This window comes from Rhinoderma darwinii, chromosome 1, assembly GCF_050947455.1.
Source record: "Rhinoderma darwinii isolate aRhiDar2 chromosome 1, aRhiDar2.hap1, whole genome shotgun sequence".
Taxonomy (NCBI): Eukaryota; Metazoa; Chordata; class Amphibia; order Anura; family Rhinodermatidae; genus Rhinoderma; species Rhinoderma darwinii.
This window is the reverse complement of record NC_134687.1, coordinates 322,866,233-323,154,590: the sequence shown is the minus strand read 5'-3', so window position 1 is coordinate 323,154,590 and position 288,358 is coordinate 322,866,233. Positions and strand designations below refer to the sequence as shown.

General features: G+C 42.5%; 1 protein-coding gene across 1 annotated transcript; it reads right to left on the bottom strand.

The window, feature by feature from the left end:
* Positions 1-72,644: 72,644 nt before the first annotated feature.
* CORO2A (coronin 2A) lies at positions 72,645-257,849 on the bottom strand. The gene is made up of 12 exons (XM_075825618.1): positions 257,439-257,849; positions 126,499-126,699; positions 114,779-114,895; positions 111,933-112,082; positions 103,870-104,049; positions 94,473-94,589; positions 93,332-93,436; positions 93,163-93,259; positions 88,645-88,757; positions 88,328-88,418; positions 85,393-85,670; positions 72,645-80,492 (listed from the first exon to the last, which is right to left on the bottom strand). The coding sequence occupies exons 1-12, from the start codon at positions 257,634-257,636 to the stop codon at positions 80,364-80,366; spliced, it is 1,776 nt and encodes a 591-aa protein (XP_075681733.1). The 5' UTR covers positions 257,637-257,849; the 3' UTR covers positions 72,645-80,363.
* Positions 257,850-288,358: the final 30,509 nt, after the last annotated feature.

Below are 288,358 nucleotides of genomic sequence, written 5' to 3'. Positions count from 1 at the left end.
CCTGTCCCTCGGTGCTTGTGATTCTTTTCGTGTGGTTTCCTGGCCCAGCTACAGCTCCTTCTATTTTGATCCTGCTCCATACAGACCCTGGCTTACTGACTACTCTTCTGCTCTTCGTTTGGTACCTCGCACACTCCTGGCTTGACTCGGCTCGTTCACCACTCTGGTTGCTCACGGTGTTGCCGTGGGCAACTGCCCCTTTCCCTTGCTTGTATTCCCTTGTGTGTTTGTCGTGCACTTACTGAGCGCAGGGACCGCCGCCCAGTTGTACCCCGTCGCCTAGGGCGGGTCGTTGCAAGTAGGCAGGGACAGAGTGGCGGGTAGACTAGGGCTCACTTGTCCGTTTCCCTACCCCCCGTCATTACACAAGGTGTGGTTTTTCACTGCATTATTTAATGTGCCATATAATGTATTAGGAAACTGAACAATAATTATTTGTGGATGGAATGGGGGAAAAGCGGATTCCACCTTTGTTTATTGGGTTTCGTATTTACTACTTACAGTGTGCAGTAAAAACTACATGTTAACTTTATTCTACGGGTCGATCCAATTGTATTATTTTTTTTATGTTTTACCACTTTTTGGGAAAAAAAATTTGTTTAAAAAAATAATAGTTTTTTGTCGCCACATTCAGAACTTTTTTACTTTTTTGTAGATTTAGCAGTGTTAGGGCTTATTTAGGCCCCATGCACACGACCGTGCCCGCAATCACGGCCCGCGATTGCGGGCACGGCCGGCCGCTGACTGACAGCCGCATTTTCGGGCCGTGCTCCCATACAAAGTATGGGAGCACGGCCAGCAAAATGCGAAAGAACGGACATGTTCCATAATTCCCGGAACATTTCCATGGCACTGACACCCTTCCGTAGTGCTACGGAAAGGTGTCAGTGTTCAATGAAAGTGAATGGCACCGTGTTTGCGGACCGCAATTGCGGTCCGCAAAAACTGAGGTTTTTTGCTGTCGTGTGCATGGGGCCTTAGACGAACGTGATATACATCCGTGCAACACGCGTGATTTTAACGCGCCTCGCACGGACCTATGTTCTTCTATGGGGCCGTGCAGACTGTCCGTGAGTTTCACACAGCGTGTGTCCGCCGCGTAAAACACACGACATGTCCGTTATTTGTGCGTTGTTCGCGCATCACGCACCCATTGAGGTCAATGAGTGCGTGAAAATCACGCGCACCACACGGAAGCACTTCCGTGTGACGCACGTGATTCGCGCAACAGCAGTAAAAAGTATGAATGAAAAGAGAAAAGCACCATGTGCTTTTTTGTTCACAAACATACAAACAGAGTGTCATAATGATGGCGGCTGCGCGAAAATCACGCAGCCATGCATCATACGCAGCTGACACACGGCGCAGTTAAGTATCTTTTGCGCGCGCAAAACGCTGTGTTTTTTGCGCATGCAAAAGGCACACGCTCGTGTAAATCCGGCCTTATGGCTTATTTTTTTGCGGGACGAGCTATAGTTTTTATTCATGGGGTACATATAACTTTTTTATCACTTTTTATTCAATTTTTTGAGGGCGTTGAGGTGACCCAAAAACAGCAAAATAGGGGGTTTTTAATTATTATTATTAATTTGTTGTTTTTTTTTTTACTACGTTCACGTTATATTGTAATAGTTCAGACTTTTATTGATGTGGCAATACCAGTTATGTTAACTTTTTTATTTTATATTCTCTGGGGCAAGCGTGACGGCATGACGTAGGAGCCATACGTGCCGCGCTCCCCTCCTTCTCCTGACCCGATGTCAGCAGATGGCGTGTGAGGCATTCGATGCTGCTGCTGTCACCGCTGCACACTACCTTAGCCGAGTGAACCCCCGGATGGAACCCCTACTGTGCACCGCTGACCACCAATGTTATGGATATCTCGCTGTAAACCTCTGACCACCAATGCCATTGATATCAGCTCCAGAGTATGCTGGAGGATCCCCTGCCTGACTCCATTGACCACCACTGTCTTTGGCTGAAAGCTTGGAGATAATACATTTCTAACACATATGGAGCTGCAAATCTTTTCCCCTCTCCTATTATCAAACTAGGCAAATTGCCATCAACCAGTGTATATTGTGGGCGGTGCATAGAAGATTTTGTACTTTGGGCGTTTGATTGCTATATTTCCTGTCTGATGAGCTAATGGTGGCAGTTGGAATTTAAAATGTCTCTGAGTCTCTTTAAAAATATTGCAGTAATCTAAAGTGTGGCAGTGGAGTTGGGGTGAACAGAAGGGGTTGAGATTTTTACATATACACTGAACCTAGTCCTGGATGGAGCCAGATCGCATGTTAGTACCTATCGAGGACTTTGAGTAGCTGTCCTGTGGTAGAAATTCATCACCCCTCCTATGCCTGCTGTGTATCCTCTTGGCTGAAAACTTACATATGATTGTGTACCTAAATAGCTCCCCCCTCACCTTGCAAGGAAAATATCCAAACTGTGACAAGTCAACAGCTGGGTGTTAGTGTCGATCTTTATAGAATTGTTCAAACCGCATAGCGCATTGCGCAGTAATTGAAGAGTGGTACGTTAGTACTGCTGCCGCAATAGCAGTATTCTGTGCAGTATAGACAAGTGGCCCTGATATTGGATATGCTCGCTAAGGCTATGTTCCCACACACAGGATACGCTGCAGACAATTGTCTGCAGCAGAATCTCTATAAAAACGCTGGTAAATCGGTCACAGAAATCCGCACCAAATAGGTTTTTCCACAGCGATTTTACCTGCGAACTTAGTGTTAAACATTGGTTATAGGATTTCCAACAGTTTTTTTACTTTGTTTCCGCTGTGTAAACGCCGTTAAAACCGCAACAACATAAATCTGTTGCGAAATTTCTGCTCCCCATTGAAGTCTATGGGCCAAACACACAGCATCTGGACACACAGAACACGCAGCATAAATTGACCTGCGGTGCGTTTTTAATTCCGCAACATGTTCCCACACACCGAATACACTGCAGATTTTCTGCAACAGAAAGTCTGCAGCAGAATCTCTAGAAAACGCTGTTAAATCGGTCACAGAAATCCGCACCAAATAGTGCGTTTTTTCTGCTCATATTGCTTCAGAAACGCTGCGTTTTTTCTGCAGAGGTTTTACCTGCGTATTTAGTGTTAAATATTTGTTATAGCAAAGTATATGTGCACCTGCGGATTTCCAACGGTTTTTATTGCGTTTCTGCTGCGTAAACGCTGTAAAAACCTCAACAACATAAATCTGTTGTAGAGTTTCTGCTCTCCTTTGAAATCTATGGGCCAAACATGAAGCACCTCCGCACAGAACATGCAGAATATATTGACATTCTGCGGAATTGAAAAACGCACCGCAGAACACTTTCCGAACGACTTTTGTACGTTTTTTTTCCGCAGATTGGGCATGAGATTTTCTTAATCTCATTCACTTTGCTGCTACTGTAAATGCTGTGGAATTTCCACACAATATTTCGTTGCGGAAATTCCGCAGCATTTACGCTACATGGGAACCCAGCCTAAGGCTGGTTACAGAAAATCCCTGGAGGCAGTTTCCCCTAAGGAAGCAAAGGAGAGTAAAGTGGAGATAACTAAATTGGATAAATTCTGGAAAACTCCACCTGTAAATACTCGTTTGGCTCAGAGAAATTCTAATATCGTAACAAGGATTGTGCCAAGCATCATAGATGCAGGAGCCAGCTTAGCGGTATTGGAGAGGGAAGGAGAGCAAACCAACAAAGGTGGGGAAAAAGATAAGGATATTTCCAGAGAAATCCTGGCCGCAATAAATAAATGTAACAGCTCTATTGAGGACTTGGCAACTAAAATTGGAAGTGTGCAAAATTATATTCTTTTGATCAGAGAAGATCTTAATAAGATAAGGACCAGACTACAGGAGACAGAGGGAAGGATTGATAGTCTGGAAAAGGAGTCAGATGGATCTAAGGCAAACCCGGCTAGAGTAATGATGGAAAGCAAACAGCTATGGGAAAAAAATCACGGATATTGAGGATAGGTCAAGGAGGGGGAATTTTAGTATTTTTGGTCTACCAGAAGGTTGTGGTACTGTCCAATTCACCCAGGACTGGCTCTTGGAATTGGTGGGCAAAGATAACCTCTCCCTGCTGTTTTGCGTAGAACGCCCCATAGGGTTCCGGGCAAGAAGCCCACCAAGGATGCCACCACGCCCACTGATTGTCAAATTGCTGTGTACAATGGACAGAGATGCTAGCCTAAAAAAAAGCAAGGGACAAATATAATTTAGTATATGAGAATGTGAAAATTCCAATTTATCCGGATTATTCCAAAGTTACGCAACAAAAAAGATGAGGCTTTATGGAAATCGATAGAAGACTGGCACAGGCCAATATTAGCTATGCACTACTTTTTCCATCAAAATTGCGAGTTATTTACAAATATCACACTAGTTTATTTTCCTTCTCAGAATAGGCGGCTGCGTGGCTGGATGCAAAGAGGATTTGATTCGGTCGCTAATATGCAAAAGCTTACATGTTTAGAGTTATGGGTGTGATTCTGTAAGGGGGTTGGAGGTGAGGGAGGGAGTGGCTTGAATTGAAAGAGGGCTGCGTGCAAAGTATGCATTGCAGGTCATGTAGAGGGCTAAGATGGGAGGTATATACCGTCCAAGAGATGGGCTTTACGGGTTTTTTGGTTGTTTTTGTCCAGAGATAAATGGGAGTGAAAATTCTAACTTGGAATATGAGAGAACTAGGGGATAAAACAAAACGATATATGGTATTTGATCTAGTGAACAAACGTCTTCCGGCGATAATTGCCCTTAATAAAACTTTTTTGACAGGGGAGAAGTTAGGATGGGTTAAAAAAAAATATGGTCTGGCCAGGAATACCATTCAGTTTACTTATGCCAGAAGATTAAGTGTTTTGATGCATAAAAATATTGATTTTTAAGAAAGTATCTTCTGCTATCGATAAGGAAGGAAGATATAAATTCCTTTATGGTTGGCTAGACAGGTTAAAATGTATATTAGCATTTATCTACATCCCTCCACCATATTCATTGTATGTATTGAACCAATTGTTGGGTTTTTATTCAGCAGAAGGATAACTGTCCCATTTTGGTAAATGGAGACTTTAACAGTGTTCTGGATGCTCGAATGGACAGAGTCAGATCTGTGGGTGGCAGTTACATGGGCCCTCAGAAATCCCCATTGGACAAATTTTGCAAGGAAACAGGTTTTAAAGTGTAGCTAAACGTTCAACAAACTTCTGACATGTCATAGTGACATGTCAGAAGTTTGGATTGGTGGGGGTCCGAGCACGGAGACCCCCGCCAATCGCTAGCACGAAGCAGCTGAAGCACTCGTGTGAGCGCTCAGCTGCTTCGTGTCCAGTCGGCTTTTTCTAGAATGCCGATGTATCGGAGTACGGGTTCATAGACTTTGTATTGAGTCCATACACCGATACATTTATTTCCGGAAAAAGCCGAACAGACACGAAGCAGCTGAGCGCTCACACGAGCACTTCAGATGCTGCGTTCTAGCGATTGGTGGGGGTCTCAGTGCTCGGACCCCCACCAATCCAAACTTCTGATATGTCACTATGACATGTCAGAAGTTTGTCGAACGTTTAGCTACACTTTAAAGATGTATGGAGAATGAAATATCAAAATAAAAAAGCTTTCTCATGCTTTAGTCAGACATATAAATCAATGTCTAGAATAGACTTGTCTTTGGCGAATGAGGGGCGGTCTGGATGTAATTGGTAGGATGGTCTATGAACCTTCGGGGGTATCAGATCACTCTCCCATGATTATGGATTTGAAAATAGATGGGAACAGGGTCCATGGAGCTGCCTTACCTAGGATTAATCCCCATTGGTTGTCCATTATCAACAGACATGCTCTGATTGAACAACAAATATTAGACTTTTGGGAAAGTAATTTGAACTCTACTCTCATTCATTATGTTTAGGTCTCACTAAAACTATTTTTGAGAGGGGTATTAATTAAGGAGATTGCTTATTTACGCAAATCCTTTGGTCAAAGAGAGAGAGAATCAGCATCGCAAATAAAAATCTGGGAGAAGCTCTCAGACAACCCAACGGAGACAGTTATAAATAACCTAGCATTAGCTAGAAACTAATTTAAAGGGGTTGGCCAGGAATAAATTGTATTTGTATTTTAACCTAATGTGACATGTTACAATTACTTTTCTAGTATAATGTTTGTTTATATAATGCAGCGTTATCTACTTATAATTTGCAGTCACGTGACCGCACCCAGAGTAAATTTTTATTTTCCGGTGGCGTTCCGTGTCTGCACAGCCAGCACTTTCGGCTGAACAAAGGCACGGCGCGTCATCAACTACATTTACAGGCAGTGGGCGGGGCGGATGTTTCATGAGCTCATCAGAGCTCTGCCTCTGGTCCCACTGCCTGTAGACGTAGTTGATGAAGCGCCGTGCCCCTTTCAGCCGGAAGTGCTGGCGGAGAAAAGACACGGAGCATCATTAATCATAATACACGCCCCCTCCTCCTCCTGTCTCGTCGTCCACGCCTCCTCCTCCTTCACTCTTGGAGCTCCCGCAATGCGCACAACATGGGTTCTCGGCCGTCTGACGTCACACGGCCGCATTAGGAACGATAGACCCCAAATGGGGCTATTCACACAGCCGATGTTTTGACGGCCCGGTAAACCGGGCTGTCAAAAAATGGAACATGCCCTATTTTGGGCTGTTCTCCCGGCCGCATGGCTCCCATAGAAGTCTATGGGGCCGTGTAAAGCACGGCTGTCACTTGGATGTGATCCGAGCGACGGCCGTGCTTTCTGCCGCTTGCTCGCTCTCTTCTCCTCCTCACAGTGCGAAGTGCATGTTAGAAGGAGGGGGAGGAGATTTTTTTGCTCCCTGTCGCAGCGGAATCCCTAATCGCTGGCCGCAACGTTGCCGAAGCTGTGGCCGGGGATTCCGCTCCAGGAGAAGTCCCTGACTTCATTGTCCATATATGGACAGTGACGTTAGGGATTTCTCCTGGAGTGGTCCCCTACTCTTGAAGCAGAATCACTTGCCACAGCGACCGGTTATTCCGCTCCAAGAGAAGTCCCTGACGTCACTGTCCATAAATGGACAGTGAAGTCAGGGACTTCTCCTGGCTGTGGCCGGGGATTCCGCTTCAGGAGTAGAGGATCGCTCCAGGAGAAGTCCCTGGTGTCGACAGTGAAGTCAGGGACTTCTCCTGGAGCGGTCCCCTACAGTGGCGCTATCTACAGGATAGGGGGGGTGCCATCTACGGGGGTGCTATGTACAAGGTGGCTGTGTGGCACTACCTACAGGAGGGCTGTACGGCACTACCTACAGGGGGGCTGTGTGTTGTATTATCTACAGAGGGCAGTGTGTGGCATTATCTACAGGGGAGCTTTGGCAGTATCTACAGGGGGCTGTGTGGCATTATCTACAGGGGAGCTGTGGCAGTTTCTACAGGGAATCTGTGGCAGTATCTACAGGGATTCTGTGGCAGTATCTACAGGGAAACTGTGGCAGTATCTACAGAGGGCAGTGTGTGGCATTATCTACAGGGGGCTGTGTGGCATTAAATACAGAGGGCAGTGTGTGGCATTATCTACAGGGGGCTGTGGTAATATCTACAGGGGTTGCGTGGCATTTTCTACAGAGGGCAGTGTGGCATTAGCTATAGGGGGCCTGTGGCAGTATCTACAGGGGGCTGTGCGGCACTAACTACAGAAAAATTGACAAATGAAATTCATCCATTTTTAAAAAGGACAGGGAAAAAACTGATGTAAAACGGGTTAAAATCGTCCGTTAAAAACGCAAAAATGGAACGGATGCAAATTGGGTGCAAAACGGCTGAGAAAAACGGATGAAAAATGAAAATTTTTATCGGCCGACACTTGGACCATGTAGTGTGAATAGAAAGGTAGTTGATGACGCACCCTGTCTCTGTTCAGCCGGAATTGCTGGCTGATCAAAGACACGGAGCGTCGCCAGTCCTAGAACACGCCACCTGCTCCTCCTACTCTCTGATGTAGAAGGAGGAGGGGGCAATGTTGTTATTCCTCAATCCCCACCCCCCCCCCCCCGATGGTTACATAAATACAGGGCTGATGGGTTTACATGACCCTCAACATCCCTGTCTATTACCTGCAACATCCCTGTCTTTTACCCCCATCATGCCTGTATATAAATGCCATCATCCCAGTATAGGATGATGGGGGTAATACACAGGGATGATGGGGGTTATACACAGGGTTGATGGGGGTAATACTCAGGGATGTTGGGGTAATACACAGGGATGTTGGGGTAATACACAGGGATAATGGGAGTAATTTACAGGGATGATGGTGGTTATATACAGGCATGTTGGGGGTAATACATAGGGTTGGTGGCAGTTATATGGAGGGATGATGGGGGTTATATACAGGGATGATGGGGGTTATATACAGGGATGATGGAGTTATATGATCCCTGTGTATTACCCCATCATCAAAGCATATACCCTGTGATTCCTGTGTATTACCCCATCATCGAAGCAAATACCATGTGATCCCTGTGTATTACGTTATCATCCCTTTGTATTACCCCAACACCCCTGTGTATTACCCCCCACATTCCTGTATATAACCCCCATCATCCCTGTGTGATTATTAGTGTGTGTGTCAGTGTGCAGGGAGGGAGCTGGGTGCCTGTAATTAGAGCAGGGAAGGACCCTGTGAACATAAAGGGGCTTGGCAGTATGCAAATAGCCGAGATGCTGTGGAGGAAGGAAAAGGGGATGTAAGCTGTCTCCTCAGATGAAGCAAGGGATCATGGGTATGGTGGGTTACAAGACAAGAAACAGACAGGAACAGAAGCAAGGGATGTAAACAAACAGAAACTGGTTATACAGTATGTAGGGGTTTTTAGGGAAGGCAAACCAGGGCTGGGGGACACCTTTTAGGAAAATACTTTTTCCTGGCCAACCCCTTTAAGGACCATCTTTTTTGCAAGGCTCAGCAAAAAATTTTTTGGGTGGGACAAAGATATTTTTATGAAGCAAGCAGGCCGAGAAAACTGCTCACTGATATTGTCCGAAACCAACTGGTGCAACAAAAATTGTTCTCTATTGGGACACATCTGGGAGCTACGACACAAGATAAGGAAGAAATCAAGATGGAGTTTAGGAGGTTTTATCTCCATTACATACCTCTACAATTGAGGTGGATCAGACCAGCATTGATAAATTTTTGGAACAAATCAAATCCCCTTCTCTTACACAAACTCAGAGGGCTTCATTGGAGGAGCCGTTCTCCTTGGAGGAAGTAAGGTTGACACTTAGATAATTTGCAGGGAACACGTCTCCGAGCTTAGATGCATTTCTATTTGAAATCTACAGGAAATATGAGGATGCCTAATGCTGAAGTCTTCAATGAATGTAAAACAAACAAGCGGAAATTGCCGGACTCCATGATGGAAGCTGTGATCACCCTAATATTAAAAAAGAACAAGAACCCCAATGAGATAGAGTCTTATAGACTCATATCTTTATTAAATATGGATATTAAAAGTCTAGGAAAAATGCTCTAAGACTAAAAAAGGTGATAGCCGAAATAATTCATCCGGATCAAGGCGGTTTTTGTACCAAATAGAGGCACAAGCACCAATTTTAGGAGATTATTTGCCAATATTCAGCTTGGCCAGGGGGGAAACCCGCTCCATCCTGTCTTTGGATACGGCAAAAGCATTTGACAGGGTGGAGTGGATTTTCCTCTGGAAAATTATGTATAGATTTAGCTCTGGGTTACAATTTATCCAGTGGGTAAAATTATTGTATGGTTCGCCCAGTGCAAGGGTAAAGGTTGATTGAGACGTGACGGATATTTTCCCACTGACTAGGGGCACTCGGTAAGGATGTCCTCTCTCCCTGATGCTATTTGCTTTATTTATAGAACCATTGGCAATAGCAATAAGAGAGGATAAGCAAATAACTGTGTTTGTATTATGCCAATGATATTTTGTTGTGTCTCAATAATACGGAAAAAACTGTGCCAAGAGTCATAAAGCTAGTGGTTTTAGAAAATGTCAGGTCTAAAGACTCTGGTATTTTTAAGAGAACAACTGGAAACGGATCAACTGAAACAGGAATCTTTTGTATCATGGCCAATCAGTAAACTAGGTATAAAAAACTTGGGAAACATGGAAGGCCATTCTGGGGGTAAATGGGGCACTTAACTTTACTTCTATGTGGGAAAATGGTCACTTGAGGGAAGTTAATAAATTGATAGACAGAATGTTGTGTCAGAAAGGGGACAACTAAGGTATGGCAATTATTTCAGGAAGGGCAATTATTACGTTTCTCTGAAATTCAAAACAATTATGGGAGTAGGAAATTTTATTTTAGATATTTTCAATTAGCTCATGCAGTAAGAAATTAAGTGAATAAACACTTATTTAAAGTCAATGAACACAGTGAGTTGGAGTTATTGAGCAAATACCATAAATCCAGAAAAGCACTGTCACACATTATCCGTAACTTCTCCAACTAGAAGCCTGTCAATTAACCCCTTCCCTCTTTGGCCACTTTTGACCTTCCTAACCAAGCCTCATTTTTCAAATCTGACATGTGTCACTTTATGTGGTAATAACTTCGGAATGCTCTAACCTATCCAAGCGATTATGAGATTGTTTTCTCGTGACACATTGGACTTTGTTACTGGAAAAATTAGCTCGATACATTCAGTATTTAATTGTGAAAAACACCAAAATTTTGCACAAAATTGCAAAAATTAGCATTTTGCGAAATTTTAATATATCTGCTGGTAAGACAGATAGTTATACCACACAAAATTGTTGCTAATTAACATCCCCATATGTCTACTTTAGATTGCCATCGTTTTTTAAACATCCTTTTTTTTTTGGGATGTTACAAGGCTTAGAACTTTAGCAGAAATTTCCCACATTTTCAACATTTCAAAAGACTATTTTTACAGGGGCCAGTTCAGTTATGAAGTGGCTTTGAGGGACTTATATATTAGAAACCCCCAATAAGTCACCCCACTTTAAAAACTTTACCTTTAGACATTTCACAGGAATTAAAGCAAAGTAGAGGTGAAATTTACAAATTTCATTTTTTTTGCAGAAATTTATTTTTAATCCATCCATGTAGCCCTAGTGTGCTAATGGACTGAAGCACCTGCCTTAGAAGAAAAGGAGCACCTAGCGGATTTTGGGGTCTTCTTTTTATTAGAATATATTTTAGGCACCATGTCAGGTTTGAAGGGCTCTTGCGGCGCCAAAACAGTGGAAATCCCCCAAAAGTGACCCCATTTTGGAAACTACACCCCTCAAGGAAATTATCTAGAGGTATAGTGAGCATTTTGACCCCACAGGTTTTTTGCAGATATTATTGGAATTAGGCAGTGAAAATGAAAATCTACATTTTTTGGTTTAGCTAATTTTTTCTAATTTCCACAAGGACTAAAGGGGAAAAAGCACTGCAACATTTGTAAAACAATTTCTTCCGAGTAAAACAATACCCCACATGTGGTCATAAACGGCTGTTTGGCCACATAGCAGGGCTTAGAAGGGAAAGAGCACCATTTGGCTTTTGGTGTTCAAATTTAGGTTTGCAGAGGCCATGTCACATTTGCAAAGCCCCTGAAAGGATAAAACTGGAAACCCCCCACGAGTGAAAACTACATCAACTCAGTAAATTATCTAGAGTTATATTGAGCATTTTGACCGCACAGGTTTGTTGCAGAAACTAATGGAAGTAGGCCGTGAAAATTAAAATGTACATTTTTTCAAAGAAAATGTAGGTTTAGCAAATTTTTTTTCTCATTTCCACAAGGACTAAAGGGGAAAAAGCACGCAACATTTGTAAAAAGATTTCTCCCGAGTAAAACAGTACCCCACATATGGTCATAAATGGCTGTTTGGACACACGGCAGGGCTTAGAAGGGAAAGAGCGGCATTTGGCTTTGGGGCTCAAATTTGGCAGAAATGGTTTGCGGAGGCCATGTCGCATTTGCAAAGCCCCTGAGGGGACAAAACAGTGGAAACCCCACCACAAGTGACCCCATTTTGGAAACTACACCCCTTGAGGAAATCATACAGTGGTGCAGTGAGCATTTTGATCCCATAGGTGTTTTATAGAATTTATTAGAATTGGGCAGTGAAAATAAAAACAATCCCTTTTCTTCAATAAGACGTAGCTTTAGCTCAAAAAATTTCATTTTCTCAACAAATACAGGAAAAAAAGAACCCCAACATTTGTAAAGCAATTTCTCCCGAGTATGGCAATGTCTCATTTGTGGTCATAAACTGCTGTTTGGGCACATAGTAGGGCTCAGAAGGGAAGGAGCGCCATTTGGCTTTTGGAGTGTAGATTTTGCTGGATTGATTTCTGGGCGCTATGTCGCCTTTGCAAAGCCCCTGTGGGACCAAAACAGTGGAAACCCCCCAAAAGTGACCCCATTTTGGAAACTACACCCCTCACAGAATTCACATAGGGGTGTAGTGAGCATGTTAACCCCGCAGGTGTTTTGCAGAAATTAGTGTGCACCCGATGTTGCAGAGGGAAAATTTTATTTTTTCCATAGATATGCCAATATGTGGTGCCCAGCTCGTGCCACCATAACAAGACAGCTCTCTAATTATTATGCTGTGTTTCCCGGTTTTAGAAACACCCTACATGTGGCTCTAATCTTTTGCCTGGACATTGGACCAGGCTCAGGAGTGAAAGAGCACCATGCGAATTTGAGGTCTAATTTGGGGACTTACAAAGTATTGGTTCACAATTGCAGAGGTTCTGATGTGAAATAATAAAAGAAAACCCTGAGAAGTGACCCCATTTTGGAAACTACACCTCTCAAGGCATTTATTAAAGGGTGTAGTGAGCATTTTCACCCCACATGTCTTTTCCATAAATACACCGTGTTCCAAATTATTATGCACATTGGATTTAAGTGTCATAAACATTTAATTATTCGTTATTCAATTAAGCTCATGGATGGTATTGTGTCTTAGGGCTCTTTGGATCATTGTAATCAATCTCAGACACCTGTGATAATTAGTTTGCCAGGTGTGCCCAATCAAAGGAAAACTACTTAAGAAGGACGTTCCACATTATTAAGCAGGCCACAGGTTTCAGGCAATATGGGAAAGAAAAAGGATCTCTCTGCTGCCGAAAAGAGTGAAATAGTGCAATACCTTGGACAAGGTATGAAAACATTGCATATTTCAAGAAAACTTAAGCGTGATCATCGTACTGTGAAAAGATTTGTGGCTGATTCAGAGCACAGACGGGTTAGTTCAGATAAAGGCATAATGAGGAAGGTTTCTGCCAGACAAATTAATAGGATTAGGAGAGCAGCTGCTAAAATGCCATTGCAAAACAGCAAACGGGTATTTGAAGCCGCTGGTGCCTCTGGAGTCCCGCGAACCTCAAGATGTAGGATCCTCCAGAGGTTTGCAAGTGTGCATAAAGCTATTATTTGGCCACCCCTAAACAATGCTCACAAGCAGAAACGGTTGCAGTGGGCTCGGAAATACATGAAGACTAATTTTCAAACCATGTTGCTTACTGATGACGCGCGTTGGGGTGTTCTGACAGTATTGTGGCAGTGGAATGGGTCATGGTGGGTTAAGTATTGCGTGTCATGAGGTTTTCATGGTTTACGTATAATTGTTGCCATTTATGATATTGTGGTTTTACCATGGTCGAAGGTTGTGTAATACTGGCATACATAGAGTAAGACGCATGGAATATGGTTTATATACATTGTTATTGTATGCATAGCACCACTATTGTTTGCCCTGCCTTATGATCAACACTGTCTATTACTTAAACACCGAAAAAGGCCATACTTACAAATGGACACAGCCAGGTCAGAAACGCTGGTGAAGGAATGAGCAGGTGCTTTAAATAATAATAGCCACTCCCACTGGTCTTGAGGGGAGTGGTGTGTGTGGTGCATGGGATGTGTGGTAAGAAATAATAAATGAATAGTGTGTGTGCAAGTGTAATACTATGAGTGAAATATAGGGGGCAGTAATGAGTGAAGTGCCTCAATAGAAATAAATGGATAATGGGGTGCAAGTGTGTGAAACATGGAGGGATAGTGTGTACGTCATGAGGCACAACGTGTATAGCCAGGTAGAAGCCTATTTGTGACGCCTTGATAGTTCATAGAGCGGGCTACCCTGCTTGCTATGCCAAACAACAACACACCATGCTCTCCCAGCATCAAAGACCCGGCTGTGTCCAAGAGAAGCGAATATATGTAGTAATGAAAAATACCTGGGGTATTAGTAATCATTTTGGCCAAAAGGACGCAAGCTCGCAATCCACGACAAGGATCCCCAGACTTGCGAGTCCCTAACTCCTTAAATGGAACAGAACATTCCTGATGTACAAACAGAACCGATAAAAACAAGGGGACATATACAAAAACACCGAAAAAGGCCATACTTACAAATGGACACAGCCAGGTCAGAAACGCTGGTGAAGGAATGAGCAGGTGCTTTAAATAATAATAGCCACTCCCACTGGTCTTGAGGGGAGTGGTGTGTGTGGTGCATGGGATGTGTGGTAAGAAATAATAAATGAATAGTGTGTGTGCAAGTGTAATACTATGAGTGAAATATAGGGGGCAGTAATGAGTGAAGTGCCTCAATAGAAATAAATGGATAATGGGGTGCAAGTGTGTGAAACATGGAGGGATAGTGTGTACGTCTCCATGTTTCACACACTTGCACCCCATTATCCATTTATTTCTATTGAGGCACTTCACTCATTACTGCCCCCTATATTTCACTCATAGTATTACACTTGCACACACACTATTCATTTATTATTTCTTACCACACATCCCATGCACCACACACACCACTCCCCTCAAGACCAGTGGGAGTGGCTATTATTATTTAAAGCACCTGCTCATTCCTTCACCAGCGTTTCTGACCTGGCTGTGTCCATTTGTAAGTATGGCCTTTTTCGGTGTTTTTGTATATGTCCCCTTGTTTTTATCGGTTCTGTTTGTACATCAGGAACGTTCTGTTCCATTTAAGGAGTTAGGGACTCGCAAGTCTGGGGATCCTTGTCGTGGATTGCGAGCTTGCGTCCTTTTGGCCAAAATGATTACTAATACCCCAGGTATTTTTCATTACTACATATATTCGCTTCTCTTGGACACAGCCGGGTCTTTGATGCTGGGAGAGCATGGTGTGTTGTTGTTTGGCATAGCAAGCAGGGTAGCCTGCTCTATGAACTATCAAGGCGTCACAAATAGGCTTCTACCTGGCTATACACGTTGTGCCTCATGACGTACACACTATCCCTCCATGTTTCACACACTTGCACCCCATTATCCATTTATTTCTATTGAGGCACTTCACTCATTACTGCCCCCTATATTTCACTCATAGTATTACACTTGCACACACACTATTCATTTATTATTTCTTACCACACATCCCATGCACCACACACACCACTCCCCTCAAGACCAGTGGGAGTGGCTATTATTATTTAAAGCACCTGCTCATTCCTTCACCAGCGTTTCTGACCTGGCTGTGTCCATTTGTAAGTATGGCCTTTTTCGGTGTTTTTGTATATGTCCCCTTGTTTTTATCGGTTCTGACTGTCTATTACTTGTACTGACTGTACATTTTTATGGGTGGAAATTTTTTTAAATAGTCTTGACTAACTGTATTGTATGTCTTCAATAAAGATTTTTGTATTTTTCTATGATACGATTGATTTGGTCTTATTGCAACATTTGAGGGAAGTTTTTTGGTGTCTACGCTATGTATGGGTTCCGATATGCGAATTTATATACATTGACTAGATGACCTTTAAATAAATAGGTATTCTTTTTTGGTTTAACTATTGTCTTTTGGTGAATACAGGTCCTGGAATTGATTATCGCGGTCGTGACCAAAATTGGGTCACTCAGTTGTCAGATTTTTTTAAAAGTGATATACATTCAGAGGTTGGTACCTATTTACCACAAAATAGAGATATTCAAATACATATCAAATCTTTATTGGAAAAACGGACCAGAACATGGTGGAACAAGGCATCACTAGAGCTTTATCTCAATAAAGACATCATCCCCAAGGGTTTGAGAGTTAAAATTACCCCTTCATTTCCGGTTGACGACTAACTATTTAGACAAAGATGGGAAGATGCGTGCAAAATGTGCTCTATTAGAATTACTGATAGGGTGTGATAAACAGACCCTTGAAGTATTGGAAAGTGAAATTGAACCATTACAGCAAGATTTGAAGACAAAATTGACGATGGAGGAAATGGTTACCTTTGAAAAAGAATTAGATAATGAGTTTCTTAAAGAGGCTCTGTCACCACATTATAAGTGCCCTATCTCCTACATAAGGAGATGGGCGCTATAATGTAGGTGACAGTAATGCTTTTTATTGAAAAAAAACGATCTGTTTTCACCACTTTATTAGCGATTTTAGATTTATGCTAATGAGTTGCTTAATGACCAAGTGGGCGTGTTTTTACTTTAGACCAAGTGGGCGTTGTACAGAGGAGTGTATGACGCTGACCAATCAGCGTCATGCACTCCTCTTCATTCATTTAGACAGTGCATAGGGATCCTTTTAGATCAGTATGTGCTGTCTTATACTAACACATTATCGATACAGAAGTGTTTAGACAGTGAATAGACATTCCACGGGATGTCTATTCACAATCCCTGCACTTCGTTACTGTTTCTGTGGTAGTTACAGCAGAGGAAGCGTAATCTCACGAGATTACGCTGTAGATGACAGGTTACAACGAGATTACGAAGTGCAGGATCCCTATGCGCTGTCTAAATGAATGGAGAGGAGTGCATGACGCTGATTGGTCCTCTGTACAACGCCTCTGTACAACGCCCACTTGGTCTAAAGTAAAAACACACCCACTTGGGCATTAAGACACTCATTAGCATAAATCTAAAATCGCTAATAAAGTGGTGAAAACAGATCGTTTTTTTAATAAAAAGCATTACTGTCACCTACATTATAGCGCCGATCTCTTTATGTAGGAGATAGGGCACTTATAATGTAGTGACAGAGCCTCTTTAAATGGGAAAAGGATATCCAACAATTCAAAACCAAGAAATTTAAACGCGATCTATCTGATTATCAAAATGATCGCGTGTTTAGATGGAATTGGCCACACCCTACGAGATCAAGATCAAGATCTAGATCACGATCAGGTTACACTTCGTCATCTTCCAATGAAGGACCATCGACTGGATGTTTTTTAGGTAAACGCCCCAGATGGGGGCAAGATACAGGACGGCAGGATAGCAAAAGCAGAAGAAACAAGGTTCCAGATGGAGGAATGAGCCTCAGGAACAGACAAACAAAGACCAATTAAAGGTAATCAAGCTGTCTAATGTTATATTAACACAGGCACGGATAGAAGTGCTAGGAATGGGTCTTACTTTTTTCCAGTCTCTAATTTAGATTTTTTTGAGGATGTACATCTTTTTGCTAGAAAATTGCTTTTCAAAAAGCACTTCTCCAAATATGATGTGCAGCTCTTTACAGAGAAGGATGAACAATTAACTTTAAGGGCTCTTGATGAATTACTTAAGGAACAAGAACCAACTGTTGAACATAGATTCCCCCGAGGAGTTAGGGGGCGCTCTACCACACTTCCACCCTTGTCAATGTGTCCTGCAGTAGACACTTTTGTGAGACTGGTTACAAATGAATTAAGAAAGGTGTCCTCACATCGTACACATGACAATCAAAATGGGGCACAACGTGAGGCCCTGGAACAATTAAAAAGAATGAAAACAGTGGTTATCAAGCCAGCAGTTAAAGGTGGAAATGTGGTACTGTGGCCTGTCGAGAAGTATGAGAGAGAAGCCTTCAGACAGCTCAATGATAGGTCATGCTATCAGAAGCTGGATGGGTGTCCCCTTGTAAGTTTTAAGGCCCACTTTGACAAAATCTTATGGAAGGCCTTCAAATCTAATATTATACCAAAGACCACATTAGAATGTCTGATTGTGGACAAACCCATTATAGCAACCCTGTATTTACTCCCCAAGGTTCACAAAAATTTAGTGGATCCCCCGGGTAGACCGATAGTCTCGGGCAATGGGAGTTTGTGTGAAACAGTGTGTCGCTTCATTGATCATTATCTTAAACCCCATGTAAATGAATTATCCTGATTCTACGGATGTTCTTAATAGATTAGAGGGGGTCTTCATGGGACATGATGACTTTTTGTGACGTGATGTGGAGTCACTTTATACTGCAAACAGACGAGGGTACACAGAAGCTAAGGGAAATGGGGCAGTTGCCCACGGCAACACCGTGAGCAACAAGAGTAGTGAACGAGCCGAGTCAAACCAGGAGTGTACGAGGTACCAAACGCAGAGCAGGAGAGTAGTCAGTAAAGCCAGGGTCAAATTGAAGCAGCGGTCAATAGTACTAGCAGGAACAGCAGAGCCAGGAAACCAGACAGAATCACAGGCAAAGGAAAAGCAGGAAATGAAGGTATAAATAGACCGAGGACGGGAGCTAGCTCCGTCTGGCCAGGCTGTGATAGGTTCTCCCACTCCTCAGCCTACCAGCCTGAGTGGTAGCAGATCGAGTCACTCTATCAGATCTAGGAGCAGATGCAGACTGATTAATCACGGGCGTCGACACAGAAGCGGTGTTTGGTAAATCCTTTACCGTTTCCTTGTGGGTCTGAATGTCAACCAGCTTAATATCTGCCTGACTTCCAATGTGAGTTGGACGGATATTGAGTTTCTTGACATCAGACTTACTAGTGATATAGATGGATTGATTGTCACTGACATTTTCAGAAAAACGGCATCTGTCAATTCCTTCCTTTATGCCAAATCGTCTCATCCGCCACAGACATTGAGAGCTGTTCGAACGGGACAATTCCTAAGAGCACGTCGAATTTGTTCCACTGAGTCTGCTTTTGAGAATCAGGCCTCTGACCTTTCAAAGAGATTTCGTGCTAGAGGATATAAATATATGGATATTGGGCAAGGATATGTGAGAGCTAAAAATACGCAAAGAAGTGATTTACTTATGCCCAAACCAAAGAAAAAGAACAGCAATGAAGAGGTAAGTTTTATCACTGGATATCATGCTCAATGGAGAGAAATTAAAGCAATTTTTGAGAGATTCTGGCCGATTTTGCATACTGATGTAGACTTGAGCGTAGTGTTATCAGATTATCCTCTTATGACCTCACGTAGATCACGTAACCTAAGGGATATTCTAGTAAAGAGCCATTATGTAGCCCCTACCTCAGGATTTATATTTAATTCTAAAGGGCCCAAATGGGGATCTCACCCATGTGGTGATTGTGGGGCATGTTCCCTAATGATTAGATCCAAAAATGTTGTCGATTCCTCAGGGTCAAAAGAATACAAGATCTGCCATAATATCACCTGTCGTTCAACTGCTCTGATCTACTACGCAAACTGTCCATGTCGACTAATATACGTGGGTCTCACCTCTAGAGAACCTCGTGTGAGAATTATTGAACATGTAAGGGATATCAAGGGAGCCATGAAAACTAATGATCCTGAAAAACTAAGCAAATTAAAACCAATACCTCGTCATTTTCGTGAACATCATCAAAATAATTGGAGATTCCTTACATTTAGAGGCATTGGCAAAATCTCTTTGGGAAATAGAGGGGGTAATATTCAGAAAATCCTTGCCCAACGTGAATGCAAATGGATTGTGAATTTACAGACTGTTTTCCGCAAGTGGTCAAATGAAATGGTCAGTTTTGCTCAGTTTTTACAATAATTATTAGTAAGTGCCAACCTTTGTTATTTTTTATCCTTTGTGTGTTGGGAGGACCTTGAAGGATATAATATATTTTTTGCTTACAATTTCAGAGTGGACCCCATTTGGTTATATCGGCTGCGTATGAGGACAGCAATATCATTCTTTGATATGACTAAAGTGTGCACTTCGAGTTGGCATCATCTGAATGCATTTGGATGCAGGGACTTGATTCTTTTTAATCCTGCTTGAATAGGAATCAATGGTCATATAGTAGAAAAACAATGGAATGATCCAGCGCTGAGTCCAGTCTGAGTTTAAAAAGGAATCGATGTTCCTATCTTTATTGGAGTGAATAAATAAAATAGTAGAGAGACGCAATCCCAAAGGAAAGTGAGTAGGCAGTAGTGCCCTGGCCTACGCGTTTCGAGCAGCTCCTGTGCTCTTAATCATGGCAAAAGAATGTGAGGACATTGACCGCCCTGTATGCTTAATAAGCGTAACTAATGAGTACGCAAAACGACAGGTGAAAAGTTTAACCCTAGTCTGTAATTACCACCCCAGGTGTGATACACCATGCATACAGACTGCGTGTGTTGGTATAATTCAAAAGGTGTATGTTATATTTAGACAGAGTGGTGACTATATCTAGGCAGTCTGATCGAACTGTGCTTGAATGTACAGTATCATGGGTTTTTAATATAGTCCAAACAGCAGGCAAGGCAGCTGTGTCCCCACATTTTTCACAAAGTATATCACAGTTGTTAAAGATTCGATATACAGATAGACTAGCACAGATTAACAGTTTGGCTAAACGTCAGGTATTACATCTCCAAACAATTGTGCAAGGTATCAACATATGTACAGTGTAAATAACGAAATGAATCGAAAACATGGTTTAAAACTTAGACGGGAATATAGTGACTATAGTTCCCGATATATTAAAAATATGAATTGATTTTCACATATATGACCTAAGTAGCGTTGAGTGCATTGTATAAATGTAAGAATTGTAGATTTATATGTAAAAATTAAGGTTAATTTCAAGAACCTTGAAATTCTTGTCCGATTTAGTGCGTATTTAGTTAGAAACGGTTAAATAGTCTGCATTGGAGTAAGATCTGAACAGGAATATAATGTGCAATTGCGTTTTATCTTAAATGTAGTCTACATTGAAGTAAGATCTAAATAGGGATATAATGTGCACATGTGTTTTATCATAAATGTGTACAAAAATCATTCCCGATAGTAACAATATTAATAAATTTCCTAGTAAATTAGATAATAGCTTGTACCAGTACCCTATTGATTATAGATGTTTATTACTATGATTGAATAGTTCTAGGTGGTGTATCTGGAATGAATCAAAATCAGACGAACCTTATTTAAATTTATGATATAGTTAACATTGGGTAGGAATAAGTAATGTATATTTGTTTCGAGGAATAGTTTAGGCGATCGATTGTGCTGTCCAACGAGATGTGGTGCTGAATTTGCTGCAACTACAGTGTATTTCAGTTCGGAGAAAAACTTCTCATAGATATTTATAGTTAGTACAGCCAATGTCGCTGTCCGAATGATATGGTGCTGAATACACTGCAGCCGTAGTGTTTTACTTCTGAGAAAGAAACGTGATCATAAAAATGGATAGTAAGAAATATAGAGTGTACTGTGCAAGATAATCCACCATGACATATTTAATAACTATATTTTTTGGGGAAAATCTCACTAATAAGTACATTTTCAATTGTTATATATAATCTCCAAAGTAAACAGTATTATACTATCTACCGGTAAATCAGATATGTTCATAATTAATTGAGCTCACATTTTGTGTTATGTTTGTTTGTTGCTATCCATAATAGATGGTATTAATTTTTAGGTACGTATATATAATGTATTCTATTAACTTAACTGGGATTCTGAAAAAATAATTGGAAAACAGCATTGTGTGGCCACTATTGATGTACACCTTGTGTGACATTGAAAATACTGCTAGATCATAATAGATCATATCACTGTGGAAAACATCATATAGCTATCAATGTTGATACCTATATATCCTGGGGAAACAACAATTGTTACTTCTATATGATTGTTTGTTTCAATAGTGAAACATAAGTTCCTTCTTAATATTCAGACCTCGTGGAAATCGTGTTTCCAAATTATAAATCCAAAATGCCTCCCTTGTTAGCAGGCGTTGTTTGATATTGCCACCTCTTATGGTCCCCCTAACTTTTTCCACTGCATAACAGCAAAATTAATTAATGCAACGATTATGTTGTGAAATAAAATGTCTGGAAATATTTGAGATGTTCAAAATGTTGGGGTTCCTGATGTAACTTAGGTGCTCCAGTACTCGTAGTTTGAATTTTCTTGTAGTACACCCCACATACTTTAGCTTACAAATAGTACATTCGATAACATAAACTACATTGTTGCTGTTACAATTAATGTATGATTTGATGGGAAAATTAATATTGTCTGAGGAGTTTGAAAACTCTTTGGTTATCTTGGAAAAATTGCAAACCTTGCACGGGTGTGTTCCACATTTGAAATACCCCTTATGGTTTAACCATGTGGGCTTGGGGAGGCTAGTTGGCAATAACGAAGGGGCTAACATGTTCCCAAGGGTAGGAGGTCTCCGTGATACAACACGGCAACCTTTGTTTAGTACCTCTTCCAATTTAGCATCTTCGTATAGCACCGGGATATATTTGAGTACCATATTCCTGATAAGGTTAAATTGGTTGCTATATTGGAGTACTAAGGTTGGTATATTGGTGTGCATCGTACTGGAACGTGTGGTGTCTGTGTTGTATTCTAAGGATAGAAGACCATCTCTGTCCTTATTTTTGACAATAGTTTTGGCCCTTTCTAGTGTCCAATTTCTGTACCCACGTGCTGAAAGCCTACGACAAATTCTAGATTCCTCTTTAATATATGCTGACTGTGTACTACAATTTCTCTTGGCTCTAGTCAGTTCTCCTACAGGTATTGCCGAAATGGTATGCCTGGGATGACAACTGGTGGCGTGTAACAGCGTATTCCCTGATATTGGTTTGTGATAAATCTCAGTACAGACTTTGAAACCTATTTCTGAAACAAACTTGATGTCTAGAAAATTAATAGTTGTATCGTTGGTGACATGTGTGAACCTGAGATTTGAGTCATTGTCATTAATGAAGGCCATGAAATCCGGTATGGCAGACACATCGCCCTCCCATATAAATAGGAGGTCGTCGATGTATCTGCCATACCAGTGGACATGGCCCGCAAATGGATTGGATGGGGAAAATAAGGTAAATTCCTCCCACCAGGACATAACCAGATTGGCCAAGGAAGGGGAAAACTTAGCCCCCATAGATACCCCCCTCCTCTGGAGATAAAAGGTGCCTGCAAAGTTAAAGTAATTGTGTGTTAACAAGAAATTGGTCACTTTGACTATAAAATTTTGTAAGATAGAGTCATATCCACTGTACTTGTAGAGATGGTGGGTGAGGGCTTTAATAGCGATTGAGTGTGGAATGCTCGTGTAGAGAGAGACCACATCACAACTCAGCCATGTATGGTCTATATTCCAAATTTTATTATGAAAGATGGAAAGTACATCTTTCGTGTCTCTCAGATGTCCGGGCACCCTTAGAACCAATGGCTGTAAGTGGCAATCCAGCCACTCTGAGATTCTTTCAGTTAGGGACCCTATCCCCGATATTATAGGCCGCATTGGAGGCGGAATGATGCCCTTGTGTGTTTTGGGCAATGCGTGCATTATGGGTATAACTGGGAATTCCACATAAAGATAGTCATGCTGTTTTTTATTAATTAGACCCTGTTGTAAGCCCTCATCCAGTACAACCCTCAATACATTGGAGAAATCATTAGTAGGATTATGGAACAGCTTTGCATATGTATTGACGTCATCCAATAACAGGAAAATCTGTTCCATATACATGACCCTGTCCATAATAGTAATGGATCCTCCCTTGTCCGCCATGCGAATTACGATGTTCTCATTTTCTTTCAGGGATTTGATGGCCTGCTTTTCTGCAATGGATAGATTATGTGAAGTTTCATCGAATCCTGTTTGATTTTTGATCTTATGCAATTCTCTCTCCATAATTAATTGGAAAGTGTCCATGGAATCCGTTCGGGACTGAATTGGATAAAAAGTAGGATTTTTCGTGATGAATTCAGGTGTCTGACTATTGTCTAGTTTCTGTGTTGTACCATCTGCAAGATCTTCGAGACATGTTAGTGCCAACTGTTCTTGAAACATAAGCGATCTATACTGGTTGCTATGGGCAACGGGCTCCGCGGTTTGTTCATCTGTCATTACTTCTGTAGTTAGAAAATGTCTCTTAACCGTAAGATTTCGGATAAATGTATTAATGTCGAGTAGAGTGGAGAAGACATCAAAGTTTAGGTTAGGTACAAAATTGAGTCCTCGTGATAGCACCTTGAGTTGAATAGTGGAGAGCGGTGCAGATGATAAATTGATCACGTCTAAATTCACCTGCGATTCCTCAATCGTCTGGGTTGAATGATATCTATTCGATCGGTGTTTCCTGCCCCCCCTCTTCCCCCGTTTTTTGAAGGATCTCGTTTATTGCTATATTGGGACTTGGGTGTACGTCCTCCTTGTGCCATTTCCAGGTCTGAGTCCTCTTCTGCTCCATCTGTTGTTTCAGGTTCAGTCGAGCTAAAACTGACCCTATGTAAACTTGAATTGAGTTGGTATGATTTATTCCGTTTCTTTAAGATGGATTTAGTTCCGCGTTTGTAGGCATTTCCTCCATTCCAAGAGTAAACTTCGTTATTCCTATAGTCTTGGCTATCACGTATAAATTTGGTTTTTTTCGTGTCCGCAATAGATTTCTCCAATTTTTCTAGTTGATCGTCCATTCTTCTCTGTAACATGGCATACTCTGGTGAGCTGGAAGACGGGCTAATTTCCTCCCTGATCTTGGTAAGATCTAATTGTAGGTCTGTAAGCTTAATCTCCTCCTGCTTGGTGATAAGCGTTATGAGTCTGATCGAACATTCTGATAAGATCTTGTTCCAATCGGTCAGAAATTGTTCTGAATATTTGTGTGTTGGTACTTTACGCAGTCTGAGACCTCTCGGAATCATATCTTTCGAGATGTAATTGCGCAGTGTGGTGAGATCCCACCACACCCTGGTCTCACTGGATGCTAGTTTTTCCAGATCTCTGAATTTACTTTGTAGGGTTGTGTTCACACAAACCGCATGAGTATCTTCACCAAACACAAAAGCTGCCATTTCCATTCTAGAGCATGGTAGTTTAGGACGCACAGGCATTTCCATATTAATCAAAGATGAAATGAAATAGACGCCGTAAATGGATCTCTTAGGTCATATATGATTTAAAAACAAGCCATGTGTTGAAAGGTTATGTTTCAAACAAAAATAGATGATATACAATTGTAGTGCTCACCCTTGGGATATGAATAAATGTTTTTGAATAGGAGTTTTGAGCATTAATACAGAAATCTTGATGTTGATAGTTATGACTGTATATGCTATTGTAGCAAATGTTCGGTACTCCAATATGTATCAACAGATTCGGTAAGCACGGAAGCTTTGCCGTATATTTGGAAGAAAATAGCAGAGGGAGGAAACCTCCAGCTCACCAGTATGTTGCGTCTCCTGACTCCTCGCTCGGATCCCCGCTATGGCTGGCGGTATATGCAATAGAAAAACAATGGAATGATCCAGCGCTGAGTCCAGTCTGAGTTTAAAAAGGAATCGATGTTCCTATCTTTATTGGAGTGAATAAATAAAATAGTAGAGAGACGCAATCCCAAAGGAAAGTGAGTAGGCAGTAGTGCCCTGGCCTACGCGTTTCGAGCAGCTCCTGTGCTCTTAATCATGGCAAAAGAATGTGAGGACATTGACCGCCCTGTATGCTTAATAAGCGTAACTAATGAGTACGCAAAAAGACAGGTGAAAAGTTTAACCCTAGTCTGTAATTACCACCCCAGGTGTGATACACCATGCATACAGACTGCGTGTGTTGGTATAATTCAAAATGGTCATATAGCTTTGTATAGAATAGCATTAGTAATTATTTGTGGACTATGTATGGTCATTCTTTGAGTGGAATATCCACATAGATCGGCATTATGTAGATGCATTGCTATAGGGATGGATGTTTAGTTTGATTCACATTTTGGTTTGTATATTATTTTTGAACGATCATATGCTTTTTTTCTACCATATGTCTATTCATGCACGGATTGGTCATGTGCAGGCATGTACATGTGTGGATTATACGCATTTGTGTATGCCTGTATATGCATCTATATTGCACTTGACTAATTGGAGTCTTTATTTGGACCTGTTTTGGTCATATTATTTACACATTTTCTATTTTATTATTTTTTTATTTTATTTATTCACTTCACCTTAGATATATATATTTTTAAACATATACACTACCGTTCAAAAGTTTGGGGTCACCCAGACAATTTTGTGTTTTCCATGAAAACTTACACTTATATTTATCAAATGAGTTGCAAAATTACTAGAAAATATAGTCAAGACATTGACAAGGTTAGAAATAATGATTTTTATTTGAAATAATAATTTTCTCCTTCAAACTTTGCTTTCGTCAAAGAATGCTCCATTTGCAGCAATTACAGCATTGCAGACCTTTGGCATTCTAGCTGTTAATTTGCTGAGGTAGTCGGGAGAAATGTCACCCCATGCTTCCAGAAGCCCCTCCCAAAAGTTGGATTGGCTTGATGGGCACTTCTTGCGTACCATACGGTCAAGCTGCTCCCACAACAGCTCTATGGGGTTGAGATCTGGTGACTGCGCTGGCCACTCCATTACAGATAGAATACCAGCTGTCTGCTTCTTCCCTAAATAGATCTTGCATAATTTGAAGGTGTTCTTTGGGTCATTGTCCTGTTGTAGGATGAAATTGGCTCCAATCAAGCGCTGTCCACAGGGTATGGCATGACGTTGCAAAATGGAGTGATAGCCTTCCTTATTCAAAATCCCTTTTACCTTGTACAAATCTCCCACTTTACCAGCACCAAAGCAACCCCAGACCATCACATTACCTCCACCATGCTTGACAGATGGCGTCAGGCACTCTTCCAGCATCTTTTCAGTTGTTCTGCGTCTCACAAATGTTCTTCTGTGTGATCCAAACACCTCAAACTTCGATTCGTCTGTCCATAACACTTTTTTCCAATCTTCCTCTGTCCAATGTCTGTGTGCTTTTGCCCATATTAATCTTTTCCTTTTATTAGCCAGTCTCAGATATGGCTTTTTCTTTGCCACTCTGCTCTGAAGTCCAGCATCCCGGAATCGCCTCTTCACTGCAGACGTTGACACTTGACGTTGACGTTTTGCGGGTACTATTTAATGAAGCTGCTAGTTGAGGACCTGTGGGGCGTCTATTTCTCAAACTAGAGACTCTAATGTACTTGTCTTGTTGCTCAGTTGTGCAGCGGGGTCTCCCACTTCTCTTTCTACTCTGGTTAGAGCCTGTGTGTGCTGTCCTCTGAAGGGAGTAGTACACACCGTTGTAGGAAATCTTCAGTTTCTTGGCAATTTCTCACATGGAATAGCCTTCATTTCTAAGAACAAGAATAGACTGTTGAGTTTCACATGAAAGCTCTCTTTTTCTAGCCATTTGGAGAATTTAATCGAACCCACAAATCTAATGCTCCAGATTCTCAATTAGCTCAAAAGAAGGTCAGTTTTATAGCTCCTCTAAACAGCAAAACTGTTTACAGCGGTGCTAACATAATTGCACAAGGGTTTTCAAGTGTTTTCTAATCATCAATTAGCCTTCTAACACAGTTAGCAAACACAATGTACCATTAGAACACTGGAGTGATGGTTGCTGGAAATGGGCCTCTATACACCTATGTAGATGTTGCATTAAAAACCAGACATTTGCAGCTAGAATAGTAATTTAGCACATTAACAATGTATAGAGTATTTCTGATTAATTTAATGTTATCTTCATTGAACAAAAACTGTGCTTTTCTTGCAAAAATAAGGACATTTCTAAGTGACCCTAAACTTTTGAACAGTAGTGTGTATATATATATATATATATATATATATATATATATATATATATACATTTCAGTATTCACGTTTTTTATTTTCATCACTTGGCTCATTTAATACATGTGTTGTAGTATTATTATTATACTTTTTGGGCATCTTCATATTTGCATTATGATATACTCTTTGTAAACCTTTTGCAGAGGGTGTACACAGTGGGTCCCTAGGCATGTATTAGGTCCCCTTCTGTACACCCTTGTTGCAAAATCTGATATTCACATTATAATGACAATTGCTATTCTTTATAATATGCGATCTATTGATTCCTTATGCTTGACCATATTCTAATTTATACATATTGCTATGCTCTTAAAATGCATTTCTCTATTTAAATTTGGTGATCCTGTATACATACCGACTTTCATCGTTGAATATGGGCAAAAGCGACGGCTTTGGCATTCTCCAAGATGGATGCGGTGGTCCTTGGTTGTTGTGCGCGTGTGCGGGGTGAGGGGCCGTTCATGACGTAGTTCACGGCGCAACATGGACTTGAGTTCTGTGTGGTTGCGCATTACTCACTTCCGGACGCCGTGAACTGCGTAATCGAAGTGCCGCCTCTCCTCGTGGATGCGCCAGTAAACACCCTTTGGACAAGTAAGTGAGGTACACTTTCAGCTGTGTACTGCCTATATAAGTCCTCCTGTCACACTCATTCAGCACTCCCTGACGAAGCCAGGTGCGAAACGCGCGTTGGGGTGTTCTGACAGTGTTGTGGCAGTGGAATGGCTCATGTGGATTAAGTATTGTGTGTTATGAGGTTTTCATTGTTTACTTATAATTGTTGCCATTTATGATATTGTGGTTTTACGATGGTCGGAGGTTGCGTAATGCTGCCATACATAGAGTAAGACGCATGGAATATGGTTTATATACATTGTTATTGTATGCATAGCACCACCATTGTTTGCCCTGCCTTATGATCAACACTGTCTATTTCTTGTACTAACTGTACATTGTTTTTATGGGTGGAATTTTTTTTTTAAATAGTCTTGACTAACTGTATTGTTTGTCTTCAATAAAGATTTTTGTATTTTTCTATGATACGATTGATTTGGTCTTATTGCAGCATTTGAGGGAACTTGGTGTATGCTATGTATGGTTTCCCATATGCGAATTGAAAAGTAAAAACACGCCCAGTTGGGCATTAAGAAAGTCATTAGCATAAAGCTAAAATCGCTCATATCTTGGTGAAAATTGATCGTTTTCTAAATAAAATACACTGCTGTTACCTACATTACAGCGCCAATCTCATTATGTAAGAGATAGGGCACTTATAATGTGGTGGCAGAGCCTCTTTAAGGCCACAATACATACATAGTCCAGAGGAGCATCTGCGCTGCTACTCTTGTTCAGACAACCGGACTCTGTCTACCTGCATGGGTTCTTCAGGTAGCGCACTAGGGGAAGGCAATAGTTGTCTCTGGACCGAGGGTTCTGGTCTGTTGCCCCGGCTCTCCTGTTGAACCTCGAGTGTGCTCCTGGATTCTCATGTCAACCCGAGTGGCTAACAGGATGAGGGCATCCAAGTTAGAAGGAAGGTCGCGGGCCTCTAGTCCGTCCTTGATGTGAGAGGACAGTCCCTGCCAGAAGGTCGCCACCAGTGTCTCATTGTTCCATGTCAGCTCTGCTGCCAGGGTACAGAAGGAGATAGCATACTCCCCTACTGTGGAACCTTCTTGCTTGAGGGTCAACAGAGTGGCTGCGGCAGAGGATGTTTGGCCCGGCTCCTCAAACACGGCACGAAAGGACTGCAGGAACAAGGCTAGGTCCGAGGATACAGGTCCTTGTTCCAAGATTGGGTTTTCCCATGCGAGGGCCTTGCCAGCGAGGAGGGAGATGATAAACGCTGCTTTGGCCTCCTCGGAGGGGAAGAGATGAGCCTGTAGCCTAAAATGAACCGTGCATTGGTTAATAAATCCTCTACAGGCTCTGTGATCACCGTCATAGCGAGGAGGAAGAGGCAGAAGTACTGTGGATCTGGAACAAACAGGGGGAGCAACAGGCAGTGGCACAGCAACAGCCTCAGGAGGAGGAAACGGATGAGGAACAGTGAGTTGATCCAGACGGACTACGGCCCTTCTTATAGTCCAGGAATCATGTATAGTTGATAATGTTGATGATTGTTTCACATGTGTTTGCGCTGGCCCTTTAAGACCGGGCACGAGCGTTGCCACCAGTGCCTCATTGTTCCATGCCAGCTTGATAATGTTGATGATTATTTCACATGTGTTTGCGCTGGCCCTTTAAGACCGGGCACGCACCCTACGCGACACAGCGGAAGTGAGCACTGGCGTCTCCTAGGAAGGAGATGCGAGCCAGCGCTCACTGATCCATGGCTGCGGGCGTCGGGAGGTGAGTAAACCCGACAGCCCGTGGCCATGAACGCTACAATCAGTATCTATGTCTCACGTGAGTAGTCCCAAAATCCTCATTGCTGTGCGTATTGATACCGTCAAAACTGATGTGAAGTGAGACACTCCTTGAATGATCTTCAAGCAGCTTTCTGGAGATGTCAGGGATCATTACTATGTATATTGTTTGAAAAATATTATCCTTACACATATGTATATACATTTCAGTTCTTTGTGTAATATACTGATATATAATAAGTTCTTTGTTCATGTCGGACACACCTATGGAAGACACCGCCCTCTGGAATGCAAGAAGAGTGAGTCTGAGAAGTTACAGCTGAGAAACCGGTGGGGGCTTGGGCACTCCCACATCTCTCTGGAGGCATGTGTCTTTTTCCGTGTTTCTTTGTTCTGAATAAAAAGTTTTTCAGTCTTCCTCCTGGTGGACGGAGGGGATGTCTACCAACATTACTCTGTGTGGTGTACTTCTCTCCAGGCATGCCTTCAGCTTTCAATTTACAGAGGTGGTTATTCGGTGTGAAATACGGACCTGACAGAGATAGCAGATGAATCTGAAACTGAAAGTGGATAATAAACCCCAGATATTTTATCTCCTGCACTGGAAGAAGTTGTCACTTGTTCTTGTTGACTGCATGAGCTTTTATATAATCTAACAATCGTCCAAGTTAGGCTTCATTCACATATGCAAATGGGTCCCGTTCCGACTGAGATTTCCGTCAGAACGGGACCCAGACTGACACAAACGGAAACCAAAGGTTTCAGTTTCCAGCACCATTGATTTCAATGGTGACGGATCCGATGCCAATGGTTTCCGTTTGTCTCCGTTGTGCAAGGGTTCTGTCGTTTGGACGGAATCAACAGCGTAGTCGACTAATAATGAAGAATTTGAGATTTGTAATGCATTGCGATCCAAAGGAATTTTTTTGCGTGAGAAAGAATTATTTATTTATTTCAGTTACTTATTATATAACAACATATTACGCAGCACTGTACAGAGGTCCTCTTTTTTACTGTCCCCATTGGGGCTCACAATCTAAATTCCCTATTGGTATGTTTTTGGGGTGTGGGCAATACCATATGTATATTGTTTTTTTTATGTTTTGCAGCGTTTGCACAATAAAATCACTTATTTATAAAATAATAAATTTTTTGGGTCACCATATTCTGAGAGCCATAACATTTTTATTTTTCAGTCAAAAAAAGCTGTGTAAGGGCTTGTATTTTGCAGGACGGGTTGTAGTTTTTATTGGTACTATTTTGGCGTGCATGCAACTTTTTGATCACTTTTTATTGTATATTTGGGGGGGGGGGGGTGACCAAAATATAGTGATTCTAGCATTGTTTTTTTACGGTGTTCATCGTGCGGGAAAAATAATACTATAGTTTTATAGTTGGGGTCGTTTAATAGGGGGTGCTGGCCCTTATTTTGACCATTTCTCTCTTCTCACAGAATATATTCTGTGATAGAAGAGAAAAAACTAACTGCCGCAGTTTTTACAAGGATCGCCGTTATTCGGTGCCCGGTCTATGATCCGAGGCCTCAGCTACCTCTGTAGCTGAGCACACTGAGTTTAAGCGCCTCCCGGGGGTGCTATCTCATGCCAAAGCACCATCATGAAAAGGCGGCGCTAGGGCATAAGTACCCTTGATGGCCGCCGTGAAAACACGTATAGGCAGTTATTAAGGGGTTCATTTATAATGTGTACGCTGTAAAACAATAAATAAACAGAAAACTGCTTTCACTTATTAATGTGAGGCACGAGGTATTATCAATTTTGAACCTCCATGTGCCTCACATTAATAGTAATTAACCCCATCATGTACCTCACACATTAACCCAATGTTGTTCATTATGACTGTGAGAAACATGATGGGGTTAATTACTATTAACCCCTTAAGGACGCAGCCCAGTTTTGGCCTTAAGGCTCAGAGCCCATTTTTCAAATCTGACATATTTCACTTTATGTGGTAATAACTTCGGAATGCTTAAACCTATTGTCACGATCTGTGGGTATGTGGACCCACTGGGCCATACCGCCGTAGCGGTATAGCAGCTGGCCAAACAGGGCACAAGGTCAATGTCTATAGTTCGTATAAAGGTACCTGTGGCAATTCAGACAGTAGTGATGGTTTAGGCTCGTATGGAACTCTGGCAGCAGGCAGACAACAGGTGCGGTGAAACACTGCAGGTGTAGCAGGCAACACAACACGACTCTGTACAGCACAGGAACACGGAAACACAGGATACAGGTAGCAGGAACGGGAACACTGGGAACTGGAGAACACTCAAGGGACCATTTTCAGAGACTGACACGGGTAGGTACAAATAACGCTCAGGCAATGTAGGAAGGGGCAGGGCCCTTCTTATTGTCCAGGGTGATCTGGGAGCAATCAGCTCAATCTCACACATGTGTGCGCTCTGGCTCTTTAAGGCTGGAATGAGCTCGCGCGCGCATCCTAGTGGTCACTGCGGGACAGGACGGCCGCAAGTGATGGCATCTCCGGAGAGAAGGGCGTCAGCAGGATGAGAAGAGTTTGTGGTCAGCGTCCGCGAACGTTACACCTATCGAAGCGATTCTGAGACTGTTTTCTCATGAGACATTGGGCTTTATGTTAGTGGTTAAATTAGTTCAATATTTTTAGTGTTTATTTGTGAAAAAAAGCTACATTTAAAGAAAATTTGAAAAAAATAGAATTTTTCTGAATTTAAATGCATCTGCTGGTAAGACCGATGGTTATACCACCCAAAATAGTTAGGGTATGTTTAACAGCTGTGTAACAGCCGTCTGTGTGTGCGATCGAGAGCGGGGCAACTGCTGTAATACACAGTCACGGTCCCGCTCTGACAGCGGAGAGGAGTGAAACATCTTCTCTCCGCTGTTAACCCTTTGAACGCCGCAATGAAAGCTGATCGCGGCGTTCAAGGAGGGGGGACTGCACATTGATCGCGTCACAGAAGATAACTGTGACGCGATCCAAGCCCACAACTCATATGGTCAGACAGCCCAGGGTCCATTGAAGGACCCCAGGGCTGTCTGAACATATTTCCTGTTGTTAGGGCATAGTGAGGTATGCCCTAACAACTGCCTGTGTACAATCAGTAACAGGCTAATGTACTGGCATATAGATCTATGCCAGTACGTTACAAAATAAAAATCAAAATGATAAATCCCTTTATGGGATTAAAAAAAAAAGTTAAATGAATGTAAAAAAAAATTAATGATAAATAAATAAATAAAAAGTAAAAAAAATACACAGAAACACACATTTTTTATAATAAATAAACTTTTTAAAATATAAGTCCCAAAACATGAAATAATATAGACATATTTGATATCGCCACGACCGTAACAACCTGTACAACAAATGTAGAACATTATTTATGATGATCGGTGTATGGTGTAAAAAAAAAATATTAAAATTGCTGCGCAACTGCTTTTTTTTCTGCAATTTCGCCTAAATAAAAATTTATAGAAATTAAACGATAATTTATTTGTACCAAAAAATTGTACCTACATAAAGTACAACTCGTCCCGCAAAAAACAAAGTCTCATACAACTACGTCGTACAAAAAATAAAAGAGTTATGAGCGTCGGGATGCAAAGAGGGAAATGTAAAAAAATTGCTCTGTCCTGAAGACCAAAATTGGCCGTGTCCTTAAGGGGTTAAACGAGTCCCTTCTTTTTGTTTTGGGTGGTTGTTAGAATTGGGATGTTATAAGTAAGTTATTCCGTGCATCGGTCAATAAGACGCTTATGACAGTGTCCATTGGGTTACATACTTCCCTTATTCTACTTTCCTTATATTCAGAGCTTGAGAGGGATTTACATATAGCGTGGCTCTTTCCAGATGCCCTGCTTCTTTTCTTTCAATAATTTCTTTCTCTACTGAGGAAGAAGATGAAGAGGGTATATATCCTCTCCTTTCTTGCATAAACCAGTGGGGAAATCACTTTTGTGGGGATATGTTAATAGAAACTAACCAAGCTTTTTGCTGCCCTCTCCTCGTTTCTGAGCCTGAAAGGGGTTCACATATTGCATTGCACTTTCCAGGCACCTTGTGGGCTGGAGGGTCTCACAGCTTGAGTTCACCTTACATATAATTCCTTTCTCCTACTCATATAGGTGAACTAAGAGAAAATGGTTATAAGTAAGCAAGTCAATTCTGTCCTCAGTGATGAACACCACCATGCAGGTCATGAATTACCACAGACGCCTGGTTTGTGTAATTTGAAGACACTAGTATACAGCAGTAACAGCCATCTCTGATATATGGAAGAGGCAGTGTTTCTATAGTTACACAGTATATGTCTAAAAGAACAGATAAAAATTAATATTAACTGTGATATAAAAAATATTAGTCAGAAGAGAAATTCCTCAGACATACTGTATATTAATGTAAAATCAAAATATTTGTGTATGTATCAATAATATTGTATACACTTTCCAAGCATGTGAGGCTACCTGCATAAAACGTTTAACTGGAATTCCACACTATGAATACAATTATATAAGCATAAATACCTACCCCGTGACATTCTACTGTATATTAACCCCTTTTAAATTTTTGCAGGGAATAAAGTAGAAAAAACACCCCAACATATGTAAAGCAATTTCTCCCGATTATAGCAATACCCCATATGTGGTAATAAACTGCTGTTTGGAACCACAGCAGGCCTCATAAGGAAAGGAGCACCATTTGGATTTTGGATTTCTGATTTTGCTGGAATAGTTTTCTGTGCCGTGTCGCGTTTGCAATGCACTGGAGGGATGAAAACTGTGGAAACCCCCCAATAGTGACCCCATTTTGGAAGCTACACCCCTCAAGGAATTTTTCTAGGGGTAAAGTTAGCATTTTGACCCCACAGTTGTTTTGCTGAATTCATTGGAATTAGTCTGTAAAGGTAAAAATCTACTTTTTTTTCTGTAAGAACTTAGACATTTTTAATTTTTACAAGGAATAAAGGAGAAAAAGCACCCCAGCATTTGTAAAGCAATTTCTCCTGATTACGTAAATACCCCATATGTGGAAATAAACTGCTGTTTGGACCCACACCGGGGCTTAGAAGGGAAGGAGTGCTATTTGGCTTTTGGAGCTCAAATTTAGCTGGAATAGTTTTTGGGTGTCATGTCGAATTTGCAAAGCCACTGAGAGACCGAAACAGTGGAAGCCCCCCAAAAGTAACCCCATTTGAGAAACTACACCACTTAAGGTATCTATCTAGGGGTATAGTGAGCATTTAGGCCCCACACGTCTTTTGCAGAATTTATTAGAATTAGGCCGTGAAAATTAATATCAACACTATTTCCACTAAAATGTTGAATTTTTTCAATTTCACAAAGGATAAAGGAGAAATTGCACCCCAACATTTGTAAAGCAATTTCTCCCGAGTACGGCTATGCCCCACATGTGGTCATAAATGTTATTTCATTAGAAAGTAATTAACCCTTTCCGAACTGATCCATGTTTTGCTTTTTCTTTTTCGTTTTTCCTCCCCGCTTTCCGAGAGCCACAACTTTTTTATTTTTCCATCAATAGAGTGGTGTGAGGGCTTATTTTTTGCGGGACGAGCTGTAGTTTTTATTGGTACCATTTTTTGGTACATTAGACTTTTTGAGCACTTTTTATTACATTTTTTGGTAGAGCGAAGGTGACCAAAAAACTGTGATTTTGCAGTTTAAAATTCTTTATTTTTCACGGCGTTCACCGTGAGAGTTAAATAATGGTATAATGTAATAGCTTGGATTTTTACGGACGCAGCGATACCAATTTTGTGTATTTTTTTTATTTTTTTACATTACTTTAGAGAAAAAATGTGAAAAGGGTTTATTTTTGTGTTTAATTTTTCCCACTAATAATAACTATTTACTTTTGTTTTTACATATTTTATTAGTCCCCCTAGGAGACTTGAACCAGCAATCGTTAGATCACTGGTAGAATACACTGCAATACTAATGTATTGCAGTTATATTGTCATTTTTACAGGCTCCTGTAACAGCGTGTTCGCTGTTTCTGTCCGTTAGTCCCGGGTATCAGCTGTAATACACAGCTGACACCCGCAGCATATGGCGCAGGCTCAGCGCGTGAGACGCTCCATATATCACCCCCACACCACGACATGCTATTAAGGCATGGTGCGCAAAGGGTTTAATGCGCAGCGGATGGTGCAGAGTGAAAATTACAATTTTCCACTGATGTGCCATTTTAGTGCACTATATGTTGTGCCCAGTTTGTGACACAAATACCTCATAAAATTGTAACTGGGTTCTCCCGGGTATGGCGATGCCATATCGGTGGACGTAAACGGCTGTTTGGGCACGCTGTAGGGCTCAGAAGGGAGGGACGCCATTTGGCTTTTGGAGCGCAGAATTTGCTTGGCAGTAGCTCTGGTGTTTGGTATTTCAGTTTATAATGTTGGGGCATATGTAGACTGGGCAGAGTACATCAGGGGCATAATAAGAGGGTATAATAATGCGGTAAATAAATAATAATCCGCATGTGGCCTTTGTGGCACTTATAAATGGCGCCTGATCTTATCCGCTTTTGGAACACTGCACATTTTGCATCGCCATATTCTGGGAGCCAGAACTTTTTTTATTTTTTCACCACCGGAGCCGTGTGAGGGCTTATTCTTTGCGGGACAATCTATAGATTTCATTGGTACCATTTTGGGGTACATGCCATTTTTTTGATCACTTTTTATTCCATTTTTCGGCAAGCCAGGTGACCAAAAACCATCAATTCTGACAATGATTTTTATTTATTTTTTACAGCATTCACCCTGGGCTATAAATGACAATTATATTTTATTTTGCGGGTCGGTACGATTACAGCGATACAATATCTATATAGTTTTTTTATGTTTTGCAGCGTTTGCGCAATAAAATAACTTATTTAGAAAATAATTTATTTTTTGTGTCACCGTATTCTGAAAGCCATAAGTTTTTTATTTTTCAGTCAAAAAAGCTGTGTAAGGGCTTGTTTTTTGCGGGACAGGTTGTAGTTTGTATCGGTACTATTTTGGCGTACATGCGACTTTTAAATCACTTTTTATTGTATATTTTGATAGGGGTGGTGACCAAAAAAAATAGTGATTCTCACTTTGTTTTTCGTTTATTTTTTTTGCGTTGTTCACTGTGCGGGAAAAATAATATTATAGTTTTATAGTTGGGGTCGTTACGAACGCGGTGATACCAAATAGGTGTACTTTTTTTTACGTGTTCATTTTTTTTCCTATAATAAAAGACTTATTATAGGAAAAAAAGCAGTTCTTGTTTATATCACTTATAACTTTTATTTTTACACTTTTTTTAAAACATTTTTATTCTTGTTTTTTACTTTTTTCACTTGTCCCACTCGGGGACACTTAGACTTGCAGCTCTGATCGCTGCTGGAATACATTACACTACACACGTAGTATAATGCATTCCAACTGTCATTGTGACGTAACAGTCACACTGACAGGAAGCCTAGGAGGACCAGCAGAGGCTGGTCCTCGTAGGCTTCTGTACATGGCAGCCCGGAAGCCATTGTCTGGCATCCGGTTGCCATGGGTACCATCGCCAGCCCCCGTGATTTCACATGGGGGCTGCCGATCGGCGCTAAACACCTTAATTGTGGCGTTCAAAATCGAATGCCGCAATTAAGGGGTTAACTGCCGAAATCAGCAGCGATAGGCCGCTGATCGGCAATGGGGAATGCCGGGCAGACACCCTGCACAGTTAACCGCCGCTGCGGTGTAGCGCCGCGCGGCGGTTAACTGTCAAAGCACAGAGGTAACTGCACGTCAAGGTGCGCAAACTTACTGCACACATTGACGTGCATTAACGTCAAGGTGCGGGAAGGGGTTAAAGAGGCTCTGTCACCACATTATAAGTGGCCTATCTTGTACATGATGTGATCGGTGCTGTAATGTAGATTACAGACGTGTTTTTTATTTAGAAAAACTATCATTTTTGACGGAGTTATGACCTATATTAGCTTTAAGCTAATGAGTTTTTTAATGGACAACTGGGCGTTTTACTTTTTGGCCAAGTGGGCGTTGTGGAGATTAGTGTAGGACACTGAAAATCTTGCCTTGCTGTAAGTCTCACAGAAACGTTAGCGAAGTGTCAGGATTCTGAATAGACATCACATCCTGGCTGGAGGTAATGTATATTCATTGTCAGGACACTGCAGTAACGTTCGTGTTTGTGTATGTGGCTGCACATAGCGATATAGCTATATCGCTATGTGCTGTGTTCATGAATGGAGAGAAGTGTATGACGCTGATTGGTCACGGATTGGTCAGCGTCATACACTTCTCTCCACAACTCCCACTTGGCCAAAAAGTAAAACACGCCCAGTTGTCCATTAAGAAACTCATTACCATAAAGCTAAAATAGGTCATAACCGTCAAAAATGATAGTTTTTCTAAATAAATAACACTGCTGTAATCTACATTACAGCGCCGATCCCATCATGTACAAGATAGGCCACTTAAAATGTGGTGAGAGAGCCTCTTTAACGCTTAGCTAGAGCAGACAACGGCTACAAAAAGTGTTTCCCTCTATCTTATCTGTACTTTACATTGATTTCACTGGGAATTCTGTAATGCCTAATCTCCCCCGTGGCGGTGCTACAGGGAAATTGCTGCTTGGTTCCTCCACAGATAACTGCTGACCGCTTTGGGTCCTAATTTGTTCTTAAGGGATCCTTTTAACAAACAGGGATTATCCAAAGCAGACAACCACTTTAAAGCCTGGTAGAATGGACTGCCCCACTCAATTTAAAGGCGTAGGACTATTGTTGGACAATTTAAAATAACATTGCGAAGTCTACAATTCACAGTCATGGTACATGCAGTAAAGAGACACCTTTTAGTCAAAAAATACCAAACTAGGCTTACCCCGTTTTGTGGAATAGGCACAACCAATGCAACAGTAGGCCACTGACATTGCTCTATGTTGATGTATAAAATGAAGTACTTTCAATACTTTATTTAATCTAAAGTTTGTGTTCTTGAAGAGCTGTTTTTCCTTTTTTTCTTACGTTACCCATAAACTACATCTAGATCATCTTCTAGAACAAAACACTGCAGATGCGGTCAAAGCGTATTATGCCTTATCCAATCACAGCTTATTTTCATGGTGTGATAGTGTGGGTCTTTTTACAATTTTAATTATCTTTCACTAATAGGAATTATTTTTCCTGGTTTGTTCCGTCATTAATCAGCTGAACAAAAGACTGACATGCAATTAAACAAAATTGTTAGAAAAGGTGAATGCCCCATACTCTCACAGATAATTACACTGGTTAGTGTAGAATATTTCCAAATTATATCATTACTAGAATTGCATCTGAAACTAACGTGATGCTTTTCAAAGCGGATTATGGCTTATTTTCCAATTTATCAGTACCCAAATGTATTTACAAATGTATTTAAACTTCCTTTTTTAGCATCAAGAATGAGGTTAAATGGTGGACCTGTAACATGCTAACATACATACTACATGAAATAACATAGTATGATAACTGCAACACTTAATGTTTTGTCTCACTTAGGAATTATACAAGTGTGAACCTAAGCTTTATCACTGCAATGATTTAGCAAGTACAAAATGTTTCACAAATGGCTCTGGGCATGCAGTGGGTCTTCCACCGTGGTTGTAATGACACAATGGAAAGACCTGAATTAAAATGACATCACTATTATAAATAAAACCAGATTTTTTTTTTCACAAAGCTCCATTGACCAAAGAATCCCTGGTCCCTATGTCCCTTACAAAACATGAAATCCCACCGCCTGCTAGACTGTACATATACTTCTATTTCTAAAACTCATGAAATCCAAAGAGTACAGTGATTTTTTTGTGCATTGAAAGTTATACAATTTTCCAATATACTTTCTGTATCAATGCCTTACAGTTTTCAAGATCTCTGTATCACGGCGCGGGGTGTGGACCCACTGGGCCGTACCGCGTAGCGGGAGAGCAGCTGGTCAAACAGGTATAATGCAATGTCTATAGTTCTGAAAGGGTACCTGAGGCAATGTAGACAGTAGCGGTGTTTTCAGGCTAAGATGAGGCTTCGACAGTAGACAGACACCCGGCGAGGGTGCGACACTATAGATGTAGCGGAGGGCACAACACTACTCCAACTCTTGAAGGCACAGAGGCACGGTAGCATGGGATACAGGGTACAGGCAGCAGGAATGGGAAACACTGGGAACTGGAAAACACTAGGAGACCATTTGCAAGACAAACTTAAGGTAACACAACAACGCTCAGGCAATGATCAAGAGGGCAGAGCCCCTTTTATAGTCCAGAGGCATTCTGGGCTAATTGCAGCTATTCTGCAAATGAGCGCATATTGGCCCTTTAAGGCCGTGCCCGTGCGGGCGCGGGCACCCTGCGGGAGACAGTGTCCGGTCCAGGAAGCGAGTGCCGGTGTCTCCCAGGGGGGAAGTGCCGCCGGGAACTTGCTCATTCATGGCCGCGGCCGTCAGAGGGTAAGTCGGGACGATGGTCCGCGGCCATAGACGTTTATAGTATCCCCCCTCTTACGCCCCCTCTTCTTGGGACCAGAACAGGTGAGAAACTTCTCACGAGGGCAGAAGCATTGATGTTCTCCTCTGGCTCCAAAGACCTCTCCTCTGGGCCAAATCCCCTCCAATCCACCAAATAAAACGTTCTTCCTCCTACTCTCTTGGTGTCCAAGATCTCCCTTACCTCGAATGTCCCTGACGAGCCGCTAGGAGCCACTGCGGAACTAGGAGTCTTGGAGTAGCGGTTCAGGACCACAGGCTTCAGCAGAGAAAGGAGTTTGGGATCTTAAGGGTGGGAGGCAGCTGAAGCTGGGACATAGTGGAAACAGGAAGAGGTATTCGTGGATGTTGGCCGTAGACAATGAAGAATTGGCTGAAGGTGGTGGACTCACTAGTATGGTTGTTGTAAGAGAACTCAGCCCAACGAAGCAGCTGCACCCAGTCATCATGCTGCCTGGAGATAAAGTGCCATAGATAGTTCTCCATAATCTGATTAACCCTCTTGACTTGACCATTGGACTGGGGATGGTAGGCCGAGGAAAAGTCCAACTTCACACCGAGGAGACTGCAGAGGGCTCTCAAGAACTTTGAGGTGAACTGAACCCGTCGATCCGAGACAATATGCAGAGGCAAGCCGTGCAGACAGAAGATATGTTGGATGAAGAGGCCGGCCAGTCGGAAGCAGAAGGCAGACCAGTTAGTGGAACAAAATGAGCCATTTTGGAGAATCGATCCACTACCACCCAGACCACACTGCATCCAGCAGAGAGAGGCAGGTCCGTGACAAAGTCCATAGCAATAAGACGCCAGGGGGCATCGGGCACAGGCAGTGACTGGAGCAGACCAGCTGGTCTGGAGTGGGCAACTTTATTTGCTGCACACACCGTGCAGGAAGAGACAAAATCTGTGACGTCTTTGGGCAGCGTGGGCCACCTTAACTGACGGGCAATTAGGTCTAGGGTCTTATGGGCACCCGCGTGACCTGCCATCTTTGAACTGTGTCCCCAGCGAAGGATTCTTCCTCTATCTGCCAGACGCACAAAGGTCCTCCCCGGGGGAATGTCTCTAACGTGCAGAGGGTTGACAGAGATGATGCAGGAAGGATTAATGATATTCTGTGGGGACTCCACAGTTTCTTCTGTCTCGAACGACCTAGACAAGGCATCGGCCCTCACATTCTTGTTGGCAGGCCGGTAGTGGAGCTCAAACTGGAACCGAGTGAAGAACAGCGACCACCTGGCCTGACGAGGGTTCAGTCGTTGGGCCGTCTGTAGATAGGTGAGGTTCTTGTGGTCCGTGAAGACCAGGATTGGATGAGCTGCGCCATCTAGTAGGTGTCTCCACTCCTGCAGAGCCAGCTTGATGGTCAGTAACTCCCGATCCCCAATCGAGTAGTTACGCTCTGCGGGAGAAAAAAAGCTTAGAGTAGTAGCCACATACCACAGTCTTGCCTTTTGAGCCTCTCTGGAACAGAAGTGCGCCAGCACCAACAGAGGAGGCGTCCACCTCCAACAAAAACTGTAGGCACACTTCAGGATGAGGAAGGATTGAGGCTGACGTGAAGGCTTTCTTTAAGCTCTTAAACGCAGCCTCTGCTTCTGGAGTCCACACCTTGGCGTTCATGCCCTTTTTGGTGAGAGTAGAGATGGGAGCTGTCAGTGAGGAGAAGTTGGGAATGAACAGCCGGTAGAAGTTGGCGAATCCCAGGAAGCGCTGTATGGCCCTTAAGCCTTGAGTCCGTGGCCATTCCAAAACAGCCTTTACCTTTTCAGGATCCATTTTGAGGCCCTGATCGGAGATGATCTAGCCTAGGAAGGGTAGAGACTTTCTTTCGAACACGCACTTTTCCAGCTTGGCATATAGGCGACTCTTAGTCGAAGCAAAACTTGGTGGACATGTTTCTGATGAGTCGCTGGATCTGGAGAAAAAAATCAAAAAGGTCATCGAGATACACCACAACACAGACATAGAGGAGATCACGGAAGATGCCATTGACGAACCCTTGAAAGACTGCGGGGGCGTTACACAGACAGAAGAGCATAACCAGGTATTCGTAGTGCCCATCACGTGTATTAAATGCCGTCTTCCATTCGTCACCCTGACGAATCCGGATTTGATTGTCTGCCCCCCGCAGGTCTAGTTTGAAAAATATTTTTGCTCCCCGTATGCAATCAAACAGTTTGGAGATTAAAGGAAATGGGTAACTGTTCTTTACCGTGATCTGGTTGAGACCCCGGTAGTCCATGCAGAGTCGGAGGGATCCGTCTTTCTTTTTAACAAAGAAAAACCCTGCCCCGGCCGGGGATGAGGATTTGCATATGAAGCCCCTCTCTAAATTCTCCTTAATATAGGCAGACATCGACTGGGTCTCCGGTAAAGAGAGAGGGTATAATCTACCGCGAGTAGGAGATGAATCAGGGATCACGTCAATAGGACAATCATATGCTCGGTGTGGCGGCAACGTCTCTGCCTCCTTCTTGTTGAAGACATCCGAGATCTGAGAGTAGCAAGAGGGCAACCCTGCCAATGATTGATGCAGAAGAGGCTGAAGCGGATGGATATGCCCCAGACAATGATTGAGGCACTTGGGGCCCCACTGAAGAACCTCTTCGGAGTTCCAATCCAGGACTGGGGCATGTAGACGGAGCCAAGGCAAACCCAGCAGCACGGGGTTGACGGCCTTGGGTAGGACAAAAAAGGAGATGAGCTCAGAATGAAGGGCTCCCACTTGAAGCCTCTGCGGTTTGGTCACAGACAATATTGGGTCGGGCAGCGGCAGTCCATCTACTGAGGCAACGATCAACGGCTTCTCCAGAGGGGTAGTGGGCAAGTGAAGAAGATCCACAAGGTATCCGTGTATAAAATAAAGTCCATATAGGCAGAGGCCAGGTGGGACCTCTCGCCAGCGACAATAGTCACAGGGATGGACAGCTTGGAGGAGAGTTCTCTGACAAATGCTGTGTCGGCCAGGGTTGTCTCTCCAACCAATCCTAGGCGTTGGAGTTTTTTTGGCTTCTGGGGACACAGACGCACGACATGGCCAGCGAACCCGCAATATAGACAAAGTCCAGAAGTGCGCCTGCGCCGTTTCTCCTGGACAGATAGTCTAAGCCGATCTACTTGCATCGGGACCTTGGGTGGAGCCACAGATGAGGACAAGAGGGGTTGCTGGAAGTTGGGAGCCAACCTAGGAAGCCTTCTCTCTCGACAAACCTCTTGGGATCTTTCTCTGAGCCTCATGTCAACCCGGGTAGCAAGTAAAATTAGGTCGTCCAAGGTAGGTGGTAGATCACGAGCAGCCAGTTCGTCCTTGATCTCGGATGACAGACCATGTCAGAAGGAAGCTACTAACGCCTCGTTGTTACAAGACAGCTCACCTGCCAGGGTCCGGAACTGGAACGGGACACACTGGGAACTGGAAAACACTAGGGGACCATTTGCAAGGACAAACTTAAGCTAACACAACAACGCTCAGGCAATAATCGAGAGGGCAGAGCCCCTTTTATAGTCCAGAGGCATTCTCGGCTAATTGCAGATATTCTGCAAATGTGCGGGTACGGCCACTTTAAGGCCATGCACGTGCGGGCGCGTGCACCCTGCGGGAGACCGTTTTCAGACCAGGAAGTGAGTGCCTGCGTCTCCCAGGGGGGAGATGCTGCCGGGAACTCGCTCGTCCATGGCCACGGCCGTCAGAGTGTAAGTCAGGACGACAGTCCGCGGCCATACACGTTACAATCTGCTTGCAGTTATTCAATAAGAACCTTTATTGTTTACGTTCAGTGAATTCAAATTTGTCCTGGTTATGTGATGATCACACAGGTTCAGGACTGGTTACAGTAGTTAGCTGTGTCTTGTAATGATTATATTGGAAAATGAATAATCATTATTTTCTTAAACCGGAATACCCCTTATACATAAGAACCTTCCACTAAACCCAGCTACCATTAGCCATCATGGGCTTCATTCATCTGTAGTGAGGATGCATTCTGTATATTTTCACAAAAATAAGAGCAGATACCATTAGAAAACATCTACTCAGGGGGCAGTGTTGGACTGGCCCACCAGGGTACCAGTGGATTCCTGGATGGCGCTGGCTCTGACACAATAATGGGCCCCAATGATCCAGCAGAAGACAACCTCATTTGAAGTTGACTTTGGGGCCCATCATTTGCCACTACGGTCTATTTCTTATGGGATTATTCACAAATAACCTATTAGACCTTATTGATATGTCCGGTTTGTGCAATGATAACAACAATTCTTACAATGCAATTAAAAGTGGACGTGCGTAGTATTAACCCTCATGGCCTTAATGAACAAATTTCCTACTCCTGTTTTCTCTAGACATACTACGCTATGTTTTATTGCTATTGACATGCCTACTATAGGTGTTTCATCTACCTTAAGATACTTCCGAGCCGCCTCTGTCTGGGTATATTTGATGTATATGGCTAGTGTACCCTGCACAGGGTAGATCAAGTTACTGGCGAGGAGTTGCTAGGCTACGTGGTGTATTACTGGGAATCAGTCTCCGTGTGAGACGGCTCCCAGGCACCTGACTATTGTAATCTCACAGGACTCTGGGGCAGGTATGGAAAGAGTACACACCCTCACAGTGGTCTTCTTTGGTACCCGTTTAATGGTATTAGTATTTTTCATGTCCATTAGCAGGACTTCAGTAGTCACATTGGTGACTTTGTCCTGTAGGTCCCCGTTACATGTTCTACGTTTATTTCCTTATAGCTGCGATACTCAGGGCAGTCTGCCTTTGTTGTTCTGAGATGCTATTTCCCTAGCCAGTGGACTGGCGAGGCGTTGCTAGGCAACGTGTGTAATCACTGGGAGCTAGTCTCCGTGCGAGACAGCTCCCGGGATTATGCTTCTAATCTGAAGAGGAGTCCTGCTTTTTCGCTCTGGTATTACCTTATTCTAACATCTTTATCTGGGTAGTGCTTTTCGTGACAGTAGGGGTGCTCTATACGGATCTTGTCTCTGGATCCATTACGCTGTGTGATCTCGGCCGGTATCCATGGAGCCGCGTTTAGCTTCCCCTGGTTACCATGGACGCTTTGACGTCCAGGCACTCTCATTGGTCGCCAGTAGGGAGGCTCGCCGCCTCCGACATGTGTCCAGACAGCAAATTAGTGCCACAATGGGAGTATTTTTGACAACAGGAGAAACCGGGTTATAGATTTTGGGGTGTGTTTTTTCATTCTCATGTTCGCTTTACAAAGAAATCGGTCGTTAAATTGATACATTTGTGACAAAAAAAAAACATTTTTACACCTGCGGTGCATGAATTCTTACAAAAAAACTGTGGGTTCAAAGTACTTGCAACACCCCTTAGTGAATACCTTAAAGGGGTGTCGTTTTCAAAATGGGGTCATTTGTGGGGGTTTCCATCATTCTGACACCTATGAGCCTCTGAAAATCTGGTTTGGTGCAGGAAAATAAAATGTACTTACAAATGTAATAATTTTATACCATTTTGAAGTTTTCTAAATTGCTCAAATTTCTTTTTTCAAAAGTGCTGCCAAAATAGAGTTAAGAGATGGAAATATATTTTTAATAAATAAAAATGTGCAGTATGTATTTAGATATGTGACATATTGCAGTTCAAAACGGGGAAAATGTTACATTTTACAAAATTTCATTTTTGTATTTTTTTATTAATTTATGCAAATCGTATCAGTTTACTTTTACAAATAAAATAAAGTACAACATGTGACGAAAAAACAATGTCAGATTTACTTGGATATTCAAAACTTTGCAGAGTTATTCTCTAATAAAGTCAGACATACCAGATTTGACAAATCTGGCTTGGTCATTAAGGTGCAAACAAGCTTGGTCATTAAGGGGTTAAGGGGTATTTTGAACAGGGAAATATGCATACTTAAAAAACAAAATGAAGGATAAAGTTCAAAGACAGTGAAAAAAAATTCTTGGACCATCCTAGTACACAAGGGGATTTTTTTTTCCGTGGAAGCACAAGAGGAACTGGAAAGGTTTCTATTCGCTAAAGCACACATTTTCTGTGGGGGCAGACAATTATTTAGTAGAGGGGGGAATGGGACGATAGTTAGCAAACGAAGTGGGGAAAAAAAAAAAAAGAATAAAAACATTTAGGCATCATTTACACGAGCGTAATATACGCGCGTGCGACGCGCGTGCTTTTCACGCGTGTCGAATGCACCTATATTAGGCTATGGGGCAGTGCAGACAGCGTGAATTTTGCGCAGCGCGAGTGCGTTGTGTAAAACTCACGACATGTCCTTTCTTTGTGCGATGTTCACGCATCACGCACCCATTGAAGTCAATGGGTGCGTGAAAACCACGCATGCCGCATGGAAGCACTTCCGTGCGAACTGCGTGATTCGCGCAACAGCTGTCAAACTCTGAATGTAAACAGAAAAGCACCACGTGCTTTTCTGTTTACAAACATCCAAACGGAGTGTCATAATGATGGCGGCTGCGTGACAATCACGCAGCTGTGCATCATACACTGATGACACACGCAGCTGTTAAGTGCAAAACGCACACGCTCGTAGAAATCAGGCCTAAATGTATTAATTCAGAAATTGGTAAACTTACAGACCCTCAGTCAATTAGAGATCATTTTTTTCACTACTATGAAAGCTTGTATCAATCTCAAATTTTATACAGAGGAAAGTTGTAGAATATATTTGGAGTCCATGAGTATGCCTATGCTTTCTAGTGTTAGTGCTGAAAAGTTGGCGGCACCAATACTATTGCAGGAATTACAGCAGGTTATAATGGAAGCACCAAGTGGGAAGGCGCCAGGGATGGATGGACTTCCTTCGGAGGTGTATAAAAGATATAAGGAGACACTTCTGCCCATGTTATTAAAAATCAATAATGCTATTCTTTCTGAGGACCTCCCAGATTCAATGTACGAAGCAGCGGTGGTGGTAAAAACCAGGAAAATTTATAGAGGAAATCACTTCATATAGACCAATCTCTCTACTTAATGTGAATGTCAAGAGTTTTGGCAAATAGTCGCAAAAATTATAGGAAAAGTGGTGAATAAAGATCAGGCAAGGTTTATGCCCAATAGATCCACAACAGAAAATATTCGTAGTCTATATCTGAATATGCAGGGCACCTCACCCGATCCTGCTCATCGTCTGTTGGTCTCACTAGACGCCTCCAGGGCTTTTGACATGGTCGAGTGGGGGTTCCCGCAAGAGGTACTAGGGAGGATGGGTTTTGGTCCAATATTCAGAAAATGGATAAAATTATATGTCTTAGACCACGGGCACGTCAATTAATGGGGAAAAAACCATCTAACTTCCTGCTTGGTAGAGGTACCAGTCAGGGGTGCCCTCTGTCCCCTCTTTTCTTTGCCCTTGCAATTGAACTACTTGCTGCAGCAGTAAGAGGAGATTTGGGTATTCGCGGGTTTAAACATGGCGGGATGGAGGGAAAAATTATGTTATATACAGATGATGTAATGTTCTTCTTGGAGGATAGGGGGAGATCGTGGTCCAGAGCTATGGAAAAAATATATGAATTTTCAGGGTATTCGGGTATCCAGATTAATCCTGATAAAAGTTTAATTGGGCTCTGGATAATTCATGTATGGATGGTTTTCTCCCTCTTCCTATTTGTAACACTTCATTTAAATATTTGGGGATAAATGTTTCTAAAAATATTGACTATTATGTGGAGTTAAACATAAAACCCTTATTAATTAAATTTAGAGAGAAGGTTAAAATCTGGTCAAAACTCCCACTCTTTACATGACAGTCTGCATTGGTTACATTTATGCTGCATCCTCAGTTATTGTATATCCTGGTAAATAGTCCAGTATGGCTGAATTCTAAAATATTTAAAAGAATAGATGCAATTTATAGGGATATAATATGGAAGGGTCGCAATGCGAGAATAGGTTTGAATACCCTTCAGAGAAATAAAGAGGAGGGGGGCTTAGCTATTCCAAATACTCAAATGTATTTTTTTGGCAGGCCGAATGTCTCAGTGGAGAGGCTGGGGCTTAAATAACGGAGGAGGTCTCTGGTAAGTTGTTAAAGGGAACCTGTCACCAGCATTTCACCTATTAAACCAGCAATACCTGGTGGTAGAGGGTGAAAAATCATTTCTATATAACCTATAATTGTCTTCTTAGTCGGCTTTGTAGATTTAGTATTCAGTTTTTTAGTGTTCCCGTGCTGTATGCTAATGAGCAGAAAAGAGTCAAATCTTCGTTTGAAAAGTCAAATATTTGTTTGAAAAGAGTCATATCTTCATTCCTCAAGTCTTTCCGAGTTTACTCCGCCTCCTTACTTTTGATTGGCAGCTCCTTGCCTTCCCACCGCACACAAAATCCCGCGCTTGTGCATTTATGTCCTCTTCTGGTGTGTGCACACAAAGGGACACCGGATTACAATAAAAAGCGCAAAATGTTTGCAGACCGTTATTTACAGTCAGAGGAGGAGTTTAGGGGAGGGGATAACGGCAAAGAACTTATGATAGTAGCGGCCAGTGAGAGATATGTAAAGTTCAAAAGGTGCAATGCTGGTGACAGGTTCCCTTTAACCCCTTACATCTTTGGCCACTTTTGACCTTCAGGACAGTGCCTCATTTTTCAAATCTGACATGTTTCACTTTATGTGGTAATAACTTCAGAATGCTTTTACCTATCCAAGCAATTCTGAGATTGTTTTCTCGTGACACATTGGACTTTATGTTACTGGCAAAATTTGCTCGATACATTCAGTATTTAATTATGAAAAATACCAAAATTGTGAAAAATTTAAAAAATTACCATTTTTCTAAATGTAAATGTATCTGCTTGTAAGACAGATAGTAATACCACATAAAATTGTTGCTAATTAACATCTCCCATATGTCTACTTTAGATTGGCATAGTTTTTCGAACATCCTTTTATTTTTCTAGGATATTACAAGGCTTAGAACTTTAGCAGCAATTTCTCACATTTTCAAGAAAATTTCAAAAGGCTATTTTTACAGGGGCCAGTCCAGTAGTGAAGCGGCTTTTAGGGCCTTATATATTAGAAACCCCCAATAAGTCACCCCATTTTAAAAACTTCAACCCTCAAAGTATTCAAAACAGCATTTAGAAAGTTTCTTAACCCCATTAGACGTTTCACAGGATTTAAAGCAAAATAGAGGTGACATTTTCAAAAGAGAAATAAACTCAATATCTATTGCCCAGATTCTGCAGTCTTTAGAAATATTCCACATGTGGTCCTAGTGTGCTAATGGACTGAAGCACAGGCCTCAGAATCAAAGGAGCACCTAGAGGATTTTGGGGCCTCCTTTTTAGTAGAAAATATTTTAGGCACCATGTCAGGTTTGAAGGGCTCTTGCCACTGGCGTAGCTATAGGGGTCGCAGCAGTCGCAATTGCGACCGGGCCCCGAAGCCAGGGGGGCCCATAGCCCCCCCCCCCGCACCACATCAATAAAAAGTTACTATAGTAACTCGGGCTGCGGGCCCCTGTTACTATAGTAACAGACTGTACTTACCTTCCTGGTTCTGGATCGCAGCGGAGGTCCGGACGTCAAGCGTTGTGCGCAGCGCATGACGTCACAGCGATATGCGCCGCGCACAACATCGAGAGGACAGAACTTCCGCCGCGGCTGAAGAGGAAGGTAAGAGTAGTAGCCCTGACTGGTGGGGTCCGACTCCTGGGACCCACCAATCAGCTGTTTTGAAGGGGCCGCAGCACTCGTACGAGAGCTGCCTCCCCTTCATTCCGGTCACACTGTGAATCCGTGTCGGTGATTCACAGTGTGAGCGAGTAGTGAAATGAAGGGGAAGCAGCTCTCGTACGAGTGCTGCGGCCCCTTCAAAACAGCTGATTGGAGGGTCCCGGGAGACGGACCCCGACACATCAGCTATTGATGGCCTATCCTGAGGATAGGCCATCAATGTTTAGGGACAGGACAACCCTTTAAGCCTACGATGTAGCAGACTTAGAGGGCCCATGAGACAGGATCACAGATTGTGTGATGCTGTCTGCTGGGCCCTGTATCTAAGCCAATCACATGGTAGGCTTAGATACATGGCCCATGTGTGATCCTGTCTGATGGGCCCTGTATATAAGCCTACCACACTGTAGGTTTAGATACAGGGCCCCAGCACACAGTAATCTTATACTGTATAAGATTACTGTCTGCTGGACTAGTGGTAGGCTTAGATACAGGGTCCCACAGACAGTATCACACATGGGCCCTGTATCTAAGCCTAACACATGTCTTACTAATCGTTTTTTTTGTGTGTTTTCTTACAGGTTCGGTCGTTGGACGACGTTGGATTCCAGGACTACTTCGATGACGGCTTTTTTTTTTATTATCAATAAAATGGTTAATGAGGGTTGTGGTTTTTTTTTAAATTTCAATAAAATATTTTTTCGATGTCTTTGTGTTTTTTTTTTAAACTATATTACTACCGCCTTAGTAATGGCCGCCGGCTGATTGACAGCATCCATTGCTAAGGCGGGGCTTAGTGTTAGCCGGTGCAGAGGCTAACACTAACCCCCTTTATTACCCCGGTACCCACCGCCACCAGCGGTGCTGGGAAGAGCCAGGTACCATCCAGTACTTGACCATCTGTAGTGATGGTCGGCCACTGGGGTGGCCGCAGGCTGGTATTAACAGGAGGGGAAAGGCCAGAAACCGTGGCCCTTCCCACCCTGGTAATGCTAGGCTGCTGCTGCTTTATTGGATCTGGCTGGTTATGAAAAATGGAGGGGGCCCCACGTCATTTAAAAAAAATAAAATAAAAAATAATTGGAAAGAACGATGTCGGGCCCCCCCCCCCAATTTTCATAACCAGCCAGATTCAACACAGCAGCAGCATTACCAGGGTGGTAGGTGCCATTGTTTTTGGCCTTCCCCGGCCTAATACTACCAGCCTGCGGCCACCCCGTTGCCTGCCCGTCACTACAGATGGTCGGGTATTGGTTCGTACCCGGCTCTTCCCAGTACCCCCGGTGGCGGTGGGTACCGGGGTAATAATGGGGGTTAATATTAGCCTCTGCACCGGCTAACATTAAGCCCCGCCTTAGTAATGTGCGTTGTCAATCAGCCAGCAGCCATTACTAAGGCGGTGATAATAAAGTTTAAAAAGATACAAGCACATAGAAAAAATACATTTTATTGAATTAAAAAAACACAACCCCCATTAACCATTTTATTGAGAATAAAAAACGCCGTCATTGAAGTCCTCGTATCCGAAGTCCAACAACCGAACCTGTAAAAAAACACAAACACACCAAAATAATCAGTAACACATAAAGAAGCAAAATTATTATTCTTAGGGTATGTTCACACGAGGTCATTACGTCCGTAATTAACGGACGTATTTCGGCCGCAAGTACCGGACCGAACACAGTGCAGGGAGCCGGGCTCCTAGCATCATAGTTATGTACGACGCTAGGAGTCCCTGCCTCTCCGTGGAACTACTGTCCCGTACTGTAGTAGGAAACAAAGGGAGGAATCCTCCAGCTCACCTGACACAATGTGAGTGTCGCTGTCAGCGCCTGGATCTTTTTCGTGTCGGCACACGTAGCAGGAGCAGAGGTAGAAAGGAAGTTAAATCCAGCGCTTTGGTAGAGGTAAAACGGAAGGAATTTCCAAGTTTAATGAAGTTCCATTAAAAAGTCCATTGAAGTATGGTCCTGGTGTGTGGGTAATGGGAGGAATGATCCTGTAAAGCCTACGCGTTTCGGACGATAGCGACGTCCTTAGACTTGGCTGTAATCATGTTTTCAGTACGAGACAGTTGTCCGGCAGCGAGGCAGGGACTCCTAGCATCGTACATAACTATGATGCTAGGAGCCCGGCTCCCTGCACTGTGTTCGGTCCGGTACTTGCGGCCGAAATACGTCCGTCAATTACGGACGTAATGACCTCGTGTGAACATACCCTTACCTTTCCTGGGTCCAGCGCTGGAGCCACAATGTCAGCGAGCCGAGTCCTGTATCTAATCCGATCATGTGTGATACGGTCTGCTGGGCCCTATATCTATTCCAATCATGTGTGATACTGTCTTCTGAGCCACTGTATCTAATCCTATCATGTGTGATACTGCCTTCTGAGCCACTGTATCTAATCCTATCATGTGTGATACTGTGCTGAGCCACTGTATCTAATCCGATCATGTGTGATACTGTCTGCTGAGCCACTATATCTAATCCTATCATGTGTGATACTGTCTGCTGAGCCACTGTATCTAATCCTATCATGTGTGATACGGTCTGCTGAGTCATTGTATCTAATCCTATCATGTGTGATACGGTCTGCTGGGCCTTATATCTTATCATGTGTGATACTGTCTGCTGAGTCATTGTATCTAATCCTATCATGTGTGATACTGTCTGCTGGGCCACTGCATCTAATCCTATCATGTGTGATACTGTCTGCTCAGCCACTGTATCTAATCCTATCATGTGTGATACTGTCTGCTGAGCCAATGTATCTAATCCTATCCATAGTTTATAGGGTCGTGGTGCTATAGATATGCTATGTTGTCTCCTATACACACATTTTTTTGGGCGGACACATATGTATTGGGGCTATTTCCCCTGACATTTTAAGTCCTTAGTGACGCCCCTGGCTGTTAGTGCTGCATTGTTGGGTCACTTAGGAGACCCAGCGATGCAGCTGAAAGCTGCGGACCGTCGGCCATGAGAAGTTTGCGGGGGGGGCCCAATAAGAACTTTTGCATCGGGGCCCATGAGCCTCTAGCTACGCCCCTGGCTCTTGCGGTGCCAAAACAGTGGAAATCCCCCAAAAGTGACCCCATTTTGGAAACGACACCCCTTGATTAAAACGATCTAGGGGCATAGTGAGCATTTTGACCCCGCAGGTTTTTTGCATAAATTATTGAATTTAAGCCATGAAAATTAAAATCTACATTCTTTCAAAAAAAATGTAGGTTTAGCTAATTTCCACAAGACTAAAAGGAGAAAAAGCACTGCAACATTTGTAAAGCAATTTCTCCCGAGTTAAACAATACCCCACATGTGGTCATAAACGGCTGTTTGGACATTTAGCAGGAATGGTTTGCGGAGGCCATGTCACATTTGCAAAGCCCCTGAGGGACCAAAACAGTGAAAACGCCCCAAAAAAAAGGCTCCATTTAGGAAACTACAACCCTTGAGGAATCCATCTAGGGGTGTAGTGAGCATTTTGACCCCACAGGTGTTTCATAGATTTTATTAGAATTGGGCAGTAAAAAAAAAAAAATCCCTTTTCTTCAATAAGACGTAGCTTTAGCTCAAAACTTTTAATTTTCTCAACAAATAAAGGAAAAAAAAAGAACCACAATATTTGTAAAGCAGTACCCCATGTGGTCATAAACTGCTGTTTGGGCACACTGTAGGGCTCAGAAGGGAAGGAGCGCCATTTGGCTTTTGGAGTACAGATTTTGAAGGATTGGTTTCTGGTCACTATGTCGCATTTGCAAAGCCCCTGTGGGACAAAAACAGTGGAAACCCCCCAGAAGAGACCCCATTTTGGAAACTACACACCCCAACATATTCACATAGGAGTGAAGTGAGCATGCTAACCCCACAGGTGTTTTGCAGAAATTAGTGTGCACTCGATGTTGCAGAGTGCAAATGGGATTTTGTCCATAGATCTGCCAATATGTGGTGCCCAGCTTGTGCCACCATAACAAGAAAGCTCTCTAATTATTATGCTGTGTTTCCCGGTTTTAGAAACACCCTACATGTGGCCCTAGTCTTTTGCCTGGACATTCGACCAGGCTCAGGAGTGAAATAGCACCATGCGAAGTTGAGGCCTAATTTGACCACTTACAAAGTATTGGTTCACAATTGCAGAGGCTCCAAAGAGAATAAAAGAAACCACTGAGAAGTGACCCCATTTTGGAAACTGCACCCCTCAAGGCATTTATTAAGGGGTGTAGTGAGCATTTTCACCCCACAGGTCTTTTCCCTAAATGATTGTGCTGTGGAAGGTGCAAAGTAAAAATATATTTTTTTTCCCTAGATGTGACATTTCAATGGCAAATCTGTTGTGCCCAGCTTGTGCCACTGGAGACACACACCCCAAAAATTGTTAAAAGGGTTCTCCCGGGTATGGCAATGCCATATATGTGGAAGTAAACTGTTGTTTGGGCACACTGTAGGGTTCAGAAGGGAGGGAGCGCCATTTGGCTTTTGGAGCATGGATTTTGCTTGTAGTAGTTTTGTTTGGAGATTTATTGGTATTTCAGTTTATAATGTGGGGGTACATGTAAGCTGGGCAGAGTACATCAGGGGCATAGTCAGGTGGTATAATAAATGGGGTAAACAATAAAATAATCCATAGATGTGTGTTACGCTGTGAAGCAATCTTTTTCTGCACTGGCCAGTGTCGCACTAATAAATGGTCCTTACTTATTCCCCTTTTGGTTCACACTGCGCACCTTTGCAGTTTGGGGAATTTTGCTGGGAAGTGTTGTCCTGGTAGAATACGGGCACCCTCGCTTCCAGCAGATATATTTGGGCCCTACCTTTCCTGGTTCCCTAATTTTAGGGCCTTGATAATTCGCCTCTTGAAAACAAGAAATGTTCCCCTCGGGCCTGCACAACTGCATATTTGTTTATTTCCTGACTTATTAGAGCCTTAACTAATTTTATCTTTTCATAGACTTAGTGGTATAAGGGCTGTACTTTTGAAGGACGAGCTGTAGTTATTATTGGTACCATTTTGGGGTACAAGCGACTTTTTGATCACTTTTTATCCTATTTTTGTAGGGCAAAGTGACCAAAAAACAAATTCTGTCATTGTTTTGTTTTTTTATGCCGTACACCGCGTGGAATACAGAAAATCTTTTTTATAGTTCAGGCCGTTACGGTCGCGGCTATAACAAACGTATGGTTTATGTTTTCAATAATAAAGGACCAGATAAGGGAAAAAAGGGTGATACTGTTTTATCTTATTACTTGAACCTTTTATTATATTTTTTACACCTTTTTCTTTAGTCCCACTAGAGGACTTAAAGAGGCTCTGTCACCACATTATAAGTGCCCTGTCTCCTACATAAGGAAATCGGCGCTGTAATGTAGGTGACAGTAATGCTTTTTATTTAAAAAAAACGATCTTTTTTCACAACGTTAGGAGCGATTTTGGTTTATGCTAATGAGCTTTCTTAATGTCCAAGTGGGCGTACTTTTACTTTCGACAAAGTGGGCGTTGTACAGAGGAGTGCATGACGCTGACCAATCGGCATCATGCACTCCTCTCCATTCATATACACTGCACTAGCGATATAGTTATATCACTATGTGCAGCTACATACACAAGCCCTAACATTACTACAGTGTCCTGATAATGAATACACATGATCATCCAGCCTGGACGTCATGTGTACTCAGAATCCTGACACTTCTGACTCTTTTCTGTGAGATTTACAGCAACGGATACGAAATCTCGTTTACCTCGTAATCTCGCGAGATTTCGTATCCGTTGCTGGAATCTCACAGAAAAGATTCAGAAGTGTCAGGATTCTGAGTACACATGACGTCCAGGCTGGATGGTCATGTGTATTCATTATCAGGACACTGTAGTAATGTTAGGGCTTGTGTATGTAGCTGCACATAATGATATAACTATATCGCTAGTGCAGTGTAAATGAATGGAGAGGAGTGCATGATGCCGATTGGTCAGCGTCATGCACTCCTCTGTACAACGCCCACTTGGTCGAAAGTAAAAGTACGCCCATTTGGGCATTAAGAAAGCTCATTAGCAAAAACTAAAATCGCTCCTAACATTGTGAAAAAAGATCGGTTTTTTAAATAAAAATCATTACTGTCACCTACATTACAGCGTCGATCTCCTTATGTAGGAGATAGGGCACTTATAATGTGGTGACAGAGCCTCTTTAAAGCCCAACTGAGATTTTTTTTCTTCTAATACATTGCCCTACCTATGTAGTGCAATGTATTAGATCTGTCAGTCATTCATTGACAGCAAGCTGATTAGGCTTCGCCTCCGGACAGGGCCTAATCTGCTTCCGTAATGGCAGAGCAGAAGGCCAGTTAGGCCTCCTGTTGCCATAGCAGCAGCCGGCACCCCTGTGATTGCAGGGCAGAGCTGCCAACCACTAAGATGCAGCGATCGCTGCATGTAAGGGGTTAATGGCAGGGATCGGAGCTAGCTCCGGTTCCTGCCATTACAGGTTGATGTCAGCTGTAACATACAGCTGACATCCACTGCTGATGACGCCGGCTCATCTCGCCGACTAAATCCTTTTAGGCCCCGCCTCCGGGCAGGCCCGGAAGGTTTCCGTACTAGGCAGACCGGGAGGCCACTATTAAGCCAGTAATTTCACTGCTTGGGTGCTGATGAGCTGCAAACACCTTAAATGCAGCGATCGCTTTTGACTGCTGCATTTAAGAGGTTAATGGCGGGGATCGAAGCTAACTTCGGGAATCCGCCATTACAGCAGGGTGTCAGCTGTAATATACAACGGACATCCAGGGATAATGGCACCGACTCAGATTCTGAGCCGGTGCTATCCATTTGTCGTAAGTATACGACCATTTGCTGGAAGCACTGGCTTTCCATGACTTACGTCAAATGTCAGGAAGGGGCTAAAGAATTATTTTTGAACTCTGTCTTTAAAAAAGGGATAAAAAAAAATCTACGAAATAGTGGTGAACTGGGGACCCCTAGTGAATAAATGGGAGGACGTAGGGAAAATAGAGGAAGCACAATGGTTAAACATACGTAAGGTAGTTCCCTCTTTATCTATAGTCCCTTTCCAAAGGGCCTCTCAACTTTTCATAATTCATAGAGCTCATTATACACCGACTAGGTTAAAAAAGATGAGGTATAGGGAGACTGATAGTTGTCCAAGATGTAAGGGCCTGCAGGGAGATTTGATCCACTTAATGTGAAATTGTCCAAAGCTAAGAAGGTATTGGAACAGGGTTATAGAAGATTTGAAAATAATTTATAACGTTGAGATAGATTGCAGCTCATGCATACTTGGATGCAGTCTTGGGAGAACTCTAAATAATTCCCAAAAAATATCTCTAGGGTGTAGTTTATATATTGCCAGAAAAATTATACTGAAACAATGAATTTCCAATAAACCCCCGGGATGGAAAGAATGGAAGGTAGCGGTCCTGAGATATATCCATCTAGAATATAAAGGCAACCAGAAAGGTTTCTCAGCGATGGGGAAGATGTGGTGAGGTGTCCCCAGATATCAAAAAACTGTTTGGCTGAAACAGCTTTTTTTTTTGCCCTCCATTTTTATCTTTTGTAGGGTTGGGGTGGGGTGGGGTGGGTGGGGAGGGAAAGGTGATTTATTATTTGTAGTGTGATCTATTCAATGTGAACTAATTTTATAGATGTAAAGTATTGAAAGAATTTTGTAAAGAGAAAATAATTTAAAAAATAATAATTTAGTACTTTATGAAATACTACCTGTACCACACCAGCGAGGCAGCGGGAGATTAGGGAGGTGAATAAGTGGCTCAAGGACTGGAATAGGAAGAACCGGTTTGGGTTCTTGGAGAACTGGGCCAACTTCTGTTGGCTACAGGCTCTTCGGTAGGAATGGGCCCTACCTGAATGGGGAGGGTGCAGTTGTGCTTGAGGAGAAGATGCCTAAGTGGTTGAAAAAGTGGCCAAACTAGGGATTGGGGTTGTGGGCAAATACACATGTAGAGGCCAAGATACTGTAGATAGGTAAAATGGGACTTATTATTGAAACTGGGGGAGGAACAGAGAGACTGCGCTATTGATTCCATCAAAAAAACGGAAACCTGCCGGGATGGTGACGAATGGAAAACATTAGCAATGTTTCCGTCATCATTGATATCAATGGTGATGCAAACGTTTGCCTCTAAGTGGAGGGTTCCACGACGGAAACCTCAGACGGAACCCCTCAACGGAAAGCCAACGCTGATGTGAACAGGCCCTTAGTGGGTAAGTAACTGGCTCAGTAATTAAAAAACAGAGGGTGGTTATTAATAGTACATATTCAGATTGGGTCACCGTTACTAGTGGGGTACCACAGGGGAGGGGGTCAGTATTGGGTCCTATGATTAACATATTTATTAATAACCTTGTAAAAGGATTGCACAGCAAAATGTGAACTTTTGCAGATTATACTAAACTGTATAAATCAATTAACACAAAGGAAGACCGTATTCTATTACAAATGCATCTGGAGAAGTCGGAGGCACAGAAGTAGCAAATGAGGTTTAAAGCGGTTTTCCCATCAGAGACATTGATGAGCTATCCACAGGATAGGTCATAAATGTCAGATAGATGTGGGTCCCACCTCTATCTCGTTTTGACGGAATCAATAGCATAGTCGACTATGATATTGATTCCGTCAGAACGACGGAACCCTTGCACAACGGACAAACAGAAACAATTGTCAGCGGATCAGTCACCATTGAAACCAATGGTGATGGAAACGGAAACCTATGGTTTCCGTTTGTGTCTGTCAGGGCTCCGTTCTGACGAAAAGCACAAACGGAACAGAGCCCTAGCGCAGATGTGAACGAAGCCTTAGAGCCATCTCATATACAGTGAAGGAAATAAGTATTTGATCCCTTGCTGATTTTGTACGTTTGCCCACTGTCAAAGACATGCACAGTCTAGAATTTTTAGGCTAGGTTAATTTTACCAGTGAGAGATAGATTATATATAAAAAAAGACAGAAAATCACATTGTCAAAATTCTATATATTTATTTGCATTGTGCACAGAGAAATAAGTATTTGATCCCTTTGGCAAACAAGACTTAATACTTGGTGGCAAAACCCTGGTTGGCAAGCACAGCAGTCAGACGTTTTTTGTAGTTGATGATGAGGTTTGCACACATGTTAGATGGAATTTTGGCCCACTCCTCTTTGCAGATCATCTGTAAATCATTAAGATTTCGAGGCTGTCGCTTAGCAACTCGGATTTTCAGCTCCCTCCATAAGTTTTCGATGGGATTACGGTCTGGAGACTGGCTAGGCCACTCCATGACCTTAATGTGCTTCTTTTTGAGCCACTCCTTTGTTGCCTTGGCTGTATGTTTCGGGTCATTGTCGTGCTGGAAGACCCAGCCACGAGCCATTTTTAATGTCCTGGTGGAGGGAAGGAGGCTGTCACTCAGGATTTGACGGTACATGGCTCCATCCATTCTCCCATTGATGCGGTGAAGTAGTCCTGTGCCCTTAGCAGAGAAACACCCCCAAAACATAATGGTTCCACCTCCATGCTTGACAGTGGGGACGGTGTTCTTTTCTCTTCCTCCAAACACGGCGAGTTGAGTTAATGCCAAAGAGCTAAATTTTAGTCTCATCTGACCACAGCACCTTCTCCCAATCACTCTCAGAATCATCCAGATGTTCATTTGTAAACTTCAGACGGGCCTGTACATGTGTCTTCTTGATCAGGGGGACCTTGCGGGCACTGCAGGATTTTAATCCATTACGGCGTAATGTGTTACCAATGGTTTTCTTGGTGACTGTGGTCCCAGCTGCCTTGAGATCATTAACAAGTTCCCCCCGTGTAGTTTTCGGCTGAGCTCTCACCTTCCTCAGGATCAAGGATACCCCACGAGGTGAGATTTTGCATGGAGCCCCAGATCGATGTCGATTGACAGTCATTTTGTATGTCTTCCATTTTCTTACTATTGCACCAACAGTTGTCTCCTTCTCACCCAGCGTCTTACTTATGGTTTTGTAGCCCATTCCAGCCTTGTGCAGGTCTATGATCTTGTCCCGGACATCGTTAGAAAGCTCTTTGGTCTTGCCCATGTTGTAGAGGTTAGAGTCAGACTGATTAATTGAGTCTGTGGACAGGAGTCTTTTATACAGGTGACCATTTAAGACAGCTGACAAAAAATGGACAGAGGCAGCACTTCCAAAAAGAGCAAGAGCTATTTATTCACCCATGCGACGTTTCAGTCCAACTGGACTTTTTTCAAGCATAAAAACACACATCAAGTCATAAGTATATAAAGGCTTGCAAAGCCCAATTGAAATTAAACAGTGATTAAGACAAAATCCAATATAAAATAGATGATACAAAAAACAAAATACAATATTAAAAGATAAATATGAATGCCAGTGTACATGTGAATATACAAAGTGATAGATAAGGGACTGGTACAGAAAAAAGACAGTCCTAGGTACATTAAAGTGTTAATGACATAATGACTCACCCAGATGTATATAATAAAAACATTCAAAGTTGTCAATAGCAGAAAACCGAAAACAGGGCTCGTTCCTCTAGGTCTCAGCTGTCCAGTATGTGTACAAATGTATTGCACACCTGTGTAATGAGACTATCATTCCTGTTTGCAATGCATAGCGAAATCCCGCGGGATCGCAGGTGGCTATTCCCGCGCATGCGCATTCGATAGCACGGCAGCCATCTTGGCCAGAATTTGCTATCATAATTTCGCGCATGCGCAGTATGAATTCCAGTACGCGGCGGCCATTTTACACCCTGGAAAAACATATCACGTCCAGGAACGAAACTAGAATGGAACAACAGGTCAGAAAAATGTTTCAAACAGAGGATTTTATCAGCAATAAACATTTAGTATGGGATTAATAATGTGGCCATATATTGTTTATGTATATTTATTAGGTATACATCCGGATACATAGTCCGAAAATGTTAGAATAGGGGAGTTAATCAGCAGCAACACACATTGTAAAAGAGTGCTTATACTGTATTATGTTATTGTATATATGCAATAAATATGTGTCCATCTAAATGTATAAGTATTAGAGGCATAACGCCTCAAAATATAAAATGAACAATGTAATAATGTCACAATGTGTGTACACATGTAGATACTCCCCTAAATATACTATAAGCCCACTACCATAGTAGCTATCCCTGGAAGGATGTCAAAAAGTCATATTATATTGCCCCCATTGTTGAAACAAAAAAACGGACCAAGTTGACCAGATGTAAATGGCCGCATATAGATGATGAAAACAGTTCTATAAGGACTCCAAAACCCAGAGGAAAGAATCCAGCCCAATGTCGGAATCTGAAAAAATGACAAAAAATTTTGGAGAATTTATGGATATGTTAATAAAATTTATTATTTTATATTGCAATGACAATGTCGTCCTATTGAATGTGTTCACAGGTACATATATAGTAGCAAACGACAGTGAAAGACCATGCATGGCACAACAGAGAAAAAACACAATCACTGTACCCATTTAGTTGAGAACCACCCCAACTTTAAAATCAACATTCAACCCCCTTGGATGTAAACAATCTAATCTATGAATCCACTCCAGTTCTTTACGTTTTAATTTGGCAATTCTATCGCCGCCCCTCCTATGTAGGGGCACATGGTCAACGATCCAAAATCTCAGATCGCTGACCCTGTGTCCCGCTAAAGAAAAGTGTGCTGGGACTGGAAGATCCAGTTTGTTGGTTTTAATAGTGGATCTATGCTTATTAATACGTAAGCGGCATTCCTGTGTGGTTTCACCCACATATAGCAACTTACATGGACACTGTAGTACATATACAACGAATGTTGATGCACAAGTTAGAAATTGTTTAATATGGAATATTTTCCCATTCGTCGGGTGTCTAAATATATTGCCCTTCACCATGATGTTGCAATTCACGCAATTCAAACATGGGAAGCATCCCAATTTTTTGGGGGCCAAAGTTAATTGGCGACTCAATTGCGAAGACCCCACATCCGCGTGTACCAGTTGATCCCTGAGATTTTTTTGACGCCTAAAAGCCATCATGGGGGGATTGCTAAATTCGGGAACCTCACCCGATAAATTACCAAGGATATGCCATTCCTTACGTATAATATTGGAAATCCTATAGCTAATGTCACAAAAAGTTGAGACAAATGCTACTCTGTTTGGTGTATTTTTACTTTGTGATGTCAATAACTGATCCCTAGCGACAGATTCAACCCTATCTCTCTGTTTGCGTAGGAGTGTTCGGGGATATTTATGTTGGGCGAATTTCTCACCCATGTCATCCAAACGTGATGTAAGATGTTGGGGTTCTGTCACAATACGTTTGACCCTCAACATCTGACTGAAAGGTAAAGATTCTATCATCCGTCGGGGGTGCTGACTATCAAATCGCAACAAACTGTTTGTTGCGATCTGTGGTTTTATGATATAAATCAGTGACTAGTTTATCATCAACCCTATATACCATAGTATCCAAAAAATTCAAATGTGTGGTAGAGAACTCCATTGTGAATTTGATATCCTCATCAATAGAGTTGAGGAACTCAAAAAATTCCTCTAGCTGTGACCCAGTGCCGGTCCAAATAACGAACACATCATCTATGTATCGCCACCACCTCAGTACATGCCTGAAGTGGTGGGACACATAGACGTGACGCTCTTCAAGGGCCGCCATGAACATGTTGGCGTAAGTGGGAGCCACATTCGAGCCCATGGCTGTTCCTCTTTTTTGAATGTAAATTTTTTGTCATTTTTTCAGATTCCGACATTGGGCTGGATTCTTTCCTCTGGGTTTTGGAGTCCTTATAGAACTGTTTTCATCATCTATATGCGGCCATTTACATCTGGTCAACTTGGTCCGTTTTTTTGTTTCAACAATGGGGGCAATATAATATGACTTTTTGACATCCTTCCAGGGATAGCTACTATGGTAGTGGGCTTATAGTATATTTAGGGGAGTATCTACATGTGTACACACATTGTGACATTATTACATTGTTCATTTTATATTTTGAGGCGTTATGCCTCTAATACTTATACATTTAGATGGACACATATTTATTGCATATATACAATAACATAATACAGTATAAGCACTCTTTTACAATGTGTGTTGCTGCTGATTAACTCCCCTATTCTAACATTTTCGGACTATGTATCCGGATGTATACCTAATAAATATACATAAACAATATATGGCCACATTATTAATCCCATACTAAATGTTTATTGCTGATAAAATCCTCTGTTTGAAACATTTTTCTGACCTGTTGTTCCATTCTAGTTTCGTTCCTGGACGTGATATGTTTTTCCAGGGTGTAAAATGGCCGCCGCGTACTGGAATTCATACTGCGCATGCGCGAAATTATGATAGCAAATTCTGGCCAAGATGGCTGCCGTGCTATCGAATGCGCATGCGCGGGAATAGCCACCCGCGATCCCGCGGGATTTCGCTATGCATTGCAAACAGGAATGATAGTCTCATTACACAGGTGTGCAATACATTTGTACACATACTGGACAGCTGAGACCTAGAGGAACGAGCCCTGTTTTCGGTTTTCTGCTATTGACAACTTTGAATGTTTTTATTATATACATCTGGGTGAGTCATTATGTCATTAACACTTTAATGTACCTAGGACTGTCTTTTTTCTGTACCAGTCCCTTATCTATCACTTTGTATATTCACATGTACACTGGCATTCATATTTATCTTTTAATATTGTATTTTGTTTTTTGTATCATCTATTTTATATTGGATTTTGTCTTAATCACTGTTTAATTTCAATTGGGCTTTGCAAGCCTTTATATACTTATGACTTGATGTGTGTTTTTATGCTTGAAAAAAGTCCAGTTGGACTGAAACGTTGCATGGGTGAATAAATAGCTCTTGCTCTTTTTGGAAGTGCTGCCTCTGTCCATTTTTTGTCTGCTTGATATCCAGGACCGCGGACCAGGTCTATTTGAGGCGTGCACCCACTTGCAGTCCAGTGCTGTGGAATCTTTTCGTTTTGTGGCATTTAAGACAGCTGTCTTTAATGCAGGCACCAAGTTGATTTGGAGCGTGTAACTGGTCTGGAGGAGGCTGTACTCTTAATGGTTGGTAGGGGATCAAATACTTATTTCTCTGTGCACAATGCAAATAAATATATATAATTTTGACTATGTGATTTTCTTTTTTTTTTATATATATAATCTATCTCTCACTGGTAAAATTAACCTAGCCTAAAAATTCTAGACTGTTCATGACTTTGACAGTGGTCAAACTTACAAAATCAGCAAGGGATCAAATACTTATTTCCTTCACTGTATCAGATATTAATATGAGAAAAGAGTAGGTCTGTCTGGGACACTTTGCTGAAGGATTGGTGGTGAACTTAGAATCTCCAGAAAGGCATCTGCCAAACGTCCTCCAAATTCTACAGGATTTTTGGAAATTCTCAGGATATAAAGATCAACAGATCAAAATTAAATATTTCCTTTATCGATTCATTTGGAATTTGCAAAGGGGTTGGGAAACTCTATACCCACTTCATTGATTTATTGAGAGATTCAAAAGCTAGAACATACGCAGACATGTATTAAACTTAAATATGCACCTATAATACGTAAAATACAAGAGGTATTTGTAAAGTGGGCAGATCTCCCCTCATCCTTGATGGGTCGATGCTACTTAGTTAAGATGATTTGTTTAGCTCGCTTACTATATGCACTGCAAATGTTTTCCATTTTTGTAAAAACGTGTTGATGTTTTGGCACTAGAAAGAGTATTTTCTAAGTACATTTGGAAGGGTAGATGGCGAAGCACTTAAAGAGATGCGTGAGGACAAAAAAAAAAAAAGAAAAAAAAAAAAAGAAGGGGAAGGGGATTTTAAAAATATACGACTATATAATATCGCTTGCATATGTGATTGGGCTAAGGGCTATATTACATTTGCTAATCTGTATCAGGAATCTTATTTCCTTCCCTTTTAACACCCTAGGGCCCAATCCATGGTAGACTATCTGACCGATCATCAGAAATATGTAACAAGATTCTCTTTAGGAACATATTAGCAACTTGAAAAATGTTATGTAAGCGCATCACCTTCCAATTTATTTTGAGAAAACTCTGCGATTGAGAGAGTACCCAGAGTTATTACAGTATATCTAATTCCTTTTAGTATTTTGAAGGAATGGCTTTTACAGGAATTGGATCTTACATCTCAGGTTTATGATGGTGATAATGGCAGGGTTGTAACCTTCTCTGAGATTTAAATGTCTTTTCAACATACCCCATAAACATAAGTTTCATTATATGCAATCAAATAAACAAAAGGCTCTATCTCCATCGGCTATTCACAAGCTATATCTACCAGCCATTAAGCTGTCTACTTCAGTATGACGCCGACTTCTACACTCAACTAAGTATATATCAAATACTTTGGCCTCCGCTACCAAATAAAGGAAGCACTCGTTTTGAAGTTGCCGGCTTAAGAAATAACCTCCAGTATGATGGCAGGTACACAAGGGTGAGGAAGATAATAGTATCGGAGACCTGGAGAAAGGGGGTATTTTGTCTCATCCACAAAGCATACTATGCTTTTAATTTACCTTTGGAGAAATATATCCCAGGATACAAGAGTGTCCAAAATGTACCCTACCCTAGGTGGATTTGTACCATGGATTCTGGGAATGCCCGCAGTTTTGTTGAGGGAGGTATCATTACTTCTGTACAAGATAATAGAATTCCAGATAACCCATAGTTATATATTTTTCCCGGGGGCTTCTCGGAAGAGTCGGTACTGGCCTCATCCAGACTATTGTGCATTAAGTAATATTGGCAGCTAAAAGATGTATATTGAAGCAGTGGGTCTATAACCAACCACCTGTGATGGAACTGCTGCTTGATATCAGTGAGGAAGCTCCTATGCTTGGCAAAGCTGGAGAAGGAAGGGGCAAAAGGGGAACGTATAGAAGCTTTTCATAAGCAATGGGGACTTTATATTGAGAAAGCAATCACAAAAGGAAGAAAGACAAGACTAATTGCCACATTTCAATGTACTGACTGCTCTCCCAATAAAAGGGTACTTATTTTGTATTATAAGATGCACTGAGGAGGTGGTGACACCTGAGGGACTGGCAGTGGAATTTAGAGAGAAGTGTGAAAAACCTTTTGTTAGATTTCCCTATTTCAAATACACACACATTCACACTAGGGCTAATATAATATAAGGCCAATTACCCTAAAAGGAAGGAATTCAATTTGTGTGGGTGGAGGCGGGTCGCGGGCATGGTTATGCATTTGAGGCATGCACACCTAACAAGGTACACACAAGACAGTCACTGCCCTCATAAAGTGAATAAATATTGGGCCTATACAGTAGTGTACCTCAACAAGTGACTCATGAGCCACATGTGGCTCTCAAGTCACGTGCACGCCCCCCCCCCCCCAGCTGTTGGCAGTACTATTATTCCCTAGTGGCACCAGGAATATCATTGTCACGTTGGGTACGTGGACCCACTGGGCCATACCGCCTTTACGGTATGGCAGCTGGCCAACAGGACACAGTCTAAAGTTTGTATAGGTGTACCTGTGGGAGCTCAGACAGTAGCAAGACAGGCTCGGCTGGGATTTAGGCAGCAGACATGCACCAGGCGTGGTGAAGCAGGACAGGCGTGGTACTTAGTGCAGCACAACTCCAACTCAATATGGCACTTGACCAGGATAGCACGGGATACAGGTAGCAGGAACGGGAAACACTGGGAACTGGAAAACACTTAGGAGACCATTTCCATAGATAAACTAGGGTAACGACAACAAAGCTCAGGCAAGGCAGGAAGGGGCTGCGCCCCTCTTCTAGTCCAGGATGCTCATGGGCTAAATTGGCACTTTAACTCAGGTGCGCACTCTGGCCTTTTAAGAGCGGGCACGAGTGTGCGTGCACAAGATAAGGGACCCGGCCGAGAGAAGCGAAAGTGAGAGTGAGGAGGAGATGGGGGCCAGCGCTCACAGACCCATGGCTGCAGCTGTCAGGAGGTGAGTGAGCCTGATGGCCCGCGGCCATGGGCATGCCATCTGGTGTGAGAAGTTAAAATTGTGTGCTGGCCCGGTTTTGTTCTTTTCCTTTTTTTTATTTTATTACTGACATGCTGTAATTTATATAATGTGAACATTTCTTATAAAATCTGTGTTCAAAACCACAGATATTCTATAGAAAAACAAAAATTTACTTTTAGAATGCACATTTAGAATTCTATCACATCTCATTGTGTTTTTGGGAAAACCCCTTCAAGATGTTTTTTGTTTGATAGGATAAAAAAGCAATTTTATGTTTCTATTTGCTAAAATGGGCCTAAAAATGCAAGTCAGCACATTCCCTACCTCAAAAGAACAATGATACTGGAATTGGAATTCATAAAATAAAGAGTCCACTTGAGAAAATTGCCCTATATTGGTCTTTAGCTGTCTATAAAGTACAGGCTAGCTATACTGAAAAGAATTTTACATGAAAGTATTGAGTAAGGCTGGATTCACACGAGCATATTCGGTCCGTAAAGGACGGAACGTATTTCGGCCGCAAGTCCCGGACCGAACACACTGCAGGGAGCCGGGCTCCTAGCATCATAGTTATGTACGATGCTAGGAGTCCCTGCCTCCCTGTGGAACTACTGTCCTGTACTGAAAACATGATTACAGTACGGGACAGTTGTCCCGCAGCGAGGCAGGGACTCCTAGCGTCGTACATAACTATGATGCTAGGAGCCCAGCTACCTGCAGTGTGTTTGGTCCGGGACTTGAGGCCGAAATACGTTCCGTCCTTTACGGACCGAACATGCTCGTGTGAATCCAGCCTAACTCTGAATAATGTATTGCATCATTACATAACATGTATTAAAATTTTATTTCAATTACTTTGTGTTCTGCAGTACAGCCTTCAGCTTCTGGATAGCAGAAAATGTCATACAACTGTTGGTTGTTGTTATGGTCTTATTATTTATGTACTGTATAGGGGCAATATTTATTTGTACAACATGGCAGCGTTATTTATGTGTACTGTATAGTGACATTAGTAATGTGCACAGCATAATAGAATTATCTATGTATGCGCTATGACAGAGGATACCAACCTTCTTTTTAGCTCACGAGACATGGGTTTTGACCACGAACACCTTCCATCCGGTCGACAACCTTCTCTCCAGAGAGGTCTGCACATGCGGCCGTCCTTTTCCACAGTGACCACCAGGGTGCGCTCGCAAGCTCAGTCCAGCCTTAAGGAGCCAAAGCGCACACAGGTGTGAGATTGAGCGGATTGCTCCCAGAGCACCCTGGACTATAAGAAGGGCCCAGCCCCTTCCTGCCTTGCCGGAGCTTTGTTGTCGTTACCTTAGTCTGTCTATGCAAATGGTCTAAGCGTTTTCCAGTTCCCAGTGTTTCCCGTTCCCGCTACCTGTAACCTGTATCCCGTGCTATCCTGGTCAAGTGCCGTATTGAGTTGGAGTCGTGCTACACCACGCCTGGTGCCTGCCTGCTGCCTAAGTCCCAGCCGAGCCTGTCTTGCTACTGTCTGAGCTACCACAGGTACACCTATACGAACTATAGACTGTGACCTGTGTCCTGTTGGCCAGCTGCCATACCGTCAAGGTGGTACGGCCCAGTGGGTCCATGTACCCAACGTGACAATGACATTCCTGGCGCCACTAGGGAATAATAGTACTGCCAAAAGCTGGGGGGGGGGGGGGGCATGAAAGTGACTTGAGAGCCACATGTGGCTCATGAGTCACTTGTTGAGGTACACTACTGTATAGGCACATTATTTATGCACTTTATGAGGGCAGTGACTGTCTTGTGTGTACCTTGATAGGTGTGCATGCCTCAAATGCATAACCATGCCCGTGACCCGCCTCCACCCACACAAATTGAATTGCTTCCCTTTAGGGTAATTGGCTTTATATTATATTAGCCCTAGTGTGAATGTGTGTGTATTTGAAATAGGGAAATTAGATTGTCCCACTGGGAAGGGACTGATGTGAGTTGACAATTTTTATACAGAGCTGTGTGAAAGTGCCATATGTTAGCACTATATACGCAACGGAAAATAAATACAAAAGAATATCTGTAAGGGATGCTACAATCGTAATGTAACCAATTTCTTAAAACATTTTTGTGGCGAAATAAAAATAAAATAAGTTTTTAGTAATTATAACCATCATAAAAACTATACGCTTTCACAATGTCTAATGGATATGAGAAAAAGATAGAGACAGGGAAAATATAAAAGAATGACAAGTCTAATATACTGCCCGAACCAATATATAAAACAGCTTTCACACTGACCATAGCAAAGGGAAGATGGTAGAGAGCTGTCAAAGAGCAGAGTGATGGTAAAGGGTTATCAAAGGGTGGGGGCTGGTGATGTCACGGTCCACAACCAGTTACATTACTTTACTTAAAGAGGTTTTCTAGTGTCTAAAAATTCCAGTCCCTAAAAATTGATGGTCTATCCTTAGAATAGGCCATCAATAGCTGATCGCTCGGGGTCCGACTGCCGGGACTCCGCCGATCAGCTGTCTGAAAGGGGCCGCAGCGCTTGTATGAGTGCTGCTTCCCCTTCCTTACGGTCGCTGCTCGTACTGTGAATCGCACACAGCAATAGCGGCAGTTCACATTATTACAGCCTTCTCCCGTTCACTTAAATGCTACTGTGAACCGCCGCTACTGCCGTGTCGGCGATTCACAATACGATCAGTGACTGGAATGAAGGGGAAGCAGCGCTTGTACGAGGGCTGCGGCCCCTTCCAAACAGCTGATCGGCTGTTAATGGCTTATTCGGAGGATAGGCCATTCATTTTTAGGGACTGGAAAACCCCTTTAACACTGGCATGGGATATTAATAAAATGCCTCCCTCTGCCAAAACCAGATCTAATGGAATCAAAAGTGGTTCATATAGACAAAAATTATTATTTTGCTATTTATTAACTAAAGATGTTATAATATATTGTATTCATATAAATGGTCACGTTATAAAACTATATCCGGCTACAATTTCTAAGCCAACATTTTGGAGGCCAACTGTTTAGAGGTGTTTTGTATTGTTTGCACGCATGAGGTTAACCCCTTTCGGACCTGCCTATTTTGATTCTTTAGGGTGAAGCAACTTTTATAGTTTTCATCTTCGCATTTCGAAAGCCATAACACTTATTTTTTAATCATTACAACTGTATGAGGTATTGTTTTTTTGCGGGCCAAGTTATTTTTAAGAGACCCATTTTGGGGTGCATATAAATTATTGATTACCTTTAATTAGCTTTTTCGGGGGAATGGGAAAAACTGCAATTCTGCCATTAATTCTTTGTTTTAAATTTACACAGCACATGAAAAATAGAAAAAGATTGCTAAAGTATATCTTGATTAAACAGTCACTAGCTTTTCAACAAACGTTGAATAAATCAAGAGTACATATGTAGAAGCTTTGTAATATATATTATTAGAGGAATGCCCGTTTCTCTACTTATCAGCCCTCCTACCTGTTCACGCACTTTGAATTTACTCCTTTTTCATCTCCTCAAGAGTAGGGACTATCAGCTCACTGAGGGATCAGGTTACAGCTGCATGTGGAAGTCTATAGACAGGGTGGCAGGGCTGTGTTCACACGGAGTTTTTTGCAGGAGGAAAATTCCTCCTGCAAAAACTGCTGCAGTAGGTTTTTGCACAGTGGTTTGACAAAAACTCGTCAAGGTTTTCTTTTCTGACTCATTGAAATGGGGTTTTGGAGGCGGAAACCGCCTCAAGATGGGTCATGTTGCTTCTTTTTACCACAACGAGTTTTTTTTACTCGTGGTAAAAAAAAAACTCGTCTGCCTCCCATTGAAATCAATGGGAGGCATTTTCGGGCGGTTTTTGAGGAGTTTTTTGGCGCGGTTTCTGCCCCAAAAAACTCAGTGTGAACAGGGCCTGAGACAGTTTTTTGACGAGTTTTTTTGACGCGGAAACCGCGCCGCAAAACTCGTCAAAAACCGCCTGAAAATGCCTCCCATTGATTTCAATGGGAGTTGGACGAGTTTTATACCGCGAGTAAAAAAAACGCGTCGCGGTAAAAAGAAGCGTCATGACCCATCTTGAGGCGGTTTCCGCCTCCAAAACCCCATTTCAATTACTCAGAAAGAGGAAAAAAACGCCTCGATGAGTGTTTTGACGAGTTTTTGTCAAACCACTGTGCAAAAACCGTCTGGAGCAGTTTTTGCAGGAGGAATTTTCCTCCTGCAAAAAACTCTGTGTGAACACATGTTCACAGTTTTTTGCAGGCAGAAAATTCTGCCTCAAAATTCTGTTTGAAGTTTTGAGGCAGATTTTGATCTGCCTGCACGCCGTTTGCCGCGTTTTTCACTGCATTTTTCGCTCGCGCCCATTGAGCGCCACGGGCAAAAACGCAGCGAAATACGCTTTCTCTGCCTCTCATTGATGTCAATGAGAGGACAGAGACGTAAACGCCCGAAGATAGGGCATGTCGCTTCTTTTTCCCGCGAGCGTTTTTTCCGCTCGCGGGAAAAAACGCCTCCGCCTCCCATTTCAATGGGAGGCATTTTCGGAAGTTTTTTGCCACGTTTTCCGCCGCGGAAACTCTGTGTGAACTGGGCCAGAGAGACACAGATACTGCTGCTGCTCTCAGTAAGTGTTACGTATTATCCCAGTGCTGGATTCACCACTACAAAAGCTTATTACTGCTGTATAATCTCCTCCATGCTGCTGCAGCTTTTATATATATGTGATAGAGATAGGAGAGCAGGAATCCCCTCTTCTCTGCGTGCAGTGTATGGCAGACACGGTAGCGAGACAGTGACAGACAGACAGACAGCAGATGGGAAAACTGCTAAAAAATGCAGAATAGAAGTCCTATAATGGCCAGAAAAGTGGTTGTTCCTGTGTCACGTACACACATGACAATTTATTCTGCTTGTTTGTCATGTACACACATTACCACTTATTCTAAAAAGTCACCTCAAAGACTACGTATGCTTTAAATAAATGTTCAAATTTAAGATTCTATAGTACAATATTCACAAAAATCTATTTTATTATATTTTTTTGTACAATTAAACATAAAATTTAACAAAACAGGAAACAAAAAATTTGATTTTGGAAAGCCTGAAAACAAGCAAAAAACCAAAAAACAAAACAAAAGTCTGTAATTAACAGATCTAAAAACATTTATGTTCTTGAATTTATATAGAAGTATTCCAAACAGTCAAGTGCCAATTGTTTGTTCCTGGAAAGCTTACACTGTAAACAAATGAGAAATTCAACTTTTCAAGTAATTAATGCATGCCAGTACATTAAAAGTTCACTGTATTTTTAAAAACACAAATATGTTGTTATTCTTATTATGAGTTAATCAGTAGCAGTGAATCTTACAAAATACACATTTTATATTCCATGTGGATTAAGAATAATTTAAATATAATTCTACAGGAAAATAATCTTAATAGAAATACCATAGATATTACCATGCTTCATTATAAACTTTATGTAGATACAGTTCTTAACTTCATCAAGCAAAGATTCAGATTAAACAATGGCAAAAAATGCGTATCTGTACAAGGCATCAGCAGTATGAAATGGCAGTTTGGAGGTGGCCATTTTGAAGTGCAGTGCAGGCTACCACCCAAATCTTTAGGCAATATTACAGGCTAAGCGTACCGCATAGCTTTCACAACACATGACCCTCTAGGCCACTATTCTACTTTGAATTTTAAGGAAGGCCATAATTAGTATCAAATAAAAGAAAAGCTGGCTTACATCCAAACCTCTGTGCACATCATGCATTTATGTGAAGTCTGTATCATGCACATTTTCGGAAATTTTCACGTCACCAAGTAAAACAGTAAGGGTATGTCCACACGTAGCATAAACACTGCGAATGTTCCTCAACGGATTTCATTGTGGAAAATCCGCAGTGTAATACAGTAGCAGCAGAGTGGATAATATTTGAACAGATACGCCGAAAAACCGTTCATAAATTGACCTGCGGTGCTTTTTTAATCCACAGCATGTGAATTTATGCTTTGAAAACCCGCAGCAGAAAAGCAGTGATTCCGATCAGGAGGTAAAACCTGCAACAAATAGCAGATGTTGCAATTTTTGCGGCGGAAAAAAACAAATACATTATACTTACCCAAATCTCTCTACTTCTGCGTCCAGCCCGGCCTCCAGGGATGACTTTTCATCCCATGTGACTGCTGCAGCCAATCACAGGCTGCAGAAGTCACATAGGATGAAACATCATCCCAGGAGGCTGGTATGCAGGACGTCAGAGGGACGCGTCGCCAAGACTATGGGTAAGTGTAGGCTTTTTTTTACCGCTGTTTTCCGCTGCAGACATTCCTGCCGAAAAACCGCACCACAACTTGGTGTGGATTTCAGCCTGCATTCCCTGCGGGCTCCAGGGCAGATATGCTGGGTAACAGTACACAGCGTATCTGCCCTGTGGGAACATAACCTCAGGGCATGCCGCTTTTCCTCCGCCAAAAGGGAAAAAAAAAAAAAAAAAGAAGACCTCTGCCTCCCAATGAAATCCATAGGGGGCAATTTGGGATGTTTCTTTGCTCTGATTCCGATGCGGTTTCTGCATCAAAATCAGTGCCAAAACACGCTGTGTGAACTACCCCTTATTGAGGAATACTGGGCCTTATGGATAAACACTAGTGCAGAAAAATACACATTGCCCAAAGCAACCAATCGAATCACTACATTCTTTTTTTTAACTGCACTTGGGAAATCTGATCGGTTACTTTTTGTTTACACTAAGCTTGATACATGAGGCTCCTGATCCAGCAAGTATACGAATAACACATAAGGCTGGCTTCACACTCCGTTTTTTTTGCAGGAGGAAATTCTGCCTCAAAATTCAGTTTGGAATTTTGAGGCAGATTTTTCTCTGGGTGCACGCCGATTTTCACCGCGTTTTTCGCCTGCAACCATTGAGCAGCCGCAATATAAAATGCCGCAATATACAATTTCTCTGCCTCCCATTGATGTCAATGGGAGGTCAGAGGCGTTAACGCCCAAAAATAGGGCATGTCCCCTCTTTCTCCCGCGAGCCGGTTTTACCTCTCGCTGAAAAAAAACTCCCCTGCCTCCCATTGAAGTCAATGGGAGGCATTTTCGGCCATTTTTTGGCGCGGTTTCTGCGTAAAAAAAACTGTGTGAACTCACCATAAGATATCTGTATTCATGACTGGTCAGAGGTCACTGTAAAACAACTCCCTACCTTCGTTTTGGCTTTCGGAAAGACATATTTGTTAGGCACTTTAACAAAGCTACAAATTCTGCTTAAATACTTGTGTCGAGTAGCAATAAATATAATAAAATTGTGATATATTAAGACTGTATAAGAATTAAAATCAATGATTTCTCAAACCCACTAGGGACATTTAAGGCATGGTAGAATTTATATGCTATTTAGATTTTATTATTAAAATCAGTTCTTTGGGAGCAAGTATAGGTTTCTAGTTCACCATAAAATTGTCTAAAAATAAAAGATATATGATAACTAATGGTGGGTGGTGGATTAATTCTGGAAAATGGACATGACTGTCATAGGATGAGGACCTGGACCTCCCCTTTATGACAACTGGATCCTAATGAAGAAATACAATATAAATTATTTGATCAAAAGTTCTTGTAGTAGCGCAACAGGGAGCGAGAAAAAAAATAAATGACTTTTGCGTGAGGTAGGATATTTTTCTTTTAGTGGTAATCCAGGCATAACGGACGTCATAGGTAATGCGAGAAGATGACATTGATGAATTCCAGAATGAAAGGGCTCAAACCCCTCTGGCACTGCACAGTGATTTCTATTACTCGAAATCTTACACATCATTCTAAACAAAGGTCCATTCAAATCAATAGCAATTCACTTAATGTTTTGACTAAGGCTACATTCACACGAGCGCGACAGATTTAAGTGCGTAAAAAAAAAGTGTGTAAATCTGTCTGTGTGCGTTGCGTGATGCACCGGTGTGCTTTGCAAGTGGCATGCGTTTTTTCACGCACTCGCAAGCACTTTTTTTAAATGTAATTGATGCGGAAAACACGGACAGCACATAGATGTGCATGCGTGCGCGGTCCGTGGTTTTCACGCATCCATTGAAAACGCACCAATATAGGAAATGCAGTGAGTTTCATGCAACGGACTCTCGCTGCGTAAAAACGTACGCATGTGTGAATGGCCCCATTGAAATCAATGGGGCCGTGTGCTGTGCGTTGTTTCAATGCACGGCACACGGACGAGATTCATGTTCGTGTGAATGGGGCCTAAGGGTACAGTTACATGGGCAGATTTTGTTGCATACATTTTGGCAATGGAAAAACACTTCCATTTATCTGAATGGGATTGTTTCTATAGCAGGTATATAAAAGTTTAGATAAATGGAATTGATTTTCAGTTGCAGAAATTTCTACATCACCTGTTGCATGCGACTGCAATCTAAGGGCTTATTCAGACGAACGTATAATAGGTCCGTGCAACGCGCGTGATTTTCACGCGCCTCGCACGGACCTATGTTAGTCTATGGGGCCGTGCAGACTGTCCGTGAGTTTCACGCAGCGTGTGTCCGCTGTGTAAAACTCAAGACATGTCCTATATTTGTGCGTTGTTCGCGCATCACTCACCCATTGAAGTCAATGGGTGCGTGAAAATCACGCGCAGCACACGGAAGCACTTCCGTGTGACGCGCGTGATTCACGCAACAGCAGTAAAAAAGTATGAATGAAAACAGACAAGCACCACATGCTTTTCTGTTTACAAACATACAGAGTGTCATGGGAAGGCTGCACGAAAATCACACAGCCACGCGTCATACGCAGCTGACACACGGGAGCTGTTAAGTACCTTTTGCGCGCGTAAAACGCTGCATTTTTTGTGCGCGCAAAACACACATGCTCGTGTGAATCCGGCCTAAGTTGTATAAATTCTTTCATTCTGGAAATCAGTTGTGGTCTCAAATTATAGACTTAGTTCGGTCCAGAATTATTTGGACAGGGACAAGTTTTGGCATTTTAGCCGATTACCAAAACATATTGAATATACAGTTATATAATCAATATGGGTTTAAAGTGCAGACTCTCCGCTTTAATTTGACGGTATTCACATCCTAATTTGAGGAAGGGTTTAGGAATTACAGCTCTTTAATATGTAGCTGCGTCTGTTTCAAGGGACCAAAAAGGTAATTGGACAATTATCTCAAAAGCTATTTAATGGGCTGCATGGGCTATTCCCTCGTTAATCCATCATCAAATAAGCAGGTAAAAGGTCTGGAGTTGATTCCAGGTGTGGCATTTGTATTTGGAAGCTGTTGCTGTGAACCCACAACAGGAGGTCAAAGGAGATCTCAATGCAAGTGAAACAGACCATCGTTAGGCTGAAAAAATGAAGAAATCCATCAGAGAGATAGCACAAATGTTAGGAGTGGCCAAATCAACAGTTTGGTACAGTCTTGAAAAAAAAGAGCGCACTGAAGATCTCGTGAACTCCAAAAGGCCTGGACGTCCACAGAAGACAATAGTGGTGGAGGATCGCAGAATCCTTTCCATAGTGAAGAAAAACCCCTTCACAACATCTACCCAAGTGAATAACACTCTCCCGGAAGTTGGTGTATCAGGATCTAAGTCTACCATAAAGAGAAGACTTATAAAACGTTTCACAGGATATTTTTGTTCCATCCCTTGAATTAAACCTGAAAGTCTACACTTTAATTGCATCTCAGTTGTTTCATTTCAAATCCAATGTGGTGGCATGCAGAGCCCAAATCATGAAGCTTGTGTCACTGTCCAAATAATTCTGGACCGAACTGTATGTGTAATTCCTGGATTTTTCCTTTAGAAGCATTTCTTAGAATACGTCCTAAAACTGCTTCCCTAGAGTTATCCCATGAAAACCTCAAGTATATTCATGCATGCACCTTTCATTGAGGTTACATAAGATGTTCACAAGACCTTTCCGTAAACCTATTCCATTTTTTTGACTATGCTATTGTTTCCACTAAAAAAATGGAAACCTTACGGAATGGAGACAAACAAACTATTAGCAGCGGAAGCATTACCATTGAAATCAATGGTAATGCAAACAGAAGCTATGGTTTCCGTTTGCCTTTCCATTGATGGGTTCCTCCGACAGAAAAGGTCTGACGGAACCCATCAACGGAAACTAAACGCTGATGTGAGTGGCACATAATACCACAAAAAAAACAATGAATATACAGTCCCTAACAGTAAATCGCACTTATTTCAAAAGCCAGTTTTTCCACTACAGTGGAAAAAGAAAATATGAAAATCACATTAGAACCATTATGTGACTACACTCCCGAAGGAAGTTCTTCATCCATTAATTCTTATTAAAGGGGGGTTACCTTGTTTAAAAAATAATTTTTTTTTAAATATCCTATTCGGGAATTCTGAGTTAATAGAGGGGGATCCCACATATACACAATATAAACTAGATGGGAGAGACTGCAAAAATCATCTCTCACTCTGGAGGACAAAGCACATCTGCGCATCACACTAATTTAAACGGGCAATGTGTAAGGTTTTACTTCCCCTGTGATGGCGCTGCAGAAGAATTTAACTCTTGCTACCAGGTTCAGCCCACTGAATACAGTTGATTGCTGGGGGTCACAGCAGTGTTCAACTAATTGCTCCGTGATCAGCCTATTGTTGGGAAACCTTTAACAAAAAGTAGTGTCCAAATTAGACAACCCTAACACAGGCGGAGATGTGCGGTGGCACAACTTGACTGCTACAAAGCTGGTTTTCCCTTTATCAGCTCTCTGCACAACAAAACAATTTTTGAACTGAACAGTTGAGTCTTTCCACTGGTTATACGCTGCCTATGAGTTACAGTCTTCAATATGGCGCTTCCTTAGCAATAAGTCTGTCTCAAATTATTAAGGACTTCAGCTAAAGGCAGAACTGGACATAGAGAAAAGTGTAGTTTGAGCAGTGTCAAACTTCCTTGCCCCTTCTATCTTTTATTGACATATTAGTCAGAATTTGGTAAATTAAATTCAGACGGGAGAACCGCTTTCATCTTTTTTTTTTCTTAATGCCTTTTAGGACTCTCAGCTAGTACAGATATCAGGAAAAATTTTTTTTACGCTTTTTCTTATTCGAGAGCAGTATATTAAACAGATGTTAACAAAAAGAGGAAAGCTTCTTTTCCCATGGGAATATAAATATTGCAGCACTAAAGCAAGGTCCAGTAAAAAATAAATTAAAAAAAATCTGGTTTTATTTGGCCATGTTTATAGCCAAGCGACGTTTTTGTTTTTTTTTGCCTTGAAAAAAAAATTCCATGGTGGAGCTGAAACGTCGCTTAGCTCTAAACTTGCTTTAGTAGTGCTGCAATCTTTTTCTTGTATGGGATTTTGAGCTGTGGATTAAGCTCTAGTTGCTATGCACCCACCACTTTATAACACGAGTGATGCTTCATTTAAATATTTCTGGTTAAAAAATAAATATATATATATATACACATATATACATACACAAAATATTGCTACCCTGGAAGTATAATAGCATATAAGGCATATATAGTTTTAGATTATACATTATGCAAGATCATCTGATGTAATGGATACTGTTCTTATGTCATTCTAATTCACAGAATTTCTTAAAAGGCAGCTGACTGTTGTCACTATCAAAACATCGATGCAAATCTATTTTGCAAACTGTTGTTGTATGAGTCACCACAGCTCTTCAAATTCAGATTGAGTTTGCTAGGGCTGGCATCCATATGCCACTGATTTCAGGACTATAAATAAGATGTAATAGATACAGAGTGCCATTAAAGGCAAGAGGAAGGGTGGTATGTGCATAGCCTAGAAAATAAGCGGTTAGTTCACCATTTTACAGGTAGTTGGACACTCCATTATTTCAGCACATGATACTTAAACCAATTAACTTTTATGACACGGGACCTCAAACAGATTTTCTTAATAGTGAGATATAAAAATTGCTAACTTCGTGACTGTGAAAAATCTAAAAAGTATAGGAATAACCAAGGGTGGGGAAATCATCAGGAACAAAACATAGAAGATATCAGATGAGTGTATTTAGGATGCTAAATGCCTTAATCTAAACATTTCCATGACCTCACTGTCAAATAGAACCTGTCCCCTCCCCTGACATGTCTATTTTAGTAAATACTTGCATTCCCCATAATATAACAATTCTGGCGCATTGGTTCTCAAAAAGTTGCAATGTTCCGGTACTTCTGGAAATGTATGAATAAATTTACAACTAGGTGCTACCATTCAGTTTATCAATGAGGCGTGTCCCTACGCAGTCTGAAAAGGTGAATGATAATGTCCAGTCATCCATTTATTCATACATTTCCAGGATGAACAACAGAGGAACGGCACAATGCCGTTCTAAGAAAATATGCTCCAGCAATGTTATTTCATGAGAAATACAAGTATTTACTAAAGCAGACATATCAAAAGAGCTAAAAAGGCTAAGAGAAGTGGATTTGGATATTTACCACACTAAAAGATGTGTAAGGACTCCAAGTAAAACATGAATAGTTTATTCATCATTGGTTCTCTTATCGTAGAAAAAGAACCTCTACCTTTGTTCATCTATTGACTTGATAAGATCTTCGTGAATATGCACCACTGAATAGTTAGCCATTTTATTTTTACATTACATAAGAGCCTTTGATGAATAGACTCCGTACCATTCTAAGGTTGACTAGCTATAACTATTTTTAATTATATTAAAAACATGAGCAATAAACGATAAATATTATGTACACCGTGTAGCATTGCTACATATCGGTCAGTGATTTTTTTTTTTTCTTTATACATAAGAATAAAATGAATTATAATGGTTTTCTTGAGGCATTATTCAGGGTTACATTCTGTAGGCTGTACATTGGGTAAAATTAATACACTGAGCTGTTTCGAACATTCTTGATTTCTAACTCAAGTTGCCGAATCTGAATATCCCTTTGGCTCAATTGATCACGTAACCTGCGGATTTCTTCCTGCTGCTTGTAGAACATCTGCAGCAACTGCAAAAAAAAAGTAATGATAGTCAGAAAAATTATTACATGATAAATAAATCCCAAGTAAAAATAAAAAGTTACTATTATGTTCTTTAACCTGAATGGTGAACAATGCCAGAATTGCTGTTTGATGTTCATCCTGCCTTCCAAAAAATGTGATAAAAAGCGATCAAGAAGTCGTACACACACCAAAATATTACCAATAAAAACGACAAGTCGTCTCGCAAAAAATAAGCCCTCAAACAGCTACATCAGCAGAAAAATACTAAAGTTATGGCTCTTAGAACATGGCCATGTGAAAACAAATACTTTGAAAATAAATAAATATATATTTACTGTGCAAAAGTAGTAAAACATAAAAAAAAACTATATAAAATTTTATTTAGCTAATCGTAACAACCTGCAGAATAAAGTTAGTATGTTATTTATTCCACTATTATATTGATGAATAGGTATTCGTTCACATTAAAATAAGATACTGCCTGAAAGAACGATGAAAACTTAAATATTTACTTTAGTAAACATTAAGAATGGGCTAGTTGCCAAATTTGCTCGTATCAGGCTAAAGCAATTCACTGAGATCATCTAGAGCACAGGAATGAAAGAGAGCGGAGGCTCAGTATTCCTAAAGTTAACACATACCCTGCTCTAGTAAAGAAATATTTGAACTGAGAAATTGCCACTAAATTGTCTGAATATCAAACACTATGTCCCTACGCGTTTTAACACCCCAGATTGATTGAAGGGTGCATCATCAGGGGTCACAGACAAGAATCGAGCTCGATATATAATGGCCAGTATTATTGGCACTTTCTGACAAACACCGATTTACGAGCAAAGCATTGAGAGTTATTAGTGATTATTGCCAGACAGCACTGAAAAGTGCAGTATCGTGTCTCCCGGCGTGAACGACACTGGTATCTGGGCGCAAACACGCCGGAAGAACGCAGAGTCTAAAAATACTTGGTCACGCCCATCAGATCGGCGTCATCGGGGCCGGCCACCAATCACCACATGAAACGTCATGTCAGACGTCTGTGAGCAGCGCCCACCCCCCTATCCTAGAAGCGCCAATCAGAAAAATGGGCCCATAAACCGTCCCAGGTAACCGAGGGAACCAAAACGGCCATATTATTGCATATCGGCAAGACGTCAAAGGGAAAAGTATATATGATATTGGAGAGAAGCAGCCGGACGAATAAACTAGCCAAAATAGATCTAGATTGATGGCATAAAAACGGGTCCATAGTAAAGTACAATGACTATCTGAGCCAATAGGTATAACAACTAAATACAAAAAGGGGCTCTACAGCAAAGCGATCAATTAGACATGGCTAGGAATGTATAAAACACCCTGCATAATGCTTGGATAGATTATATTATAATCTGGAGGCATAGGTGAGAAGTTTTCGTTGTGTAGGGCTGTGGAGAGCTTCCCCTAAGAAAGGGGTACTGATTTCAACCCCCATAATTAGTTTGTGGTTAAGTTACTCCGGTTTGTACTTCAGCACAATTTCTCTCTCTTTGATACTAAAATTTTCCATCAGCTAAGAGGTGTCGCGATGGGCAGCCCTTGCACCCCATCCTACGCCAACCTCTTCCTTGGTTGGTGGGGAAAAATAAATAGGTTTTTTTTTGAGGACATGGAGGTTTGGACGTAGTCTGTTCTTCTCTGGCTCAGATTTATAGACTATGTCCTTATCCTGTGGTCGGGTTCCAGAGAACAGGTCCATCAATTTGTAGCGGTCTTGAATATGAATAGCCTGGGCCTCTTTTTTACATCAGAGATCCATGAAAACAGTATTGATTTTCTGGATATTAAAATCCATAAAACTGAACAGGGCAATATTTGTACAAATATGTACGGGAAAGACACAGCAACTAATAATCTGATACAATGGGAGAGCTGACATCCAACAGCCCTAAAGAGAGGGATACATAAGAGTCAGTATTTGAGGGCTAGGCGTAATTGATCCACAATATCAGACTTTAAACCTGCCTCTCATATCAGAGGCTGAAGATTTGAACTAAGGGGTTACCCACAGGGGGTATTTAATAGCGCATATCAACATGCCCTGGGTTCAAACAGAGATTAATTACTCAACCCGAAACCAATGAAAACCAGCTCAGGATCATAGGGGCATTTGATTCTGCCAATGTAGAAGTCCGAAAGATCCTGGAAACATATTGAGATATCCTTAGGGCTGGCCCTGATGTTGGTGATCTGGTAGGAGAATACCCCTCCATCACTTTTAGACGTGGTCGTAACATTAGGGACAGATTGGTACATAGCCATAATTATCCGTCAAAAACATCTACCTTGCTAACCACTAATATTAAGGGTACCCATTGTTGTGGAACATGTAAAGCATGTGCCTCGATTCACACTAGCAAGTCATTCAGGAGTAATACCACTGGCAGGGTTTTTGAAAAAAGATCCTTCATCAACTGTAGGACAAGAGGTGTTGTGTACCTTATTACCTGTATATGTAACCTCCAATATATAGGTAAAACCAAAAGGGAATTTAGGAGACGCATTAGGGATCATTTCTGAAATTTTGAGGAAAGATGATACCCCTGTGGCTTGGCATGTATGGGAATCACATCAGGGAGACAACACAGTGATTGGGTTCCAAGGAATAGAACTCATACGACCATCAGGAAGGGGTGGCAATTGGAACAAACGGATTTTACAAAAAGAGGCCAGTGGATATTTAGGATGGAAACTACTAAGCCATTGGGCTTAAATGAACATATCTCATATACATGCTTCCTATAATAATTGACCCCCCCCCCCTCCCGCGCCAATTTCTCATCTATGCCTCCAGATTATAATAGAATATATCCAAGCATAATGCAGGGTGTTTTATACATTCCTATCCATGTCTAATTGATCACTTTGCTGTAGAGCCCCTCTTGGTATTTAGTTGTTATACCTATTGGCTCAGATAGTCATTGTACTTCACTATGGACTATTTTATGCCATCAATATAGATCTATTGGGGCTAGTTTATTCGTCCGGCTGCTTCTCTCCAATATCATATACTTTTCCCTTTGATGACGTCTTGCAGATATTCAATAATATGGCCGCTTTTGTTCCCTCGGTTACCTGGGATGCTTTATGGGCCCATTTTTCTGATTGGCGCTTCTAGGATAGGGGCGTGTGCGCTGCTCATGGACGTCAAACAAAGTTTCCTATGGTGATTGGTGGCCGGCCCTGATGACGCCGATCTGATGGGCATGAACAAGTCTTTTTGGACTCTGGTATCTGGCCGCACACACGCCCGAAGAACGCAGTGTCGTTCAGGCCGGGAGACACGATACAGCACTTTTAAGTGCTGTCCGGCAATAATCACTAATAACTCAATGCTTTACTCGTAAAATCGGAGTTTGTCAGAAAGTACCAATAATACTGCCCGTTATATCGAGCTCGATTCTTGTCTGTGACCCCTGATGATGCACCCTTCAATCAATCTGGGGTGTTGAAACGCGTAGGGACACATAGTATTTGACATTCAGACAATTTAGTGGCAATTTCTCAGTTAAAAAACTTCTTTACTAGAGATGGGTATTTGTTAACTTTATGAATATTGTGCCTCCGCTCTTTTATTCCTGTGCTCTAGATAATCTGAGTGAATTGCTTTAGCCTGATCCTAGCAAATTTGGCAACTAGCCCATTCTTAATGTTTACTAAAGTAAAAATGTACATTTTCATCGTTCAGGCAGTATCTTCTTATGCTATTTATTCCACACGGTAAACTGCGTAACTTTAAAATGCAAAAAATACGGTAATGTTTTTTCACTTACTCCCCCAGAAAAAAGTTAATCAATAAATTATATGTACCCCAAAGTGGTGCTATTAAAAACTACAACTTGTCCTGCAAAAAAATAAGTCATTATACAGGTATGTTGATAGAAAAATATTATAGTTGTAGCTCTTTGAATGAGACTATAGAAAAACGAAAAAAAACAAAAAACAAACGCTTTGACATTAGGGAGTAAAATAGGCTGGTCACTAATGGGTTAATAGGGAAAAACCGCTGCAAAGACAACGGCTTGAATAAGACATAGCAGACCTTAAAAAAAAATTCACATTTTCAAAATCGGTATTTGTGAATCAGATTTGCATTGACATTTAGCAATATGTGGATTTTACCCCGCAAAAAAACAACAATTATCCATGAGAGATCTCAGTGGAGAGTTAAGTGAGCCCAGAATGACAATCCAACACACCTGCTGTATATTTCCAAGAAAGGTTTGCTGCTTATTTATGTTAAAAGCTGCAACAGGTATTCTCGCAAATGTAAAACAGTTAACACAATTCAAAATAACTGTTGCCATTCTTAGGCTTGGTTCACACCACGTTTGGCTATCCATTTCGAACGTCCCTTTGAATTTTTTAAATTAAATAAATTTGTTAACAGATTCATAGATTTTCAATGGGGTGTCCGTTTGACAAGCTTCCAACAGGATCCGTTTTTGTTTTTTTCAACAGGACAGACAGGAGACGGATGAATTTTTTTTTTTTACAATGCAAGTTACATGATCAAAAGGAAAATCCAGGATGTTACAACATGATTAAAAAAGATGTTGTGAACCTAGCCTAAAAGTAAGGCCACACTGAGTGGCCCTGACACTGTCGTGACGTGGCCGACAACCACACCGGCACCATGTGTGGCTTGGCTGTCAAATACCCTGTTAATGGCCGTGCGTTATTGCAGGTAAACAGCCCTTTACCTGCAAAATCGTGCGGCCATAAAGTGTGTATTAATTAATGGCTGCATGATTTTGCAGATAAAGGGACGTTTTATCCGCGCCGAACCTGGTACAGATGAAGTTATCGGCCGCGCTGCGACTGTCAGGGCCGCGCTGTGTGGCCTTACCATTGGGTCCACATTTACCATACCTCATTCTCAGTCTTGGGTGGTGGACATTCAAACAAGTCTAATCCATTGGAGAATAGTGAGTTTCGAGTTTCTTGTGATTTTCCTGTAATTCTCCTTTTCCCTCGGTCTTCCCTTATGATTTCTGTTTTGTATTCTATTTCCCATAATGTCTTTGTCTGAGGCTTTTCTTCGTACATTCTCTTTGGCTCTTTAGCAGGCAGCTTGTCTTCCTTATCAGAAGGTGCTATATGAGAATCAAATGATGTCGATCCAGGTTTTAAGGATATCAAAAGAGGACCTAAATGGGAAGGAAGACCATTTGATCAATACAGCGTCTTGTTTGGATCACATGCCACAAAACAATATGAAATATGAACAAATGCTCTAGGTCTTAAAAGGGAAACCCTAGTGATAGTTAGAATTCCCCTTATTCTAAATTTTCACTAAAGAGTTTTGTAGACTTCCAGAGTTTTCCAAAAACCTTCACATTAATAGGTATTACAAAGTAAGTTCAATGACTGCTTAGCAGCAGGCCACCGTGCAGAATCGTAATGCTCTTGTGGAGACCAGGGTGACAGCGTATTCACGTATATTTCTTGTGCTACCAACAATTCCAAAACAACCACAGGTCCAGAGTGTTGGAACAGATTTATTATAAACTTTTTATTATTTTATTTTTTTAAACTTGAATGTAGTGAAAATGGAGAGAGGAGACTTACAAAAGAGATATTGGCAGTGATGCGCCACATTCATCAACAGGGTGCATAACCTTGATGAATACGGCGTGTGCATAAGACAACTCAAGGTCGATTCGATTTCTGACAGATAAATAAAATACACATTTGTCTTGTAATAGCCACTATGCAACTGTAGTGAAAATCATATCCCATGCCGGATCAAAATAGAAGCTTTATGACATGGGCTGAACACACTACCGATTATTATATTATAACTCCATGCTGTAAAACACAAGTGCTTTCATTTCATATGGGTTATGTCCTGACAGTCACTACGTGTGTATGGTCATCTGGGATTTAGGCTTTTCGAATGCATTCGTGATCAATGAAATAAACATGAAAAATACGGAAGAAAATGCGTGTTAGGTTCTGTGACTATAATAGGTATATATGAAGGGCACATGTCACTGGAGAATGTGGAATTTACTATAGACATGTAGGTTATGAACTTCATTACAAAAACGCCTCAATAGTTGTTGATGGATATGAAGGAACTGGCATGTGCTGAATGTCTATAGCTCAACTAAGCCTTAAAACATAAAACACACTAAGCAGCATTCTTTCTTCCTCATTCGGATTTGTTCACATTCCTTTGAGTATAAGCTCATCTCCGCCCCTGTACTGGACATTACTGTGAATCAAAGTCTATGACAAAAGCCATCAGCGTCAGAATTAAAAAGAATGCCAGTTTTCCATCAACTCAATCTCAGGGGGCAGTGGCTGTTAAGGCTACAAAGCCTAGGCTATAAGGCCTCATGCACACGGCCGTGCCTGTAATCACAGACGACGATTGCGGGAACGGCCGGCTGCCTTGGAAAGACGCCCGCATTTTTGGCCTGTGTTCCTATACAAAATATGGGAGCACGGCCCATAAAAAGCAAAAGGATAGGACATGTCCTATCTTTTGCGGTAAACTTCTATGGCCCAGACATCTCCCGTAAATAAACGGGAAGGTGTCCATGGACAATAGAAGTGAATGGGACCGTAATTGCGGACTGTAATTTCCGGACGATTTTTACGGTTGTGTGCATGGGGCCTAAGTACGGCACATCATTTAAACATAGTGCTAGCTATAAACCCTGCCCCTTATACCTTGGCAGTTCCCTAACTTTCTTACATTTACTTGTTTAGTATTCAATTTCACCAACTCAGTCTTAACACAATTATCCCCATATAAAAATAGAAGTAATTGGGTATAGGTGCAGTAAGAAAAAAAAAAAGGACACCATTCAAAGTTTTGCCACATACAGTGCCTATGGCAACACCAAATGTTAGGGCTCGTCCACACAGTGCGGAATTGCCACTTTTTTTTCAGGCCGGAATTTCGGATGGAAAAAACGCAGCAGAATACAGTAGCAGCATAGTGGATGACATTTAACTAATCTCTTCCACATGCTGCGTAAAATTTCCGAGCCGAAATTGACCTGCGGTGCGTATTTCTCAGACCGCAGCATGTCAATTCCTGCCACGGAAAGTGTCCAGAATTGCTGCGTTTTTCAGAGGAGATGTCTCCATCTCCTAACATTGGAAAAAACGCAGCAATTTCCCCACCATTTTCTGTTGTAAAAAAACGCAGGAAATGGTGCGTTTTGCCGCAGCGGGAAGCCTTTGACTTTCAACAGAATTGCTGCAGAAATTTTCTGTAACAATTCCGTTGTGTGGACAAACTCTAAGTTAGACGCTGCTGGTAGATATTTGTGTCTGCTGAACTCTGTTTATGTCTCTTTTTAGACAATATTCAATGTAGGTATATACCTATGAAGGACATGTGTATGGTCTGCAGATGAATTGCATTAATGCTCCTTCACTAAAGTCCTGGATGTCCAAACATGAAAGGCCACGTGCGGAAGAATGGTTATAATTTATTACAGCATATACTCTGATGCCGTATTGCTGCCTTATTGTCTGAATCAGACAGCTGCTAGATATGGATGTTCACTGACTGATGATGTATTTAAAAAGATTAAACATTATAGCTCTTTAAAGCCTTCCTTGCTGCTTAGTTCCATTCCATCTACAAGTGCTTTGTGTCATTTGAGCAACGTCTGGGTTTCAAAGCCTAGACCAGTTTCATACATTCACTTGGGTTTCGTATTCTCTGATAAATGCTCAGAGGGGCAACCTTTCATAGACATTTAAAGAAAAAAGCAAAAGAACGAAATCAAGTAAGTATTTAGATAACCGTAAAGCAATGTCTTTCAAGATATCCCTGTCTGACCTCTATTAATTCCACTCAGCCATTCATGTGCTGTAAGGGCTGGCTGCGTTCCAGCTGTCATTGGGTAAATGTCCTCCTGGTATGATTCCGACTGGAAAGCACAAAGGAAGAGGATGCAGAGTTAAAAGCCACATTAGTATGTGTGAAAGCAGTATATCACAATTAAGCAGGCATGCAGAGATATAAGGTAAATGAATTGTATCACATCGCCAAGGGGAAATACTGTCTAAGGAAAGGTTATACAAAAGATCGGACAGATCATGGCTGTATTTGGGGACAGCCATAGTGCAGTATACCAAGAAGAAGATTGCTCTTACCCTCCTAGGAACAATCATTGAAACAGGCTCTATAAGTCCTTTAACTGTGACCAGCTTGTAGAATCTAAACACTTCACATGAGGATACATCAACACCCCTTTTTGGCAAAACACCTATAAAATAAATAGACCATGACTATTACATCATAACTAAACATTTCCACATAAAAAAGCATTTTGGCTAGTAATACAGTTCCGTTTCACAGATCGAGTTTTACTCTAGACGCACTGTCCAATATACAGAATGTGATGGAGCCTGCAGTGTTTTGTTGTTTTTCACCATGGTAGTATGCATAGCCCCACCGTATTCGGGATTCATGTGATGCAAATTCCAAATATGCTCACGTGCATAAGAACTTATTATTCCAACATAAATATAATTGTACAGATCAGTCAGTCTTAATCAATTCCAAACCAATCTGCCCTAAATCCTTTACTTTTGAGAGCTTTATTGATGTGTGGTAATACCAATAGCCTGTGCGCTTTTTGAAAAAGTAAAAAAAAAAAAAAACGCAGCTAAATTCCTTAAATTATTTATCCTGGAGGTTTCCCTACTTTGTACAGATTTTAGTGTATTATTCGAACATTGCCTAAAAACAGATACAATTTCTCTATTACACATAGATGTGATTCTGCTGACCAACATGAAATCTCAATAAATTAATGAAATATGGTTTGGTATGAAACAAAAAAAAAAATCAAGGCCAATGACGAGATAGTGAGTTAGATCTATCTAGCTAATATCTACCAATCTAATATTAATCAAATCTATCACAAATATATAGTACAAAAACGGGCAGCACTCCTAATGATTGTAATGAGAAAAAAGCCTTCTTCTATTCACCCAATACGTTTCAGCCAGTCCAGCGTATTATTTTTAGAGAGTTACTAATGTTAGATTTACTAAGACTGGCGTTTCATACGCTGTGCTCGAGTAAGATGCAACAGATTTATTAAGAGGCACCATCCATTTCCCTCATCGAACATAAAACAAATGTATACTCACTCCACCGCTCCTTTTCGCTTCTCCCCTTTGGGTCCCTTCAGCATGCTGCAGGTCATACAAGATCCTGACACCGAGCAGCATCAGAGCCCTGTATGCGACGAAACACTCAACGTCTTCAGTGCTGCATCACATACAACGTCCTGGCGCTGTCCGGTGTAAGTACGTTGTATCACTGATGGTAGTGAGAGTTTGAGGGGACCCAGAGAGGAGAAATGGAGTAGTGAGGTGATTAAGTACACTATTTTTTTTTTAATTGTCTGATGGGGAGGGGTATTCTGATAGGGGAGCAAGTGCAACTCAATAAAGATGATAATGCAGGATCCAAAGAAGTTCTAGTGCTGTTAAGTTTTGTTGGAGGACTTAAATTAAAATCTGTGAGACTTGGTACTTGACCATTACATTTGTTATTTCCAAGTAACAGAAGTAGTGTCAGTAGAGATGTTGGTGGTGAAGTAAAAATGGAGCATTCTGATGATTTTTTTTTTATTTTTTTTTATTATTCTTATATTATTATACATGTATATAGGAACAAGCAATATACCACTGTATAAATAGGCAGATGTTCCATTCTTGAGTTAAGCTAGCCATACGCTTAAAGAGGTTTTCCCACCTTTGATATCCTGTTGATATGCCATAAATGTCCGATAGATGCTGCTCCTATCGCTATAACAGGGTCCCTAAACCCCATCCTGCGTTGTCCCGCTTCTCTCAGGGCACTGTCTGAGAAGGTGGTCGGGAACACAGAAACGGCAGAGGTGGCAACTGCATCTATCGGACATTTATGGCATATCCTGTGGATATGCCATAAATGTACAAGGTGGGAAAACCCCTTTAAGATTAGGAAAAGTCACAATGTGTCAGTCATACGTTGGACTATTCAACATGCCAGACTAAACTGATAGATATGGGGCATAGATTTAAAAAAAAGTGTAATACAACAGAATGCATTTGCGCAAAGTGGCGAATGATCGGCAGTAATTGGCCAATTATGCCATACACGCCTATTTTCAACTGCCAACGGCTGAAAAATGCATTCGGAAGCAATAAACTTTATTCCCCCTGGTCTTATTTTTTTTATGCTAATAAAGTTTATTCATGGATATTTGCCCTGATATACAGTGCATTCAGAAAGTCTTCAGATCCTTTCACTTGTTTCACATTTTGTTATGTTGAGGCCTTGTGCTAAAATAAAACAAAATTCAAGTGTGTCCCCATCATTCTGCACTCAATACCCCATAATGACGAAGTGAAAACAGAATGTTAGTAATCTTTGCTAATTTATTTAAAAAGGAAAAACTAAAATATTGCATTGACATAATTATTCAGACACTTTACTCAGTACTCAGTTGAAGCACCTTTGGCAGCGATAACAGCCTGCAGTCTTCTTGGGTATGATGCCATAAGGTTTGCACTCCTGGATTTGGGGATTTTCTGCCATTCTTCTCTGTAGATCATCTCAAGCTCTGTCAGGTTGGATGTGGACCGTCGGACAGTCATTTTCAGGTCTCTGTTCAGAGGCGTTCAATTGGGTTCAAGTCAGGGCTCTGGCTGGGCCACTCAAGGACATTCACAGAGTTGTCCCTAAGCCACTCCTGTGTTGTCTTGGCTGTGTGCTTAGGATCATTGTCTTGTTGGAAGGTGAACCTGAGGCCCAGAGAACTCTGGATCAAGTTGTCATTAAGAATATCCCTGTACTTTGCTCCATTCGGCTTTCTCTCAACCGTGACTGGTCTCCGTGTATCAGCTGAACAACACCACCACCATGCTTCACTGTAGGGATGGTATTGGGTAGGTGATGATATGTGCCTGGTTTTCTCCAGACATGACGCTTAGAATGGAGGACAAAAAAAGTTCAATCTTGAGGTCATCAGACCACAATTTTTTTTCACAGTGTCCGAGTTCTTTAGGTGTTTTCTTTGCAAACTTCAGGCAGGCTTTCAGGTGTCTTTTACTAAGGAGAGGCTTCTTTCAGGCCACACTGCCATAAAGCCCAGATTGGTGGAGTGCTGCAGTGATGGTGGACCTTCTGGAAGTTTTTCGCATCTGCACACAGGATCTTTGGAACTCAACTAGAGTGACCCATGGGTTCTTGGACATCACTCTTACCAAGCCCCTTCTCCCCAGATTAGTTAGTTTGGTGGGGCAGTCAGCTCTAAGAAGAGTCCTGGTTTTTCTTCCACTTAAGAATTATGGAGGCCACTGTGCTCTTGGGAACGATCAGTGTAGCAGACATTTTTTTGCACCCTTCTCCAGATCTGTGCATCCACACAATCCTGTCTCTGAGCTCTACAGGTAGTTCTTTCCTCCTCATGGCTTGGTTTTTGCTCTGATATGCATGGTCAGCTGTGAGACCTTATATAGACAGGGGTGTGTCTTTCCAAATCATGTCCAATCAAATGAATTTACCACAGGTGGACTCCAATCAAGGAGTAGAAACATTTCAAAGATGATCTAGAGAAATGGGAGGCCCCTAGAGCTAAATTTCAAATGTCATAGCAAAGGGTCTGAATACTTATGTCAATGAGAAATTTGAGTTTTTCATTTTCAATAAATCTGCAAAAATGTCAAACTCTGTTTTCACTTTGTCATTATGGGGTATTGAGTGCAGAATGACAGGGAAAAACTTGAATTTTGTTTTATTCTAGCACAAGGCCTCAACATAACAAAACGTGAAAAAAGTGAAAGAGTGATCCGCAGATTTCTGAATGCACTGTATAAATATTATTCGAGGGAAAGGGAGGGATAAGAGGGTCAAGCCCTCCCATACCCCATGTTGATCCTCTCTCTGATATTGCAGCTACAACTAGGAGAGCTTAACAAACAGTATAGGCATTTATACTGCCTCCATTGAAATCAATGGAAGATGTATCGATCACGAAGCCATACATTTATAACTCTAGTGCTGTGTAATGGAAAGAAGAGGATTTGAAGCGCTATATCAAAACAAAATGGAGATACAACCCCTAAAATGATGTACTATGAAAATAATCCTATCTAAATAAATAAATAAAATGATAGTGACTTTAACCTCTTTACTAGCCAATATAATCTGGGATGTACCCATTAACCACCTTTTACTACCCTAGATCCCCATAGATAAGACAACTTCACTCTACGGGCACTGGGGAAGGCTGCTGGAACTATTTTATATAAAGAGCACTCTGCTAGCTATGATGGTGCTAACAATGGGGCAATTCTATGGTGGTGTTAATAAGGGCACCTTGGATTTCATTATATGGGCTTTTTATTTACTGTATGGTAGCATTTATTTGTCCAGCATATCAGCATTAAAGTGTACTGTATGACGTCAATAGTTATGGAAAAATAATCTACAGACATTTACTAAATTTTATAATAAGGGCACTGACTGGTTCTATTAAATGTGTGTCTATTTGTTTGGATGTACATGCTCCATATAAATTTTCATACTCGTGCACCTCTCCACTTTGCCGAAATGCTGCATACGCCAAATGTTTGGTGGTAAATGTTTTATAAATAATATTAAAGGCTCACCTATTCCTTTTTGAGGTAAACAAGACCGATATTCATTCAAGTATTGCAAGTAAGGCTTCTGAAGATTGACTTCATAGTATCTGATATTCCCCTCTCCCTATGGGAAAAATGTATTAAGATCTTTGTGCAGTCATAGTATATGGTGTAAAGCAGATACACAAACACTTACCTTGCCCACTAAATAAAGCATATTTGTATCATTGTCAAAAAAGGGGAAGAGTAGACCTGAGGAACCGTCCAAGTCCTCTTGATGTAAAGGCACAGATAGGTCATCCTGAAATTTTAAAACAGACATATATTAGGGAATTCTGGGGGCGCACACACACGCACACACACACGCACACACACACGCACACACCTTTATATTGTACACAGTATTTTGTTTTATATGTTTTAATTCACTTTGTTGATTTTATATTTGACTATAGCTGTAAGGTCAAAGTTGCTGTGGGAACAATTTTAGCTTTAGACATATGTATAGATCATTCTGCAATATCAGTTTTTGTTGTACAGCAAAAAAAAAACTAAAAACTAAAAAAAACATTTGCCACCACTAGAGGGCTCAATGCGGCAATGCATGCATGTATAGTTTATCAACTATCAAATAACTGAAGAATAGGCACAGTTTGGGGATTGAAATGAAAGCTTGTTACAAATTAATATAAATTGGATATACACATGGAGGTCATTACTACTCTCCCGTACAGCTTTTTTTTTTTCCATCAAAAGTGGGAATAAATCCTAGTACAAAGGATCCCCAAGCATTTCCTCAGGGAAAGTTTACCTTCTCCTTTGTTCTATAATCCGATCCTACTTTTGAAAAAAAAAGAAAATCAGACAATCAGGAGGGCAGATCTCCTAAATCTAGTGTGAAGGCAGCCTTATATATACTAGTGAATGAGTGATATTGACCCGAGTGGATCACTGTTAACGTGCGAATAAAATAGCGTAGACCCTTGTATAGAACAGTTATTTCCTGCAGTTACTATCAATATTAAACGGTTTCTATATACTGGGAGCTTCTGCTTACAGTTACTTTCCACCTGCCTATATACTGTAATTGTAGGAGTAGCTGACATTTATATATAAAAACTGAAGTACTCATATAGTATATACAAGCATATATGTGAGAAATACAGTACTGCTAGCTGCTTTTGTAAGCATAGGCCGTAGACATCAATATGTTATAAAGCTGAAAGGTGTTTATACATCAAGGTTATAATTTATTGTTGAGTAAAATAATGTGATCTAGGTCCCATAGAGATTTAAGATTCTAGTCTTCCATGTGGGAGATACATAATAGCACATACTTGATCCCAGAGGATAACTTGTCTGTTATTCCACCGAGATGTCCCTGTTGATAGTAGTTTCTTCATGTTTGCCAGAAACAAAACTTTACTGGCTTTGTGATTCTTACCATCAGATTCCTATAACAGCAACATGTACATAATAAAAAAATTAAATCAACCTTGGTAAGAATAGTGTCCTCTTATTATAAAATGTCACCGATATGGAAATTAAATCTATTATAGGTGTTGTGTTGTGCATTTCCTACACTTTTATGACCAGATGAAAATTTCGAAAGACAAAATAAAAAATGTCCACATAACAATTTACCATGAAGCAACTATAAGACGGTATACACAGAATAGCATACAAAATAAAACCATGTTATGTATGGCCAGCCTATGATATTCTACTTTCAAAGTCTATGAAAACTGACTTCAAGAATTATCTGTGATCCAAAAATCTCTGAAAACATCTCATCATGCTGTAACCCTTTCCCATAGAGCAAATCTTGTGAATAGTGGCAGATTGTGAGCTGGTATGTGTTGTTGCCAGTGTGCCAGTGCTGCCTGGAAACTGCAACTCCCATTATTCCCATGCAGTCATGTGTATGACGACTAAACTGTCTGGACGCATGTAAGGGCTACAGAATAGTCGTAGGATTTATAAACATAACTAGGAATAGCGGTGACTAATCAGATTACAACTCTTATTTTGCAACCTTGCTTGAGAAAAAAAAGAAGAGTATTATTTCGGGCTAGATTATATATATTTTAGTTTGTTTATGTGAAAATAAAAGTGAGTAAACCCCATGTTTTAACATCTGTTGACACTAGTGTCATGGCTTCTGTTTGTAGCACAAGCCAACTGTCTTGGACCCCATTGACGTTGACTGCATGCTGCGCCATTTTTGTCCTAAAATGTAGCAGAACCCCCGGAGACAATGAAGGGTAGTGTGAAGAGAGCCCTAGTTAGTCTGCCTATGCTGTGGAACTACAAAAAAGTAAACCTCATGTAATGATGGAGGTAGGGAAACAGAGAAGTGAGCCCTAATCTACCCGCCACTCAGTCCCTGCCTACTTGCAATGACCCGCCCTAGGCGACGGGGTACAACTGGGCGACGGTCCCTGCGCTCAATAAGTGCACGACAGACAAACAGACAAGGGTACAAAGAAGCTAAGGGAGATGGGGCAGTTGCCCACGGCAACACCGTGAGCAACAAGAGTGGTGAACGAGCCGAGTCAAACCAGGAGTATACGAGGTACCAAACGCAGAGCAGGAGAGTAGTGAACAAGCAGAGTCAAACCAGGAGTGTACGAGGTACCAAACGCAGAGCAGGAGAGTAGTCAGTAAGCCAGGGTCAATACGAAGCAGGGACAAGTAGTTCAAGAAGCTGCAGCAGGGCCAGGAAACCAAACGAGAAGAATCACAAGCAAGGAGGAACAGGAAAGGCAGGTATAAATAGACAGAGGGCGGGAGCTAGCTCCGTCTGGCCAGGCTGTGATAGGCTCTCCCACTCCTAAGCCTGCCACCCTGAGTGGTGGAAGATGGAGTCAGTCTCACAGACATAGAAGCAGGTGCAGACTGATTACCTATGGGCGTTGACACAGAAGCTGTGCCTGGCAGATCCTTTACACCTCATCAACGTTTCTTAACTGCTATGAAGAATCCCAGATATGACAGATTATATTTATATTAATGAATGATTATTTCCTCCGAAATGGATCTTCTAATTCTGTAAAATAACGGAATTTTAACAGAAAATCAAAGACCTAGTGGAAGCTAGAGGTCTTATTTTTTGCGGGAGGAGTTGTAGTTTCTAAGGACACCACTTTAAGTACCATATAATGTACTGGGAAACGGAAAAAAAATTCTTAAAGTTGGAAAAACTGGGATTCCTCTATTGTTTTTTGGGTTTAATTTTTATGGCTTTCAACATGCTGTAAACGACAACTTAACTTCATTCTGAGGCTCAATAAGATTACGGTGATGCCAAATTTAGTTTTTTTTTATATTTTACTACGTTTACAAAGAAGAAAATATTTGTTAAAATTTGAAAAAATAGTTTTTTGTTTCACCACATTCTGAGAGCCATAACTTTTTTATTTTTTTGGTCGATAGTGAAAAATAAGCCCTCACACCCTTCTAACGTATTGCAGTATATTGTAATTTGTAATGGCTTCTGTAATAGCGCAATCGCTGTTCCTGTCTGTTACTCCCAGGTGTCAGCTGTAATAAAAAGCTGACACCTGCTTGAAGCGTATGGAGCGGGCTCAGCGTGTGAGCCCACTTCATACATCACCCCCTGCACCACGACGTGCTATTAAGTCATGGTGCGCAAACGGGTTAATGCGCAGCAGATGGTGCGAAGTGAAAACTGCAATTTTCCACTAAAAAGCCATTTGAGTGCACAATATATCATGCCCAGTTTGTGCAACTGAAGACAAATACCTCATAAAATGTTAAAACGGGTTCTCCCGGGTATGGCGATGCCATATATGTGGACGTAAACTGCTGTTTGGGCACAGAGTATGGCTCAGAAGGGAGGGAGCGCCATTTCGATTGGTAGTTTTTCTGTTTGGGGTATTGCTGGTATTTCAGTTTATAATGTGGGGGCATATGTAATCTGTGCGGGGTACATCAGGGCATAATAAGAGGGTATATTAATGTGGTAAATAAATAATAATTCATAGATATCAGGCCAGTGTCGCACTGATAAATGGTGCCCAATCTTATTCACTTTTGGAACACTCTGCACATTTTGTGTTGCCATATTCTGAGAGCCAGAACTTTATTTTTTCTCCACCGGAGCTGTGTGAGGGCTTATTTGTTGCGGGACAATCTGTAGTTTTTATTGATACCATTCTGGGATACATGCGTTTTTTTTTTTAATCACTTTTTATTCAATTTTTGGCAAGCAAAGTGACGAAAAACAAGCAATTCTGGCAGTGTTTTTTATTTAATTTTTTGCGGTGTTCACCGTGCGGGCAAACCAAAATTATAGTTTTATAGATTGGGTCATTACGAACACGGTGATACCAAATACGTGTAGTTCATTTTTTTTCCTATAATAAAACAATTATAGGAAGAAAGGCAGTTTTTGTTTTATTTAACTTATAACTTTTATTTTTACACTTTTATACAACACTTAACTTTTTTTGTCCCACTAGAGGACTTGAAGACCTGCAGCACTGAAAGCTGCTATAATACATTACACTACCTATGTAGTGTAATGTATTATAACGGTCAGTGTGATGCTGACAGGGACGCTGACAGGAAGCCTATCAGGACCAGCCGTAGGCTGGTCCTGATAGGCTTTCATACATGGCAGACCCGGAGCATTGTCTGGCCTCCAGTTGCCATGGCAACCATCAGCACCCCCCCCCCCCCCACGATCGCATTGTGGGGTATGCCGATCTGCTACAAACCCGTAAATGCAACGATCGCTATCGATTGCCGCATTTAAGGGGATAATAGCCAAAATCAGCGGCAATGGACCACTGGCCGGCAACAGGAGTCTCAGTAGTCGGGAAGAGCTGACCTCCCGGTTCCTAGACACTAGGACAACGCTCACCAGGAACGTCCCAGTAACACTACGTACAGTAAAGTCGTCGTGCGGGAAGGGGTTATATTGTATTTGATTTTTAAGTGATTAAATTATATTGGTGGTCTCTGAGCTGTGGCTCCAAGAAATTTCCGTTACTGTAGAGCACCCTATAACTATAAAACCTGTTTGACTGCATTCAAAGATTTCTGTTACTGGAAATTTCTCATACAACATTCCAAGCAAAAACCCATTCAAATCAATAGCACTTTGCTTAGAATATTGGATCAAAGATTTCCAGTAATGTAAATCTATGAACGTAGCGAAAGGTGCTCTAGACTGCTGCAGTCTTTACAATCCTGGAAATTGGTGGTGATCCTAGCTCACGTAGTCAAATCATGTCCTTTTCTGGCAAATATCTACAACATATTTGGACTGTCAATTTGGCTTGATTTCCGCTTTAAGTTGACTTTATTCAACATATACACTTTAACAAATATGCAGTGCTTCCTCAAGTTACAATAATAATACTTTCAGGGATGACCATTATAGCTTGAAAATATTGTAACTTGAAACTATAACTATTGGAAACTAGTAATTGTTTCTGAAACCCAGTGTCAACTTAGGCTGTGTTCAAAGCGTTGCCCTTCCGTTGAGGGGTTCCGTTGGAGCATTCCGTCGCGTGAACCCCTCAACGGAAAGGCAAACAGAAACCTTAGCTTCCGTTTGCATCACCATTGATCTCAATGGTGACAGAAAAGTTGCTAAAGGTTTCCGTTGTTTTGACGGAATCAATAGCACAGTCGACTAAGGTTTCAGTTTGCCTTTCCGTTGAAGGGTTAACCCCACGGAAACCTCCGACAACCACTCAATGGAAGGGCACCGCTGTTGTAAACAGGCCCTAAAAGAGGTTTTTGGAGACTTAGGCTATGTTCACACAAAGTACTTTGCCGAGTTTTTTGACGCGGAAACCGCGTCACAAAACTCGTCAAAAACGTCCCGAAAGTGCCTCCCATTGATTTCAATGGGAGGCGTCGGTGTCTTTTTCCCGCGAGCAGTAAAACTGCCTCGCGGGAAAAAGAAGCGACATGCCCTATCTTCGGGCATTTCCGCCTCTGACCTCCCATTGACTTGAATGGGAGGCAGAGAAAGCGTATTTCACTGTGTTTTATGCCCGCGGCGCTCAATGGCCGCGGGTGAAAAACACCGCGAAAATCGTCGTGCATGGAGAGGAAAATCTGCCTCAAACTTCCAAACGGAATTTTGAGGCAGATATTCCTCCTGCAAAATACTCCGTGTGAACATAGCCTTAGATTCTTAGCACTGCAAACATCTAAAGGTCACACTAGTACATCAAACAGTAGTGTATCGTTGGCTTCGCATTTCAACGCTGTAACGGCATCTTCATCAGGCCTGTACTGAACCGACAGTACAGGTAAATATAAAACACACAAAAAAAATTCCAAAAGTAGCAGTGGGGCAACCGCATATAAGGTCAGAAGGTTGTGGTTGATAGACCGAGGCGTCCAAATAAAGCAGAAGTAAATACTAGTAGCATAATATATATATATATACAGTGAAGGAAATAAGTATTTGATCCCTTGCTGATTTTGTAAGTTTGCCCACTGTCAAAGACATGAACAGTCTAGAATTTTTAGGCTAGGTTAATTTTACCAGTGAGAGATAGATTATATAAAAAAAAAAAAAGAAAATCACATTGTCAAAATTATATATATTTATTTGCATTGTGCACAGAGAAATAAGTATTTGATCCCTTTGGCAAACAAGACTTAATACTTGGTGGTAAAACCCTTGTTGGCAAGCACAGCAGTCAGACTTTTTTTGTAGTTAATGATGAGGTTTGCACACATGCTAGATGGAATTTTGGCCCACTCCTCTTTGCAGATCATCTGTAAATCATTAAGATTTCGAGGCTGTCGCTTGGCAACTCGGATCTTCAGCTCCCTCCATAAGTTTTCGATGGGATTAAGGTCTGGAGACTGGCTAGGCTACTCCATGACCTTAATGTGCTTCTTTTTGAGCCACTCCTTTGTTGCCTTGGCTGTATGTTTCGGGTCATTGTCATGCTGGAAGACCCAGCCACGAGCCATTTTTAATGTCCTGATGGAGGGAAGGAGGTTGTCACTCAGGATTTGACGGTACATGGCTCCATCCATTCTCCCATTGATGCGGTGAAGTAGTCCTGTGCACTTAGCAGAGAAACACCCCCAAAACATAATGTTTCCACCTCCATGCTTGACAGTGGGGACGGTGTTATTTGGGTCATAGGCAGCATTTCTCTTCCTCCAAACACGGCGAGTAGAGTTAATGCCAAAGAGATCAATTTTAGTCTCATCTGACCACAGCACCTTCTCCCAATCACTCTCAGAATCATCCAGATGTTCATTTGCAAACGTCAGATGGGCCTGTACATGTGCCTTCTTAAGCAGGGGGACCTTGCGGGCACTGCAGGATTTGAATCCATTACGGCGTAATGTGTTACCAATGGTTTTCTTGGTGACTGTGGTCCCAGCTGCCTTGAGATCATTAACAAGTTCCCCCATGTAGTTTTCAGCTGAGCTCTCACCTTCCTCAGGATCAAGGATACCCCACGAGGTGAGATTTTGCATGGAGCCCCAGATCGATGTCGATTGACAGTCATTTTGTATGTCTTCCATTTTCTTACTATTGCACCAACAGTTGCCTCCTTCTTACCCAGCGCCTTACTTATGGTTTTGTAGCCCATTCCAGCCTTGTGCAGGTCTATGATCTTGTCCCTGACATCCTTAGAAAGCTCTTTGGTCTTGCCCATGTTGTAGAGGTTAGAGTCAGACTGATTAATTGAGTCTGTGGACAGGAGTCTTTTATACAGGTGACCATTTAAGACAGCTGTCTTTAATGCAGGCACCAAGTTGATTTGGAGCGTGTAACTGGTCTGGAGGAGGCTCAACTCTTAATGGTTGGTAGGGGATCAAATACTTAGTTCTCTGTGCACAATGCAAATAAATATATATAATTTTGACTATGTGATTTTCTTTATTTTTTTAAATATAATCTATCTCTCACTGGTAAAATTAACCTAGCCTAAAAATTCTAGACTTTTCATGACTTTGACAGTGGGCAAACTTACAAAATCAGCAAGGGATCAAATACTTATTTCCTCCACTGTATATATATATATATATATATATATATATATATATATATATATATATATATATATATATATATATATATATAAATAATAATAAAATTGTATATATACAGTGAAGGAAATAAGTATTTGATCCCTTGCTGATTTTGTAAGTTTGCCCACTGTCAAAGTCATGAACAGTCTAGAATTTTTAGGCTAGGTTAATTTTACCAGTGAGAGATAGATTATATAAAAAATCTAAAGGCTTATCTGACCATGCAGTTTTTTTATATATTGTATATTTATTAGGTGCTTTCAGAACTTTCCAGCATTGGGGCGGGGATCTCCTGAAGCCCGTGCTGTTGCAAACAGCCTCTGGCTTCAGGGCAACAATCGGAGACCACTAGCAGTGGTCTCCAATCATATTTAACCCCTCAGATGCGGAGCTCAATAACGAGCGCCACATCTGAGTGGTTTTAGAGGGAGGGGGCTCCCTCTTTCATCCCACTGGCATCCAGAGAGGTATGGCCTAACAGATGCACTGTCAGGCAATAATACAATGCAATACAGGAGTATTGCAGTGTATTATAAAAGCGATCAAAAGACCGCACAGTAAAGTCCCCTAGTGGGACTAAAAAAAAAAAAGTTTAATAAAAGTCCCAAGTAAAAAAAAAACAAAACACCTTTTTCCCTTAAGAAATACTTTCTTGTAAAAAAAGTTACACGCATTTGGTATCACCACGTTCGTAACGACCCCAACTATAAAACAATTACATTATTTAACACGCACGGTGAACGCCATAAAAATAAATAAAAACAAAAGCCAGAATTGCTATTTTCTGTTCATTCTACCTTAAAAAAAAATTGATAAGATCAAAATGTCGCATGTACGTCAAAATGGTACCAATAAAAACTACAAGCCGTCCCACAAAAAAAACCCCCATACAGCCACATCGGCAAAAAAATAAAGTTATGACTCCAAAAATATGGCGACAAAAACAAATTTACACGGTAAAACGTTTTGTTTTTTTTTGTAAGTAGTAAAACAAAAAACCTGTATAAAATATGGTATTGCTGTAATCGTAACCACCTGCTGAAATAAATTAGTCATTTATACCACACACTAAACAGTGAAAATTTAAGATGCAAATATCAAATGGTGAAATTTCCATTTTTTTTACACTACCCCACCGAAAAAGTCAATAAAAAGTTAAATTAATTATGTACCCCAAAATGGTGCTATCAAAAAAACTACAACTTGTCCCGCTAAAAAAAAAAAAAAAAAAAAAAAAAAAAGTCCTTATACGGCTAGGTCGACGGAAAAGGAAAAAAAACAAAAACGTTATAGCTCATTGAATGGGACGATGGAAAAACTTAAATTGCTGGTTATTAAGGTTTAAAATACCTTCGGTATTAAGGGGTGAATGGTTTACTTCTGCTTGCTGCTACATTGTGTATTGTACCTGTATATCATCTTGTTTGAATTGGACACTTCTGTCTGTCAACCAAAACCTTCTGACCTTACGTGACTTCACCCCAAAGCTACTTTTTTTTTGTATTTAAATTTACCTGTACTGTCTGTCCAATAATCACCTGATGAAGATGCCGGAACGGTGTTGAAAAGCACAGCCAACAATGAATTACTGTTTGAAGTACTCATGCCACCTCTCAATGTTGGCAATGAGGAGAATTTTCCCCATTTCGTCTTCAAATACTCTGAAGCGGTGGTAATGTCTACAATGTCCACTTTGGGAAAGTTGCAGCCGACGATTTATGTGAATAAGCCAACACTAGTTTTGTGTCGGTGTCTGCACAACGTTAATAGGTTAGCATATTACTTTCAGCTATATGCTGGTACTTTACAATGCAGGAGGAGCTGCACAATAAGGCACTGTGTTTTTTTCTCCTATTTATAGATGTAACTTATGTCCAGTTTAGAAAACCTATTTAGGAAATTCTAATTTAATAGAGGTGGCTCGCTGTTCAGGATCCTCATCTCTTGGTTAGAGTGGAGAGCGGTTACAAAGAGCGTCTCTCACTCGGAATGACCTGTGCTGCTTTACACAGACAACCCACTGATTTGAATGGGCACTATGTAATTCTTAATTTCCCCTGTGGAGGCGCTGTAGGGAAACTGACCGCTTGTTGCCAGGTTTCCTCACAGATTACAGCTGTTCACTGGGGGTCCCAGCAGGAGGACAATTTATTATAAGCTTATTGTCAAGAGACCTCTTTAAGAAGTAGAGATTGTCCAAAGAAGAGTCCCTTTAAAAAAAGAAAAAAATAAGAGGATAGAAGAAACAAGCAGATAACTAATACAGATAAGGCAAGTTTTTACATGTAAAAGTCAGAAGGTGGGGAATAACCTATGTTTAAGACAGAACCGTTGTTCAGGTACCGTACAACATTTGCCGATTGGCTCTTATTGCCCCCATTGTGATGTGCGGATTGGCTATTTACTGTGGCCAATTACAGGCAACTTCCATGCAAAATGTGTATGCTGATTGGTTGGATTTTTAAGTCAGTCATCGTAAGTTGAAAATATTGTAACCAGAGGGATCGCTTTATACAAATGATATAAGATGGATGGATCAGAATGACAATGTAAAATTGACCTGGATCATATAAAAAGATAAAGCTAATAAGGAATGTACATTGGCAGCAGCTTTATAATGAGCATAATGGTTAACAGGAATGGATATATTGTGGACAATTATTAAACTCAACAATATAATGTGCAGACCTGTATAATGCAGCCCTTAAGAGGCTCAATGATTCTGACTTTTCTGTCTTTACATGATGTTGCAAAAAGACTTCCATCCAGATTGAAAGACATTGAAAGAATGACATCTTTATGACACTCTATTGTCCTGACAGGACTATAGATTATCGGCTCCTCATTGTCAAGATTCCATATCATGATCTGCAAAATAAACATGTATGATTATACATTACATATCTTCTAGTCAAACATCTGATTAAGATTTCTATACTTTGGTGATCACAACATCCCACGGCTCTGCTAGGAGTGTAGGAACAGGGCTGGTCATGACCAGGCCTCAAAGACGCTATCTTCCTGCTCCTCACAGCTATGCTCCAGGGAACCCTTTAATCTGACAAGGTATATTACCAGCTACTGCATGAGCTTTTATTTATTTATTTATTTTTTTAAAGCAATGAGTTCTCCATTGAGTAATGATAACAGATGCTCAGCTAGGAACAGACAGTAGACAACTTTGGAAGGGGGTTGTGAATTGAAAACCCAGCAATATCAGTGCAAAGAAAAGGGGACAAATGAAATATCATTGTGTTCTATGTTGGATATTACTTTGCTTGTTACTTCAAGAAAGTGGATGTTATATACTTTTCTAAATTTTTAGAATTTTAAAAATCACCAGCATGTCTATTTATATTGCATTTCCATCTCAGAATTGTATCTAACAAGTTTATTTTAAAAAAACGCACCAAAACCCGCAGCATATAATCCACACTTTTTTGCACATCAAAATGTAAAAACCACACCTACAAACGCATAAAAAACCGCAATGTTAGGCCTCGTTTACTCGAGCGTGATATACGTGCGTGCGACACACGTGCTTTTCACGCGTGTCGTACGCACCTATATTAGTCTATAGGGGCATGCAGACAGTCCGTGAGTTTTGCTCAGAGTGAGTATGCTGAAAAAAACTCACGACATGTCCTATCTTTGTGCGCTGCTCGCGCATCACGCACCCATTGAAGTCAATGGGTGCGTGAAAACCACGCATGCCACACGGAAGCACTTCCATGCGAACTGCGTGATTCGCGCAACAGCTGTCAAACTCTGAATGCAAACATCCAAACTGAGTGTCATAATGATGGCGGCTGCGAGAAAATCTCGCAGCCGCACATCATACACTGATGACACACAGAGCTGTTAAGTGCCTTCCTGAATACCATATGAAGCATACATACCATACCCATAGGGACAATTCTCGTCACATGGGATGTTTGTAGCCTTTATACCTCCATCAAACCCGACAAAGGTATTCGAGCAGTCCACGAAATTATGTCCAAAAACTAGAAAGATCCCCATGTCATTAATTTGAGTATGGAGCTGCTAAACATGGTCTTGAGTGAAAATTTATTCCTCTTCCAAGATTCTTATTTTTTTACAAAAACAAGGCACAGCAATGGGCTCGAACGTGGCACCACCATATGCAAATTGTTTTATGGCATCCTTTGAGGACCATGTAAAGAAATCAGCAGCACAACTAAAGAGATTCTCCAGAGGGGAACAAGGTAGATAATCCCAGCAAGGGATGGTGCACTCAGCACAAATGCCCCAGGTCCAACGGGACAACTTGCACGCAATAGATTGAAGAAAGACTGCTTGACAAAGACCCAACAGGGGTTGAAACATTGTCGTTTTTTACTGCTTGGTGAATAAAGACCAACATCTTTTGGATATCGGAGTGCTGCAGTCTTTCTTCAATCTATCCTTTGAGGACCACTACATCTATACTAATGACCTTTTCAAAAAACACGCGCTCATATGGAAAATATACATAGACAACATTTTCTGTCTATGGGTCGGTCCACTTAATACTTTACAAGAATTCTCTCTTTACATCAACTCCATATGGACAGAACTACAGTTCACGTTGAACTACAGAAACAAGTCCACCATGGTCATCAAAGACGATAGAGGTACACTGACCACAGATCTCTTTGGTCAAAGACACAGACAGGAATAGCCTGCTGCATTTTTCCAGCTGTCACCCTGAGGCTACCAAAACTTCCCTCCCTAGATCGCAATTTGATAGGGTCACTAGAATAGTCGGTAACAATGACAATAGGAAAATTAGAACAGACAAAATGGCTAACAAATTTAAGATTAGGGGTTACCCGGACAAAGTCTTCCAACAAGCCGGAGAAACGAACCAACATAGGGAAAGACAATTAACCCGTTAGTGACCGCGGTCACTAACGGGCTTTATTCTGATGCATATGCCTTTTTACGGCACTGCATCAGGATAAGTAAACAGAGCAGGGAGCCGTCAAATCTCCCTGCTCTCAGAGGCAGCTGAGGGCTGGGAGCGTCCCTGCTCTGCCGTGTGAGATCGATATAAGTATCGATCTCACATGTTTAACCCCTCAGATGCGGTGCGCAATAGCGAGCACCGCATCTGAGTGGTTTTGGAGAGAGGGACGGAGCTCTCCCACCGACACCCGGCGATAAGATCGCCGAGTGTCTGTGTCTTCTATGGCAGCCGGGGGCCTAATAAAGGCCCCCAGGTCTGCCTGTCATGAATGCCTGCTAGATCATGCATCTGGCATGACCTAGCAGATGCCTGCCCGTTTTAAACGGACAGGCAGTAATACACTGCAATACAGTAGTATTGCAGTGTATTATAATAGCGATCGCAGAATCGCATATTATAGTCCCCTAGTGGGACTAGTAAAAAAGTTAAAAAAAAAGTTTAATAAAGTTAATTTAAAAAAAAAATGTGAAAAAAAATGAAAAACCCACCTTTTCCCCTTACAAACTCCTTTACTATTAAAAAAACAAAATAAATAAAAAAAGTTACGCATATTTGGTATCGCCGCGTCCATAACGACCCCGACTATGTAACGCGCACGGTGAACGCCGTAAAAAATGTAATAAAAAACTATGGAAAAATTGCTGTTTTCTGTGAATCCTGATGTTATAAGAAGTGATCAAAAAGTCGCATCTACTCCAAAATGGTACCAATAAAAACGACAAGTCTTCCCGCAAAAAAAAAGCCCTCATACAACTGCATCGGCGGAACAATAAAAACGTTACGGCTCTTCAAACATGGAGACACAAAAACAAATAATTTTGAAAAAAAAGCGTTTTTACTGTGTAAAAGTAGTAAAACATACAAAAACTATACAAATTTGGTATCGTTGCAATCGTAACAACCCGCTGAATAAAGTTAGTGTTATTTATACCACACGGTAAACGGCGTAGATTTAGGGCGCAAAAAAGCGTGGCGAAATTTCAGGTTTTTTTCTATTCCCCCCAAAAAAAAGTTCATAAACGTTAATCAACAAATAATATGTCCCCCAAAATGGTGCTATTAAAAAATACAACTTGTCCCGCAAAAAACAAGACCTTATACAGCTATGTCGACGCAAAAATGAAAGAGTTATAGCTCTTGGAATGCGACGATGGAAAAACTTAAAAAATGGCTTGGTCATTAAGGTCTAAAATAGGCTGGTCATTAAGGGGTTAAAGACCAAACGCATACCATTCGTTCATACATATCATCCCTGTGCTTACAAAATACACCAAATTATTCGAAAACATTGGTCTCTCCTTCAGGAAGCATACCCCTCCGTTGAGGAATTCAAGTCACCCTTTTTGCCCTGCTCTAAGAAACCACAGAACTCAAGGTATGAGTCGACATTGGCTCCAATAAGAGAATCCCCAGACAACAGTTTTTAAGTACCCCGAAAAAGGGAACCTTTCCATGCCTAACATGCCTACAATGCTCCCACATATCCAAGGGCGACAATGTTTATCACCCCCACACAGGACACGGAATTCCAACAAATGATTACTTCACCTGCAATAGTAACTATGTAATATACATCAGATGTCCATGCGGCCTAGCCTACGTGGGAGAGACAACTCAGCGCATGCGTGATCGCATTAAGCAGCACAAGTCCACCATACGATGTGGCAACATCCTCCTCCCCATTCCGGCCCACTTCCATGACCTAAAACACAATATATCATAACTACGGTTCCAAGTACTTGAACATATATCTATTCCAAGAAGAGGCGGAAACACAATATTAACTCAAACGCAGGGAAGCCTATTGGATTCACACCCTACAAACTCTACACCCTAAGGGACTCAAAAGGGAGTATGAAATCAGTAGCTTTCTGTAGTAACATGATACCACATTAACATATGTCTCAAACAATTAACAGCTATACTATGACATGGATCACTGACGTTTATTCATTCATTCTAGTTTCACTCATATCGTGAACAATTTTATTGTACCTATATTAACCATTACATTTCTATTACAGACCTAAAACCCAGTATGCTTGCTATACTGGAACTGCATATGGCTAGTCTCATCTCCAGGATCCTTCCATTATGGTACTGTCGCATCTATAGTAGGTTCTCTCTATATGTCTATTTTTCTCCCTTCCATCCTTTCCTCTGCACCTTCCCTCTGAGTGTTAACTATTCCATTACATATATATATTGATTACTTTCCTGTCAGCCAACTACCTATGCTCATCTTTGTCATTTCTAGTACTCGAAATATTGGACTATTTTTAATGCTTTACTGTTTTGCTGCACATTATTCATCCTGGCCTTTTTTTTTTTTACCTGGATATAACTTACTGTATTACATAGACTGCTTGCTAACCATATGCCGTACAATGTTTATTCACAACTTAAGTTTTCCTAAGCTACTGCTGCAGACATACCGCTCTACTCTGTAATGACCTCACATCTAATGGAGTTGTATATACTACCTATACTATATGATATGCCATTTTTTCTTGTTGTTCGTATATTTGACTGTATGAAATGTACCGTTCACTATATACTCATTACATTTTGTATGTATTTCATATGAAATCTTTGTGACATTTAGATCAGAATATGTTTACCCATCTTTTGGTATCGCTTCTGATGAAGCTTTCAATATGTTTATTTGAAATGTAAATATTACCTGTTCTATAATGTTTATGTCAATATATGTTGTATAGCATGGAGTCTAAAATACGCATATATTTATGAAATTTACATTGCCTGAGGAAGGTCAAGTTTTGACTGAAACGTCGCACTGACACTGGAATAATACAAAAACGCCTTGGAAAATTACTCCTATTTGGTGTGCATAGTACTTCTTTTCTTCTGGGTCATTTATCCAGTTGCGAGAAAATTAACTTCCTGGATTGGTTTTGTGCAGTATCGGACAATGTGCAGGAAAATAACAGGAGAATCTAACAATCGCAGCAGGCACGCTTTGGGGTCTAGAGGAACCGGCACCCCCCATCTTATCATTCAAAAAACGTAACTACCTGATGAAAGAAAGACCCAGACACTCACTTACATTTGGGGAAAATATCACTCCTGCCAGAATAGTTAGCTGCTCTAGCTGTAGTTAAATAGGGCTGGTGTATAAATATAGAGCTCTTTCAGGTTACCTCAGGGAAGCTTCGTTTGGGAACATCTAAAATGTCTTCCCAATCATCCTTGGCTGGATCACCCACCACTGATTACCATTTATTCTTGCTTTGTGCAAATTATGTATCTTGGCGAAAGGAGAGTAGAAATGCACAGAAAATGGAAATGCTGCCTCTGAGTGCTTTTCAGAAAAGTTGGGGTGGAGAAATCAGGGAATTAAATCACTTGATCAGCATATAGGGATTGTTAAGATTTTGGATGTAGCGGAACAGCGTACCATTGGGAAAGCAAACTCATCCTCAAGATATTGTATACTGTAGGTGAGTCACAGCAGGAAGAGGGATATTTAGAAACTCAAATCAACTGATTATTGTGCCATAAAGGAGTAAAGGTATAAAAGGAAAGGTTACCATAACGTGCAGAGACTTGCCCAGAACAGTCTGGCATGGAGAATAATAAAGTTACTTTTCAGAGGGCGATAGGAACTATAACCAGGGCTAAGACTCTGTGCTTTGCCAAAACACCACAATAGACTATGTGGAATAACTGCGCTGCTATATAGTAAGGTTTGACATGAGGAACTGCAATCCCACCATTATCCCAGGGATTCTGCATTATGTGCCATGTTAGTTTGGACCTCCCTTCTCACCCCACAAAGGACATGAGGAGTGAATTCATTTTCTGAAAGTAAGACGGAGATTGGTAGATCAGGGCTTTTTAGGTGACATACAGGATGATCCAGTCCATTTTGTTCGATCCAGTTGAAAATTTTGTCTGCCATTTGGAAGAATTGGATGGCGTCGTTGTGGGCCACTGAGACCTCAACGTCAAGTAATTTATGGTGTTTCTGTCTAATCTTAGGGCTCGTCCACACGCTCCGGAATTGCTGCATTTTTTCCGGCCGGAAAAAACGCAGCAGAATACAGTAGCATCCACATGCTGCATAAAATTTCCAAGCCGAAAATTGACCTGCGGTGCATATTTGTCTGACTGCAGAATGTAAATTCCTGCTACGGAAAGTGTGCAGAATTCCTCACCATTTTCTACCGTAAAAACCCAGGAAATGGTGCATTTTTGCCGCAGTGAAAAGTCTTTAAACGGAATTAATACAGAAATATTCTGCAGCAATTCCATTGTGTGTGGACAAGCCATTAGAGTTTGCGTTTAGCAGTGATTTAGCTTGCTCTTTCTGAACAGTCACTGAGAATTCAGGACTTTACAAAAAGACTGTCGCATTTTGAATGGAGAGATGTCCAATTTCTCACATCAGTTGGAGAACTAGGTCTCTGTCCCAAAATTAGAGCATTTCATCGATTAAAAGTTCTAGGTGGGGTACCTGGTGAACCAGGATTCTGTGGGCTCTCTCAAATGCAAAAGTGGAGGGGGGAGAACTTTGCCATAATGTCGTAGCAAACCACTCTTCTAGTTAAAAAAAAATTCAGAGGCTTTACTTCCACCCCCTTTGAAAAGGCCCACAAATGAAGGTTGGATCGGCGTTTGGCGGTTTTCTTGGTAATCTAGTTTGATTGTAGTAGTTTATTGTACTGGTGCTGAAAATTTCAAATGTCTCTAGGAAATGGGGCGATCGCATCTTCCAAGACACCCACCATAGTAAGGCATATGGATAGTCATTACAACCAGTAAAGCAGAGTTGTTTTGGCTGTTGGGGGGGCAGTCTCCATTGAGTGAAAGGGTGTATAGGGGCCTTATAGTTTGCCACCTGGTACAACCTGATTGTGGTAGCAGGAGTTAACCCAAGCAGAGCAATATTTGGGTGCAGAGTCAGAAAGATGGGGCCTTTCCACTCACCCCACCGAGTGGTTCTGCAACTCTTTCTGTAGGCCGCCGCCACATCGCATCCCAGGAACAAGGCAGGTGGTGTTATGATGGGTGCAGGAAACAGTCTTGGCATGCTGTTGCTCTGGATATTGGCTTGAGACGTTGCTGCCTAAAGTAGTAGGAGTGCCAGTTAGGCCACTGTGCAGATCTACAGCCTCCTCTGCGTGGCAGGAGCTAGGTAACCAGGATCGGGTGGATATACAGAACGGAAATCCGTCTCACGACTCCCAGCAGCATCACCGTTAATCCTCCTCTCCAAGTCTCACAGGCCACTCGTCGGCTTGAATCAGGGTTAACATTGAGGTTCTGTTTTCTGAATGAAGGTTGCCTTCAGTCCTCAAAGGCTGTAAAATTTTCTAATATACCTCTATCGGGGGACAATCCAGCAGCCCAAATTAAGCAGATTGGCCAAGAATATAGTTATGGGGCTGAGGTTATGCACGTCTGCTCAGTCTCCCGCCATGCTACACCCACATAAAACTTTTTTACCACGTGGCACACGATTTGTGAACTCAGCCTTTAGTGCACAATTACTTATAACAGATGTTAATTTCTGATACACGTTGATGCATGGCAAGTGCTGATGAGAAACGGCCACATTTCATAAGAATGCGATGCAAGGGGGCTCAATGTGCCCCTGTCACAGTGGTCACCAAAACTATACTAATTGTAACAATCATGTAACAGCCACGCAACATTTCTATGGACTTCTATTGTGTAAAAATCATTCTGTTATTCCTTAAATGTATTTATTTGCATATTAAACAAAGTATCATCAAAAATCCTCATCCAAATGCCTTACCTTGTAATCATAGGCAGTACTTAATATGATATTGCTCGCTGTGGGATGCCATTCTATAAGACCTACTCTTCTAGAATGACCCACAAGTTCTTTCCGTGCATTAGTTATATTTTTGGTTACAAAAGGCTTTGGAATATCCCAAATCTTAACCTGTTTGAGGAAGAAGAAAAAAAAAAAGGTTTAAGAAAAAGAAAAGCATTGCATAACCGATTCCTTCAAAATGAAGATCGTAAATAGACAGAATTTAGTACTTAACGGTTTGAAAATATAAGTGAAGCAAGCTTATGAGAAAGTGATACCCTATTTACAAATCACAGTGACACTCCCGAATAGGCATCCGTGACGTCTAAAGTGTGATGAAAAAGCAGTTTACAAATCACACGTTTCCGAAACCAATGATTTACAATCCTTAAAGAGGCTCTGTCACCAGATTTTGCAACCCCTATCTGCTGTTGCAGCAGATCGGCGCTGCAATGTAGATTACAGTAACGTTTTTATTTTTTAAAAATGAGCATTTTTGGCCAAGTTATGACCATTTTTGTATTTATGCAAATGAGGCTTGCAAAAGTCCAACTGGGCGTGTTTAAAGTAAAAGTCCAACTGGGCGTGTATTATGCGTGTTACATCTGGGCGTGTTTACTTCTTTTACTAGCTGGGCGTTCTGACGAGAAGTATCATCCACTTCTCTACAGAACGCCCAGCTTCTGGCAGTGCAGACACACAGCGTGTTCTTGAGATCACGCTGTGACGTCACTCACTTCCTGCCCCAGGTCCTGCATCGTTTCGGTCACATCGGCACCAGAGGCTACAGTTGATTCTGCAGCAGCATCAGCGTTTGCAGGTAAATAGCTACATCGACTTACCTGCAAATGCCGATGCTGCTGCAGAATCAACTGTAGCCTCTGGTGCCGATGTGTCCTCGCTCGTCCGACATGATGCAGGACCTGGGGCAGGAAGTGAGTGACGTCACAGCGTGATCTCTCGAGAACACGCTGTGTGTCTGCACTGCCTGAAGCTGGGCGTTCTGAAGAGAAGTGGATGATACTTCTCGTCAGAACGCCCAGCTAGTAAAAGAAGTAAAAACGCCCCGATGTACACACATAATACACGCCCAGTTGGACTTTTACTTTAAACACGCCCACTTGGACTTTTGCAAGCCTCATTTGCATAAATACAAAAATGGTCATAACTTGGCCAAAAATGCTTGTTTTTTAAAAATAAAAACGTTACTGTTATCTACATTGCAGCGCCGATCTGCTGCAATAGCAGATAGGGGTTGCAAAATCTGGTGACAGAGCCTCTTTAACTACCAATATCTTTACCAGCATCAATTGACATAATTACAACTATTATTCACTGTAGGACCAATATCTATCAAAAACATATTTAATTGAACCACTAATGCAGATCTGAGGAGAACTATTTACATGAAGCAGTTAGACAAGCGATACCTATAATTCTTATGTAAGAATAACCATCCAACGATAAACAAACCTGCCATTTGGGCCCCCTGGAGGAATCGTACATTTTTGTAACACATAGAGATGGTTACGACCCCCTTCTTTCCTGTACCTTTCCCCTCCCCCCCTTCATTTATTTGTTATTGTGCGTTTTTCTTTTCCAGAGGTCATATAATGGGCCTCTATAAAGCAATGTGATGTCAATGATAGTTACCTATGTTTGCTACGATTACATTTATATGATCTACATTTTGTAGGAGTTTTGACATCATGACAGTCATGTAATGTGGGTTTGAACACGGGCCATGTTGGTCTAATACTCTCTTTGATTCAATTGCTGAGACTCTGCGAGTCTGTGTTATTGCTATATTACAAAAATGTTCAATAAAAAACTATTGAAAACAACGATAATCAAACCTTTTATGGTTTGTCATTGATATTTTTGTCCATTTACACTTGGATATTATAGTTAATTACTAAAAAAAACAAAAAAAACAAAAACACTAAATGATGTGTTAATGGGCCTTTATCTACAAAAATTACCAGTCTCTCCTGCACAGATAGGGATTTTTTTTATTAAAAAGAGAGAGTTGGTAGAAGAATTTATGGAATTATCATTAGCACAAACAACCGGCACTGACGGAACCCATTGACTTTAATGGTTTCTGCGGGTTGTCTCTGGATTTACCGGAAGCATGCTGCACTATTTTTTAAGGCGAAATCCGTGACTAAAGGCTCTTAACGGAGCCTCCAACGCAGATGTGAACAGGGCCTTACTGAGGTTTTCTTTGGTTCAATGTGTCTTGTCCTGACCTTAGATTGTAAGTGGAAAGACAACTAACCACTTTTTCTTGGTTATGAAGAATTTTTACTTTAATTTCTCATGACTACAGTTTCCAGGAAAACTTAACCGTGGTCATAAGATTTCAATCTTTTAACATTTTGTAGAGAGTATAGGAACTGCATAAAGATCCTGCACGTCAATGTGTCTGTTTTCTGGGTGTGACTGGTATGTAACAGCAGTTGAACACATTTTTTCCCCAAAAATGTATATAAAAATAGCAATGAATTATGCAGAAGATCACTACTGAAAACTTTCCAGGGTGATACTCCCATGATACATCAAAGAATGTCAATACATTATCAATGTTCTGCATTGACTCAAAGCACTTATTTTACTGTAAAATAGTTAAATAAGCAGCAGGACATAACTTTTTTTTCGGCAAAAACTCTGTTGCACAGTAGACATTCTATTCACAGAATTATCAGTTGCTACCATGGTAAGTTTAGTGAAATAAATCTAATTTAGATTGTGCATTTCAACAAGTAAGAAGTCTTATTACACATTACATGTTAATACTAGTAAAATATCTTCTATGAACTTACAGAAGTGTCTTCAGAACAGGAAGCAATGACATAGTCATCAAAGGGGTTCCACTTGATGTCCAACACATTTCCTCTGTGACCACAAATTTTAGGATAATGAGGATCAAGCTTTCCTGACTTCAAACAAAAACACAAAAAAATGTAAAAGCAAAAAACATAAGTAACTTATATCGACATTGTATCGGAGCATGGTCCACGTATCACTATAATCTAAGCTATTGGAGGGGGGGGGGGTGCGATATAAAATTGTGGAATGTCCTTACATTTGAAAAATAATTGAGTTGCATGGATTCACTTCTACCTGTTCATATGTATTTGTTAGCAGGCAACAGGTTTATACTAGGTCCACGCCACATTCAGGTATTACTTTAGTAGGGATCAGTTGAGACGGTCTGCCAAAGTATATCCCAGATGCATGTGAGGATTTGTGTAGCGATAGCCTATGGACACGTTACATGTATACTTTGGGAGAGTTTCCCAGCGTATACACTGAACAATGACCCCCAAATTTGGTGTAAACCTAGCCTAAAGTCTAAAGGGGGTTTTACACTGGACGATTATTTGGCAGACGAGCGTTCATAGAGCGCTCATTGCCGATAATTGCCCTGTGTAAACAGGGGAACGATCAGCAGATGAACGAGCAAACGCATGATCATCTGCTGATCGTATAGTTTTAAAAAAGTTGTGTAAACAGGGAGATGCACTGCTGACAGGATAATAATGGATAGGGACGAGCGAGGTTCACAGGTCAATTAAAATTTGAAAATCTTTAAAGAGCAACTGTACATCCAGATAGGAAGTTTTAAGAGACTCACCTCCAAAAACCCCTTAAACTACATTAATCCTTAACGCCTTATTGGCCTTTTCACGGCGGCCGTTAAGGGTACTTATGCCAGAGCGCCGCCTTTTCACGGCACTCTGACATAAGCCCGGCACGGGTGTCCAATGTCGGGCAGTCTAAAAAACAGCCGGACACCTGCAGTAATGGGCGGGATCGATTTCAACATCGATCTCACCCATTTAACCCCTTAGATGCGGCGCTCAATAGCGAGCGCCGCATCGGAGCTCCCTCTCTCACCCCATCGGCACCTTGCAATTGCAATCACAGGGTGCCAATGGCTTCTATGGCAGCTGGGGGATGCCTGTAGTAAATGCCTGCTAAGCCATGCCTGAGGCATGAGCTAGCAGGTGGCGGTCAGTTTTACACAGACGGAATAATACGCTGCGATACAGAAGTATTGCAGTGTATTATAAAAGCGAACAGAAGATCGCATATTAAAGTCCCCTAGTGGGACTAAAAATAAAGTTATCAAAAAGTTTAATAAATAAATAAAAATCCCAAATAAAAAATAAAATAAAATGAAAAACAGACTTTTTTCCTTATAAAATACTTTAATATGAAAAAACAAAAAAGAAAAATTACACATATTTGTTATTGCCGCATCCGTAACGACCCCAGCTATAAAGCAATTGCATTATTTAACCCGCACGGTGAACGCCGTTATAAAAAATAAAATACAATGCCAGAATTGCGGTTTTCTGTTCACTTTTTATCACCTTTATTTGAAGGCAGGATGATCAAAGAAAGAAGCATGTACTCCAAAATGGTACCAATAAAAACTAGAAGTCGTCCCGCAAAAAAAACAAGCCCTCATACAGCTGCATCGGCGTAAAAGTAAAACAATTATGGCTCTTAAAACATGGCGACACAAAAACAAACAATTTTGAAAAAAAATTATTGTTTTTACTGTGTAAAAGTAGTAAATTCTAAAGCTATATAAAATTTGCTATCGCCACAATCGTAATGACCCACTGAATAAAGTTATTGTGTTATTTATACCACACAGTAAACGGCGTAAATCTAAGACGCAAAAAAGTGTGGCTAAATTTATGAGTTTCTTTTCCATTACCCCCCCAAAAAAAGTTAATCAATAAATTATACGTACCCCAAAATGGTGCTATGAAAAAATACAACTTGTCCCGCAAAAAACAAGACCTTATACAGATGTGTTGATGCAAAAATAATAAAGTTATTGCTCTTTGAATGAGACGATGGAAAAACGCAAAAAATAAATAGGCTGGTCATTAAGGGGTTAAATAGCTTTAAAGAAGCAGATTTCAAACCTGAAATTTTTCTGCTCTTTCACATTCCCCTACTGTAAGCCTACAAACAGGCCGTGCACTACATGGGGATTCATAGAGAGGACTCTCCTAAGATCGGCCATAAAATGGGGAGGACTACTTCGACTAGTCATCAGCATGTAGTGCACGGCCCGTTTTATGTATCCCTCCGCTGTAAGACTGCAGAGTAGAAAGATAAAAATTGCAGATTCTGAATCCGCATCTTTTAATCTATTGATGGATTACTGTAGTTTAGGTGGGTTTCGGAGGTGACAGATTTATTTTAAGCAAACTAAGAAGAAGATCACCAACAGTGAAATCACACTGGTTGTTATCCAGATTTCCCAGACTCTTCGTTATAGGAGCAAAGAGGATGTATTGTTGTATAAGTCACATTTGCATTTCAGGTCTTAAGAAAAGTTGGGTGATGACACATGTGGTTCTTGAATGGTAGGCAAATTGGTTGTAACCCAGCTTTTCCAGAAGCAAAAACAAAACAAAAAAGACATAAGAGTTAACAATCTGAAAGAGGACAGCTCAATGACTCACTCCAGAAGAACAAATCCTTTTTGCAATAATCACTAAAACAATGATATACATTTAATATTCCTAAGCTAATGTCTTCCATTATCACACAATAGTGAAAAACTGCAGTTTTTTTTAACGGCCTGTGAATAATGGCTGTCAGAAAATAGGACATGTCCTATTTTGGGCAGTTTTCACGGCTTGACAGTCCCCATAGAAGTCAATGGATCAGTTTTTAACGGCTGTCAATACATGTAACAATTGTTAAATACGGACCTGTGACATGGGGATTGGCAAGGGAACTACTAGTTCCCTTGCTGGCTATCGGCGGTTCGATGACTCATACTCACCGATGCAGCGCCGTCCTCTTCAGGTGTGGTCTCTCGTCTTCACGGTTCTGCGAAGGAGACGAGACCTTACCTGAAGAAGACAGCGCTGCATCTGTGATTATATAGGGCATGTGTCGGGCTGTGTGGCATCATCTACGGGGAGGTGTGTGTGGTATCAAACACAGGGAGGTGTGTGTGGTATCAAACACAGGGAGGTGTGTGTGATATGAAACACAGGGAGGTGTGTGTGATATGAAATACAGGGAGGTGTGTGTGGTATGAAATACAGGGAGGTGTGTGTGGTATGAAATACAGGGAGGTGTGTGTGGTATCAAATACAGGGAGGTGTGTGTGGTATCAAATACAGGGAGGTGTGTGTGGTATGAAATACAGGGAGGTGTGTGTGGTATGAAATACAGGGAGGTGTGTGTGGTATCAAATACAGGGAGGTGTGTGTGGTATCAAATACAGGGAGGTGTGTGTGGTATGAAATACAGGGAGGTGTGTGTGGTATGAAATACAGGGAGGTGTGTGTGGTATGAAATACAGGGAGGTGTGTGTGGTATCAAATACAGGGAGGTGTGTGTGGTATCAAATACAGGGAGGTGTGTGTGGTATCAAATACAGGGAGGTGTGTGTGGTATCAAATACAGGGAGGTGTGTGTGGTATCAAATACAGGGAGGTGTGTGTGGCATCAAATACAGGGAGGTGTGTGGCATCAAATACAGGGAGGTGTGTGGCATCAAATACAGGGAGGTGTGTGGCATCAAATACAGGGAGGTGTGTGGCATCAAATATAGGGAGGTGTGTGGCATCAAATACAGGGAGGTGTGTGGCATCAGTGGCATAACTACCGCAGTAGCAGCCGTAGCGGCTGCTACGGGGCCCGCAGCATGAGGGTGCCCGCTTCGCCCGCCGGCACGGGCCCCCCTCCCATGGCCGGAGGCTCCGCTAGCAGCCGCTATGGCTGCTACAGCGCGACGCCGCTGAAGGGGTTGTTTCTACAAAACACATGCATCCCCTCTCCACAGGAGAGGGGATACATGTGTGATCGCTTGCAGCGATAAAGAGAACGGGGGACCGAAAGTCCCCCGAAGTTCTCCATGACAAACCTCGGACTTCCGGGGTCTGTCTGCAGCTTCATAGAAACTACTTGCACAGCGGTCGCGCTTCTGTGCATGCGTGACCAGCATGCCTTTCATTTTTATTGAACTGTGCAGACGCCGGAAGGTTTGTCATGGAGAACTTTGGGGGACTTTCGGTCCCCCGTTCTCCTTATCGCTGCCAGCGATCACACATGTATCCCCTCTCCCATGTCTTTTGTAGGACAAACTATAGGCCGTTTTTTGTTGGGGGCTGCATGGCGTTCCCTACAGGGGGAGGGCTGTCTGGCGTTCCCTACAGGGGGAGGGCTGTCTGGCGTTCCCTACAGGGGGAGGGCTGTCTGGCGTTCCCTACAGGGGGAGGGCTGTCTGGCGTTCCCTACAGGGGGAGGGCTGTCTGGCGTTCCCTACAGGGGGAGGGCTGTCTGGCGTTCCCTACAGGGGGAGGGCTGTCTGGCGTTCCCTACAGGGGGAGGGCTGTCTGGCGTTCCCTACAGGGGGAGGGCTGTCTGGCGTTCCCTACAGGGGGAGGGCTGTCTGGCGTTCCCTACAGGGGGAGGGCTGTCTGGCGTTCCCTACAGGGGGAGGGCTGTCTGGCGTTCCCTACAGGGGGAGGGCTGTCTGGCGTTCCCTACAGGGGGAGGGCTGTCTGGCGTTCCCTACAGGGGGAGGGCTGTCTGGCGTTCCCTACAGGGGGAGGGCTGTCTGGCGTTCCCTACAGGGGGAGGGCTGTCTGGCGTTCCCTACAGGGGGAGGGCTGTCTGGCGTTCCCTACAGGGGGAGGGCTGTCTGGCGTTCCCTACAGGGGGAGGGCTGTCTGGCGTTCCCTACAGGGGGAGGGCTGTCTGGCGTTCCCTACAGGGGGAGGGCTGTCTGGCGTTCCCTACAGGGGGAGGGCTGTCTGGCGTTCCCTACAGGGGGAGGGCTGTCTGGCGTTCCCTACAGGGGGAGGGCTGTCTGGCGTTCCCTACAGGGGGAGGGCTGTCTGGCGTTCCCTACAGGGGGAGGGCTGTCTGGCGTTCCCTACAGGGGGAGGGCTGTCTGGCGTTCCCTACAGGGGGAGGGCTGTCTGGCGTTCCCTACAGGGGGAGGGCTGTCTGGCGTTCCCTACAGGGGGAGGGCTGTCTGGCGTTCCCTACAGGGGGAGGGCTGTCTGGCGTTCCCTACAGGGGGAGGGCTGTCTGGCGTTCCCTACAGGGGGAGGGCTGTCTGGCGTTCCCTACAGGGGGAGGGCTGTCTGGCGTTCCCTACAGGGGGAGGGCTGTCTGGCGTTCCCTACAGGGGGAGGGCTGTCTGGCGTTCCCTACAGGGGGAGGGCTGTCTGGCGTTCCCTACAGGGGGAGGGCTGTCTGGCGTTCCCTACAGGGGGAGGGCTGTCTGGCGTTCCCTACAGGGGGAGGGCTGTCTGGCGTTCCCTACAGGGGGAGGGCTGTCTGGCGTTCCCTACAGGGGGAGGGCTGTCTGGCGTTCCCTACAGGGGGAGGGCTGTATGGCATTCCCTACAGGGGGAGGGCTGTATGGCATTCCCTACAGGGGGAGGGCTGTATGGCATTCCCTACAGGGGGAGGGCTGCATGGCGTTCTCTACAGGGGAGGGCTGCATGGCGTTCTCTACAGGGGGAGGGCTGCATGGCGTTCTCTACAGGGGGAGGGCTGTATGGCGTTCTCTACAGGGAGGCACTATCTACAAGGGGGGGTTGAGTGATACCCAGGGGAAGCGGGGCCCCCAGTCAAGTTTGCTATGGGGCCCAGTCTTTCCTAGTTACGCCCCTGTGTGGCATCCTATACAGGAGGTGTGTGGCATCCTATACGGGGAGGTGTGTGGCATCCTATACGGGGAGGTGTGTGGCATCCTATACGGGGAGGTGTGTGGCATCCTATACGGGGAGGTGTGTGGCATCCTATACGGGGAGGTGTGTGGCATCCTATACGGGGAGGTGTGTGGCATCCTATACGGGGAGGTGTGTGGCATCCTATACGGGGAGGTGTGTGGCATCCTATACGGGGAGGTGTGTGGCATCCTATACGGGGAGGTGTGTGGCATCCTATACGGGGAGGTGTGTGGCATCCTATACGGGGAGGTGTGTGGCATCCTATACGGGGAGGTGTGTGGGCATCCTATACGGGGAGGTGTGGGCATCCTATACGGGGAGGTGTGTGGCATCCTATACGGGGAGGTGTGTGGCATCCTATACGGGGAGGTGTGTGGCATCCTATACGGGGAGAGGAGTGGCATCCTATACGGGGAGATGTGTGGCATCCTATACGGGGAGATGTGTGGCATCCTATACGGGGAGATGTGTGGCATCCTATACGGGGAGATGTGTGGCATCATATACAGGGAGGCTGTAAATAGTGTCTAGATGAACATGTGACCTTCAGGGGGCTGGAAGCGGGGCCCCCAGTCAAGTTTGCTATGGGGCCCAGTCTTTCCTAGTTACGCCCCTGTGTGGCATCCTATACGGGGAGGTGTGTGGCATCCTATACGGGGAGGTGTGTGGCATCCTATACGGGGAGGTGTGTGGCATCCTATACGGGGAGGTGTGTGGCATCCTATACGGGGAGGTGTGTGGCATCCTATACGGGGAGGTGTGTGGCATCCTATACGGGGAGGTGTGTGGGCATCCTATACGGGGAGGTGTGTGGGCATCCTATACGGGGAGGTGTGTGGGCATCCTATACGGGGAGGTGTGTGGGCATCCTATACGGGGAGGTGTGTGGCATCCTATACGGGGAGGTGTGTGGCATCCTATACGGGGAGGTGTGTGGCATCCTATACGGGGAGGTGTGTGGCATCCTATACGGGGAGAGGAGTGGCATCCTATACGGGGAGATGTGTGGCATCATATACGGGGAGATGTGTGGCATCATATACGGGGAGGTATGTGGCATCATATACAGGGAGGCTGTAAATAGTGTCTAGATGAACATGTGACCTTCAGGGGGCTGGGGCAAAAAAAAAGTCTGACCAATGAAATTCTTCCGTTTTGCATCAGTTTTTCATGGCCGTTAAAAAAAACTGATGTCAAACGGCCATCAAAAACGGACAGACGGACTGGAAATAGATGAAAATTTAGAGACACACTGATGCAAAATGGCCATGAAAAACTGACAGCTGATCAGTTTTTAATGGCCATTTTTTTTTCACTTTCGTGTGAATAATTTGTTACATAGGGATATCTCATTCTATAAACACAAGGAATCCCCATTCTGTCAATACTAACACAGATACACAGAATATCCTCCAGATTCATGAAGTATTTACAGTCTGATATGATACAGCTACGAATCGGTCATATGTTATCTTCTTTTACAATTAGGTCAACATGACAAGTTAATATGCTAGAAGCCGGAGGCTGTATTACTAGCACAAATTTGTGGATTTACTAACCACCATCTTATCAGATGCTTCCAATTTCTGTTTTTAGATACTGTATTGCACAAATCAGATATACACACACAGCAGAAGCCAAGTTAAAACTAAATATACTTATGTCTTTACAAAAATGTAACGCTTTTGGCGAAATTTAAAAAAAACGCAACAAAATCTTGTAACACGTAAATAACATCTAGGACTGGGGCTACACGGAAACATTTGGTTGCACTGGAGTCATAGTAAAAAAATTGCAGTTTTATTGCCACAGTGATGTCACCTAATTGGGGAACAAAGTCACGGACGGGTGTAACCGCCGCGGTCGCGGACCGCGGATCCCTCATCTTGACGATGGCTCCCTCCCCGGAGACGCCAGCACATGCGGGCGTCCTGCCCTGCAGTGACCCCTAGGGTGCGCGCGCGAGCTCACTCCCGGCCTTAAAGGGCCAGCGCGCACATCAACTAATTACTCACAGATCCCCCATGACTATAAAAAAAAAAAAAAAAAAAAAAAAAAAAAAAAAAAAAAGAGCCCTGCCCTTTCACTCCTTGCCTGAGCGTTGTGTGTATTCCTATGTGTCTTGCAAACGGTCCCGTAGTCATATCCTATTACCAGTGTTCCCGTGCCCTGCTACCTGTATCCCGTGCTGTATTTGTTCCTTTGCCCTCTCTAGTGTTGGAGTCATGTTGTGCTGTCTGCTACGCCTGCTGTCTTACACGTCTGGTGTCATCTGCCACATTTTGCATCATCTCGTGAAAGTACCATCTGTGCCTAAGCCACTACTACTGTCTGGACTGTTGCAGGTACTCTTGTGCTTTAACTTTGTATAGACTTGGTACACTTTTTGGCCAGCTGCTACTCCGCTATGGCAGTGCGGCCTAGTGGGTCCACATACTGACCGATCGTGACAGTGGGCAATCTTGCCACTTCTGTAAAAAGTCTGAGACAGTTGGACTTTTTGTGGCTGTTGCCTGTGACATTGGTTTCCCCTAAAGAAACATTGAGATTTCGATTTTACTGCAACTCATACCGATGGCTGCATAATCCTAGAGCTCCTCCAGTTGGTCAACTCATATTGGCAACCTAATGAGTCAAATTCTAAAATATGATTTTGTAATGGCAGGAAGGAGGTGAAGGGAAAGTGAGCCCTAATCTACCCACCGCCCTGTCCCTGCCTACTTGCAACGACTCGCCCTAGGCGACGAGGTACAACTGGGCGGCGGTCCCTACGCTGGCTAAGTGCACAGGAAGACAAACAGGGGACACGCAAGGGAAGGCGCATTAGCCACGGAACGCCACGAGGAAACGGGGCGGCGAACGAACAGTCAGGACCAGGACGAAGTGAGTACACCCGAGCGGGCACGGAGACAGAAGCAAGCCAGGGGCAAAGCAAAGCAGGTCAAGCAGAACTGCAGCAAGGCAGAAGCACGGCAGAAGCAGGCTGGAGCAAGCAGCAGTGGGGCCAGGAATCCAAAAGAAGTACAAGCACTGAGGGAGAGCACAGGGCAGGTAATAAAGGGCAGGGGGCGGAGCTAACTCCGACACACCAGGCCGCGATAGGCTCTCCCACTCCTGAGCCTGCCACCCTGGTTGGTGGGAGATGGTGTCAGTCGAACAGGTCTGGCCTCAGGTGTGGATTGATTAATCCCAAGAGAATAGCTAGATGAAGTACCTGGCAGATCCCTAACAGATTTCTATTACTTTCCAAGCTCTACTGTAGACAGTAGTTTCCAAGGTATTCTTATTTACAATAATTATATTTATAATAATAAAACTGCTTAAGCATATTATGTTTGCTACCGCACCCTCTGCTCGGAGTATATCAGAAATTGCGCCAGCCAACTGCCCGTGAGAAAGTCTAGCTGTATTTCCTCCCTTACTGATCATGAATAGGATGATATGCTTGCTTCACATTTAACGGTCTCCCCGTTAGCGTGTTTTGTGGATTGACTTCTCCATCTGGCAGTCTGATGGACGAGTCTGGGTTTGGCGAATGTCAGGAGAACGTTAACTGCCTGACTGCATTGTGCCAAATGTAAAGTTTGGTGGAGGAGGGATAATGCTGTGGGTTTGTTTTTCAGGGGTTGGTCTAGGCCCCTTTGTTCCAGTGAAGGGAAATCTTAATGCTTCAGCACACCGAGACATTTTGGACAAATGTATGCTTTTAACTTTGTGGGAAAAGTTTCAGGAATGCCCTTTTCTGTTCTAGCAGGACTCTGCCCCAGTGCACAATGCAAGGAAAGGAATGGTTAAGGCTACATTCGCACGACAATGAAAAACGGATGTGGGACGGCCCGTTTTCAGAACAATTAAGTTCTGTGTGTGTATTCACACAGCCGTTGTTTGAGCGGCCTGTGAGTACCAGCCGCCAAAAAATAGGACGTGTCCTAATTTTGTACGTTTTCACAGCCAGACGGTTCCCATAGAAGTCAATGGATCAGTTTTTACCGGCTGTTTTTCAGGAATCAATCCTTGTAACGGCTGGTAAAAACTAATCCTGGCCGAGGGCTCCTCGCACACAGCGCTACTTTGAGCTCGGGGAAGCCACTGACAGCACTATCCAGTGGCGCCAAGGGCTCCCTTTGACCACCACTGTAGATCGCATCCACCCACCAGCAGATAGGACCCCCTAGCTGTAGATAGCAACACCCCCCCCCCCCGTAAACAGTGCCACTGTAGCTTCCTGTAGGAGCGGAACCGGACGTCACTATATGGACAGTGACGTTAGGGGCTACTCCGGAAGCTCTGGAAGGGGATTCCGCTCTTACAGGAAGCCCCTTACGTCACTGTCCATATATGGAAAGAGACGTCAGGTGCTCAGTCTATGAGCGGAAACCTCGGCCAGAGGGATTCCGCTCCTACAGGGAGTTACAGTGGCGCTAACTGCAAAGGGGGGGGGATGATACTATCTACATGGGCACTGTGGCACTATATGAGAGGTGTGCTACTAGCTACAGGGAACATGGGCACTGTGGCACAGTGTTTGCTCTTGTACTATGTATGCGGGCACCACGGCACTATGTGGGCACTGGCACTATGTATAGTGGGCACTGTGGTACTATCTACATGGGCACGCACTGTGGTGTTTTCAGGGGGTTGGGAGGAAAGAAAAAAAGAAACCTGACAATTTAAATCCATCCTTTTTTCTTTTTAATTATTTTTTTTTTTTAATGGCCAGAAAAAAAAATGGATGGCCATTAAAAACGGAGAGACGGACTGGAAATGGATGATAATATGGAGCCACACTGACGCAAAATGGCCATGAAAAACTGACAGTCAGTTTTTAATGGCCGTTTTTTTTTTTCTATTGTCGTGTGAATGCAGCCCCAGTGAATTTAGTTGGAAGAACTTGACTGGCCCGCACAGAGCCCTGAACTCAACCCCATCGAACACCTTTGGTATAAACTAGAAACGAGATTGAAAGCCAGGCCCTCTCAGTGTCTTACCTCACAAATGCTTTTTTGGATGAATGGGCAAAAATTCCCACAGACACTCCAAAATAATGTAGAAAGAAAGAGAGGGACCAACCCCATGTTAACGAGGCTCTGTCACCAGTCTCATACTTCCCTATCTCCTACCTAATCTAATAGGCACTGTGTTGTAGATCACTACTGTGTTATTGTTTTTAAAAAAACAACACAGTAGTTATCTACATCACAGCACCTATTAGGTTAGGTAGGAGATAGGGAAGTATGAAACTGGTGACAGAGCCTCTTTAATGCCTATGAATTTAAAATGAGGTCATAAAAGCTCCTGTGGGTGTAATATGTAGATGTCCCAATACTTTTGTCCATGTAGTTTATTTATTAAAGAGTCCCTATTTATTGCTCAAAGCCATTGACTTTGGATGGATGGCCCCTGCCACCTCGACTAGCAATTACTGGATAAAATTAGTTAATGATATGCTGCCATTTGTGAAAGTTGTGAATCAGCACCGTAAATGTCCCCGAAAGTTTGACAAAGTCTGGGCCCTCTGTGTGCTTCCCATAGCACTTTGCTAGAAGAGTACGCCTGGGTTGGTTGAGGAGTCTCAGGTTTACTCCTTTTGATAACCTTCTACATGCGCTCATTGTGAGATTAATGTCCCTAGTATCTGACATGTATTGCTTATTGCGGTTTTATCCTGGTCCTGTATATGACAGTTTGTGTATACATTTGTTGTATTTTAGTGCTTATTCTTGCACTTAAATGTAATTGTAAAAACGTTGAAATAAACCGGGAAAAACAAAAACCTGCTTAAAACATAAGAGGGTACATAATACTCATACCTGTTGTATGGGTATGACAATAAAGGCTCCTCCACCTGCACATTCTGTCACTACAGCAATGAAGTTTGGGTTTACAGCACAGAAATGGTTGTCATGTACGCTTCTTGTAATAGGCACATTGTCGTAGCAGTTCTCCTTGTTTGCAGGCTTGCCGAAGACATGACGGTACTTAGAGCTTCGATACTGAGGCTGCCATGACATCTGTGTGGGAAAAAATAAAATCATGAATATAAATAAAAAAACTGGCTTTTGATTCCATACACGCAAATCATGCTCCACTTGGGTTTCGGGATGTAAAAGTGCAAAATATTACCGGACATAACATACGTTGGTGATTTTGAGAGGATCATTCACTCATTCGCTTCCAGACTGCGACTGAGTGGAGAGGTGGACACGCATGTGCTTGGCTCTCTCCATTCTGTTCTATGGGAGTTACGGAAACAGCCTAGCAGCGCTTGCTTGTTAGTTTCCTTAACTCCCATTAAACATAATAGTGGAGAGGTGGTCATGCATGCTTGCGGCTTTCTCTAAGTCCCCGTCTGGAATCGGTAGCCAGCGGTCACCTCACCGGCGAAAAGGGGGTCAATCTATTAGACATTTATGGCATATCCTGTGGATGGGTCGGGAATAATGTGATAATGTGGATTTGTGCTTAATAGAATCTGCAACATGAGTCAAGGGATAATCCAACGCTGCAATATTTGTTTAGTCTGTTTACACAGGTTCCCTGAGCGAGATCAGGGTTTTAGTGTTCAAGTGTAGCTAAACGTTCGGCAAAGTTCTGACATGTTCTAGTGCCATGTCAGAAGTTTGGACTGGTGGGGCTCCGAGCACTGAGACCCCCACCAATCGCTAGAACGAAGCAGCTGAAGCACTCGTGTGAGCGCTCAGCCGCTTCGTGTCTGTTCGGCTTTTTCCGGAAATAAATATATCGAAGCAGCTGAACGCTCACACGAACTCTTCAGCTGCTTCGTTCTAGCAATTGGTGGGGGTCTCCGTGCTCGGACCCCCACCAATACAAACTTCTGACATGGCACTATGACAGGTCAGAAGTTTGTCGAACGTTTAGCTACACTTTAAGAAATCTATACTCAACAGATACATGCATTTTGTATTTATTAAAATGTAACCGACCGTATCAATTCACGATGAAATAGCAGCATGTGAATTTACTGTACATCAAGCCTTATAAATGTTAGCCTTTGTTTCCTCTGCTACACCAAGCATTGGTTTCTACTATATGCACAGACAGGTCCAGAGTCTACTGTATTGTATAAGAAAATGCTTGAAAATCCTTTAACCGCTGTAAAATTTTAATTTTGGACCTTGGTGGTCACTTTGCGAAACTTTCCTATGTTGATCACCAGGTTTTTTTCGTTTGAGATTTTGTTAGTTTACTGAAGTAGCCACACAGTAAAAATTATACCCGATAGTGCTGCTCAATCGGAAAGCGGCATACATACAAAATTCAAGCAAGCAAAACTTAATATATTAAAGGGATTGTACGCTTTATATAATTCTTATTGTTGGAAGAGTTGCCAAAGAATAGGTTGATCACAGGGTATCCACCTGCTGTAGTACCGCCACAGGGAAAATAAAGCATTACATATTGCCAATTGAAATAAATGGGCTTGTAATGCACAGACGGATATCACATGTGGACGTATGGCTACATGTGTGACAAGTAGAGTCAGGTTGTGGAGGTAGTAGGAACAAAGACCGTTTATACTAAAGTAGCACTCAAGCTTGTGGGTTAATAAGGATATATTACATCTACTATCTATGGATATATGCCATATAGGAGTCGGAAATGAATTTTTCCATAGGATGAGGAAAAATTGGCTTTTGGCTCATGGGGGTTTTGCCTTCCTCTGGATAAGCATTGTAGAATAATTGGCTGAACCGGATGGACATATGTCTTGTGTTAGCCTTAAAAACTATGATACTAAGCTTTGTTGTCTTCTGGACATTTGCAGTGTAGCGCCATGTAAGACTGGGTTCACACGAGCATGTTCCGTCCGTAATGGACGGAACATATTTCGGCCACAAGTCCCGGACCAAACACACTGCAGGGAGCCGGGCTCCTAGTTTCATAGTTATGTACGATGCTAGGAGTCCCTGCCTCGCTGCAGGACAACTGTCCCGTACTGTAATCATGTTTTCAGTACGGAACAGTAGTTCCACGGAGAGGCAGGGACTCCTAGCGTCGTACATAATTATGATGCTAGGAGCCCGGCTGCCTTCAGTGTGTTCGGTCCGGGACTTGCTACCGAAATACGTTCCGTCCATTACGGACGGAACATGAACATGCTCGTGTGAATCCAGCCTAAATATAACATTATATTGAGACTGTCCGCTCATCATATTGCTTGCCTTTTGGTATTTATTCATTTATTCATTTAAAATACATTGCATATTAAGTTTTCTTTAACGACGAGTGACAAATTTATCCGTCACGAGCGGCTGATAATTCCAGCATCGTGATGGATATATCCATCAATCGGATCTCGTCGGTACTGGAACCTCGAGATCAACGGGAGAAGCACAGCTTTTATACACAGCCATGTTCCTAGCGCAACTGCAGGAATTGTGGAGAAATCCAATTCCGGCAGTTTAACCCCTTAGATGCTGTGGTTGCTATTGACTGCAGCATCTAAGTTGTTTGACAGAGGGAGCTCCTTATGTCACCTCATCGGCACAACTGTGACGTAACCATAGCAGTCGGGGCCTAATAAAGGCCCCCAGGTCTGCCATCAGTAATGCCAGAGGCATGGCCTAATAGATTGTCTGTCAGTATTCCAAGTATTACTGGCAGTCAGTGTAAAACTAAGTATTCCAAAGCATTACAGCATACAAGCAATCAAAGAATCGCTGCTTCAAGTTCCCTAGTGGGACAAAAAATAAATAAAAAAAAGGGACAAAAAAAAGGTTTAAAAAAAAGTTTAAATAGAAAATTAAAAAGTACCCCGCAATAAATAAAACAGATTTTCATTAAAAATTATAAATTTCTTTAAAAATAGGTTACAGTAAAAAAAAACACAACAACTACATATTAGGTACCACCGTAATCGTAATGACCCGTAGAACAAACAAAACGTATTAATTATACTGCATGGAGTAAAAGAAAAAAAAATGATCATTTGCGGAATTGCTGTTTTTTTGCTCTCTCCTCAAATTTTTACGTGAAAGTTCAAAAAGTTATATGGTAAACTTTAAAAAAAAAAGCCAAAAAACAAAATGAAATAATAATTGCCGTTTTTTTGGCATTCCCTTACAGAAATAATTAATGAAAGCTAAATCAATAAATTATATGAGACACAAAATGGTACCACTGAAAAGTACAACTCGTCCCGCAAAAAACAAGCATCATACTACATTGACGGAAAAATAAAGTGATGGCTCTTGGAATGTGAGGATGAAACAATGAAAAAAATGGTTTGGTCATTAATGCCCTGGCAGACCTGGTCGTTAAGGAGTGAATGTAATGTTTGTTTATCTTTGTAACCAACTTCATTCTACATAATATTCTAATGTTTAACATAAGGAAATAGAAGTGCAGTTGTAGAATTCCACATATCAGGAAGTAATCTCTTGTAACAAGTAGGTGTGACAACGTAATAATGCCATAAACATTCCTTAGGGTATGTTCACATCAGCGTTAGGATTCCGTCAGACCTTTCCATCGGCGGAACCCATCAACGGAAAGGCAAACTGAAACCATAGCTTCCATTTACATTACCATTGATTTCAATAGTAATTATTCAGTTTTGAAAATAGTTTCCGTTTGTCTCCGTTCCCGAAGGCTTCAGTTTTTTTGGTGGAAACAATAGCGCATAAACAAACATGATATCCTAGCAGTAAACATTTATCCTATGCTACTAGAATTCTCACACGCTTTCTTCAAAAGATGTTTTCAAATCGCCTTGTTAGTGATACACTTATTCTATAGATAGGTAGATATGTATCACTTAGGCCCCATGCACACGACTGATTTATGTCAGTGTGCTAGCCGTTGTTCAACGGATAGCACACGGACCCATTCATTTCTAATGGCCCCATGTACACAACCGTGGTATCCACTGATCCGTGTGTGGGCTGTGGAACAGAGCCTCAAAATTTTGAGCTTGTCCTACTCGTGACCCCGTTTGCAACTCGTGCGCAACGTGAAAACCATACGGAGCAGATGCAGAGGACACACTGACAGCAAACAACGGACCATGATTCTGCTGTTTATGGTCTGCAAACGGTCTTGTGCAAGAGGCCTAACACCTATGGTTGACGAGATATGTCCTCACACTCTTCAATGTATTCCAAATTTCAATAAATGTCATTTTTAATGAACATAGGGAAGAATAATGAAATTATTTGAGAATTTGGAAAATATCTGTATTTAATATCATTATATTCAGATCAGAATTCAGAGGTTCTCATTATTTCCTCACGCATGGTCTAAGGGTCCTTTTACACCGGCCAATTATCGGGCAAACGAACGTTCACAGAACGCTCGTTCCCGATAATTGCCCTGTTTAAACTGGGCAACAATCAGCCGATGAACGAGGAAATGCTCGTTCATCGGCTGATTGTATTGTTTTTAAATGCAGAAAATATTATCGTGGTTGGCAGCACAGCTCACTGTGTAAACAGGGAGACGTAATGCGGACATAATAGAAATGTATGGTGACGTCCCCATACATTTCTATTATGTCGGCAGCACGTCTCCCTGTGAGATGTGCTGCCAACCACGATAAGGTTTTCTGCATTTAAAAACAATACAATTATTGATTTGGCTCTAGCTTACACAGCCCACATCGGGCCGGGTAAGAGTGGCACAGCCTGGTTGTTGCACTGAATAAGGACAATTTTCATTAGCAGTGTTTTATGACTTCCTTCTTAAAGGGATTGTCTAGGTCAATAAAAAGCGTACAAGTTAATAGAAAATAAAATGTAATGTCTTTACTAATATAGTTTATTTTTCAATTATCCTTAATTTACAGTTTAAAGGGGTTGTCCATGACCTGACAACTGATGACCTATTCATAGGATACTGCAGGAGCAGAGCTCCAGAACGGCCACTATGCAGTTGTTGGAGCCACTTGCTTCTGGCTCCTACTACTGCATACCGTTCAAAACATCCAGCGCCCGGAGGCAGCCAGAACAGCTGATCGGTGTGGGTCATATACTGACCTCTTCACAGGATAGGTCATCATCAGTTGTCCGGTCATGGACAACCCCTCTAATCACTTCCTCCTGCAGCTGGACAAAAAGCAATAAAACTACATGTGAAGTCAAGCTCTCTTTCTTAGCAGTCATATGATACTGCCTCACCCAATGCTTCTAGATCCGTGCTTAGATCACTAACTGCACTTAGGTACATATGTAGACCCCAAAGTCACAGACAAAACAATTACGTGACCACTAACAGCATGAGGTTACCTAAAGCACGTTTATTTGCCGTGTAAATTAGAGCATAAGCGAAATATGAACTATATGGGCAAATATATTTTAATTTTCTATTAACCGTCACACTTATACAGTCCTGGACATCCGCTTTATCAAATTTTTCACGTGAGAAGTAATTCTTAACACCACCTTGAAAGCCCTTAAAGGGGTTATCCGGGTACCAAATATTGCTTTGGATTTATATTTTTTTGTGAAAAGAAGTCACCAATTCAACAGGTTTAGTACAGAATTAAAAATGAAAGTATATTAGTAAGTGACAGAAATCCTGTAGCTTTCCGAATATTGATGGCGCGCCGACATGGCCCCACGGGACAGAGTTTGCTTCCTGTGCTGTTCGTGTCGGCGGGTTATCAAGTGCATTACCGCAAGCAATCAGCTGATGTTCTGTCTGGGCACTCCAAGCACTGCTCCTGGCGTCACTGTCCATATATGGACAGTGACGTCAGGAGTTCCCTATCGCTGGAATCCCAGGCAATGTGGCAATGTGACAGCCCCTTGCGGTAATGCGCTTGATAACACAGACATGAACATCACAGGAAGCAAGCCCTCACGTGGGGTCACGTCATCAATATTAGGAAAGCTACAGGACTTCCGGCACCAATTCAACAGGTTTGAACTGCACGATTTAGTACAGAATTAAAAATTTAAGTGCATTAGTAAGGGACTTCTTTTCACATTAATATATAAATTCAAAGCAATTTTTGGAGCCCGGATAACCCCTTTAACATTGTACTCCATCCCTGCATTGTAATCTGCACTGCAGAAGGCATCCAATGTTTGCATTAGTAGAAGGATTTATTACTACAGCAGAGAAAACATACCCTAGGAGTGGTGAGAATGTAAAGTAAACAAACCGGTGAATTCAGGACATTCACCCATTACCTCACCACTAGTTTTATCAGCCACTTAGGCTTTTTCCAGTAAATCAAAATCATCCCAACTCCTCCACTGCTGCTTCTTCCCCACGTCCCCATATATACTATAGTTTCAGCTCACATTCCCTGTCAGTGGATCTGTTAAATGAGTGAACTTCCTCTGATCATCATGGCGCCTCAAGAAAGCATCAACTTTTATCTTTCAACATCTGACAAAAGCTTTCTCACAGTACAGGTACATTGAATAGAATTAGTTGGCTTTAGACTCAATGGTCTAATTGTAATCGCTTTTCATAGCCAAGTGCCGCAATGTTTGTTTTTATATTTAGTTTGTTACTGTAACCAGGCACTTGTTTAACCCCTTCCGGCTGCCGCCACTTTTTGACCTTCCTGACAGAGCCTTATTTTTCTAATCTGACACGTGTCACTTTATGTGGTAATAACTTCGGAATGCTTTTACCTATCCAAGCGATTCTGAGATTGTTTTCTCGTGACACATTGGACTTTATATTACTGGTAAAAATTGTGTGTATCTGCTTGTAAAACAGGTAGTAATACCATACAAAATAGTTACTATTTCACATATCCCATATGTCTACTTTAGATTGGTATAGTTTTACGAACATCCTTTTATTTTTCTAGGACGTTACAAGGCTTAGAACTTCAGCAGAAATTTCTCACATGTTTAAGAAAATTTCAAAAGGCTATTTTTACATGGACCAGTTCAGTTGTGAAGTGGCTTTGAGAGGCCCATAAAATACAAACCCCCATAAATCACCCCATTTTAAAAACTGCACCCCTCAAAGTATTCAGAACAGCTTTTAGACAGTTTCTTAACCCTTTAGGCGTGTCACCAGAATTAAAGCAAAGTAGGTGACATTCACAAATTTTATTTTTTCCTCCCCGCCATCCAAAAGCCGTAACTTTTTTATTTTTACATCAATATTGCCGTATGAGGGCTTGTTTTTTTGCGGGACGAGTTGTCGATTTTCACAGCACCATTTATTGTACCAAATAATGCAGTGGGAAACTGAAAAAAATTGTGGGGTGGAATAGGAAAAAAACAGCGATTCCTCAATCTTTTGGGTGGTTTTGTTTTTACGGCTTTCACTGTGCAGTAAAAACGTCATGTTAACTTTATTCTGCGCGTCAATGCAATTACAGAGATACCAAATTTATGTTTTTTTTTTCATTTTACTACTTTTACAAGGAAAAAACTGTTAAAGATATGGCAACAAAACTGACGTTTTATTTTTATTTTTCCGTCAATATAGTGGTATGAGGGCTTATTTTTTTTGAGCGGCAAGCTGTAGTTTCTATTGGTACCATTTTGGGGTACATGAGACTTTTTGATCACTTTTTGTGGGAGATGAAGTGACCACAAAACAGCAATTCGGAAGTTTTTAATTTTTTTACCGCGTAGACCGTGCAGGCTAAATGATATAATCTAATAGTTCACACTTTTCCGGACACGTCGATACCAGTTATGTTAAATTTTTACAGGTTTTGTTTTTCACTTTTCCCCCTAGGGGACTTGAACCACTGATCACTGCCACAATGTACTGCAATACTAATGTATTGCAGTACATCGAGATACTAACAGTCTCCTATGAAGCACTGCCTAAGGTAGGGCTTCATACGAGTACAAAGATGGCAGACCTGGGGGCCTTCATCAGGCCCCCAGGCTGCCATGCCAACCAACAGCACACCCTGATCCTGCCACGGGGGGGGGGGGGGCTTTGGAACGTTAAAGGAAGTCACCCCTTTCTTTAGTCATTTAAACAACGCAGTCGCTATTGACTGCGACATTTAACGGGTTAAACAAGCAGGATCGCGCTCGAGCGGAATCACGCTCGTTACTCAAAAATGTCGGCTGTAACACACAGCTCTATGAAGCAGGCTCAGCCCGTGAGCCCGCTCCATACTCCCCCCACCCGACGTGCACCGTATATATACGGCAGATGTTGGGAAGGGGTTAATCCATTTTTTTCTGTAACACAATGTTTTACCAGAGAAACACAACTAAATATTTATTGCCCAGATTCTGCAGTTTTTTTAAATATCCCACATGTGGCCCTAGTGTGATAATAAACTGAAACACAGGCCTCTGAACCAAAGGAGTACCTTGTGGATTTTGGGCGGTGCGTAATCTGCTTCCATAATGGCAGAACAGGAGGCCATTGTTAGGCATTGCATCGCAGGGCTGCTGATTTGCTACAAACCACCAAGAAGCAGCAATAGCTTCCGGTTGATGGCAGGGATCAAAACTAGCTCCGGTCCCTGCCGTTACAACAGGGTGTCAGCTTTAACATCCAGCTGGCACTCGCCGCTGATGACACGGGCTCAGCTTCTGAGCCCGCGCCATCTTGCCGTCGGTACCGGAAGCCTTTTAGGCCCCGCCAGGGCCTGCGGCAGAGAAAACACGCTTTCTCTGCCTCCCATTGATGTCAATGGGAGATCAGAGACGGAAACACCTGAAGAAAGGGCATCTCGCTTCTTTTCCCTGCGAGCAGTTTTTACTGCTCGTGTGAAAAAAAACAGCCTCCGCCACCCATTGAAATCTATAGGAGGCAATTTTTGGTGTTTTTGCCGCGGTTTCCGCATCAAAAAAGCGCCAAAATACTGTGTGAACTAGCCCTTACAAGGGACACTACTTTTATAGTACAGCTGAATGCTATGTAAATCGTCATTTCAGGATGGGGGAGTCTGGCTATAAAAGGTTTTTTAATAAGCATATAGTCAAAGTCTAGAAAAGAAGTCTTACCCACGATCACTTCTTTGGCCATATGCGGGTTTGCCACAGAGATTTTACAACATAATATAGTTCCAGCAAAGTAAATAAGATTTACGATGTACCTACTTACCTGCAAACGCTGATGCTGCTGCAGAATCAACTGTAGCCTCTGGTGCCGATGTGTCCTCGCTCGTCTGACACGATGCAGGACCTGTGAGTGACGTCACAGCGTGATCTGGCAGAAGCTGGGCGTTCTGAAGAGAAGTGGATGATACTTCTCGTCAGAGCGCCCAGCTAGTAAAAGTATTAAAAACGCCCCGATGTACGCACATAATACACGCCCACTTGGACTTTTGCAAGCCTCATTTGCATAACTACAAAAATGGTCATAACTTGGCCAAAAATGCTCGTTTTTTAAAAATAAAAACGTTACTGTAATCTACATTGCAGCGCCTATCTGCTGCAATAGCAGATAGGGGTTGCAAAATCTGGTGACAGAGCCTCTTTAAGTATGGATTTTACCTGTGGTTTGGATGCAGATTTTCCACTTCAAATTCTGCAACGTGTGCATGTAGGCTTGATCTCACATATCTCCAGTTCTAAGAACTCCTAGAAACATTACACGCATACATGAAGTCACTGCTCTTTTTATAGGCTGTACTTTTCTAAAGAGATGCACGTTAGGTTTAACGCTTCTTTAAAGAGATAATGAGGTCTCAACATAGTTAAAAAAAAAATATACAGACTTAAAGAGGCTCTGTCACCAGATTCTCACATCCCTATCTCCTATTGCATGTGATCGGCGCTGCAATGTAGATAAGAGTAACTTTTTTTTTAAAAAAACGTTCATTTTTGGCCAAGTTATGAGCTATTTTATATTTATGCAAATGAGGTTTGAAATGGACAATTGGGCGGTTTTTTTTTCGTTATGTACAACTGGGCGTGTATTGTGTTTTTAACTGGGCGTGTTTACGTGTATGATGCTGACCAATCAGTGACCAGTCAGCATCATACACTCCTCTACATTCATTTACACAGCAGCGATGTGCAGCCACATAAACAGAGATTAACGTTAATCAAGTATCCAGATAATGAATACACATGAAATCCAGCCTGGACGTCATGTGTATTCAGAATCCTGACACTTCTGAATCTTTTCTGTGAGGTTTGCAGCAAAGGAAACGAAATCTCGTTTACCTCCGTAATCTCGCGAGATTACGTTTCCCTTGCTAGAAATCTCAAAGAAAAGAGTCAGAATTCTGAATACACATGACGCCCAGGCTGGATGATCATGTGTATTCATTATCAGGACACTTGATTAACGTTAATCTCTGTTTATGTGGCTGCACATCGCTGCTGTGTAAATCAATGGAGAGGAGTGTATGATGCTGACTGGTCAGCATCATACACGTAAACACGCCCAGTTAAAAACACAATACACGCCCAATTGTCCATTTCAAACCTCATTTGCACAAATATAAAATAGCTCATAACTTGGCCAAAAATGAACGTTTTTTAAAAAAAAACAAAAAAAGTTACGGTTATCTAAATTGCAGCGCCGATCACATGCAATAGGAGATAGGGATTTGAGAATCTGGTGACAGAGCCTCTTTAAGTCCATCCAGTTCAGTCTAATCTACTGCAATGTTGATCCAGAGGAAGAGAATGACCTGCATAAGGCAGAAGCCAATATTCATCATCTAAGGGTCATAATTCCATTCTGACACAAAATATGGTAATTCGAATAAATCCCTGGATCAACAACCCACCTACAGTAATCTAGTACCCATAACTTGTAATATTATTCCATTCAAGAAAGACATTCATGTCCCTTTTAAACGCTTTCACAAAATAAACCTTTTCCGTGCCAAGGACATATCTCATACATCCTGGCAAGAAGGCTCTTCAGTAGCCAAGGACGTATCTGATGGAGTACTAGTTCTAAAGTCTCTAATTCAGGTTAAATCACACCTAGAGCTGCGCTCTAGGTCTTGTTTTAAAGCGAATATTTAGCTGCGATCTGCGAGTTCGAGCTGGTTGAAGTTGCAGCTGCATATGCTTGCAGCTCTCACTTCAAACTGTGTTTAGGAGGAGAGCAGGGGGCCCAGATGTGCTGGCAGCGTGCAGGGAGAGTAGGAGGATTTGTGATCCTCCTCCTGTCCCTGTATAGCTGTAGATGACTCAAGGGGGAGAAGTAACATGAACTTTTGTTTATTTTCTCACCCCACTTACTAATTATAGAGCATACTTGCGATGATTGTCACATACAGGGTTAACGCATTAGACTAGGTGTAGGGATTTGCAATTATTCATTTTTGCAAAGATAATAGCACGGTTTCTATTTTTGCAGATGACACCAAGCTATGTAGTATTGTTCAGTCTATGGATGATGTTCATAAATTACAAGCTGACATGGACACACTAAGTGCTTGGGCATCCACTTGGCAATTGAGGTTTAATGTGGATAAATGTACATTTATGCATCTGGGTACCAACAATCTGCATGCATCATATGTCCTAGGGGGAGCTACACTGGGGGAGTCACTTGTTGAGAAGGATCTGGGTGTACTTGTAGGTCATAGACTAAATAACAGCATGCAGTGTCAATCAGCTGCTTCTAAGGCCAGTAGGATATGGTCGTGTATTAAAAGAGGCATGGACTCGCGGGACAGGGACATAATATTACCACTTTACAAAAAATTAGTGCGTCGTCCTCTAGAATATGCAGTTCAGTTCCGGGCTCCAGTTCATAGAAAAGGAAGCCCTGGAGTTGGAAAAAATACAACAAAGAGCAACTAAACTAAATAAGGGGCATGGAGAATCTAAGTTATGAGGATGCAGCAGATAGGAAAAAGGAGTTTCCAGAAGGGAAACCAAAAAAACCCCCTCAGTTTGGGAGGTTTCGCCAACAGAGGGAACCTACCTTAGGGTATGTGCACACGGTAGCAGGCTTTTACGTCTGAAAAGACAGACTGTTTTCAGGAGAAAACAGCTGCCTCGTTTCAGACGTAAATGCTCCTCCTCGCATTTTGCGAGGCTTCTCTGACAGCCGTAAATTTTGAGCTGTGCTTCATGGAGTTCAATAAAGAACGGCTCAAATTACGTCTGAAAGAAGTGTCCTGCACTTCTTTTGCCGAGGCTGTATTTTTACGCGTCGTCGTTTGACAGCTGTCAAACGACGACGCGTAAATGACAGTTTGTCTGCACAGTACGTCGGCAAACCCATTCAAATGAATGGGCAGATGTTTGCCGACGTATTGTAGCCTTATTTTCAGACATAACGAGGCATAATACGCCTCGTTTATGTCTGAAAATAGGTCGTGTGAACCCAGCCTAAGGGGGGATTCACACGAGCGTGATTTGGCAGCGTGTAGGCCGCGTGGTTTTCGCGCGGCACGCAATGCCCTATAGAAGTCTATGGGGCAGTACACACAGTCCGTGTATTTTGCGCAGCGTTTGTTCGCTGCGCAAAATACGCGACAGGTTCAATAACTCTGCGTATTTCACGCATCACGCACCCATTGAAGTCAATGGGTGCGTGAAAACCAGGCAGGTCGACTGAAACAGCGCACGAGCTGTCAAAAGGATGAATGGAAACAGAAAAGCACCACGTGCTTTTCTGTTTCCAAGCATCCAAACGGAGTGTCTTTGCGAGGAGCGAACCCCGACAACCGAAGCTAACTTCACCGGGTTCGGCCAAACTCGTTTTGGCCGAACGCGGCAAAAAAATTTCCGGTCCGCGACGTCGGGAGACATTCACTGTGCATGGTGCTGAAAGAGTTAAACTGTTTCAGGACCATGGACAGTGACTTGCGATCCCAAAATACATGAACCTGTAAAAAAAACCCGAAGTTCTAACTTACCGATTACTCCTGTCTCCTTCCTGCAGTCCGACCTCCCGGGATGACACTTCAGTTCAAGTGACAGCTCCAGCCAATCACAGGCCAAGCACAGGCTGCAGCCAATCACAGGCTGCAGCGGTCACTTGGACTGCCGCGTCATCCAGGGAGGTGGGGCCCGATGTCAAGAGAGGCGCGTCACCAAGGACGCGTCACCAAGGCAACGGCCGGGAAGTTCTCAGTAAGTAGGAACTTTATCTTTTTTTTTTACAGGTTTTTCGCTGTTGTGTTCGGCATTCACTCTCGAGGGTGCTGAAAGATTTAGCTCTTTCAGCACCTTGGACAGCGACGGGCGTCGACAAGCCTCATCTCTATGATGCCGGCTGCGCGAAAATCACGCAGCCGCGCATCAGACACGCATGACACACGCAGCTGTCAAATGGTTTTTGCGCTCGCAAAACGCCGCGTTGTTTGCGCGCGCAAAAACGCAACGTTCGTGTGAAACTGCCCTAAATGTAGATGTGTGGTATGCATGAACTCCTCACATCTTACAGATTTTTGTTTGCAGAAGGGAATCTGTTTTAAGAACGGTTTGATGAAAAATTGTGTAAAGGTGGTTATTTGTGGAAATGTGTAAAATGTATTTCTATACAAGTTATGCTGTACACTAAAAAAAAATTTTTTATTTTGGTAGCCGTTTGCTTTGTGCAGCACTTATTTTTAACACATTGGGCTGATGGTTAAATATTGCATGGCCTCGGTTTCAGCATTTTTGAGAGCACAAGCTCTTGTTGCTGTAGACGTTTGTGGTATATATGAACTTTGCTCACCTTGGTCTAACATTTTTACATTGCTTTTGTGTGTAAACCTTTGATTGAATCTGAGTTTTAGGCGCAAAAGTAGGTTCTTATGCATTATTAAAAAAAATATAAATTGCTGTTTGTCACAGTTATGTGAAGGTGGACATGGCTGCCAATAGAACTTCAAATCATCTGCAATTGTCGGACTGTCTAATTTCAGGAAATATAGTGTTTAAGAGTGCACTCCCGTTTCAAGGTGTGTAATCCCAATATTTTATAGGTTAACATTTATTAAATTTACAGCTTAAAACCAGAAAATAATGGTATGAACCCTCTGTGTTGCCAACGGATTGGATGGGCTAATCCAGGGAGCGGAATCTAAGATCCCCAGGTTTTCCCATTTTAACATCCATAAGGAGTTGTCGCCTTTCCTGCTAGGAATCCCCAAGTTGGTACCACCCAGAGTAGTCCCCATGGGCAACATCTGACATGAACAGGACAGAAATATCCAATAAGATGTATCTCGGCAGCAAGTGACGTACGAGTTCAGGCAGGCAGAAGTCAGGGCAGGCGGAGTACAGTCAGCACATTTAGGGTGGCAGAAAGTCAGGGCAGGCAGAGTTTGATCAACACGATTAGGCGGGCAAAGGTTCAGGACAGGCAGCAAACATTCTAGACTCCATGATTGACAGCCTTTCCTATAGGAGTGTGAATACAGACATAGCTGTCAATCAGTGATTAGGACCATCCACTAGACTCAAACCTAGAACGAGCAGATGTTTAAATAAATTACAACTTATACAAAATCTTTAGCTACAAAAATAGATATGAATCTGCTCAGCACCTTCAGCTTTAAGGTATGTTCACAGGCCCTGATTTTCAGCCGTTTTTTATGCATCAGACATTTTTTTGATGCGTTTTTTACTGCCTTTTTTTGGAGCTGTTTTTCTATTGAGACAATGAAAAACGGCTCTACGGGGCAGTTTTTGCGTCAAAAAATGCCCTGTGTGTACGGAACGCAGTTTTTCCCATTGAAAACAATGGGCAGATGTTTGGAGGCGTTCAGCCCCCGTATTTTCAGCAGTTTTTTGAGGCGTCTACGGCCTGAAAAACGGTAGAAAATAAGCTGTGTGAACATACCCTTATAATGTGCCGCTCGAAGATTGGACTGCATTTTCAATGTCACAGGTTCCCTTTAACCAAGACAACGTCCTCTGGCAGAGAGTTCCATAGTCTCACTGCTCTAAAGCCTAATTCACACGACCGTGTTCGGTCCGTGATATACGGTCTGCATGTCGGCAGTATTTCCCGGACCGAACACCGTGCGGGAGGAACGCTACTAGCATCGTAGTTATGTTTGATGCCAGGAGTCACTGCGGGAAAACGGTCCCGTACTGTAATCATGTTTTCAGCACGGGACAGCAGTCCCGCAGGGAGACAGGGACACTTCGCGTCATACATACCTATGATGCTAGGAGACCGGCTCCCTGCACTGTTTGGTCCAGTGAATGCGGCAGACATGCGGACTGTATATTACGGACCGGACACTGTTGTGTGAATTAGGCCTTATAGTAAAGAGTCCCCTTCTATGTCGGTGTAGAAATAGTCTTTCCTCTACACATAGTACATACCACTTTAGTATAGTTACAGTCTGGGGTATTAATAGATTAGAGTGCTCTTTATACTGTACATTGATATTTGTACATAGTTATTTAGTCACATCTAAGCAGGAAGAAAAATCCACGGCACTCACCATTTAAAAGCAGTAGGTTCACTTTATTTTGGCTTCTTCATGAAGTTACTGTGTAGACAGGACATATTACGGTGTACATATCTCCTGTCTACACCTGCATGAAGATGCCAAAATAAAGTGAAACTACGGCATTTAAAGGGGTAGTGCCATGGATGTTTCTTCCTACTTGGATAATATCTACTGCTAATCTTTCTTTACACTGAGCACCACCCGTATGAAAAGTATACGCGGAAGCTTATTGCTGGTTCGAAACTCTCGCAAGTTTGGCCACGTGTTTTGGGCAGTGCCGAGCAATATCTTTACACCTAGGTGTAAGCTAATTGCTTCTAAGGCTTCGTTCACATCTGCGTCAAGGCTCCGTTCTGGCGTTCTGTCAGAGCTTTCCGTCAGAACGGAACCCTGACTGAGACAAAACGGAAACCATTGGTTATGCAAATTGAAACCTTTGATTTCAATGGTGACGGATCCGGTGCAAAATGGTTTCAGTTTGTCTCAGTTTTGCAAGGCTTCCGCTGTTTTGATGAAAGCAATACAGTTGTCGATTACGCTATCCGTTCCGTCAAAAAACTACGGAACCCTTGCACAACGTAGACAAGCGGAAATCATTTGCAGATCAGTCACCATTGAAAATCAATGGTTATGCAATCAATGGTTATGCCAATGGAAACCTATGGTTTCCGTTTGTCTCAGTCAGGGTTCCGTTCTGATGGAAAGCCAGAACGGAGGCCTCACTCAGATGTAAACGAAGCCTAAGCCATCTTTTTTACAAAATAAATAACTCAATGTGGATAATCTTTCTGGGTACTGAAGTCCACCCATTCCATTTGTTACTTTGGTTGCCGATCTTAGTATATGTAACTTCTATGGCCGGGGGCCGTCGTTCAGACTTACCCTCTGACGGTCCCGGCCATGGACATCGGTATTCTTGGCGTCAGCTCCCTCCAGGGAGACGCCGGCACTCACTTCCGGGTCCTCGGGCTGTTTCCCACAGGGTGCGCGTGCACGCCCCTAAAGGGCCAGTACGCGTCCAGCTGTCCCCAACCAATAATTAGCCCAAATGGCTGCTGGACTATAACAGGGGCTCTGTTCCTCGCCTGAGCGTTGTTGTATACCTAAGCTTGTCTTGCAAATGGTCTCCCAGTGTTTCCTAGTTCCCAGTGTTACCCGTTCCTGCTGCCTGAACCCGTATTCCGTGCTATCGTATCTACTGAGAAAGTCAAGTCGTGTCTTCCGCTGCATCCACGGTGCCACCTGCTGTGAAAGTCAAGTTGTGCTTCCGCTACTGTCTACATTGCCTCAGGTACCCGTTCTGAACTATAGACATTGTTTTGTACCTTGTTGGCCAGCTGCTACCCCGCTACGCGGTACCGCCCAGTGGGTCCACGCCCCGCACCGTGACAGTATAGCTTGATCAGGTTCAATGTCTTTCTTGTACGCGGATGCCAAAAACTGCACACGTCATATGCGGTTGGACTAAAGTAAAAGGCTTTTTCTTAAAAATAATTGTTTCTATAATAGTATTGAAAAGGAGAGTAGAATAGCCTAACCAGATCAACCACAAATCATGTTCAAGAATATATTTGTAAAGACTGAAAAATACCTAACTAGATGAAGTCTAGAATTTAAGGCATCTATTTTCAATTAAATTACAAAAACGAAACATTGTATATTAGTCAAGGACAAAACAGTGAATCCATCAAACGGCCCCCACATTCTAGGCTCCAGGATAGTTTCTGTTCAGTCGGATCAGCTGTCTTTGACAGCCCTCTTAAAAAAGCATTTGTGAAATGTATCTAAAGAAGAATTTCCGCACAGATGGCTTCAGTTCAAGTGTGTGCAGAAGATCAGCTCACACAGACAGACCTCTTTCTGATAAACAGGTCTGAGCGATATCATAGCATCATTCCTGAGATATCTTCACTGTTTCGACAAGTAAGCATAGCTGGAACAAAGGGCTTCGCGATTGCAGCTCAGTAAAAGATAAGGGACAAAATGTCAAGGATTACTCAAAAAAAGTGTTTATAAAACATTGAAAGGTTTGTTTACATCAGAAGCATTTACTTTGGTCTCCGACCCGGGTACAAAGATTGTCATTCTGACCTAAACCGATTTCAAATAAAATCAGAGAATCATCAATAGGATCTAAGGGTAGGTTCACTCAGCTGAATTTTTGGCGGATTCAACCACAAAATTCTGCCTCCCATTCATTTCAAAGGGAGCCAGACGCTTGGGTTTCCTGCTAGCTCATTTTCAGCTAGCAGGAGAAAGAAGCACCCTGCCCAGATTCCACCCGAAGCTTCCATTGAAGGTGGAATCTTCCTGCCGACAGCAAAAATAATTCTGCGGTGGGATCGGCCAAGCAAAATCTGCCACGTGAACTGACCCTAAAATTTGTTTTTGTTTTTTTAACCAAATTTACTTTATTACAATACTAAAGAACCAAAATCCATTAGTTAAAGAGGCTCTGTCACCAGATTATAAGTGCCCTATCTCCTACATAATCTGATCGGCGCTGGAATGTAGATAATAGCAGTGGTTTTTATTTTGAAAAACGATCATTTTTGAGCAAGTTATGAGCAATTTTAGATTTAGTTTCTTAATGCCCAACTGGGCGTGTTTTTACTTTTGACCAAGTGGGTGTTGTAAAGAAGCGTATGAGGCTGACCAATCAGTGACCAATCAGTGTCCTACACTTCTCATTGTTCCAGCCCAGCATGATCCACAGCACAGTGAGATTGTGCAGTGAAAGAAGCTGGGCTGGAACAATGAGAAGTGTATGACGCTGATTGGTCACTGATTGGTCAGCCTCATACACTTCTTTACAACACCCACTTGGTCAAAAGTAAAAACACGCCCAGTTGGGCATTAAGAAACTAAATCTAAAATTGCTCATAACTTGCTCAAAAATGATCGTTTTTCAAAATAAAAACCACTGCTGTTATCTACATTCCAGCGCCGATCAGATTATGTAGGAGACAGGGCATTTATAATCTGGTGACAGAGCCTCTTTAAAAAAAAAAAAAAAAAAAAAAAGGCAAATTCAGTGTTTCCATATCTGAAGCCATAAAAAAAAAAAATCAGGTTATAGGATATCCAGAACAACAACTGACAATATACCACATATGTAGTGGAGAAACATAGTATGTTACGTGAAGAAAAAATTATTGATAATGAACATTTAACCCCTACGCGCACCACAACGTAATAGCACATCCTTGTGCGGGGGGTGAAATATGGAGCGGGCTAACACTGAGCCCACTACAGATGTCAGCTGTGTATTATAGCTGACACACTGGACTGACGGACAAGAACATTGATCGTGCTATTCCTGGCAGTTTAACCCCTTAGATGCACGGTCGCTATTGACCAAGGCATCTAAGCTGTTAGAAAGGGGAGGCCCCTCCGACAGCCCATAAGGGCTTAACAGAAGCCTGCAAAAATGATAATATACTGCAATACATTAGTATTGCAGCAATGAGGAGGTCCTAGAGGGACTAATAAAAAGTAAAAAATAAAAAAGGTTAAAAGTTTTCAGTAGTAAAATACCCAAAAACATTAAAGTTAAAAAAAAAAAAAACAGTTTCCCATTTTTCCTCTAAAGTAATGTAAAAAAACATTTTAAAAAAAGTTAATAGTCATCGCCGCCTCCGTAAAAGTCTGAACTATTAGAGTATGTTCACACGGCCTATTTTCGGCCCGTAAATGTCCCAAAAAAATCGGAAGCAGAACACCTCCAAACATCTGCCCATTGAGGTCAATGGGAAAAACGGCGTTCTGTTCCGACGGGGAAGGGGGAAAAGAGAGGGCGAGTGAGCCATAAACACAAATGCTGCATACTAGTCTATAGAGAAGGGTGGGGTGAGCAGGGGGAGGAAGCCGGAGCAGAGTGAGAGACACTCACAGAAGGCTGCTGGTGAGATTTCTTGCTTGTATATATGTGAATATGTGAGAGAAGAGAACATCCTGCTCTCGTATCTCTGTGTGTGCAGTGTATATAAGACATGATCGCAGTCAAGCTCTGCCCAATAGCTGAGAGACAACTGAGAATTAGAGATAGTCTTGCAAAGGGGAATCTGGTTATTTAAAAAAAAAAAAAAAAACGTAAAATACTAAATCATATAACGGCCAGAAATCGTGTTATTACTCATGTAAACACATAGGATAGCTCATTCTGGAAAGTCACCTGAAAAGTTAGGTATGTTTTAAAGGGGTTATCTGGATTATTCTTAGGATAGGCCATCAATCTTAGATCGGTGCGGGTCTGACTGTCGGCACCCCCGCCGATCAGCCGTTTGAAGGGGTTGCGGCGCTCGCAACCCCCTTAGGCTGGGTTCACACTACCTATTTTTAGGCGTAAACGAGGTGTATTATGCCTCGATTTACGCCTGAAAATACGGCTCCAATACGTCGGCAAACATCTGCCCATTCATTGAATGGGTTTGCCAACGTACTGTGCCGACGACCTGTAATTTACGCGTCGTCGTTTGACAGCTGTGCAGGACACTTCTTTGGATGTAATTTGAGCCGTTTTTCATTGAATTCAATGAAGAACAGCTCTAAATTACGTCCGTCAATGACGCCTCGCAAAAATGCGAGGACGAGCAACTACGTCTGCAATTAAGGAGCTGTTTTCTCCTGAAAACAGCTCCGTAATTTCAGCCGTAACGGAGGCTGCCGTGTGAACATACCCTAAATGGTTTGAGTTTCTGCTTTATCAGTAAGCATTATTGTAGGTTTTTATTTCAATAACTTGCCTTTACCTGAAACATCAGTACAACTCAAGTTGTTTACTAAAAATTATTTTTTTCCATTGCGGGTGATTGTTAAAATGACTCTCTAAGGTATAATTACAATGCAGTTGCCTTTGACTCTCCAATGAATAATTATATAGCTACGCTGTTTGTGAAGCACCAATATGGTCAGGCAGCTGTGTGGTAAGGCATGTGGTTTGCAGACTACAATGCTGGACCTTCATGCGCTTTTGGAGTTAACGTATTGTCATACTTACCACCAGCCTTTTCAAGCCCAGATTCCTAGGTTTAGGCTTTTTATTTTTTCATTACATCAGTTTGAAAGAGGAGTTTGTCCATAAGCTGCCTGTGATTTGTATTTATGGGCACGGGTCCGTAAATACTGGTGGAATACGGGTCGAATACGTGTGACAAAGGACTCCTATTTACGCCAGTATTTACGGGGGAAAAAAAAAATATGTGTTTGTGTGCATGGGGCCTTAAAGCGTGATGGAATCACAAAGAAGAGGCGATACGTTGAGTAATGTGAGGTATACATAACTTTGCAGTGAAAATCACTGTATAAGGCCTTATTCACACGAACGTGTTATACGTCCATGCTACGCGCGTGATTTTCATGCACGTCGCACGGACCTATGTTAATGAATGGGGCCTTTCAGACTGTCAGTGAATTTCATGCAGCGTATGTGCGCTGCATGAAACTCATGACATATCCTATATTTGCCCGTGCTTCGCGCTGCACGCACCCATTCAAGTGAATGGGTGCGTGCAAATCGCGCTTGGCACACGGAAGCACTTCCGGGTGCCGCACGTGATTCGCGCAACTGTAGTACAAACAATGAATGAAAACAGAAAAGCACCTTTGTTTGTAAACATAAAACCAGTGTCATAATGATGGCATATGCGTGAAAATCACGCAGTTACGCACCAAACACTGATGACACACGGAACTGCAATGCGCAAAAAACGCAGTGTGAATAAGGCCTTAAGGGTATGTTTACACGCTTATAAAAAAAAAAAGGCTGAAAATAGAGTTTTTTTTTCAAGGGAAAAAACCTGATTTTCAGTCGCTTTTTAAGCAAATTCGCATTTTTCGCTGTGTTTTCGGAGCTGTTTTTCTATAGTCAATGAAAAAAAAGGTCCAAAAACCGCTCAAGGAGTCACATGCACTTTTTCCGAGTTTTTTTTTTTCAAAACTTCCGCGTAAAACAACGCCCCATCGGAACAGAACGCCATATCAATGGGAAGAATGTTTGGAGGCGTTCTGCTTCAGAATTTTCAGCCGTTTACAGGCCGAAAATAAGCCGTGAACATACCCTAAAGTTCTTTATCTGCGGTTGTATACACTGGATTTTATCTAGCCTATATTATCTGGTAGAAGAGGAGGCTCTTCTTATTGGATATTAACAGCTGACAATGCATTCAGAGAATTGTGACATTTTCAGCCACAAGGGCAGCAAGAGCAAATCGTAAATCCAGATTATGTAGTGTATGCATAAGGGAAAGGTCCACATTACGTATACACATGTACCATTACAACATCTAAAAAAACAAAAAAAACACACCACTTGTTAAATACACAAATCATAGAATGGCCTTGTGGACACAATGCCTTGTCATGATAATGTGACATCACATTACTCCCCCACTTTCTAGGTAGTGGACCGGACTGCACGTTCTGAGATTTCTCGAAATTAATCCAATGCTCAGAAAATCTTTTAGGTCCCCTGCACACGCTGCAGAATTTGTTGGACATTTCTGCGACTGAAAATCTGTTTTAATTCATCTGAACGGGTCTGTTTCTGCAGCAAGCACAAAATCTACAGTGTGTGCAGGGGCCTAAAGCTATATGTACACTTTGAGCAATTTGATGCAAAAAAATAAATAAAAAATCACAAATGTAGGTAATTCCGCAAGTATAATCCGCATTTAATGTTGCGTTTTTAGAAGTTTTTTTTTTTTTTTGGACATTTTGTTGCGGAAAAAGGTGCAGATTTTATGCCGCATATCTCGTGTTTTTTTTTTTTAATAAACTTGTGAGATACAATTTGGAGATGGAAATGCAAGATAAATTCACCTGCTGCAGATTTTAACCCCTTCCCGACATTTGACATATCCATAGTCGGGTAGGGGAAGTATGGAACGGGCCCACGGAGTGAACCCGCTCCATACGATGCCAGTGTCGGCTATTTGTTACAGCCGACACTTCAGAGTAACAAGCGACATTGAGCTCGAGCGTGATCCAGCTCGTTTAACTAATTAAAATGCTGTGGTCAGTATCGACCGCAGCATTTAAATCGTTAGGAAGTGGGGAGCAACCCCCTCTAACTGCTCATCGCACCCCCTGCAACGCAATTGCGGAGGGGCGATGGTTGGTATGGCTGCCTGGGGGCCTAATGAAGGCCCCCAGTTCCGCCATCTTTGTGCATATAGATGGCAGGGCTTAGTAGTTGCCTGTCAGAGTCACAATATAATGCAATACATTCGTATTGCAGTATATCGTGCAAGCAATTTAACGATCGCTGGTTGAAGTCCCCTAGGGGGACTAATAAAAAAAAGTAAAAATGAGTCGAATAAAGTTGTTGTTTTTTTTATGTAAAAAAATAGATAATACAAAAATGTTAAGTAAAAAAAAAACAAAAAAAAAAAACACCTTTTCCCATTTTCCCCCTAGAGCATAGTAAAAAAATAAAACATCATTTGTATCGCCGCATACGTAAAAGTCTGAACTATTACTATTACATACGATGAACGCCGTAAAAAAAAAAATTAAGAAAAAAAAAATTCAAATGGTAAACGCCAGAATCTCTATTTTTTTGGTCACCTCATATACTACAAAAAATGAAATGAAGTGATCAAAACGGCGCATGTACCCCAAAATTATAGCATTAAAAACTACAGCTTATCCCGCAAAAAATAAGCCCTCATACCACTTAAAATCGACGGAAAAATAATTAAAAAAAAAAAAAAGTTATGGTTCTCGGAATCAGTAAAAAATAAAAATTTATTTTGTGTCGCCAGTTAGGTTTTTACTTGTAAAAGTAGTAAAATATAGAAAAAAAAACCCACAGAATAAAGTTAACTTGTTTTAATTGCACAGTGAAAATTACGCGCAAAAAACAATGGAGGAATCGCTGTTTTTCTTCATTTTCGACCCCACAAATAACTTTTTTCCCCGTTTCCTAGTACATTATACAGCACAATAAATGGTGCTTCCAAAAAGTACAACTCGTCCCTCAAAAATCAAGCCCTCATAGGACTAGATCGAAGGAAAAATAAAAAAAAGTTATGGCTTTTGGAAGTGGGGAGGAAAAAACTAAAATGAAAATCTGAAAGTCGTTTACGACGGGAAGGGGTTAAAATATGCACCGCAGGTCAATTTACACGTGGTAAAATTCTGCAGTGTGTAGATGACATTACTTGAAATCTTGAAGTATGCATGTGGCCCAAGACAATCTAAGATCTGCCCCGACTCCTGATTTTTTAGTACAAGATATTTAGGCTGACTGACAGGTGTTTTTATTCATTCTTTTCATACATGACAACTTTGTTTACTACTAGAACAATATTCGTGAGAACCACACATACCAATATCTATATGTTTCTGTAATTTCATTGCAATCTTATTGGCAATACAGTAAAGGTCTTTTTAAACAAGCAGATATACTGCCCGTTAAACGAGCATCAATTGACAATTCAGCATGTCGATCGAGGCTTATTTGCTCCATTTACAGGTTAACACAATAATTCGTCCCCATACACTTTAGATCTTGTCGGCAGCACATTGATTTTACACAGGGCTATCCGGTTCCAACAAGCCGCATAAAAGGTGTGATCCGCTGACGAACAAGCGTTCCCTCCTTCATCGGCTGATCGCTGCAATTATTGGGAATGAGCATTCATACGAACACTCATTTGCCTGATCATTGGCCCATGTAAAAGACTAATTTGTCTGACATCAGATAGTACAGAAAATCCAGTAGTTAGGTCATCTTATTTGGGGCGGTTTTCCTACTGTACTTGGTCTGCAATAATGTTTAGGCCTTATTTACACGCACGCGTAAGAAGTAAGTCGGACCTATGCAATTCAATGGAGACATTCAGACATGGTGTTTTTCGGTTGCGTGACACTCACTGCATGTCCTATTCTTGCGGTTTTTTTGCGCATCACCCAACCATTGATGTCAATGGGTGCGTGAAAATCACGGACACAGTGTGCTGTCTGTGATTCACGCACAAGTTCATAAGAAATTAAGTGAAATTTTTTTTTAAATAAAAGAAATTTGTTCATAAACAAACAACTGATGCCACACACGGACCTGCAACGCATGACAAACGTGTTCGTTTTTTTGCGGACGCAAAATGGACACGTTTGTGTGAATCTGGCCTTAGGTAGTTGGGATGTGTCAAAAGAAACATCCACCTGAATGCCAGGACCCAAGGTTTCCCAGCAAAACTTTGCTCAAATCATTGCCTTCTTCCCCTAGTACATTCTGGTGACATCTCTTCCCCAGGACAGCGACGCACACGTACCTGGCCATCTAAAAAGATAATGTGATTAATCAAACCTGGCCACCTTATTCCATTGCTCCATGTTCCAGATCTCAGCTTTCTGCGTTCTGAGCATATGATGCACTGTGTGGTGTGACACCTTACTATCATCGCCAGCATTCACTTTGTCATTTTTGCTACAGTAGCTGTTGTGTGTTATCGGACCAGACCGGCTAGCTATAGTTGCCCACCTGCATTAATGAGCCGTGGAAAATCATGAATGTTGCGGGTTGACAGATTGTCCTTCCTTGGACCACTTTTGGTAGGTACTAGCCACTGTACACCAGGAACCTGCCATTTTGGAGATGCTTGATCTAGTGATCACAATTTGGCACTTTGTCAAAGACACTGAAATCCTTAGGCCTCGTGCACACTTCCGACAGTTTTCACGTCCGTTTTTGACGGATCCGTGTGCCCGTTTTAGCGGCCGTGTGCACTCCGTGTTTCCGTTTCCAAGCGCCGAGCATGGTACTGTGCAGGGTGCTGAAAGAGTTAATGGGCTGCACTGATCGGTGGTAACTCTTTCAGCACCCTGGACAGTACCATGCCCGGCGCTTGGAAAATAAAATTTTCATGAAATAAAAAAATAAAAAAAAGTTCATACTTACTTTCCTCCTGTCCGGCCTCCAGCGATGACGTTTCATCCATGTCACCACTGCAGCCAATCACAGGCTGTAGTGGCGGTCACGTACGTTAGGATGACGTCAGAAGGCCGGCCTCCAGGGATGGCGCTTCATCCCACGTGACCGCCTCTGCAGCCAATCACAGGCTGCCGCGTCAGAAAGGAAGGTCGGACTGGAGGAAGAAGAGGGACTCGTCACCAAGACAACGACCGGGTACGTATGAACTGCTTTTTATTTTATTTTTAAATCAGCAGCCTCTTTTCTCTATCAGTGATTGATAGAGACAAGTGGCTGCCGATTAGTGTAATATTTCTGTAATATATTTCTGCCCACCCAGTCGTTGCTAGGCAACGACTCCGTCACACACGGACGGCACATGGATGCCTTCCGTGTGCCTTCAGTTTTTTTTGACGGTCCCATTGACTTGCATGGGCCTCACGGTCACAGAATCTCGGACCAAAGTAGGACATGATCTACTTTGGATCGGAACGGAGCAACGGGACCGTCAAAAAAACCGAAGTGTGCATGGCCCCATTGAAATGAATGGGTCAGGGTGCTAGCCGTCAGAAAAACGGCTAGCACCCTGAAGAAAAACACTGAAGTGGGCTTGAGGCCTTATGCTTTCACATACTTCCTGGTTCCAACACATCAACTTGAGGAATGGACTGGTCACTTCCTGACTAATATAGCCCACCCCTTGACAAGCACCATTGTAACAGAATAATCAATGTTATTTGTGCATGCATACAGTATATGGCCATGATCTGTGCGTATGGGAGGGTTGCGGTTAGTAATGAAAACGTTGATACCATTCATGTTCAAAGCCTACGCTTGGCTTTATTGCAGTGCTTTTTCCAGCAAACAAAAACATACACCCGGCTTATCTGGGCACTAATTAACCCCTTCCCACGATTGCAGTGTTTTTCTTTATTTATAGAATATATATATATATATTTTATAAATAAATATAAAATAAAAACACTGCTACGCCCAAGTGAGCAACGAGGACAGACCAGCGACCCTGCTGTATTTGACAAGTAAGGGTACCCTACCTACCAACGGGAAAATCTAAAGGAGCTACCGAACAGGGAACTCGGGCAGTGGGCATTCTAGGGACGTAGCAGGGCACACACACACACCTCAATGAATAAGGGTATGTTCACACGGACGTAATGACCTCGTAATTGACGGACGTATTTCGGCCGCAAGTACCGGACCGAACACAGTGCAGGGAGCCGGGCTCCTAGCATCATAGTTATGTACGACGCTAGGAGTCCCTGCCTCGCTGCCGGACAACTGTCCCATACTGTAATCATGTTTTCAGTACGAGACAGTTGTCCGGCAGCGAGGCAGGGACTCCTAGCGTCGTACATAAGTATAATGCTAGGAGCCCTGCACTGTGTTCGGTCCGGTACTTGCGGCCGAAATATGTCCGTCGATTACGGACGTAATAACCTCGTGTGTACATACCCTTAGAATATTAAACAGTTAAATTTCAGTAATTAAATTCAAAAAGTGAAACTCATATTATATAGATTAATTACACAGAGTGATCTATTTCCAACATCTTTTTATTTTAATGTTGAGGATTATGGCGAACAGTTAGTGAAAACTCAAAATTTAGCGTCTCAAAAATAAATTTTTGAAATTGGGCTTATATAATATTCTAATTTTCTAATACCGAAATGTTGGCCTACTGAAAAGTATGTATAGTATATGCACTCAATACTTGGTCGGGGCTCCTATTGCATGACTTAGTGCATCAATGCGGCGTGGCATGGAGGCGATGAGTCTGTGGCACTGCTGAGGTGTTATGGAAGCCCAGATTGCTTTGATAGTGGCCTTCAGCTCATCTGCATTGTTGGGTCTGGTGTCTCATCTTCCTCTTGACAAAACCCCATCGATTCTCTATGAGGTTTAGATCAGGTGAGTTTGCTGGCCAATCAAGCGCAGTGATACTGTGGTTATTAAACCAGGTATTGGTACTTTTGGCAGTGCGCGCAGGTGCCAAGTCCTGCTGGAGAATGAAATCCGCATCTCCATAAAGCTTGTCAGCAGAGGGAAGCATGAAGTGCTCTAAAATTACCTGGTAGACAGCTGCGTTGACTCTGGACTTGATATAACACAGTGGACCAACACCAGCAGACGACATGGCTCCCCAAACCATCACTGACTGTGGAAACTTCACACTGGACCGCAAGCCACTTGGATTGATGACTCTCCACTCTTCCTCCAGACTCTGGCACCTTGATTTCCAAATCAAATGCAAGATTTACTTTCATCTGAAAACAGGACTTTGGCCCAACACTGTTGCTCAGTGGTTCACTCTTGGTCCAGTTCCAGCTGCAGAAAAACAGCCCCAAAGCATATAGCTGCCTCCACCATGCTTCACTGTGGGTATGGTGTTCTTTTTGTCATGTGCAGTGTTGGCTTTGCAACAAGTTCCAAAAGGTATGTTATGGCCAAAAAGTTCAACCTTGGTCTCATCAGACCATAACACGTTTTCCCACATGCTTTTGGCAGAATTGATATAGGTCTTTACAAAACATAGCCGGGCTTGGATGTTTTTCTGTTAGAAAAGGCTTCCGTCTTGCCACCCTACCCCACACACCAGACATCTGAAGAAAACGGGAGATTGTTGTCACATGCATTACACAACCAGTACCTGCCAGAAAGTCCTGCAGCTCCTTTCATGTTGCTGTAGGCCTCTTGGTAGCCTCCCAGAACCAATTTTTGTCTTGACTTCATCAAGTCTTGAGAGATATCCAGTTCTTGGTAATGTCACTGCTGTGCCAAATGCAATCCACTTCTTGATGACCGTATTTTTATAATCTGGTGACAGAGCCTCTTTAAACCAGTTCGTGCTTGCAGAGGAGAAACATGTACAAGAAAAGAGACATGGAAACCACACGGACGCAACATGGCCAGTCATATGCGTGAAAAACAACCAGTTTCTTTAAAGGTGTACCTATAACTTCCCCTGAAAAAAATAAAAACGTACTCCCATGTTGTTATAATGCTGATGTAATGCATACTGTTCAGTTGTTTCATGGGGAATATGAAGTAAAAAAAAAAAAAAAGTCACAATTTAGAATCTTTAAATATTCTATATTAAGAAGTGATCACTCTATATATAAGGCGTTCAATTGTAGAAAAAAATAATTACAAAAAAGTTTAAAGTGATAATTTCCAAATCATTCTGACTTCAATAAAGTTACTATAGAAGACCGTGGTATGTGTAATGGCATACATTACAACATCCAGACTGGTTTTCCACACTATAAGGGCTTGTCCACGCGTAACGGAATTGCTGCGTATCTTCTGTCCGGAATTGTGGATGGAAAATACACAGCAGAATATAGTAGCAGAAAAGCGGATGGGATTTAACAAATCTCATCCACACGCTGCATAAGATTTCAATCCGAAAATTCCCTGCGATGCGTATTTTTCTGCGGTGCATATTTTTCGTTCCACAGCATGTCAATTCCTATTGCGGAAAGCGAACTACATGACATCCACACCATTTTCTGCAGTAAAAAACGCAGGAAAGGGTGCTAGTTTTAGCGGAATTTTCCGTTACGTGTGAACAAGCCCTAATTCTCTAAAGATCCAACCAGAGGGTGAGTCTGTAATTTATTCATGGGATTGAACACTCATAGAACATTTATTTGCAATGTTATGAAGGAATTGTTTACATGCATTATCAGTCAGACACGGAGAAGCCAGTTATTACTACGCCGATGAGCGAGAAGCCACAACCACCAGAATTTGGCTTACCTGACAACCTTTTCTTAATTCAACTGATCAGCTATTGAAAACTTACTACAGGTTATTTACACATACACGCAACGTTCTAAAGGTTATAGGGACTAATCCAATCCCCAGAAAAAAAGTCTTTACGTGTAAAGCCAGCCTAAAGAACCAGCAGGATTGCATTACCTGTAAATGTTAATGTTTCCTTACTGGTTTGTACATTTGGCGGTCCATTTTCCTGCATAATCAAATAAAACCGATTACAAAGTCACTTGCCCTTGGTCACATTAGCTAAATAAAGCAATAAAGGGCGGCTGGTTCTTTGAGTGAATGGAATTTACCTTTAATAATACATTACTGTAATACGGTGCATAGTATGCTAGATGCAAAGTACAATCTTATTTAAAGAGGCTCTGTCACCAGATTTTGCAACCCCTATCTCCTATTGCAGCAGATCGGCAATGTAGAGAACAGTAACGTTTTTTGTTTTTTTTTAAATGAGCATTTTTGGCCAAGTTATGATCATTTTAATATTTATGCAAATGAGGCTTTCTAAAGTACAACTGGGCGTGTTTAAAGTTTAAGTACAAGTGGGCGTGTATTGTGTATGTACATCTGGGCGTTTTTACTTCTTTTACTAGCTGGGCGTTGTGACTAGAAGTGTATGATGCTGACGAATCAGCATCATCCACTTCTCTTCGTTACCACCCAGCTTCTGGCAGTGCACAGACACACAGCGTGTTCTCGAGAGATCACGCTGTGACGTCACTTCCTGCCCCAGGTCCTGCATCGTGTCGGACGAGCGAGGACACATCGGCACCAGAGGCTACATTTGATTATGCAGCAGCATCAGCGTTTGCAGGTAAGTCGATGTAGCTACTTACCTGCAAACGCTGATGCTGCTGCAGAATCAACTGTAGCTTCTGGTGCCGATGTGTCCTCGCTCGTCCGACACGATGCAGGACCTGGGGCAGGAAGTGAGTGACGTCACAGCGTGATCTCTCGAACACGCTGTGTGTCTGCACTGCCAGAAGCTGGGTGTTAACGAAGAGAAGTGGATGATGCTGATTCGTCAGCATCATACACTTCTATTCACAACGCCCAGCTAGTAAAAGAAGTAAAAACGCCCAGATGTACATACACAATACACGCCCAGTTGTACTTTAACTTTAAAGGGAATGTGTTGCCAGCAAAACATGATTATTTTTTTTTTAGTTAAACAATTAGTGTATAGGTGATTAAACATTGTTCTAATTTTTTATTTTTTTTCACGAGTCAGGAAAGATTATAAATTGGATACAATTGGATTCTAATTTATAATATTTCCCATTGCTGGTCACTAGATGGAGCCATTCCCAAAATTGCAGCATTGCATGTGGTAAAGCAACCACATTGCTTTATGCTGCAAAATTGGGTAAAAAGCCCTCGCTCTAGTGAGCTCTCAGCATCCCCCCCCTCCTTTATCCTGGCTAGTGCCAGGATAAACGAGGGGATTGAACGGTCTAACCTCCTACACTGTGTGTCGCCATTTTTTGAGCTAACACACAGTGTAGTAGGTTTACATACAGTAGTGAACACACACAAACACGAACATACATAGAAATCTCTTACCTGCTCCTGCCGCCGCGGCTCCCTCCGGCCCGTCCGCTCCGTATGCTGCCGCTGGTCCAAGTGCACAAGTCCGGAAGCCGCGACCGGAAGTAGTAATCTTACTGTCCGGCCGCGACTTCCGGTCCACAGGAAAATGGCGCCGGACGGCGCGCATTTCAAATTGGACTGTGTGGGAGCGGCGCATGCGCTGTTCCCACACAGACGGCGTATACAGAAGTGGATGGAACGGGCCCCATTCGCAGTCCCTATGGGACTGGAGCTGCCGTATTCCATGTCTGTATGTGTCGTTAATCGACACATACAGAAATGGAAAAAAAAATGGCAGCCCCCATAGGGAAGAAAAAGTGTAATAATAAGAAAAAGTAACACACAAACACACAAATTAATCCAAACGTTTTTAATAAAGCACTAACATCTTTAACATATTAAAAAAAAAATTGTGGTAACACTGTTCCTTTAAACACGCCCAGTTGTACTTTAGAAAGCCTCATTTGCATAAATATAAAAATGGTCATAACTTGGCCAAAAATGCTCGTTTTTAAAAAAACAAAACGTTAGTCTTATCTACATTGCAGCGCCGATCTGCTGCAATAGGAGATAGAGGTTGCAAAATCTGGTGACAGAGCCTCTTTAAGCGCACAAATTACTTGTGCTGCGTAAATAAATATGCAAGACTAAAATAATCAATAATGGTTAATAGAAGACCGGATATTAAAGACCTTGTGGTAGTCTAGTTCTTAAGAAAAAAAATCCAAAATGCCTCACAATTCAATTGTGTCTAGAATGCCCACTTTTTGCAGGTCTATTAACCCTTTCTATTTCCTTTAATCTGGTTCCCAGAGTGTGCGTTGGTGAAATGATGGGATACCGCAGAAGGATTGCCTATGTGAACGTTACCAATGTCCGATAAGGCTTTCAAATTCATTTTTTTTCAGAGGGCCTCTGGTACAACCCACGTACTGAACGTTACATATTTGACATCCTATAAAATACACCACATAACTTGTATATATTAAGTGCAATAAGTTTTAATGTCATGCAGTGTGCGATTAGAATAAAATAGTTGAAGAAAATAGTTTCGGAACTTCAGCAAAACCACATGCCTTGCAGACACTGAACACATTAATAAAAAGGCAGAGAAAAGAAAACTTGGATCCAGCGCAATTTAAAAAAAAGAGTCTTCAAACTTTGCCAGCATTTAAAACCCAAACGGTATATGGGGGTGAATGCATCGACAAGTAGCCTACGCGTTTTGGTCGTATCGCACGTCCTTACTCATGGCAAGTGGCGGCTCAGCCTGATGAAGACGTTGGTTGAGCGTTGAAACGCGTAGCGTTTTACAATAAATATTTTAAAATACTGGAACGTCTTCTACCTTTATTACCAGCAGAGCCGTATATGGTCCACCAATTTTTACTTCTTGCAAATACTTTACAGCGGTAACCACCTCCAGTTACTGGTTGGGACCTGGCTGCAGCAGTCTAATGATACCCATTTCATTATAAGTCTACAACAGCATTGTGCCTGTGCTAGCACAACGCCAAGAGGTGAGCTCAATTGACCTTCCTCTGCTTTATTCGCTCTATTACTTTTGGTGATCTGCACTATGTGGCGCCATTCGTTTTTTGCTTTCTTCTCCAGAAGTCATTGTTATCAAAGAAGGTTGTGCCACTAGACTTCTGGTCACCCGGCAGCGCTATAAAAAAAAATCTATGAAAATCTCAGAATCAGCATGACGGGGGACCGGAATGTATATTTGCGAGTGTACTCACATACTGCAGTGAGTACCCTGCATAAGCCCTTTAAAATTCATGCAGTGCTGCTAGTTCATATCGATTCAAATTGTGTTTTTTTCTGAGAAGGCCATTTATCGATCAGATGAGAGAGATAAGTGGTTTTTATTTTGAAAAACTATGATTTTTTTTAGCAAATTATGAGCAATTTTCGATTTATGCTAATTCGTTTCTTAATAGACAACTGGGCGTGTTTTTACTTTTTACCAAGTGGGCGTTGTACAGAGGAGTGTATGACGCTGACCAATCAGTGTCATACACTTCTCATTGTTCCCGCCCAGCATGATCCAACGCCCAGTTGGTAAAAAGTAAAAACACGCCCAGTTATCTATTAAGAAACGAATTAGCATAAATCTAAAATTGCTCATAACTTGCTCAAAAATTATTTTTCAAAATAAAAACCACTGCTATCTACATTACAGCGCCGATCAAATTATGTAGGAGATAGGGCACTTAGAATCTGGTGACAGAGCCACTTTAACAAAGGCAGCCAACTCATCTTTAACCAGCTCCTGAAATATATTCAGTGCAAATACTCGTGACTGAACTGGGTAAAAGTCAGGATTCCTAATGTTAGGTTTGTTCAATGTCTATATCGGATTCAAAATACAATGGATGTAACGGCTATTACAAAATTGATCAGAGAAATTCAAAAGTCAGCACAATAACCATTTTGGTATCCAGAAGGACAGAATCATCACCGGAGTAGTTATGTAAACATGATTTACATGTCCATTAGAGAACAAGTAAAAAAGTGTTTCAACTAGGTAGTCTTGAAAACCTTTTAATATCCAATATTGTCCCAAAAAGATCAAAATGTCTAATAGGGAAGAAACTTAAACCTATAGATAATAATGTCAGGTCGTGAATGTCATGAATTTATCTGTATGTACCCTGATTGATTTTCAACTGAGTATGCGGTTCCTCTGAATATCATCCTATGTTCGCACCCCGATCTCTGGATTCCTATTTTGGTCGTGGAAATTGTGCCCATACATCTACCAATTTAAACTATCCGAGAAAACATCCCAATTAAAAAGATCTTAGAGATGACATCTGATGAACCTGAAAGATCCTCTGAACATCCATCCGAGGTGTCACTCCACAAAAGAGACGATTAGAGTTGGGCATAACGTTTGGAAGGTCACTTCTTTTTCAATGGTATACGTCAACAATCTAATGTGAATTCCCAATCTTTGTTTCTGCTAGGGAATAAGCCACTCCCAGGAGTGTCTTGAACTGAGCCAACCAGGCTCATAGGGAGGTTCTTGAAGAAAGCCGTCAACCAAACAAGGGTTCGGCTGTCAATAAATCATGTTACACAATATGTGCATGGTTTTGTTTCTCTTGCAAATCGGTAATTAGAGGTTACTATTTGTTTTACATAATTATGAGAACGAGGGTATACTTCAATTAGTTAAAGGGGTATTCTCACCTTGTAATGTTATGGTAGATCACAAAAATTTACCATAACATATGGCACACCTTCCAATCCCGAAAACAACAAAAGGACCTTCACAAGTGAATGGGGCTGTGCTACATCCTGCAAACAGAGGGTGGCCATGTGTGTCAGTATGCTGGCAAAAAAGCGCGAAGGGACTGCAACGTTTAACTAGCATCGCAGCCCCTTCATTCTGAGGATCGCGGGGGTCATGGCCGTCGAACAATCAGAAAGTGATGGCATACTATCTTCTATGGTGGGAAGACTCCTTTAAGTGAAGTTTCACATTTGGAGCAACTTTGAAGGCTTAGTGCATCTTTCACACATGTGAAAATCTTTTAAGGTGTCATTACTAGAACAAGTAAGCTGTACTGCTCTATCTTTTTCTTCCACGGAAATCTGCGAATGACGCACATGGAAACCGAAGGGCCACAGCGCTGGTTAGAGAGCTTCAGCATCTTTATTGTAGAGATCACTGGGGATCTCTGTTCATGGACGGCCACTAAAATCTTCTGATATTGCCTTAATGGTGAACAAACCTTTTAATGATTATTTTAAGGAATTTTCTAATATGGTATTAGTAGCAAACTTTTTATTGGATTACTCTTTTGTAAAGAAAATTACCTTGTAAGACTAAAGAATTTCACATTTTATGCGCTTTCTCAGCTTAGACTCAAAAAAGGGAGTAACTTTGATGATTTATGGGATTGCTAGTTATCCTAGACATCTCCAGAAAGGTGAGAAATGAACCATAACTCTAGGCAAGAGCGCAATTTTTAGTTTTTGACTGACGTTACACTTTAATAAAACTCTAACCCAAATAGAACAATATTCATAGACAATCAGATTAATAGTCCCATACATAGTTAGGTCAAGAGTTATTTGGACAGTGACAAGTTTTGGCATTTTAGCGGTTTACCAAAATATATTGATTATACAGTTATATAATCAATATGGGCTTAAAGTGCAGACTCTCAGCTTTAATTTGAGGGTATTCACATCCAAATTTGAGGAAGGGTTTAGGAATTACAGCTCTTTAATATGTAGCTGCCTCTTTTTCAAGGGACCAAAAGGTAATTCGACAATTATCTCCAAAAGATATTTAATGGGCTGCATGGGCAATTCCCTCGTTAATCCATCATCAGGTAAAAGGTCTGGAGTTGATTCCAGGTGTGGCATTTGCATTTGGAAGCTGTTGATGTGAACCCATAACATGAGGTCAAAGAAGCTCTAAATGTAAGTAAGACAGACCGTCCTTAGGCTGAAAAAATAAATAAATCTGTCAGAGAGCGCAAATGTTAGGAGTGACCAAATCAACAGTTTGGTACATTCTTGGGAAAAAATAAAAAATAAAGAGCGCACTGGTGATCTCCAAAAGAATCGTGAACTCCAAAAAGGCCTGGACGTCCACGGAAGACAACAGTGGTAGATGATCGCAGAATCCTTTCCACGGTGAAGATAAACCCCTTCACATCTACCCAAGTGAAGAACACTCTCCCGGAAGTAGGAGTATCTAAGTCTACCATAAAGAGAAGACTTCATGAGTGCAAATACAGAGGGTTCACCACGAGGTGCAAACCATTATTCAGCCTCAAAAATAGAAAGGCCAGATTAGACTTTGCCAAACATCTAAAGAAGCCGCCCAGTTCTGGAACAGCCTTCTTTGGACAGATGAAATTAAAATCAACCTGTACCAGAATGATGGGAGGAAGAAAGTATGGAGAAGGCTTGATCCAAAGCACACCACATCCTCTGTAAAACATGGTGGAGGCAGTGTGATTGCATGGGCATGCATGGCTGCCAAAGGCACTAGGTCACTAGTGTTTATTAATGATGTGACTGAAGAAAGGAGCAGCTGCATGAATTCTGAAGTGTTCAGGGATGTACTTTCTGCTCAGATTAAACCAAATGCAGCAACGTTGATGGGACGTCACGTCACAGTACAGATGGACAATGACCCAAAACATACCGCGAAAGCAACCCAAGAGTTTAACGCAAAGTGGAATATTCTGCAATGGCCAAGTCAATCATCAGATCTCAACCCGATAGAGCATGCATTTCACTTGCTTAAAGAGGCTCTGTCACCAGATTTTGCAACCCCTATCTGCTATTGCAGCAGATAGGCGCTGCAATGTAGATTACAGTAACGTTTTTATTTTGAAAAAACGAGCATTTTTGGCCAAGTTATGACCATTTTTGTATTTATGCAAATAAGGCTTGCAAAAGTCCAACTGGGCGTGTATTATGTGCGTACATCGGGGCGTTTTTACTACTTTTACTAGCTGGGCGTTCTGACGAGAAGTATCATCCACTTCTCTTCAGAACGCCCAGCTTCTGGCAGTGCAGACACAGCCGTGTTCTCGAGAGATCACGCTGTGACGTCACTGACTTCCTGCCCCAGGTCCTGCATCGTGTCGGCCACATCGGCACCAGAGGCTACAGTTGATTCTGCAGCATCAGCGTTTGCAGGTAAGTAGCTACATCGACTTATCTGCAAACGCCGATGCTGCTGCAGAATCAACTGTAGCCTCTGGTGCCGATGTGTCCTCGCTCGTCCGACACGATGCAGGACCTGTGAGTGACGACACAGCGTGATCTCTCGAGAACACGGCTGTGTCTGCACTGCCAGAAGCTGGGCGTTCTGAAGAGAAGTGGATGATACTTCTCGTCAGAACGCCCAGCTAGTAAAAGTAGTAAAAACGCCCCGATGTACGCACATAATACACGCCCAGTTGGACTTTTGCAAGCCTCATTTGCATAAATACAAAAATGGTCATAACTTGGCCAAAAATGCTCGTTTTTTAAAAATAAAAACGTTACTGTAATCTACATTGCAGCGCCGATCTGCTGCAATAGCAGATAGGGGTTGCAAAATCTGGTGACAGAGCCTCTTTAATACAAAACTTAAGGCAGAAAGACCCACAAACAAGCAACAACTGAAGACAGCTGCCGTAAAGGCCGGGCAAAGCATCAGAAAGGAGGAAACGCAGCGTTTGGTGATGTCCATGGGTTCCAGACTTCAGTCATTGCCTGCAAAAGATTCTCTACAAAGTATTTTAAAAAAAACATTTTATTTATGGTAATGTTAATTTGTCCATTTACTTTTGAGCCCCTGAAATGAGGAGGCTGTGTAGAAAAATGGTCCAATGCCTAAAACGGTAGATTTCGAGAAGTCCGCAGCACAATCAAAAACTATTTCATCAACAGGAGAAGACAAATTTCCCAATAGTGGTTGGTGCACGCAGCTGAAAAGTCCCAGGTCCAAAAGAGACAGCTTACATAGAAGAGAACTCAAAGTTTCCAAAAACTGTCGGTTTATTCACCAAGCATGCAACACTTGCATAGGTGTTAGGGTATATTCACACGGCCTATTTTCAGATGTAATTTGGATGTTTTACGCCTCGAATTACGCCTGAAAAAACGCCCCTAATACGCCTACAAACATCTGCCCATTGCCTGCAATGGGTTTTACGATGTTCTGTTCCTACGAGCCAGTCAAAATACGGCGCGTAAAATGCCGGCTCGTCAAAAGAAGTGCAGGACACTTCTTGGGACGTTTTTCATAGACTATTGAAAACAGCTCCAAAAACGGGCGTAAAAAACGCAGCGAAAAACGGAAGTTGCTCAAAAAACATCTGAAAATCAGGGGCTGTTTTCCCTTGAAAACAGCTCCGTATTTTCAGATGTTTTTGGTCAGTGCGTGTGAACATACCCGTACATGTCTGGTGAATAAACAGACAGTTTTTGGAAACTGAGTGCTACAGTTCTTTTCTCTTCTATGCAATGCCTAAACATTTCACAGGATATCTTTGTTCAACCCCATGAATTAAACCTGATAGTCTACACTTCAATTGCATCTCAGTTGTTTCATTTCAAATCCAATGTAGAGGCATGCAGAGCCCAAATCATGAAGATTGTGTCACTGTCCAAATAATTCTGGACCGAACTGTAATTATATAATTATTATTAACCTAAATCTGAAATCAATACAAAATTACTATTTTTACAGAGGGTAATTGTGAACAAATTTCATGAAATTATTATTTTTTTTGCACAGGCAAGTTTCTTTCATGGTAAAAAAAATAAATCTGAGCTATTGTAGAGCTGGAAAGAAAAGACTCAAATTCCTGGTTCAATGCTGCCAACCATGACAATTGTGTTTTAAAGTCATGGTAACAGAGCATTTAACCCCTACCCGCACGAGTAAGTAACTATAAGTCGTCGCGGGAGGTTACTTCCCGCACGAGGACGTATAGTTACGGAGTGGTTTCCAGTGCACAGTCACCGACAGCTGACACTCCACTCCTGCCGGCCAGCAGTCCTTTGCCGCTGATTTCGGCGAATTAACCCCTTAAAGGGAATGTGTCGCTAGAAAAATATATATATATATTTTTTTCTTCGTTAAACTGTTAGTATATAAATGATTACACATTGTTCTAATTTTTTCACAAGTCAGGAAATATTCTAAATTAGATTCTAATTTATAACATTTCCATGTGCTGGTCACTAGAGGGAGCAATTCCCAAAATTGCAGCATTGCAATGTGGTAAAGCAACCTCATTGCTTTATGCTGCAAATTGGTGCAAACACACACGCTCTAGTGTGCTCACACAATGCCCCCTCCTTTCTCCTGGCTAGTGCTAGGAGAAAGGAGGGGGTTGAATGTTCAAAACTCCTACACTGTGTGCCGCCATTTTTTGAGCGAATGCACAGTGTAGGAGGATTACATACAGTGTAATCACACAGTATAACACAAACATACACAAACGTAACTTACCTGCTCCTGCTGCTGCCGCTCCCTCCGCTCCTAGTCCTTGCTTCTGAACATATGGACTGAAGCCGCGACCGGAAGTAGTCCTCTTACTGTTCGGCCGTGGCTTCCGGTCCACATGAAAATGGCGCCGGATGTCGCTCAGCCGAAGACCTTCCTTTTGGACTGTGTGGGAGCGGCGCATGCGTCGTTCCCACACAGACGGCGTACGCTATAGTGAATGGAACGGCTCCCGTTCGCATTCACTATGGGGATGTATGTGCTGTATTACATCTCTGTATGTGTCGTTAATCGACACATACAGAGATGAAAAAAAAATGGCAGCCCCCATAGAAGTAAAAGAAAGAAAAAATAAAAAAGTAAAAACACAAAAAACACAAATAAATAAAATTTATTTTAATAACATACTAAAAAGCAAAAACATATGCTAGAAACCCCTTTTTCTTTTATATCAGCAGACCCCGGTCCGAAATCGCGGGGTTTGCCGATAGTTAGCATGGCAAATGGAAGCCAAACAATGGCCTCCGTGTCTGCCATGGACGGAAGGCCATCAGGACCAACTTTCGGCTGATCCTGATAGTCACTGTGTCGTTCGGCGACAAGGTGTGCATCGGGAACTGGGAGGTCAGCTGTGCCCGACAGCTGATACTCCAGTGTTGCCGATCAGTAGCTCATCGCCGCTGATTTCGGCAATTAACCCGTTAAATGCGGTGCTCGATTGCGATCGCCACATTTAGGGGGGTTGTAACACATCAGCAGCCCCCATGCAATTGTGGGGGTTGCTGATGCTTCTGCTGGCATCCGGAGGCCAGGCAACGGCCTCCGGGTCTGCCATGTATGGAAGCCTATGAGGACCAGCATCTGGCTGGTCCTCGTAGACATACTGTCAGAGTGACTGACGTCACACTGACAGTTGGAATACATTAAACTACCTAGCAGGGATCAGAGCTGCAAGTAAAAAAAGTAAAAAAAAAAAAAAGTTAATAAAAATGTTTTATAAAAGTGTAAAAATAAAAAAAAAAAGTTTGTTTTCCTATGAGAAGTAATTTTTTATAGGAAAAAAATTAAAATGTTAAAAAAAAAAAAAAAAGGCACACATATTTGGTATCATCGTGTTTGTAACAACCTAAACTATGAAACTATAATGTTATTTTTTTCCGCATGGTGAATGCCGCAAACAAAATAAACGGCAAACTATGTCAGCATCGCTATTTTTTGGTCACCACCCCTCCCAAGATATAGAATAAAAAGTGATCAAAAAGTCGCATTTATCCCAAAATAGTACCAATAAAAACTACAACTCGTCCTGCAAAACACAAAAAAACTCCCACAGCTTTTTTGACAAAAAAATAAAAGTTACGGCTCAGAATAGGGAGTCTTAGAAAATAAATTTTATAGAAAACTTTATTTTATTGTGCAAACGCTGCAAAACGTAACTATATACATATGGTATTGCCGTAATCGTACCAACACGCAGAATAAAGTAAAATTTAATTAATTGCGCACGGTGAACGCTGTAAGAAATAAAGATTTTAGAACGCCAAAAATCACTGTTTTTTGGTCACCTTAGCTCTAAAAAAGGATGTAATAAAAAGAGATCAGGATAATGTATGTACCATAAAATGGTACCAACAAATGCTACAGCTCGTCCCGCCACAAATAAGCCCTCACACCGCTCAATCGACCAAAAAATAAAAAAAAAGTTCTGGATGTCAGAATGTGATTGTTTAAAAAAATTAATTGTTTTGTATCAATAGTCTTTTCTTTGTAAAAGTAGTAAAATATAAAAAAAACTATATAAATTTGGTATCGCCGTAATCGTATTGACTAAAACTAAAGTTGTCATTTTTACCGCACGGTGAAAGACTTAAAAACAAAACCCCAAAAACAATGGAGAAATCAGTTTTTTCCCCAATTTCAGCCCGCAAATGATTTTATTTTCAGTTTCCCAGTACATTTTATGGTACTTTAAATGGTGTTAATAGAAACTACAACTCTTCTCGCAAAAAAATAAGCCCTCACACCGCTCTATTGATGGAAAAAAAAGAAATAAAAAAAAAAATTATGGCTCTTGGAAGGCGGGGAGTGAAAAACGAAAATGAAAAAGCAAAAAAGGATCATTCCTGACAGAGTTAATTAATTTCTAATAAAAAAACATTTATGACCACATATGGGGTATTACCGTAATCGGGAGAAATTGCTTTACAAATGCTGGGGTGCTTTTCCTCTTATCCCTTGTGAAAATTAAAAAATTCAACATTTTATTGGACAAAAATGTTGATATTCATTTTGACGGCCTAATTCCACTAAATTCTACAAAAAACCTGTGGGGTCAAAATGCTCCCTATACCCCTAGAAAATTCATTGAGGGGTGTAGTTTCCAAAATAGGGTCACTTTTGGGGGGTTTCCACGGTTTTGGTCCCTCCGGGGCATTGCAAACTCGACATGACACTGAAAACCAATCCAGCAAAATCTGCGCTCCAAAATCCAAAAGGCGCTCCTTCCCTTCTGAGCCCTGCAGTGGGACCAAACAGCAGTTTATTACCACATATGGAGTATTGCCATAATCGGGAACAATTGCTTTACAAACGTTGGGGTGATTTTTATTCCTTGTAAAAATTAAAAAATTATATGTTTCCACAGACTAATTCCACTAAATTCTGCCAAAAAACTGTGGGGTCAAAATGCTAACTATACCCATAGAAAAATGCATTGAGGAGTGTGGTTTCCAAAATGGGGTCACTTTTGGGGGGTTTAGACTGTTTAGGTACCACAAGACCTCTTCAAACCTTAAAAAAAAGGAGGCCCCAAAATCCACTAGGTGCTCCTTTGATTCTGAGGCCAGTGCTTTAGTCCATTAGGACACTAGGGCCACATGTTGGATATTTCTAAAAATTGCAGAATCTGGGCAATAAATATGGAGTTGCGTTTCTCTGTAATAAAAAAAATTCTGTAACACAGAAGGTTTTACCAAATGAATTTCGGCAAAAAAAAAAAAATGAAATTTGTAAATTTCACCTCTACTTTGCCTTAATTCCTGTGAAACGCCTAAAGGGTTAAAATACTTTCGGAATGTGGTTTTGAATACATTGAGTGGTGCAGTTTTCAAAATGGGGTGATTTATGGGGACTTTCTAATATAGAAGGCCCTCAAAGCCACTTCAGAACTGAACTGGTCCCTAAAAAAATAGCCTTTTGAAACTTTCTTGAAAATATGAGAAATTGCTGCTAAAGTTCTAAGCCTTGTAACGTCCTAGAAAAATAAAAGGACGTGAAAAAAAGATGCAAACAAAGTAGACATATGGGGGATGTTAACTTGTAACTATTTTGTGTGGTATTACTATCTGTTTTACAAGCAAATACATTTAAAATTTAGAAAAATTCTATTTTTTGCAAATTTTTACTACAATTTGAAGTTTTTCACAAATAAATATAGAATTTATCTACAAATTTTTTTCACTAACATAAAGTACAATATGTCACGAGAAAACAGTCTCAGAATCGCTTGGATAGGCAAAAGCATTCCGGAGCTATTACCATATAAATTGACACGTCAGATTTGAAAAAATCATCTGTGTCCACAAGGCCAAAACAGGCTGCGTCCTAAAAGGGGTTAAAGAGTATTGCAGAAGAGGGAAAAAAAAACAACGATTTCCCTAACTAGCTGACCGGTAGTGGTAATGCATTTGTGGCAAATCACAAAAATACCTTTTACAAAATGAAGGGCTTCACTAGGTGTTAAGCCCTAGGAAGTATTATTCACTTTATGTACCACTTGCTGAGGGGTGTGGATAGTGGATGGTCCAAAACCATGGTGACTTTCAGTTAGTGTTCAATTGGTATTATAACCCACCATAGATCGAAGCCATTCCTTTGATGAGTGCATGGCTTACGGTGATAAAGCTAAAGAGGATTATGTTGACATAGCCTTATAGTATTCCTTATTAGGGCTAGATTTTAGGAAACTGTCCACCCAAGGAATCAGAAACCATATTCGTGACATGGTCTACTTCATCCTTGGTCAAGACAAAAACACACATATGGGCATATATATGGCAAAAAGTACCCCTGAGGAAGCCACACTGTGGCGATAAGCGTGGGGCATCCAGACCGCTTTTTTCTCCTCTCATTGGATACTCCTTGATTTTACTGGATATGTATGCTGAATGGTTCGATGCAATATTCTTCCCATCTATGTTTATATTATTACATTTGTTATCAGAGTAATCTTCGAGTAGGTCTTTGCTGGGGTTTTGTGTTTAGCCACTTATTAGGGTGGCATTCCCCAGGAGACTAGTTTTAGAATGCATTTGCTATTTTAAGTGATTTTAACTATGTCCATGTGGTGTATTAGCATTTAATATTTTTTCTTTAATTTTTTTTTGTGATACACTCAGGTGTCTATATACTTCTTTTTGCCATATACATACCCATATATGTGTGTTTTTGTCTTGACCACTAAAGTTTTTCAGGATATGTGGCAATATATGTGCAGTGACCGCCGGTGTGTTTTCGGATGGTCTACTTCATCCTTGGCACTCCACCATCTGAATAGTCAGGTGAAAATCTGCCAGATTGCCCCTGGACAATTAGTATAACAATTCTATCTTCATATTCCATTAGTCAGTGAACATTTCCAACCTTGCTTAAAATGTTTGCTGCATATAGATCACATGCATCTTGCAAAAAGCTTTTAAAGAGAACTCTTTCCCTTGAGAATTGAAAAATAGGCCAGACGAAAGATCATGTAACATCAACTTGCTGACTCAGTCATCCATTATCCGCGTATTATGGAGGTCTGCAGGGATTAACCCTATTTGCAGATTGCAATTTTGTGTATAATCCCTTCAATATAAAAACTCTGCAAAAGCTATGTACTAACTAACGTACCGTATGTCTGCATAATTCATACTTGCATGCAGTATTTTAGTTTTGATGCTAATTTTCACACTTTATGTTCAATACAAAAATAGCAAGCAAATCAAGCACCCCAAAAAGCAAAAACTGCACAATTTCATCTTTATATTCTAGTTAAAATATACACCATTTAGCCATAACATTAAAACCATTGACCAGTGAATTGAATAACCTTGACTATCTTTTCACAATGGCAGCTGTCAAGAGGTGGGATATATTAGGCAGCTCATAGACACTTCGTTCTTGAAGTTGATGTGTTAAAAGCAGGAAAAATGGGCAAGCATTAGGATTTGAGTGATCTTGATAGGGGCCCAAATTGTGATGACTTCGACGACTGCGTCAGAGAATCTACAAAATAGCAGGTCTGGTGGGGTGTTCCCAGTATGCAGTAGTTAGTAGCAACCAAAACTGGACTAAGGAAGGAAGACTACTAAACAGACAGGATCATGGGCGCCCAAGCCTCATTAATACCTATGGGGAGCAAAGGCTAGCCAGTCTGGTCTGATCCCACAGAAGAGCTACTGAAACCAATTGCTAAAAAAGTGAATGCTGCTATGACCGAAAGGTGTCAGAAAACACAGTGCATCCTTAGCTTGCTGCATAGCTGCTGACATATTAGTGTCCATGCTGACCCCTGTCCACCACTAAAAGCCCTCAAATGGACACGTGATCAGAACTAGACCATAGAGCAATGGAAGTAGGTTGCCTGGTCTGATGAAGAACGTTCTATTTTTCATCGTGTGTACAGCAGGAAGGCTGTGCGTCGCATACTTGGGGGAAGAGATGGCACCAGGATGCGCTATGGGAAGGAGGCAAGCCGGTAATGGCAGTATGGTCCTCTGAGCAATGTTCTGCAGGAAAACCTTAGTTCCTGCAATTTATGTGGATGTTACTTTGACATGTACCATTTACCTAAACATTGTTGGAAACAAAATACACCCCTACGTGGCAATGGTATTCCTTAAAGGGAAGGTGTCACAAAAATTTTTTTTTTTTATATGTTATTGCTTTTAGTATGTCATTAAAATAAATTTTATTTATTTGTGTTTTTGTGTTGTACTTTTTTCTCTTTTACTTCTCTATGGGGGCTGCCATTTTTTTTTCATCTCTGTAGGTGTCGATTAACGACAGAGTTGGAATACGGCACATACATCCCCATAGAGAATGCGAACGGGAGCCGTTCCATTCACTATAGCGTACGCCGTCTGTGTGGGAACGGCGCATGCGCCGCTCCCACACAGTCCAAAAGGAAGGTCTTCGGCAGAGCGACATCCGGCGCCATTTTCATGTGGACCAGAAGCCGCAGCCAGACAGTAAGATGACTACTTCCGGTCTCGGCTTCCGTCCATATGTTCAGAAGCAAGGACTAGGAGCGGAGGGGGCAGCGGCGGCGACAGGAGCAGGTAAGTTATGTTTGTGTATGTGATGTGTATGTTCGTGTTATACTGTCTAATTACCACTGTATCTAATCCTCCTGCACTGTGCATTCGCTCAAAAAAATGGCGGCACACAGTGTAGGAGGTTTGAACATTCAACCCCCTCCTTTCTCCTGGCACTAGCCAGGAGAAAGGAGGGGGGATTGTTTGAGCACACTAGAGAGAGTGTGTCTTCTCCAATTTTGCAGTATAAAAGCAAGGAGGTTGCTTTACCACATTGCGATGCTGCAATTTTGGGAATTGCTCCCTCTAGTGACCAGCACATGGAAAGGTTATAAATTAGAATCTAATTTATAATATTTCCTGACTTGTGAAAAAATAAAAAAAAATTAGAACAATGTGTAATCATTTATATACTAACAGTTTAACTAAAAAAAAAAAATATATATATATATATATATATATATATATATATATACTTTTCTAGCGAAACATTCCCTTTAAATCACTGTGGCTTTTTTCAGCAGTATAATTCACCCTGACACACTGCAAAAACTGGTCAGGAGTAATTTGAGGAATAAGATAGAGTTCAAAATGTTGACTTGTACTCCAAATTCCCCAGATCTTAATTAAAGGGGCTGTCCGAGATTTTTTTTTTAAGTACATTTAGAAATACATTACACATATAAAAAATTGCATAATATACTTACCTGTGCAATCGTGCTTCTGTTCTCCGCTCTGTCTGCTTCTTCCTTCTGGTCACTTGAGCGCTGATGTCACCTTTTCTGCCGCCTCCACTGTCGTGTCGTATCCCGATCGAATGGTATCGCACCAGAGAGACCTCGGATGGTATTCGACACGTCACTTGTCACGTGGTGTAGATTGGCTTCTTCTGCTTCACATGCAGTAACGCGCATGCGCTGTCACTGCTGTTCTGGCGGTCCCTGCTGTTCGAGATAACAGCAGGGGCCGCGCATGCGCGTTACAACAGAACAAGCCGATATACACCACGTCACTAGTGACGTGTCGTGTACCCGGCAAGAATTCAAGATCAACAACGCGGCAGAGCCGGAGCAGAGAGAGAACTCAAAAATCAAGTTCCCGACGGCAGGATCTGGAAACGGGGCCACTTTGGAAAACGTAAGTATATTACAAATGTATTTATTTTTTTAACTTAAATGATTTAATGGTATTATTTAAAATATTATGTTATCTCGGACAACCCCTTTAAAATCTGTGAGAATCTGTGGATTGTGCTAGAAAAACAAGTCTGAACTAAAGAGGCTCCACCTTGCAACTTAGGATCTGCTGCTAACATCTTGAAGCTAGATACCACAGGACACCTTCAGTGGTCTTGTGGTGTCCAGGCCTCAATAGGTCAAAGCAATTTTGGCAGCCGGAGGGGAACCTACGCAATAAAAGGCAGATGCTTTTAATGCTATGGCTGAACGGTGTATACTGTAGGTATAATAACTAAACTAATGTGATAATGAAGTATCTGTATCCAGAAAGCTGTATTCTGAACCCATTTAACAGTGCCAATTCGGATACGGAAGCAAAAATGTAGCACTTTAACTATGGTGTTCTCAAATGTTTCCTTCAATACAATGTTAATTTATTTTGTTAAAATACTTGGAATGACCAGTTTTGAACAAATATTCAGACCTTCAAAGGATAAAACGAGGTCAGTTTTCAAAGCTGCATTATTGCAAGATTTTTATTTTTTTAACAGAATATCCCTAAACATGGTAACTAAACGTTAAACAAACTTCTGACATGTCATAGTAACATGTAAGAAGTTTTGATTGGTGGGGGTCCGAGCACTGAGACGCCACCATTCGCTAAAACGAAATTGGCTGGAGTGCTCGTGTGAGCGCTGTGCCGCTTTGTTTCTAATCAGCATTTTCCAGAAAGCCGATGTAGCGGTGTACAGGCTCAGACTTTCTATAGGGTCCGTACACCGCTACATCGATTTCGGGAAAAAGCCGAACAGAAATAAAGCGGCTCAGCGCCCACACGAATGCTTCTGCAGCTTCATTTTATAGATTGGCGAGGGTCTCAGTGTTCGGACCCTCACCAAATCAAAAACTTCTGACACGTCACGATGACATTTCAGAAGTTTGAATGTCTAGTTACCCTTTAAATTCGGTCAATGACACTAAAACGCATTACAACATGCATTTGTTATTCCCATGTAATTGGCTAAAACATAAGTCCCAAGTACGTAGATCTTTAATCAACCGACTATGCTTCAAACGCTGTTTTGAAGTTAAATAAGTGTTGAAAATATCTATTACAACTGTCATGCTATGGTAGATCAAATTAAAAAACAAAACAAAACACAAGATCAGCGAAATTGACTAAAGTTGCAAAAGACATGTTCAAACGTCAGTTTGTGACTCATAATAGTCCTAACTATTTATATTTCCTACCTTAAGGAAATTTGTGGTTTGAAACACTGCAGGCAGCCTGCAGCGATTGTCATCAGATGACATAGTTTGCGGACAAAGACTCCATTTACCTTAGTTTTTTCCCTAAAGAGGTACTTACAGGAAAGTCCAGCATAACACCTTGATTTGCAGTGGCGGGACAAAGAGAAGACTGTATTTTAAAGCCAATATTCAGAATGTTGTCCAGTAGGTGTATATGGAGCCCCAAAATAAAAATCTGATGTCTAATAATGAAACAATGTGATCTTTATCACTTAAAGAAGCACTCTAGCAATTACTTTTTTGCATATGTAGTGCAGCACAGGCTACGAACAAAAAATAATGTAGAAGCTTCTTTGTATGCTTTGTGCATATTTGTTTTAGTTGGCGAGTCATTTGTGGGGTCTGTCATCTTGGTTCCTAGTTACTCTCGGATACGGTTACCCTAATGTAGCCTACATTTTTCGTTATGCTTTTGGCTATGCAGAGGAGGCAGGGTCTTATCACACTGCACTTAGGACTAAGAAGAGCAAGTGATAGATCAGTGACAGAACTCCTATCTGTCCCATAACTGGCACTGCAGAGTCTGTATATCCTATGTGATGCAGCTTGAGCCTGTCTCCTAGGACTCCTGCTAGGGATCTAGTGACATAGAACTGCTGTACTCCTATGTAATGCCACTGCAGTGTAGCCTATGTAATACAACTTCAGCCCGTCTCATCTGCCTCCTGCTAGTGACACGTTTTCTCCATGTCAGCCCTTACAAGCAGCCGACATTTAGGAGCAGCATCGCATAGAATTAGGGTCATCTGAAACTGGACAATTTTGGCCGATGCAAGGAGCGCCGATCAACGAGACAGATCTTTGTGACAGGAGCAAACTAGCACCAATCAACGAGCTATTTATGGGGACGAGCGCTCGTTACTCCGTTCGCTCTTCTGCATACATCATGTCGGCAGCGCGTCTCCCTGCTTACACAGGGAGATGTACTGCAGACGATAATTTTGTTGTTTTTTTTTAAACGATACGATAAGATGAACGAGAGTTTGCTCGGTCTTCTGCTGATCGCTGCCCTGTTTACGAAGGCCAATTAACGAGCGTTCTATGAACACTGGTCTGCTTGATAATTGCCCAGTGTACAGTCCTTTTACACTGGACCCACTGCACACAGCACTCACAGATCGTATAGACAGTGTGTGAGTCAGGGGAGTTTTAGAACTCTGTAGCTAATCATTGGAAGGAATTTTATATCACTGCACTCCTAGTCCCAAAGGCCTCATGCCCACTTCAGTTGTTTTCATCAGGGTGCTATCCGTTTTTTCAACTGATAGCACCCTGACACAACAGTCTCGGCCTTTTCATTGAATTTGGTCCGTGAAACAACGGACTGCACGCGGAAGCCATCAGCGTGCTTCCCGTGTTTGACGGGTCATTAGCGGCCGTACAACGGCCGACGGAAGTGTGCATGGGGCCTTAGAGTAAAGATCACTTCAGCAACACAGATATGCATGGAGAGACAGAGGAATAAGGAGGAGGGCAGGCAAAGTAGGGAGGGGAGGTGTCTCAGAGCTGCCAGGACGGATTTCATAGGTGATGTAATTCTGTAGTTCACAGGAAGTCAGCCACACAGAAGAGCATGGTCTATTTTGGTGGTTAGACTGTGATCACAAGACATAGCTGCCTATAATGAAAGACTAGAAAATGTATAGATGCAACGGAGCTGGGAACAAATTACACCGCTAGAATTTGCTAATAAGTTAACATAATTTGTGCAAAGAAAATTGCCGGAGTGCTGCTTTCAGTTATAAAATGCAAATTATACCATCTCAATCATTACCTAAATGCTGGATACTCCTCTAAATAAGAGCAGACTCTTAAAGGGAACCTGTCACCATCATTCCACCTATTAGACCAGCAATACTTGGAGGTAGTGGATGAGAAATCATTTCTATGGAACCTATAATTGTCGTCTTAGTCGGCTCTGTAGCTTTAGTATTCAGTTTTTTAGTTTTTTTTAAAACAGGAGGCTTTACCAGAGAAACGCAACTCAATATTTATTGCCCATATTTATTCTGCAGCTTTTAGAAATATCCCATGTGGCCCTAGTATGCTAATGGAAGGAATCACTGGCCTCAGAAGCACCTAGTGGATTTTGGGGCCTCCTTTTTTAGGATTATATTTTAGGCACCATGTCAGTTTTGAAGAGATCTTGTGGTGCCAAAGCAGTGGAAACCCCTAAATGTGACCACATTTTGGAAACGACACCACTCAAGGAATTTATCTATGGTATAGTTAACATTTTGACCCCTTATTTTTTTTTGCTAAATTAAATTGAATTAATTATTCTGTCAAGATGAAAATATCCTTTTTTTTTCAGAAAAAAAAATAGAATTGTAAAATTTTTACAAGGCATAAAGGAGAAAAATCACCCCAACATTTGTAAAGCAATTTCTCCAGATTACAGCAATACTCTATATGTGGTAATAAATTGCTGTTTAGACCCACAGCAGGGCTCAGAAACAAAGGAGCAACATTTGGATTTTTAGGCGAAGATTTTGCTGGAATGGTTGTCAGTGCCATGTCAAGTTTGCAACGCCCTTGTCGGATGAAAACAGTGGAAATCCCCAAAAAGTTACCCCATTTTGGAAACTACACCCCTCAAGGAATTTTTCTAGCGGTATAGTTAGCATTTTTACCCCACAGGTTTTTTGCTGAATTTTGTGGAAATAGACTGTGAAGATGAAAATTGATTTTTTTTCCTGAAAAAACTGAATTTTTAAATTTTTACAAGGAATTAAGGAGAAAGCACCCCAATATTTGTAAAGCAATTTTTACCGATTACGGTAATGCCCCATATGTGGTAATAAACTGCTGTTTGGACCTACGGCAGGGCTCAGAAGAGAAGGAGCGCAATTTGTAGCACAGATTTTGCTGGAATGGTATTCAGGTGCCATGTCGCATTTGCAGAGCTCCTGAAGTACCAGTACAGTGAAACTACCCCATTTTGGAAACTGCACCCCTCAAAGAATTTATGTAGGGGTGTGATCACTTTACATAGTTTTCTGGCTTGAAAAATAAAATGTTACATTTTTTACAGATGCGCCATTTTTTTGAGCAGATTTTTCAGACAGCATATAAGTGAAGTACCTCAATATTTATTCGGGTATTTCTTCTGACTTCAGAAATACCCCCAAAGTGGTCTAAATATGTTGTCTGGACACACAGCAGTCCCTGGAAGTGAAGCACCACAAGGATTTTGAGGCCTTATTTTTACTTTGATGATTTTTAGCCACAAGCATAGGCTTAAAAAAAATTGTGCAGATCATACACATTTGTTATAGTATTAGATATTCATCTAGGGGTATAATGAGGGTTTTTAGTTTTGTTATACGTTTTTTTTTTTGGAGTGTCCAATTTTAAAAATGGGTAAAAGACCAGCATGATAAAAAGGAAGGGGTGGGGGGTTTCAAAAGTATACATTTGTTAATCCAGGGAGGTGTGGAAGATGCGGAAGCAGTCCTTCATGCAGAGTCCGGGTTTTGATGGACAGGTGTCGCACGGATATGCGGTATCCTTACGGATACCCCTTTTTGCACAGACACGGCACCTTTTTTGTGCCCTGTTTTTTTCGTGTTGCAGGCACTTCACTTGGAAAGTGCTGCCCAGGAACGATACGGCAAGAACTACTTGAAGCAGCAGATGTTTCCCCCACCTCGTCTCCAAGCAAAATAAATTTTATAATTTTTTCTTGGTATTTCAAGTAGGTACCCGGGTGGCCAGCTTTACGTAAAATTAAAAATTAATTGTACAGTGCCATCTGTACAAGGTACACCGCCAATTTTTTGTACCAAATGTTGCTTTTCCGCATGCCAATATACGGTTTTAACACCTGGTCATTCAAGTCAATCCCCCTATGAATTTATTATATGCCTGAATGCACAAAGGCTTCATCGTGGACATTGTGGGGTGCAGCTAGCGTCATGCATGGATGTCAGTATGCATACATCTTTTTTATGACAGTATTTCAGACACAGGACCCGATCCTGCAGCAATGCCCTGCTTTCTCCAATTTGCAGGGATTGGCCGATGAGGGTCTTGGGAAGGTGCCGCTGGTTTTTTCGGACCGTCACACATGCCACACAGTTTTTTTTGTCTTTTAGACATTTTAACAGGGGTAAACTTGTGTACCAGTTGTCCAAGTACAAATTGTACCCCTGATCTAACAGTGGGTGCAGGAGGTCCCACACTATCTTCCCTGTTGTGGATAGGACGGGGAGACAATTTGGGGGCTGTATTGTCCTGTCCTTTCCCTTATAGATCCGGAAAGCATGTGTGTATCCGGTCTCAGACTCACACAGCTTGTAGACCTTGATCCCGTACCTGGCGCGCTTATTGGGCAAATATTGGCGAAACTTCAGCCTACCCTTGAAGTGCACCAGGGATTCATCAACTGAAATATCTTTGTCGGGGGTGTAGATTTCGGGAAAAATGTTTGAGGGGTTTAATTTTAAAAAGTCTGTCGGAATTGGGGTCATCCTGTGGGGGGGGCATAGGGAGTTGTCACTAAAGTGCAGACATTTTTGCATTGCCTCAAAGCAGGGTCTGGTGATTGTATTGCAGTTAGGTCGACAATGATCGAGAATGTCCGTGGACCAGTAGGATCTCACTTTGGGTTTTTTAGTGAGACCCATGTGGAGGACTAACCCCCAATATTTTTGCATTTCTGCACAATTAGTTGGTTGCCAACGATTGGGCTGGGCATAAAAGGAGTTTGGGTGTTCGGCTATAAATTGGTGGGCGTAGATGTTGGTTTGGTTTATCAAATTGTCGGTAAAGAACTATTTGAAATATCCAAATACAGGCAGTCCTTCCGTCTGCACATGAATTCCTGCTGCAGCAGTAAATTCTAGGATTTGGGAGGTGTAATTGGTTGGGGGTGACCAATCACTGCTGGCAGTACCAGGGTCAGGCAAAATCTGAGCATTACCCTCCTGCAACTACGAGGAGGTTCCTAGCTGTCACTAGAGGAGGAGAAGGAGGACGAGAGAATGAACTCTGGTTCCTCACCGCTTGCCGAGTCCGTATCGGATGCGATCATGGTATACGACTCTTCAGCGGCGTAATGCTTCGCAGCAATTTTATTAATTTTTGTGTAAATATATATGTAGTTTATACACATGTAGCTGTAACAAACAGCTGTAGAAAAATAAAATGTTACGTTTTTTTTCCACAAACCCTAAACACTAACTAATGCTTGCTAACACGGACACACTAAGTTTTTTTTTGTTTTTTTATAACACTTCGTATTACTTACTAACGGACACGAACACTTACTGACCGTGACGGATTGACACTTAGGGCCTGTTCACATCAGCATTTGCTTTCCGTTGAGGCGTTCCACCGGAGGTTTCAGTCATGGAACCTCGCAACGGAAAGTCAAACGGAAACCACAGCTTCCGTTTGCATCAAAATTGATATCAATGGTGACGGAAACATTGCTAATGGTTTCTGTTTGTCACTGTTCCGGCAGGTTTCCGTTTTTTCAACGGAATCAATAGTAATGGTGATGCAAACGGAAGCTGTGGTTTCCTTTTGACTTTCCGTTGCGGGGTTCCACGTCGGAAACCTCAGACGGAACCCCTCAACGGGAAGCCAACGCTGATGTGAACAGGCCCTAAGTGTCAATCCGTCACGGTCAGTCTCGTCACTGGTCAGTTAGTCAGCGTTCGTGTCAGTTAGTAAGTGGTAATTAGTGGTTAATTCAAACATGACACAGGCTCTGATCTCTTTGTTGGTGAAGAGAAGTTGGAGAGATTAGAGCCTGTGTCAGGTATTTTTCAACTTTCCTGGGTGAAAAACGCACGGATTTGTGGGTGTGAACAGACCCAGCAAACACAGCAATTGCCGGCAATGGACCACTGCTATTGGTCCACTGCCGGTCACATGGGGCAGAGGGAGGGGTCCATAGTAACGGTTTCCAGACTAATTTAAAGTCCAGAAACAGTTTTAAACACTATTTGCAGAAGCGATGTAAATCGGTGGATCTGTACAGGTCCACCGATTACATTGATTGCCGGCATTGGACCGCTTTTAAAGGGTAGTGTATGCCTGCTAGGTCACGCCAGAGGCAAGGCCTAGCAGATGCCTGTCCGTTTTACACGGACAGGCATAATATACTGCAATAGTATTGCAGTGTATTATAAATGCGATCGTGGGATCGCATAGTGAAGTCCCCTAGTGGGGCTAGTAAATTTTTTTTTTAAAAAGTGAAATTGTAAGGGATCTGCCAGGCACAGCTTCGGGGTTAACTCCCATAGGTAATCAGTCTACAACTGAATCTACGTCTCTGAGACGGACTCCTTCTTCCACCACTCAGGATGGCAGACTTAGGAGTGGGAGAGCCTATCGCAGTCTGGCCAGACGGAGCTAGCTCCCGCCCTCTGTCTATTTATACCTGCCTTTCCTGTTTCTCCCTTGCTTGTGATTCTTTCCGTGTGGTTTCCTGGCCCAGCTACAGCTCCTAACTATTTGATCCTGCTCCATACTGACCCTGGCTTACTGACTACTCTTCTGCTCTGCGTTTTGGTACCTCGTGCTCTCCTGTTTTGACTTGGCTCGTTCACCACTCTGTTGCTCACGGTGTTGCCGTGGGCAACTGCCCCTTTCCCTTTGCTTTGTATTCCCTTGTATGTTTGTCTCGTGCACTTACTGAGCGTAGGGGCCGCCGCCCAGTTGTACCCCGTCGCCTAGGGCGGGTCGTTGCAAGTAGGCAGGGACAGAGTGGCGGGTAGATTAGGGCTCACTTGTTCGTTTCCCTACCCCCGTCGTTACAGAAATATATATGAAAAACCCCACTTTTTCCCCCCTTACAAACTGCTTTATTATTAAAAAACAAAATAAAAGTTAAAAAAAGTTACACATATTTGGTATCGCCGCATCCGTAACGACCCCAACTATAAAGTTATTACATCATTTAACCCGCACGTTGAACGTCGTAAAATTGCTGTTTTCTTTGAATCCTGCCCTAAAAAAAAAAAAATTCACTGTGTAAGGGGGGATTCACACGAGCGTGTATTCGGTCCGTGCGGGCCGCGTGGTTTTCACGCGGTACGCATGGACCAATACAAGTCTATGGGGCAGTACAGACAGTTCGTGCTTTTTGCGCAGCGTTTGTCTGCTGCGCAAAAAGCGCGACAGGTTCAATAACTCTGGGTATTTCGCGAATCACGCACCCATTGAAGTCAATGGGTGCGTGAAAACCACGCAGGTTGCACGGAAGCACTTCCGTGCGAACCGACTGAAACAGCGCACCAGCTGTCAAAAGGATGAATGTAAACAGAAAAGCACCACGTGCTTTTCTGTTTCCGAACATCCAAACGGAGTGTCTTTGCGATGAGCGAAGCCGGACAAGCGAACCGAACTTCACCGGGTTCGGCCGAACTAGTTTTGGCCGAACCCGGCAAAAAAATTATCGGTACGCGACGTCAGGAGATAGTCACTGTCCATGGTGCTGAAAGAGTTAAACTGTTTCAGCACTATGGACAGTGACTACTGATCCCAATAAACATGAACCTGTAAAAAAAAAAAACGAAGTTCTGACTTACCGATAACTCCCGGCGTCTTCCTCCAGTCTGACCTCCCGGGATGACAATTCAGTCCAAGTGACAGCTCCAGCCAATCACAGGCCAAGCACAGGCTGCAGCGGTCACATGGACTGGCACGTCATCCAGGGAGGTGGGGCCCGATGTCGAGAGGCGCGTCACCAAGGACGCGTCACCAAGGCAACGGCCGGGAAGTTCTCGGTAAGTACGAACTTTTTCTTTTTTTTCAACAGGTTTTTCGATATTGTGTTCGGCATTCACTGTCGAGGGTGCTGAAAGAGTTAGCTCTTTCAGCACCTTGGACAGTGACGGGCGTCGACTAGCCTCATCTCTATGATGGCGGCTGCGCGAAAATCACGCAGCCGCGCATCATACACGGATGACACACGCAGCTGTCAAATGGTTTTTGCGCGCGCAAAAACGCAGCGTTCGTCTGTATCTGCCCTAAAAGTAGTAAAACATACAAAATCTATATAAATTTGGTATCGTTGCAATCGCAACAACCCGCTGAATAATATACAGCTGTTTGAATGAGACTATGGAAAAACGTAAAAAATGGTTTGGTCATTAAAGAGGCTCTGTCACCACATTATAAGTGCCCTATCTCCTACATAAGGAGATGGGCGCTACAAGGCTATGTTCACACGGGGTATTTTGCAGAGTTTTTTGACGCGGAACCCGCGTCGCAAAACTTGGCAAAAACGGCCCGAAAATGCCTCCCATTGATTTCAATGGGAGGCGTCGGCGGGAAAAAGCAGCAACATGCCCTCTCTTCGGGCGCTTCCGCCTCTGACCTCCCATTGACTTCAATGGGAGGCAGAGAAAGTGTATTTCGCGCTGTTTTATGCCAGCGGCGCTCAATGGCCGCGGGCGAAAAACTCCGCGAAAATCGGCGTGCAGGGAGAGGAATATCTGCCTCAAACTTCCAAACAGAATTTTGAGGCAGATATTCCTCCTGCAAAATACCCCGTGTGAACATAGCCTTATGTAGGTGACAGCAGTGCTTTTTATTTAAAAAAACGATCTATTTTCACCACCTTATTAGCGTTTTTAGATTTATGCTAATGAGTTGCTTAATGCCCAAGTGGGCGTATTTTTACTTTAGACCAAGTGGACGTTGTACCAATCAGCGTCATTCACTCCTCTCCATTCATTTACACAGCGCATAGGGATCCTGTTAGATCGCTATGTGCTTTCTTATACTTAAACATTAACAATACTGAAGTGTTTAGACAGTTAATAGACATTCCACGGAATATCTATTCACAATCTCTGCACTTCGTTACGGTTTCTATGGTAGTTACAGCAGAGGAAGCGTGATCTCGTTGTAACCTGTCATTTATTGCGTAATCTCGCGAGATTACGCGTCCTCTGCTGTAACTACCACAGAGTAACGAAGTGCAGAGATTGTGAATAGACATTCCGTGGAATGTCTATTCACTGTCTAAACACTTCAGTATTGTTAATGTGTAAGTATAAGAAAGCACATAAGGATCTAACAGGATCCCTATGCGCTGAGTAAATAAATGGAGAGGAGTGAATGAGAGCTGATTGGTCAGAGTCATACACTCCCCCTGTACAACGCCCACTTGGTCTAAAGTAAAAATACGCCCACTTGGGCATTAAGCAACTCTTTAGCATAAATCTAAAAACGCTAATAAAGTGGTAAAAATAGTAATGTTTTTTATTTTAAAAAAAACGGATCTGTCACCTACATTATAGCGCCCATCTCCTTATGTAGGAGATAGGGCACTTATAATGTGGTGACAGAGCCTCTTTAAGGTCTAAAATAGGCTGGTCATTAAGGGGTTTAAGAGTAGAAAACTCATTCTTAAGAAACATTAAAGAGGCTCTGTCACCAGATTTTGCAACCCCTATCTGCTATTGCAGCAGATCGGCGCTGCAATGTAGATTACAGTAACGTTTTTATTTTTTTTAAAAACTAGCATTTTTGGCCAAGTTATGACCATTTTTGTATTTATGCAAATGAGGCTTGCAAAAGTCCAACTGGGCGTGTATTATGTGTGTTACATCGGGGCGTGTTTACATCTTTTACTAGCTGGGCGTTCTGACGAGAAGTATCATCCACTTCTCTTCAGAACGCCCAGCTTCTGGCAGTGCAGACACAGCGTGTTCTCGAGAGATCACGCTGTGTCGTCACTCACTTCCTGTCCCAGGTCCTGCATCGTGTCGGACGAGCGAGGACACATCGGCACCAGAGGCTATAGTTGATTCTGCAGCAGCATCGGCGTTTGCAGGTAAGTCGATGTAGCTACTTACCTGCAAACGCTGATGCTGCTGCAGAATCAACTGTAGCCTCTGGTGCCGACACGATGCAGGACCTGGGGCAGGAAGTGAGTGACGTCACAGCGTGATCTCTCGAGAACACGCTGTGTGTCTGCACTGCCAGAAGCTGGGTGTTAACGAACAGAAGTGGATGATGCTGATTCGTCAGCATCATACACTCCCATTCCTAACGCCCAGCTAGTAAAAGAAGTAAAAACGCCCCGATGTACGCACATAATACACGCCCAGTTGTACTTTTACTGTAAACATGCCCAGTTGTACTTTTGCAAGCCTCATTTGCATAAATACAAAAATGATCATTACTTGGCCAAAAATGCTCGTTTTTAAAAAATAAAAACGTTACTGTAATCTACATTGCAGCGCCGATCTTCTGCAATAGCAGATAGGGGTTGCAAAATCTGGTGACAGAGCCTCTTTAAGCATAGAGAGTCAAAAAAAATCTAGCCTTTTTCCAATATATCTTGAATTACCTTTTTGTTATTTTAACTTCCATTTCTGTAAATAAGTTAACTTCCACTCTGGGCAATGTGAATAAACAAAACAAAAACTTCTACTACCGGACCCAGTCAACAAGCTTTATTTGCCTCTATTTAGAACTTTGAGTACATAATGAACTGTGATGGATGAACACTTAGGGCACTTATAATGTGGTGACAGAGTCTCTAACTCCTACATAAGGAGATAGGCGCTATAATGTAGGTGACAGCAGTGCTTTTTTATTTAGAAAAACTATCTATTTTCAATACGTTAGGAGCGATTTTAGCTTTATGCTAATTCGTTTCTTAATGTCCAAGTGGGCGTGTTTTTACTTTAGACCAAGTGGGCGTTGTACAGAGGAGTGTATGACGCTGACCAATCAGCGTCATACACTTCTCCCCATTCATTTAGTCAGCGCATAGTAACACTGCGTTATTCACTATGTGCTGTCTTATACTGACATATTAACGTTACTGAAGAGTTTAGACAGTGACTAAACATTCCTTCCAGCCAGGACGGAATGTCTATTCGCAATTCCGACACTTCGCTAACGTTTGTGTGGAACTTACAGCAGAGCAAAGCGTCATTTACAGCGTGATCTCGCAAGATTACGCTTGCACTGCTGTAAGTACCACAGAAACGTTAACGAAGTGTCGGGATTGTGAATAGACATCCCGTCCTGGCAGGAAGGAATGTCTAGTCACCGTCTAAACGCTTCAGTAACGTTAATGTGTCAGTATAAGACAGGACGTAATGAAAAATGCAGTGTCACTATGCGCTGACTAAATGAATGGAGAGAAGTACATGACGCCGATTGGTCTGCGTCACACACTACACTGTACAATGTCCATTTGGTCTAAAGTAAAAACACGCCCACTTGGGCATTAAGAAACTAATTAGCATAAAGCTAAAATCGCTCGCAACATGGTGAAAATAGATAGTTTTTCTAAATAAAAAGCACTGCTGTCACCTACATTATAGCGCCCATCTCCTAATGTAAGAGATAGGGCACTTATAATGTGGTGACAGTCTCTTTATGGCTTTGTTCACATCTGCGTTGGGACTCTGTTCATGGGTTCCGTCGGACCTTTCAGTCAGGGGAACCCATGAACGGAATCCAAGCGGAAACAAATGGAAGCCATAGGTTTTAGTTTACATCACTATTGATTTCAATGGTGACGGATCGGCTGCAAATAGTTTCTGTTTTAAGGGTTTTGTCATTTTGACGGAATGAATAGCGCAGGCGACTACGGTATGGATTCAGTCAAAACGACGGAATCCTTAAACAACGGTGACAGACGGAAACTATTTGAACCGGATCACCGGAACTTTTCATAAGTTTATTAGGCTATTGTGAGGTTTATATGTTAATAAGCATCAGGTATTCACACATTATGAGCCAGGTTGACTTGGGTTTTTATACAAGCTATAGTTAGTATACAAATAAAGCCATAATAATGCCTATCAACATCTCCTACCCTACTACGTTTCTAGGGAGAAACATTCTCTACACCAGGGGTCTCAAACTCAGCCGGGAAAGTGGGCCACATATAGGAAAAATGTGAAGTTGACGGGCCGCATTACTTTCAAATTAGATACATTACAAAATTATTGTTAATCAATTAGTTATTTGAACTACTATAATACTACATTACTATAACAATTCTACATGACTATAATACGACATTACTATAATACTACATTAGCATAATACTACATCACTATAATACGACATTACGTGTCTTATAGGAATGTAATATTATACTACATTATTATAATAGCGCTAGGTTTAAACTTAACGGAAATTTGCAAGATTTCTCCACGTGCTTATTTCAACAATCCAGTTTAAGTGTCGCTAAATGCAGTCCGGCGGCTCAGTTGGCAGCGTTTGGCAGACACACAAATGTCAAGATTAGGCAGCCCCTTTTTAGATCGTGCCATAGAGCCTTCTATAGAGACACTCAACCGTAGATAATGCCGCGCTGCCCTCTTCAGATGCTGCCGCGCTGCCCTCTGCAGATGCTGCCCTCTGCAGATGCTGCCCTCTGCAGATGCTGCCCTCTGCAGATGCTGCCCTCTGCAGATGCTGCCGCGCTGCCCTCTGCAGATGCTGCCACGCACACCCCTTGTAGATAGTGCCAAAGACACCCCCAGTAGATCGCTCCATTGGGGCTCCCTCTAGGAGTGGAATCCAGAGCATTGCCGACACCGTGAAGTCAGGGGATCCTCCTGGACCGGAATGTGATGTCAGAGGCAACCCCAGAGTGGAGCACTAGTATAGGCTCTGCTCCGGAACTCTGGGGAAGCAACTGCCATCACTGTCCATATATGGACAGTGATGTCAGGGGCTTGCCCAGAGCTGGAATCCCGGCGCAGAGCCGCTTCTAGCACTCTGCCTGGGATTCCAGCTCTGTCCATATATGAACAGTGATGTCAGGAGCAGAGATGTCAGGGGCAACCCCAGAGAAAAGTCAGGAGTCCAGCCGGGGTCATGTCACAAGGAGTCAAAATGCAAGCAGCTCAGGAGGAGTCTGAAACAAAGGAAAGCACCAGGCAAGGTAACTAATTACAGACAAAAGCCTACTATCCCAGGCTGAACTAAATAAGGAGAGCGCGGGAGCTCAGTAACATCAGTCAGGCTTTGATTGGCCCGACGCTCCTGAGCTCCTATTGGCTGCAGACTGCCTCAGTCTGCCAGGCCGGGCGACGCCCGAGCGAGTAACTCGATGTCCTGGAGATAGAGGGAGCCGCAGGCAGAGAGTAAATGTCAAGGCCGTTTTACATGGGCAAAGGATCAGGCGAACTAGCGCACTTTCAGGGACTTGTTCCGGATCATTGGCCCGTGTAAACATGGCAGCGCTCAGCCGATAAACATGCAAATGTTCGTTTGTCGGCTGATCAGATCTTTTATGGTGCCTAAAAAAATTGTCTCATCTCCCTAACGAGGGATGTGCTACAATATGCAAACTATATGGTGACGAGCGATTGTATTAGCCATCATTGCTCCATATTAATGGAACAAACGAGCGCCACTCGACATGCTGTTCTCGTCGATTAGTGCTGGTTACCGACCAGTAAATATGGCCGTGTGAAAGGAACCTTACTTGCACCATGGGGCAAGAAAGATAACTATGAAGCGCCACATATTATTTAACGTATGTGTAGTCTAGTAATGTGAAATAATGCCTACATTTGCTTTGTACAGGTTATAGGCTTGATCTTCTGTAGTCATCGACTGATTATAATAAAGGTGTCAAGTGGCTCATGATTTGTGTATTGGCCATTTCCATCAGTTTCCTCTTCAGTCACACTACAAGTGGTAAAGTCTTTCCTGTTGCCTTATCAAAAAGTATTCTTTATTTCCTTTTGCTTATATAGCTGTACAGAGCTCGTAATCACTCATATCCCGATCACCAATTGGGCTCACAATCTCAAACACACATACTAGGGTTAACGATACAGCAAGTCAATAACCGAGCAGTATGTTTTTGGAAAGTGTGGGAGGAAACTAGCCTACTTGGAGGAAACCCACGCAAATACGGAGAGAACATACAAACGCTAGTGCAAACCTAGTGCTGCAAGGCAGCAGTCCTGAACACTGAACTGTAATTTCATAAATATTTCTCTCAAAGTAAAATGTATTTGTACTACCGATTCATTGGTGCCATGTCAATTAGACATTGGTGGTCAGTAAACAATATTCCGATTGTCAGAACTGTACTCGCCTACAATAATGTACTACAATATAGAAACTAAATAGAAGGCAATGACACAGAAAAAACTGTGTACTGTCAATGAGGAAGTGGAACAGCTCGCTAATCAGAGATGAAAAAAAATGATGTTTACAGAGGATAAAATGTGTACTAGTTAAATTATATCCAGGAAATCTGATCAGTTTCATTTGTGAAGCAGCATTGCACCATACAGAGCAGCATCTGCCTAATGCTATTGTTAGCATAATTGCTTTAGAACATCAAGATATTAACTCTTCCCATCTATCCACAGGAATACAATACATGCACTAGATTTTATTCTTTACTAATACACTCTAAAGAAGCCCTTATGCTCTGTGCACACTAAACGGAAGGCCAAAACATAGTGTAAAAGCTCCGGACGTACATTAGCCAGTGTTTCCTTGTGGCCTCCGTTGGGCTGGTGTATGTATGTGTGTATATATATATATATATATATATATATATATATATATATATACACACACACACACACACACACATATATAAGACACTTTACGTTTTTCACGGGATCCCTCGGGATGGTATACCACACGATATACTGGTTTTTAACATGGAGGTCTGAGCGGGACAAATTCCACACAGGCACGGGTATACATTTAACGTACAAGTCATAGGCTAATAGCCTTTCATGGCATATACGTTAAACAGATACCATTATAGTCTATGGGTGACATATGCATTCAAATAATGGTTTGTTAGCTTGTGAGGTGTGGGTATGGTTAGTGTATGGCCCAGTGTATGTGTGTCACGGCAAACATGGTAAAAAGCAGATGATTTCTTGCAAACTCAACTTCACTATGGCGGTGTTCTCCGCACACAATGGGAAAACCGAATACTTCTCAATAGGAGAGGCACAGCTCTTGGACATGGCTCAGGCAGGTAGATGAACGCAGACTAACGCACTTTGTCACAGACAAAGCCAAGGGCACTCCTCCCTGAAGCAGGGGATGGCTAGCTGTCACACTTGGGAAGGCTCCTGCTCGTATCCACCATCCTAGAACGACTCTTGCACCTGCCCATCACATGCCCCATAGACTTAAAGAGGCTCTTTCACCAGATTTTGCAACCCCTATCTCCTATTGCAGCAGATCGGCGCTGCAATGTAGATTACAGTAACGTTTTTATTTTTTAAAAACGAGCATTTTTGGCCAAGTTATGACCATTTTTGTATTTATGCAAATGAGGCTTGCAAAAGTACAACTGGGCGTGTTGAAAAGTAAAAGTACAACTGGGCGTGTATTATGTGTGTTACATCGGGGCGTTTTTACGAGAAGTATCATCCACTTCTCTTCAGAACGCCCAGCTTCTGGCAGTGCAGACACACAGCGTGTTCTCGAGAGATCACGCTGTGACGTCACTCACAGGTCCTGCATCGTGTCGGACGAGCGAGGACACATCGGCACCAGAGGCTACAGATGATTCTGCAGCAGCATCGGCGTTTGCAGGTAAGTCGATGTAGATACTTACCTGCAAACACTGATGCTGTTGCAGAATCAACTGTAGCCTCTGGTGCCGATGTGTCCTCGCTCGTCCGACACGATGCAGGACCTGTGAGTGACGTCACAGCGTGATCTGCCAGAAGCTGGGTGTTCTGAAGAGAAGTGGATGATACTTCTCGTCAGAACGCCCAGCTAGTAAAAGAAGTAAAAACGCCCCGATGTACGTACATAATACACGCCCAGTTGTACTTTTACTTTTCAACACGCCCAGTTGTACTTTTGCAAGCCTCATTTGCATAAATACAAAAATGGTCATAACTTGGCCAAAAATGCTTGTTTTTAAAAAATAAAAACGTTACTGTAATCTACATTGCAGCGCCTATCTGCTGCAATAGCAGATAGGGGTTGCAAAATCTGGTGACAGAGCCTCTTTAAGGCCCAACATCACTGCATGTCTCACATTTGCAGCTCCACGCTTGCTCTCCACTCTTCCCCAGCAGTTCTCTCTCAAATGCCAGGTTCTCCACTTCCTACCATCCAAACTGCACACTGGTTGTCGGGAACACTGCTGCTCCACACAAAAGGACTTGCCGCCAGCACCAGGACACAGCACTGCCAACAAAGAAAAACAGCATGTGGGGGCCATATCACTTCCAGGGCTCCTTGCCCTTTTCACTGAAGATAGTTCTTAATAAAATTGTCTAGGTTTGGAGTCATTGATTGGCTCCAAATTTATTCTGCAGCAGGACAGACGCCTCCCTGATGGTATTACATGATAAATAAGTATTTTCCTCTATTTCTCAGCATTGAGAACACCTTTAATCCTGACCAAATCCCCAACTCGATTTGCTTAAATGCAACCCCAAACTTGCAAGGAACCTCCACCACGCTTCACAGTTGCCTTCAGACAGTCATTATTGTACTACTCTCCAGCCCTTCGTCAAACAAACAAACCGCCTTCTTTACAGCCAAATATTTCACATCAGTCCAGAGCACTTGCTGCCATTTTTCTGAACCCCAGTACCTATGTTTTCGCACATAGTTGAGTTGCATTGCCTCGTTTCCACATCGAAGGTATTTGGTTTTTTTTGGCCACAATTCTTCCAAAAGACCACTTCTAGCCAGACTTCTCTAAACAGTAGATGGGTGTACCTGGGTCCCACTGGCTGCTGGCAGTTCTGAGCTGATTGCACTGTTGGGCATCTTCCCATTTAAAAAGGGAAGAAAGCATAATGAGTCTTTGATCTGCTGCGGTTTCCTTGGCTGACCACTGCGTTTATGGTCCTCAACGTTAACCATTTTTTTGTGCTTCTTCAAAAGCACTTTAAAGAGGCTCTGTCACCACATTATAAGTGGCCTATCTTGTACATATGATCGGCGCTGTAATGTAGATAACCACAGTGTTTTTTTATTTAGAAAAACGATAATTTTTGGACGGAGTTAAGAAACTCATTAGCATAAAGCTAAAATAGGTCATAATGGACAACTGTTTTACTTTTTGACCAAGTGGGCGTTGTGGAGAGAAGTGTATGACGCTGACCAATCAGCGTCATACACTTCACCCCATTCATTTACACAGCACATAGCGATATTGCTATATCGCTATGTGCAGCCACAGACACACTATAACGTTAGTCAAGTGTCCGGACAATGAATATACATTACCTCCAGCCAGGACGTCAGGTCTATTCACAATCCTGATACTTCTGTAGCGTCTCTGTGATATTTACAACAAGGCAAGCGTAATCTAGTTTTAAATGACAGGTTAGATCGTAATCTCGCGAGATTACGCTTGCCTTGCTGTAAATATCACAGAGACGCTACAGAAGTGTCAGGATTGTGACTAGACATGACGTCCTGGCTGGAGGTAATGTATATTCACTGTCAGGACACTTGAGTAACGTTATAGTGTGTTTATGTGGCTGCACATAGCGATACAGCTATATTGCTATGTAAATAGGGAGAAGTGTATGACGCTGATTGGTCAGCGTCATACACTTCTCTCCACAACGCCCACTTGGTCAAAAAGTAAAACACGCCCAGTTGTCCATTAAGAAACTCATTAGCATAAAGCTAAAATAGGTCATAACTCCATCAAAAATGATCTTTTTTCTAAATAAACACTGCTGTAATCTACATTACAGCGCCGATCATATTTTCAATATAGGGCACTTATAAATGTGGTGACAGCCTCTAACTACAAATCTTGAAACCCCAGTCGCTTTAAAACTTTGCCTGGAAAAGACCTTGCTGATGTAGTATAATTACCTTGTGTCTTGTTGCTGTGCTCAGTCTTTCCATAGTGGACTTGTGACATGAACCGGTCTTCCACAACCTCACCTTTGTAGCAGAGTTTGGCTGTTCCTCACCCAATTTTAAGCCTCCTACACAGCTGTTTCTATTACATTTAATGATGGTTTCAACCTATTAAAATGAGGATTATCACTGTTGGTATAAATTGGTTAATCATACACCGGACTATATTCCTACAAAATCCAGGACTTTGTGCCAGTGTACCTAGAATAATTGATATGGTTTTGAAGGACAAGGGTGGTCACAAAATATTGATTTGATTTCTCTTCTGTTCAATCATTTAGCATTTTGTTATTTAATTTAAAAAAAACACTTTTCTAAAGCATTTTTACGTTGCTAAATTTTTCCACAACTGCCTAAAACTTCCGCACTTGTGTATATATGTATACATACATACATACATACATACATACATAATTAATTAATTAATTAAAACAACTGGCCCAATATTGTATAGGTGACCCTTGTTCTGCCAAAACAGGTCTGACCCCTGTGGTAGAAGACTTTAGCAGAAGATCCTTTACGTCCTGTAAATTGAGAGGAGTGGCCTCCACAGATCGGTTTTTCCAGCACATCCCACAGATGCTTAAATCGGATTAAGATCTGGGGGATTTGGAGACCAAGTAAACACCTTGAACGCTTTGTCATGTTCTTCAAACCACTCTCAGAAATGTTTGTAGTATGTCAGGGTGCATTAGCCCGCTCTAAGAGACGACTTTCAATAGGAAATACCTTTGCCATGAAGGGGTGCGCTTGGTCTGTGATTTGTAGGAAGATGGCATGTAATCAAATGAATGCCAGGAACCAAGGCTAAAGACTCTTTAAGGGTATGTTCACACAGCTTATATTCAGCAGTTTTTTGGGCAGTAAATGCCCCAAAAACATAAGCTGAACGCCTCCAAACATCAGCCCATGTTTTCAATGGTGTTTCGCTCAAAAGGGGCATTTTTTAAACAGCCGTTTGAAAATGGCGCGTAATAAGAAGTGCTTGTCACTTCTTGAGACTTTTTTTGGAGCAGTTTTTCATCGGGTCAATAGAAAAACAGATCCAAAAACGGCCACAAAAAAAAGTTTCATGACTAAAAAACGGCAGAAAATCAGAGGCGGTTTTCCCTTTAAAACCGCTCTGTATTTTACAGCCGTTTTTCATTTTGCGTGTGAACATACCCTAACATGGGCCAATTATCAGGCAAACAAGCGCTTATATAAACTCTTGCTCCAGTTCATGGCCCTGTGTAAACAGGGCAACGATCAGCCGATGATTGAGCCAACGCTCATTCATCGGCTGATTGTATCGTTTATGCAGCATGATATATTATCGTTGTTGGCAGCACATCTCCCTGTGTAAATAGAGATATGTGCTGCCAACATGAAGGAAATGTATGGGCACGAGCAATTATAGCAACGATCTCTTGTCCCTATGCATTGCTACTTGTGAAAAGTGCAAGAGTGGCCATTTACAAGGGCCATGGGCTGTGTAACAGGACCCTAACAGACACTCAAAGAGGAGGTGAAAGTGGGGTTGAAGATTAGTCATCTCACGTGACTTAGCTCGTTCTTCTATACCATATAAGAAAAAAAAAAAAAAAAAGGGCATGGCTGACCCATGTTCATTTCAACATATGATGATCACGCAAAATTTATTTGAAATACTATTAAATATTGAGATATGCTCCTGAAGCAGGATCCAAAATATGGGGTGGTTTTCATGGATACCCAAAGATTAGTGTATAAGAAAAGTAAATCACTGGCAAATCCATTAGTTAGAGCAGATTTAAAGATAAAAATAAAATATTTACAGACCCAAAAAAATGGGTATGTTTTAGTCTTGTCAGAACAGTACCTCCATAATTAAAAGGAGACAAAATTAATTATCCCATGAAGAACTTCAATTGATATGGTTTTTTTTTACATGACTTTCCAGGAATGGGGTATACATCTTGAAAAGCCCCTGTGGCAATTAGTTTACATGGGACAAACTTCTTGCAAAGCGAGATTGCGTATTAATGAACATCAGTCATCAGCTTATACAGTGCAAAAAAAACAACGAGCTACTGGGGAAAAAAAAAAAAAAAAAAAGTGAAAAGGTCATAAATTGAAACAGAAAAATGTGGGGAGACTAAAGTCATCTTTTTTTTTTTTTGTAAGAATAAACACAAGTTCTATGATCCGAGGAGATTAGTGTAGTAAAGAGTGGAAGGTCCAAAGAAGAACAGACCAGAATAAGACTTCTCCAAGAGGGAGGTATATTGGATATATACATAAGAATTGCTAAGTCCGAATGCTCTCAATGAAACTGGAGTTTGAGTGTTCCTATAATTTTTGCTCCAGGGACATGCAGGCAAGTCGGTACAATATGTTGTGCTGGACGTGTAAGTAGAAATTTGCATAGGAAAGTATTTAGCAATACTTGTAGTGATTTAAAATATGTAGAAGTAATAAATTAAATGTTCATTAATGTTTCACTATGTATGCATTAATTTACTGAGGGGTTAATGTTTTCTGAAGTTTCACACGACATATCTAATATCTAATCTAATCTAATATCTAATCTAGGTGTTGCCTATTTAAGGCCTCGTTCACATCTGCGTTGGGGTCCCGTTCTGACGTTCCGTCAGAGCTTTCAGTCAGAACGGACCCCGAACAGACAGACGGAAACTAGAGGTTTCCGTTTCCATCACCATTGATTTTAATAGTGATAGATCCAGTGCCCATGGTTTCAGTTTGTTTCTGTTGTGCATCGGACCCTTTGTTTTTCCCAGAAGCAGTAACGTAGTCGACAATTAAAATGATTTTATAGCTCTTTTTTGACCAATGAAAATCCCAAGTAATCCGCAAATTCCTTTTTCATGAATACAATCTTTTTTTGTTTCCATCATAATGTTATACTTGTAATACGCTCACTATATGCACGACAGACAAACAAGACAAGGGAACACAAAAGCAAAGGAATGTGGGGCAGTTGCCCACGGCAACACCGTGAGCAACAGAGTAGTGGACGAGCCGAGTCAAACCAGGAGTGTATGTGGTAACAAATGCAGAGCAGGAGAATAGTCAGTTAAGCCAGGGTCAAAATGAAGAAGAGGTCAATAGTAACAGCAGGAACAGCAGTGCCAGGAAACAGGAGAATCACAGGCAAAGGACAAGCAGCAAATGAAGGAATAAGTGGACCAAGGGCGGGAGCTAGAATCGTCTGGCCAGGCTGCGATAGGCTCTCCCACTCCTCAGCCTACCAGCCTGAGTGGTAGCAGATCGATAGACTCTAGCAGACCTAGGAACAGATGCAGGCTGATTAACCACAGGCGTCGACACAGAAGCCATGTCAGGCAAATCCTTCACAGTATCAGAGTCTAGAAACAGCCAAAAAATCTACCAAATTTTGGCGCAAATTGGCACAGTTTAGCAAAAATTGGATGTTTAAAGCGACTAGTAATTTGCAGAGTGTCCTGAAAAGGGGGTATGGTTAAGCAGGAAGGTATCATGATTTTTTTTATCATACTGCTTTCAATTATATTTTCAAAAATGTTATTTGTGTTCTCATGTTTTACTTTTTAATGTATTCTTACTTTTTCTTCTCTATGGGGGCTGCCATTTTTTTTCACCTCTGTATTTGTCGATTAACGACGCATACAGAGATGCTATACGGCACATACAACCCCATAGAGAATGCGAACGGGAGCCGTTCCATTCTCAGTTGCGTGCGCCGTCTGCGTGGGAAGGGCGCATGTGCCGCTCCCACACAGACCAAAATGAAGCTTGTTCGTAGAACGAAATCCAGCGCCATTTTCATGTGGACCGGAAGCCGCTGCCGGACAGTATGACGACGACTTCCGGCCACGGCTTCCATTCCCTTTAAAGACGGGTTAAGAAGGAGGCATGGCTTAAAATGTGCCAAAAACAGGCATTACATTCGGTCAGAAATTAAGCCAAAGCAAAAAAGTGGTGTAATTGAGAGGAAAAAAAAAAAAAAGTGCATAATAGGTCATGCAAGATGTGCCAAAATTCACATGCAGCATTCACCACAGAAAAATTTGGTGCATTTTGTGATTGCCTGGTCAAAGTTTACACCGTCTAACTATGGACAGCAACAGTAAATGTGGGTCAATCACTTTCGATACGCCCTTTATGGGTAAACGAATGTCAGAGAGCAACTTTAGGTCTCGAGAAGTCCTTGTATTGAATCAAAGGCCTCATTCACACGGCAGGGTTTCCCGGCCGGGTGCCGGCTGTTCATAAATCGGCCGGCACCCGGCTGCATTACGAATAATAGACCCCTAATGGGGCTATTCACACTACCGATTTTTTGACGGCCGGGAAAACCGGCCGTCAAAAAATAGGACATGCTCTATCTTCGCCCGGGTACCCGGCCCCCATAGAAGTCTATGGGGCCGGGTATTACACGGCCATCACCGGGATGTGTCCCGAGTGATGGCCGGGTTTTCCGGCGCTTGCGCTGTATCTCCTCCTCCTCACAGCACAGAGTGCATGTGAGGAGGAGGAGTTGATGCCATTCTGACGAATGGCATCGCTGTACACTGTGTGGCAGGGCCGGGGTGTACAGCAGGTGGAAGGGAGCGCTGCGCTGGCTCCCTTCCCCTGCTTGTTTTAAAAGCACCCTGGCCCGGCGACACCTTCGATGGCGCCGCTAGCAGCTGCAGCTGCTGCTGCTGCTACAACTGTAGCGACGCCACTATAGCAGAGCAGGGAGGTATCTCCCCGCTCTGCTATGTGCTAGCCGCACTTTAGCTCCTTGAAGGAGCGGAATCCCCGTGTTTTCGGGGATTCCGCTCCTGGACAGAGCGCTTGATGTCTCTGTCCATATCTGGGCAGTGACATCAGGGGAAACTCCTGAAGCGGAATCCCCGAACACATGGGGATTCCCCTTCAGGAGTTGCCGCTGATGTCACTGTCCGGATCTGCCCGGCCCGGCACGGATGCAAAACTTAATGCAAACCGGCCGGGCAAAATGGCCGATTTTACCGGCCGACACTCGGGCTCGGGAACGACCCGGTCATGTGAATCCCGCCTAAGGCATTTACCTGTGTCTAAAGTAGTCTAAGGCCAGGATCACACACAGTTTTGATGCAACTTTTGGGCCAGTTTTTGAGCCAAACACAGAAGTGGACACATCAGAAAGGAGATGTATCAGTCTTTTCTTTATACCCTTCCTTCCGTCTTAATCCACTTCTGGCTTCGCTCAAAAAACTGAGAAAAAAACTGGAACAAAAAACTGCATCAAAACAGTGTGTGTGTGGTCCTGGCCTAAAGGTGGTTTCACATGGGCAGATATCGCGGTTTACCACTTTTAAAACGAGCGCCGATCAACAATACATCTAGTCTATGTGCACTCGTTGTGCCCTTTAACCCCTTCCCTCTTTAGCCACTTTTGACCTTCCTGACAGAGCCTCATTTTTCAAATCTGACATGTTTCACTTTATGTGGTAATAACTCCGGAATGCTTTCACCTATCCGGGCGATTCTGAGATTGTTTTCTCGTGACACATTGGACTTTAAGATAGTGGTAAAATTTGGTCGATACATTCAGTATTTAATTGTGAAAAACACGAAAATATAGTGAAAAATTGCAAAAATTAGCATTTTTCTCAATTTAAATGTATCTGCTTGTAAGACAGGCCGTTATACCACACAAAATTGTTGCTAATTAACATCCCCCATATGTCTACTTTAGATTGGCATCGTTTTTTGAACATCCTTTTATTTTTCTATGACATCACAAGGCTTAGAACTTCAGCAGCAATTTCTCACATTTTCAAGAAAATTTCAAAAGGCCATTTTTACAGGGGCCAGTTCAGTTGTGAAGTGGCTTTGAGGGCCTTATATATTAGAAACCCCCAAAAAGTCACCCCATTTTAAAAACTTCACCCCTCAAAGTATTCAAAACAGCATTTAGAAAATGTCTTAACCCTTTACACATTTCACAGGAATTAAAGCAAAGTAGAGGTGAAATTTACAAATTTCATATTTTTTTGCAGAAATAAATTTTTAATACAATTTTTTTTATAACACAGAAGGTTTTACCAGAGAAATGCAACTCAATATTTGTTGCCCAGTTTCTGCAGTTTTAGGAAATATCCCACATGTGGCCGTAGCGTGCTACTGGACTGAAGCACCGGCCTCAGAAGCAAAGGAGCACCTAGTGGATTTTGGGGCCTTATTTTTGTTAGAATATATTTTAGGCACCATGTCAGGTTTGAAGGGCTCTTGCGGTGCCAAAACAGTGAAAATCCCCCAAAAGTGACCCCATCTGGGAAACTAGACACCTCAAGGAAATTATCTAGGGGTGTAGTGAGCATTTTGACCGCACAGGTTTTTTACAGAAATTATTGGAAGTAGGCCGTGAAAATTAAAATCAACATTTCTTCAAAGAAAATGTAGGTTTAGCGATTTTTTTTCTCATTTCCACAAGGACTAAAGGAGAAAAAGCACCGCAAAATTTGTAAAGCAATTTCTCCCGAGTAAAACACTACCCCACATGTGGTAATAAATGGATATTTGGACACACGGCAGGGCTTAGAAGGGAAAGAGCGCCGTTTGGCTTTTGGAGCTCAAATTTAGCAGGAATGGTTTGAGAGGCGATGTCACATTTACAAAGCCCCTGAGGGGACAAAACAGTGGAAACCCCCCACAAGTGACCCCATTTCGGAAACTACACCCATTGAGGAAATTATCTAGGGGTATAGTGAGCGTTTTGACCCCACAGGTTTTTTGCATAAATTATTGTAAGTAGGCTGTGAAAATGATAATCTAAATTTTTTCAAAGAAAATGTAGGTTTAGCTAATTTATTCTCATTTCCACAAGGACTGAAGGAGAAAAAGCACCGTAAAATTTGTAAAGCAATTTCTCCCGAGTAAAACAATACCCCACATGTGGTAATAAACGGTTGTTTGGACACACGGCAGGGCTTAGAAGGGAAAGAGCGCCATTTGGCTTTTGGAGTCCACATTTAGCAGGAATGGTTTGCGGAGGCCATGTCACATTTACGAAGCCCCTGAGGGGACAAAACAGTGGAAACCCCCCACAAGTGACCCCATTTTGGAGACTACACCCATTGAGGAAATTATCTAGGGGTATAGTGAGCGATTTGACCCCACAGTTTTTTTGCAGAAAATATTGGAAGTAGGCCCTGAAAATAATAATCTACATTTTTTCAAAAAAAATCTAGGTTTAGCTAATTTATTCTCATTTCCACAAGGACTGAAGGAGAAAAAGCACCACAAAATTTGTAAAGCAATTTCTCCCGAGTAAAACAATGCCCCACATGTGGTAATAAACGGTTGTTTGGACACACGGCAGGGCTTAGAAGGGAAACAGCACTATTTGGCTTTTTGAGATCACATTTAGCAGGAATGGTTTGCGGAGGCCATGTCACATTTGCAAAGCCCCTGAGGGGACAAAACAATGAAAACGCCCAAAAAGGGACTCCATTTAGGAAACGACACCTCTTGAGGAATTCATCTAGGGGTGTAGTAAGCATTTTGACCCCACAGACGTTTCATAGAATTTATTAGAATTAGGCAGTGAAAATAAAAACAGTCCTTTTTCTTCAATAAGACGTAGCTTTAGCGCAAATTTTTTAATTTTCTCAACAAATAAAGGAAAAAAAGAACCCAAAATTTGTAAATCAATTTCTCCCGAGTACGGCAATACCCCATATGTGGTCATAAACTGCTGTTTGGGCAAACGGCAGGGCTCAGAAGGAAAGGACCGCCATTTGGAGTGCAGATGTTGCTGGATTGGTTTCTGGGCGCCTGTGGGCCCAAAACAGTGGAAACCCCCCAGAAGTGACCCCATTTTGGAAACGACACCTCTCAATGCATTTACCTAGGGGTGTAGTAAGCATTTTAACCCTGCAGGTGTTTTGTAGAAATTAGTGTTCACTCGATGTTGCAGAGTGAAAATGGGATTTTCTTCCATAGATATGCCAATATGTGGTGCCCGGCTTGTGCCACCATAACAAGACAGCCCTCTAATTATTATGCGGTGTTTCCCGGTTTTAGAAACACCCTACATGTGGCCCTAATCTTTTGCCTGGACATATGACAGGGCTCAGGAGTGAAGAGTACCATGCGGAGTGGAGGCCTAATTTGGCGATTTACAAAGTATTGGTTCACAACTGCAGAGGCTCAGATGTGAAATAATAAAAAGAAACCCCTGAGAAGTGACCCCATTATGGAAACTGCACCCCTCAAGGCATTTATTAAGAGGTGTAGTGAGGATTTTCACCCAACAGGTCTTTTCCATAAATGAATGCACTGCGGATGGTGCAAATTAAAAATTTATATTTTTCCCTAGATATGCCATTCAGTGGCAAATATGTCATGCCAAGCTTATGACACTGGAGACACACACCCCAAAAATTGTTAAAAGGGTTCTCCCGGGTATGACGATGCCATATATGTTGAAGGAAACTGCTGTTTGGGCACGCTGTAGGGTTCAGAGCCGAGGGAGCACCATTTGGCTTTTGGAGAGCGGATTTTGCTTGGTACTAAATTTGTTTGAGTATTGCTGGTGTTTTATAATGTGGGGGTACATGTAAGCGGGGAGGAGTATATAAGGGGCATAGTCAGGTGGTATGAAAAAAAATTAATAATCCATAGATGTGTGTTACGCTGTGAAGGAGTCCTTTCCGCACAGGCCAGTGTCGCACTGATAAATGGTGTAATTTCTTATCCCCCTTTTGGTCCACACTCTGCACCTTTGTAGTTTGGGGAATTTTGCTAGGAAGTGTTGTCCTGGTATAATACGGGCACCGGCGCTTCCAGCAGATATGTTTGGGCTCTCCCTTTCCTGGTTCCCTAATTTTAGGTCCTTGATAAATCGCCTCTTCAAACAGAAGAAATGTTCCCCTCGGGCACAACTGCATATTTTTTTATTTCCTGACTTATTGGAGCCATAACTAATTTTATTTTTCATAGACGTAGCGGTATGAGGGCTGGTTTGTTGCGGGATGAGCTGTAGTTATTATTGGTACCATTTTGGGGTACATGTGACTTTTTGATCACCTTTTATCCTATTTTTTGGAATGCCAGGTAAACAAAAAAATGCAATTCTGGCACAGCTTTTTTCGTTTTTTTTTATACAGCGTTCACCATGCGTTATAAACTACATGTTAACTTTATTCTGTGGGACAGTACGATTCTGGCGATACCTAATTTATAGCATTTTTTTATGTTTTACAACTTTTTTCACAATAAAATTACTTTTGTAAAAAGAATGTATTTTTTTTCTGTCGCAAAGTTGTGAGAACCATAACGTTTTAATTTTTTTGTCGACGGAGGTGTATGAGGGCTTGTTTTTTGCGGGACGAGCTATAGTTTTTATAGGTACCATTTTTGGATACATGCGACTTTTTGATCACTTTTTATTCTAATATTTGTAGGGCAAAGTGACTAAAAAACAGAAACTCTGGTAACGTTTTTTACGTTTTTTTTTACGCTGTTCACCGCGTGCAATAAATAATATAATATTTTGATACCTCAGGTCGTTACGGTCGTGGCGATACCAAATACATATGGTTTATTATTATTTTTCAATAATAAAGGACTTGATAAGAGTAAAAGGGGGATTGTGTTTTATTTGATTACTTGAAACTTTTATTGTTTTCAAACTTTTATTTTTTGCACTTTTTTATACTTTTTTTACACTTTTCTTCAAGTCCCACTAGGGGACTTAAAGGTCCAACGGTCAGATTTTTTTTTTTCTAATACATTGCACTACCTATGTAGTGCAATGTATTAGATCTGTCAGTCAGTCATTCACTGACAGCAAGCCGATTAGGCTTCGCCTCCCGGCGGGGCCTAATAGGCTTCCGTAATGGCAGAGCAGGAGACCATTGTGTCTCCTGTTGCCATAACAGCAGTCGCCAGTCCCGATTGCCTGTCAGGGCTGGCGATCTGCTAGTAACCGCTACGATAGCAATCGCTTTCGATTGCTGCATCGAAGGGGTTAATGGCAGGGATCGGAGCTAGCTCCGGTTCCTGCCGTTACAGGTGGATGTCAGCTGTACAGTACAGCTGACATCCACCGCTGATGACGCCGGATCAGCTCCTGAACCGGCGCCATCTTGCCGGCAGCTACGGAAGCCGATCAGGCTCCGCCGCCGGGCGGATCTTGACCGGCTTCGGTGCTAGGCAGACCGGGAGGCCAGTATTAGGCCTCCGGTTGCCATTGCAGCCACCGGAACCCCGGCAATTTCATTGCTGGGGCTCCGATGAGCTGCAAACACCTTAAGTGCAGCGAGCGCGTTTGAGCGCTGCACTTAAGGGGTTAATGGCGGGGATCGAAGCTAATTTCGGTCCCCGCCGTTACAGTCGGATGTCAGCTGTAAGATACAGCTGAGATCCGGTGATGATGGTACCGACTCAGTTTCTGAGCCGGTGCCAAACATTTGACGTACATGTACGGCATTTTGCGGGAAGTCAATGCTTTCCATGACGTACATGTACGTCAAATGTCGGGAAGGGGTTAAACGGAGCAATGTTCGTTTAATATGTGGACAAACAGTTACTAGGTTTGCTCGTCCATGTATTTGCAGCACGTATCCCTCTTTACATTGGGAGATATGCTACAGACAATTTTTTTTGTCTGCATAGAACATGCGATCAGTCCATGAACGAGCGCTTCCCCGTTCATCGGCTGATCGTTTGCGTTTACACAGGGAAATGATCGGGAACAAGCGTTTATATGAACGCTAGCTTGCCCGATCATTGGACCGTGTAAAAGGGCCTGAAAAGGTTGAAGGCTCAATTCGTGTGAACAATCACGTTCACTGTTGCGAAGTAGAGAATGTGAGGTCACATGACAGGCCAATTGTCTTTCAGCGTGTAGAGGCAGAAAGACTGGGTCCATAAGGTACACAAATGCTGCGCATTGTCTTGTGGAAAACATTCAGAGGATTTCAATACCAGCCATCTGGATGAGATTTGCTATGGAACATATTCCGCAAATTCGAGCATGCTGCAGACTTAAATCCACAGCCTGCAGATTCTGTTGCGGATGTTCGCAGCAGAGATCACCCTTTTTAAATGGTGAAAGGGTGAAACTGTAGTGAATTTACAGCAAAATCTGCATATAACACGCGTTGGTATAACACGCGTTGGTATCCCACACACATTTGTTGTTGATTTTGCAACAAATCCGCACCGAATCCACAGTTAAATCTGCGTGTGTTGTGTGAGGATTTTGCGGCGTTTACTGCAGATGTCACCCCTTCTACATTGAAAAGGATGAAATCCGCTTTGAACAGCTACAACAGAATGAGCATGCTCAGATTCACATGTGGAAAATGCTCTGCAGCAGGTGGATAAGATTTGTTCAAATCTTACCCACATGGCTTGTACTCTAAGGGCTTATTCAGACAAACGGGATATACGTCCGTGCAACGCGCGTGATTTTCACTCGCGGCGCAGGAACCTATATTAGTCTATGGGGCCGTGCAGACATGTGTGTGATTTTTACGCAGCGCGAGTCCGCTGCCTCAAAGTCACGAGAGGTCCGTTCTTTGGGCGTTTTTCGCGCATTACGCACCCATTGAAGTCAATGGGTGCGTGAAAACAATGCATGCCACACGGAAGAACTTCCGTGCGACCAGCGTGATTCGCGCAACAGCTGTGAAAAGGATGAATGAAAACAGAAAAGCACCACGTGCTTTTGTTTACAAACATCCAAACGGAGGAGTGTCATAATGATGGCGGCTGCGCGAAAAAGCACGCAGCCGCGCATCATACGGGACTGACACACGCAGCTGTCAAGTGCCTTTCGCGCGAGCAAAACACCGCGTTTTTTGCGCGCGCAAACGCACACGCTCATGTGAATCCGGCCTAAGAATGCTTTACATGGTTGGAGCCGCTAATGAACATTCATGAACGGCTATTTTAATTAAGATAAGACAATTTCAAATTCTGTATGTCTTATGTCAGAGTTTAGTCGGGAATTTACCATAAACATGCATAATAATTTACCATGCAAACCCTATGCTACTGTTTTTTAAGACCTAGAACACCACAATATTTATGGGGGCTGCAAAGGTCTACTGATTCTCATTTAAGGTTCAATAATTATGTAGGATTATATCAACTTCGCACGAATTCAAACTCACAGAATAAACATTACATGGATTCTGGGAATCCAGGAATAAGATAATTAAGTTTGGGATTCTGCCTTAGAAGAGCAACACGGGGATAGTCCTTGGTACATACAAAGTAGGGTTGACTTTCATGTACTATCTGGAAAACGCTCTCCTTATTTCATCTCTGATGTTGGCGTGCACAATGCGCTCACAACATATCCCAACAAAGTAATGTATCCGAACATATTTCTGCCAAAGGACTATGCCCTAGGCACTTTTATTACTGCCACAAAAGTAATTTAATTATAGGCATCCAACTATAAACCCAAGTTAATAAGGTAGATTGTATAGTACAAAGGTTATGAATGCTTAAATCGAATGGTTTGTTTTACATGCGATTATACAGATTCCATAAACTGCAACAAATTACCATTTTAAAAGACTAAACTACATTACATACATATTTTATACAAAGGTAACTTAAAACACTACTAGACCCAGCATTTTAGAGGCATAATTAAAATATTTAATGTATTTCAGAGATAAATATGAAATTATCTGGCCCATCCATTACGTATTTACACGTAAAAATCCATAACATATCTCAAATACACCAGCAAGTCAGTGGGAGACTAATGTATGGAGTATGGAAATCAATACACAGCCAAGAATTGGGCCAATGGAACAAGATGAAAAGCTTCACAAAGGCTTTAAAACAATGAAAAATTGTGAGCAACCTCGCCGATATATAATAAATGGTGATCGGTTAAATGTTTCACCAACTCATTAGATCCATTTATGGCCATTGTCAAATCCGTAGACGAAAAGATCAGTGAGATCTTCTCGTTTCTAAAGTTTTGGGGGACAGGTAGGGGTTAGTTGAGGTAATGCACCGCAACTGCTAAACATTACTAGCAACTCAGATGAATGTAACATTACATTGAATTGATACGTGAACCCTCAAAATATAAATGTAAACACAAAACAAAAAGACACATAAAAATATAAAACATGTTCTGCATAATTCAGCAGTAAACTGTACTACATACACACAAACACACACCTTACCTCCAAAACGTTAATTTGCCGTGAATTTTGAAAAGCCATTCCTCTTGATGAATGAACCACTTTCATGCCAGGTGGCAGAGATGCCTCTTGGTTACTCATAAATGAATGTAATTCAGGTCCAGTGAAATTTAGGTCATTACCTTACTGTGCAAACACTCCAGTGTCTTTATAATAAGGAAGTGCAATGTGAAACTAGCTGCTTTATTGCATGGGACTTATCTGTCCCTGTCCATACATCGGATAGAAACGTACCAATATAGCCATATATGCTAGGTGGCATTATCCTGTTGTTTTAGTGGGATGGTTTCATGTACACAAATCCTTCAGTGGTCTTTAGATGTGAATTTGCAGCAGCAGCATACATAGAGAGAGGAGACTTTCCGGAGCTTATTTTCTCATACTTTTGAGTGTTTTTACTCCCTTTTAGGTGAGAGAAGACAAGATGGACGGCATTGTGCTGCTTCTCAACTATTTTCAGTACTTGGTCATTTAAAAAAAACTGACCATCTTTCAATTATTTTCCTATACCGGTGTATAGTGTCTTAATAGGATCTGGCCATTTTCGAGAAGCTCTTTACTATGGTCGGTGTTATCCACCCAGGGTTATGTAGATCTCCATTGTAACTAGTGCATTTGGCCACAGCCACTCATTGCTTACCAGCGCATACCACCAAGAGTACAGTCATGCCATTACCACACAAATTAGTAATAGCTGTTGGTTTGCTAAATAACGGAGTTTTAACTCATGCTATTTTATTAAATATCTGCCGTGCTAGAACGGTCTTTGACAAAAGTAAATGCTCTAAGGCCTGTTCACACAATGCAGTTTTACAGCAGGCTTTGCATGCATTTTTAAGCAGAAACCACAATTGAATCCAGGAGAGCAGACCTGTCAAGGTCCATTCAGCTGTCGCAGTGGAGGTATGGTTAAAGTCACATCCTGAAAACCACATGCGTTTCTACCGTGATTTGGCATGTTTTTTTTAATGCGGTTGAGGTGCAGTAAAAAAACAGCCGCAAATGCAGTTTTAACTGCACATAAACCACAAGGTCTGAACAGGGCCTAAGACCTACCTTCATATGTTTCTGCTGTTTAAATTCCGTTCCTGGTTATGGCTTACATACAAAATCTGCACGGTGTGAACATGGCCTTGCGGATCGGTTCGATTTTTATGCTGCCCTAAAGGAGATGCGAGTGGCTGTCCGCGGCCACAAGCCATGCCCGTAATCACGGGCCGTGATTACGGGCACGGCCATGTGCATGAGGCCTAATATAATAAATTAATGTATACCAAAAAAAAGTATGTAGGCCAGGCCCAATTGACAACTGGATGATACCATTCCCCTTGTCAAGAGGAGGTGTCCCTACACAGACTGATACGGTCAGATTGGACACGGTCAGTATGTAAGGACACAGCACTTTGGAAATGTATGAATAAAATGACAATGGAGCATTACTATCCCCCTTGTCAAAGAGGAATACCAGAGATGGCACAATGCAGAGTTCTAAAAATAGAAACTCCAACATTTTAATTTCATAGGGAATATAAGCCTTTAAAAAAAAAAAATAGACAAGTCAGGAGAAGTGATATGTTCGCTTTAACCCATTAGTGTTTTTTACGGCGGCCGCTAACCGGCTTCATTCCGATGCAATAGCCTTTTTACCACACTAAATCAGAATAAATAAAACAGGGATCCGTTAAATCTCCCTGTTCTCAGCTACCAAGAGGTATCTAAGAGCAGGGAGCAGCCCTGCTCTAAAGGGCGAGATTGATACCAGAATCGATCTCGCCCATTTAACCCCTCAATAGCGAGCGCTACATCCGAGTGGTTTTGGAGAGGGATCGCAGGGTGTCGGTGTCTTCTATGGCAGCCTAATAAAGGCCCCCAGGTCTGCCACTAGTTATGCCTGCTAGACCATGGCATGGCCAGAGGCATGGCTTAGCAGATGGCTGTCAGTTTAACACGCAGGCACTAATACACTGCAATACAAATGTATTGCAGTGTATTATAAAAGTGATCGGACGATTGCATAGTGAAGTCCCCTAGTGGGAATAGTGAAGAAAAAAAAAAAAGTTCAAATAAAAAAAACAAAAAAAAAACCACGTTCATTTAAACCCCCCCTCCTTACAAAATGCTTTATTACATGAAAAAATTAAGGTATTTAGTGTCGCCGCATCCATAACGATCCCAACTATAAAGTTATTACATTTAAATAATAAAAAACTACAAGTCGTCCCGTAAAAAAAAAAAAAACCCTCACAGCTGCATCGGCGGAAAAATAAATAAAAAAAAATTACAAAAAAATGTGTTTTTACTGTGTAAAAGTGGTAAAACATACAAAATCTATATAAATTTGGTATCATTGCAATCGTAACAACCCGCTGAATAAAGTTAAAGAGGCTCTGTCACCAGATTTTGCAACCCCTATCTGCTATTGCAGCAGATAGGCGCTGCAATGGTGATAAGAGTAACGTTTTTATTTTTAAAAAAACGAGCATTTTTGGCCAAGTTATGACCATTTTTGTAGTTATGGAAATGAGGCTTGCAAAAGTCCAAGTGGGTGTGTTTAAAAGTAAAAGTCCAAGTGGGCGTGTATTATGTGCGTACATCGGGGCGTTTTTACTACTTTTACTAGCTGGGCGTTCTGAAGAGAAGTATCATCCACTTCTCTTCAGAACGCCCAGCTTCTGCCAGATCACGCTGTGACGTCACTCACAGGTCCTGCATCGTGTCAGACGAGCGAGGACACATCGGCACCAGAGGCTTCAGTTGATTCTGCAGCAGCATCGGCGTTAGCAGGTAAGTAGCTACATCGCCTTACCTGCTAACGCCGATGCTGCTGTAGAATCAACTGAAGCCTCTGGTGCCGGTGTCCTCGCTCGTCGGACACGATGCAGGACCTGTGAGTGACGTCACAGCGTGATCTGGCAGAAGCTGGGCGTTGTGAAGAGAAGTGGATGATACTTCTCATCAGAACGCCCAGCTAGTAAAAGTAATAAACACGCCCCGATGTAACACACATAATACACGCCCACTTGGACTTTTGCAAGCCTCATTTGCATAACTACAAAAATGGTCATAACGTGGCCAAAAATGCTCATTTTTTAAAAATAAAAACGTTACTGTGATCTACATTGCAGCGCCGATCTACTGCAATAGCAGATAGGGGTTGCAAAATCTGGTGACAGAGCCTCTTTAATGTTATTTATACCATACGGTAAACTGAATTTAGGACGCAAAAAAAATAAAAAAATAAAAAAAAGTGTGGCTAAATTGCTGAGTTTTTTCTATTACCCCCCCAAAAGTTAATCAATAAATTCTATGTACCCCAAAACGGTGCCGATAAAAAAAAATACAACTTGTCCCGCAAAAAATGAGACCTTGTTCAAAGAGCTATAACTTTTATTTTTGCGTCTACATAGCTGTAGGAAACCATGGAAAAACAAAAAATTGCTTGTTCATTAAAGGGAACCTGTCACCAGCATTTAGTCTATTGAACTTTACTTATCCCTCACTGGCCGCTGCTATCAAAAATTACCGTTATCCCCTTTCCCAAACTCCTCCTCCGACTGTAAATAACGGTCTGCAAACATTTTGCGCCTTTTAGTGTAATAATCCGGTGTCCCTTTGTGTGCACACACCAGAAGAGGACATCAATGCACAAGCGCGGGATTTTGTGTGCTGGGGGAAAGCGAGGAGTTGCCAATCAAAAGTACGGAGGCGGAGTAAACTCGGAAAGACTTGAGGAATGAAGATATGACTCTTTTCAAATGAAGATTTGACTCTTATGCTCATTAGCATACGGTGTGGGAACACTAAAAAACTGAATACTAAAGCTACAGAGCCGACTAAGAAGACAATTATAGGTTATCTAGAAATGATTTTTCACCCACTACCGCCTGGTATTGCTGGTTTAATAGGTGAAATGCTGGTCACAGGTTCCCTTTAATGCCTAAAATAGGCTGGTCCCTAAGGGGTTAATTTTTTTTGGGTTAGTTAGTTAGTTAGTTAGTTTTGGAATTGTATTAGCCAAGGCTGGAGTGATTTGCCTGCGCAAACAAAGACTTTAGCAGCACAGTATTAATTGTTTACTTTTATATAATATGATTGATTCAGCACATACAAAAACTGCCCAAGGCAAAGAGAAACTGCATTGCTGTTTGTTCTGTGCAGGTGCATTCAAAATAAAGGAAAGCAAAAGATAGAAAGAATACGACTTACTGGAAAGCGAAGCTCCACTATGAGGCTTAGGAAGCATTGACTCCAGTTGTAGAGTTAATCAACGACAGACACAGACACAGAGACACAGACAGAGACACAGACACACAGACAGAGACACACAGACACAGAGACACAGACAGAGACACACAGACAGACACACAGACACAGAGACACACAGACACAGACAGAGACACACAGACACAGACACAGAGACAGAGACACACAGACAGAGACACAGAGACACACAGACAGAGACACACAGAGACACACAGAGACACACAGAGACACACAGACACACAGACACATTACATAGCTGGAGTTACAGAAATTGAATGGAATGCCTGAAGATCAGAATGTGCACCATCATGTTCGGATACTTAATCCCATTTCTAGCATTTTTATAAGTGGTTAGATCATGACCTGCAACATAAGTGTTTATCCCAGTGATATGCCTTTTTCTTTATGCCAAAAAACGCAGGCTACACCGGTCATGGTCAATTTATGAAAATAAATAGTGTCCATGCATCTTTTTCAGGAAGATCCCCACACCCTGACAAAAACGCAGCAATTCTCCAATTCATACAAGGAGTTCCGTAGTAATAGTTATTGATGGTATATTCATGGGATGTGCCAGTCTGTCAGATAGGTTCCCGATTGATCATGAAAACGAAGGGGCTACTGTGCTTAGTGGGCAAGGCTTCCCTGGGAACAAGTTTTGTTGTGTGCTCTAGCTCTGTATCTAAATACCCTGGCCAAGACTGAGTGGCTCATTGCCACCTCCCTGGCACCAAGGGCACATGCCCCATCAAGCTACACCCCCGCTTATATTTACATAATGGTGATTATACAACAGTTACCAGAAGATATACATAGAAGAAAATAAAAAACAGGTTTCTGAGCTGCCAAAGCACAGGGGCAGCATGTGCTGCAATGGGAAAACATACATCTACTGTTCACATAGGCGACTTGAACCCCTTCAGGACTGAGCCTGTTTTGGCCTTGAGGATGAAGACTATTTTTTTCAAATCTGGCATGTGTCAAGTTATGTGGCAAACTTTGGAATGCTTTTACCTATCCGACTGATTCTGAGATTTTCTCGTGGCATATTGTACTTTGTTAGTTAAAAAAATTTGGCCGATAAATTCAATATTCCTGTGGAAAAAAAACAAAATTGAGAAAATGTGCAAAAATTTCCATTTTTCAAAATTTTGATGTATCTGTTAGTAACTATCTGTTTTACCATTTCACATATCCCATGTCTACTATGTTTGCATCATTTTTTGAACACTTGTTTTTCAAGGACGTTACAAGACATAGAACTTCAGCAGCAGTTTCTCATTTTCAAGAAAATTTCAAAAAGGCTATTTTTTCAGGGACCAGTTCAGTTCTGAAGTGGCTATGAGGGCCTTATCAGAAAGTCCCAATCAATCACCCCATTTTGAAAACTGCACCTCTCAAAGTATTCAGCAAGTGTTTTAACCCTTTAGGCGTTACAAAAGAATTTGCCAATTTTGTAATGTCACCTTTACTTTGTGTGAACATACCCTTTCACAGGAATTGAAGCAGAGTTTTTTTACACGGAAACTGCTCCGCAAAACTCGCCAAAAAACGACCGAAAATGCCTCCCATTGACTCAATGGGAGGCGGGGGCAGTTTTCTCCCGCGAGCGGTAAAACCGGCTCGCGGGAGAAAGAAGGGACATGCCCTATCTTCGCGCGATTACGCCTCTGACCTCCCATTGACATCAATGGGAGGCAGAGAAAGCGTATTTTGCAGCGTTTTATGCCCGCGGCACTCAATGGCCGCGGGCGAAAAACACAGCGAAAGTCGTGCAGAGGAAAATCTGCCTCAAACTTCCAAACGAAAGTTAAAAAAAAAAAAGCCCGACTGCACAAAACACCGTAAGACGCATTGAATTCAATGGGCAGATGTTTGCAGCAGTTTTTTCTGGCGTAATTCAAGGCGTAAAACGCCTGAATTACGTCCGTAAATGGGGTGTGTGAACATACCCTTAACGCGCAGCGGATGGTGGAATGAAATTTGAAATTTTCCACCGATATGCCATTTTAGTGCACAATATGTTGTGCCCAGTTTGTGCCACTGAAGACAAATACCTCAAAATATTATTATTTGGGTTCTCCCAGGTATGGTGATGCCATATATGTGGACGTAAACTGCTGTTTGAGCACGCTGTAGGGCTCAGAAGGGAGGGAGCGGCATTTAGGTTTTGAAGCGCAGATTTTGCTTGGTAGTTGTTCTGTTTGGAATTTTACTGGTATTTCAGTTTATAATGTGGGGGCATATGTAAGCTGTGCGGAGTACATCAGGGTATAGTACGACGGTGTAATATTGCAGTAAATAAATTATAATTCATAGATGTGTGGTCGGTGTCGCACTGATAAATGTTGCCCAATCTTATCCACTTTTGGAGCACTGCACATTTTGCATTGCCATATTCAGAGGGCCAGAACTTCTTTATTTTTTCTCCACCGGAGCTGTGTGAGGGCTTATTTCTTGCGGGACAATCTGTACTTTTCATTGGTACCATTTTGGAATACACACGATTTTTTTATCACTTTTTATTCCATCTTTTGGCATGCAAGGTGACCAAAAACCATCAATTCTGACAATGTTTTTTTCGTTCACTGTGGGCTATAAATTACAATTTTACTTTATTCTGCGGGTTGATATAATTACGGCGATACCATATGTATATATGTTTTTTTTAGGTTTTACAACGTTTGCGCAATAAAATAATTTTCAGAAAATTATTTTGTGTCACCATATTCTGAGAGCCATAACTTTATTTTTTTGTCAAAAAGAGTTGTGTAAGGCACCATGCACACGACCGTAAAAAATCTCCGTAATTGTGGACCGTAATACGGTATGCAATTAAAGACCCGTTCGGTTCTATTTGCCACGCACACCTTTCCGGATCGCTACAGAAAGGTGGTGCCCGTGCCATAGAACTGTACAGCAAAAGATAGAACATGTTCTATTCTTTGGATTTACAGGCTGTGCTCCTATACTTTGTATGGGAGCATGGCCTAAAAATGCGGCCCACGACGGCCGGCCGTGATTGCGGGCACGGCTGTGTGCATTAGCCCTAAGGGCTTGCTTTTTGCGGGACGAGTTGTAGTTTTTATTGGTACTATTTTGGGGTACATGCGGCGTTTTGATCACTTTTGTTCTATATTTTGGAAGGGGTGGTGACCAAAAGGGATTCTGGCATTGTTTTTTTACTTATTATTTTTGTGGTGTTCACCGTGCGGGAAAATATTCTAGCGTGGGTCGTTATGAACACGGTGATACCAAACATGTGTACTTTTAACGTGTTCATTTTTTCCTATAATAAAAGGCTTATAGGAAAAAAAAGCATTTCTTGTTTTTCGAACATAAACTTTTATGATACATTCATTACCTTTTTCTGTACTTATTTTTTTTTTTGACCCACTAGGGGACTTGAAGACTTGCAGCTCTGATTGCTGCTATAATACATTACATGTATTCTAAGGGTATGTTCACACACAAACTCAAAAACTTCTGAAAATATGGAGCCGTTTCCAAGGTAAAACCGCTCCTGATTTTCAGACGTTTAAGCCACTCAAGATTTTCGCTGCGTTTTTGGAACGGTTTTCAAAAGTCTATGAAAAACGGCTCCAAAAACGTCCAAAGAAGTGACCTGCACTTTATTGCTGACTTTTTTTTAAAAACGGCCCGTCGGAACAGAACGCGTATTTCCTATTGAAATCAATGGGCAGATGTTTGGAGGAGTTCTGCTTCCGATTTTTCAGCAGTTTTTCGGGCATTTACGACCTGAAAATAGGCCGTGTGAACATACCCTAAGGCCTTATTCACACGTGCGTGTGTGTTATGTGCGCGTAGCAGTTCCGTGTGGCATCAGTATTTGGCGCGTGCCTGCGTGATTTTTGCGCATATGGCATCGTTATGACACTCTGTTTTTATGTCCTATATTTCTGCGCTGTTCGCGCATCACGCACCCATTGAAGTCAATAGGTGCATGAAACACACGCGCACCACACGGAAGCACTACCGTGGGACGCGCGTGATTCGCGCAGCAGCAGTAAGAAGTATGATTGAAAACAGAAAAGTACCACGTGCTTTTCTATTTACAAATATCCAAACGGAGTGTCATAATGATGGCGGCTGCACGAAAATCATGCAGCCGCACATCCTATGGGATGACACACGGAGCTGTTAAGTGCCTTTTGCGAGCGCAAAACACCACGTTTTTTGCACGCGCAAAACGCACACGCTCTTGTAAATCCTCCCTAAAGCTGTGTTTTACTGAAGGGAAGATAATCATGCTTTACATGTGCTCTTATTTTATACATTTTAATTCTTGTTTAGGATTCGCAGTTAACTCAACATTATGCTGGTGCTTCAATAAACGGTCTACGGTATGTTTGAATTTCCTTTATTATAAAACGCGTTCAACAATAAAAGGACATTGCTATTCTCTTAGTAACGTAGTCATTTGAAATACTAATTTGGTCTACTGTATTTTAAGCCGTGTACATCACTCCCGATGTACACGCTAAACGTGTCCATAGGGTTCCAGTGCCAAAAGAGTGTCCTTTTGCCCTTCGTTGGGCTGGTATACATCATTATACCTTTTTTTGTAAAAACGTACACCACGCGATATATCTCTCTCAGGGAAAATGGAGGACAAACAGCACTCAAAGCAAACTGAATATCAGGCCATGTGCACGTTACCAGTTAAAGGATGAAAAGACTCCTTGGTGTAAAACAGACGGCATTAGTATAGAACAAGTAACAGCACAAGGACTTCAATATTGATGGAGAGAGGTTTGTTTATTCACCGCAGAGTGAACAGAATGAGCGACGTTTCGGTTCACACCTGAACCTCTCAAGCCTCTCGGATCCACACAGAGAACTCCCAACCCGCACCTTCTGAGAAGCTAGAGTCCACGTTTGCTGTCTCGACTCAGGGAAGCTACATCACTGGAGCTTCCTTGGGGTAGCCCTAGTGACTTAAGTGGAAGCTCCAATGACGTAGGTGCCCTGGGCCAAGATAGTAGCCAGGGACTCCGGCTGCTTTCAAAGCAGCAAGGGACTCTGGCTGCTTGGAACGTGCGATAGGGCCGCCATGTGGGTGGGAGGGGTTGTTTATTGCTTGACGAGTTGTATTTTTAAAATGTACCATTTTTGGGTGCATATAGTAGATTTATAAACTTTTATAAGATATAAAAAAATATTGGGAGAGAATTGAAAAATAAACCGCTATTCCAGCATTGTTTTTCATGTTTTAAATTTATGCCGTTCAATAAGTGATGTAAATAACATGTTACCTTATTCCCTGGGTTGGTACGCTTACGGAGATACCACATACGTATAGGTTTTTTTATGTTCTACGTTTCCACAATAAAAAAAAAATTTAAAAAAGGAAAAAATAGTTTTTGAATCGCTGCATTCCAAGAGCCGTAACGTTATTTTTTCCGTTAATGTAGCCATATTGGGTTTTTTGGAGGACGAGATGTAGTTTTCATTGGTACTTTTTTTTTTTTTTTTTAAATGAAGGTTTTTAAAAAAAAAAAAAAAAAGCTTTTAGGCCTCATGCACACGACCGTAGCATAAGGGTATGTTCACAGGGGAAATTAAAGACGGCCGTAAAATACGGGGAGAAGTTTCCAAGGTTAAACAGCCCCTGATTTTCAGCCGTTTTTAAAGCATTAGGGTATGTGCACACACACTAATTACGTCCGTAATTGATGGACGTATTTCGGCCGCAAGTCGCGAACTGAACACAGTGCAGGGAGCCGGGCTCCTAGCATCATACTTATGTACGATGCTAGGAGTCCCTGCCTCGCTGCAGGACAACTGTCCCGTACTGAAAACATGATTACAGTATGGGACAGTTGTCCTGCAGCGAGGCAGGGACTCCTAGCATCGTACATAACTATGATGCTAGGAGCCCGGCTCCCTGCACTGTGTTCGGTCCGGGACTTGCGGCCGAAATAAGTCCGTCAATTACGGACGTAATTAGTGTGTGTGCACATACCCTTAAGCATTTTTTTATGGGTTTATTACAGACGTTTTTAGAGCAGCTTTTCTATGGAGACTGCTCCAAAAAAAACTGCTCCAAAAACGGCTGAAAAAGTGACATTCACTACCTCTATGGGGTGTTTTTTTTTACGCGCCAGTTTTTACAAACGGCCGTGTAAAAAAAACGCCCTGTCAGAATGAAACCGTTTTTCCCATTGAAATCAATGGGCAGATGTTTGGAGGCGTTCAGCTTCCGTTTTTTCAACAGTTTTTTGGGGGCATTTACGGCCTGAAAAACAGCTGAAGGTAAGCAGTGTGAATATACCCAAAGACCGTGTGACGGCCGTTAAAATTACGGCCGTCACACAGATGCATGTATTTCAATGGGGCTGTTCACACGACCATTGAACAAATCTCATCCACATGTTGCGTAAATAAGTGGAGGAAAAAAAAAAAAAATGGAGAAAAAAAAAAACTAAAATTGACCTGCGGTACATTTTTTTTACTCTACAGCATGTCAATTGTATTTGCGTAATCGCTGCTTTTTTGTTGTGGGTTTTCCCCATTGAATTCAATGGGGAGGCAAAACCCACAACAAATAGCAAATGTTGCGTTTTTTGCGGCGAAAAAGCTGCGATTTCTGCCACAATTTTTTTTTATAAAAATCTTACTTACCCAGAATTCTGTGCTTGTTCGTCCAGGCCGGCCTCTTGGGATAACTTTTCATCCCATGTGACCGCTGCAGCCAATCTCAGGCTGGAGCAGACACACTGGATGAAACATCATCCCATTTGGCGTGTTGCAGGACGGCAGATGGACAGGTCGCGATGACTACGGGTACGTAAGAAACTTTTTTTTAACGTGCAGTTTTCTGCAGCAGACCAGGGCGGATATGCTTTGTGCTTTTACGCAACATATCCGCCCTGTGTGAACAGAACTTAAAAGGTAATCTATTAGGCCATGCCTCTAGCACGGCCTAATAGGCATATAGCCAGGGCAAGTCTGGGGGCCTCGGTTATGCCCTCGGCTGCCATGACAACCAGTCGGCGGCCAGCGATCACAGGCCACCGATGGGTGACAAAGTGAGCCCTCAGCAGGCCAGCCTGGACAGAGAACTGAAGAAAGCGTCACTATGACAACACCCAATTGGCAAGTATAAAACTTTATTCATTTAAAGAAAAAATTTGTGAGTTGGAATTTATGCTTTGAAATTGCTGCTTTGCTGTTGCAGTTTTTCTCCATTTAATTCAATAGGGAGGTAAGACCCGCAACAAGTAGCAAATGTAATTCTTTGCCGCCAAAAAGCTCCGATTACGTTCTAAAACAGAAATACATTTTTTTATTTTTTTTTAAACCGCAACTTAAAAATAATTTTTGGGGGATTTGAAATTAATTTAAGAAAAATTTATACTTATCATCCGGGCATGACACGCTCTTCAGTTCTCTGTCCAGGCTGGCCTCCTGGGATGACGTTTCATCCCATCACAAGCTGCAGCGGCCACATGGGCTGGAGCGTCATCCCAGGAGGTTGGACCGCACGGAGAACACAGGGACGTGTCACCATGCCAAAGGAGAACGGGGTAAGTATAAACTTTTCAGTCACTGTCTTCCGCAGCGGACATTACGCCCGAAAAACTGCACCACAATGGGGTGCAGTTTCAGCCGGAATTCCCTGCGAGATCCAGGACGCATACACTAAGGACTTTTACGTAGCGTATCAGCCTGGTGTGAACAGGACCTAAAATTGAGCAAGCACTATAAGTCTCTATTCTAGCGTAGAAAAGTCATAATTTGCGCACTTTTGAGTAAAAATGTTGCCACTTTCGCATGTGTACCCAGTTTCCACCACTTTAAGCCCTGCCCATCTTTTTAGAGGGGTGGGAGGGGTGTGGACACTCACGGCCCAACAAATATATTATAGTTTATGCCACAAACTAGTATAAATTTTAACGGAAATATACTCCAGCACATAACTGGCGTAGAGATGCAGCTAATTTATTAAGAAGCGTGCACCTTTAAATAAATTCTGCACATTTTATTTCAGTGCTCTTTGTATTAAGACTACTGTATGAAACACCAGTCTTCTTAAATCTGCTCCATTGTTGTACGCTTTTGAATCAGCTTCTAAGCAACTTCCGAAAATTTCCACAGCAAATCCAGTGTGTGAATTTACCCTCAGGAAATCCGCAGCGGCAAATCCACACCAAATCTTAGGACTCATGTACACAGCCGTGCCCGTAATCATGGTCCACGATTATGGGCACGGCCGTGGACAGCCACCTGCATTTTCGACCCGTGCTCCCATATAAAAGTATGGGAGCATGGTCCGTTTAAAAAAAAAAAAAAAAAAAAAAAAGATAGGACATGTCCTATCTTTTGCGGAGGCTTTCTACAGCCCGGACACCTTCACGCAAATATACGGGAAGGTGTCCGTGGTCAATAGAAATGAACGGGTCCGTAACTGCGGACGAAATCTACGGTCGTGTGCATGGAGCCGTATACGGTGTTTTGTTTTTATTTAAGAGATTACCCGTAGGTAATCCATAACAAAATCCGCAACACAATGATTTGATTGCAGATGTCATCTTTCCCATTGAGAAAATCTGCAACAAATTTCCAGTACAGAAATTGACACGCTAATCCACAACACAGGTCAATTTCCAGGTAGAAAAGCAATGTGGTTAATATCATAACTTTAAAGACAGGCTAACCAGATGGGGAGCAACAGCAGCATCCATATTGTTTCAACAGATGTATAATAGGCAAGTGGCGAACCTTGTTTACAGCTGCGCTAATTTATAAAAAACAAAAACGAAAAAAAACCACTAATAAGATTTAAAAAGCTGTGAAATTATGTATTCAAACATGATTAATTACTAGTAAATCCCCCTCCTATGTGGTTGTCTAAGCCATGATAGGCTCTTAGCAGTTTTATGGATACTCCATAAAATTCATGTGCTTAGCCAACCTCCGTGATTAAGTGTTTATGGCCCGACTAGGTTTCATTGGACTTTGCTTGTAGATAACTCGAGCAAAGATCATATGTATTGTTTGTGTCTGCTTGATATTGACATAGCATGCGGATATAAACTAGGAAAATCCCAGGTCTCTCTACTTGTCTTCTTCCATTATTAATAGGCAATGGCTGTGTGCAATACTAAATTCTAGTGATTTAAACAAAACGTGGGGATTCTTAATTTTTCTATTTATTTATTTTTTAACACCGAGTCTTTAGGTTGTTCAGATGCAGCACAGTCAAATCTTACAAAAACCCCCTACACACGTAACAGAAAAAAAAAACAGACCGATTTCAGGGTAAACTGGATTTTAAAATCCGCAGCACGCCATATGCATTGCAGATTTGGCACGAATATTTGATGCAGAATTTGACCACGAAGAGTGCAATCTGCATGTAACACATTCCGGACAACTCCTTTAGCACGAGGGCGTCCGTAACGGATGAAATTACGGGGATGTTTCAGCCTGAAAACATCCCCGTAATTTCAGCCGTACCGGCATGTGCAGGCGCTTGAACGCCGCGTCCATTACGGACGTAATTGGCGCTGCTATTCATTGGAGTCAATGAATAACGGCTCCAATTATGGCCAAAGAAGTGACAGGTCACTTTTGACGTGGGCGTTTATTTACACGCCGTCATTTGACAGCGGCGCGTAAATTACGCCTCGTGTGAACAGACAAACGTCTGCCCATTGCTTTCAATGGGCAGATGTTTGTCAGCGCTATTGAGGCGCTATTTTCGGACGTAATTCGGGGCAAAAACGCCCGAATTACGTCCGTAATTAGTGCGTGTGAACATACCCTAATACCCACTTCCAAAATCCTGAAGGAAATGTTATTTCTGCTTGACAAAATACTCTGTGTCAACATACACTTAGGCCGGGTTCACACGTAGCGTAAATTCTGCAGAAATTCCGCAACAGAATTCTGTGCGGAAATTCTGCAGCATTTACAGTAGCAGCAAAGTGGATGAGATTCAGAAAATCTCATGCCAAAACTGCAGAAAAAAAAAACCAGCGTAAAAGTTAATAAATTGACCTGCGGTGCAGAATTTTATTCTGCATGTCAATTTATGCCGCGTTTGTTGACCTTCCGTTGCGGGTTGAATTCAACAGGGATGGAAATCCCGCAACAGAAAGCAGTGTTGGAAATAAAAATCATACTTTCCCAGAACACCCTGCTTCTTCCCCCAGTCCGGCCTCCTGGGATGACGTTGTATCCCATGTGACCGCTGCAGCCAATACAGGCTGCAGCGTCACACGGCCTGCAACCTCATCTTAGGTGGCCGGACTATGCGCAAAGAGGTGGGAGGGAGTAAGTATTAGCTTTTTTTTTTCCCCCCAACGCTGCTTTTCCCTGCTGAAATTTCAGAAAAAAAGCGGCATCACAATGTGGTGCGGGTTCCAGGTTGGATACGCTACGTAGTTTTTACACAGCGTAGCAGACCAGTGGGAACCCGGCCTTAGAATTGCAAAATTCTGCATCCCGACAGATGTTATGAATCCCGCACTGCCTGCTCATTCTTTGCGTGGAAGGGGCCTTCGAGAACAACGAAAATATAATGACCTAAAACAACTAACTTTTATCCGCAATTCCAGACAGTCATTGCGGATGAAAATACTGATCCATTCATTTCTATGGCCAACGGACAACTTTCTGTAAATTTATGGGAAGGTGTCCAGACCATAGAAAGCATCCGTAAAAGATAGGACACGTCCTATTTTTGGATTTTTACGGACCGTGTACCCATACTTTATAATGGGAGAACGGCCCGCAAATGCAGGGGGAGTGAATACTGTGGATGTCTCACAGTATATGGGTAAATTCACACAGAGCAGATACGCTGCGTAAATTGTGGTGCAGTTTTTAAGCTGGAATGACTGCTGCGGAAAACGGGAGAAAAAAAAAAACAACCTGCGTACCCTCCTGAAGACGGGCCTCCTATGATGACGTTTCATCCCAAGTGACCGCTGCAGCTTGTGATTGGAAACGTCATCCCATGAGGCCAACCTGGACGAAGAAGCACAGAATTCTGGGCAAGTATAAGATTTTTTTTTACGGAGTTGCAATTTTTGCAGCAGAATCACAGCATTTCCTTAGCAAAAAACATCGCAACATCTGCTATTTGTTGCAGGTTTTACCTCCCCATTGAGGTCAATGGGGAAAACCTGCAACAAAAAAGCAAGGAATCCGCAAATACTATTGACATGCTGCGGCTTAAAAAATAAATAAATAATGCACCGCAGGTCAATTTCTAAGTGTTTTTTCCGCTTATCATTCACACAGCGTGAGGATGAGATTTGTTCAAATCTCATCCACTCTGCTGCTACTGTATTATGCTGCAAATTTTCCACAACTAAATCGCTTGCGGAAAATCCACAGTATTTACGCTACGTGTGAACCCGGCATTTACCTTCACTACTCAAGATCCTAAGTAACCTATCTGCAAGGGAAGTAAGAAGGGACTATACTTCTGCCAGAGCCAACAGCAGCACAGATTAATAGCAGCACCAAAGGGGACACAGGGAAGAAAAACATTTTTTTACACTTCATGGACAAAAGGTATTGGGACTAGTCTCTTAATCATTGAATTCAGGTGTTTCATTCAGCTGTATAAAAAGCAGTATCTCAGTGTCTGACTTCACCAATGCTCTTCTGGATATATGGGAAAAAATTCCCAGACACTTCAAAATCTAGTAAGCCTTCCTAGAGAGGAAGGGGGGCAACTGAATATTAAGGGCTTATTTACACAAACGTGTAATACGTCGGTTCAACGCGCGTGATTTTCACGCGCCTCGCACGGACCTATGTTAGTCTATGGGGCCGTGCAGACTGTCCGTGAGTTTCACGCTGCGTAAAACTCACGACATGCCCTATATTTGTGCGTTGTTCGCGCATCACGAAAATCACGCGCAGCACACGGAAGCACTTCCGTGGGACGCACGTGACTCGCGCAACAGCAGTAAAAAGTATGAATGAAAACAGAAAAGCACCACGTGCTTTTCTGTTTACAGTGTCATAATGATGGCGCCTGCGCGAAACTCACGCAGCCACGCACCATATGATGACACGAAGCTGTTAAGTACCTTTTGCGCGCGTAAAGCGCACACGCTCGTGTAAATCCGGCCTAACGCTTATGAATTTCCTCTGACGGAACAGATCAATGGAAATCCTAAGGGTATGTGCACACGATAACGGAAAATACGTATGAAATTACGGAGCTGTTTTCAGGAGAAAACAGCTCCTGAATTTCAGACATAATTGCTCGTACTCGCGTTTTTCGCAGCGTCAATTACGGACGTAATTGGAGCTGTTTTTCAATGGAGTCAATGAAAAACGGCTCCAATTACGTCTCAAGAAGTGTCCTGCACTTCTTTTGACGAGCCGTCTTTTTTATGAGTCGTCTTTTGACAGCGACGCGTAAAATGTCAGGTCGTCGGCACTGTACATCGGCAAACCCATTGAAAGCAATGACCAGATGTTTGCCGACGTATTAGAGCAGTCTTTTCAGGCGTAAAACACCCGAATTACGTTTGAAAATAGGTCGTGTGAACCCAGCCTAAACGTAAGCCAGCGCTGATGTGAACAGGCCCTTACATGCACTATGCTTGCCGTCTCATTATTCTAGAGCAAAATTAAATTTATGAAAAAAAAACAGAAAATGAAAAAAGGTTAAAGTGAATATGTCGCTAGAAAATGGTTTTTTTTTTTAGTTAAACGGTTAGTATATAAAATGGTTACACATGGTTATAATTTTTAATTTTTTCACAAGTCAGGAAATATTATAAATTAGATTCTAATTTATAACATTTCCCTGTGCTGGTCACTAGAGAGAGCAATTCCCAAAATTGCAGCATTGGCATGTGGTAAAGCAACCTCATTGCTTTATGCTGCAAAATTGGAGAAGACACACTCTCTCTAGTGTGCTCAAACAATGCCCCCTCCTTTATCCTGACTAGTGCCAGGAGAAAGGAGGGGGTCGAATGTTCAAACCTCCTACACTGTGTGCGCCGCCATTTTTTGAGCGAATGCACAGTGTAGGAGGATTAGATACAGTGGTTATAACATGAACTTGACTTACCTGCTCCTGCCGCTCGTAGTCCTTGCTTCGGAACATATGGACGGAAGCCGCGACCGGTCCACATGAAAATGGCACCGGATTTCGCATTTGGACTATATGGGAGCGGCGCATGCGCCGTTCCCACACAGACGGCGTACACTATAGTGAATGGAACGGCTCCCGTTCGCATTCACTATGAGGATGAAAAAAAAAAAATGGCAGTCCCCCCATAGAGAAAAGTCAGAAAAAAGTAAAAACACAAATAAAACGTATTTTAATAACATACTAAAATCCAAAACATAATTTTTTTTATTTCATGACACCTTCCCTTTAATAAATAAGTAACCAAGGTCTTATCAAAGTCAACACACCAAGTAATCAAACAAAGCCAAACCTTGGGCTCTATCTTACATCTTCACTAGACAATTACTAATGTATTTGAGAAGTATAGAATCTTTGTGATTACACTTGAATTTTCCCTGAGATACTGTACATATCTAAAGGGGTTTTTACACTGGGCAATGTGCTTCCGAGATGCCTTATGGAGTAACGATCACTCGTCCCCATGCATAACTCCTTGTGACAGGAGCAAACGAGTGCCGATAAAAGAGCCGTCTCGTTGATCGGCGCTCGCTGCACAGGCCAAAAATCGGCTGGTGTCAATGGCGGCGGCCCGGGGCCCAAGGCTCCCATGGCCGACTGAACCACACGATCGCACGGCACCCCTCATGCCGGGTGTCGCGTCACTCGCACCGGAGGGGGCCCTGGTGCTAGCGGCAGCCACATTCACACATCAATGAAAAGTTACTATAGTAACTGGGGCCTATATAATAAACTACACATGCCCCTGTTACTATAGTAACTGACAGTACTTACCCCTCCTCTTCCTGGAGCGCATCGGAGGTTCTGAAGTCACAGCACTGTGCGCAGCAAATAACGTCACGATGCTAGGCGCCGCGCACAGCGTCCCGACAGATGGAGTGAGGACCAGCGGCCGGAGGAGGCAAGTTTAATTTTATGGTCTTGCTGATGGGTTGGGGGTCAGACACCCGGGACCCCCGCCAATCCGCTGTATTTAAGGGGTTGCAGCCGCTCGTACGAGCGCTACTTCCCCTTCATTCCGGTCACTTTCTCACACTGAATCGCCGACACGGATGTGTCAGCGATTCACAGTGTGAGCAAGTGAGGGAAATGAAGGGGAAGCAGCACTCGTACGAGCAGCAGCAACCCCTTCAAAACAGCTGATTGGCAGGGGTCCCGGGTGTCTGACCCCAACCAATCAGCTATTGATGGCCTATACTGAGGATAGGCCATCAATGTTTAGGGACTGGACAACCTTTAAAGCCTACCGTGTGTTAGGCTTAGATACAGGGCCCCAGCTTATACTGCATAAGAATAGTCTGCTGGACCCTGTATCTAAGCCTACATTAGGCTTAGATACAGGGTCCCAACAAACAGAATCACACATGCTCATGGGCCCTGTATCTAAGGCCCTCTTCACATCACTGCTGCCCTTCCGTTGAGGGGTTCCGTCTGGTTAACCCCTCAACGAAAAGGCAAATGGAAACCTTAGCTTCCGTTTGCATCACCATTGATCTCAATGGTGATGGAAACGGTGCTAAAGATTTCCGTTTGGGGGGGGTGGGGAATATTCATTTGTATCTATAGGGGACTGTGTTTAACGCTCTCTACGGGGAGGGGGGTATTTTTGATATCTACAGGGGGCTGTGTGGCGCTATGTATGGGGGGTGTAATATCCACAGGGGGCTGTGTGTGGCGCTATATATGTGGGGGTGTAATATCCACAGGGGGCTGTGTGCGGCACCATGTACAGGGGGCTGTGTGCGGCACCATGTACAGGGGGCTGTGTGCCACTATGTACAGGGGGTGTGTAATATCTACAGGGGGCTGTGTGTGGCACCATGTACAGGGGGCTGTTTGTGGCACCATGTACAGGGGGCTGTGTGTATGTGGTGTTTTACAGTGTGTGGTATTATATTGAGGCGCGCAGTGTTTGGTACTATTATATTTAGGGGTACAGTATGTGGCACCATGATAACTTTATTTTCATTTATAGGTGTGGAAATGTTGGAAAAGTGAAGAGTTGAAGACATCGGAGTGGCAAATTCTGCAGAAATCAGTCATGGCCGGGAGAAGTCGTCATGTGCTCTGGACCGGATGGAGAAGAAAAGAGGGGAAAAAAAAAATACTAGAATCTAAGACGTCGTCACATGTGAGTCACTAGATTTATAGAGAATCTGTCACCTTTCCTGACACATTTTTATTATAGGAAATCCTTGTATTTCACAAAAAGTCTTTCTGCAGTCCAGGACTGATAGACCATTCCCCTTGTCAGGAGGATGTGTCCCTGCACAGTGTGATACTGTCAGTATGTAGGGACACAGCCCTGTGACAAGGGGAATCCGTAACACCCATTTGTTAATGCTTGCCCAAAAAGGTAGTGTTAAAAATAGTTACGGCGCAGGAGGGCGGCGGTGCGCAAGGGGGGCCCACGTTTGGGTAACAGCCCAGGGCCCATCGTCTACTTAATCCGCCACTGGCTGGTGTAACAGGGCCTTAAATCCTTCCGTGAAGCAAAGTATAAAGTCATTAGTTATAATTTAACGATTACAAAACTATTCTAATCATAAAAGGTTATTGCAAAATAAAGGATACCAGGACTATAATCAGGTCTGGTAATTGCACAACTTTTGGACAAATGCAAAATTTATCATGACCAATAGGACTCAACTTGTTCTTTTTGGTTCCGATTAGGGGAAAGTTCACACGTAGCGTAAACACTGCAGATTTTCTGCAACTAAATCCGTTGCATAATACAGTAGAAGCAAAGTGGAAGAGGTTCAAACAAATTTTTTTGCAACGGAAAAGCTGCGACGCCGCTGAAAAAAAAAGCAAACTACGAAAATAAAATAAAATTATACATACCCAGAATTCTGTGCTTTTGTCCAGACCGGCCTCCTGGGATGACTATTTATTCCATGTGACCAATATCACAGGCTACAGCCGTCACATAGGTTTAAACGTCATCCCAGGAGGCCGGCCTGCAGGACGTGAGAGTAAGGCCGGATTCACACGAGCGTGTGCGTTTTGCGCGCGCAAAAGGTCTACAAAAGCTCCGTGTGTCACCAGCATATGCTGCGTGATTTTCGCGCAGCCGCCACCATTATGACACCATGTTTTTATGTTTGTAAACAGAAAAGCACGTGGTGCTTTTGTTTTCATTAATTTATTTGACTGCCGTTGCGCGAATCATGCGCGGCACCCGGAAGTGCTTCCGTGTGCCGAGCGCGATTTGCACGCACCCATGGAGCGCGAAACACGGCCAAATATAGGACATGTCATGAGTTTCACGCAGCGCACATACGCTGCGTGAAATTCACTGACAGTCTGAACGGCCCCATTCAGTAATATAGGTCCGTGCGACGCACAAGATTTCCATGTGCGTAGCACGGACGTATTTTACGTTTGTGTGAATAAGTCTTAAGTATGTGTTTTTTTTTGGTTTTTTTTGCAGCTTTCCGCAGCGTAGATGCCAGATGAAAAACTACAATTTGGGACAGTTTTTATCCGAAATCCCGAGGGAAGATACACTGTATACCTTTACGCAGCATATCCGCCCTGTGTGAACTTATCCTTTTACATATATTTATGCAGGCCTAAAGTTACCGCTAGGTGGTGCTCACTACATATGATTTATACAGTTCCCATTGTACTATTTTGGAGCTGTATAACCCTGTATATGTAGTGAGCTCCCTCTAGTGGCAGCTGCAGACAAGCAAAAGGCTATTATTTCACTCATCACCTCTCAGGGGGCCACTCGCTTTATACTATGTATAAAAATAAAAAAAGTTTAAAAAAAAAGTAAAAAAATCAGTTTTAAAATAATGGTGGCCACATATTACAGAACATATGTCAAGTCAGGAGTAAGTTATCTGTGTGCATGATGTGGCAATGACTTTTTTCCGATAGGTCTGATGTGATTTCTATAAAACAGGTCTAGCCTGTTACAATCCATCACAAGGCAAAACAATAAAATTGAAGTAAATAAATATTACATTTCTTAAGTCAAAGTAAATTTGTTAAAACCTTTTCATAAGTTTTCCATTACAAATAAATCTCCTGTCCCCAAACCAAATCCCCTAAAAATAGTGCATTGTACGGATAGATCAGTCACATGAAGCAGGATATAGCACAAGCAGCTTGGTGAACATCTCTGTAAACAGATATAATAGCAGATCAAGCTTAAATTGGTTAACTCTTCGTAAGAACATGGAGTGGGAAGTGGGACCCGTCACAGAAGCATTTGTCTTCTGTAGGAATAATTTGCAAGGGTGGACCCAGATATTTTATACAGCCAGGAAATATCAGAGGACCCTTTTCTAAGTAATTTGTCTCGTAGTAGCGAGAATGGAGCCAATCCCATTGTGTCCAACCATAAGGGCTGGTCCACACATAACGGAATTGCTCCAGAAACTTTTTTTTTTTACCATTTCCTGCAGTTTTAACTGCAGAAAACGGTGTGGATTTTGCTGGTTTTTTTTCACAATGTTGGGAGATGGTGACATCTCCTCTGAAAAACACAGAAATTCAGTCTACTTTCCGCAGCAGGAATTGACGTGCTGTGGTCCGAAAATTACGCACCGCAGGTGAATTTCTGCAAGGAATAGATGAGATTTGTTAAATTTCACCCACTTTGCTGCTGCTGTATTCTGCTTCGTATTTTCCATCTGCAATTTCGGATGGAAAAAAACACAGCAAATCTGCTACGTGTGGACAAGCCCCAAGTCTTACTAAATTCCATTTCTAAATCACTTAATTTACGGTCAGGAAATGGTTTGTCCCATGACATTTTGCAAGGAAGAGAAGGACAGTTTTATCCATTTAAAGGAAACTCATTTATTAATAATGGTGCCGCAGGGGAGGAAAAAAAATAAATTAATAAATACGGCTTTCAGAATAAGCTAAAGTAGACACAAATGTATTCTATACCATACAAAGTGATTTTAACATGCATTAGATTTGGAACACACATTGATCTGCCCAAGTTTTCACCCATTACATGGTTTGACATTAGAACCCATAAGTGTATTGGTCAAATACGAAGGTAATTTTTTCCTGGACCTATCACTGTGCCTAAATATTTCATCAAGGTCAGAAGAGGATTTAAGTGGAGCCGAGTGTACTGCTTCAAGCTGAAGAAAAAAATTATTCCATGTGTAAACATTTTACGTCAAGTCTACATAGAAGCAAGTATAGCCGTTTTCTTGTAGAGATCTGTAGGCTGGTTTCAGACTGCTGTAATGCAGCCACATTTTAGCGTCCGTATTACAGCTGCAATATCCAGACATCCCCCAGTTCAACTTAACTGAAATGAGATACTTTTCCACCCTATCATGTAAATCCAGTTAAGCTGAGCCTAGAGGTCTAGGAGTTGCAGATATACACCATTTTCCAAATCATTATGCACATTGGATTTAAGTGTCAAATACTTAATTATTAGTTTTTCAATTAAACTCATGGATGGTATTGTGTCTTAGGGCTCTTCGGATCATTGTAATCAATCTCCGACACCTGTGAAAATTAGTTTGCCAGGTGTGCCCAATCAAAGGAAAACTACTTAAGAAGGACGTTCCACATTATTAAGCAGGCCACAGGTTTCAAGCAATATGGGAAAGAAAAAGTATCTCTCTGCTGCCGAAAAGCGTGAAATAGTGCAATACCTTGGACAAGGTATGAAAACATTGGATATTTCAAGAAAACTTAAGCGTGATCATCGTACTGTGAAAAGATTTGTGCCTGATTCAGGGCACAGACGGGTTCGTTCAGATAAAGGCATAATGAGGAAGGTTTCTGCCAGACAAATTAATAGGATTAGGAGAGCAGCTGCTAAAATGCCATTGCAAAGCGGCAAACAGGTATTTGAAGCCGCTGGAGTCCCGCGAACCTCAAGGTGTAGGATCCTCCAGAGGTTTGCAAGTGTGCATAAAGCTATTATTCGGCCACCCCTAAACAATGCTCACAAGCAGAAACGGTTGCAGTGGGCTAAGAAATAATATGAAGACTAATTTTCAAACCGTGTTGTTTACGGAGGAGTGCCGTGCAACCCTGGATGGTGGAGATGCATGGAGTAGTGGATGGTTGGTGAATGGCCACCATGTCCCAACAAGGCTGCGATGTCAGCAAGGAGGTGGCGGAGTCATGTTTTGGGCTGGAATCTGGGGAGAGAGCTGGTAGGCCCCTTTAGGCTATGTTCACACAGAGTATTTTGGGGGAGGAATATCTGCCTCAAAATTCCGTTTGGAACTTTGAGGCAGATTTTCCTCTCCCTGCACGCCGATTTTCGCGCCGTTTTTCGCCCGCGGCCATTGAGCGCCGCGGGCATAAAACAGCGCGAAATACGCTTTCTCTGCCTCCCATTGAAGTCAATGGGAGATGAGAGGCGGAAGCGCCCGAAGATAGGGCATGTCGCTTCTTTTTCGCGCGAGTTAGTTTTACTGCTCGCGGGAAAAAGACGCCGACGCCTCCCATTAAAATCAATGGGAGGCGTTCTCGGGCCGTTTTTGCGACGCGGTTTCCGCGTCAAAAAACTCGGCAAAATACTCCCTGTAAACATAGCCTTAGGGTCCCCGACGGTGTGAAAATGACCTCTGCAAAGTACGTAGAGTTTATGACTGACCACTTTCTTCCGTGGCACAAAAAGAAGAACCGTGCCTTCCGTAGCAAAATGATCTTCATTCATGACAATGCACCACCTCATGCTGCAAAGAATACCTCTGTGTCATTGGCTGCTATGGGCATAAAAAGGAGAGAAACTCATGGTGTGGCCCCCATGTTCCCCTGACCTCAACCCTATTGAGAACCTTTGGAGCATCCTCAAGCAAAATATCTATGAGGGTGGGAGGCAGTTCACATCAAAACAGAAGATCTGGGAGGCTATTCTGACATCCTGCAAAGATATTCAAGCAGAAACTGTCCAAATACTCACAAATTCAATGGATGCAAGAATTGTGAAGGTGAGATCAAAGAAGGGGTCCTATGTTAACATGTAACTTGGCCTGTTACGTTTTTTTTGATTGAAAGAGCTTGTGATCTCTAAATATGACCTCCTGATGTTGCAAATTCAATAAATTACCATTTTAGAACCTTTCAACTTATTATGCACAACAGAGATCAAAACTTTTTAAATAGTGCATTTTCAGTTTTTTACTTCTAAAAAAAAAAGATTAAAAAACCTGTTATCATTAGGAGATTTGTTCAATAAAATTTGTATTATACTCCAACGGTTGAGGGCTTGTAGATTATACTGACGGTCATTTGCATAGAATATTTAGGGAAATCAGCAAAAAACAACATTTGCATAATAATTTGGAACACGGTGTAGTAGCGATGATAAACGTGCCTGTATGAACGGACCCGTAGTACGTTTTCATACATAAGTTTTTTTTACGTTTTTTTTTTCCTTTTACGCGGAAACCGCGTCGGAAACCGTGCCAAAAGACGGACGAAAAGGCCTCCCATTGATTTCAATGGGAGGCGGAGGCATTTTTTTCCCATGAGCAGAAAAAACAGCTCGCGGGAAAAGGGGACATGCCCTATCTTCCGGCGTTTACGCCTCTGACCTCCCATTGACATCAGAGGCAGAGAAAGCGTATTTTGCTGCGTTTTTTTGCCCGCGGTGCTCAATGGCTGCAGGCGAAAAACACAGCAAAAAAATAAATAAATAGGCATGCAGGCAGAGAAAAATCTCCCTCAAAATTCCAAACAGAATTTTGAGGCAGATTTTCTGGCTGCAAAAAAAACCTGTGTGAACCCAGCCTTAGGATGGTTTAAATATGGTCAAAACTTGATTTTAAGGCCCATCCTACATTTGCAATAATTAGACTTCCACAGTTCTACTGACCTGAACTTAGATCTACATGGGGTTTAATGTTTATGTAAGTTCAGTAGAACTGCTCTGGGGACTGCATCCATATTACAGAAGAAAATAGGCAAATACAAAAAATGCCAGGTAAAACTGACCTTAGGAAACATAAAATACCTGCATTTTTTTCCCACAATTTGCAAAATAGCTGTAAAAACAGGTGGTTGGTTGATGCGGTTTTCGGCAGAAAAAAAACCCAACAATTTGGAGCAGAAAATCCACATCAAAACCACAGGTAAAATCCGCACCTAATGGTACATTTTAATGCGGAAATAGGTGCAGTTTTATGCTGCTTTTTGTTTTATAATACTGGTCAGATAAATTGACATACTGCGGACTTTAAAATACCCACTGCAGTTAAATTTACGTGCAGAAAAATTCTGCACCGTGTAGATGAGATTACTTGAAAGCTCATTTACTTTGCTGGTACTGGATTACGCCACGGGTTTGCCACTGGAAAACACACGCGGCAAATCTGCTTGTAATACCAATTGTGTGCATTTGGCCTTACATACCAGCCCTATTGCTAGATTTTATTTGGTTCTGCAGTAAAAATAATAATATGGTACAAAATGCTTAATTTTGTATGACATGTTCTTTAACCCCTTAATGACCAGCCTATTTTAAACCTTAATGACCAAGCTATTTAACGTTTTTCCATAGTCTCATTCCAAGAGCTATAATTTTTTTATTTTTGCGTCATAGCTGTAGAAAGTCTTTTTTTTGCGGGACAAGTCTTTTTTTTTTTTAATAGCACCACTTTGAGGTACATATTATTTATTGATTAACTTAACTTTTTTGGGGGGGAGGGGGAATAGAAAAAAAAAAAATTCCGCCACTTTTTTGCGTCCTAAATCTACGCCGTTTACCGTGTGGTATAAATAACACAATAACTTTATTTAGCGGGTTGTTACAATTGCAATGTTACCAAATTTGTATAGATTTTGTATGTTTTACTACTTTTACATGGTCTCCATATTTGCAGAGCAATAACTTTTAGGCTGGGTTCACACGAGCACATTAACGTCCGTAATTGACGGACGTATTTCGGCCGGAAGTCCCGGACCGAACTCAGTGCAGGGAGCCGGGCTCCTAGCATCGTAGTTATGTACGACGCTAGGAGTCCCTGCCTCTCCGTGGAACTACTGTCCCGTACTGAAAACATGATTACAGTACGGGACAGTAGTTCCACGGAGAGGCAGGGACTCCTAGCGTCGTACATAACTACGATGCTAGGAGCCCGGCTCCCTGCACCGAGTTCGGTCCGGGAATTCCGGCCGAAATACGTCCGTCCATTACGGACGTTAATGTGCTCGTGTGAACCCAGCCTTAGTTTTCCGCCGATGCAGTTGTATGATGGCTTTTTATTGCGGTACGACTTGTAGTTTTTATTCATACCATTTGAGTAGATGCGTCTTTTTGATCACTTTTTAATCACATTTTTTTTAAAAAGGCAGGGTTCACAGAAAACAGCAATTTCCATTGTTTTTTTACGGTGTGCACCGTGCAGGTTAAATCATATAATCGCTTTATAGACGGGTCGTTACGGACATGGCGATACCAAATATGTGTAACTTTTTAGCTTTATTTTGGTTTTTCTAGTAGTAAAGCATTTTGTAAAAGGGAAAAAAAAAAAAAAAAAAAGTTTAATTTTTTTCACTTTTTTTTATTAACTTTAAACATTTTTTTTTTACTAGTCCCACTAGGGGACTTTAATATGCGATCCACATATCACTATTATAATACACTGCAATACTTTTGTATTGCAGTGTATTACTGCCTGTCCATTTAGAATGGAGAGGCATCTGCTAGGACATGCCTCCGCCATGACCTAGCAGGCATTCACTACAGGCAGACCTGGGGGCCTTTATTAGGCCCCCGGCTGCCATCGGAGACACAGATACTCGGTGATCTTAAATCGCCAGGTGTCGGTGGGATAAGAGGGAGCTCCCTCCCTCTCTCCAAAACCACTCAGATGCGGCGCTCGCTATTGAACACCGCATCTGAGGGGTTAAACAGGAGAGATCGATACTTCTCGATCTCACACGTTAGAGCAGGGACGCCGCCAGCTCTACGCTACATGTGGCAGCTGAGAGTAGGGAGATTTGACAGTTCCCTGCTCTGTTTATTTCTCCTGATGCAGCGCCGTAAAAAGGCATATGCATCAGAATAAAGCCCACTAATGACCGCCGTGAAAAGGCGTATTGGCGATCACTAACGGCTTAAAGGGATAAGAAATATAAAGTACAAAGCCTGTACGTTTGCAGTTATTCAGAATTGAATAAAGTAGGAATTAGACCTACCGGTAATTGTATTTCCAGGAATCCATCATGACAGCACCACAGGAGGTTGCCCTATTGACCTCTGTAGGGACAGGAAGACAGAGGTTAAAAGGCCCCTCCCACCACCCACTTGCCAGGGTTTTTCAATTACTACACCAGGATGGATGCAACCCTAATTTTATTTCTAGGGATAATAACTGACATGTTGTTAATTGCACAAAATCAGAATTTCAATAAGGGAGGGAATGTAATGGTGCGGTCATGATGGATTCCTGTTAATACAAATTACCGGTAGGTCTAATTCCTATTTTCCAGTACATCGCTCATGAAAGCACCACAGGAGCAATACCAGATTATAATGCTCAGGGCGGGACTATGGATTGGAGGACTTTCCGTCCAAAACTTAAATCCGTATCTGACAGAACATCTAGCCTATAATGTTTGCAAAACGTATGATGGCTTGACCAAGTGGCAGCTCTGCAGATTTGGTCCACAGAGGCTGCTCTTCTTTCTGCCCAGGATGCTGAAATTGCCCTCGTTGAATGGGCTCTGATGCCTTGTGGGGCACCTAGTCCTTGGGACTTGTAGGTTTCTTGTATGGTAGTTTTTACGTATCTCGCTAGAGAGCCTTTTGAGGCGCTTTCCTCTATTCTTTCCCCCATACAGGACAAATAGATTTTTATCTCGTCTCCAGGAGGAGGTTCTATCCAGATACTGAAGAATTTTTTTGCCTGATATCCAGGCAATGGAATTTTTCTTCTTGTTGGTTTTTAGGATCTGGATAAAAAGGTAGGTAGAATTATTTCTTGTTCCCTATGGAAAGCAGTAGATACTTTTGGAATAAAAGGAAGGATCCAGCTTTAGAATGATCTTATTCTCTTGTGCTTTTAGGTAGGGTTCTATGACCGACAGATTGGATTTCTCCAATCCTTCTTGCTGAAGTAATAGCGACTAAGAATGCAGCTTTTAGAGTTAAAAAATGCATACAAAAATAGTGTCGAGCGGCTCAAAAGGGGGGGGGGGTGGGAAATCACAAAGAGCCGTTAACACTACATTCAAATCCCAGGTAGGAACTGATTTTTTTAGGGAAGGTTTCAGTTAAAGACTGCTTGAGTGAATCTTCTGATCCACCGATGTTCAGCTAAGGGAGTGTTAAAAAAAAAAAATTACCTAAGGCTGAAATTTGCACTTTTAAAAAGGTACTAGGGCAAAGCCCCTTTTTGAATCCCAATTGTAAAAAAATCTAGGATTTTCGCGATGTTGGGAGAAAAGGGGTCTGGTCCTGGGTCTCCATACCAGGAACGGAATTTCGTACTAATTTTTTGAGGTAACTTCTTTATGACTTGATAAGATAGTTGAAATGACCTCATCTGACAGACCGTGGTTTCTCAGGATCTGCCTTTCAGGATCCAGGCTGACAACTTCAGAGTTTCTATTCCCTGAAAGAATAAGGGACCCTGGGAGAGAAGATTCTCCTTGACTGGGAGCATGATTGTAATGATGGGGATAGGGAAACGGACAAGTGAGCCCTAATCTACCCGCCACTCTGTCCCTGCCTACTGTCAACGACCCGCCCTAGGCGACGGGGTACAACTGGGCGGCGGTCCCTACGCTCAGTAAGTGCACGAGACAAACAGACAAGGGTACAAAAAGCTAAGGGAAATGGGGCAGTTGCCCACGCCAACACCGTGAGCAACAAGAGTAGTGAACGAGCCGAGTCAAACCAGGAGTGGACGAGGTACCAAAGTCAGAGCAGGAGAGTAGTCAGTAAGCCAGGGTCAGTATGGAGCAGGATCAAATAGTTAGAAGCTGTAGCTGGGCCAGGAAACCACACGAGAAGAATCACAAGCAAAGGAGGAACAGGAAAGGCAGGTATAAATAGACAGAGGGCGGGAGCTAGCTCCGTCTGGCCAGGCTGCGATAGGCTCTCCCGCTCCTAAGCCTGCCATCCTGAGTGGTGGAAGATGGAGTCAGTCTCAGAGACATAGACTCAGGTGCAGACTGATTACCTATGGGCGTATACACAGAAGTTGTGCCTGGCAGATCCTTTACAATGATAGGGTCTTCCAACGCTAGGTATTTTACGATTGGAAACCAGCTTCTTTTTGGCCAATAGGGAAGAATAATGATGAGCTTTGTCAAATCTTCCTGAATTTTTCTTAATACCATTGGTATTAGAGGAAACGGAGGAAAGGCATAGGCCAGATCCATGTCCCAGGGTTGGGACAATGCATCTACTCCCCATGAGTTGTCTTTGAGATTTAGGGAGAAGAAAGTCCCTACTTGGGAGTTTTTCCTTGTGGCAAACAGGTCTATTTATGGATAACCCCATCTTCGGGTTAAGGACAGAAAGACTTCCCTGTTTAGGGACCATTGTCCAGGGTCTACTTTTTCCTGACTCAGGAAATCTGCTGATAGTCCACCTAAAAGGCTCAGAGAACCTGCAGAGACTGATCGGACATTTTCTTCTGCCCAACTGAAAATTTGTGTAGAGAGGGCCTGAAGAAGAGTGTGTCTTGTTCCCCCTTGATGCCGAAGAAAAGACACCGCTGTCGTGTTGTCCCGATAAAATTCTTATATGCTTCCCTTTTATAATGGGTGAAGCTCTTACAAGTGTCTCCCATACGGCTTTTAGTTCTCTGAAGTTTGAGGACATCATCTTCATTTGAACAGGCCATGTGCCTTGAAAGTGCTTGTCTTGGATTACCGACCCCCAGCCGTGTTTGCTGGCATCTGTTGTAATCACCACATAACATAGACAAGGGAGTCCCCTGGAGAACTTCTCGTTTGTGCAGAGCCACCACAGGAGGGATGATTTCACGGTCTCGGAAATTTGAATTCAAGGAGTCCTGTTTTCGATCCCACTGGGACAGGATCAGATTCTGTAAGGGTTTGGAGTGAAATTGACTCCATGGAATAGATTGGATGAAGACGTCATCATTCCCAACATCCGCATACCATTCCCTTATGGAACAAGCGTCTTTCCCCCAAAATGTCCTTACTTCTGTTAGTAGGAGTATTTGTTTCTTCCTTGGGAGGAAGGAATGTTGAAGGGAGGAGTCTAGTAGCACTCCTAAGAAGACCTTCTTCTGTTTTTGGGGAGGAAGACTTGACTTCTGAAAGTTGATTATCCATCCCAATTCCTGTAGTAGGGAAAGAACCTGACCGACGACTGTTTAAGATAGACTGAGTATCTGCTGTCAACAAGAAGTCGTCTAGATATGGGATAATTACTATGCCCCGACTTCTTACGAATGGCATGATCTCTGCCATAATTTTTGTAAAAATTCTGGGGGCGGAGGAAATGCCAAAAGGGAAGCAGACAAACTGGAAGTGGAGAATGGAAGGACCGTTCTGAATCGCAAATCTGAGGAATCTCTGGTAAGCGGGGTGGATAGGAACGTGATAATACGCATCTTTTAAATCGATCATACACATTGATGCCTTCCCTTATTAGAGGAATAGTCGATCTGATAGACTCCATCTTGAATTTTCGATATTTCACCCACTTGTTCAGGACCTTCAGGTTGATTATTGTCCTGTAGGAACCATTTGGTTTTTTGACTAAGAAAATCTTTGAATAGTGGCCTTTGAATTTGTCGTTGTGGGGAACTGGAGTAATTGCTCTCAATTTGAGTCGTTTCTGGACATCCCGGATAAGGATCTGATGAAGGTCTTTTGCTTGGTACTGGGTTTAGAAATTTCTCTGGAGGAAAATTTTATTTTGTACCCTTCTCTATAATCTTTAGAACCCAGGGGTTATGGGTTATTCCGGTCCATTTGGGATAAAATTGTAGGAGTCTTCCACACCACACTCTTGGCATCATTGCTTTGAGAGCTGAAATGAATTATTGGGGTTCAGGAGATATCCTCGACCCCCTTCTTCCTTTGGGGTAACTCCAGCGACCAGACTTCCCTTTCCCACTGTAGTTCTGTAAGGTAGGTTCCCTCCGTTGGCGAAACCTCCCAAACTGAGGGGGTTTTTTTTGGTTTCCCTTCTGGAAACCCCTTTTTCCTATCTGCTGCATTCTCCAGCATGCTATCCAGTAGAGGACCGAACATCAGAGACCCTGTAAACGGGATAGAACACAATTTGTTCTTGGACTTCGTATCTCCTGACCACATTTTGAGCCATAATGCTCCTCTAGCAGCATTTGAGAGAGACCCATTCCTGGCAGCAAATCGAATGGATTCCGCTGAAGCGTCTACCAAGAATCCGGTTGCCATCTTTAGTAAGGGTAGAGATTCTAATAGATCTTGTCGTGATGTCTTCATCATCAAATGGGTCTCCTGGTTGTTTAACCATATAAACATTGCTCTTGCTACTGATGTGGCCGCAATATTCATAGAGATCAAAGCAGAGGAAGATTCCCAAGTTCTTTTCAGTAGCCCGTCTGCTTTTCGGTCCATGGCGTCCTTCAACTGAGAGGAATCTTCAAATGGGATTGCATTTTTTTTTTTAGCAACCCTGGCTACTGGGACATCTACTTTTGGAATCTCATCCCAAGGTTTATTGTCTTCTGGATCAAAGAGAAGTCTGTTTTTAAACTCTTGAAATTAAGAGCCTCTTTTCTGAATCTTCCCATTCAGTTGTCACCATACTTTTGAGATTTTCGTTTACCGGAAAAACCTTTGTTTTCTTTTCCGTTAGACCCCCAAACATCTCATCCTGGATGGTATGTGGTTGGTCTTCTTCGGGAATATCCATGGTTTCCCGTATTGCCTGGATTAAGATATCGGACATCTCGGAAGAGAAGAAAAAGTTTTTTCTCTTGAGTGGATGAAGTTGAAGGCAAGAGTTCCTCTCCTGCTAACTCACCCTCCGATAGGTAAACACTCCTGCTCAGAGTCAGACCCCTGATAAGGAAGGCAATATTTTTGATCCACTTCAATCCGTGGTCTTTTTTGCCCGGGATTGTGAGGGAGTTTCTTGAGGAGGGGCGAGGGAGGCTACTGACTGACTCACTTCTTCACGAATCATATCCCTAAGTTCATACATAAACGTTGGTTGTTCCTCTTTTAGTATTTTTGCAATACAATCCTGATACAATTGTTTCCTATGTGACTTTTTTTGTACAAGTCGCACATTTTTTTAACCTTTTTATCAGCTTGTCTCGGAGAGGAATCTTTACCTACCTTCTGTTTTCTCTAGGATAAAGTATGGTGTACATACATAAGGAGTCATAACCCTTATCTGGAGTTCCGTCAGAACGAGGAAGATCCATTCCGCAACAGGTAACAGGCAAAGCAATATGCAATTCACAAAATCAATCCAAGTTAGAGGTATCAGCTCTAACTACATACCTGTGCGTGTCCCTTTAAATGCGGGCGTTTTGAATTTCCCGCCTTCCAAGATGGCCACGGACCGGAAGTAGCCCGACGTCATTTCCGGTCGCGGCTATTCGTTTGGGTGCGGCCACGTCATAGCCGGCGACTGAGGCGTGCTATGCGGCGAGGATACCCTGCCGATGCGTCCAAACCTATGGAGCTGCCGATCCCCGCCTGGTCACGCGGCCCGGCCGAAGCCTGCTTGGGAATCCCGAACCCCACCGGAACCCAGCGTAGTATTCCTCAGGTAGGTGTCTTAGGTTGGGAGCTAAGGGACCTCTCGTCAGAGGGGTGTTAGCCTAGGCTTTAGGGGGGGGGAGAGAAGGGAGAGCGCACGGACCCCCCGATCTTGCCCCCTGCCCGAGTTTTTTTCCTCCTGCAGCAACACAGGAGCGACGTCTCTCTGCTCCTGACCCTGTAGGGACAGGAAGAACACTGTCTTCCTGTCCCTATAGAGGTCAATAGGGCAACCTCCTGTGGTGCTGTCATGAGGGATGTACTGGATATAGCAAATAGTATTAAGAGATTTGTCCAATTTGGTTTCACCTGTATTTTTATTAGATTTTTTCATAACAAAATGAGAAATCAAGAGGCAGAAACGATTGAGAACATTAGAGACTTGCAAATGAAAGGCAAATATTATTGATCCAATTCCCATATGGGAGACATTTTCTAGTCTTCTGTTTTTATGTAAACCCCTTGAAAAGCTTTTTTTTTTTTTTATAAAAATAGGTCGGTATGATTGCACCAGCTTTCTAAACAGTTTTTATTACAAAAATATTTAACTTTTTAAAGAGATACAGAGAAGCTGTATTAAATCGCTATGACCTGAATATTTCAGTCCCGCGGACCTGACAGGTTCAGTAGCAGCGGGTCCTGCATGTTTGACACGCATCACATCTAAGTTATGAAAAAGTGGTCACAGTCCCGCTGACCTGACGGGAACAGGATTTAGTTAAAGATAGAGAACATAGAGCAGCTGTATCCCAAAAATTAAAAGTTTGTAAAAAAAAAAAAGTTGCCTTTCAAAAGGGTGTACATAGACCAAGTCAATCCACTAAAAATGTTGCCAATTCAATATTTTTAGGTTGCCCAAACTTTGGCTTATGGCCTTACTGTGGCATATGCCACATTCAAAGAAGTTCAGGTATATGGTTTCCGTTGCTGAAAACAAATAAAGCTCTGTGACATCAAGTGCAGACTTAACATGTCACAGTGCCGACTATCATTTAACACCTGAGCACCAGCTGCAATTTGCTGGTACTGAACTAGTTAAACCAGCACAAGAAAGGAAAAGCATTAAACAAGCTGAAGGCTATGTCCGATCCGATTACATTGTGGCCTTCCAGCCGTAGCACGTCATTTAGGAAATAGAAACAAAAGACAGTTTTAACTTTCACCTGTCTGGCAACATTGCATACTCCGTTACACTAAAGCATCCATGTCATCAGAAGCAACCTATAGATTTGTGGAAATAAACTAAGTCTAGAAGTAAACTAGGAAGAAAGTCGCACATAACCAACCATATGTTACCAAGAACAATTCTGAGACTATAAATCTTCTATTACTAGTATTAGTAAATGGTAACTAAACTTTTGACATGACATAGTGACATCGATCGGTGAAGTCTGAGCACGCAGACCCACACCGATCGCTAAAACGTGGCGCTTTCATTTCTGATTGGCTTTGTACGCCGCTTGCTCTGCTTTCTGAACAGACTCCGTAGAATGTCTCATTAAGTTTTTTGAAAAAAAGTTTAGTTACACTTTAAAAGTAACATACCTACCCAAAAAGAGGAGCCCATGTGACACTACCAGGAACGCCATACTAGTCTGGCCTACTAGACTACTCCTTTGAGTTAGCTTATGCAGAATACATTTGCAGAAAGCATGATTACTAATACAGGGTTGATTTCTACAGGCTATGCTTCTGCCAGTCGGCTTCCGGTGAGGACGTTTCACAGGAGGCCGTTTTATAGGCTGCAGCAGTGACATGTGATGAAACGTCACCACAAGGCTGTGAAGCGTGCGACCCAGACATGCTGCTATGGAAACATCAAGAGAGTATGGTCTTTTTTCTGAGAGACGTTTTCTGCAGGGGTGAATGTGCCCAAATATCCGCACTCCATTTGGTGCGAATATTAAGCCGGATTTCCATCTAGAGTTGGAAAAGCTCCAGAATTTTCTGTTACATATCCAACCAGTGTAATCATAGCCTGAAAAGACATGGAAAAACCACAGCATATCCATCCTATGTGCAGGGGGCCTAACTGGGCAACCTTTGCAGTGTCACTATTAAATCATTACCTACTCTCGATATTTGCCAAGCAAGTTAAATTGTTCGGTACACTACTAAAGGCCCTTTTACACCGGCCGAGCAACGAGACATAGTTGATCGGCGCTTGTTTGATCCTGTCACACGGAGCTATGGATGGGACAAGCAGTCGATACTCCGATCGATGGTCCCCATCCATGATCATCATGTCGGCAGCGCGTCTCGCTGTTTACATAGGGAGATGTGCTGCAGACAATGATAATATTTAACTTTTTTAAAACGATATGACCAGCAGATGATAGAGCTGATCGTTCCCCTGTTTACACAGGGCAATTATCGACAAGGAGCGTTATATGAATACTTTAGCTCTTGTGGTGTGGTCCCAGTTGCTAAAAGGGAAATCTGGTGGCCATAATTCAGCAGGAGATCTTTTTAAAAAAAAAAAAAAAATATCAGATGTGTGGGTCGAGAAATTATAAAAAAAAACAAAATATTTAAATTACACACTGAACATAAAACTGGATTAACCTGAACCCACAACGAACACTAAAAGGAAAAAGCTCAACTTGACAGGTTCTGTAAGGGTAAGGCCACACGGAGCGGCCCGGATATGGATGCGACACGGCCAACAACCGCTCCGGCACTATGTTTGGCGCGCCTGTCAAACACCCTGTTAATGGCCGTGTCTTCGGGTATGTTCACACGGCTTATTTACGGACGTCATTCGGGCGTTTTCCGCCTTGATTTACGTCCGAAAATGCGGCTCGATAGCGTTGGCAAACATCTGCCCATTCATTTGAATGGGTCTTACGATGTTCTGTTCCGACGGTCATTTTTTTTACGCCCCGCTGTCAAAAGGCGGGGCGTAAATAGACGCCCGCGTCAAAGAAGTGCCTGTCACTTCAGACGTTAAATGGAGCCGTTTCCCATTGACTCCATGGAAAAACCGCTCCATTTACGTCCGTAATTGACGCAGCGAAAAAGCGCCTCAACATGCCATTACGCCTGAAATTACACAGCTGTTTTCTCCTGAAAACAGCCCCGTAATTTCAGAAGTAACGGACGCTGCCGTGTGAACATACCCTTAGTGCGGGTAAAACCTCCCTTTACCTGCAAAATAGTGCGGCCATAAAGGGTGTATTAATGGCCCCACGATTTTGCAAGTAAAGGGACGTTTGACAGCCGCTGAACATGGTGCCGACGTGGTCTGCGTCGCGACCATATAAGGGCCGCTCCATGTGGCTTTACCATAATAAGTTTGCCCGAATAACACATTGATGTGTATCAAAAAAATTACTTTGAGTCAAAAACTTATCAGGCCTCAAGTGCCAAAACTCTCAGGAAGAGGGGTCATTGTTACCTACAGCAACCAGAGTTGCGCATGACCCTGTCACACCACGTCTGTCAATAGTCACTGTAGTAACTGGGTCCTATGTAGTTTAATAGGTGAAATTACACAAGCCCGTTACTACAGTATATTCATAGTGCGGTTGTGGGGCAGTTTTTGAAGCCACAACCAGGATTGGATTAAAACAAAAAGTAGGATCTTTCCTATATAGTTCTCCTCCATTTGTGATCCACTCCTAGTTGCGGCTTCAAAAACCACACTGTGGTTAAGATCATGACATTGCATGAGTGGCGCACGTGACGTCCATACACTGAACAGCATCAGAACTCAGTGCTGCGCCCGGTCGACAAAAAGGATCCAGCGCTACGCCTGCGGGCCCTTAATCTTTCAATACCCTAGCAACACCAACCCAAGCTACTAATACTGCATCGAAAGGTCAGTCACGTGTGGGCCACCGTTGTTAAAAGAAGTCGCGGGGACAAGGGCCTTTAGCAACACCCCTGGCTGTATGAAAAGCGGCCATAGTTTATAGCCTCTCCTCTCACGCTGCATGCAAATGTTGTCCTTGTTCGGATTTGAACCAAGGACTCCAGTTCTTCAAGGCAAAAGTGCTAAATTACTGAGCCAATGTGCCCTCCCATGATGCATGTCAATTCCTCCCCATTTTTAGTCAGTAAATGAGGACTTTTTCGTCTGACGAGTACAGACCTAAAACTTCTTACAATTGTTTTCAGCCTAGGCGACAGACAGACGCAGACACCGTACAGCTGATAACTGCACCGACTGAGGGGGGGGGGTTCAAATTGACGGATAACGGCCATGTGGTTCTGCGAGTACAACTGCTTTTTACATGCAAAATTCGCTAAGCAGGTGCTGTTACTAACAGCTCCTGTACATAGAGCAGCCTCCAGAACCTCCAATCCCAGCTGTTTAAACCGCGGTCCGTGATTTTAGCATGATCAATGGTAACTTCCCTGCTTCGAACGGAGGCTGTCATCCCTGGAGAGCTAGAAAGGACCCCAGCGCTGTTTGTTCTGTAAGCCTGCCATTAGGGCACATTGTGTGTTGTCATAGTGACAGTACAATGTAATGACATACATTAGAAGTATAAAATAAAGTTGTTAAAAAGTTACGCCTTATGGGATAAAAAAAAAAAAAAAAAAAAAAGTCCACAATAGTCATTTAGTACAAAATATATTTTATTACCCACACATTACATAAAAACCTACCCATATTAGGTATTTACTTGACCATAATAACCTAAAGAATAAATTGAACACATCATTTAGCATAAAACATTAACAAAAATAAAATTACACAGAAATTTGTACCCCCCAAACCAAGCAGCCAAAAAATAGCATGTCTCCACGCAAAACAAGGCCTCATATAGCCAATAAAGCTATAAGGTTTAATTCACACAAATTCGGCCCAACGCTGAAAGGCAGAGGGGCAAAAACTAAAAACGTAGCTGGTCATGAAGGCCTTTTCAGGCCTGGTCGTTAAGCGTATGTGCACACGATAACGGCAAATACGTCTGAAATTACGGAGCTGTTTTCAGGAGAAATTACGGAGCTGTTCAGCATGTACTCGCGTTTTGCGGGGCATCTTTTACGGACGTAATTTGGAGCTGTTCATTGGAGTCAATGGAAAACGGCTCCAATTACGTCCCAAGAAGTGTCCTTTTGACAGCGACGTGTAAAATGACAGGTCATCGGCACAGTACATCGTAAAGCCCATTGAAAGTAATGGGCAGATGTTTGCCGACGTATTGGAGCAGTTTTCTCAGACATAATTTGAGGCGTAAAACGTCTCCATTACGTCTGAAAATAGGTCCTGTGAACCCAGGCTAAGGGTGCATTCAGAAGAGGTCTGGTTTTGCCACGTGGCTAAACAAAACACATGTTGTTTTGCGTTTAGCACGGAAACCAATGTAAAAATACACTCTACCAATCAATTTGAAAATTGCAATAAAGAATATCGGTGTATTTAACGAATCAGCTGTCTGGAAGCCGCTATAGGAGATGGTGCCCTCAATACATCAGCAACACAAATCTCACGCCTCTTCTGATAGCTGACTTCAATGTATTAGGGTAGGTAGTATTTGTCAGGCTGGAGTCCAGGCTATTTAAAGAGGCTCTGTCACCACATTATAAGTGCTCTATCTCCTACATAATCTGATCAGCGCTGGAATGTAGATAACAGCAGCGGTTTTTATTTTGAAAAACGATAATTTTTGAGCAAGTTATGAGCTAGTTTAGATTTATGCTAATGAGTTTCTCAATGGACAATTGGGCGTGTTTGTTACTTTTTACCAACTGGCTGTTGTACAGAGGAGTGTATGACGCTGAGCAATCAGTGACCAATCAGTGTCATACACTTCTCATTGTTCCAGCCCAGCATGATCCACAGCACAGTGTGATTGTGCAGTGAAAGAAGTAAACACGCCCAGTTGCTAAAAACACAATACACGCCCAGTTGGAAAGAGAAAAACACGCTCAGTTTTCCATAAGAAAGGCTCATTTGCATAAATATAAAATTGCTCATAACTTAGCAAAAAAATGATCGTTTTTTTAAAAAAAACAAAAAAACTTTATACTGTTATCTACATTGCAGCGCCGATCACATGCAATAGGAGATAGGGATTTGATAATCTGGTGATAGAGCCTCTTTAAAGGGTAACTAAACGGTCGACAAACTTCTGACGCGTCACAGCTTTTGATTAGTGGGGGTCCAAGCACTGAGACCCACCAACCACTAAAGCGAAGCAGCAGAAGCGCTCAGCCACTTTGATTTCCGGCCAACACGAGTGCTTCTGCTGCTTCGTTTTAGCGATTGGTGGAGGTCTCTTTTAGTTACCCTTGAGATTGTCTAGACTGTGTACATTTGAATAATACGCTCAGCTGGGAACATTACTAGAACTATTTGGCCCTATTCATACACTGAAGTACTGATCCAAAATGCTGACCAAATCTGCAAAGCCATGAGTAAGGCCGGGTTCCCACGGGCCAGATGCGCTGCGTAAAAACAGTGCAGTGTATCCAACCTGGAACCTGCAGCACCTTCCGCACGAAAAGCCGCACCACATTGTGATGCGGTTTTTCAAACTGAATTTCTGCTACGAAATGCCGCGCTGGAACAGGAAAAAAAATAAATAAAATAGTCCATACCCCCTCGCTCTTTTCTGCACGTAGTCCGGCCTCTTAAAGATAACGTTACAGGCCATGTGATGCTGCAGCCTGTGATTGGCAGCAGTGGTCACATGGGATTAAAGGTCATCCAAGGAGGAGAGAGTTCTGGGTAAGTATGTTTTTTTTTTTTCCCCTGAGTTGCGATTCTTTTGGCGGAAACGCTGCGATTCTGCCACAAAAGTAGCAACTCTTGGCTTTGTTGCGGGTTTTGTATCCCCAATGAATTCAATGTGGAAACCCCGCAACAGGAAAGCAACGAAAACGCAGCATAAATTCACATGTTGCGGATTTAAACTCCACACTGCAGGTCAATTTATTAACGTTTACGCAGCTGTTTTTTCCTGCAGCGTGGGCATGAGATTTTCTAAATCTTATCCATTTTGCTGCTACTGTAAATGCTGTGGAATTTCCATACAGAACTCAGTTGTGGAAATTCTTCAGGATCTACGTGGGAACCCGGCCTAAGAGTAGATGCAAAGAGGAGAAGTATAAGGCCTTATTCACACAAAACATATTTCTCGTCCGTATGCGGTTTGTTTTAGCAACAGACAGAACGCTGACCCATAAGAGTCAATGGGGCTATTCACACATCAGTTTTTTTTCAACAGAGCGTCGTGTGTTCGTTACAAAAATCTCACAGCATGCCCTATTCTGGTCTGTTTTTTCAAATGAGACTCAGCCATTGAAGTGTGTAAAAACAATCTCAGTTTATTACAGATCTGTTGCAAAGTAATGCAGAAAAAAAAGCCTTTGCTGTAAAAGCAATAGAAAATGATGTCCGAGTGATCATGTGACCTGGGTGTTTTCAGTGGGTTGGTACAAAAATGTGACAAAATAATTTTTGCAGACAAAAAAAAAAAAAAAAAAAAGACGCAGTTAATGCATGCAGACGCACCTCGGACATTCATACGGATGAAAGTCTGTATGAAAAATTGGACATGCTCGTCTGAATAAGGCCTTAATCTTTGTCCTAAAAGAACCAATTAAAATACTGACCAAATCTGCAACGTGTGAATGAGACCTAAAGCGTATGAAAGTAAACAACGTTTTTACTGAAGACCAGCAAAGCTCTTTAGAAAAAATAAATAAAAAACGCTCTAGAATGAAAAACTATACACCTTTTCACATTTTTGAGGCATTTCCGTTTCAGCAAATGTGAACGGAAAGCTATACAATCTTCCAATACACTTTCTGCATCAATTCCTCCAGGGTTTCAAGATCTCTGCTTGCAGACATCCAATAGGATGCATAATAGTTTTCTTCTAGTGGATAAAAATCTGTCCTGGTCACGTGATGGACACACAGGTGAAAAGTTTGCTGCAGTACAGTTACCAGAGCTGTGTCTTCGCTACGGACCTGTGTGTGTCCTTCACATGACCATGGATAGCAGAAGCGTAATTTTAAGTTCCAGGGCCTCAATTCTGTCATGATAGTCCCCCACCCCAACTATGACAAGTCAGTGAGAGTGGTGGCAATTGGGCCCCCTCAGGCACCAAAGCCCTTGTGAAACTACAACCTCTGTACCCTCCAATTGTGCCTCTGATGGACAGATTTTTAAACCACTGAAGATTCCTATTAAACGAAAGCAAGCAGAGATGAAAACCATAAATTGGTATGGATTTTCAGGACAAACATTTGTGCTGAAATCAGAATACCCAATTAAAGAGGCTGTGTCATCACATTATAAGTGGCCTCTCCCCTACATAATGTGATCGGCGCTGTAATGTAGATCACAGCAGTGGTTTTTTATTTCGAAAAACGATCAATTTTGACGGAGTTATGACCTATTTTAGATTTACGCTAATGACTTTCATAGACAACTGGGCATGTTTTTACTTTTTAACCAAGTGGGCGTTGAAGAGAAGTGTATGGTGATGACCAATCAGCGTCATACACTGCTCTCCATTCATGTACTCGGACATGGTGATCTTGCGAGAGCTGTCAATTACTCACACATTAACGTTACTGAAGGGTCTGGACAGTGAATAGACATCACTACCAGCCAGTATGTCTATTCACAATCCCGACGCTTCGGTAACGTTTGTGTGGGACTTACAGCACAGGGAACTCGCGCTGTGCTGTCATTTACAGCGTGATCTCGCGAGATCACGCTTGCTGTGCTGTAAGTCCCACACAAACGTTACCGAAGTGTCGGCATTGTGAATGGACATCCCGTCCTGGCTGGAGGCAATGTCTATTCACTCTCAAGACACTTTAGTAAAGTTAATGTGTGAGTAAGTGACAGCACATCGTGATCTCGCGATATCATGCTGTGTGTGAGTACATGAATGGAGAGAAGTGTATGATGCCGATTGGTCAGCGTCATACACTCCTCTGTACAACGCCCACATGGTCAATAGTAAAACACGCCCAGTTGTCCATTGAGAAACTCATTAGCATAAAGCTAAAGTGGTGAAAATAGATGTTTTGGTTCTTTTTTTAAATAAAAAGCACTGCTGTCACCTACATTATATCACCCATCTCCTTATGTAGGAGATAGGGCACTTATAATGTGGTGACAGAGCCTTGATTTCTCTTAAAGGGGTTATCTGGGTCTTTTCAAAAACTTTTCCTAGGTAATGGTATAAAATAATTAACGGATACTTACCCCTAAAAAGCTCCATTGCAGTAGCTCTGGTCCCCGTAGCTCCAGTCGCAGAAGTTCCTGCAGCAGTTACCAGAGAGACTGCTGTTGACCAGGGGCGTGTTTCAGTGTTCATTATTGAATAGTTTATTATTTTATACCATTACCTGCCCTAGGAAAATTTTTAGAAAAGTCCCGGATAGCCCCTTTAATCCTATGCTGAACACATAAATGTTGTAGTCCGCTAAAACAGTATAGGATAAAAAAAGAAAAAGGGATGTATGTGTACGAAGCCTTGCTTGACAGCTCTACTACAGGATAAAAATAAATCTGACAGTACTGCAGAAAAGAAATACCAGCTATACTGATCAATAATTACATCTACACCCAGAGACACTGTATACATATTAAGCTGTGTGTTCAGGGTGTCGGCAAGCCATGAGGATTGTTTGAGGTATCTAGATCTTGATAGAATTGTCTTTAGCATGTAATCTGTATAAGCCATTTCAAGAACAAGTTTGAAGACAGGAACCATTCTGGTTTATTTATAGAGGCAGGAAGACATGGATCCCACACACAGTTCCTATAATACAAAGACACATTCTACTGTACGAGGCTTCGCTCACATCTGCGTCGGGACCCATGAACTGAGTCCTGTCTGAGCTTTCCGTCATGGGAACTTCTAAACGGAACCCTGACTGAAACGAACGGAGTCCATAGGTTTCCATCACCATTGATTTCAATTGTGACATATCCGGTGCAAACGGTTTCCGTATGTCTCAGTTGTGCGGAATGAATAGCGCAGCAGACTACGGTATTGCTGCCGTCAAAGAGGACCTATAGTTTCCGTTTGTTTCAGTCAGGGTTCCGTTCTGACAGAAAGCTCCAACAGAACGCCTGAACGGAGCCGTAACGCAGATGTGAATGAAGAGTTAGCAGAAGTGCGTAGTAGAATAAAAATAACACTGTTACTAATGCACGAGTTTACAGTATGGTTCTTTCAAAAGTTGCAGCATGCCTTAAAGGTAGGCCCATGTTCATACACTCAGGATTCTACCAGGATTTAGGCACAGGCTCCGCACAAATTCTGACAGAATCTGATCCCATTCCACCAGGAACAAATGTGTATGAGGTATTACACACAAATAATAATAATAAAAATAATAATAATGAACTACAATTGTGATAAGCCAAGTGAGGATCCGCTGGCCACTTTGCAGCAAAAAGCCAAGTTTTAAAGAGGCTGTGTCACCACATTATAAGTTCCCTACATTGTACATGATGTGATTGGCGCTGTAATGTAGATTACAGAAGTGTTTTCTATTTAGAAAAACGATCAATTTTGACGGAGTTATGACCTATATTAGCTTTATGCTAATGAGTTTCTCAATGGACAACTGGGCGTATGACCAAGTGGGCGTTGTACAGAGAAGTGTATGACACTGACCAATCAGTGACCAATCAGCGTCATACACTTCTCTCCATTCATTTACACTGCAGATAGCGATATAGCTATATCGCTATGTGCAGCCACATAAACACACTATAACGTTACTGCAGTGTCATGACAATGAATATACATGACCTCCAGCCAGGACGTGATGTCTATTCATTCTCCGGACCACTTCTGTAGCGTCTGATTTACAGCATAGCAGGCGTAGTCTCGCGAGGTTACGCTGTAAACCGTCATCCACAGCGAGATCTCGCTGTGCTGTAAATCACGCTACAGAAGTGGTCAGGAGAATGAACACACATCACGTCCTGGCTGCAGGTAATGTCTATTCATTGTCATGACACGAGTAACGTTATAGTGTGTTTATGTGACTGCACGTAGCGATATAACTATATCGCTATTTGCAGTGTAAATGAATGGAGAGCAGTGCATGACGCTGATTGGTCACTAATTGGTCAGCGTCATACACTTCTCTGTACAACGCCCACTTGGTCATATAGTAAAACACGCCCAGTTGTCCATTGAGAAACTCATTAGCATAAAGCGAATATAGGTCATAACTGTCAAAAATGATTGTTGTAATCTATATTACAGCGGCGATCACATCATGTACAATATAGGCCACTTATAATGTGGTGACAGAGCCTCTTTAAGTGCGGACTTCTGCCACAGATTTTATGAAAAACGCACGCCTGTGACGTGTGAACATCTTTAGGGTCTATTCACACATTGGGGGTTGGTGCTTTTACCACAGCCACATCGAAAATGCACCAAGTTGCCATAACAACGCATGCAGTTATCGGCTGCATTTTAATTTTATTTTTTAAATTCAGTTCTAACCGCACCTCAACGTGTGAATGGACCATTAGGGTACCGACACACGTGGCGGATTTGTCGAGGATTTTCCGCATGTGTTAACTGCAGATTTTAATGCGAAATTCGGTGTGAATTCACCTCAGATTTCACCCTTCTACGCTGAAATAGTTGAAACCTTCAGTGAACCTCTAGAACAGAATCTGCATGCTATGTATTTGAAAATCTGTAGCATGCTCTGATCTCCGTGCAGAAAACGTTCCGCAGCACGTGGATGAGATCTGTTCATATCTCACCCACGTGGCTGGTACTGTAATCTGCTGCAGATTTTGTGCACAAAGCCGCATGGAAAATCTGTAGCATTTCTGTCCCGTGTCCAGGGGCCATAGAGGCAGCTATGTAGCAAGTGTTTTGAAAACCAAGTTGCGCTACTCTTCTTGATATCTTTAACGAATAGTCTACTAACAACTCATGAAAAGCTTCAGAAACTTGATACATTTTAGGGCCAGTTCACAGTTTGACGCGGAAACCACGTCGGAAAACACGCCAAAAAAAAAAAAAAAAAAAGGCCAAAAATGCCTCCCATGGATTTCAATGGGAGGCGGAGGGAATTCGGTGTGCAGGCATAGCAAAATCTGCCTCAAAATTCCAGATCGTTTTTTTTGCAGGCAGAAAATCGGTCTCAAAATTCCCAGTGTGAACCCAGCCTTAGGACTCCTAGCTATGCCTCTTTTTAGACACTTTTCAAAACGGTCAATGTAGGCATAGAAGGAATGAAAAATATAAGCTTGGCTCAATTTACACTCACATTTTTACTGCATTCTGCTTAGTAAATCTTCCCATTATCAGAGGTGCAAACGCTTTACCGCAAACTGATGCAGTTTGATTCGTCACGTGTCACCTGGAAGAAGCAGTGTGGCCAAAATCTGCAGCGCAAAATTGTCGCAAGTTAGGATAAAATTAATGCTCTACCATTGGATTCAACCGTATCTGCGTGCCGAATATGCATATATACAGTTTAAACTGGGAGAAAATAATTGATAAAACCGAAATTTACAAGATGGACGTCGATTAATTGCGCTGAATTTATATTATTTTTCGATTAACTGCCCAGCCCCAAGTGACATGTTCCTTTTTACATGGCATTTTGCGGCGTAAAAAAAACAAAACACCCACAACGCAGTTTTTTCCCATTAATTTCAATGGGCAGATGTTAGTAGGCGTTCAGTTACTGTTTTTCAGGCATTTATGCCCCGAAATACGCCTGAAAACACTGTGTGAACATACCCTAAGGCCTCATGCACACGAACGTAAAAACGCCCGTAATTACAAGCTCATAGCCTTCTATTGGCCACGAGTACCTCCCCGCATGCTTACGGGACGGTGCCGTTGAAAAATATGGAACATGTCCTATTTCAGACCGTAATTACGGCACGGGCAGGCCCATAGAAGTCTATGGGGCTCCCGTGATTCCGGGTGGCTACGGGTGTGCACCTGTAATTACGGGAGCGTTGCTAGGCGACATCAGGGGATAGTCACTGTCCAGGGTGCTGCAAAAGGCTGGGTTCACACGACCTATTTTCAGGCGTAAACAAGGCGTATTATGCCTCAATTTACGCCTGAAAATACGGCTACAATACGTCGGCAAACATCTTCCCATTCATTTGAATGGGTTTGCCGACGTACTGTGCAGACAACCTGTCATTTACGCGTCGTCGTTTGACAGCTGTCAAACGACGACGCGTAAAATGACTGCCTCGTCAAAGAAGTGCAGGACACTTCTTTGAAACGTAATTTGACCCGTTTTTCATTGAATTCAATAAAGAACAGCTCAAGATTACGGGAGTCAATGACGCCTCGCAAAATGCGAGGAGGAGCATTTACCTCTGAAACGACGGAGCGGTTTTCTCCTGAAAACAGTCTGTAATTTTAGACGTAAAAGCCACTTATCGTGCGCACATACCCAAAGAGTTAACTGATAAGCACTAACTCTTTCAGCACCCGGGACAGTGACTACCGCTAGAGTTAATAGTATTAAAAGTTAACTTACCTGCTTCTTCCTCTAGTCCAGCCTCCCGGGATGACGTTTCATCCCATGTGACCGATGCAGCCAATCACAGGCCAAACACAGGCTGCAGCGGTCACACTGACTGCCGCGTCATCCAGGGAGGTCGGACTGGATGTCAAAAGAGGGACGCGTCACCAAGACAGCGGTACATATTAACTTCTTTTCCTTACAATCGCTGCGGAAACTCTGCCCGAAAGGGCTGCCCCTTCTCTCTTTCCAGCACAGAGAGAAGGGGCTGCCGATTAGTGCAGAGAAAACGGGTCCGTAAATACGGGTCGAATACGTGTGACAAAGGACCCGTATTTCCGGGAGGAAAAAAATAAATACGTTTGTGTGCATGAGGCCTAAGGCTGTGTTCACACCACTTCTGTTTGCATGCGTCAGGAGATATTGCCGGCGCACATTCTGAACAGGTCCATAGACCAAATGTGACCTTTTTGCATTCACAAAGTATAATTTTTTTTTTTTTTCCTACACGGTAAAAAATAAATAAAAAATAAAATTAAAAAAAGGAAGAAGAGTAGCCTGTACAGTTGGCCATTGCTAAATAGTAGAGAGGAAACGATGGACTGCACTCCTGGATGGAATGATAGGGTATCCCAGAGCAGTATTGCTTGGGGGGGAAATATGGTGGCATTCATGGTATCAATTTTTATTGAAATTGTACACCATTTTTCAACAAAATAGAAATCGCGGGTCGCCGTCGGTTTTCCATGGCAGCCGGGGGCCTAACAAAGTCCCCCAGGTCTGTCTTCAGCAAATGCCTGTTAGGCCATGCCGGAGGCATGGCCTAATTGACTGCCCGTCAGTTTTACACTGACAGGCAGTAATGCTTTGATATACTATATCGCATAGTGAAGTCCCCTGGTGTGACTAAAAAAAACAAAACATGTAAAGCAGTTAAATAAAGTTTGTGGAAAAAAATACATTTAAATTTACAATCAAAATCAAAACTTTTTTGCCCAAAAAGTGGATTTAGTAAAAGTGCCAAAACAAATAACACATACGTATCCCTGCGATCGTAACAATCTATGACTTAATATATCAAAGCATTAAGCATTATTGCCTGGCAGTGTAAAACTGACAGGCAATCTATTAAGTCATAGATTGTTACGATCGCGGGCATACCATATATGTGTATGTGTTATTTGTTTTGGCACTTTTACTAAATAAAACCACTTTTTGGGCAAAAAAGTTTTGATTTTGACTGTAAATTTAATTTTATTTTTTTCCAAACTTTATTTAAAGAGGCTCTGTCACCAGATTTTGCAACCCCTATCTGCTATTGCAGCAGATAGGCGCTGCAATGTAGATTACAGTAACGTTTTTATTTTAAAAAAAACGAGCATTTTTGGCCAAGTTATGACCATTTTTGTATTTATGCAAATGAGGCTTGCAAAAGTCCAAGTGGGCGTGTTTAAAGTAAAAGTCCAACTGGGCGTGTATTATGTGCGTACATCGGGGCGTTTTTACTACTTTTACTAGCTGGGCGTTCTGACGAGAAGTATCATCCACTTCTCTTCAGAATGCCCAGCTTCTGGCAGTGCAGACACACAGCGTGTTCTCGAGAGATCACGCTGTGACGTCACTCACAGGTCCTGCATAGTGTCGGACGAGCGAGGACACATCGGCACCAGAGGCTACAGTTGATTCTGCAGCAGCATCGGCGTTTGCAGGTAAGATCGACTTACCTGCAAACGCTGATGCTGCTGCAGAATCAACTGTAGCCTCTGGTGCCGATGTGGCCGTCACGATGCAGGACCTGTGAGTGACGTCACAGATCTGCACTGTCACAAGCTGGGCGTTCTGAAGAGAAGAGGATGTTACTTCTCATCAGAGCGCCCAGCTAGTGAAAGTATTAAAAACGCCCCGATGTACGCACATAATACACACCCACTTGGACTTTTACTTTTAAACACACCCACTTGGACTTTTGCAAGCCTCATTTGCATAACTACAAAAATGGTCATAACTTGGCCAAAAATGCTCGTTTTTTTAAAATAAAAACGTTACTGTAATCTACATTGCAGCGCCTATCTGCTGCAATAGCAGATAGGGGTTGCAAAATCTGGTGACAGAGCCTCTTTAAGGGGTTAATCCACATATTTTGTGTCTGGTGCCTTTAATTCTGTTTATATTAATGTATGAATTTGGGCCTTGTGCCATCGGGTGCTATAAGGGTTCGGGTTGGATACCCCACAAATTATATAGAAAAAACAACCCTAGCACTCAGGGGTAAAGATGAATGTCAAGGTAAATGTAGAGTATTTCAAATGCTTTTTTTTGTTTCTTTATTTTATTTCCAAGGTATAAATTATTTATTTGAAACAGGCAATTCTTCTTATCTGCTAAATAGTAGACCCAGCCTATGGATGACCCATTTAGGTATGTGTACAGAAGAGGAGAACAAGTGTTTAGAAGGTCTGACCGGACACACAGCTTGAGTTAATTTTATAACTGTCCCCTAGTAAGGGGCTGTTCACATATGCACGGCGTCCGCTTCAGTTTACCTCCGGTGTGTTGAAGAACAGAAGGACGCAAACGGATGCTAGAACGGATCCCATAGCCTTCTATGGGATCTGTTCCGGCACAGGGGACATCCGTTGTGGCACCGTACCTCCCTGGGAGCCGGATCCAAAAACGTTACCTGCAGCGTTTTTGGTTCCGGCTCCCAGGGAGGTCCGGCGCCGTATCCCATCTTTTTTTAATGGTGGCCGGATTTACGCCGGGTGCTGCCGCATCCACCTTCCGGCAGCACACGGCGGGAAGTTGGATGTGAGCTAGGAGCCGAATCCCAGGTCATAGCATTGCCTGGGATTCCGCTCCAGAGCCCCTGACTACTACCCTCCCACCCATCCCGGATTCAGCGGGACAGTCCCGGATTCCGGGCAATGTCACACTGTTCCCTGAGGACACAAACAGTTGACAATCAGGGGAATTAGAGGAATCCCCGGCTAGAGCATTGCCGACACTGTGGCCAGGGATTCCCTCACGGAGGACCCAGACTCCACTGTCCATGTATGGACAGTGACATCAGTGGCTACTGATTGAGTGGAATCCCCGTTGCCGATAACCAGGCCGGAATCTCCAGCCAGAGTCAGCAACGGGGATTCCACTCAAAGAGTAGCCACTGACGTCACTGTCCATACATGGACAGTTGAGTCAGGGGGTCCTCTGTGGGAGGAATCCCTGGCTACAGCGTCGGCAATGCTCTGGCTGGGGATTACTATGCTTAAGTAGGGAGTAGCTTCAGTGGTATCTACAGGGGAAGGGGGTATCATTATATACAGTGGGGGTGGCACCATCTACAGGGGGCGCTGTGTGGCGCCATCTACAGGGGGGTACTGTGTGGCATTATATACAGAGGGCATGTGTGCCACTATATACAGGGGGTGTGTGGCACTAAATACAGAGGGCACTGCTGCATTATCTACAGATGAAATTAATCTTTTTTGAAAAAATTTAAAAAACGGAAAGGATACAAAACTGCCGTCAAAAACGGACCTAGATGCCTGTTAACAGCCCGACACCCAAACCCTGTTGTGTGAATCCCTGCGTGGTGTAGGGTGGGTAGGAGATGCAGGGTGCCATTGGGTAGCTGTAAAGGCGCCAAAAACCATCTACTCCCTGAAGTTAGGGCTAGTGTTTGGCGTCTTTTCAGGCTCCAGTGGTGGCTTCGAAGATTTGATCTGAGGTCAGTGCACAGCAGCTGCCTTCTGGGCGCTGTACGGAATATGACATTACAATGTGTGTCAGACTTCAGTGTAGCGCCAAGGCCGGAGGAGAGAAGGAGAGCCCTGACATGGTACACAACAAGTATCTAATCTATCATGTATCCAATCACAGACTATGCGCCACGCTTATAAAATTGGCACATTTTCAGAGCCTAGACCACCTTTTTGGTGGACAATTGTGGTAAAAACAGATGTTAAAAACGGATGGTAAAGACCGATGACAACTAATGACAACTGATGGTTTTGTAGTAAAAATCGTGAAAAAGCCTGATGGCAACTGATAAATTTTTGCATCAGTTGTAATCACTTGAGGGACAAAAAAAACCTGATGCTGATACAACTGACATATGCGAACGCACCCTTAGGCCGGATTCACACGAGCATGTTCGGTCCGTAAAGGACGGAACGTATTTCGGCCGCAAGTCCCGGACCGAACACCGTGCAGGAAACCGGGCTCCTAGCATCATAGTTATGTACGACGCTAGGAGTCCCTGCCTCGCTGCGGGACTACTGTCCCGTACTGTAATCATGTTTTCAGTACAGGACAGAAGTTCCACGGAGAGTCAGGGACTCCTAGTATCGTACATAACTATGATGCTAGGAGCCCGGCTCCCTGCACTGTGTTCGGTCCGGGACTTGCGGCCAAAATACGTTCCGTTCTTTACGGACGTAACATGCTCGTGTGAACCCAGCCTAAGAAAACTCAAGGAACATGTGCAAGAATATATATATATATATATATATATATATATATATATATATATATATAGATATATATATATATATTTATTTTTTTTGGGTTGTTTATGTGATTCATATATGTGGGGTCAGTGACTGCCTCCATTTTTTGATCTTGCACTCCTCCCATTCTGCCCTGGGTGATTTTAATTAGTTTAGTGCTGGTTCCTACCATCCCCAGGTATATATGTAGGCTTAGTCCCAGTTCTGGGTGTATGTGCAGAGTAGGTCCCCACCTATAGAGGACGCCTTGTCGTGGCAGGTGGGCTCACACAATTTGTTCAAAATGTGCACTAAGAACCTCTCTATTGTAAGTAGATTGAACAGTAATGCATATTTATTTATATTTAGTGGATTAGGGTGGCAGTGTTCGCAGTTTGCGGTCGCCATTTTCTTGTGGGAGATACAGCTATATATATATAGCTCTATCTCAAAACCATCAAGCTCTGCGCCATAGCATAATCCATCAACATGGTGTGAACAGACACAAACACACTTCTGCTTCATATCGGATGCACAATTAGGGATACTAAACGTAGTTATGCCCCCTACCCCCCGCCAATACTTTTTCCAACACAACTATGTTTTACAAAAAACAATTAATTTAAAGCACATTTTTTGCACTTTTTTTATATTCAAAAGTGGGAAAGCTCATTATGCACAACCGACCATTTTTCAGAAGCATGCGCCATATTACTCGTCAGGTGTACATAGTTCTAGTGCTTTAACCCCTGACACCAGACCTTGTGTATAAAGACCAGTACTGCCAAAAGGGCTGTTGCCCATAGCAACCAACCTGGTCGCTTATTTTCCAAGCAGCCTTTAGAAAAATAAAAAATAAACTTTAATTCAATTTGTTGATGAAAACAACGGCACCAGTTTCTTTGCACTTGTTTTTATACAACGTGCGCAAAACCCTAAAAAGTAACGACAATGCTGTACCCAAATAACAGGTAATGGAGCACTGCATTTACCAGACAGATTGCTGAGGTAAATATTAGTCCAACATTGTCCCTCTAAAGTGGGTGTGTGACACTTATGTGCATGGCGAGTAAATCCAGAAGCAGAATAAGTATCAGGCACCAAAACTGTATGCGAAGGCTGCAAGCTCATGTGTGGCCATACAGCGCAAACCTGGTGCCGGGACCAGCCTGCATGGTCAGGTGACTACACCGAGTCCTCATAGGACCAGTACACATATGGCAGATAACAAGAGTGTTTACATTATTATATAGAGCTGCAACATGGCACTAGAACCATTACGTCAGGAAAAGGCGCCCTGCCCTGCCCGGCACTCCAGTGACTTGTATACAGGTGGCACAGCCTTGCTTACCTTTGCAACAGTCATGCAGATTTCCTCAGGTGCTGTCCCTGGTCTAGAGCCCGCTGCAGTAGTGAGCTGGGAGAGAAGCCCAGCCCTCCACCCCAACGCACACCCTGTAACCACACACACTGGATTACTGCTCCTATCCTCCTCCTCCTCCTGCCGTGCTTGGTAGTATCCCCTTCCAGATCCTGCAGGAACGTTCATTCATAAATCATGACAAGTGCTTTATTTAATCTTCCTTCGTGCTGGACGAGGTGGGGTTAAAACTGGGTAAAATGGAATCTGTTACAGCACGAAGTGTGACTGGTGAAGGCTGCAGCGGAGGGCTCGGTGTACAGAGCAGGACAGCAAGGGATGGGAGTGAATGAAGACGCCACAGGGCTGCGATCCCTTCCTTTGTGTTCATGCAGTAATAGGAGCCTCCCCAGGGCAAGCAAATTCATATTTATTAGGAGGGTGCGGCCAGTCAGGCATGACAACAGGTTGCCCAGCATGGAGCATAGCGCCCGAGCTGCCTCATAGTTGCCCTTTGTAGTGTACACTAAATAGGGGTTTGTGGTCCACACTTTAGGCAGTTGTTTCGTTCTATTAGCCCTATATAATCTTTTATTTAGTTGTTTTTTAATAGGGCTGGTATAAATTAAAAATTATCTATCTATACACCTGTTCCATTGCAAAGATAAAAACTCCTATACTCCTAACTACCTGCGACAGGATGTTCTAGTGCCCATTTCTAACACACACATGGGGTGCCTGCCTCTCTGGTACGTACACCCTTGCCACCCAGAACCCTCTTTCTACCCAAATATAAGCTGTGCAAACAGGTTCTCATTTGTGTCAAATTTATTACTACATGCAAACCCTGAAAAATGTGTAATAGGTACCGGCCGCCCCTAGAGTAAGAAAGCTATGCGACGCATGCCACGCAGCCTGGCAAATATTGAGCAGCACCTTAAAGAGGCTCTGTCACCAGATTTTCAAACCTCTATCTCCTATTGCAGCAGATCGGCGCTGCAATGTAGATAACAGTAACGTTTTTTTTCTTCAAAAACGAGCATTTTTGGCCAAGTTATGACCATTTTTATATTTATGCAAATGAGCCTTTCTTAAAGAGGCTCTGTCACCAGATTGTGCAACCCCTATCTGCTATTGCAGCAGATCGGCGCTGCAATGTAGATTACAGTAACGTTTTTATTTTTAAAAAACGAGCATTTTTGGCTAAGTTATGACCATTTTCGTATTTATGCAAATGAGGCTTGCAAAAGTACAACTGGGCGTGTTTAAAGTACAACTGGGCGTGTATTATGTGCGTACATCGGGGCGTGTTTACTACTTTTACTAGCTGGGCGTTCTGATGAGAAGTATCATCCACTTCTCTTCACAACGCCCAGCTTCTGGCAGTGCAGATCTGTGACGTCACTCACAGGTCCTGCATCGTGTCGGCACCAGAGGCTACAGTTGATTCTGCAGCAGCATCAGCATTTGCAGGTAAGTAGCTACATCGACTTACCTGCAAACGCCGATGCTGCTGCAGAATCATCTGTAGCCTCTGGTGCCGACACGATGCAGGACCTGTGAGTGACGTCACAGCGTGATCTCTGGAGAACACGGCTGTGTCTGCACTGCCAGAAGCTGGGCGTTCTGAAGAGAAGTGGATGACACTTCTATACACAACGCCCAGCTAGTAAAAGTAGTAAACACGCCCCAATGTACGCACCTAATACACGCCCAGTTGTACTTTTACTTTTCAACACGCCCAGTTGTACTTTTGCAAGCCTCATTTGCATAAATACGAAAATGGTCATAACTTGGCGAAAAATGCTAGTTTTTTTAAAATAAAAACGTTACTGTAATCTACATTGCAGCGCCTATCTGCTGCAATAGCAGATAGGGGCTGCAAAATCTGGTGACAGAGCCTCTTTAAGTACAACTGGGCGTGTTTAAAGTTAAGTCCAACTGGGCGTGTATTGTGTTTGTAACATCTGGGCGTTTTTACTTGTTTTACTAGCTGGGCGTTGTGAATAGAAGTATCATCCACTTCTCTTCGTTACCATCGGCACCAGGCGACAGAGGCTACAGTTGACTCTGCAGCAGCATCGGCGTTTGCAGGTAAGTCGATGCAGCCTCTGTCGCCTGGTGCCGATGTGTCCTCGCTCGTCCGACACGATGCAGGACCTGGGGCAGGAAGTGACGTCACAGCGTGATCTCTCGAGAACACGCTGTGTGCCTGTGCACTGCCAGAAGCTGGGTGGTAACGAAGAGAAGTGGATGATGCGGATTCGTCAGCATCATACACTTCTATTCACAACGCCCAGCTAGTAAAACAAGTAAAAACGCCCCGATGTACACACACAATACACGCCCAGTTGGACTTAAGAAAGGCTCATTTGCATAAATATAAAAATGGTCATAACTTGGCCAAAAATGCTCGTTTTTGAAAAAAAAACACGTTACTGTTATCTACATTGCAGCGCCGATCTGCTGCAATACGAGATAGGGTTTTGAAAATCTGGTGACAGACCCTCTTAACTTTTCACAATACAGTTTTTATAGCATGTGCATGACGTTTTTAAAGTGGCTTTTATGACACATCCGTAGGGGGCTTTATTGGTCCCGTGAACCCAGTTTGCCCATTCATATCGGCCTTTATGGCCACTTTCCCCCAATGAGACGCTTGGACTCTTAATCATGGCCACCTCAAAGGAAAAACGGATGGCCACTTTGAATGAGCAAACATTGGTTGTAGGATCCCCATGCTTCCAATAGGTCCAGTGGATATGCCATAAATGCCCAATATGTCAATACCCCTTTAAACCCCATTCACCTGCATTGTGCCTTATTTCAATCATGGATTACATAGCTAACTGCATCCAATCCACAGTGTATGTGAACTCAGCCTGTGTCTTAGAACCCCCATTGGTACCCCAGTTGCACCCAAAGTGCCTGCCACAGATTTCCCATAAAAACTCAGTCCACACTTATACATTAGGCATGCTGGAATCAGTTCTCTCTGCGTCTGACATGCACTGCCCCATAATTCCCTTAGCCGAGTGATGTTACTATGCGTGCCTCAGATGCCCCAATCAGTGCTGCTTCAAATGCCACTAGCGTGCCTTCCACGGATGCCCCATTAGAGCCCAGACTAAATTTACCTCTTGTGCAGTCTGGGACTGGTTTACTCTGCTCATATTGTCAATGGATCAGCGAGCAACCTTTCTTCAGTGGTACAAGGATTTTTGGAGAGTATAGACCTAGAAATTAAATATGGTAGGAGGGGGGGGGGGGGGCATGGTTAAACATCAATTGAATTCAGTGGGTGACCATGAAATACATGGTTGTCCATGTCCTCCGAGGGCCCTGTCCGAGTGGACACAAATATCAGCTTTATAATATAATCATACCACATATGGGCACTTCATTTTTACTTATTTATTATAGCTTACACAAATGTATATAGTACCCTTATTTTAGGTTTTAACTGTGACACGAGGTGTATGAAAGGAAAAATCTTCCCTGCCGACACTGCTTAATCCCTGCCCCAATCACTGGGAGTTTTGTGGTCATTGTTACTTGCGTTCCAGGGCATAGAAGTGCATCCCAGCAGGACACAGCCACATGGGGTGCTCAAAAAGATAAGACACCAAGGGCAATGTAGTGATCTCTTGGCATGCTAACAAATCTTAACAACCAAATTACATTGAAGGCATTAGATTTTCATTTAGTTAGATTACTGTAGGTTTTTTGTTTATAGATCATACAACTGAATATATAATGAAGTATAGTATCAAAATCGCCAACTATAAATCTATATCTTTGCTTTTCCCAATTCAGCGTCACAATCATAAAATGCATTAGTGACCCTAATTTTTTTGCTGCTTAGTCCTCATACACACAGTGCAGATTTGATTTGTATTTTTGAATCTGCAAAACTAGTTTTAGCTTTTTCAAAATACTGATCAAATTAAACTGTGTGAGGGATTCACACATAGTGTATTTGTTGTGGAAACTCAGTTTGCGGAAACCTGTAGTACTATAATCAGGTTCTCCGTACGGGACAATTTTCCTGCAGCGTGGCAGAGACTCCTGGCATCGTACTGAACTATGATGCTAGTAGCGTTTCTCCCTGCACTGTGTTCGGTCCTTGAAATACTGCCAACACGCGGACCGTATATCACGGACCAAACACGGTCGTCTGTCACCAAATTATAAATGCCCTATCTCCTACATAATCTGATCGGCACTAATGTAGAGAAGTGGTTTTTATTTTGAAAAATGATAATTTTTGAGCAATTTTAGATTTATGCAAATTTGTTTCTCAATGCCCAACTGTCAAGTGGGCGTCTTAAAAAGAAGTGTATGACGCTGACCAATCAGCGACATACACTTCTCTCCATTCATGTCCATTTGTACACATAACAGCGTGATCTCGCGAGATCACGCTGTGCTTAAGTCCCATACAAACGTTACCAAAGCGTGGGGAGTGTGAATAGACATCGCATCATTACATGGTCGGAAATTAGGAAGTGGCAACCGGAAACAATAAAAGGTAGAACAGGGTTTAGGGAGTCCCGTTCTAGAGATAGGTGTGGGTCTCAGAGGTGGGACCCGCATCTGACATTTATGGCAGTTTCTGTGGATATGTCATATATGTCCCTCATGGGAAAACCCCTTTAATGTGTAATATTATCCCTATTAGAGAGGAAGTTCTCAAGGCACATAAAAATGTAACAGATGCAAAATATGTGTCGCTATGTCAGACTGTACTCTAAGGCCTGGTTCACACAATTTTTTTTGCAGGCAGAAAATATCCGATTTTGAATTGCCAGCATTGTTTTGATGCTTTTTTTGCCGTCAGCAAAAAAATGCACCTTAACCCCTTCCCGCTCAGCACTATTACGTCACGCTGAGCACATCGTTCGCGCTCAGCTCAGTAATATTACAGACCTAAGTTAACACGGCGCCATCTTTCCCCGGCGCGTGTTTGAGCTGTGATGCCTGCTGTTTCCGACAACAGGCTATCACAGCTCAGTGTGAAGGGACTGATCGCAGTGGTCCCCGCCGATTAACCCCTTAGAAGCCGCGTTCAATACCGATCGCGGCTTCTTAGGGGTTAAGCCACAATCGACGTCCTGCTACACGATAGCGGCCGGCGATGGCTACTATGGCAACCAGAGTACTAACAATGGACTCTGGCTACGCCATCGACGGAAGCCTAGTGGGTCCTGACAAAGTCAGGACGAACTATGCTTGCTGTCAGCTCGAATACATTGCACTACGTATGTAGTGCAGTGTATTAGAATAGCGATCAGAGCCTCCTGCCCTCATGTCCCCTAGTGGGACAAAGTAATAAAGTAAAAAAAAAAAAAAAAAGTTGTGTAAAAATAAGAAAATAACAGTTTTAAAAGTGAATCCCCCTTTCCCTCAGCAGTCCTTTATTAAAATATATAAACAAACAAAAACTATACAGAAGTGGTATCGCCGCGTCCGTAACAACCTGAACTACAAAATTATGTCATTTATCCCGCACGCTGAACGCCATAAAAGAAAATAATAATAAACTGTACCAGAATCACAATTGTTTGGTCACTTCATCTCCCAAAACATGGAATAAAAAGGAGATAAAAAAGTTGCATGTACCTAAAAATGGTGCTGATCGAATCTACAGTTCATTACGCAAAAAACAAGTCCTCACACGGCTTTCTTGATGAAAAAATAAAAAAAGTTATGGCTCTTAGACTAAGGCAACTCCAAAAGTAAATGATTTTTTATAAAAATGTATTTTATTGTGCAAATGCCAAACTATAAACCTCTGGTATCGCCCCGCAGAATAAAGTGAATGTGTCATTTATAGTGCACGGTGAACGCTGTAAAAAAAAAAAGATAGAATAAAAAACAATAGTAGAATTGCTGTTTTTTATTCACCACACCTCTTAAAAATAGAATAAAAACTGATCAAAAAGTCGCATGCACCCCATGAAAACTACAGTGAATTCATCAAGGGGTCTAGTTTTCAAAATAGGGTCACTTTTGGGGGGGGGGGGGGATTTCACTTTTGGCACCACAAGACTTCTTCAAATCGGACATGGTGCCTAATAAATTCAATTTCACCCCTACTTTGCTCTAAATTCCTGTGAAACACCTAAAGGGTTAATAAACTTCCTAAATGCCTTTATAAATACTTTGAGGGGTCTAGTTTCTAAAATGGGGTGTTTGATGGGGGTTTCTTATAGGCCCCTCAAAGCAACTTCAGAACTGGAACCTAAAAATAAATAGAGGCAATACTTTGCTTCTTACATTATACTGATAATGAGCTGTGCCCACCCCGAGATGACCCCAGTTTTGACAGTTTGTATAAATGGAGCCCCTATTAGGCCATTTCAGTGCCCGGTTTGCACAAGCATACACCCCCGAGAAGTGTATTTATATTGATGAGTCCTTGGTACATTTTAAAGGGAGGCTTCAATTCCTCCAGTACCTGCCGAGTAAGGCTGGGTTCACACGACCTATTTTCAGACGTAATGGAGGCGTTTTACGCCTCGAATTACATATGGAAAAAACGGCTCCAATACGTCGGCAAACATCTGCCTATTACTTTCAATGGTTTGCCGATGTACTGTGCCGACGACCTGTGATTTTACGCGTCGCTGTCAAAAGACGGCTCGTAAAATTACAGCCTCGTCAAAAGAAGTGCAGGACACTTCTTGGGACGTTTTTGGAGCCATAGACTCCAATGAAAACAGCTCCAAAAATGGCCGGAAAAAACGCCGCGAAAAACACGAGTTGCTCAAAAAATGTCTGAAAATCAGGGGCTGTTTTCCTTGAAAACAGCTCCGTATTTTGAGACGTTTTTGACTATGTGTGAACATACCCTAAGAGGGCAATGTATGGCGTGAAGATGTATAAGCTGTGCGAGAGTGCATCAGGGTATACCTACAAATTTAGGATGTATGAAGGGAAGGACACCAGTATTCAGCCCCCAGAGTGCCCCCCGCCTTACTGGGAATGAATGCAAAAATTGTGGGATTTGGTGCACCCACTGCTGGACCAGGGTTACCACCTCTGCCTGGATGATTTTTATACCAGCGTCCCACTCTTCAGGTGCCTCGCTTCCAGAAGTACTGCGGCATTGCTAGAAGAAATCTGAGAGGCCTCCCTAAGACTCTGCTTGGGCAAACAAGAAGGGGTGAGAGCAGGGCACATTCTAGTACCAACATAACAGACAAGAGAGATGTCACACCAGTATCCATGTACCAGGACGAGGTACTAGTACAGAGACCCCCAAACCAGACTGCATCCTGGACTACAATAGGTACATGGGAGGGGTGGACTTGTCAGAACAAGTCCTGAAGCCCTACAGCGCCATGCGGTGTGGTATAAGAAGCTGGCCATGCTCATCATACAGATGGCATTGTACAATGTGTACGTGCTACGTCGATGTGCAGGCCAGAGGGGAACTTTCCTGGAATTTCAAGAGGTGGTTATCAAGAATCTAATGTTTAGGGACCAAGAAGGGGGGGCACCCAGTACTTCTGGAAGCAAGGCCACACGCATCATACCAGGGCAACACTTTCCAGGAGAAGTTCCCCAAACTGGCAAGAAGGGAAAAAAAAGTCAAAAGAGGTGCAAAGTCTGCTATAAGAGGGGGGATAAGGAAGGACGCCATATATCAATGTGACACGTATCCCGAAAAACCAGGGCTTTGTTTGAAAGTGTTTTCAAATTTATCATCCATCCCTTTATTTTTATTTACCCCAGTTTTACTTACCCTGATGCACTCCGCACAGCTTATCCCCCCTGATCTTTCCCCTATGGGCCCTGCTGTGTGCCCAGGCAGCTGATAACAGCCACATTGAGGGTATTGCCGTACCCAGGAGAACCCACATTACAATTTATGGGATGTATATCTCTGGTAGCACATGCTGGGCACAATATATCGGACACTGAATTGGCATATATATAGAAAATTGCAAATCTCACACTGCACCATCTGCTGCGCATTATCTTTTACACAGTAAGGCCTCATTTACACGAGCGTGTGCGTTTTGCGCACGCAAAAAAACGCTGCGTTTTGCGTGCGCAAAAGGCAATTGACAGCTCCGTGTGTCATCCGTGTATGATGCGCGGCTGCGTGATTTTCGCGCAGCCGCCATCATAGAGATGAGGTAGTCGACGCCCGTCACTGTCCAAGGTGCTGAAAGAGCTAACTGATCGGCAGTAACTCTTTCAGCACCCTCGACAGTGAATGCCGATCACAATCTACACCAACCTGTGAATAAAAAAAAAGACGTTCACACTTACCATGAACTGCCTGCTTCCTCCAGTCCGGTCTCCCGGCCGTTGCCTTGGTGACGCGTCCCTCTCTTGTCATCCGGCCCCACCTCCCAGGATGACGCGGCAGGCCATGAGACCGCTGCAGCCTGTGCTTGGCCTGTGATTGGCTGCAGCTGTCACTTGGCCTGAATTGTCATCCCGGGAGGTCGGACTGGAGGAAGAAGCCGGGAGTTATCGGTAAGTCAGAACTTCTTTTTTTTTTTACACGTATATGTATATTGTGATCGAAAGTCAATGTCCATGGTGCTGAAACAGTTTAAGTCTTTCAGCACCGTGGGCAGTGACTGTCTCCTGACGTCGCGTACCCGAACATTTTTTGCCGGGTTCGGTTAAAACGAGTTCGGCCGAACCCGGTGAAGTTCGGTGCGCTCATCTCTAATTTGACACTCCGTTTGGATGTTTGTAACCAGAAAAGCACGTGGTGCTTTTCTGTTTACATTCATCCTTTTGACAGCTCTTGCGTGATTTTCGCGCATGCAACGCAGGACCGTCAGTGTGGCATGCGTTGTTTTCACGCACCCATTGAAGTCAATGGGTGCGTGTTGCGTGAAAAACGCAAGAATATAGAACATGTCGTGAGTTTTACGCAACGCACTCACGCTGCGCAAAATTCACGCATCGTCTAAACAGCCCCATAGACTATTATAGGTGCGTACGACACGCGTGAAAAGCACGCGCGTCGCACGCGCGTATAATACGCTCGTGTAAATGAGGCCTAACTGTGGGGTAAAAATGCTCACTACACCTCTAGATGAATGCCTTATGGGGTGTAGTTTTTAAAACGGTGTTACTTCTTGGGGGTTTCAACTGTACTGGTACCTCAGGGGCTTCTTCATACATGACTTTGCACCAGAAAATCCCCAGTAGGCCAAATGGTGGTCCATTCCTTATAAGCCCTCCCATGGGCCCAAACGGCAGTTTATCACCACAAATGGGGTGTTGCCGCACTCAGTACAAATTGGGCAACAAAATGGGGTATCTTATTCCTTGTGAAAAGACATTTTTTATCAAAAATTACATCTTATTGGAAAATATGTCATTTTTTTAATTTCACAGCCCAATTCAAATACGCGCTGTGAAAAAACGATGGGGTCAAAATGGTAACAATAACCATAAATGAATTCCTTGAGGGGTGCAGTTTCCAAAATGGGGTCACTTTTGGGGGATTCCTACTGTTTTGACACCTCAACACCTTTTCAAACCTGGCATGCTGCCTAAAATATATTCTAATAAAAAAGAAGCCCCAAAATGCACTAGGTGCTTCTGTGGCTTGTGTTTTAGGCCTCATTTACACGAGCGTGTGCGTTTTGCGCGCGCAAAAAACGCAGCATTTTGCGTGCGCAAAAGGCACTTGACAGCTCCGTGTGTCATCCGTGTATGATGCGCGGCTGCGTGATTTTCGCGCAGCCGCCATCATAGAGATGAGGCTAGTCGACGTCAGTCACTGTCCATGGTGCTGAAAGAGTTAACTGATCGGCAGTAACTCTTTCAGCACCCTCGACAGTGCATTCCGATCACCATATCGAGTAACCTGTTTAAAAAAAAAGAGGTTCGTACTTACCGAGAACTTCCCGGCCGTTGCCTTGGTGACACGTCCTTGGTGATGCGTCCTTGGTGACGCGCCTCTCTTGACATCTGGCCCCACCTCCCTGGATGACGCGGCAGTCCATGTGACCGCTGCAGCCTGTGCTTGGCTTGTGATTGGCTGCAGCTGTCACTTGGACTGAATTGTCATCCCGGGAGGTCAGACTGGAGGAAGAAGTCGGGAGTTATCGGTAAGTCAGAACTTTTTTTTTTTTTTACACGTTCACGTATATTGGGATCGGAAGTCACTGTCCAGGGTGCTGAACCAGTTTAACTCTTTCAGCACCCTGCACAGTGACTGTCTCCTGCCGGGTTCGGTCAAAACGAGTTCGGCCGAACCCGGTAAAGTTCAGTTCGCTCATGTCTAAGACACTCCGTTCGGATGTTTGTAAACAGAAAAGCACGTGGTGCTTTTCTGTTTACATTCAGTTTGACAGCTCTTGCGCGAATCACGCAGTTCGCACGGAAGTGCTTCCGTGCGACCTTCGTGGTTTTCACGCACCCATTGACTTCAATGGGTGCGTGATGCGCGAAAAACGCAGATTTTTAGAACATGTCGTGAGTTTTTTTCAGCGCACTCACGCTGAGCAAAACTCACGGAATGTCTGCATGCCCCCATAGAGTAATATAGGTGCGTACGACACGCGTGAAATGCACGCGCGTATATTACGCTCGTGTAAATGAGGCCTTAGTCCGCGAGCACACTGGAGCCACATGAGGGACATTTCTAAAAGCTGAAGAATCTGGACAATACATATTTAGTAGCATTTCTCTAGTACATATGGGAAATGTGAACAAGTAACTATTTTGGGTGGTATAACTGTCTGTTTTACAAGCAGATGCATTTAAATTCAGAAAAATTCTATTTTTTCAAATTTCTCAAAATTTTGTAATTTTTTACAAATCAACACTGAATATATCGACCAAATTTTACCACCAACATAAAGCCCAATGTCTCACGAGAAAACAATCTCAGAATCGCTTGGATAGGTTTAAGCATTCCGACGTTATTACCACATAAAGTGAAATATGTCAGATTTAAAAATGGGCTCTGAGCCTTAAAGGGAACCGGTCACCAGCATTTTAGCTATAAAGCCAGCAATACCTGGTGAAAGTGGGTGAAAAATCATTGTCATCTAAGCTATAAATATGTTCTAAGTAAGCTCTGTAACTTTAGTATTCAGTTTTTCAGTGGTCCCACGCCGTATGCAAATGAGCAGAAAAGAGTCAAATCTTCATCTGAAAAGAGTCAGATTTTCATTCCTCCAGCATCTCAGAGTGGACTCCACCTCCTTCTTTTTGATTGACAGCTCCTTAGCCAGTCAGGGCCGGACAGGTGGCAACGGTGGGCGGGGTTAAGAGGCTGCATCCCAGAGGGAAAAATAATTACCATAAAAGGCGGGAAAAGTTTAAACGACTATATTTACAGACAGAGGAGGACTTCAGGAAAGAAGAGAACAGGAACGAACTCTGGACAGCTGCGGCCATTGAGGGGTCAGGCGAGTTTAACATGTAAGATGTTGATGACAGGATCCCTTTAAGGCCCAAACTAGGCTGCATCCTTAAGGGGTTAAAACTAGCACCGCAGGTTTTTCTGCCGTTAATTTCAATGGAAGGTGAGAGGCAGAAACCGCTTGAAAGAGCATGCCGCTTTTCTTTCCCGCAAGCTGCCCGGGAAAAAAAAACAAAAAAAACTCTTGGCCTCGGGATGAAATCAATGGGGGCGCTTTGGGCTGTATTTTTTCGGGGGCTCCGATTCCGATGCAGTTTCTGCGTCAAAATCAGCACCGAAAAAAAAAAAAAAAAAAAAAAAGTGTGAACAGACCCCAACAGCTCTCGCACACGAGAGAGATTGGGCCTTGAAAAACTGTCCACGTGTTCGACGGATTTCCCAGCCCGACTGTGGTACAGGTGAACGGCATTCCTGGCACCAGACATTTATGATGCTAGGAGTGTCTGCCTCCCCACGGAACTGCTGTTCCGTACCATATAATTTTGTTCATTACAGAACAGCAGTTCCATGGGGAGGCAGAGACTCCTAGCATTATAAATGTCTATGATGTCAGGAGTCCCGTTCACCCGTACCGTGATCAGGCCGGGAAATGTAGTCGACACACAGACCATTTTTCACAGCTCGATCTTGGTTGTGTGCAAGAGGTGTTAGCTGATCTAAATAAGTGCTTTGCTGACAGCTATCTTAAAGAGGCTCTGTCACCACATTGTGCAACCCCTATCTGCTATTGCAGCAGATAGGCGCTGCAATGTAGATTACAGTAACGTTTTTATTTTTAAAAAACGAGCATTTTTGGCCAAGTTATGACCATTTTCGTATTTATGCAAATGAGGCTTGCAAAAGTACAACTGGGCGTGTTGAAAAGTAAAAGTACAACTGGGCGTGTATTATGTGCGTACATCGGGGCGTGTTTACTACTTTTACTAGCTGGGCGTTGTGTATAGAAGTGTCATCCACTTCTCTTCACAACGCCCAGCTTCTGGCAGTGCAGCACTGTGACGTCACTCACAGGTCCTGCATCGTGTCGACACCAGAGGCTACAGATGATTCTGCAGCAGCATCGGCGTTTGCAGGTAAGTCGATGTAGCGACTTACCTGCAAATGCTGATGCTGCTGCAGAATCAAGTGTAGCCTCTGGTGCCGACACGATGCAGGACCTGTGAGTGACGTCACAGTGCTGCACTGCCAGAAGCTGGGCGTTGTGAAGAGAAGTGGATGACACTTCTATACACAACGCCCAGCTAGTAAAAGTAGTAAACACGCCCCGATGTAACACACATAATACACGCCCAGTTGTACTTTTACTTTTCAACACGCCCAGTTGTACTTTTGCAAGCCTCATTTGCATAAATACGAAAATGGTCATAACTTGGCCAAAAATGCTCGTTTTTTAAAAATAAAAACGTTACTGTAATCTACATTGCAGCGCCTATCTGCTGCAATAGCAGATAGGGGCTGCAAAATCTGGTGACAGAGCCTCTTTAAGTATATGGCTAGTTTAAGCGAAACAACAAGTAACTAGAGATCTAATATTGAGAGAGGCTAGGTAGGGCGAAATATATATCTGGAAAAAGTCATTGTCTGTATACGGCAGAGCACACCTGCTGTTTATGCAAATTATAGACCTTTAAACAAAGTAGTTATCATTAAGAAGACAGCCTTAATTTCTGGTGACTGATTAACCCTTTAAGGACACGGACAATTTTGGCCTTGAGGACAGAACAATTTTTTTTTATATTTCCCTCTTTGCATCCCGACGCTCATAACTTTTTTTGTACGACGTAGTTGTATGAGACTTTGTTTTTGGCGGGACGAGTTGTACTTTATGTAGGTACCATTTTTTGGTACAAATACATTATCGTTTATTTTGCCGAAAATGCAGAAAAAAAAACCCCAAAAAATGCAGTTCCGCAGCAGTTTTAATATTTTTTTTTCAGTATGCCCTAACAGGAAATATGTTCAGACAGCCCTGGGGTCCTTCAATGGACCCTGGGCTGTCTGGCCATACGAGTTGTGGGCTTTGATCGCGTCAGTTATCTTCTATGATGCGATCAAAGTGCAGTCCTCTCCTTGAACGCCACGATCAGCTTTCATCGCACCAGTCAAAGGGTTAACGGCAGAGAGAAGAGGATTCTCTTCTCTCCGCTGTCAGAGTGGGGCCGTGGCTGTGTATTACAGCCGTTGCCCCGCTCTCGATCACGCGCACAGATGGCTGTCACAGGACGAGAATGCTCGTCCTAATGCGCCAAGTACTCGCCGCTCAGGACGAGCATTCTCGTGTCGGCAACCAGTTAAAAGGGAACCGGTCATCTGCATTTTACCCATCAAACCAGCAATTCGTGGTGGAAGCGGGTGAAAAATCATTGTTATTTAAAGGGAAGGGGTCATGATTTTTTTTGTTTTATTAGATTGTTTTTAATGTAATGTAAACAAATTTTATTTATTTGTGTTGTCACCTTCTACTTTTTAATGTCTTCATACTTTTACTTCTCTATGGGGGCTGCCATTTTTTTTTTTTTTACATCTCTGTACAGAGATGCTATATGGCACATACAACCGCATAGAGAACGCGGACGGAAGCCGTTCCAATTCTCAGAAGCGTGCGCCGTCTGTGTGTGAACTGCGCATGCGCAGTTCCCACACAGACCAGAATGAAGCTCGTTCGTAGAGCGAAATCCGGCGCCATTTTCATGTGGAATAGAAGCCGCTGCAGGACAGTAAGAGGACGTCTTGCGACCGCGGCTTCCGGCCATATGTTCAAGGAAGTGAAGGCGCAAGGAATAGGAGCGGAGGCGGAAGGAGCAGGTAATTTATGTTCGTGTTATACTGTCCGCTGAGCACTGTGTCTAATCCTCCTACACTGTGCAGTCGCTCAGAAAATGGCGGCACACAATGTAGGAGGTTTGAAGACATTGAAACCCTTCCTTCTCCTGGCACTAGCCAGAATAAGGGAGGGGGGGGGATTGTGCGAGGACACTAGAGAGTGTCTACCCCAAATTTGCAGCATAAAGCAATGAGGTTGCTTTACCACATTGACCATGCTGCAATTTTGGGAACTGCTCCCCCTAGTGGCCAGCAGATGGAAATGTTATAAATTAGAATCTAATTTATAATATTTCCTGCTTGTGAAAAAATTAAAACAATGTGTAATGACTTAAATAATTGTTTAACTAAAAAAAAATAAAAAAATAATAATTTCTAGCGACACATTCCCTTTAACTTTTTTTTCTACACACATTTTATTAGCTCCCTAGGGGACTTGAACCAGCGATCATTAAATCGCTGGTACAATACACTGCAATACAAGGATGAGTTACGGAAACAGCGTAACTCGCTGAGATACGCCATTTACGTAACTCCCATAGTAGTGAATGGCAGTTACAGAAGCAGCGTAGCATGCTACTCAGTTTCCGTAACTACTATTCAGTTCTATGGGAGTTGCGGAATTAGCGTAACTCAGTGAGTTATGCGGTTTGCGTAACTAGACCATGTAACCAGGATGTGAAGTGGCCGGAAGACAGTGGAGGAGGGTAAGATAGAACGGGGCTTAGGGGGCCCTGTTCTAGGGATAGATGCGGGTGCCAGAGGGGAGACTCACATCTATCTGACATATCCTGTGGATATGTCAAATGTCCTTCATGGGAAAACCAATATAAATGCCGCGGTTGCATTTAACTAAACGGCCAGGAACAGAGCCATCACTGTCCCTAGTCATTAGTGCAGCATGTCAGAAGCGGACACCTGCAGTGTATGGAGCGGCCTCAGCACGTTAGCCCGCGCCATACATCATCCCCTCCCAATGATGTGCCGGCACATCACGGGTCGGGAAGGGGTTAAGTAAGGAGCGGTCAGGGTCCATTTACTCTTGCTAAAAACTGCGTCTTATAGTCCGAAAAATACAGTATATACTAATAGTTTAACTGAAAAAATATATATTTCTAGCGACACATTCCCTTTAACCTAGAATTTTCTCCTAAATTGGCTCTGTACCTTTAGTATTCAGTTTGAGTGTTCCATGGCCAAAATGCAAAGGAGCATAAAAAGCATTTGAGAAAGAGTAATCTCTTCATTCCGCTAGTGTTTGAGTTAACTCCGTCTCCTTGTTTTTGATTGATAGCTCCTCTCTCCACCGCACACAAAATCTTGCATTTGCACATTGGGACACCACAGCTGCTCTTCGACGGAAAGCCGTTACGATGTGAAATATGATGCAGAAAGGGGGTGTGTACTGCACACGCACGGCTAATAGTAAATAGTTTCAGGGACGAACGAAGCAAGGAAGGGCAGCGTAAAAGATGAAGCATGCATGCGCGATATTTTATACAAGATTTTGCTTTTTTAGGGCGAGACATGTTGCGGCAGTGGGCGGGAATAAGAAGCAATATAATACAGTAAAGAATGGTTACCATAAAAGGCACATAACTTATGCAGACTGATATTTATGGACAGAGGAGGACTATAGGAGAGTTCGATAGTTAAAATGCTGATGACCAGTTCCCTTTAAAGAGGCCCTGTGACCAGTTTATTACTGCCCTACCTTCTACCTGGTCTAATAGGCGCTTTAATATAGAGAAATAATGTTTGGTTTTTTTTAAAAACACATTTATGTTTGACAAAGTTCTGAGCATTTTAAGTGTTATGCAAATTTGTTCTTAATGCCCAAGTGGGCGTTTTTTTATTCTTGACCAAGTGGGCGTAGTAAAGAGAAGTGTATGACGCTGACCAATCAGCATCATACACTTATCTTCATTCATGTCCAGCTTAATTCACAGCACAGCGTGATTACGCTGTGCTGTCACTTACTCCCGTAGTTCCTCCACACAGCGACAGGAGTATGACCAGACCTCGCCTCCAGGCTTTAATACTTTGTAATTTAAGGGACTATTGCTTAACCCAGTGGCGTAACTACCGCTGTAGCGGCTGCACGCTCCCCCCCCCCCCCACATGGCCGGAAGCTCTGCTAGCAGCCGCTATGGCTGCTACAGAGCAACACCACTGAAGGGGTTGTTCCTACAAAAGACATGCATCCCCTATCCACAGGATAGGGGATAAATGTGGGATCGCTGGGACATCCAGCGATAAGGAGAAAGGGGGACCGAAAGTCCCCGAAAGTTCTCCATGACAAACCCCGGACTTCCGGGATCTGTCGGCAGCTCCATAGAAATTAATTGTGCACCGGTCGCGCTTGTGCCAATGCGTGACCAGCACTCCTTTCATTTGTATTGAACTGCGCAGACCCCGGAAGTTCTCATGGAGAACTTCGGGGAACGGTCCCCCGTTCTCCTTATCGCTGCCAGCAATCACACATGTATCCCCTATCCTGTGGATACATCTCTTTTGTAGGAAAATCTATAGGCAGTTTTTTTTCGGGGGGGGGGGGGGGGGGGAGTTGTATGGCGTTATCTACAGGGGAGGGCTGTATGGTGCTATCTATAGGGGGCGCTTTGTAGTGGAATCTATAGGGAGGCACCATCAACAAGGAGGGGTGATACCCAGGGGGGACCCCAGTCTTTCCTAGTTACACCCCTTGGCAACCTTCAAAATACTGTTACTTTGGATGTACGCCTTCACAATATGAAACAGAGCCAGCACCATAAGCAGCAGGTGCCGGCTGTTTAAGACAGCTGACCCCTGCACCAGCCGGGATCGGAGAGAACACCGATCCCGGACGGTTTTCTCATCGGATTCCAGAATCGGAGCAGTCCCCCCAACAAAATCACATATGCCGATCGGCTGTCGTAGGCATATTGAATACATACAGGTCTGACTTCTGTGATCTATTATTATGCCTTGCCAAATGTATGACAACCATTTTACATCAACATATAAACTTACATGGGAAATCAATTTAAAGATACCTGAATATACCGTAGCAAACAGGCATCTGGTCTGTGATTAGGGATCTGAGCGACTGCATGAGAACGTGCTGCTTGAAACGCAGACACATTTCTTGGCCGTGCAGTACTTCAACTGGTCATTGTCTTCTGTTTTCAGTCATGCTGGGCTAGATGTGGTCAACTGATTTCTGGTCTATTAAGAAAAAAAATCACATGCTGTGTATATAATGCTAATGATAGATAATTAACCCCTTAATGACCAGGCCTTTTTGCACACTAATGTCCAGGCACCATTTTTAGTTTTTTCACTGTCGCATTTCTAAGGCCGGATTCACACGAGCGTGTGCGTTTTGCAAAAGGTCCATAAAAGCTCCGTATGTCAGCTGCAAATGATGCGTGCCTGCGTGATTTTCGCGCAGCCGGCATCATTATGACACTCTGTTTTTATGTTTGTAAACAGAATAGCACGTGGTGCTTTTCTGTTTTCATTCATAGTTTTGACTACTGTAGCGCGCATCATGCGCGGCACACGGAAGTGCGTCCGTGTGCTATGCGCTGTTTTCACGCACCCATTGACTTCAATGGGTGCGTGATTCGCGAAAAACGGGCAAATATAGGACATGTCGTGAGTTTTACGCAGCGGACATACGCTGCGTAAAAATCACAGACAGTCTGAACGGCCCCATTGACTAAAATAGGTCCGTGCGACGCGCGTGAAAATCACGCGCATAGCACAGACGTATTATACGTTCGTCTGAATAAGCCCTAAGAGTTATAATTTTTTTATTTTTCCGCCGACACAGCCATATGAGGGCTTGTTTTTTTGTGGGACGAATTGTATTTTTCTATTGAACCCTTTTTGGGTGCACATAGTATATTGATTAACCTTTATTAACTCTTTATTGGGAGAAAATTGAAAAAAAACAAACAGTTATTCCAGCATTGTTTTTTGCGTATTAAATTTACACCGTTCACTATGTGGCGTAAATACCATGCTACCTTTGTTCTATAGGTCGGTACGATTGCGGCGATACAAAATATGTATCTTTTTTTATCCACAGGGGAGAAAAGAAAACCTGGACTTTCTAGACTTGATCTATTGCGGCTCAGCAAAATAAAATGTACGAACATGAGATTTTTAGTAAACATTTTGATCAAACTGTATAAGACCACTTGCCACTTCACGGCGACCTCTTTCAAGTGAGTCCCTACTCCACCAAGTGTAGTATCCCATGGCAACCACTGCTGCCGCAACACAACACCTGTTGAGGGAGCAACCCAGGAGACCAAGAGCAAGAGCCTCATGTTCGTACATTTTATTTTACTGAGCTGCAATAGATCAAGTATCGCAAGTGGATGTGCGGTCGAGGTTTTCTTTTCTCCCTGTGGATGTTTTTCTTTGTTTTATGTTTTACTGTGTTTGAACCATTAAAACCCCTTAAAAAAAAAAAAAAAAAAAGCAACTATTTAAATGTTTGTTTTTTTTCAGTCTTGGGCCTCATGCACACCTCAGTATTCTGGTCTGTATTTGGAAGCCAAAACCAGGAGTGGGTCCAAAACATGGAAGAGGTGCCAATCTTTCCATTATAGGTTTTCTCTGTTTATGTTCCACTACTGGTTTTGGCTTCCAAATACTGACAAATGCTCACTTGTGCATGAGGCCTTACTAGGGGACTTCCCAATGCTATCTTCAGATAGTATACCAAAGCATTACTGGCACAGCCTAATAGACATATAGCCAGGGCAGGCCTGGTGGCCTTTGTTTGGCATCATTTTTAATTCCTAAGCCAGTGTTCTTAGATGAAATAATATTGGCATGTGAGGGGTGAGCAATTCCGAATCTGCTCAATCTGCATCTGTTTTTCCTGCTTCTCACATGTACCAAACCCCCCCCCCCCCTAATATTTAGGGGCACAGTGTTTGTACTATTTTATTCAGGGGCGCAGTGTTTGGTGCTATTATATTTAGGGGCACAGTGTGTGGCACCATGATAATATTATCTTTGTTTATAGGTGTGGAAATGTTGGAAAAGTGAGGAGCCAAAGACATCTGAGTGGCAAATTCTGCAGAAATGGGTCATGGCCGGGAAAAGTCGTCATGAAGTCTGGACTGGATGGAGAAGAGGAAAAAAACTACGTCGTCACCTGTGAGTCACTAGATTTATAGACAATCTGTCATCTCTACTGACATGTTTATTATAGGAAATCCTTGTATTTCACAAAGTCTTTGTGCAGTCCAGGACTGATAGACAAATAAGTGTTACTATTCCCCTTGTCAGGAGAATGTGTCCCTACACGCTGCGATACTGTCAGCGATGGTTGGAGACTGTCAGTATGTGGGGACACAGCCTTTTGACAAGGGGAGTAGTAACACCCATTTGTTAATGTCTGGACAAAAAGGAAGTGTTAAAGAGGCTCTGTCACCAGATTTTGCAACCCCTATCTGCTATTGCAGCAGATAGGCGCTGCAATGTAGATTACAGTAACGTTTTTATTTTTAAAAAACGAGCATTTTTGGCCAAGTTATGACCATTTTCGTATTTATGCAAATGAGGCTTGCAAAAGTACAACTGGGCGTGTTGAAAAGTAAAAGTACAACTGGGCGTGTATTATGTGTGTACATCGGGGCGTGTTTACTACTTTTACTAGCTGGGCGTTGTGTATAGAAGTATCATCCACTGTTGGCTTATATTTTAGCACTTGTCATAAGCGCGGCGAATTTAGGCAATTGAATGAGGTATGATGTACGTTGCAGCCAATATCAAACTGCCACGTCATCATTTAGGGGCAGAGCTGCAAATGCGTCCCGTCTCCTAGGGAACGCGTCTCCATATAGCAGACTCTGATCGGAGCGCCGCTCGATGTGGACTCATTTTCCCTATTTCTCTCTATCTTTTGAGAGAGGGGACACCATTGCATGCCTGTTGCGGTGGGTGGAGACTATGATTTGCAAGGTGATCGTGAGCTATGCTGACACACCAATGTTGTTGTGCTAGTGTTTGTGGAGCAAATCATCGCCACCCAAATAGTACACACCCCCAGACCTCATGAGGGAGTGTAATAGGTGGGTGGTTGGGAGTCACTGGGTTTAAAAGGACAGGGCATTTCTTGTAATTCTGACATCAGATGCCAGGAGTAGGCGCCGATTTTGACACCTGAAGATCATTGGTTATTTCTTGCCACTGCAAGTATGCCATTATTGAAAAGCTTCCTTTGAACAGACAGCCATCTTTTCCAGCACCTAATGTAATCTGGGTAAAGCTGATTTTGGCCCATCTCACCTGAGGAATCATTTGGCCGAGAGAAAACGCGTCTGGAGGATTTTTATTTAAAAGAGAGGTTCCCCGGTCCTCTTGCATTGACTGAACAACGGATGATATCCAGCATTTGAATGGGCAGGGGATTCCATGTCTTTCATTGTTATCTATGCAAGGAAAGTACAAAATTAAATGTTGGTGAAACACTCTTCCAAGAATAATAATATACATTAATAACCTTTCACTGGGTTAATATTTTGCGGTCTAAACTTAATCAATCAATTTTTCTGGATATATGCTACAAGAAATGCAATATAATCTATGATGCATGAATATATGGGATATCAATTCACCATGTGTATATGTTAGTATCTTTCAAAAAAAATTATATGCAAACTCCGGACCTATCTTTTTTTTTTTTATAAAACCCTTATGGGAAACATCCATAAAAGCAATGCCCATCATCAGGGGTGGATTAAGGGTACCATGGGCCCTGGGCACTTTTTCAAGTCTGGCCCCCCCCCCCCACCAAACTCCGAAGACGCTGTACCGTATATATTTGCAGATTTCTATTTAGGTGCGGTTTTGAATTAGCTGTAAATGCAGAATGAGCCATACAGAAGAGAGAAAGCAGAATATTTTGAGACACTAAAGTGGTCAAGAACTTTATAATCCTTTTTATTTTTGTCAATGGAGTGGTGTGTGAAGGATTCATTTTTTGCGGGAGGAGTTGTAGTCTTTATTGGCACCATGTAGAGTACCATATAATGGGTGAATTGGAAAAAAACTGAGATTCCTCCATGTTTTTTTGGGGTTTAGTTTTTACTGTATATATTTACCTTCTCAGACCCAGAACCAAGCTCAGTACATATATACCACACCAGAACCAAGCTCCGTACAAATATACAGACCCAGAACCAAGCTCTGTACATATATGCAGCAACAGAACAGAGCTCAGTACATATATACAGCACCAGAACAAATACAGTTCAGTACAGAGATCATTTGCAAATTCAGTTTAACCCCTGCTGTATAAATTTGTACGACATAAAACAGCTCCCAGTATAGCCTGAACAATGGTTAGGTTGTTCTGGGAGTTGCTATTTAACAAAAACAAATGCTACCATCCGTCATCTCGCTGCAGATCATACAGTGACTACAGTACTGATCAGTCACAGGGAGAATAAACATTTACATTGAGTGACTCACAGGTGATGTCTCAGATTCATTTTCGTTCTTTTTATTTTTTTTTTTCTCCATCCGGTCCAGACTTCTTCCGGGCACTGCCCATTTCTTCAGTTTGCAGATCAGATTTCTTCAGCTCCTCACTTTTCCAACATTTCCGCATCTATAAATGAAGATTAAATATCTCATGATGCCACACTCTATGCTTCTAAATATAATCGCATCATAAACTGTGCCCCTGAATATAATAGTACTATACACTGTACTCCTCAATATAATAGTACTATACACTGTACTCCTCAATTTAATAGTACTATACACTGTACTCCTCAATATAATAGTACTATACACCTCAATATAATAGTACTATACACTGTACTCCTCAATATAATAGTACTATACACTGTACTCCTCAATATAATAGTACTATACACTGTACCCTGAATATAATAGTATTATACACTGTACTCCTGAATATAATAGTAATATACACTGTACTCCTGAATATAATAGTACTATACACTGTGCCCTGAATATAATACTACTGTACACCTGAAGATAGTATTATACGCTGCACTCCTGAATATAAAAGTACTATACACTATACTCCTGAATATAATAGTATTATACACTGTGCCCCTGAATTAAATTGTCTCTAACACTGTAAAGTAAAACACCACACACTAACAATGCCCTCTATAGATAGCGACCGTCACAATGCCCTCTGTAGATAGTGCCAGTTACAATGCCCTCTGTAGAAAATGCCCCCTGTAGATAGCGCCAGTTACAATGCCCTTTTTAGATTACGTCCCCTGTAGATAGCACTAGTTAAAATTGCCCTCTGCAGATAATGTCCCCTGTAGATTGTGCCAGTTACAATGCCCTATGTAGAGAACGTCCCCTGTAGATTGTGCCAGTTACAATGTCCTCTGTAGATAATGCCCCCTGCATCTTTTACCCTCAACGCTGCCCAGAACAAAAAAACATGCTCACCTGTCCCCGTTCCCACTTCTTCCTCCAGCGACGCAGGACTGGTCAGAGACCAGATGGCATCATCCAGCATAATGGCGCAGTCGGCGTGATGACATCATTGCGCCGACTATGTCATTTAGTAAAACACCGAATGGGAGGAAGGGAACGGACAGTTCTATGTCTCGCCAGCGCTACAGTAAGCAATTGTATCCGCATCCTAAGGATGCGGATATAATTGGGCGAGAGGTCCCGCTTCACTCCGGTTCTCTGAACTGGCTGTAAATTTAACAGCCACTATGGGAGAACCGGGGCGAACTGGGCTCCCTTCCAGCCTCGGGCCCTGGGCAATTGCCCAGATTGCCCTCATTATAATCCGCCCCTGCCCGTCATAAAAGGCATGCATGTCTTATCGGACAACACAACTGCAGTATCCCTTCTCCGCCATCAGGGGGAAACAAGACACGCTCATCTTCAAGCCCTCTCTGCGCAAATCTTCAATTGGGCAGAAGAAAGCGTTCTGTGTTTTCCGCAGTCCACTTAAAAGGCAAAGCCGGAAGAAAATAGATCCAGGAGAATGGTCCCTGAACAAGGAAGTTTTCCAGTCTCCAACCTAGAAATGGGGTTATTCCCAAGTGGATCTATTCGCCACAAGAAAAAACTCCCAAGTAGATGCATTCTTCTCCCTAAATCTCAGAGAACCCATTGGGAGTAGATGCATTGTTCCAACCCTGGAACATGAATCTGGGCTATGCCTTTCCTCCGTTTCCTCTAATTCAAGTGGTGTTAAGGAAAATCAAGGAAGATTTGACAAGTCATAATGATTCTTCCTTATTGGCCAAAGGGAAGCTGGTTTCCAATCCTAAAGTACCTGGCATTGGAAGACTCTATCATACGCCCAGTCAAAAAGAACCTTCTCTCCCAGGGTCCCTTATTTTTCAAGGAGTAGAGACACTGAAGTTGTCAGCCTGGATCCTGAAAGGCAGATCCTGAGAAACCACAGTCTCAGACGAGGTAATTGCAACAATCTTATTAAGCCATAAAGAAGTTACCTCAAAAATCTATCTAAAAATTTGGAATAAATTCTGTTCCTGGTATGGAGATCTGGGTCCAGACCCCTTTTTTCCTAACATTACAAAGATCCTGGATTTTTTTTAGAATCCAGATTCAAAAAAAGAGCTTAGCCCTAGTTCCTTAAATGTACAAATTTCAGCTCTAGGCAATTTTTTTCAATACTCCCTTAGGCCTCATGCACATGAACGTATTTTTTTCCCTCCCATAAATACTGGCGTAAATACGGGTCCTTGGTCACACGTATTCGAACCATATTGCACCCGTATTTACGGGCACGTTTTCGCTGCAAAACTGCACTAATCGGCAGCCCCTTCTCTCTACCAGTGCAGGATAGAGAGAAGGGGCAGCCCTTTCCGAGGTAAAAGTAAAAGAAATTCATACTTACCCGGCCGTTGCCTTGGTGACGCGTCCCTCTCTTGACATCCAGCCTGACCTCCCTGGATGACGCGGCAGCCCATGTGACCGCTGCAGCCTGTGATTGGTCTGTGATTGGCTGCAGCGGTCACATGGGCTGAAACGTCATCCCGGGAGGCCGGACTGGAGGAAGAAGCAGGGAGTTCTGAACGTCTTTTTTTTTTTTTTTTTTTACAGTTTGATCTATATTGTGATCGGTAGTTTCTGTCCAGGATGCTGAAACAGTTACTGCCGATCATTTAACTCCTTCAGCACCCTGGACAGTGACTATTTACGGACGTCGCCTACCAAAGCTCGCGTAATTACGGGTGCACACATGTAGTCACCTGTAATTACGGGAGCCCCATAGACTTCTATGGGCCTGCCCGTGTCCTGTATTACGGCCTGAAATAGGACATGTTCTATATTTTTCAACGGCATGGGCACCTTCCCGTAAGCATACGGGGAGGTACCCGTGGCCAATAGAAGTCCATGGGCCCATAAAAACGTGCCGTAATAACGGGCGTTTTTACGTTCGTGTGCATGGGGCCTTAGCTGAACATAGATCAGAAGATTCACACAAGCAATTTCTAAATTAATACCATCCCTAAAGAAATCGGTTCCTTTTCTGGGATTTGAATGTAGTTCGAACAGCTATTTGTGATCCTCCCATTGAGCCTCTTAACTCAATTAATATAAAAAAATTTAACGCTGGAATCTGCATTTTTAGTCGCTATTACATCAGCAAGAAGGATTGGAGAAATCCAATCACTTTCAGTCATAGAACCCTACCTAAAAATTCAAGAAAACAAGATCATTCTAAAGCTAGACCCTTCTTTTATTCCAAAAGTGCCTACTGCCTTCCATAGAGACCAAGAAATAATTCTACCTTCCTTTTTGTCCAGATCCAAAAGACCAACAAGAAGAAAAGTTCCATTGCTTGGATGTCAGGCGTACAATACTTAGTTATCTGGATAGAACCTCTTCTTTGAGACAAGATAAAAATCTATTTGTCCTATACAGTGGAAAGAATTGAGGAAAGAGAGCCTCAAAAAGCTCTCTAGCGAGATGGGTAAAAACGACCATACAAGAAGCCTACAAGTCCCAGGGACTCATGTGCCTCCCAATGAGAGCCGTTTCGGCATCCTGGGCAGAAAGAAAGGAAGCCTCTATGGACCAAATGTGCAGAGCTGCCACTTGGTCGAGCCATCATAGGTGTTGCAGACATTATAGGCTAGATGTGTTGTCAGATACGGGTTTAAGTTTTGGACGAAAAGCCCTCCAATCTGTAGTCCTGCCATGAGCATGATCTGGTATTGCTCCTGTGGTGCTTTCATGAGGGATGTACTGCAAAGTAGGAATTAGACCTACCGGTAATTGTATTTCCAGGAATCCATCATGATGGCACCCTTACGTTCCCTCCCTTTATTGAATTTCTGATTTGTGCAAGCAACAGTTATTATCCCTAAAAATAAAATAGGGTTGCATCCATCCTGGTGTAGTAATTGAAAAACACTGGCAAGTGGGTGGTGGGAGGGGCCTTTTAACCTCTCTGTCTTCCTGTCCCTTTAGAGGTCAAGAGGGCAACCTCCTGTAGTGCTGTCATGATGGATTCCTGGAAATACAATTACCGATAGGTCTAATTCCTACTTTCATTTTTACAGACTAATTCAAATAAATTTAGCAAAAAAACTATGGGGTCAAAATGCTAACTATAGCCCTAGATACATTCCTTGAAGGGTGTAGTTTCCAAAATGGGTTCCATTTTCACACTAGGGCCACATGTGGGATATTTCTAAAAACTGCAGAATCTGGGCAATAAATATTCAGTTGCGTTTCTCTGGTAAAACTTTACAGAAAAAAAATGTATTACAAATGAATTTAGGCAAAAAAAATAACATTTGTACATTTCACCTCTACTTTGTTTTAATTGCTGTGAAACGCCTGAAGGGTTAAAACACTTCCTGAATGCTGTTTTGAATACTTTGAGGAGTGCAGTTTTTAAAATGGTGTCTTTATAAGGGTTTCAAATATATGGGCCACAACTGAATTGGTCCCTGAAAAAACAGCCTTTTGAAATTTTCTTGAAAATGTGAGAAATTGCTACTAAAGTTCTAAGCCTTGTAACGTCCTAGAAAAATAAAAGCACGTTCAAAAAATTATGCAAACATAATCTAGACATATGGGAAATGTTAATTAGCAACTATTTTGTGTGGTATTCTTATCTGTTTTACAAGCAGATACATTTAAATTTAGAAAAATCATAATTTTTGCAAATTTTCTCAATGTTGGTGTTTTTCACAAATAAGCAATGAATTTATAGACCATATTTTTCCACAAACAAGTCCAATATGTCACGAAAAAACCATCTCCGAATCGCTTTGATAGGTAAAAGCATTCCAAAGTTACTACCACATAAAGTGACATGTCAGACTTGAAAAAATGGGGCTGGTCCTGAAGGCCAAAATGAGCTTGGTCCTAAAGGGGTTAAAGGGGCGGACAACTGATGATCCACAGGATAGGTCATTTAGTATATGATGTGGGGGACCCCGCACCGATCAGCTGCCTCCGGGCTGCGGATGTCCATGACAGAAGCAGTACTGCAACTCTGCTCCTATTCAAGTGAATAGGAGCAGAGTTGCTGTAGTCGGAGCCATCTGCTTCTGGCTCCGAATACTGCATACCCTGTATAATATCCGGCGCCTGGAGGCAGTCGGAGCAACTGATGGGTGCGTGGTCCGGGTGTCAAGCCCCCATGATTAAATACTGAAGACCTATCCTGTGGATAGGTCAATAGTTGTCCATGCGTGAACAACCCCTTTAAAAGCCTAGATCAGAAACGTTGCCAAAATTATGTCAAGATTACAGAGAATGTCATAAGAATGTTGATAATTTCTCTTGATGAACTCGTTTGACTACATTAGTGAGCATAGTATTCTTGTAGTTGTACCTAATTACGATGACCAGCTGACATAGGAAAAATATTAAGTTCACTTGACAGGCATGAGGTACAGTGACAGCTGTATGTCAGTGAAGGTACTGACTTTAATCATGCTGTGTAGAGAACGCTTTGTACTTTTTCAGTCAGCTACCAATTATGTAATTGAAAATGCTTCATAGGTTGGTATTAGACTACTTTCACGTGGCATTATCTAGGTCAGTATTTTGCATCAGTATTTGTAAGGCCGGATCCACACGAGCGTGTTCGGTCCGTGATATACGGACCGTATGTCGGCAATATTTCCCAGACTGAACACCCTTCAGGGAGCCGGGCTCCTATCGTCATAGTTATCTATGACGCTAGGTGTCGCTGCGGGAAAACTGTCCCATACTGTAATCATGTTTTCAGTACTGAACAGGTTTCCCACAGCGAGGCAGGGACGCCTAGCGTCATGGATAACTATGACGCTGGGAGCCCGGCTCCCTGAAGTGTGTTGGGTCCGGGACATACTGCTGACATACGGTCCGTATATCACGGACCAAACATGCTTGTGTGAATCCGGCCTTAGCCAAATCCAGGAATAAAACCTACACAGAGAAACTAACATGCAAAGATTTGCACCTCTTCTGTGTTTTGGACCCAATCCTGGTTTTGGCTTACAAATACTTGGTTCCAGTGGCGTAGCTATAGGGGTCGCACTTGCGACCGGGCCCCTAAGCCTGGGGGCCCACGGGCCCCCGTTGCCATACAGCACGCTTCCTAAAGAAATCTTCTGGGCCAAGCCGGCACTTCCTGGTTACGGTCACATGGTACACTTAGTGTACCATGTGACCGTGTTGTCACGTGACACGGCTTCCAGACAGTGGAATGGAAGAGTCGGTGCGGAGGACTCCAGGTAAGCTGCAGTCTGGAATGTAATGTATTATGATGTAATGTCTTGTGTTGTAATGTATTGTTCTGTTTGCGGTGGAGAGGGGAGCGTTAAATCACAGCCCCCCCCTCCTCTCTCCACCGCAAACTGCACAATCCAACACAATACAGTATAGTACACATGAGTGTATGAGAGCGGGGCTGCGGCTGTGTAATACAGTCACTGCCCCGCTCCTGAGTCCTGACATGTGCGCGCCGTCAGGATGATGCGATGCGGCCGGCGCTGCACTAATGATCTGCGGCACTGAAGACCGAACATGGCGGGCGCGCTACAAAACACCCCCATGTTCTGTCTTCAGTGCCTGAACCGCCGCTCATTAGTGCAGCGCCGGCCGCATCTCCTCATGCTGACCGTGCGTGCACTTCCTGTCAGGAGCGGGGCAATGACTGTATTACACAGCCGCAACCCCGCTCTATAACAGCGGAGATCAGAAAAACCTCATCTCCGCCGCTATTCTCCTGAATGCTGCGATCACAGTGGACTGCAGCATTCAGGGGAAAATGAGAAGGGGAGATGCCCCTGGATCGTGTCACAGGGAATTCCTGTGACGCGATCGGGGGCCATACCATATATGGGCAGACAGCCCAGGGTCCATTGAAGGATCCCAGGGCTGTCTTACCATATTTCCGGTTGTTAGGGCATACTTAGGTATGTCCTAACATCTGCCTGTGTGCTATCCGTCCACAGGCTAATGTACTGGCATATATCGGATATATGTCAGTACATTAAAGTTTAAAAATAAAGTAAAAACAAAGTAATGTTAAATAAAAAAAAATACACATTCACCTTTTACAATAAACATTCAAATAAGTCTCAATACATAAAACATACACAATCAGTATTGGCGCGGCCGTAATAACCTACACAACAATTTTTTAGCATCATTTATGATGTGTACGCTGTAAAAAAAATAGAATAAAAACTGCTTTCTATCACTTATTGTGGGGCACGAAGTGCGATGATAAATTTAACCTCCATGTTCCTCACATTCAGGGCTCATTTTCACACGCGTCGCAGGGACCTATATTAGTTTATGGGGCCGTGCAGACAGGTGCGTGATTTTCACTCCGCGTATGTCCGCTGCGTGAAACGCACGACATGTCCTATATTTGTGCGCTGTTCACGCATCACGCACCCATTGAAGTCAATGGGTGCGTGAAAACCACGCATGTCACACGAAAGCACTTCCGTGGGACAAGCGTGATTCGCGCTACAGCACTGTAAAGGATGAATGAAAACAGAAAAGCACCACGTGCTTTTCTGTTTACAAACATCCAAACAGTGTCATAATGATGGCGGCTGCGTGAAAATCACGCAGCCACGCATCATATGCTGATGACACTGTTAAGTGCCTTTTGCGCATGCAAAATGCCGCTATTTTTGCATGCGCAAAACGCACATACTCGTGTAAACCCGGCCTAATAGTAATTAACCCCATCATGTACCTCACACATTAACCCATTATGACTGAGAAACATGATGGGGTTAATTACTATAATTGTGAGACACATTCAAAATTCAGCATCACACCTCGCGCCTCACATTAGAAAACTAAAGAACTTTTTTTTTTTATTATTACTGTTCACAAAGTAAAGGAAGTATCGGTATCGAAGTCCAAATTTTGGTATGGTGACATCCCTACACTGTGGGTCGCGTCCCCCTGGGGGTACGTGTGAAGACCTCCGGGAGGTCGCGAGTCACTCACCGAGGTCCCGGTTCCATTCAATCATGGAGCAAGGAGCTGACGTCTCCTTGTTCCAGCATTCCCTGTGCCCGGAGCGGCTCGACACAGGCTGGCGGGATGTAGAGACATCATCGCGCCTGTCTGCGCCGAGTCACTCATAGTACACACCGGAGGAGGCGAACGATCCTCCACCCAACGTGGGAACGGGGATAGGTAAGTAATTATGCTAGTTTTCTATTATGCACATATTGGGGCATTATACTGTATGGGGGCTGATAAGATGGGGGGCATTATACGGTATGGGGCTGTTATGGGGGGGCATTATACGTTATGGGGCATTATACTGTGTGGGGGCATTATACTATGGGCGCTGTTCGGCAAGGCGTCTGGGCATAGGCGCGCGCAGGGGTCTGATGATGATGATGATGATGATGGTGGTGTTGGGGAGTGGTAGGGGGGCCCAAGCTGAATACTTGCACCCAGGCCCATGAGCCTTTAGCTTCGCCCCTGCTTGGTTCACACTGCATTTTGGTTGCATTTTTTTAAATAGATTTTTTTTGTTTTGGTTGATGAACCTCAATTGAGAGACACCTGTAATGATGGGGGTAGGAAACAGACAAGTGAGCCCTAATCTACCCGCCACTCAGTCCCTGCCTACTTGCAACGACCCGCCCTAGGCGACGGGGTACAACTGGGCGACGGTCCCTACACTCAATAAGTGCACGACAGACAAGGGAACACAGAACCTAAGGGAAACGGGGCAGTTGCCCACGGCAACACCGTGAGCAACAAGAGTAGTAAACGAGCCGAGTCAAACCAGGAGAGTACGAGGTGCCAAACGCAGAGCAGGAGAGTAGTCAGCAAGCCAGGGTCAATACGAAGCAGGGACAAATAGTACAAGAAGCTGAAGCAGGGCCAGGAAACCAACAGAGAAGATTCACAAGCAAGGAGGAACAGGAAAGGCAGGTATAAATAGACAGAGGGCGGGAGCTAGCTCCGTCTGGCCAGGCTGCGATAGGCTCTCCCACTCCTAAGCCTGCCATCCTGAGTGGTGGAAGATGGAGTCAGTCTCACAGACCTAGAAGCAGGTGCAGACTGATTACCTATGGGCGTTGATTAAGAAGCTGTGCCTGGCAGATCCTTTACAACACCAAACAGAAAAAGATGCAAGTTAAAAATGGCAAAAATAAAGTTAAGTGTGAACCCAGCCAAAGGTGACCAGGTTAAA

Bases quoted from the DNA above. Each gene is read 5' to 3' on its own strand.
- CORO2A (XM_075825618.1), bottom strand. From the start codon at position 257,636: ATGAACGTTCCTGCAGGATCTGGAAGGGGATACTACCAAGCACGGCAG. The intron at 114,896-126,498 runs GTATGAGTATTA...TTTTGTTTGAAG, and splicing joins TTGTCATACCCATACAACAG to TCAGGAAAGCTTGATCCTCA. The intron at 112,083-114,778 runs GTAAGTTCATAG...TTCCTCAAACAG, and splicing joins CCTGTTCTGAAGACACTTCT to GTTAAGATTTGGGATATTCC.